The sequence below is a fragment of the Leptodactylus fuscus genome, chromosome 7 (genome assembly GCF_031893055.1).
Source record: "Leptodactylus fuscus isolate aLepFus1 chromosome 7, aLepFus1.hap2, whole genome shotgun sequence".
Taxonomy (NCBI): Eukaryota; Metazoa; Chordata; class Amphibia; order Anura; family Leptodactylidae; genus Leptodactylus; species Leptodactylus fuscus.
The window spans coordinates 110,710,771-110,993,464 of record NC_134271.1 but is presented as its reverse complement, the minus strand read 5'-3'; the positions used below and the strand labels follow the sequence as shown (position 1 = coordinate 110,993,464).

The 282,694-nt window shown below is 42.0% G+C and overlaps 2 protein-coding genes across 2 annotated transcripts; both read right to left on the bottom strand.

Annotated features, from left to right (window-relative positions):
• Positions 1–14,762: 14,762 nt before the first annotated feature.
• MGA (MAX dimerization protein MGA) lies at positions 14,763–84,480 on the bottom strand. Its single transcript, XM_075282806.1, has 25 exons — positions 84,348–84,480; positions 76,148–77,267; positions 71,234–72,023; positions 69,233–69,314; positions 68,181–68,276; positions 67,946–68,071; positions 66,612–66,719; positions 63,891–64,609; positions 49,475–49,874; positions 38,453–38,628; positions 35,626–35,769; positions 33,592–33,652; positions 33,027–33,496; positions 31,677–31,911; positions 29,679–30,305; positions 28,613–28,906; positions 26,650–27,662; positions 23,860–23,969; positions 21,955–22,003; positions 21,320–21,499; positions 21,125–21,236; positions 19,832–20,077; positions 19,248–19,406; positions 18,965–19,099; positions 14,763–17,062 (listed from the first exon to the last, which is right to left on the bottom strand). Exons 2-25 carry the CDS (start codon positions 77,197–77,199, stop codon positions 16,035–16,037), a joined length of 8,412 nt encoding a protein of 2,803 aa, XP_075138907.1. The 5' UTR covers positions 77,200–77,267; positions 84,348–84,480; the 3' UTR covers positions 14,763–16,034.
• Positions 84,481–104,046: 19,566 nt separating this feature from the next.
• Positions 104,047–249,200, bottom strand: TYRO3 (TYRO3 protein tyrosine kinase). Its single transcript, XM_075282823.1, has 19 exons — positions 248,699–249,200; positions 207,044–207,239; positions 204,351–204,451; positions 199,971–200,144; positions 190,867–190,953; positions 181,933–182,048; positions 170,152–170,329; positions 152,399–152,541; positions 150,586–150,730; positions 143,315–143,444; positions 141,352–141,452; positions 140,806–140,901; positions 139,703–139,783; positions 137,981–138,073; positions 131,487–131,608; positions 127,768–127,877; positions 111,904–112,063; positions 108,975–109,111; positions 104,047–106,201 (listed from the first exon to the last, which is right to left on the bottom strand). The coding sequence occupies exons 1-19, from the start codon at positions 248,766–248,768 to the stop codon at positions 105,790–105,792; spliced, it is 2,652 nt and encodes an 883-aa protein (XP_075138924.1). The 5' UTR covers positions 248,769–249,200; the 3' UTR covers positions 104,047–105,789.
• Between the last annotated feature and the right edge of the window lie 33,494 nt (positions 249,201–282,694).

The window sequence follows — 282,694 nt, the reverse complement described above, 5'->3', positions numbered from 1 at the left end:
TGATTGAGTTTATGGACAATATATCATCATGTCAGGATCTATGCGGAGTGTGTATTTTACATTTTATTATTCTTAACTTTGTAGAGCTTTTGGGGTTTTTCTTTTACAGGAAACAGTCCTTATGATAAAATGTAAAGTGGAAAGTATAGGTACATTCCAAAATGTTATCTAATGTTCCAATGCTGAGGTCCAACTGCTAGGGCCCCCACCGATCATAAGAATGGGGCCCCATGTACCACCATATTAACAAGGTGCATTGCTATTCCACTTATCTCCATTGGTCTGATGGATACAGTTCTCATCTATCTTTGTCAACATCATGCACACTCCACTGTCAATGTTTATGACATCTAGATTAAAAATTGTATTTAAAATAGATTTTTAATGCTACGGAGCCCTGGATGACTGCCATCATTGTAACCATAAACAGTAAGATGTATTAAGTAAATATCAAATGGTTTTGTTGTACCTTACTTCCACTATAGTACATCTGACTCAGATCTTTCAGGGGTTGAGGGCTCTCATATCAGAGTGATGCAGGAGCATGGCACCCACTTGTTCCCTAGCCCGCCTCTCACTGATCTCCCCATCCCTTTGGGAGTTTCCTATAGTAAGGCAAATCCATGGCCTCTAGTGACACTTTCTGCTACTTCTGCAACAATGGTTGAGTCCAGAATGGAGTGGTTTAAATGAAATATGTCATGTATCCAATAGCTGGCCCTACTTGGGCTCCAGGAGTGTTAGCTATGTGGTCTGGCAGGCTCCATCTGCCTGCCCATCACAGCTAACACACAAAGAGCCTTGAGTTTTTGGGTGTTGTATTGTTGAAGCAGAGGCAAATTCTACTTCTCCTATACGCAACCCTAACCCAAACCCACCTGGTTTGACATTCATACAGCGAGTGATGCCTGATACTAACAGTCACACAAAGCACCTAACTTTAACCACTCCCCTCTAGCATCTACACAGCAGCCATGAGCTGCTATCCTGAATCATCTGTTACCCAGGATTGAGAGGCTATTCAGAACAGGTGGTGAGCACAAGGGAAGGAGGTGGTCAGCCACAATAACTGGGCATGGAGAATTACAAACTCCCTTGGACTAAGTACAATAGTGGAGGGTTGTAAATATCTTAAAAGTCAGGACAGAGGAGGAGAGAACGAGAGGAACGTGCAGGCTAATTCTTCTGCTCATTCATCCAGGTGACCCTCCACAAAAAATTACAGATCCTCTCCTCCCATCCTAGACTGTCTTGGTAATGACCAGGCTCCAGCTATTCAAAAGAAAATATAAGTGTGTGTAAATATACAGTATGTGTGTATGTTTTTTTAATGTGCATGCAAATGTGTTGAAAAATATCCTCCAACCATATCCAAAATATTGAGAAGCCTCTCAAAGAAAAGGGTAGTCTAGCCAAAGCTGCAGATGGTTGTAACCAGTATTTTTACTTCATTGTCATCATTCATATGAGCCCCTGTCCCTTTTAGAGCTGACAACCTAGGGTCAGGGAATTCACCATCGTTCTAGACCAGGGGTAGGGAACCTTTGGCTCTCCAGCTGTTGCAAAACTACAACTCCCAGCGTGCATATTTGCTTATTTGCTGTGCTATTCTTGGAACTCCCATTGAAGTAAATGAAGCATGCTGGGAGTTGTAGTTTTACATCAGCTGAAGGTCCCCTACTCCTGTTCTAGACCTTCATATAGTGGTAGGGTAAAAACTGCTTCTGTACATCAGAGGGGCACTTTCTAAAGATAATGTCCTTAACCCATTTCCAAAATATCTTTATATAAGTCCCTGTCCCCATTAGGGATATGCAATCTAATAATTATACTGTAGTTTGCCCATGGGGTGCTAATGTAGAGTCTACATTGAGTACACTGATCCAGTTGCTTCCACATGACAGAAGTTGTATAAGGCCAGGGCTCTACGGGACGTAAACGCCGCGATTTGTCCGCAGCGGAGACGCTGCGGGAAAAATTGCGGCATTTTACAGTGCAAGCAAAGGGGATGGGATTCCTGCGAATCCCATGCCCACTTTGCAGAAAAAAACGCAGAGCGGACACGCTGCAATTTGCAAAGCCGTTGCGGCTTTGCAAATCGCAACGTCAATTATAACTACGGAAACGCCAGCGGCTTTCGCATAGCTATAATTGTACCAGAAAGTCCGCAGAGGAAAACTCAGCAAACTTTCTGTTGAAAGCACTGCGGAAAGAACCGCAGTGCGTTCACGCCGCGGTTCTTTCCGCACCGCTTTAGTGCTGTGATTATGGCCCATGGGGCCTTAGCCTAAAAGTAAATGTGAGAAGTACTGCAGTTCCCTGGCACCCGTGCCATACTGTAGTATGGCCTCTTGGAACTTCAGTTCTGCAGTCATTCACCTGAATAGGAGCAGAGATGCTTTCAACATTTGTATACAGCTTTTAGCACACATAGGCAGCCTCATCAGTTGATTGGTTCCTGCGTCTGTTTGTTGGATACCCATGATCAGATACTGATGATCAATGTGTGAGTAAACCATTAGTATGCAATATACATGGAGTTTGAGACAACCTCTTTAAAAGAAAACCTTTCCCCACTTCTACCCTCAAGTTCTTAGAATCTGCTGCTCCACTGATTCTGAAGCAGTTGGAATTTTTTTCTGTACCACCCCAGCTTCCAAGCAATTAATGCTGTTAGTGCCTGATTTACCATTTAGGCTAAGTACTTTCTGGTGGGTGGTGTCAGGCAGGAGCAAGAAAGGGAGCCTTTCTCATATCTCCAATAAGCAATGATGACCTACTAAAGTCTTGTAGGCCCGGGTGCAAACTTAGAAAGGGTCCCCTACATCCTCTGCACAGTGTATTCTTGATAGTGATAGGTATGGGTGCTGCAACGGTATCTCAGATATATGGAAGGAATGCAACTATAGTACTCACAACTGTGGTCATCAAGAATACAGTGAGTGACCAGCGCAGGACCCAGTATTCAAACAATGCTGGGAGCTGTGTGCTCTGGAAAACAGCTAATCTGCAGGGGTCCTAACAGACTAAGAGATCAGTGGGGTTCCAACACCTGCCTTTGCACGTGCTTTTGCGAGTGCTGTGACCCCTTACCTATTTATATCACACAGTATGTGTTTTATAGCGAACGTGTGACATAACTTCATTGCATAGTTGCTATAAAATATATGGCATGCAATATAAAATATTCCCTAGAGCCCCCTCCAGTATAATCCCCAAAGTAGTCCCACTTAGTTTAAACCATCCTCACAGTATTATAAGCAGCTTCAGGCAAACCCCATAAAATTTGTATTGTTGCTATTATTGTATGCTGGGTAGAGGTGAGCGACTACTGTTCGGATCAGCCGATCCGAACAGCATGCTCGCATAGAAATGAATGGATGTAGCCGGCACATGGGGGGTTAAGCGGCCGACCGCCGTCAAAGCGGAAGTGCATCCATTCATTTCTATGGAGCGTGCTGTTCAGATCGGCTGATCCAAACAGTACTCGCTCATCTCTAATGCTGGGGTCTTCTCGTTCCCCAGGGTATAACAAGTGAAGGCCCAGGGAGGGCAAGTAAAAATAAACTGTTATACTCACCTTTCCTGGGCATTCCCGATGCAACTGGCATTCTGCAGTATCTTCTTCCAGCTTCTTCTGGGCTGCATCTGACATCAAGCATCCCACAGGGTCAACACTGTATAGAGCTATGATGAAACAACTATCTGGTTAGAGCCCATGTAGGTTGCGCTAGTAGTCCACTGCAGAAGTTTACGACCCTGGCTTTAGTGAAATAGACCTCTCAGTCTATCAGCATCAGGTTGTAGCTTGAAGGTCTCTAGTGATATATGGACACAATATGTACAGGTCTTCATTGGATCTGCGGCTTTGTTCACATTTGTCCTGGTATTGTTTCTTTCAATGCTTCACCATCTGTAAATGAATCAGAAAGAAAAATCATCACCACAAGAAACATTCAAGCCTGAACAGAATGAGTAATTGACAGGCGCTGTATTTTAGATATCACATTGAGTGTAATAGTCATCAGTACAACTTTGTCGCTGTTCACATACATTCATTTTTCTGTATTGCTCACCTACAATTTATTGACATAAATACATTTAACTGTAGTCTAGGCTCAGAGATAAAAGTTAGATTTATATTACAAAAATTATAATATAATAATAATACTAAATATGAAAATTACATTTAGACATGATGGTGAGAAAGAATATTCACTTCGAGGATACTTCACAATAGGTATTTCCTGTTACAGAATAGTAATTGACATCTACTAGCATCTGCGGAAACTATTAAATCCTAATCCTGGTGCTTTATCCACAAAAAGTCATAATAGTACATCCAGACTGCTTAGGCACAGGTTTTGCACCTGCCATCAGTGGATTGGCAGTATCCACAGCTCCCACAGAGAATGGAGAGTAAATGCATTTGTAGTTATGTCTTCATTTACATCAACCACAGCACCAAGCAGGTGGGGTAGCTGGGGGAGTACCGGCCAAGCGAGCCCAATTAAAGGAAACCTACTTAGATTTAGGCTGGACAAAACAGTGCAGCCAAGTGGTTTAGGAGGGTTTTTGGCAGTGATAGACTCTCTTTTAAAAGAATCCGTCATATCTGTAAAGGAGCTGTGCGGTTACAGTCAGTTATCACTTATAATAATAATAATATCCACAGGACAGGGGATAATTGTATAATTGCGGGGGGCCTGACCTCTGGGTACCCCACAGATCAAGAGGATGGGGGACTGTCTTGTGAAAAACCATCTGAAAACCCCTTTTGGTCCCATGCATACAGGTGGATTTCTCTGCCAGTCCACATATGTGAGTCTCTGCTTTTTTGCGGTTGTACTGTCTGTACTATATACAGTATGGAACAGTTAACCTGTGGGCAGGCAGGAGCACTTGGTATCATAGATCACTGACTAGGTTTAGATCAGATTTTCTGGTTCGGATTGCCCTGTGTGCATGGTGTTATGTCATTATGGACACTTATTCCCTATCCACAGGGCAGGGGATAATTGTCCAGTTGCTGAGAGCCCGATAATCAGGTCCACCAGTGAATAGTAGAATGGGGCCCGAAAGTCCCCCTAAGGGCTTCTTGTGTATGGGGCGCCAGTGTGCTTGTGAGACCAGAAAATGGAGTGCCAGTCACACAAGCACACTGATGCTCTATTGACAAGGAGGTTTTAGGGAGACTTTTGTTCCCCTGTCTTCCTGATCATTGGGCTGCTGGCTATCAGACACTTATCCCCTGTCCTATGGATAGGAAATTAGTGTCAAAAACAGCAAAGCTCCTTTAAGGGTTTGACAGGTACTCTTTAAGAATCATGAATCCTATGAACCATTTGATGGTATCGATGTAATTTCGCCAGCATGACAACAATCACATCTTACAATAATGAGGGTGCCCTCTTGAGTATAGGCTCCGTTGAGCACGGCCTATTTAACACATAATTACAGTTATTAAATTGCAGATTGAAAGGATTTGCAATTCTGAACCTTTATGATAGAGTTTAATAGTACTAGCTTATATAGCGAAGTCAATATGCTTAGTGTCATAATCGCATCCTTAATGGTTTATGGCTAGGGTTTCCTTGTTTGTATTGCTCATTCTGCTGGTGATAACCTGATTTATAGGAGTTTCATATGATATGTGCAGATGGCTGTTTCTAGTATAATGTAGTGCAGTCATTTATTGAACATAATACATTTACTTTTGTCCAATACAAGGGCTTTGCACTGAAATGTAACTGGTTATAACCAATGAATTCTGCCATTTATTCATGGCCAAATATAGCATATAGGTAAAATGAATGTATATGGAGAGATGTGGACTACTTGGAATTACACCTCATAAAGGGCTGAATGCATGTGTACCTATGCAAGATGAGAGTCACCTGTATTTTCATTCACATCAATGGGAGCACCAGAGAAGCTCGAATACAGCACTCCACTATCTCTGATGCTCACATTGAACTGAATGGAAGTAGAAGTGTGGGTTCATCTTGTGCACCAAGTGATACACCTACATTCTGTCAGTGGCTGCAGACTGAAGACAGAGTGGAGGGCAAAGCTCCCCCATTCTCAGGATCAGTGTTCAGACCCCAGCCGATCATAGATTTATACTCTATCCTATGGATAGTGGAATAGCCACTTTAAAGGGATTCTATCATTGATTTTTTGGAGTTGACATGTACTGCGCCTGTGTGGTTCTATGGAGTACTGAGCATACTCCATACAGCTACACTAGCGTATTGCACCTGTGTGGTACACTCGTATAGTTATCTAATCAAGATGGTGGGCAGAACATGTGCTGTCGTCTCCGCCCGAACCAAAAGAGGCAGAGCCAACTGCGCATGCATGGGATTTCAATTCCTGAAGATGATAATGTCGGCTCCTGACAAGCAAAGAGGCCAGACAAAAGAAGAAGGGGTCATGCTGAAAATACACATAGGCAGCGTTTTGGGGCTAAATTGTGCTCTGAGCTCAGGGGGAACTCCTCATGTGCTCCCTCAGCTTCATTCGCATAAACAAAATAAAGTGGAAATAACATAAAAATGGCAGTGAGGACAGTGGAAATAACGGTAGGGGATGTATAGCCTTTATAAAGGCTATTCCAACATGGTGTCAATTAAAGCTAAAAAAATCCAATGATAGAATTCCTTTAAGGCCGGGGCCCCATGGGACGTAAATGCCGCAATTTGCCCGCAGAGAGTGCAAACAAAGGGGATGGGATTCATGCAAATCGAAGCATGTTAATTATATCTACGGAAACGCCGGCGGCTTTCCCGTAGATATAATGGGAAGAGAAAGTCCGCGGAGGAAAACTCTGCGAACTTTCTGTTGAAAGCGCTGCGGAAAGAACCGCAGTGCGTTCACGCCGCGGTTCTTTCCACAGGGCTTTAGGCTGAGGCCCCACGGTGCGGAAACGCAGCTTCTTTTGTTGCGTTTTTTTGAGCCAAACTCAGGAGTGGATTGAGCAGAAAGCAGAAGTATAAGAACTTCCTATATATTCTCCGTTCCCTCTGTAGCCATTTTTGGCTTTGGCTCAAAAAATTGCAACATAATGTGCAACAAAAGAAGCTGCGTTTCCACACCGTGGGGCCTCAGCCTAAGGGCAACCTCACAGGTACAGTATGAGTACTGCAAAGTGTAAAATCCAGTGCTCTCACCCAATGAGCTGGTAGTGGTGTGCCCTAAGGGTCCTTCATTTTTCATGATAGTCTCTATATGATAGTTTTTCAAATGGAGTTCATTGAACAAAACGTTGAGCCACTGTTATAATCTTGGCATGTATTCTGCATATGTTGGCTATCAAGAATGTGGTTAGTAATAGTATAGAAGATTTTATAGAATATGCCATATGGAACAATTCCTCTTTCAGCCATCAGAACACCCCACTGGTGACCGAGAACCACTCTGTAGGAGTGGTTGCTAAAGTGCATGCAGTATAATGGCGGTCTATTAGCCACAGTATCAACTACAACTCTACTTGTCTTCTACGGTTCTCTACTGCCAGGATAGGTTGCCACTTTGGACAAGGAGTGAGGATGGCTCCAGTTTATATTTACAGACACTGGAGAAGGCCTTGTCCTCAACATACAAAGGAATTCTTAAACTTCAAGCAGCTTTAATATTTTAGGATTTCCTTTATCTGTATTAGTTATCTCATTAATTTTCTTTAATCTCCATGTTTATTATTTTAGGTTGACATTTTGTTGGCGTCGGAAACAATTACTTCTTTCTCATAGGGTTATAGTCTCACGTTACAGTGGTCATCCCATACGAAATTAAAATTGTAACTCCCGGTATGTGAAAAAAACGTAGACTTTATAAAAATCATTATTTAGTAATGTGTCCCTTTTAGCTGGGGCCTATTCCTTTTCCTACGACAATATAGTGTTGATCTACTGTACTGCGGTATAATATTCATGTATGATGATAATTACAGATACACAACCCTGTATTACTGGCTATATCAATAGTCCCTTTGTTATGAATCTGGGATGGGCATGCTGTCCTAGAGATTACCCGAGCCCCATACTGTATGTCTTGTGTATGTTTACATGTAAAACCGCTGCAATGAAGAAGAGCAGGTTTACAAGGGTTTATGAAGAATTGCTGTTTTGTGTGATAAATCTAGACACTTTGTCAATAATCTCTTGGAGAGTTCATGACCACATACTTTCTGCTACCTGCACATTCATTCTTTATTGTGTGTAAAAGAAACTCAGATAATCGTACATTGTTTTAGATAAAGTAGTATACCATCATAGTAGGTCTTCCATGACACATACTTATAATAATAATATATTGTTATTGTCCCAGTGTCCATAAAGATCATTACCACACACATCAGTCCCTATCCCATATGGCCAAATTTACTACCCATTCAATAGAATTGGATTCTTTGCATAGTAGTGATCTGCTCATACAATATACAGTACGGGGAGCAGTACAGTAAACTATATACAGTGGCGCACTGAGCAGACCTAGCATCATCATCATTTAGTGTAGCTATAATGCAGAAGTAGCCACTTCTACCAGGTCCTGGAACCTCAGGGACTCCTACGACATCTCTACAGAATAAGATAGATAGTACATGGTCCATCCCGGATTCAGCGGGACAGTCCTGGATTCCAGGTCCCGTTGTTCTGGTTGGTGGGAGGCATGTCCGGAGGATGTAGAAAAGTTGAATACAGTGGTGAAGCAGGAGCCATTTGCTCCCTGCTTTACCACTCTGCCCCTTGTGTGCTTCTGCCCTGGGAGCTGTGGGCACGATGTGATAACGTCACTCATATAGCTCCTGCAACTCCATGAAGACTTCGGGAGCAGAGACTGCTGACAGAGCCGTAGGGGAGCGAGGGGAAGTGAGCATTTTTTTTTTAATGTTCAACTTTGGGGCAGATGGAGGGGAGACATTAAACTAGGAGGGAGGGGGCAGATGGAAGGGCACATTAAGCTTTGGGGGCAACTGGAAGAAGACATTACACTGGGGGCAGCTAGAGGGGAACATTAATAGTTGTCCCATAGTTTAATGTCCCTCACCAGCTGCCCAAGTTTAATGTCCTTCTCTAGTTGACCCAAGGATACCAGTTGTAGCAGCAGTACTATACAATAGTTTATTGTATAGTGGTCCCAAACAGCCTGACAGACAGGCTATTTCTTAAATTGTAATTCCCTAATATACTAAGATATACTAATATAGCATTGAGATCACCATTGATCCTGGTAAAGTATCCAACTCCTTTGGCTGTGAAACAACCCCAAATCATCAGGCTTCCTCCACCAAATGTGGCAGTTCTTTCAATTTCTTGTCAGTAAACAACCCTTTTTCCCTTGTTTCTTCCAGATCCATTTTCACCTATAAAGCCCAGTCTATTGACTTTAGTCTCATCTCTCCGAAGCACCCGTTTCCGATCTTCTTTTCATGCTTTTTTGCAAACTTGAGCAGACAATTCTTATGACGATACAGAAGTCAACACTTCTTCATATTTTTTAGGTCCGCCATTCCAGACACATGGAATGCATGTCACACAGTGCTTGCATGGACATCTCACTATTACGAAATATATCAGCCACCTCTACTGCCGTGTTTACTGCACCAGAACTGATAGATCTTGTGATGCTGAATTATTGACTCGATATTTTGCCTGGATGTCCACCTCTTGGCTTTTGAATGGATGGATCAACCTAATTTCTTCCAATTGTCATGACTCTCACATGATACAGTTTGCAATTTCCTTGACCAAGAAACCGCTATGAGCTGGATGATGCTGTTTCTCTTTTCTTGGGAAATTTTCTCCATGTTTGATGCTCAATTTGAACCAATGATCTTTCACTTGGGAATCCAATCCAATCCACTGAGCTATTAGGGAATGTGAGAATAGGTTGTCATTTGTAGTATAGAAGAAAAAGATTTTTCTACCACCAGGAGTAAAATAGTAACAATACAGTTATATGACAAGGATCTACATAAAACGATGGCAGTCTCACGTTCCAAGCTGTAGTGCATGGTGAGATATGGAGCCTGAAAGTCACAAGTGCAAATCATTGTTACCCTTTTGCTAGTCAGTATCTGTCAACCATTGGAAAAAATAAAAGCATACAAACCTGTTTTGTTCTTTGCATTGAAAAGTGCCGATGACTATGTTTTCCCACACACTGAAAACTCACAAATCAAGAGTACTGTATATTAATAAGTCTTATTCCGTTCTTACCTGCTGTATATGTTTCAAATACACCTCTGCAAGCAGAGATTGACAAGTCTACCTCCCATTGATATGAATAGAAGTATTTTTGTGTCAGATTCTGCTACAAAAATCCCACTGTGTGAACTACACAACCTTACAATACCAGAAAAATAAACGCACAGCAGGGATTTTTCCATAGAGTTGTGACATGGGTAACATGTATGTGGCTATGTGCATGCGCTGTCTGCGGTAATATACAGAATAGGGACTTTATAATTTGCTGGTGGAGTTTCTTGACTGAATAAGATACAGACGTATAGCGCCACCAGCTGGTATCTATCAGTAATTACATCTGTGCAGTGGAATGTTCAATACAGAAGTCAATCCTAAGTGGGGGACACGCCTCTAGAATATCCATATACCCTAATAAATCATACAAATGGGAGGCTCTTTTAAAGCAACACTCTTGGTAAAAGGAATACACTTTGATAAGGCAAGTACAGGGCCTGAGGGGGCATATACAACAGACAACGTCACAGAATACAAGTGTCAGGCCAGGTACCAGGTATAACTAGGAGTGATGCCGTAAAATACAAAGCCTAGGGAATTTAGTACATCCAGTATTATTTAGCAAGATTCCCTGAAGAAAGGAATCTGAAACTACAACACCATCGTATAATGTGTACACTGAAGGATATGTAGAAAAACGTACTCAACAACAAATTCTAAGCAGAATCATCTAAGACTCATTATAACAACATGACATAGCGCCAGAATACTGCGCTGTACACATTCATCATAGTCATTACAGAGTTGGTCTGATTTTATTACAACGCAGCAGTTATTATAAACCACAATATAGAAGCTTGTGATAGTTTTATGATCATCATTAACAACATCCTGGTACTTGTGTCATTTTTAGAATTCTACTAAGCAATAAAATGTAACACTCTGGGGATTAACAAGGGATACATGTCTGTCCTTACAAAGAAGTTGTATGTTCTCCCAGAGTCCTCTCTTCCCTTGGATCTCATAAGACTGCTATAAAAGGACCTATCAAGGGTGATTGAAAAACACAAAAGAAAAGGATTACTATGTGGCTCTAGACACAAATTGTGTGAACAAATATGTAATCTTACACTCAGTATTTTAGAAAACTGAATAATCTGGCTAGACGACGGAGGAGAGAAAACCAAAGAAGCAAATAGATTTTTACATTAGGATTTCTCCTTTTCTTCCTGAAGGTTATCTTCCCTTCCAAATTATTTTATATACTCTAAGATTCAATGTTACAATATCTGATAACCTGGTATATCAGGTCACATTGTTGCCAGAAAAATGAAATTTCACTGATTTCTAACTGTATAAAGCCTTATAAGTGGTAATAGGATGGGTTAGCCAAAGATTCTTAAAGTCAGTCCATCCCTATCCGTAAGGCTCCGTTCCCACGGAGTAACACGAAGCGCATTCAGACACGTATACAAGTGTCCTATTTTGTTTTTTTTTTAATGTAGATTGTGAGCCCCACATAGAGCTCACAATGTACATTTTTCTCATATTTTTTCTCTTCCTGGCGCCGCCTTGTGTGGCTGCCTTGATACAGTGCTCCAAGCTGGGAGCAACCTTTATCTTTCCTTTTTCACTCTTTTTCTCTGAATCTCCAAGAATCCTGTAACTAAGCAAACTAGCACTATGAATTAGCAACTATAAATCAAATGGAAGACCCTGTGGAGTTTTTTGCTCCTTATGTTTCTATAGTTAAGCATGGACAATGACTCAAGACCTGGAGTTTTTCCTGTGCACATGTGCCTGTTACCATCCCCCCAGGAGCTAAGGACAGGATGGACACCATGTGGCATGGAGGAGAAACCTACATGGAAGTGTGGACTTCTTTTCAAGGAGATGATTTTTGGAGTCTATTGCTGATGTGTGAAGATGCCTACAGCTGACTGTTATTTCTTTCTTTTACTGTGGACACGTGGGACTCTGTTACAACCTGGGAACCGACCATCACCCACCTACCCCATGTGTTTATGGAAGCTTGGCAAGAGAGCAGCACCCTGTCTACCTGGAAGGCTTCAGACCTCTCTGGGCAGTAGAACACAGTGGTAAGAAGAAAGGAAGAGGAGGACTTGTGATGAAGGATATTTGGGGCATTTTTTTTGTGTTTAATGGACAATAGTGCTGATGCAAGATACCGAACTATCAGCTGTGATCATGAGATCTCACCACCTACCAAAGGAACTGCCACATGTTATCATGATAGCTGCATATGTCCCCCACCTCTGCAAACAAAAACACATTTTTGCCTGTTATATCTACATGCTGTGACCCCCCTCCTCATGTCCTCCAACCAGGGTCGGGCTGTATTATTACCATCACTTCACACAGAAAACTAAATGATCCTGCAGTGTGTCTGTGTTTCTTTTTTAGTTGCTATGATTCCTGGGATTTCTCTATCTGCCATGAGCTTGTATGTGTTTTCTCTCTTGTTATATACTACTGTACCATCTATGAAACTGTATCACTGAAATTTCCCCATTGTGGGACTATTAAAGGATTATCTTATCTTATATATCAGTATGTCTTTTTTGGAATATGGAATGGAAATCCATGCAAACACGGGGAGAACATACAAACTCCTTGCAGATGGTTTTATGCCCTTGGCGGGATTTGAACACCAGGACTCCAGCGCTGCCAGGCTGCAGTGCTAACCACTGAGCCACCGTGTGGCCCCTTCTGTGAATGTTCCTGAGTACCCCAACTAGAAGCCTGACTTGAGCCCAATAGAACATCTCTTGAGAGACCCGAAAATGGCTTCCCACTGATGGTCCACATCCAGTCAGACAGAATTTGTGAGGAAGTGCAAAGAATAGCAGAATATCCCCAAATTCAGGTGTGCAATGCTTATGGCATCATACCGAAATGGACTGGTACTTGTGTCACTTTTAATAAAATGCAACACTCTGGGGATTAACAAGGTGTTACATCCAAACCGGTTTGAACTTCTGCGCCATGCAATCATGCACTGCGGTGCAGGAGGCGTGTTCAGTTTTGATTTTTTGCTTTCGCTTGTATTGTCTGAGCACTGTCCTATTCCCTCACCTTGGTAACGTTAGCGGTACCTGTGTGATTAACAGCCTATCAGGTCTGTGGCAGGTTCTTCCTCTCTATTCTTGGTTCACATTCACATTGGTGCTTGCTATTGCCTTGTGCGTGCTGGCTATTACTCTGGCTGTTATTCTTATTCCTGACCTCTGGTTTTACCCTTGACTATTCTCTTGGATTTTGATTCTGTACTGCATCATTCGACTGTTACCGACCCCTTGGCTAGCCAACTTCCCTTTGTTGTTGTTTGTCTTCACATACATCTAGGAAGGGCTTTGTCGACCAGTTGTCTTCTGCTGCCTAGGGTAGTGAGGCAAATAGGCAGGGGGTAGGGTGTTCGGCTTAGGGCTCACGGTCTTGTCATGCCCCTCGCCTCAGGGTTCACCAGCAGCTACTGGGGAATTGCTCCTCTAGCAATTCCCATATGGGTTACGCTTCTCCCAGAGTCCTCTCCCTTTGGTTTTCAGAAGGACCCATCAGGAATGACTGAAAACTATAAAAAATAACAGGTCTGAGTGCTTTTTTAAATGCAAAATTATAGTTTATTCTCATTCTCATTTCACCTGATAAAACCTTTGAAAAATGGGTCTGGCTAACCAGGGATTGCTAAGTCTCCAGGCAGCCTGAAATGACATAACCAGAGGCAATATAGAACAGTGAACCTTTTATTTAGCACCAATCAGTATGTAGACATCATACAACACATGAATGGAGGATTCTTTATCATACATGTGGTTGGTATTCACTATTGAACATAATAAATCCTGTTATTTGCATACCTGAAGATTGCTTTCTAGGTTTGATATTTCTATCAAGCTGAGCTAGATGTACTCTCAGAAGAGCTACACATGGTTTATATCTAACACCATGCTAATAGGATGGAAATGTACAGGTCACAATTATTGCTTTAGAGACGGTCAGTTGCTGTTATTCTGTATAGTCTTCATATTGAACTGGTCCACATGAGCTGCGGACGCGTGTAACCTATTGTTCAATAGGATCCTCCTGCCAAGCAGAAACCGTTAGAGAAAAATCATACTATATAAACATAATGGAGGTCATGCAATAGCGAGAACCCTGGAGCTCTCACAGATGCACTCGAGGCCCCCTTACAACAGGGGATAACAACCACAATAATATTCAAAATGCCCAGGGAAATGGAGGCAGATAATAAATCATTGATTTATTATGTACAGGTACAATAGGTAATACAAACTCTAATTCACTTGACCAGATAATGCATCACTTTCTAAGAGAAAGTTATAGAAAAAGATTCTGTGTACAAAAAAATTTCAAAAATATAAATATAGAATTTTTTTTTTTTTTTTTTTACAGAGCTGATCGGACTCTATTTATGTACAAATGAAGCAATGCAATGCGTGATGTCAGAAATGATGATAAAGTAATATTCCACTTTAAGGAGATTGTTAAAATACTCTTAAAGGGAGAGTTCAGCTTCACAACTATTTTTTTTTCATCGTTTCCATAATGAAAAATGAAGTGACTTTGTGAATAGGCAAAAGAAATGATTAATACTTCTTGATCTATGTTATCAAGATGGAGGTCACATATGGTAGACTGCAGGATCAGACTACATGGAGTTTGTTTGTAGTCTGTTACCAAAGAGATGTATAGGTCTGCTTAAAAGATGTAGCCTGGAAATGAAAGCTTCTTTTTAATAAGTTGCTTCATATTTCCATTTTAGATGCATTAATACAAGAAAGAAAAATGGTTGCAAAGGTGGACAGATGTTTTAGGAGATTTCCTTGGAGAGGTTGTGCAGCAGGATAATTTTTCATAGAAAGTAACAGAATGGATAAAAGTAAACTAGGCATTGTTACCCTCAATGATCCTCCGCTACTGTTCCAACACTTACAAGATCCCTGCTGGTCTCTATCTCCTGGTGCTATCCTGACACACAAAAATAGCAGAGACTAAGACGAGACAACACTGCGCTAAGTGACTGACTGCCATCTTTTGCTAAGTGTCAAGAAGGACAATGAAGAAGAGAGCAATAGGGCTGAGGGCAACGTCTGAATGGAAGCAACAGGGAATCGGTACAGTCGGCAATACTCATTTTAAATTCATTTAACCCATTCGGACCTTTTTCTAAATAATAATAAAAATTTAATTTCATAAACCTAAAACCAGCTGACGTATGCTGACAGATTTGATGGAAATTTCCACATCCATGCAGTTAAATACTGGATCAATCCTGCACCTAAAAGGAAGGTGAGAGAAGATAACATTTTGATCATCGCTGGAGCATCACTTGAATGAAATATAGGAAACAAAACTAATACTGTTCAACTTATAACCTGCTGCAATAGAGGGTTGCATAATGCAAATAGAAAGTGGAGTGCTTGGCATTGCAGCTATAGAAAGATCAGAGAGGCACCTGTGGTTAGACCAGAGCGGTCTGCAGCTGGGTTTCAGTATAATACCATATATTGTCTTTGCTGGAGAAAGTCGTAGCGGAGCTGAAAGAAGGTTTATAGAGGACTTGCAGAAGCCGTGATTATACAAAGGCAGAATCAGGTAATTTACATGTAGTGCAAGTGAAAATCTGCAGTATGCATGTAATAATTATAGTGCTTTGCACCTACAATGAGACCAAGCTGCCGAGGCAGTTTGTTTATCTGTAGACAATATGCAAGTAGTTTACAGTTCAAGTAGAGAGAATTTCTGCACCGTGTACCAAATGTACCAAGAAAGGAAAATGAAAGTTAATCTTTAGTCCTTGGGTGAACTTAGTCTCATTGCCACCGATGCCAACGATGGCATTGGTTTGCTTGCCAGAACCTGCTCACTGGGTAATGTTTGAGACTTCAATCCAAGTGGTGCCAGCTTGGGCATTGGTCTCCAAAATGCATCTGAGCAAGGCGTCACTGGCCTGACATTTTTTTGAGAAGTTAATGCAGTAGAAGGAAGATTTTGAAATCCACTTTGTGTTCCTACCAAACTAGTCAGAGGGGGCTCCTTTATTGCACCCCCTTCAAAAACCACAATACCTCTCTCTTCCTTATGCTTACTACAATCTGGGATCTCTCCCTCTTCTAACTGCATAAAAAGAGGACTGAATGAATGGCTCTTCTCTTTTGTTTCAGGCACTTCCTTGAATCTACCAAGAGGAGAAGATGATGAATCTGCAACTTCCAATTTATTCCCACTGCTATGGGATGCTGAATCTGAACCTGGAAAATCAGAGACAGAGTCCAAATCCTCTGTATCGTTGTTTAACTGCTGGTTGAGAAATGCAAGTTCATTGAGAAGCGATGTGAGGGTTTCATCGGAATCTTCTGGATCACCCAATGCATCTGATAATTCGCTAGGATCTAAACCTGCTTCATCAATGGCTGACGTTAATTTCTTAAGATCTAGATCAAGTCCTGAATCTCTGATCTCATCAACCATTTTGCTTGGGGAAGTATTACTCATAGTAACGGTTTTACTGGAGGCTTGAGTATCACTGCTGTCATTTTCCTGGGGTACATTTTCAAGGAGACTTGAGTATGGAACGCAGCTTTCACTTGCAGGATCGGTGAGACTGTCTTTCGTTTTGTTCACAGGAAAAGAACTGGATGACATACATGATTCAGCAGCCGCATAACTTTCTGCTATTGAAGAGTAGGCAGCACATTTGTCTTTTATCTCAGTATCGGGCGTGTCAGTTCCAAAGTCCTTGTCCAAGTTTGAGTTCATTTCTTGAGCTAAAGATGTTACATTCACAATCTTTGGCATCATGGACAGGTCATCATTTTCTACAACAAAAGACAAGATTACGGCAATGATAAAGTTCAGTAATGATTTGTATACAACACTATTTACTAGTAACCTCTATGTTTTTATTGCTTTGCCTTGTGTAAGCACTTCCTCTGTCTCAAACTGGCACTGTCACCAAAGCTGTGTATTGTTTGTGATAATGGAAAAAAAAAATAAAAAAAATTGAACATTGGCAAGGAATGAGACACCTTCAGGAAGATTTAGATTACTTTTTAAGTGTAACTGGGGTTGTTCAGTTACATAAGAAATACATCATCGTTGTAAGGTCTGTCCTCAGTTATAAGTATGCTGTAACTAGGAATGGCGGGGCCCCATGGCGAACTTTTGACAGAAGTAGGCCCGAAGCCTGTCTGGAGCCCGGAGAGGTAAGTAACAGTGTTTTTTATGTTCTCTTACTTCTCCTGGGCCTCTGATCATTATAGTCAGGGGTCTGAGAAGACCCATGAGTATAAGAATAGTGTTTGTGGGGCCCGCTGCGTCACTTACCGATCCCGGCTCCTGCCAGGATCAGTAAGTAAATAGGGCCCATTACCGGCTGGAGTAACGGCCTATTACGGAAAAAAAACAAACAAAAAAACGCAGTGGTAGCGGCTGTCGCCGGCCCCTGCGATAGCTGCTACCCCAGTAGTTATGCCCCTGGCTGTGCAGTTTCTACAATAGTCAGCTATAAAGCACAGCACAATTGCTGGTCATCTGCAGAGATTTTTAGAGACATCTGTCTAGCGTTATAAGCAGATCACCAGACATTTTAAGATATTGCTTGGTCCCCAAGTGCTTTCAGACCAGTAACATACAGCATCTCTATGCAACTGTATCTAGACAGAACTAGAAACAGCTGATTTTATATTATACTCTTCAAATGACAACTGAAAATTTGTTCAATGCAGTAAACTAGATTTTATAACACGTAATTACCGTATTTTTCGGACTATAAGACGCACTTTTTTTCCCCAAAATTTTGGGGGAAAATAAGGGTGCGTCTTATAGTCTGAAGGTGGCGCCTGGCACCCGCTGTAATAGAGAGGCGGAAGCCGGCAAGTGATAGACGCCATTACAGGTGCCGGGGCCTGAGACATCGCTGCCCTGTCCTGCATGAAGCCAGCAGCGGGAGGAGTGATGCTGCTATTCCGCTCCTCCGTCCCCCCGCCGCTGGCTTCATGCAGGGCAGGGCAGCGATGTCTCAGGCCCCGGCGTCTATCCCTCCCCGGCATCCGCCTCTCTAGTACAGCGGATGCCGGGTCAGTATCCGTGGCCCCTTCTCCCCCGGGGCCGGTCCCCACCGGCCCCGTACCTGTGAGGTTGCAGGGCGGCTCCTGCTCGGCGATATCGCAGGAGCCGACCTGTTCGGGTGACAGCCGGGAGCCTAATGAGTCTCCCAGGCCTGTCACTGCTGTATTAGTATTGCGGCTGGTCTCTATGATCAGCCGTAATACTAATAGACAGAATGTCCCATAGACGGCAATACAGTTGTATTGCCGTCTATGGGACTTGCGATCAAGTGACCGCAGGTTCAAGCCCCCGGGGGGGAAATAAAATAGTAAAAAAAAAAAAAAAAGAGCTTTAAAAATATGAAATAAATAAAAGTTCTAAATCACCTCCTGTTTTTTTTTCAATACAAGGTGATCTAAGCAATAGATATCCCCCAAAATGGTATAACTAAAAAGTACAGCTGGCCCCGCAAAAAAAAACGCCCTATACATCCCCGTACAGCTGCAGGGTCACCTGTCAATGTGGCCTTGCAGCTGTTGCAAAACTACAACTCCCATATATTAAATATTTTACCAGTTTTTGCTTCAAAATTTTTTTTCCCTATTTTCCTCCTCTAAAACCTAGGTGCGTCTTATAGTCCGAAAAATACGGTAGATAAACCATCAACATACCTGACACAGAGATAGAAGGAGCTGGTGTAGAGAGGTTACTGGGAACATTAGATAAGGAGATGGGTACCGGACTATTCCCAATAATATCTTTTAATACAACTGTACTTGGAAGCTGAATTATCACAGAAGTCATTCCTAGAAAAAGTATGGAATAAGAATATTGTTCTTTAGGTGAATGCTAATCTTCAGCAACAAGGGTAAAACATTAACAGACCAGACCCCTTGAGGACCAGACAAAAAAAAAAAAAAAAAAAAAAAGACTGGAAGTGTTTTACAGATTTACCTGACTTCAGTTGTGCAGGACTCAAGTCTGCCTGTATAATTGCTGGGGGTATACTGGCAGCTTGTCTTTCTACTTTATTTTCCTGTGTCCCCACTTGTCCTGTGGGTGCCATTAGTACACTTGAAGTAGTTAAAGAGACACCAGGCAGCTGCTGTTGTCCTGCAAAGCAAAATGACACACAATTGAACCTCTCATTCAACCAATGAACCAACAGAGAAGCGTTTATAATATGGAGACTACTTCAAGGTAGTCTGTCACCAGAACACTGCATACCAGCCCAACCCAAAGATAGGTAGGTTAGGATCACTTAAAGTCATTTCCCCTTGTGAATCCATTTCCAAGATACAGCAGTTTTTGCCAATATACAAGTGAGCAATAAGGTCATTGCTCCAAAGTACAAAGCTGCAATGGCCAAAGTGCTCCAAAGAGTTTAATTGCCAAAAATGAGGATCTCTTGGCAAAGGAGTCACCAATTCACAAGGGGAAAAGACCCTTTAATTGAGGTGACCCTAATCTATCTGAGGGGATGGGTCTGCTGGACTCTAGTGACAGACTCTCTTGAATCTAAACCTATTCTGACTTACCCTCCTTTGAAATCAACAAAGCTTTCCGTGCAAGTATTATAGGTTTCTTAGTTTTGCTGCTTAGAGTTTCATTAGATTCTCCTTCCACCTTCACAGCGTCTCTGTTTGGGAGAGTTACATTCAGAGATGCTTTGTGTAGAGCAGCGTCGTCTTCCTCCAAGCTTTTCTTTTTCATTTCTGCCTCCATTGCTTTCTGCTTAGCGTACAGATATTCCAATTTCTTCTGCACAACCTCTTTTGGTTTCCCTGTGTAGTTATAAAATATAAGAAACTGGATTATCATTTTCTTACAAAAATTAGAGTCTCCATTTGTGTTTAGCAGTTAAGTAAGCATAATAGGCTGTCTGGTTTGGTCATACACTGAATATTGTAATTAAGGGAATGGGTGACAAATACCAAAAACTAAGAAAAAAAAAAGTTATTTGATTTGGTAAAATATAAGTTTGCAAAATTCTGTTCCCTCCTAGATATCAGCTATGTGTGGTATTATTATTTTTGACAAGTTGACGTTTTTAGGAAACCTAAAATCTCAGCTACAAAGTGCACGCAGAGAATGTGGTGCATAGTGCAAAAAAAAAAAAATAAATAAAAAATTGCTAATGCTTTACAAACTCAAAGACTGAACAGCGCGAGATCTCCTCCAGCATTTACATTAGCATTAAAACTGTGACCAGTCAGGAGCTTCATGGCAGGGCAGCTACATGCAAGCAGAATTCTAGGCTTTGGATATAGTGGTGAAAAGCACCATGTGACCACTAAGATCTGGAGTTGTAGAAATATGTTCTGTGGAGTGATGAATCTTACTTCTCTGTCAGTCTGATGGACGAGACTGGGTTTGGTTAATGTCAGGAGAACATTACCTGCCCTACTGCATTGTGCCAACTGTAAAGTTTTTCTATAAAACAGGTAATGCTATGGCGTTACTATTCAGGTTGGGGCTGGAGTTGCGGTTGGGAGTAGTTGGTGCTGGAGGTCGGCGTCGCGGGGGAAGATGGAGTCCGGGGGGAGGAGTGGTTGGGGGCTGTTGGCTGGGGGTGAAAGGGCGGCCGGGGTCCCTTTGGAGGGGCCTGCTGGGGTCATTCGTGGAGGGAGAAGGGAGCCCGGTGTCATGGCGGCTGCGGGACAATGGGGCGGGAGAAGGGCTGGGGCTATGCTGCAGGTGTGTCGCGCACAAGGGGAAGGGGGCCGCGGACGAAGTTGCGGGTTTTGCTAGTATATATTATATAAATATATATACATACATACACACACACACACACACACACACTATTCCTTAATGAACACTTCACCAACCTGAAAGATTTGACATTTTCTTGATCAACTGACTTTGTGTCTGGAATAACAAATTCTTTTTTTTAGTTAGTGTATCAGCAGTGTCGGTCAAATCCTCAATCTCTTCTATGGCCTGAAAGTCACAAAAAGAGAATGTAAGCATTTGTGCTAAACAGCAAAGTGGCCTTTTGCCGCTCCAAGAAACATAAACCTGACCTGTTTGAGCATATAACTCTTGGAAACTTTAGGAAGGTTGTGAAGACCAAGAGCATTTTTCAGTTCTTCAAAAAGATCCCGCAGCTCACTTCGTCTCTTCCGCTCATTTGCTGTGTGGTTCTTACGGTGATATACGTGAGATTCATCATCTCCTAATGCTGAAGGGTCTTCTCTGTTCGCCTTTATTAAAGCAACAGAAATAATTATTCTAACATTTTAGTTTTGACTATTACTATGGGTAACATATTCTAGCTTGAGTTTTTCGACTCTTCCCATAATATCCCAAAGAATATTCAAAATGTCCATTCTAGAGGTGTCATTTATATAAACGGGTTGTCCAGGATATAAGAAATTCTAAAAGTGAAAGTTTCAATATTACAACAAAACACTGAGCAGTTGAATTCCCTTGATACTGCATTGCCTTCGCTCTATTGTTCCCCACCAGTCTGTCACACTACATAGATAAATCAGAGCAGCAATGGGCCCACTAGGAGTTGGCATTTTACTGGAGCACCAAAACTCCTGGTTTGACACTAAATTGAAAACGGCCAATTAATAAAAAGCTGACGATTGCTATCATTTTGGTGTTAAATTATATAGAATAAAGAATTAGAGACAGAAGAGGTTTACTATACCTTGGAGCCCCTCCTGCGTCCTCTGGAATATTTTCCTCGAGTGCCACATCTACAAAATACCAGAAAAACAGACCAGTTAAAATGAACCTGTTACGTCCGCACCCATTCAAACTTTTGCGCCATCTGCTTGTACGCTGCGGAGCATGAGGACTGTTCAGTTATGATTCCTTGCTTAAGGTTCTTCTTGTGTTGTCTTAACACAGTTTTATTCCCTCACCTTGGTAATTGATTTACCACCACACCCATCTCCTTCACCTTGGTTTCCCTCAGCCCCTCTATGGCTAAATTCACACAGAGTTTTTTGGTCAGGGTTTTGGCAGAAATCTCCAAACCCTGCACCAAAAAACGCCTCACCATTCAAAGTATACAAAACGCTTCCGAGTCTTTTCCGCTAGCGGCAAAAAAGAAGCGAGATGTCCATTCTTTTTTGAAGCCTGACCGTTTTCTGGCTCACTGCTTCAATGAAAGTCAATATGAGCCGGTTTTTCCTGCTCACATTTTTTGGTCAGAAAACTGAAGTGGAACCTGAAGAATTTTTGGGAAACACTTGATCAGGAAACGCCAGGCGTTTTTTTATTTAAATATAATTCATAACCACATCCCAAGAGGAAACAGATCAGGAAACTCCTCGAAAAAATGCCTCAAAAAATGCTTCAAATGGCAAAAAACACCATGACATGCCAAAACCCTGACCAAAAAACTCAGTGAACTTACCCTAAGAGTAAGTTCACACGGGTTACCCTTACCCTAAGGGTCCATTCACACAAAGGAAATTTATTTTAGGAATTTGGTGTGGAATTTTCCACGCTGAAAATAAAGCCACTCATTGATTTCAATGGGTTCCACTAGCTATTTTTTCCACTAGCGGAATTTTCAACTAGTAGAAAAAAGCATGCAGCACCCATTGAAGTCAATGGGAGGCTTTTTTTCAACATGGAAAATTTCACACCATTTTCCTCCGTGTGAAGGGATCCTAGGGGTTAATTCACACAGGTTTTTTTGGTCAGGATTTTGAGGGCGTATCAGACTCAAAATCCTGACCAAAAAGATGGCTGGTCAGTTCTTTTTTTTCAGGAGCCGAAACAAATGGAGATGCTCATTCTTACAGGTGGATTCGCCTCGCAACCTCCACCTGAAGACACTCCCTCCCTCATTTGGGCCTAATCCGGAGTGGAGTGCGCAAATAGATGCCGGTGCACTGTACCGGCATCCATTCACAGAGTCAAGAGTTCCCGAACAGAAAGATGTTTCCATCTCCTAGCAATTACTAGTTTAGCGATAACTAAAATCTTACATATTAATTTTCGATCTGGAGGTGGAATTAAGCTCAATTCTAAATGGAGAAGAGCTGTCTGTGGAGTTTGAGGTACCGAACCATGAATTAATTTATCCAAAATATCAAAAACTTTTTTTTTCCAGTATTCAGTATTCTTATTTCTGACCTCTGGCTTTACCTCTGACTATTCTCTTGGATTACGATTTTGTACTGCTTTGCTCGACTTTTACCGACCCCTGTGACCTCTCTATGTTGCGGTTTTCCTTGTCTGCATTCTGTGTCATCACATATCTAGGAAGGGCTTTGTCGACCAGTTGTCACCCGTCACTTAGGACAGGCAAATAGGAAGGGCCGGTGGGAGATTATGCTTAGGGCTCACTGTCGTCTTCTGCCCCTCCCCCAAGGGTTCACCAGCAGCTATTAGGACTTGCTCCTCTACAATTCCCTTACAGAACCACTGTTTTGTTTGATTTTAGATAATATTAGCTGAAACAGGATTTCTTCATTCTGTTAACACAATAGCATTATATATACACCTACTGTATACAAAGATTTCTCTGCAAACTGACTTCTCTATTTTACAAAAGAAAATTCCAAATTTCCCAATAGCATTAAAAAGTGATTCTTACCTGTCCTTATTTAGATCATTATTAGCAGCAGACGCCTTCAGACGAGCTAGATTTAACCTCTCAGAAAATTCTTCAACAGTTTCAATGTCCACAGATTCATCAATATCACTCTACATATAGAAATAGAAGGATTCAAATTAGGTTTTTACACATATTATATGATTATTACTTTTATTATTACACAGATCTCTGTGAAAATGTGAAAGTGATACAACTAATAAAAAGCAGAATTATACCAACAAAAAACAACCTTATAGATTACTATAAATCTACTGAAATACATTGGTTCTTTCTATATCACAACTCTCTGTAGTATGTGAATCCAAGCAAGATTCACGACATGCTACAAGGGTGTATGTTTTACTGGCAGAAAAAACAAACATTTTAAGCACTTTTTGTACCTGGCTTGATGAGGAGTTTCACTAAATTTTTGCCGTAGAATCAGCGAACTACCATATTTTTCAGACTATAATATGCACTTTTTTTCCCCAAAAATCTGGGGGGGGGGGGGGGGAACGAGGGTGCGGCATATAGTCCAAATGTGGAGATTGTCGCCATGTTCCTGCCGCCGCTGGCTTCCTGCAGCGACAGGAGCGTGGCAATGCTGCAGACCCCGGCACCAGTGATGGCGTCTAAAATCCTTCCCGGCATCCGACGTTCTATTGCCAGGTCTGTAAGAATAATGGCGGCCACTCTGCTATATGCGGAGGCCCAAAGCTAATGCCCGTAATTATAATGCATTCTAATTGAGGGCATTAAAACTTAACCCCCCTTCCCCCCAAAGTGTATAGAATACACCTCCATACCTTTAAAGTTGCAGGCCGGCTCCTGCGCGACGAGCTCGCAGGAGCCGACCTGTTCTGGTGACAGCCGGGAACCAACTGAAGGCTCTCAGGCCTGTCACTGCTATATTACTATTGCGGTTGGTCTATGACCAGCCGTAATAGTAATGTAGAGAATCTCCCATAGACGGCAATACACTTGTATTGCCGTCTATGGGACTTGCAATCAAATGATTGCAGGTTCAAGCCACCTAGGGGGAAGGGGCAATATAATAGTGAAAAAAAAAAAAAAAGCTTTAAAAAAATAAATAAAATAAAACTTCTAATTCACCTCCTTTCCCTAGAATACATATAAAAGTAGAAAATTACTGTGAAACACATACACATTAGGAATCCCTGTGTCCGAAAATGCCCGGTCTACTGATATTTTTCAAACCGCCGTAGTTTTTTTTCACCATTTTGCCTCAGATTTAAATAAAAGGTGATCTAAGCAATAGACATTCCCCAAAATGGTATAACTATAAAGTACATCTGGCCCCGCAAAAAAAAAACAAAAACGCTCTATGGATCTCCGTACAGCTGCAGGGTCACCTGTCAATGTGGCCTTGCAGCTGTTGCAAAACTACAACTCCCATACATTAAATATTTTACCATTTTTTTGCTTCAAAATTTTTTTTCCCTATTTTCCTCCTCTAAAACCTGTGTCTTATAGTCCGAAAAATACAGGTAGTATAAAGTTAGGGTAAGTTCACACAGGGTTTTTTGGTCAAGATTTTGAGGCCGTATCCGGCTCAAAATCCTGACCAAATAGATAGCTCCCATTGAGATCAATTGGAGCCGGTCAGTTCTTTTTTCCAGGAACCGTTTGTTCCGGCTCCCGGAAAAAGAAGCGAAGTGCTCATCCTTTCAGGCGGATTCACCTTGTGACATCCACCTGAAGACACTCCCTCCCAACTAGGCCCATTCATTTGGGCCCAATCCAGAGCAGAGTGCACGACTGGATGCCGGTACAGTTCACTGGCATCCAGTCGCAGGTACCCATATTTTGGACCAGCATCTGAGGCGGCCTTGGCTTCAAATTCTGGTCCAAAAATCCCAGTGTGAACTTACCTTTAGACAGAAGTGTCTAAAGATGCACCAGATTTATCACACAGCATGGGCCACTGTAATAGATTTGGTGCATGCTTAGCCAATTGGGCCAAGTTTACCTTGACCAGATATAATCCTCCATGTGTGTACATTTGTATAATCCACCACATACACATCCAAACTCATCCTTACTGGAAACACTTGTGTCCTCCATAGGGGCATGGGAAGAAAGTGTCAGACTACTCCAACAGTGGCTTATCTCTCCAAGAATAAAAATTAATCACCCCAGATTTATTTATAATACAAGTCGACTCTTCTTTCCTAAGACATTTGCTGTTGGGAGACAGTCAAAAGAAAATGCCTGACAAAGCACTGCATTTTACAATCCCAGCAAAGTGAATGAGATTTTATTTAATCTCATCCACACACTGCAAAAAAAAAAAAAAAATGCCAAAAACACAACAACTTAATTTTAGTTACAAAAGCTGGCTGCCCCCATATATTTACGTGAGATGGGGAAAGCTGCAGCAAATAATGCTGCTGAATTTTTCCACAACGAAAAATAACAAAATAAAAAAGCAAGTGCAAGATGCACTTTTTTACTGCGTTTCTGCAATTTGTGACCTTCCCCTCAACTGTGAGTGTTGCCAGGCCTGATTGATCAGCATGGGCAGTATATGGATGTCATCATATCATTGGCACCAGTGAGCAAGGTCCGCGAAATGAACCCGTCCTGAGTTTTGCTCACAGCCCCATAAACCGGACTGTGAAAATACACAGTTGTGTGTATGGGGCTATAGAAATGAATAAAAAAAAACACATCTGTGATAAACACATCTAGCACATTGACTGTACACATTGGGATTATTAAGTCTGCCCATTCAAGTAGCATATGATATAGGAATAAAGAAGGTCTTACTTCATCATCAGTTGGTAGGTTGTTAAGAATATCCACTTCTAGACTTTCACGGTCGTTCTGACTGGAAGATGATGCAGAGACTTGTAATTTTTTTTTCAGGGGCTTTTCCCCTGTATGACAAGGTTTCTTTCGATCTTCTCCTGGAGCTACTTGTTCTGGGACAGACGATGATACTGAGGTCACAGGACTGCGGTCTCCAATTTTTTCTTGGCTGCTGGTATTTTTATCTGTTGGGGTTGGTAGTCTGTCACCTTTATCTTCTAGACCTTGGTCTATCCCTTTCAAAAGACCTTTGTCATCTTTCTTTCTAGCTTCTTTTGACAAGTCTTCATCTGAAGCAAGAAAATCATCCATGGAATCAATCCTGAGCTGAGGCGGTTTAATAGCTTGCTGTCCATTTTGGTGTTGCACCTTTTTGGGTAAGCTGTTGATCTCTGGAGTGACATCTTCAGTTGGTGGTTCGGCAGAGCTTTGCACCTCAGCTTGATAGTCTTCTTTTACAATGGCTACCATAAGTTGCCCTTCTTTGAAATTCTTGAAACTGTTTTCCCTTCTTAAGGCAGATGGTAGAAGGGTTGAGGGTGAATCAGACATCTTGTCTTGATTTTTTACATCACGGAGATTACCTGGATCATTAGCCATTAGTGTTATGTTAGGGTTTGTAGCAGCATTTTGCAATGTAGGTGAGACACTTGCCAAGGTTAAATCTTCTGATTGGAGGATCTTCACATTAGATGCAATGACAGAGTGTCCACTACCAGTGTAAACTGCACTTTTTGGCAGAGCAAGAGTTGCCTCACAGTTACTTGTAGGCGAGGTTGCAAACTGAGAAAGCTTGGGTGGAGTTTGTTGAATGACGGTCACCCCAGATTTATTTGAGCTGGTGTTGGAAGGAGAGACAACAGGTGATACAGCTGGAGCAGCGGGAACAGTGGTTGCTGGAATGGGAATAGAGGTGGTGGCTATAGATTGAGGTTTTGATAGCATAGGAAGGCGGACACCCATAATAGTTCCTAAATAAAAGTGCACAAAAATAATTTTTACATTAATCTTAGTAATACAAGGTTTAGCCCTACACAAACACGCTACTAATTTTAAACATGTTTTCCAGGCTAAATAACAAAAGATCAGCAGCGGTCTAAACCTTGATCCCCCATAGATCAGCTGTTTGAAGTGGTGTCATTTTACTTGGTATCACAGCTCAGTCCTTTCACTTGAAAGTGACTGAGATGTGATTAGGCCATGTGACTAATAAAAGTGACACCACATGGCCTATGAAGTGGTGCTCATGGAGCCCTCCTCTCGCTTCAAAAAGCCAAGGATAGGTCATCAAGTAAAAAGTCCCAACAAACCCCTTTAAGGCTAAGGCACCAGAGCAAGAAAAGCACTGCGGGAAAAACTGCAATGTCAAAACATCATGGTTCTTCCCACAGCGCTTTAGACAAGGTTTGCAGAGTTTTCCTCCGCAGACTTTGTTACAATTATACCTATGGGGAAACTGACATTTCCATAGGTATAATTGAAATGCTGCGCTGGTTTTGGAAATAGCGGCGTGTCCACATTACTATTGTGCATGTAGATGGGCCGCCATTGAACGTCACATGGATGATCTCAAAACAGAGAAGAAAATAGGAGCTGTTCACAACCCCATACACAGACCTATGATAATACACAGTCTAGCACACTGACAATACACACGTGTGTGCATGAGACCTTAAAGGAGTTGTCCAGGATTTAGGCTTTTACTTAGAGTTCCAACACCCAACATCTCAGAGAGAAGCACAGATTGTTGGTATTTTAGTATACAGAGCTGAAAGAAGACAGCTCCATTCACTGTGTAGTGGCTGTGCTGGATTACTGCGTCTTAGAAGTATACATTAAGAGAACTCCTGGGAACTAAAATGAAACTCAAATCCTGATGTAAACAGGATCTTGGAGACATTGCAGATAACATTCTTAGTACCTGGATTACGGATGACAACTTGCTGTTTGCGTGGCTGAACGCTGGCAGAATTAACTTGTTGCAATGGCACAAGCTGAATAATCTGGCCATTGGGGTGCCTAAATAATGTGACACCAGTAGAACTCTTTATGGGCTGTAACACCATCTTCTGTCCAGGAGATGTCGCCACAGACTGTACTGGGCGAGAAGGAGCAGAGGCACTATTTACTGGAATCAGAAGAAGTCGAGGGCCCAACCGTTTCTCAAACCCTGAGGTGACTTTAGGAGGACTTGATGATAAACTGGAAGTCGTGACTGCAAGATTAAAGGGGAAAAAACAAAATTAGCTATAGATATAAACTATAAATGAAACATGGATCAAACATCTACCTTTGATATCAAAAGGATTCAAGAGGACCTGCCAGCTTTGTGTCCTAAATCTGGGTGTGTAATACTTCCCTAGGAAGCACATCTTGAACGCTCTAGGTCTAAAAGTAAAAGTCACAAGAGTCTAAGAGTAAGCTCATATGCTGGAATTTTTGAGGTGCCACAAAAAATCCACCTCCTATTAATTTCAATGGGAGGTATATGCTTCAATTTTCACAAGCTGAAAAATAAAATCATCTAGTGGATAAAAGCAGCATCCTGTTCCATCTACAGGAAAACTTTCTGCCACTGGCAAGATTTCCATAGTAGATTGAGCATAGTGGTCCTGCTGCAAAATCTGCCGTGTTAACGTACCATAGGCCATGCTATGCCCCTCTGGGAAAAAAGTATGGAAATGAGCTATATCTGTAAAAAAAAATGAAAGCTGGGCCTCTAACACCACCTATTGAAAGGTAGCAATCCTATGGTTCACTATCTGATGATTTAGATGGAAGCCAAACCAGACAGCAGTTTTGGGCTGACTGTCAACAAATGAGTGTCTGGTTTGGCTTACACCCCTAGTCATGTTCCAATGCTGGATTAAAGGGTTAGACATTGACCTATAGCTGGTGTTGGCTTATAACTACAATAAAATTAACACAGAATATATGAAACACAAAACGTAAAAGAAAATATACATGACTTAAAAGATAAAAGTCACCTGTTTTTACTTTCAATGGGGATGTAATGTTTAATCCAACTTGAGAAGCCACTGATCCAAGTCGTGGTGCATTGGGTGATACTAGTAAACTTGGTAATGGCGTTGTAATGCTATTCTTAGAACCAGGGCTATTAGAAACAGAGACTGATGATGCATTGCCAGGAGTGGCTGTGGATTTGACCACAGCTGGTGATAGTTTTGGGGGTGTCAAAATAATGTCCTTAGTGGAAGGAACGGATGTAAATGTCATTGCACGGGCGTCATTTGCAGCTACTATTCCTGCAGGAGCGGACAGAGAAGAGCCTTTTGTTATCACTTTTGTTATACGCATTAAGGTAGGGAGTGAAGATGTTGCTTTTGTTTTGGTAGATGAAACAGTGCACAAGCCAGAGGTAGATAGTGATGTAGTAGATAAAGATGCCATGTTCACAGAAGTAGTGATAGCTGGGGCTTGCTTGCCGGCTGCCACAGCAGAAGAGATGAATATTAGCCGAGTAGGTGGGGTGCTCTGTTTTGGTGACACAGGTATGGCGGGTTCAGGTGAGCTGACTCCAGGACTTTTCTGCAATGATCCAACTTTACCCATGACAGACTGAGTGAGCATACTGCTAGGCTTGGATTGTGCAGCTGCAAAGTAGAACATCGGTATGTCAACATCTTCCAACTACTTTCTCATCTTTAGTATGGAAGAAAGTGAAGACAAACTATGTGACATGCCGCTGACTAGCTCTGTTATCACAATATTGCTATATATTGCCAATCTAAACTACTAAAGTGCATTTAATAAGAGTTATTTTACAACAGAAAATGCATAAAATATTCCCCCCTTCAACTCAGGATTCAATAAATGTTCCTTTGGCAACAACAAGTACGGATCTGTACAAGTCTCAATCCTGTAGTGTTACACATTTATTAATGCAAGTCCGGTTCTATGATAAAATGGAAGAAATATTTATGTAGCTAGCAGATAAAATGTATCCCCTAAAGCCTTCGCTTTCATAAATACTTATTTCCAGTGAGGGCAGGTTCACACCCGGTCTCCGCTTTCAGGTTTCCGTCTTCTGGCCGAGAAACTGGACAGGAGACAGAAACTGACAGTCACTTTTCAAACTCATTCATTTGAATGGGTTTGCAAAGTGTCCGCCAGTGTGCGTCTTCTGGTCTTCGCGTTTTTTTTTTTTTTTTTAACCAGATACGAAGTCGGACATGCAGGACTTTGTGTCTGGTTAAAAAAAAACAAAAAAACCCCCCCAAAACACATTTTTGCTGCGGAGACCACAAAACACTCACGGGCGGACACTGACTGCTGGGTTTCCATCCCTTGTCAGCAGAAGACGGAACACCACAAAGCGGAGAGCGGGCGCAGGTGTGAACCCACCCTAACCATGCACAGACCAGCTTTTGGATTAGGTACAAATAGGGACGTATCTGTGGCCACCTTAAAATGGGAATCCCGTCTCGTAATGCTATAGCATATAAATAGCATATGCAACAGTAATAAGATTGGGATCGGACATCTGGGACCACCACTTATCTAAAGACAAAGAGACCATGGTAACTGTCTTTGTTTCTTACTCCTAACTCCACGGCTGAATGGGGCTGTGTGGCAATTCAGTGCACAGGATTGTTGCTGTGCAGGTAAATTCATATTGAAAGCTACATCATGTATCATGGTGGGGGCACCTATTTATGGCTAAGGTCCCATGTTGCAAAACACAGCTAAAAAATGCTATGGAAAAAATGCTGCTCTCCCCTATTAAATCTACAGGGAAGAAAAACACTCCTGATTCTGCAGCTAAAGTTAAGCTGAGATATTGAAAAACACATGCATATATGGCACCATCCATTTTGTAGTGACCATGCATGGCACAACACTCAGCTCCGTCTCATTCACTTGAAATTAATTAATGACCTTTTCCCTATTAAATCTAGTTTTTGTTTTTTTTGCATTTACCTAAATAACTCTAGTAGCAGTCAATTTTCACCCTTTATACTCACCATCACCAGTCTTATTCTGCTGTGATGTCACAATGTCATTTGCCTTATCTTCTGTAGTTGGGTCTGAAGAGGGACTTTCAGTAGCCATTTTGTCACTGACTTCCTGCACTTTAGAGAGCTGGAGAAGGTTAGGCTGCAGTCTATGTGTAATATAAGCTGCAAGTCTGTTAGCTGGATGAAGCGCTCCCATCTGTCCCAGAAGCAATTTTGCTTTAGTGTAATTCTTGCCGTTGACCTATAAAATGACGCATAATAACACATAATAGCCAACAAGGAAAACATTTGTGTATACAATTCTGAGAACTCACTGATCAGGTTTGGATCGTATCAAACTAAATAGCTAGGTTCACACGTAGGAATCTGCCATAGATTTTGTATCGGAATATGTCCCTGAATCCATGGCAGATTCTGTCCTGAAGAGATCGCAGCAGGGTGTGGAAAAAAAAAAATAAAAAAAATAAATCAGCATTCTGCTCGATCTTACAGCAGATTCCGTGGCTCGGGAATCAGTACAGTAAAACTGCAACACAATGCCGAAGCACTGCATTGACAATCCGTTGTAGCAATTCCGTGGCTGATTATGTTGGTGGAAAATGAAGTGGAATTTCACTCCATTTCCCGTGTAAACTGAGGCTGTATTGACAAGGGGAATAGTAACACTCAGTTTAAGACTAGAGATGAGCAAATACTATTCGAAACGGAAGTTTCGAATAGCACACTCCCATAGGAATGAATGGGAGTGGCTGTCATGTAGGGGGTTAAGTGTCCGGACGCCGGCTGCGCCCATTCATTCCTATGGGAGCGTGCTATTTGAAACTGCCGTCTTGAATAGTATTCGCTTATCTTTATTTAAAACTTATTTATACACATACATATTTATTCCCAGGCAGAATAACATTGGGGCGGTGTAACAGAATTCTAAGAACTATTGATCCATAATTGTGAATTAATGAGAGATGAAGATATTTAATAACAGAAATATCAGGAGACGTGATAGGAACAGGTGGAGACTCACTACAACATGGGATATGGGGGCACTCGTCCACATTAGGGAGAGTGTGAGTCTCTCACTCTGCTAAATCAGTATCCCTACGCTATGCTGAGGATGGCCCAATAGGCCGAAACAGCGCTGTCCATAGCTGGGAATCTGTTCCTTTTGGGACAGAAATACTGATTTAGCAATTAAATCCACATTATGATTAAAAGACTTTATAACTGAGTCGTTCATGATGTTAAGGATGCCGCCCTCTATAGGGTGGTGTACAGAGTGTACTCTGTTCTCCTAATTCCATCCAGGAGAACAGATTTGCATATTTTTTACCTACAACATGGGATACAGACTGCAATTACCTCAATCAGCTCTGCTTCTTTGACCTCAGACGTCTTCAAACGGGCGGTTAGTTTTCCAGCTGGAATAACCTTGGTGTAGAATGGCAGCCCCTTTCCTCCATGTGATTTTGTATCTATATCAGCAGACGTATCTTCAGGTTCCTCATCTGGTGGTTCCACACTTTCAACTTTCAATGTTTCAGGTCTTTGCTTTGGAGGGGCTGCATTTAGCTCCTTTTCTTCAGACACTGCAATCTTCACTCGAGAACAAGAGGTACTAGAGGGGGACTTTTCCCCACTCTTATTTTCTTGCGTCAGCTCAATATTAAAGTTCCCCAACTTGAAGGACTGTGATTCTCTGCTGGTTATGTGCTCAGATGTAATGTTTAGAGCCTTACTGTCATCCTCTTTACAGCCGCAGTCTGAAATAATTTCAATAAGCTTGGTTGGGGCACTGTTGTCAACAGCTTTACACCTTTCATCTATAAGTTCTGTGTAAGAGATTGAGAGAAAACAAAAGTTGATCAAAATAACAGAGGCAAAGAAGAAGTAGGTTATGGCATCCTGCTCAGGTCCTTGACTTTACCGTCGTCTTTGTTGGCTTCATTTTCTTGCTCTCTGGCTTTGCTCGATTTAAGGTCATGTTCCTGTATATCAGAAATAAGTGAAAAATGTTAACATGCAGTGAACCCCTGTACCCCATTAAAAGTGATGTTTAAAGAGCTTAGTGTCTATAAGTGCATATATAAACACCCAAACCTTACTTGTCAGGCTTTGAATCTTGGAATAAGAGATATAAAGGAGAATAAGGTTTGCAATGTAAATCAATGTCTTCATAACAAACATTCATAGATTGTAAGCCCTTGTGGGCAGGGCCTGCTATCCCACTGTACTGGTTGGTCATTGTTAGTATCGTATTGTTTTGTGTATGTTACATATTGTTTGTAAACCCTCAAATATACAGTACGATGGAATCATGGTACTAATGTACCATAGTACATGTATCATGTATTAATGCAAATACCGCAGAGACAATGCTGTATTAGCCGTGACAACAACTCAGATGTTGTTGAATTTGAATATAGACTTTAATTAATTAAAAAAAAAATAAAATAAAAATTGCACTAGTTTGTGGTCTTTTCTGCTCTGTGACATGGTTAAAGGAGATGAAGTTTCTGAGCAATCCTCTACATTAAAGGGAGTCTGTCAGATGATTTACACCTACTAAGCAACTCCCAACACTTGGTACGGCACATATGTTTATGACATTTATTATTTATTGATTTTTTTTTTTAATAAATCAGAACTTTAACCTGGTATTTGGTAAGAAACTCAGGTGGCAAGTGCCCTAAGTGTGGTCCCAAATGTGCTCTGGCATGGACGGTATGCTCCATGCTTTGGGCAGCTACGTTATGAACATACTGCACATGCCCCATATCTATCACCAGGACAGCTAGAAGAGTTAAAAGAGCAGCTTCCGACAAGGATACGTAAATGTTAATAAGGGTGGTGCTATACACCTGAATTAGCCTTGAGTCCCCGGGCTGCTGATGCTTTAATTTCTCAGTAAGTAAAACACTGGTCGATTTAATCTGCATTTCATTACTGGCCTCATAGAAACTGCAAACAGCAAGAAATACAGCTGAGGGAGGGTTCACACCAGCACCCGGTCTCTGCTTTGTGGGTTTACGTCATCTGCAGACAGCAGACGGAAACACGGCAGTCAGTGTCCGCCCGTGAGCGTTTTATGGTCTCCGTGGCAAAACAGTGTTTTTTGTTTTTTTTTTAAACTAGGCACAAAGTCCTGCATGTCAGACTTTGTGTCCAGTTAAAAAAAAAAACGGTTTTGCTGCAGAGACCAGAAGATGTTCACGGGCGGAAACTTTGCAAACCCATTCAAATGATGGGTTTGAAAAGTGACTGCCGGTTTCCGTCTCCTGTCCAGTTTCTTGGGCAGAAGATGGAAACCTGCAAAGCGGAGACCGGGCGCAGTGTGAGCCCGCCCTGAAATGAATCAGCATTTCACTTTCTGAGAAGCAAACGCAGTGGTGACCTAGTGACTGTATGTAGACTGAATATGACTACAACCACAGTCTGCCAATGCTTTCATTTCCAGATGTAGGTTCCCTGGCCTGTGACTACCATACTTCTATTACATCGCCTAAGAGCCTTCAATAAGCTCCTGGCTTGTCATGGGAATGGATTTCCACCCACTGGAATGGCGATCCTCTTCACATGCTGCTGGGGATCAGATGCCTTTGGTCGCATTTGACCGAGGTATTGGGAGGGTTAATGCCTAAAAATAAGAGGACTCTGATTGCAAGCATTGCTGCTGGGTCTCCACGGTTTTATACTGCGACTATGGCACCCACTCAGGTCCTGAGAGAGTACCATATTTAAGAACCCGACATCTGCTGTACCATTATGGCAAAGGTTGGAAACGGGTTAACATACTATGCAACATTTATGAAAACACAACAACATGGATTGAAGATGGAAAACCATGTAATGCAAAATAAGATAAAAAAAATGTAGAAGTATAATTACTACTAAACTAGTTTAACTGCCACAGTGAATTTCACTATTATTGGACAAGTGCAAAACAGAAACACAAGCCTACCTTGACTGTGGGGTCGGAGCCACAAATGCTTGGGTCTGTAATTTTCTTTTCCTCTGGAGCTTTCCGTTGATAGGTTCGGACTCGAGCACATGTCATCATGCTGTCAAAGTACATATACACTGGATCTTGTGTATGTACCTGCATCTGGAAATAGATTCAGTGATAAAGTAACAAACAAAGAGATTGGAGACATTCTGGGGCTACACACAGAGTATACTGACTTTGTTTCGCCTAAAATGTAGTAATAACTAGAGATGAGCGAACACTAAAATGTTCGAGGTTCGAAATTCGATTCGAACAGCCGCTCACTGTTCGAGTGCTCGAATGGGTTTCGAACCCCATTATAGTCTATGGGGAACATAAACTCACGCTGATTGGCCAATGCATTCTATTAGCCCGATGAAGTAGAGCTGAATTGTGTGTGTTAAGCACACACATTCAGCACTGCTTCATCACGCCAATACAATGCATTAGCCAGTGCTGATTGGCCAGAGTACGGAATTCGGCCAATCAGCGCTGGCTCTGCTGGAGGAGGCGGAGTCTAAGATCGCTCCACACCAGTCTCCATTCAGGTCCGACCTTAGACTCCGCCTCCTCCAGCAGAGCCAGCGCTGATTGGCCGAATTCCGTACTCTGGCCAATCAGCACTGGCCAATGCATTCTATTAGCCCGATGAAGTAGAGCTGAATGTGTGTGCTAAGCACACACATTCAGCACTGCTTCATCACGCCAATACAATGCATTAGCCAGTGCTGATTGGCCAGAGTACGGAATTCGGCCAATCAGCGCTGGCTCTGCTGGAGGAGGCGGAGTCTAAGGTCGGACCTGAATGGAGACTGGTGTGGAGCGATCTTAGACTCCGCCTCCTCCAGCAGAGCCAGCGCTGATTGGCCGAATTCCGTACTCTGGCCAATCAGCGCTGGCCAATGCATTCTATTAGCCCGATGAAGAAGAGCTGAATGTGTGTGCTTAGCACACACATTCAGCTCTACTTCATCGGGCTAATAGAATGCATTGGCCAATCAGCGCTGGCCAATGCATTCTATTAGCTTGATGAAGCAGAGTGTGCACAAGGGTTCAAGTGCACCCTCGGCTCTCCTACATCAGAGCCGAGGGTGCGCTTGAACCCTTGTGCAGCCTCAGCTCTGCTACATCAGAGCCGAGGGTGCGCTTGAACCCTTGTGCACACTCTGCTTCATCAAGCTAATAGAATGCATTGGCCAGCACTGATTGGCCAGAGTACGGAATTCGGCCAATCAGCGCTGGCCAATGCATCCCTATGGGAAAAAGTTTATCTCACAAAAATCACAATTACACACCCGATAGAGCCCCAAAAAGTTATTTTTAATAACATTCCCCCCTAAATAAAGGTTATCCCTAGCTATCCCTGCCTGTACAGCTATCCCTGTCTCATAGTCACAAAGTTCACATTCTCATATGACCCGGATTTGAAATCTACTATTCGTCTAAAATGGAGGTCACCTGATTTCGGCAGCCAATGACTTTTTCCAATTTTTTTCAATGCCCCCAGTGTCGTAGTTCCTGTCCCACCTCCCCTGCGCTGTTATTGGTGCAAAAAAGGCGCCAGGGAAGGTGGGAGGGGAATCGAATTTTGGCGCACTTTACCACGCGGTGTTCGATTCGATTCGAACATGGCGAACACCCTGATATCCGATCGAACATGTGTTCGATAGAACACTGTTCGCTCATCTCTAGTAATAACTTAAAAGTCACCTGTATATGTGATTGTCAGGAATTTACTTTATAGAGAATAAGATATATTAATGTATTTCTAGAGAATTTTTGGTGCAGAATTTGTACAGAAAGTCAAAACTTGACCTGTTACTTTATATACTTTACATTTCAACAATTGAAAGGGCTGTCCTAATAGAGACAAAAAAAAATTTCATTGATATGACTACAGAGTGCTATCTGGGTGTTATTTTCAGATGGGGACCTAGTGCAGAGCTGCTGCCTGCCATAATAGTACACCGATTAGGGTGGGTTCACATCTGCGCCCTTTAACCAATCCGGTGGGTTTCTGTCTTCTGCCCCAAGAAACTGGACAGGGGACTGAAACCTGGCAGTCAAACCCATTCAAGTGCGCCTGTGAGCATTTTGTACTTGTCTGCAGTGAAACCGTTTTTTTTTTTTTAACCGAACACAAAGTCAGACATGCAGGACTTTGTGTCCAGTTAAAAAAAACGGTCTTGCTGCGGTGACTACAAAACGCTCATGGGCGGACACTGTCTGGCAGGTTTCGGTCTCCTGTCAGCAGAAGATGGAAACCTGAAAGTGGAGACCAGGTGCAGGTGTGAACCCACCCAAACTAAGGCTGGGGGAAGGGGGGGGGGTTTGTCACTTCAAACAGTTATATCTCAGGCTTTGGAAAACCTAGAACAGTGGTTCCATATATTCATACAGCTCCTATATCCTGTGTTTTCAATTGGAGAGGTCTCTAGAAATAATACAGGTAGAACTGTCATCATGGTGGCATAAGATCAGAATTTTATAATGCCCGAGATATAGCTGTGTATACAAGTGATATCCCCCTCCAGTCTAAGCTTCTGTGTATTATACCTGTACACTTGTACGCTAGCAAGAGCATTTCATGGATGGGAATCAAAATATGTTAATAAAGTATAGTGCAAAAATGTATTAGTGTCACAAATGCTGGCAGAGAAATCAAACGTGATGTAAAAGTGAAGTGAGAGCCACACTTAAAAATACTACAATAGCCAGATCAGTCGTACCTTTTAAAAGGTTTTATTTAAATGAATGTGCTTACTTTAATAAGTATGATAACAAAACATTAGCGGTGTCTTACCACGGTGCTAGGACGGCCAGGTTTACCGCCCCCAGGTGATCTGCCCCTCTGTACGTGTCCCTTGTGCAAAATTCTTGGCTCAACAAATTCAGCCTGTTCAGGAATGCAAAGAGGCTCCGGATCATCTGCAACATCAGCTGTATCCCAGATAGGAAAACGTACTGGTGTCCGTACAACTGATGAGGAACACAAAAGAGAAAATTAATTACTCAATAGGTTTATACGGATAGGATAGTCTGAAAAGTTTCCGACCGAACAAAGAAATAAGACATTTTTTCTTCAAATTTATTTTTCAACATAATCTCCTTGTAATTGTATACACTTCTCCCAGCAATGCCCCCATCTCTTTAACCCGTCCAAATAAAAAGTTGCTATCTTGCTCTTCAAAATAGTGGTTCACGAAAGTTACAGAGCAGTCACCTAGTCCTGTTTTTATTGTTGCTGCAGATTTCGGCGACCCCACTATGTGCGAGGTATCGCCAAAGGGGTGAGTCTGTGGTGCCTGAAGACACCGGACTGGTAAGTATGTGTAAGGGACAGAGGTAAGTATCCTTCCCTTTTCTTTTTCCAGTGTCCCTGTCTGGCTTTCCCTGGGGTCATTGAAGGGTGGGGGTGGAGGTGTTTTTTGTTGTTGTTTTTTTGCCCAAGTTCCTCCTGGTTTCCCCTTTTGGGTCCACGCGGCCCGTGCCGGGCCCCACAGGTGGCCGCGGCTTCTAATTGAGGCCACGGCTTCGCCAGTGGGTAGGCCGCACTAGGCCCTGCTGCGTCCCGGCCTTTCCTTAGCTGCACGGCGGTCGCGGCTTCTACGCGAGGCTGCGCTGGATCCCGCTGCATCCCCGGCTCTCCGGCTGCGCAGCCGGCACCACACAGTGGTCGCAGTGTCTACGTTAGGCCAGGGCTTCGCTAGTGTGTAGGCCGCACCAGCCCCGCCACCGGGTCCTGTTCCAATTTTTTGTGGGAATCTGGAGGGGAGAGCCTTAACAGCTTTCATATGGGAGTGCAGTCTTTTCGTGGTATGTACTATCCTTTATGATTTGAGTTAATTTACTTCACTTCATTCCAGCATCCACAGTATTCTTTTACACTTGTCCTTATGCAGAGCTAACTATATTAACTCCCATATGAAAGCTGTCACTATGACTTCACTACATATAAACACTCACTTTTGTTGATCTCTCTGCTAAAGGTTATTTATCACCATACTCCATTGCTGGATTGCATTTTTGTTACATATTTACATTTTTTCAACTACCACGTATGTTCTTTGACAGGTAGCATTGGTCCCCTCATATGTATATGTTGATGTCTCTGCACCGTGTTGTATCAATGTTTTTAATATTTTCAAATAAATCATTGTTTTTACGTATGATGATTCCATTGTCCATGTTCTATATTGTTGATTTTTTTTTTTTTTTTTTTTGGATTATCATCTAAAACTTTCTTGCCTTTAGTTGTATGTTTTTGTATTTTTTCTGCCGATGCCAGTTTGGGTCGAAAAGGTTCTGCAGGTAGCAGTGTGCTGATTGTTCGCAAGGTTGTCTGTCTTTTTCTCTCACTCGGGGACTGCTTTTGGACGTCCCAAGGTGCTGTGTCCCCCAGTGAAATATGCGAGAAAAACAGATTTTTGTGTGCTCGCCGTAAAATCCTTTGCTCGTTCTTTTACTGGGGGACAGAGGTCCCATCCGTTGTAATTTTTTTGTGGTTGTTGGTTCTGTAAATATTTTTCGTTTGGGACGCTCTCCTACTGCTTTGGTACAAAACTGCCTGAGCACACTACCAGTGAGAGGGTATAGCCTGTGTGGGTGGAGCAAACTGCTTTTGTTTCCTAGTGTCTGCCTCCTAGTGACCAGGTCTATACCCAAGGTGCGGTGTCCCCGAATGAAACGAGAAAAGGATTTTACGGTGAGTACACAAACATCCCTTTTTTCACCCCACTTCCAGCCTTCTAATAGCCTTTTTTTTTTGTGTTCACAGAGCTGCGTGAGTGCTTAATTTTTGCAGTACAAATTGTACTTTGTAATGGTACCATTTAATATTCCATATACAGTCCTATGAAAAAGTTTGGGCACCCCTATTAATCTTAATCATTTTTAGTTCTAAATATTTTGGTATTTGCAACAGCCATTTCAGTTTGATATATCTAATAACTGATGGACACAGTAATATTTCAGGATTGAAATGAGGTTTATTGTACTAACAGAAAATGCGCAATATGCATTAAACCAAAATTTGACCGGTGCAAAAGTATGGGCACCTCAACAGAAAAGTCACATTAATATTTAGTACATCCTCCTTTTGCAAAGATAACAGCCTCTAGTCGCTTCCTGTAGCTTTTAATCAGTTCCTGGATAAAGGTATTTTGGACAAACAATTCAAGTTCAGTTAAGTTAGATGGTCGCCGAGCATGGACAGCCCGCTTCAAATCATCCCACAGATGTTCAACGATATTCAGGTCTGGGAACTGGGATGGCCATTCCAGAACATTGTAATTGTTCCTCTGCATGAATGCCTGAGGATTTGGAGCGGTGTTTTGGATCATTGTCTTGCTGAAATATCCATCCCTGGCGTAACTTCAACTTCGTCACTGATTCTTGAACATTATTCTCAAGAATCCGCTGATACTGAGTGGAATCCATGCGACCCTCAACTTTAACAAGATTCCCGATGCCGGCATTGGCCACACAGCCCCAAAGCATGATGGAACCTCCACCAAATTTTACAGTGGGTAGCATGTGTTTTTCTTGGAATGCTGTTTCTTTTTGGACGCCATGCATAACGCCTTTTTTTTATAACCAAACAACTCAATTTTTGTTTCCAAAATGAAGCTGCCTTGTCCAAATGTGCTTTTTCATACCTCAGGCAACTCTATTTGTGGCGTACGTGCAGAAACGGCTTCTTTCTCACCACTCTCCCATACAGCTTCTATTTGTGCAAAGTGCGCTGTATAGTTAACCGATGCAAAGTGACACCATCTGCAGCAAGATGATGCTGCAGCTCTTTGGAGGTGGTCTGTGGATTGTCCTTGACTGTTCTCACCATTCTTCTTCTCTGCCTTTCTGATATTTCTCTTGGCCTGCCACTTCTGGGCTTAACAAGAACTGTCCCTGTGGTCTTCCATTTCCTTACTATGTTCCTCACAGTGGAAACTGACAGGTTAAATCTCTGAGACAACGTTTTGTATCCTTCCCCTGAACAACTATGTTGAACAATCTTTGTTTTCAGATCATTTGAGAGTTGTTTTGAGTAGCCCATGATGCCACTCTTCAGAGGAGATTCAAATAGTAGAACAACTTGCAATTGGCCACCTTAAATACCTTTTCTTATGATTGGATACACCTGGCTATGAAGTTCAAAGCTCACTGAGGTTACAAAATCAATTTTGTGCTTCAGTAAGTCAGTAAAAAGTAGTTAGGAGTATTCAAATCAATAAAATGATAAGGGTGCCCATACTTTTGCACCGGTCAAATTTTGGTTTAATGCATATTGCGCATTTTCTGTTAGTACAATAAACCTCATTTCAATCCTGAAATATTACTGTGTCCATCAGTTATTAGATATATCAAACTGAAATGGCTGTTGCAAACACCAAAATATTTAGAACTAAAAATGATTAAGATTAATAGGGGTGCCCAAACTTTTTCATAGCACTGTAATGTGCAGAGAAGCTTAAAAAAATCAGAATGTGGTGGAATTAGAGAAAAACTACTTCCTTATGAACTTTGTTTTATGGCCAAAATGACAAGTCATCTGTATTCTATGGATTAGTATGATTCTGGAGATTCCAAATTTATATACCGTAGGGTTTTTTTTTTTTTTAGAGTTACTAAAAAATTTAAAAAAATCCAATACTTTGCAAAAATAAATAAATATTTTTTTTTTCCTTTTTCTTAAGAGCTGCCCTATTCTGACACCCATAACTTAAAATTTCCTGCATTAGGAGTCGATTTTTTTTCAGGATCACATGTACTTTTTATTTACACCATTTTTAGGGATGTGAATTACTCTGATTGCTTGTTATATAATTTTTTATAAGAGGTGAAACAGCAAAAAACAAAACAAACAAACAAAGGGTAAATTCAAACAGGGTTTTTTGGTCAGGATTTTGAGACCGTATCCGCCTCAAAATCCTGACCAAAAAATGGCTCCCATTGAAATCAATGGGAGCTGGTCAGTTCTTTTTACAGGGAGCTGTTTGTTCCGGCTCCCAGAAAAAGAAGCGCGATGCTCATTCTTTCAGGCAGATTCACTTTGCAACATCCGCCTGAAGACACTCCCTCCCGACTAGGCCCATTGATTTGGGCCTAATCCAGAGTGGAGTGTGCGACTAGATGCCAGTGCAGTGCACCAGCATCCAGTCGCAGCTACCCGTATTTTGGACCGGTATCTGAGGTGGCCTCCGCCTTAGGGGGTCACTTTTGTGACCCCAAAGTGGAGTCAGATAGGTTCTATGGATGACCTTAAGCCACATTTCCAAATACTATGGCAAAGTAGAAACTTGAGTCAACCGTGGCTTTTAAGATGTTAGAAAAGGTCAGTGTCGAGACATCCACACTCTAGGGGAAAGGAGAAATGTATATACACTTGAGATATGAGTGTAGTCTGAGATTAGGATCCTAAATGGAGATAACTATTACACCAACGTGAGTTTGGACACCACTATGTACATAACTATGTACCTATAAGTAAAGGAAGAGGGTAATGGGAATTTTGTCTGCAATTTAGTCAGAGAGAGCGTCAGCAGTGAAGAGATGCCCCCCAACGCCAGGCGCATTGAAGAGAGACACCTCCATGAAACACAGGGTTTTGAATCAGGGAAGGTACTGGAGCGTAACATGGCTCACAGTGTTTCATGGTGTGAATCTCAGTCCACGCTTTCCAGGCTGAGATTAGGAATGGGTTGGCTCCAGTGTCTGCTGGCAAAGAGTCATAGGGCATACGTAATAGGTTTGGGAGAGCAATGTGGAATGCCAAGGATTGATTAAGTAACACAGTAGTGTAGTAAGAGGAGGACTGCGCCCAGTCCGAGAAGATTCTAGCAAGTGCTGCTATATTATATGCTCTGTTAGGAAGGCTCAGACCATCATTCAGTTTAAGACGCTGTGAAATATTAAAAAGAATCCTTGGCCTCCCCCACTCCAAATGAACCCTCTATAAAGTTTGTTATGTCTTTCATTTGTAGGGCATAAGCATATTGGGAGGGATTGGAACAGGTAAAGAATAGAGATGAGCGAACACTAAAATGTTCGAGGTTCGAAATTCGATTCGAACAGCCGCTCACTGTTCGAGTGTTCGAATGGGTTTCGAACCCCATTATAGTCTATGGGGAACATAAACTCGTTAAGGGGGAAACCCAAATTCGTGTCTGGAGGGTCACCAAGTCCACTATGACACCCCAGGAAATGATACCAACACCCTGGAATGACACTGGGACAGCAGGGGAAGCATGTCTGGGGGCATAAAAGTCACTTTATTTCATGGAAATCCCTGTCAGTTTGCGATTTTCGCAAGCTAACTTTTCCCCATAGAAATGCATTGGCCAGTGCTGATTGGCCAGAGTACGGAACTCGACCAATCAGCGCTGGCTCTGCTGGAGGAGGCGGAGTCTAAGATAGCTCCACACCAGTCTCCATTCAGGTCCGACCTTAGACTCCGCCTCCTCCGGCAGAGCCAGCGCTGATTGGCCGAAGGCTGGCCAATGCATTCCTATGCGAATGCAGACTTAGCAGTGCTGAGTCAGTTTTGCTCAACTACACATCTGATGCACACTCGGCACTGCTACATCAGATGTAGCAATCTGATGTAGCAGAGCCGAGGGTGCACTAGAACCCCTGTGCAAACTCAGTTCACGCTAATAGAATGCATTGGCCAGCGCTGATTGGCCAATGCATTCTATTAGCCCGATGAAGTAGAGCTGAATGTGTGTGCTAAGCACACACATTCAGCACTGCTTCATCAAGCCAATACAATGCATTAGCCAGTGCTGATTGGCCAGAGTACGGAATTCGGCCAATCAGCGCTGGCCAATGCATTCTATTAGCCCGATGAAGTAGAGCTGAATGTGTGTGCTAAGCACACACATTCAGCACTGCTTCATCAAGCCAATACAATGCATTAGCCAGTGCTGATTGGCCAGAGTACGGAATTCGGCCAATCAGCGCTGGCTCTGCTGGAGGAGGCGGAGTCTAAGATAGCTCCACACCAGTCTCCATTCAGGTCCGACCTTAGACTCCGCCTCCTCCGGCAGAGCCAGCGCTGATTGGCCGAAGGCTGGCCAATGCATTCCTATGCGAATGCAGACTTAGCAGTGCTGAGTCAGTTTTGCTCAACTACACATCTGATGCACACTCGGCACTGCTACATCAGATGTAGCAATCTGATGTAGCAGAGCCGAGGGTGCACTAGAACCCCTGTGCAAACTCAGTTCACGCTAATAGAATGCATTGGCCAGCGCTGATTGGCCAATGCATTCTATTAGCCCGATGAAGTAGAGCTGAATGTGTGTGCTAAGCACACACATTCAGCACCGCTTCATCAAGCCAATACAATGCATTAGCCAGTGCTGATTGGCCAGAGTACGGAATTCGGCCAATCAGCGCTGGCTCTGCTGGAGGAGGCGGAGTCTAAGGTCGGACCTGAATGGAGACTGGTGTGGAGCGATCTTAGACTCCGCCTCCTCCAGCAGAGCCAGCGCTGATTGGCCGAATTCCGTACTCTGGCCAATCAGCACTGGCTAATGCATTGTATTGGCTTGATGAAGCAGTGCTGAATGTGTGTGCTTAGCACACACATTCAGCTCTACTTCATCGGGCTAATAGAATGCATTGGCCAATCAGCGCTGGCCAATGCATTCTATTAGCGTGAACTGAGTTTGCACAGGGGTTCTAGTGCACCCTCGGCTCTGCTACATCAGATTGCTACATCTGATGTAGCAGTGCCGAGTGTGCATCAGATGTGTAGTTGAGCAAAACTGACTCAGCACTGCTAAGTCTCTGCATTCGCATAGGAATGCATTGGCCAGCCTTCGGCCAATCAGCGCTGGCTCTGCCGAAGGAGGCGGAGTCTAAGGTCGGACCTGAATGGAGACTGGTGTGGAGCGATCTTAGACTCCGCCTCCTCCAGCAGAGCCAGCGCTGATTGGTCGAGTTCCGTACTCTGGCCAATCAGCGCTGGCCAATGCATTCTATTAGCCCGATGAAGTAGAGCTGAATGTGTGTGCTTAGCACACACATTCAGCTCTACTTCATCAGGCTAATAGAATACATTGGCCAATCAGCGCTGGCCAATGCATTCTATTAGCTTGATGAAGCAGAGTGTGCACAAGGGTTCAAGCGCACCCTCGGCTCTGATGTAGCAGAGCTGAGGGTGCACAAGGGTTCAAGTGCACCCTCGGCTCTCCTACATCAGAGCCGAGGGTGCGCTTGAACCCTTGTGCAGCCTCGGCTCTGCTACATCAGAGCCGAGGGTGCGCTTGAACCCTTGTGCACACTCTGCTTCATCAAGCTAATAGAATGCATTGGCCAGCGCTGATTGGCCAGAGTACGGAATTCGGCCAATCAGCGCTGGCCAATGCATCCCTATGGGAAAAAGTTTATCTCACAAAAATCACAATTACACACCCGATAGAGCCCCAAAAAGTTATTTTTAATAACATTCCCCCCTAAATAAAGGTTATCCCTAGCTATCCCTGCCTGTACAGCTATCCCTGTCTCATAGTCACAAAGTTCACATTCTCATATGACCCGGATTTGAAATCCACTATTCGTCTAAAATGGAGGTCACCTGATTTCGGCAGCCAATGACTTTTTCCAATTTTTTTCAATGCCCCTGGTGTCGTAGTTCCTGTCCCACCTCCCCTGCGCTGTTATTGGTGCAAAAAAGGCGCCAGGGAAGGTGGGAGGGGAGTCGAATTTTGGCGCACTTTACCACGTGGTGTTCGATTCGATTCGAACATGGCGAACACCCTGATATCCGATCGAACATGTGTTCGATAGAACACTGTTCGCTCATCTCTAGTAAAGAAGTCTCAGGAATTCTGCCATTTTTAACAGATTCACATGCTCCTAAAAGAGTGTGAGAGAAGTCTCCAGGATTTTATCTTTAGTTTCAGTGAGGCAGAATACTTACACGTTACAGTGGTATATTTGTGTGGGGAACAGAGTACCGTATATACTCGAGTATAAGCAGAGTTTTTCAGCACAGTTTTTGTGCTGAAAAAAGCCCCCCTCGGCTTATACTTGAGTCAACCAGCCGCAATAGTAATGTATAGAATCTCCCATAAAATAGTGTGTGTGTGTGTGTGTGGGGGGGGGGAGAGTACACACAATTGTCCCTACTAATATTTAAAATGTAACTTTTATTTTGTTCATTAAAAGACGAAGATCCCTTAAAATACTGGTATATAATTTTCTTATGGGTTTGGTATAGTTGAAGACTGGTCTATCAAGGTTTGGAAATAGGGCTCTTACACAGCAGCAGGTATGATTGCGTGGGTTAAGGCGCAATGGAGGTTGGCCCCACTACTTAGAAAGATCGACGCTGTTCTCTGACAAACCCCAGTCCTAAATAGCTAGAGCATAGGGTTCTCCGCCCTCTCCTAGAAGAGGAAGACGTACGCCCCTGTAGTAGGCATGATCAATATACGGCCGGGCTGACGCCATTCCTTCGCGCATGCGCGATTTCTTAACAAACACACAGGCCGCTTTTCTTCATATCGGTATGTTTGTTTCTGTACTAGCATCAGGAATACAGGTAAGTATAGAGTCACCAGAACACAGATCATATGTTTCCCATTCATCGGATGCCTGCATCAGAACGATTATGATTCGGATTGCATGCGGATTGCTGTATCACAGGGGCACTGCTAATATACCATTCATCGGATGTCTGCATCAAAACAATTAAAATTCAATACTTGCGGATTATTATGTCACAGACTGTATATTCAAGAAAATTAAAAAAAAAAAAAAAAAAAAAAAAAGTTCTGAATCCCTCCTTTCCCTAGAATACATATAAAAGTAGAAAATGACTGTGAAACACATACACATTAGGTATCCCTGTGTCTGACTGTGCCCGGTCTACTGAATATAGGGAATCTGCAGTGCTCCTGTTCCGTCGGGAAGGGGTTAATAGGAGCACTGCAGATACCCTATAGTCAGCCAGGCTGAATTCCAAGTGTGGGGGGGGGGGGAACCCAGTCCTCAAGCTCAGGGAAGGGGCAGACAGACAACCAATACACAATTTCAAGGGGAAGCCTGCTGACCACAGGGGTACAGATGGATCCTTCAATAACAATGCCTCACTTTTGTCCACGTTAAGAGTATACCAAGAGGGCAGGCCCTATAATATTGAATCCACAGTGTGTTTGGGGTCTGTGATCATTAATAAAAGATCATCCCCATGGATGGCCACATGCAGCTCTCTGCTTGATTGATATATTCCTCTAAATCGGGTCATGGCCATAATTTGATATAGCAAGGACAGGTTAAACAATATGGGTGAGAGGTGGCAGCACCTCAAAAAAAAAAAATTCAAAAGTTGGGGTGAGGTGATCACTGAATAACAGGGCGTTGTGGTGTGCATCTGAATAGACTGGAGAAAGGTCAAAAGTTATGCTCATGCAACACCGCTGATAAAACAGCCCATGAGACCTTGTAGCAGCGTGGACAGTCCGTCCTCGCACCCTGTTACCACTGTCACCTCTACTGCAGCTCGAATGTTCTTAGTGTAGCATCTAAAAGCAACAAACCCATCTCAGAGATGGACAACACAAGGAAGTTAGGTCCAAATCCTATTTGCCAATATCTTGGACAATAATTTGTCAAGTACAATACTGGATGAGCAGGGTCTCTTAGGTTTAGGAATAAAAATCTTCTTTGAGTTTTTAAGTGGGCATGTGTATAAGGCAGGGTTTTTTGTTCCAGCCATAGCATGGTTTGGGTCTGTATCTGGACACACAGAGGTCCATTAGTGCTCTTTCTTGCTTAAAGGGGCTCTATCAGCAAAATCATGCTGATAGAGCCCCCACATATGCGTGAATAGCCTTTAACCCCTTAACGCTAAATCACGTACATGTACGTCAGGGAATGTGGTTAGTTCCCGCATTCCCACGTGCATGTACGTGATGGAGATCTCACGGGCTCATAAGCAGAGCTTCTTAAAGGCTATTCACGTATATGTGGGGCTCTATCAGCATGATTTTGCTGATAGAGCCCCTTTAAAGGAGAGAAAGGTGAACGAGATTAATCTCAGAGCTTGGGGGTATATTTTCAATCCTTGTAGCACAACAAGGGTTATTTTGTATGTCGTGGCCTGTAACAGAGTGGATGAGATGGAAGTCCCCTATGCAAAGTCATTTAATACATGGAAAATGCCCACAATGTGTGCAGTATGTTGCCTGTACCTCAGTAACAATTGATAACTGTGTATTGCATGAGCTATTATGGTGGGCACAAGATACTACTATACTACTACTTCTATTCACTAGAATGAGTGAATAGAAACTTCACTCAGGGAGACAGTCGGAATTGTATGCAGAATACACCTTGACAGATCATTGTTAGGTAGTTGACCATTCGGATGATAGTGGCTCCAATTTTCCATTTATAGTCTTAATTAGGAAGGAAGGGCAAGTAACCATGGGCATACAATGCAGAACACATTACTAGTTCAGCTCTCACTGGCATCAAAGGGAGCAAAGCACAGCACCCAGCCACTATATAGGGCACAGCGCTATCTGCTTTCAGCTCTGTGCACTGTATAGTAAGATGGTGACCCACTTACCTATCGATCAACCTCTGAACAAGACCTTTAATAACATCTGCAGTAAACATTTGACATTAACATTGAAAATTTTTGATGGCAAAACTAGGAGAGCAACATTTGGAACAGATTTAGGAACTCAATTTCAGAAGTCAGTCGACATTATATGTACATAACAATTCATTGTTAATGATCATGTTTAAAATCTAAATGATGTCTATATCCATGCAAACATATATCGCATGCACGATTTTCAATACTTACTACTCTCGCTATGTTTCCTCTTTTTGGCTTTGATGAATCCGTCTTGTAAGCCATCCAGAGACATTTCCTGGTGTTCTTCCATCTGATTAACATCTAGAGATTGAATTGTATGATCTGCCTGTGCGAGTTGGTGACCATATCCAAGAGTAGAAGTGTTATCATTCTCTGCTTCATGTTGTGCTGCTGCACTTGCTTTAACTTCAAACCCATCTTTTTCAATGTACAACTTGTTCTTCAGGCAGCCACAACTAAACATGCAGGTCTCATGGTGACAGTGAGTCTCTGACGGCTTTGTAGAGCTTAAACTAGAACAAATGCAGCCTAAACGGCAAAATTCATGGCTACAGGAGTCTGCCCGCTTGTTAATCGATTTCTGGATAGGTTTGTTTTTCAGAGAAGCCTTAGGGGAAAATAAGAATTTGCACATGGTTACCTCTTGTGGCACAAAAATCAAAGAGATAAAATAAAAACAAATGGTCAAATCACACCATTGCACTAAAATAGTGGCATCATTTTATCCAAAGTCAAAGTTAAATCTCAGCCATCACAAGAAAACATCACAAGGTTTCATAAATATGTTTGAATACCAGCCAAGCCCATTTTATTTTTTTTTTATTACTGAAAGAGGACCATTTGGGGCACATGCAGTGTAATACACCACTAGAAAGCTGACAGTGCGCTGAACTCAGCCACTATCGGCTTTCCCTCTCTGTGCCCTTGGTGAAGAGCTATTGGTGCCACTACCGTAGCTCTTCACTGTCAGGATGACGTTTCTGACAATCAGTCAGAAACACCCTTCCTCACAGCAACGCCTATTGCACTGCACTGTGAGAGCAGGGTGGAAGGCCCCCCCCTCCTGATAGTGCTCGTCCATAGACGTGTACTGGGGGGGGCCTTCCTCACCGCTCAGCATCATTGCCAGGCAATAAGCAACGACCCCTCTCACAGTACAGCACTATAGGTGCTGCTGTGAGGAAGGGCGTTCCTGGCAGACTGTCAGAAACACCCTTCTGACACTGAAGAGCTACGGTACCGACACTGATAGCTCTTCACTGGGGGCACAGAACGGGAAGGCCGATAGTCTGCTGAATTCAGCGCATTGTCGGGTTTCTAGCAGTGTATAAAACCGCATGTGCCCCAAACGGAGAAAGGTCCTCTTTCACATAGGTTCAAATACACTCAATGACAACAACAACAAAAAAAATGTAAGCGACTACAATATTAGAGAAAAATTAAAAATATATTTAGGAAAGGGGGTTCTAACAACCGGGCCCCCACTAGACATTCCGGGGAAACCCTTGTTGCGTGGGTGAGCATTATCATGCTGAAAAATGCCACTTAGAAATCCTGCCATGAGGCTGTTAGTGTACCTCACATCACTAATAGGGGTGACTGACTGTCATACGCAATAGCTCCCAAGATCACCACACCAGGAGTTGGGGCAGGGTGTTGCTCCACAGCAAAAGGCAAAACCGAATCGCTCTGCACGAGGCCTCCATACTTAAACCCAACCAGTGTCAGATCCCAAACAGAACATGGGTCAATCGCCAAGTTTCTCTTTCATTTGGCAGCGGTGTCATCAGCGTGATAGTGGCAGGTTGTCAATGGCAGGAATTGTAATTAAGACAGTGACAGCAAATTTTCTTCTGATAAGACCATGGAAATGGTCTGAGCAGAGACAGAAGTGTGTAATGAAGGTGGCACCTGTGTCTGGATGGTGCACATGGAAACCTATTCTTATGGTAGATCAAACTATCATTGTCATCAATCGTCATCATTTACATAATCCCATACTCGTGTATGAGTGACTGTGTGTCACAAACATGGACAGGAATTTATCTGCTTTAACTTAAGTTTTGTAAAGTTATTAAATTTTGTAATTGCGTATTTAAATGGTCACTAACTTTTCAGACAACGTCTTACTTAATAAATCATGTCATTCTAGACCAAAATGTAACGCACTTTACTCAAAAATGCTGCTGATTTGTGCCTGAAAAAAAAACAACAAAAAAACGTCTAGAACAGGGGAGCCCAATACGTCGATCGCGATCTACTGGTAGATCGCAAAGGACGTATGGGTCGATCGCGGGATGCAGGGATCCCCACTGTCTGCTTGTTCACAGTGCAGACTGAGAGTCATCTCCGGACACTGGCAGGCGGGGCTGCCGCAGGCCCTTGGGATTATCTGCTAACCCAAATTGAATTTGGCTGATAAGGGCTGAGATAGGGAGTCTGGTACCTCTGTATGTAATGCAAACTGACTGAAATCCAGCTCTGCTACATCAGCTTCACACTGTGGTAATTCATTTACAACCAATCCCGTGCAAGTGAAAACCCGCCCACCTATGTGCCGAGAAAAGCAGGAAGTGAAGAGAGCACAACAGCCTGCAGGTTAGTGAACAAGCGTCATGGGAATACCCCTTTAATCACTGACAGCAAGCAGCTTTACTGAATGTGCTAATAGATTGCTCCTTTCCTGTGTCAGGAATATTTTTAGCTGCATCACAACTGCACATATTGGCCCTATATTTGCAGTTCAGAGCCCTTGGATTTCCTATATGACGGTCACTTGGACTTTTTTCAGCTACATTTACATAAACCAGTAGAAGCAATAATAGATGGGGGAGAGGGCAGACTGCTCCATTTTGTACACATTTACTGCCCAAGAGAGATAAATGTACAATGTGCTGCAGTCATAATGGGACTATTAGCAACAGAAAACTAAGAGAACACCACGTATGAAGGCTTATAACACCCATGTGCTTATGTACTTCTGTGCAGGTGAGTTATATGCATCCACAGAGCATGCAACAGTGCTTTGTAGATTAATAATGTATGCACATCAACCACGCATGCACCACTGACGCTGGGTTCACATCAGCGTTCGGCACTCCGTTTTCAGGTTTCCGTCTTCTGCATGCAGAAGACGGAAACCTGTCATGCCAAGTCCGGCCATGAGTGCCAGTGAGCGTTTTATGCTCTCCATGGCGAAAGTTTTTTTTTTTTTTTTAAATCCGGACACAGAGTACTGCATGTCCGACTCTGTGTCCGGTTTAAAAAAAAAAAAAAAAATTGGTTTCGCCGCGGAGCGCATAAAACGCTCACTGGCACTCACGGCCAGACACTTTTCAAACACATTCAAATGAATGGGTTTGAAAGATGCCGGCAGGTTTCCGTCTTCTGCCCAATGCAGTAATGCATTGGATATAATGAGATCCTAAAAGCAGTACTATTCCCTAGTCATTCAAGCCATAGAGACTGAGAACCTCCCTATTCACTTACAGTCTATTACATTTATACAAACAGCGATCAGGCTAGAAAGTGCAGCCAACTCACGAACTAACTTTAGGTTCACACCTCCATTCGGGTTTCCGTTCAGAGGGCTTCCTGAGCGGAAATCTAATCCGCTTTAAATATTATATGATATGAAAACAAAACCAAAAAAAACAAAGACCACAGACTAGAATGGAGTCTGCCGAATTTAAGCGGGTTCAGAGACGGAAACCCCAAACACAGTCCAAGCGCTGGTGTGAACATAGCCCGAATTTTATATTTCAATCACATTTGTGTGAAAGGGACCTAAACCACTTAATAAATGAGGTCCAAGGCCTGTACAACAGCTTTCACAGCTTGTGCCTCAATCCTATTAAACCATCTCCCAAATGTATATATTTCTGGATGGTGAAGACACACAATACAGCACTAGAGATGGGCAAACTACTTCATCAAAAGGTGTTTAACCAGGAAATATAGTGTAGACATATGTATGGCTCGCTGGGGCACATTTATCAACCTGTTTGTGGCTGAAATTGGGGTGCGTTGCACTTTTTTTGCTGTTACACTGGGGTGTACTGAGCCTTTTTTCTACATTAGAAAATCCTATCCGCCACTTTGTGATTTGGCCAGAAAAGTAGATGTTGCTGCTCCGGTGAATTTATTATTACTTTTTTAAAAAGTCGCAAAATTACTCCTGGGAGTCACATAAATAATGCAGACTACAGACCACAATTGTACAAGCATAAGACAAAACTATGCAGTCAGCAGACTTAACATATACATCAATTTCCATTACTTGTGTCAAATCCTAGAATCCTAGAATGCTTTGCAAAGTCAGAGGAGTTCATGTCTGCAACAAGACCCCAGAGCAAATGTGTTTAAAAAAAAAAAAACCAAAACACAACACACATTGCGACGACATGTGCATGGAATTTATGAACAGCTTACGCCTAATTAGTAAATCATTCTAGAAATTGAAAGGGCACAAAAAAGGTGAAACTAAGCAAAATTTAGCTAAAAAGAAGCGTATGTGATAAATAACCCCATTGTCTGTAAAGTTGTAGCAACACCAAACAGCCACTCCGTACCAATGGCATATGCACTATAAATGGTGGTGCACTCACGATCAGGCTCTAGTAGCTGTAACAGTGGTTCAGTACTATTACAGGGATAACTTTTTTTTTTTTTTTTTTTATATTTCCTTGTATGGGAATGCAGAAGGTATCCTTGCTTTGTGGGGCCAGTTGTACTTTTTAGTTATACCATTGTGGGGAACGTCTGACGTTTTGATCATTTTTTGTTCAAATTTTTACTGGCAATAAAAAGGTAGTTTTGCGCTTGATTTTTTTTTCTAGCTACAGCTGAATGCTGCTCTAGCTGAATGTGGTCTGCCAAGTCTCTTTATTTAAGTTACATGGGCTGGATTTTTTGGACTGGAGGACAGGTTGGTAGTGGGAGTCTTCGAGTCCACTACAGGTTTTTTCCTGGTTCCAGGTGCTCCTAGGTGAGGTTTCCTAATGTTCATTACTGGGTAAAGAAGCCTGGTGAAAAAGGGCTGACATATTTGCAGTTTGGGAGAGAGAGAAAGCACTCCTGGGACAGTTTGCAAAGTTTTGCTACTACATTTAGTGACGTGTTTACTTAAGTTAGTAAGGTATGCTGCTGTATAGTTAGAGCCGGAGAGGCTCAGGTTTTTTAATGTTTTGTTGCACAGTGTTTTGTGCAGAAGCAACTGAACAAAACACCCCTGGAGTTTTAAGGTCAGTTCACATGTGAACAAAGGGGTGGATTTTGACAGCGGATTTCGCTTCAAAATTCACCCCTTTACAATGGTGGTCTATGCAGACTGCCGGGCTTCTTTTTTCCGCTAGCGGCGAGCTGCTGCTAGCGGAGAAAAGAAGCGACATGTAGTTTCTTCAGGCGGAAGCACCCTCCTGTGTCAGCTCATTCATTTGAGCCGACATAGGACGGGGAAAGCCACGACTGCGATGGTCGCGGCCGGCGGGTTTTGACCACAGAGAGATGCGGCTCTCTCTGTGTCAAAGCCCGCGCGGGCGCTGCACATGTGAACTGACCCTTAAACCTACTGCCTGTATGAACTGTGTCACTGCTGGACCCCTTACAATATATATTGAGAAGGTGACAGAGGCAGGGTGCAGGAATCACAGTATGTATCCCCCAGGTTCCTCACATATGTCTGGTAATTGTGTGTACCAATGCTGCTAGGGCGCAGGCCTCGGCCCAGGTGTGGCAGCTGGGCTCATCAACCAAATAAAAAGGGTGTAGAGCCTTCACTCTGGGGAGTGAGAGTAGGTGCCTGGGTCTCTCCTTGAGGCCTGGTGAGAGCTGTATGCTACAGTATTTTGTTTTGAGTGTTGTGTGGCTGAAGCAAGCCACATGTATAGTCAGGACTAGAGACTAGCAGGTTTTGATTTGTATCTTGTCTGAAGTTAAGGCTTTATTTTATTTCTCAGTTTTTCCCCAAATAAACCTGTTTTTGTGTCACTCTCTCTGACTGTTTGGGTCTACATTTCTGCTGCTACCATGCCAGCCTCCACAATATAGGAGCAATCAGAGTAATCGTGAGCATTAGCTCCAGGTCTCAAAAAGTCCCTGGGGCCTTTTTTTTTTTAAAGTGAGTTTGGTCGACTGCTACTTCATTCACTTGTATGGGGCACCGATCAAGCAAGTGTACTAGCTCTCCATTCACAAGGAGCTCTGGAGAAGACTTTTGGGTCCCCGTTCTCCTGATCACTGGGAGACCCAGCGATCCGTCCACCTGCGCATATATACCGTAGTATTGCAATCTCTACTAATGAAGAAAAAAACATCTCCTCTACAAAGGCTAAGCCCTTGCAGAAAGCCCATCAATCACTATGTGCAGGAATAAAAATGAATGGGGGTGGGGGAGGAGTGGACAAACTGGGCGAAACACTTGTGCAAGTAGAATGTGGGTGGCAACATCAACAGTACTTCTGATTGTGGAAATTCTGAGGGTCTATATGGCCATGATATGTCAGAAACAAGTGGGGAAGATGGCATTACTGATGGCTTATTTTTTAGATAATATCTAATAGCTGGGTCAGGTTGGCAAGGTGACTTTAGATGAAGAGGGTGATAGCAGCGGTGACAGTAACAATTCCAGCCATTGCGCAGGCCCAACATACAAAGAGCCTACCCAGGGGAGACCTAGGGGAAGCTCAAGGGGTGTAGGAGTGGTGGTAGACATCTCCGGTGTGGGAATTTTTTATACGTTGTCAAATGATAAATCCATAAAGATGTGCAGGAGCAGCAAGCAGAAACTTAGCCGTGGCTGGTACAGAAACAAGTATATGAACAATATTTTTATGTACACACTTGAAAACTAGAGATGAGCAAACACTATTCGAAACAGCCGTTTCGAATAGCACACTCCCATAGAAATGAATGGACGTAGCTGGCACGCGGGGGGTTAAGCGGCCGGCCGCCGGCAAAGTCTGCGTGCCGGCCGCTTCCATTCATTTCTATGGGAGCGTGCTATTCGAAACGGCTGTTTCGAATAGTGTTCGCTCATTTCTAATGAAAACGTATCTATCTTATTTGGCAAAATAGACTTGGCAGTGGCACCAGCAGGGAAAGTGAGCAAGACTGTTCCACTACTCCTTCTCCCCATGATCTTCTTTGTAGGCAGTCTACATCTACATCTTGCACATGGTTGTCATTATCACCATCATCAACTGTTTCAACTACTCCTTCTCTTCCTTGTCAATGGCAGTTATAATGTAATGTGTGTCCAGGAAACTACAATACACGGCCAGTCACCTGGAAGTTCTGCAACTTAACTGATACCTGGCTAAGCTATTGGTGGTACAGTCGATGGCGGACCACTTAGTGTATTCCAATAGGTTTTACCAACCGATGGCATCAGCTCAAGCTCTATCTAGGATACCCAGCTGCCATTATTTCTCAAGGAAAGCATTGCTTTATATCACCACGGCGCACTGGGTCAATGTTTTCCAGAAACATCAAGGCCAGATACTAGACCCACCCAGATTCTGCAGGCCCAGTTCACTAGGGCAAGCCATTGCTTCCACGCCTCCCCCATCCCCCGTTTCATGGGTGTAAGGTGAAGCGCTGTCAGGCAGTTTTACAATTACTTAGCTTGGATCAAAGAAGATGCACAGTAGAAGAGCTGCTTCACTGTTTCCTGCAGTAAATATATGGCTGAATGGCTTCTTGCAAGCTCTAACTGGGCAGCGTTGCCAGTGACAATAGCACCAAGATAAATAACATTGTCCCCATATGGCAAGTGTCCTTATATGTGGTGGCTTCCGCTTTATTAACCTGTACAGTCTTCCCATGCCCAGAAACATTTCTATGCGTTTCAGCCATTTTTACATTGCAAAATACATCTGCGACATTCTAACTCAGTGGAACTCCGCCATGCTGAAGTGTCTATGTGAGTAGCAGAAGCCAGAGAACGGTTATTGCCTGCAGCAGACCACAGGTAGTGAAGAAACAGAGACAACTGAAGCATTGGTGATATTTCCTGTAGATCTTACAGGAAACCCTTAAACTCATGCAACAAGGGACAGAAGAGGAGGAACAGTTCTCGCCTCTTAATGTTCTCGGCCCTGTGTTGATGGAAGAGGATGAGGATCTGGGTTACAGTCATTCTGGTGGAGGAACTGCAATTCTTATACTGGAGAAGGAGGAGGAAAACTCTCCCTTGGATGCAAAGGGGGCATTTGATATTTTACAACACAACCAGGGCAGGAGGATGACCCTCAGGAAGAATAAAAGCATCAGCAGCAGCAACTAGGCCCAGTAGAGTAACTGGCAGATTATCAACCGGAAACGTTGTAGCTTGCAGAATGAATTGGAGCTAAAACAAGCAACTGACTAGATGCATGACCCGCTAGATGCACCAGCCAGTACAGTCGTACCTAGCGCGCACCTATACTTCAGCAGATAACTCTGACCTAATGGAATTCTGTACCAAGAAGGAAGGGGCAGGCCAAGTTTGCTTTGGCATCAAGTGCAATGGCCAAGAGGGTGTTTGGTGTTGCCAGTGGCGGCATAACACCTACAATTTGTCAAAATTAATCAGGCATGGATCCGTGAGAGTATTTAACACTTTCCTGACATCCGCCGTAATAGTATGGCGCATGCCGGGTGTGTAACTATGGCGGCCACCATAGCCGCTGTGTGTCTACTGCTTTACGCAGTAGACAACCGGCGCTAATGTCTCCGATCGGTCCCCGGACTGATCGGAGGCATTAACTCCTCTGGCGCCACGGTCAGAGGCGCCATTTTCCCAGCGGCGCATGGGCGCTGCCATTTTCTTTGTGATCGCCAGCACCTGGAGTAAGCTCCGAGTCCAGCATCAAGTTACAATGACAGCCGGGAGCCTTGTGAAGGCTCCCCGGCTTGTCATTACATTGCTTCTATTGCAGGCTATGCTACATAGCCTGAAATAGAAGTGCCGGTATTTTGCAATGCATTAACATTGTAATGCATTGCATTAGTGCATTTTTTTATTTTTAAAGTATTAAAAATTCAAATCACCCCCCTTTCCCTAGAACGCATATAAAAGTAGTTAAATACTGTAAAACATATACATGTTAGGTATCCCCGTGTCTGAAATCGCCCGCTCTACAAGTCTATAAAAATATTTTTCCTGTACGGTAAACTCCATAACGGGAAAAATAGTCAAAAGTGTCAAACCGCCGTTTTTTCACTGTTTATTCTGATAAAATTTTAATAAAAAGTGATCAAAGCAATAGCATTTTCCGAAAATGGTAGAACTGAAAAGTACACCCAGCCCCGCAAAAAAAAGACGCCTTATACATCCCCGTACACGGACGTATTAAAAAAAAAAAAAAGTTATCGCTGTCAGAATATGGTGACTTTTAGAAAAAAAAAAAAATTTTAACACCATTTTGGAATTTTTTTTTAAAAGGGGTTAAAATGTAAATAAAACCATATAAATTTGGTATCCCCGGAATTGTACCGAAACACAGAATACAGGGGACATGTCATTTTGGCTGCAAAGTGAACGCCGTAAAACCAAAGCCCATAAGAAAGTCGCAGAAATGCATTTTTTCTTCAAATCCACCCCATGCTGAATTTTTTTCCAGCTTCCCAGTACATTATACAGAATAATTAACAGTGGCATCATGAAGAAAAATTTGTCCCGCAAAGATTACGACCTCATATGGCTCTGGGAGCGGAGAAATAAAAAAGTTATGGGGTTTAGAAGGAGGGGAGGCAAAAACAAAAATGCCATCGGCGGGAAGAGGTTACACACCTATGGCTGACACCTCTCAGCCAAACGTGTCCTGTTGTCTGTTCAGTTAAGATTATTCTCTACCACACATGTTGTCACAGCTGCCTATTTCCACTTAGCCAGACATGTAATGTGTGTGGACAATCGTATTAAGCCCTGTTGCACATGTTGTAATAGCCCTGTGTGCCACTCTTGATCCAGAGTCACCTGAACAAAATGAAAGGGGCTCGATCAGCAAAATTATGCTGCATGAGCCCCACATATGCTATACAGGCTATTCAGGCACTGCTAATGTTATGTGACAGCAAGATGACATCCACCAGTGCACGACCGCCCACTGCGCACGGCAAGTATCATTTGCATATTTGTTTTTAGGGTATTTTAAAAAGGGAAGGGGGGGGCAGGGGTTTAAAATAAGATTAGTGGTGCCTGAATTGCCTATGCAGCACCAGACACACATTAGTGTCTTTACTTTGATGGTTAATCATTTATTGACTACTAGCTGGTACCCGCGACTTCGTCTGCTGTGATTGTAGAAGTGGGTATATACAGTCGCGGGTAAGGTTTTCGTACTGTGTATAAGGTATGGGATATAAAATGTAACTGTGTATCTTGTTGCTGTAATTCTGAGAGCACATGAGACTTTTGTGTTGAATGTAATTTGTATTTCAGCCGCTATACGGTGTTGGTATAAACTGTACATAGTGACTTTGGGACAGAGGTATTTCAGGTTAATATACTTCGATATACGACATTGTATGATTTGTTATTTTCCGCCAGTACATGTAAGTTGGGCACAGGATACTCTTGAGTAAGCAACAAAGTCTGGCCCTGTGCATGACAGTTTAGTAACTCCATGTACCTCTTATTAATAGCAATTAACCCCATCATGTCCCTCACATGAACCCCAGTGTAAGAGTTACTGATAGAGATGAGCGAGTACTGTTGGGATCAGCCGATCCGAACAGCACGCTCGCATAGAAATGAATGGACGTAGCCGGCACGCGGGGGGGTTAAGCGCGCTGGCTACGTCCAAGCGGAAGTACCAGGTGCATCCATTCATTTCTATGGAGCGTGCTGATCCCAACAGTACTCGCTCATCTCTAGTTACTGATATGTGAGAGACTTGGAGGTAATAATTAAGTATCTTCATTACTGAGGTTTTTTATTAGTCCCTCCATATGTCTCACATATTAGTAACCTTTATATGGGGCACACAGGGGTTAATATGAGGGACATGATGGGGTTTATTCCTATTAATGTGAGGCACATGGAATTACTAACACTAAACTAATAACCCCATGCCTGACATTAATGAGAATAGGAAGTAAAGGAAGGGAGCTGTGTGTTTCTTACTTTCAGTTTGCTAGCAGCTTCGGCAGGAGCTATCACTATAGCAGGCAGAGACTTGAGCGACTAAGCTCCACCCCCTGGGTTTCCTGCACCCCTCTCAAAGGGGAGTGTCCTTATGCCTCAGCTCTAGCAGAGACTTTATTTAACTCTTGCAGGTCCTGTGCTGCTGGCATGCCAGTGAAATATGGCAGGAGTGCCACTCTTGGCATGTGTGCCAGGGGTTGCTGACCTCTGCTGTAGGGGGTAATATGAATTTTGTGGCTTGCTATGGTCCAAAGTGTGTGAGATTGCAGAGATAGTGATGTGAGTTTGGGTTTTGTGGGGGTCCTGGGAAAAACGTATGTGCGCTATTGTGACGAAAAGTAGCCTATTGCGCAATCGAATGTAGGGACTATGTTTGTGGAAAATTTCAGCCAAATCGGTGGAGCGGTTTTTGCGTGATTGACCGCCAAAGATCCGAACATCCAAAGGGTCCTGGGAAAAACGTATGTGCGCTATTGTGACGAAAAGTAGCCTATTGCGCAATCGAGTGTAGGGACTATGTTTGTGGAAAATTTCAGCCAAATCGGTGGAGCGGTTTTTGCGTGATTGACCGCCAAACATCCGAACATCCAAAGGGTCCTGGGAAAAACGTATGTGCGCTATTGTGACGAAAAGTAGCCTATTGCGCAATGGGGTGTATTAACTATGTTTGTGGAAAATTTCAGCCAAATCGGTCAAGCGGGTTTTGCGTGATTGACTAACAAACATCCGAACACACAAACCCACAAACATCCAAACTCACAAACTTTCACATTTATAATATTAATAGGATTAATTGTTTCACCATTAATGTTTGTGTGACTTTTCAGGTTTACCCACACAACTGCATGGCCGTTAACAGGGGAATAAGGAATAAATCAACAAATGTCTAATAATCCAAGGCTCTGGTTACATTACCTGCCCCAGCATGTGGCCTATTTATTTTGATTTTTAAAGGGGCTCTATCACTAGGAAAAGTCATTTTTAACTAATCACATCTTTGCATAGCCTTTAGAAAGTCTATTCCACACCTACCTATATTATGTAGATTGCCTCAGTGGTTTCTGAATAAGTCTGCTTTTATTCATATGCTAATTAGACTGGTGCACGATACATTGTGCACTCCTCTCCTGTTGTTTTCTATGGGAGGCTGCTGCTGATGACGACTCAGCTTCCTGTTTGCCTCACACACATAGGAGATAATAGGAGAGAGGAGGCTGCTGGGAACTTCCTGAGCTGGCTGAAAGCTCATTAGCATATGAATAAAAACAGACTTATTCAGACACCACTGTGGCAACCTAAATACTAAATGTAAGTGTGAAATAGCATTTCTAAAGGCTATGCAAGCATGTGATTAGTTAAAAATGACTTTTCCCAGTGATAGAGCCCCTTTAAAGAGAACCTTTCACCACCACCGCCAAGTCCAGCTCTTTCCATGTTGTATCAGATGATGCTCCACTGATTCTGACACAGTAGGATTTTTTTTTCTACTCCCCACTAATCCTGAGTAATAAGTGCTGTTACTGCCAATTTGCCATTTGGGCTCTGTACTATCAGGAGAGTGGTGTCAGGCAGGAGCAATCAAGGGGTGCGATTCTGAGCCATGACACAGTCTGCCTGTGATAGGTGCTCTGAATCACAACTCCAGCCTGCCTGACAGAGCACAAGTAGAATATTAGGCACCAAAACTAACTGCACTGATTGCTCAGGAATAGTGGGACTAGAGTTGGTGTAGGTTGTGAAACGTCATCTTTATATGGGAGCAACCAAATAAACGCATGTATAGTACAAGGCAACAGGGAGTGTGCTTTATGGTAGATGTGAATAATGAGAGTTAATGGATACAGAAGTGTAAACCGACTACTAGAGACTACCCACCATTGACCCTCATGTATCGTAGGTCAATTATAATTCATTACCCACTCTGCCTATTGGCAATAAACAACCTAGAATTTCCCCTTCATGAATGCTACTTATATAAAACTTAACTTTTATTAAATCTATCTGAATAATATAAACTATGAGCTGATAGGGAAGGGGTGGGGGTGGGGTGGTTATTTTATTTGCAGCATGGTGCACTATTCTAGCCAGAGTGTGCTGCAGATGCTCCAGGATATACTGACATACTACTGTATGGCAGCTAGATATACTGTACTACTAGCTGCCAAGATCGGAGCTAATACATAAGGGTAGAGAAGGTTTATTGGGGTCAAGTAGAAATGCATGCTTTATATATTCCCAGACCTTGGGACAATAGCTATATATGTGAATTATAGATTGTCTGAGAGGACAGTATCACTAGCAGGTAGATAGCCCTGCCCTCATTATACCATGTGTATGATCCTATGGAAATGTGGATTACATATTAGGAGTAATGCTGATGGCACAGGCTGATAGTTTTAATTCAGCTCACAGTTTTATATCATTTGGATAATTTTAATAAAAATTAATTAAGTTATATATAACTTATATAAGTAACATTCATGAATGGGAAATTCTAGGTTGTTTATTGCCTATAGGCAAAGTGGGTAACAGACTAGTAGAGTCTCCAGAAAGTACAGCCTCTTCTTCAGAATTCACATAGGCATACAAATTGCCTTCCCTGTACATGTAGCGTTGCTCGCTCTATCTTCTCTAGGCCTCAGGCAATACAAGAGAGGTGTCATCCGTCATTTAGTCCTCCACCCTCTAATAACTAGGAGATGACGTTGCTTATTCTGTACTAGTTTGCTCAGCACAGCTTAAGACTGGGATTTCTACATTCAGGTTTTTTGTTGCTATTTTTGAGTCCCAAACAGTAGTGAACTGAGTAAAAGAGGTGAAGTAGCTCCTGCCATATATACTTTTCCTTCCCTTTTATGATCCATATCTGATTTTGTCTTGAAAAACAGCATCAAACAAGAACTGAACAAAACCTAAATATAGAAAGCCAGCCTTAAAGAGGAGCTTTCATGTCCTCAGGTACAGGCAGTTCTATATACTGCTAGAAAGCAGTGTACTGAATTCAGCGCACTGTCGGCTTTCCTGTTATGTGTCCCTGGGCTGGAGATATTGGTGCCATTACCAATCTCAGCCCACTGTCAGAAGGGCGTTCCTGACAGTCTAGTTGGGCTATGAGGAACGCCCCTCCTGACAGTACTCGTCTATGGCCCTGTACGGTCTGAGGGGGCATTCCTGTCGGCTTTCTAGCGGTATATAAAAGCACATGTGCCTAATGACATGAAAGGTCCTCTTTAAGGTGAGCTTCAGAACCTAAGAAACATGGGTCTGTTGTGCGAGTTGGGTAAAATAATTTCACCTTCTAATTTTACACTCAAACTTGCAAAAACATTTAATCAAAGAAAAGATGGTGATTACTATGAAATACGCAACACATTAAACAAAACAAACTTTGTTTAGAGCTGTAACAGAGCGCACACCTAACCTAGTAACGCCAAGCAAAAGTCAATATCACATGCCCATCTTGGCTGGTACATTCCTTCCAAGTAATGTCCTTACCTGGGCTGTAAGAAGAGTGGAAAGAGAAACTTCTGCCCGCTCCTCTGTGATATAAGTGCGTGGCTTTCCTTCCCAGACAGCAACCTCCTCTAGCTCCATAAGCTTCATTTGAGCCTTGGAAAATCCTATAGGTTTCGAGACAATTTGCTGACTTTGCATCTGAACTTGCTGGAAGCTTCGGACCAGGTTGTCCTCCATAGAAGTGACTAAACTGTGCTGAACTGGGGAGGTCTGGTCAACCTCTGTTTTTACCATAGGATGGGAAAGGTATTCCACTGAACTGGATGTAGTGGACAGTGGACTGGATTCGGTTACTTTGTTCATAACGTGTAATACAGAATGATATTTCTTCTCTGGAGAGTGTGATTTAGTAGATTTCTCCTTTAAAATAATAGGGGGTGATGATAAAGGTGTTGATTTGGAATTTGCCTTGAGATAGGGGGCTCTGCGAGTATACTTGCGTTTTTTCCTTGGCACAGGAGGTTGTTCTGTAGTATTTAAGGAAGACGTTACTTGTGCCTGTTTCTTAAGCACACTGTCCAGTGTCCTGACGTAACTGCTGCTTTTAGTAGGAAACTGATAACTGATGGAGGAGGCCGGCTCATTCGGAGTCAATTCTTTGAGGTCACCCATTAATTTGGCTTCCTTTTCTAGATACTCATCAAGTTCATCACTGCAGAAGGCTGAAAGATTCTTCACAGAGCTCTCTGGCCGGCCAGCTAAAGAAAACACACATGATATTTAGACATCTTACTTCTATCTTACACTTTTCAGTCAAGTCCTATAACATAACCAGGAGTGTTCTTGATTGCTGCAACTGTTGTATATGTTTGCTGCACATAAACTGGGATCTACAAGAGGTTAGACACTTTATCAACACTGTATGTTATTGCATCTTAAAGAGTTCCTTTCATCAGATCGGGCACATGCAGTTTTATATACTGCTGGAAAGCTGACAGTGCACTGAATTCAGCACACTATCGGCTTTCCCGATCTGTGCCCGGGTAAAGCGCTATCGGTCCCAGGACCGTAGCGCTTTAGTGTCAGAAGGGCGTTTCTGATACTTAGCCAGGGACGCCCTTCTGCCCAGCAGCGCCTATCGCGCTGTGCTGTGTGAGCGGGGAGGAACGCCTTCCTCCCTCTGCTCGCCCATAGACGAGTATAGGCGCTGTTGGGCAGAAGGGCGTCCCTGGCTAACTGTCAGAAACGCCCTTCTGACTGTAAAGCGCTACGGTACCAGGACCGATAGCGCTTTACCCAGGGCACAGATCATGAAAGCCGACAGTGCGCTGAATTCAGCTTTCCAGCAGTATATAGAACTGCCTGTGCCCAATCTGATGAAAGGTCCTCTTTAATGAGTCTTACTTGCCCATTGCTAATACATCCTTAGGCTGGGCTCACAAAGTTCAATTCTGTTGCTTTTTTCAATCAAAGCATCTTAAAAATTACATGCAACTGTAGCAATAGGTAACATACATTACTGTGCATTTCAGCTGTAGATAATGGCCAAAAGAAACCAGTCAGGTCTTTTTGCCTCCCTAAACTGGTCAAATAAAGGGATTCTATCATTAGAATTTTTTTTTTTTTTTTAAACAAAGACCACATCAGAAAAGTTATTCTTCTCTTACCTTTGTTATCCTGATCCGTGTCACCGTTCTTGAGAAATTTCCTATTTCTTCCTTATGCAAATGAGTCTTCAAAAAGCTCAAAGGGCCATTCCCCCTGCGCTGAGAAAGCACAGGGGGCGTCCTATGTGCTCCCCGAAGACTCTCCAGTGACACCTCTGTGTTGTTCCGCCGACACCTCTCTGCCACGTCATCAGCCGGCAGAGCTGACTGCACATGTCAGTTTGGCCATTTTCCCGTGGCCAAATGGAAGCTAGTGTAAGAGGCCACAGAGAAATGTCCAAATGTGCAGTCGGCTCTGCCGGCTGATGACGTGGCGGAGAGGTGTCGGTGGAACAAGACAGAGGTGTCACTGGAGAGTCTTCGGGGAGCACATAGGACGCCCCCTGTGCTTTCTGAAGAATCATTTGCATAAGAAAGAAATAAGACATTTCTCAGGAACGGCGGCACGGATCAGAATAACAGAAGAATAGCCTTTCTAAAGGGAGGGGGAAGAAATTGTATTAGTAAGTTACACACATTACCAACAAATCTTAGGCCACAGGCAGCAAATAAACAGAAAGCCAATGTTTTAGGATAAATTTTATTGACTTATGTTAGTCATGTAAAATATTTAAGGGAGGGCAAATTTAAAATAAAGCAGACCTTTTACCACCTCTGGTAAGTCCAGCTCTGTGCACCATTTAACAGGCACAGCTCCACTTCTTCTGGCACAGTTGGAATTTTGTCTCCAGCTTCCACCGTTCCTGAGCAGTAAGTGCTGTTAGTTTTGGGGTCCGATATACTATTTAGGCTCTATACTGTCAGGAGGGCGGTGTCTGGCAGAAGCAGATAAGGGCTGTGATTCTGAGCTCTGACACTGGCTGCCTCTGCTTGGAGCTCTGAATCACACCCCCTTGTCTGCTAGAGGAAAACTTCTAGAATCAGTGACAGCGAGACAAATATTAACCGATCCTAAAACCGGACTTGCTGGGAATGGTGAAAGGCCCTTTTTAAGAGAATACATTTTATTTTTCACCTCCATAAACCAAACACAATTTCCAGATTATAATAAATGTATGCAGCAACGATTCAACCCAGTAACTGATCTCCTCACCTTCAATTTTCAGTGATGCGGTTGATGATTCTGTAGAAAATTTATCTCGCCATCCTTTTATCTTTGTGTAGTCAGTGGTTTTCCCAGTTCTTGACACAAACGGCAACCCTGAAACCATAGAGAAGACATGCTGAGGAACATATCAAACTTGGAATACTTTGTACATTCTCTGTATGATATAATCTAAAAATCGTCATTATTATGGATTAGGCTACCGTAATTGCAGATGACGGTGTGCTGGCCGCTGACTGTGATTGAGCAGCACGGCCAGCACAAAGATGTCATCTGTGTGCCATCTGTGTACTGCCTGTGCTTCCATGGCCCCAGATGTAGGAATAGGACTTGTCCTGACTTTTGTGGCCTGGACTGTACAAATGAATGGTTCAGTGTTCTATACGGGAAAAACTCAAATAGCACTCTGATCTAGGCCATGGTTGTGTGCAAGGGGCCTTAAAAAGTGTTTTTTTTAACAAACATATCGATATTTAAATGTGTTTATGTGTATGTCTTATATACTGCTAGAAAGCCGACTGAATTCAGCGCACTATCGGCTTTCCCTTCCTGTGCCCCTGCTGAAGAGCTATTGGTGCTGCTACCGTAGCTCTTCACTGTCAGAAGGGCATTTCTGACAGTCAGTCAGGAATGCCCTTCCTCACAGCAGCGCCTATAGTGCTGTACTATTAGAGCCATGAGGACGAGTACAATCAGGAGGGGAGGAGGCGTTCCTCCCCGCTCTCACAGTACAGCGCTATAGACACTGATGTGAAGACGGGCTTTCCTGACTGACAGAAATGCCCTTCTGACAGTGAAGAGCTACGGTACCGGCACCGATAGCTCTTCATCGGGGGTACAGATCGTGAAAGCTGACAGTGCGTTGAATTCAGCGCACTGTTGGCTTTCCAGCAGTATATAAAACTGCATGTGCTCCAACTCATGAAAGGTCCTCTAACAAAGTAAAGCATTTTGTAAATAGAAATAATCACACATTTTGCTAAATTTAATGGATTGACTAATCATTCAGAGTCATCTATCTCGATTGGTTACCAATGGATATCACCATGAATGCAGGAACTTTCTATGATCTTACATTTGTCAGAAACTCAGCCATTATTTCCTTATTGTGGCCAGACTATCTTCTTGTGCAGAAACGCAGAAGCAGGCACTACTACATGTACAAAAATATAACATTAAGAAAAGCATGGCTGGAATCTAGCGAGTGGCAGACCATAGAAAAATTCCTGAATTCATAGCCATCACCGCCAAGATTATTAGAAAAAGTCTATAGGCATTTTTGCACTCAGAATTCAGTTAGTTAGTGAAAGATTATATCTCACCTTGCGCACCTAAGCCAGTATCGTCATATTTTGCGTCACTGCTCATATAAGGCAGTGGAAGCTCAACTCCCAGATACCTCAGATCAATACTCATGGCAGGGTCCACAATGTTCAATTTTAATCCCACTGCATAAAAAGTTTAAAAAGTTAAGATTGATGCAAAAAAAACAAAAAACACTTGACAGCTGGGAAAAAAACTAATCAAATCTAAAAATAAACAAAACATTGGTATTACCCTGTTGTAGGGCCGGATGAATGACCTGCCTATACTTCATGGTCTTCAAATGAATCAACAGCTGCTTCTCCATCCCTAAAATCTTCAGCATCTCCTCTGAAAGAAAAAAAACAATAGAATTAAAAGAAGCAAAAAAGGAGAAACAGAAATCGACACGTGATGCAGACTTTAAGCCCACATATCAATTTATGCCGATTTCCACAGTATATCTCACTCTGTGCAATGTATACACTGAACTTCCCAACAAATCCACAGCAAAAATCAGTATTAAATCTTATGTAATGCGTAGACTTGAGTCAAATAGAGCTATGAGTGGATGTATCCATGAATGCACACGCTTCTGGTGAATGAAGTAGTGTGTGCGGACAGTGCCTCTGCATTCGCTATTAATGTGATGGGGTTGGTTTGAAAGGATCCTGTGTTATGCTGACATTAAAGGATTACTATAAAAAGGTTTACTTTTTTCTCCTCAGAAACAATCTACAGTTGTCGTTGCGCTGTACCTGGAAAAAGAGATCTGTTTCCAAATAGAGCAGAAGACGCTCACCGGCGGACACTATTCAAACCCATTCAAATAAATGGGTTTGAAAACTGCCTGCCAGTTTACGACTCCTGTCCAGTTTCTTGGGAAACGGAAACCTGCAAAATGGAGATCGGGCGCTGGTGTGAACCCGCCCTAAGTCTGTCATAGTCAGCACTTGTATTCCCCATAAAATAATTATCGTGTAACTTTTTCTCCTATACAGTTAAGGACGACTGGTCATTCTCAGTTAGGGTGTTTGTCACTGACCAATCACAGGTGACAGATCCAACTGAAATGGGGAATTAATTCATGAAATTCTAGAAGCCAGTACAACGCAGAAAAGATGCTCCATAATTGTTATTTCATGGAGAATATCAGAATTTACTGAAACTGACATGGCAGGTGGTCCATATCTTATCCATGTATCATTTATTAAAATACAGTGCTGTGCTGGATGAAAAATCAATATTTGTTCCATGGGGATAGAAAGTCAGTGAATTTTCAATAAGAATATAATGTGTCCTTGTACCTGTTAGTTCGGTGACAGCTTCAGAAACACTCGCAGATACAGTATCTGTAGGCTTCTTCACCGTGTGAACATCCAGAGCTTCCTAATGAAACACAATGACAAAACTATTTTAGTACCGCAACTATTTTGTTTTACTTAAAGAAAGGCAACTTTTCTGTTCAGGGTTTTGTAAGTAATTCTATGTACAGAATCACAGGTCATTGCTGAAATGGAGTTGGAAAATATGGAAAACAGATCTAAATATAGTTGCAGATCCCCTTAGATCAAGGATGGACCTGGTGATACATCCTCAGTACTCCTAATAGACAAGTATGGAAGAAATGACGGACCCATACTAGTTGACACTTAACATTTACTGTGTTTTACCTGCCTGGCTTTACCTAATACTATATGCAAATATACTATATGTTAATTAGACTAATGTGTTCTTTAGATCTAGGCATATTTCTAGCACAGTAATCCCATTAGCAGTATATTACTGCTAAAGCATTTCTATCTGCTGAAACATACCTTCAATTGTAAATAATTTTGCATAAACCAATAGCATAAGGGAAGAGAAGAGATTCTATGTAAAACAGAAAAATGTCTATTTCTCCACTTGTCAGGCCTCTTACTTAATTACCGTATTCACTTAGAGTCTAACAGTGACTCAGAATATCCAAGAAATGGATGGTTCTTCAGCTTCTCTAAAAGATCAGGTTACATGCAGCCCATAGAATCTATGGGAAAGGGAAGGACAAGGGGACAGACACAAAAAGGGAGAGCTAGAAATGCTGCTGCTGCTGCTGACTCTAGTAAGTTTTCTATCTTGCCACAGTAGGACAGCAAAATATTGTTATACTATGACCCCATGCTGGTTCTCTGGGTGTGCTACAGATTTAGTTTACTTGCACTGCTGCTATGTGTGTATCTTTGCAGCGCTCTCAATCTGCTACTTTACCTCTCCATAGACTTCTAAAAGCAGCAAAGAACCTTATTTTTTTAGTAAAGCTGAGGAGTCATCACCTCTCTGAATACAGAATCTATGAGTGGATTCAATGAGGGAACAATTAAAAATGCAAGGGACAGTGAGTTTTGGGGAATAACAGTTGGGTGGAGGCACTTGATATGTGGGAAATTACATTTAGGCTAAGGCCCCATGTTGCGGAAACGCAGCTTTTTTTGTTGTAGATTCTGCAGCAGTTTTTTGAACCAAATCCAGTAGTGGATTAAAGAAAAGGTAGAAGTATAAGAACTTCCTATATATTTCCAATTCCTTCTCCAGCCATTCTTGGCTTTGGTTAAAAAAAAACGCAAAAAAAATAAAATGTGTTTCCGCAATGTGAGGCCTTAGCCTTACAAAGCTTCTTACCCCTACTTGTACAATGTATTTATAGAAAGTGATTTATAATTGGAGGTCCCCTTTACCATGGCTGCCCCGGTCAAAGACTATAACGTCTTCTCCCATGGCACTTATGAAGAAACAGTAGCTTAACATATTTTCTATGAACAGTCTGAGTGATCCCTTTAAAAAGAAGTCATGGTGGTGGTTTTACAAAGTTAGGTTATGTTCACACAATGGCATTTTCAGCAGGTTCATTCAAATAGTCGAATCCACAACTGGCAATATACCAATTTCTGCACGGACAGGACACTTATTAAAGCTGATTTTAAATCTGCATTGAAAAAACCTGCTAAGTATGAATGACAACAGAGTCCAACTGAATACAACGGGAAAATAATCCACATGTGAACATACCCTATGTACTTGTATGTTTGTTGATGACGTAATACAGTATAATTGTTACAAACTAACATAAAATGCATCATGTTTCAGAAAATGGAAGACAACCAGACAAAACTGATACATAGAAGATTTACCCAGCCAAGATGATAACTGCACAGTCTGATACAAAGTCAGTGTCTCCTCTTATAGTTACAATAGGAAACATAAGAATAAGAGACTTAATTTAGCAAACCTCTATAATATCTCTCAGAACACTACATTATCAATAATTTTACCTTAGAAGAAAAAGCAACAAATAAGACTCCGTCCACATCTTCAAGGTCTGGATTGAAATCTGGGAACAATCGTAGAGCTTCAATGGGATTGTCTTTTTTTGGAGGGCGTCCTACCTTTGAAATTTTAGGCTTGGGCGGCCTCCCTCTTTTTTTCTGTATGGGTGCCACAGTGCCCTCATTTCCAGGGGATGGTGTAACTGAAGGCTTAGGGAATTTCCTTTTAGGGCCACGGGAGGTCCTCAGTGCAGTTTGCAGGGTCGCATAGAATTCGTCAATCTTGTTTTTGCATATTCTCCTCCTCTTCTCTTTTACAGAGAAATCATCTCCAACATGGGAATCAACCGTCGGGCTTGGAAATACAGGTGGACTTTCTGTGCATGGGGTTGAATCATGCACCTTTAGGTCTTGTAGTGTGTCCTCAGACTTGATAGGTTTTTTAAAATCAGGAGTCTCAAACTTGTTCTCCTCAGCAGGGGGCTCAATGTGCATGCTGCCCTGCTCGGTGGGCACTAGGTTTGCTTTTTCTGTTGGGCTGTTTGAAGCAAGCGGTCCATCCAGGTAAGGATCTTCCTTGAATTTTGCAAAGTGCTTCTCTAATATAGGATAATCAACATCGATGTTGGCGTAATCATCTGTTACCTCAGCATCAAGCGGTTCTTGCTTTACAGCTACTTTTTCCATAGTAGTGCTATTACTGTAATCATAGTTGTCTTCAGGTTCCTTTTTAACTTCAACAGTAGGCTGCTCTGTGACTTCGGACAGCGATGCCGCAGGAGAGTGTTCAGCCGACCTATAGAGGAAGAGTAAACTATGTTGGATTCAATTCTGTGTTGACTAAGTATAAAGTGAATATCTATATACAGGTAATACTACAGATTTAGTACAAGGATTTATCTCAGCGCTGTGACTCCTTCCATATAGAGTATAACATAGGGCACTATAATAAAGGGGTTGTCCACCATCGGCATTTATCACCTACCCCACAGGATCTCTCGGGATCAGGACAGCTGCCAGTTCTTTCCTTTTTTTCTTTCAAATCATTTAGGATTTTGGAATATAATTAATACACCCACATATTGTCACTTGTCAACACTGCCTCAATAATTCTGTTCAATAACCGCATAGAGTTAGAGCATACATCGAAGACAAAACAAAGGTTATATTTAACATACGATGCAAAGGATACAGTGGTATACACAATTTGGGCACAGTTTTTAAAGACTCTCTCAGATTATTGGGACATACATCATAAGGACAGTAGAAGTAGAAGCTATGGACAAAGTGTAGTTGGCGAGATAATAGATGTAAATAAATCATGAGCCTGATTCATGTAAAATACTCAGCACACTCAGTATTGCTGAAAGTCTGAAAGAAGTCATGATGTTAGTCCCAATAGCACATTCTTAACATCTTACAAGAGAGTGTGTTATGGGGTATGGGGCTGAAAGAGTAAAACCTCATACAGTCCATCCAGGGATGTCCAAACTTCTACCCCTAATCCCTGCTAAGACTATTAAACTACTTTCTTACTCTGCATTGAAGGTTTCATGAAATTCAGTGTTTTACTCTCATGCAGATTAGCTGAAAAGGGCTTTAAGGGCATGTCCTCTCCTCCTGCCCGGGCTTTGCTCTCTGTTCTGGATAACCACCCCTAACTACAGACAAAATGTCACTCAAGCAATAGGGGCAGAGCTGGGCAGCAGATAGGAGCCATTATCTAGAGTAGAGTGAAGCCCTGAAGGGAGAGGAAACACCCTAAAGCCCTTTTCAGCTAATCTGCATAAAAATAAAAAGTTGATTTTAATAAAAATTGAATTGCAATGAAGAATTAGTAAGGCATCTTTGGAAAGTATAGAAACTGCTCTTACAAGGTACTGTCATTAGTGTGATAAGCATTTTCCTGCCGACAGACTCCCTTTACTTGCTCTCCAATAGTGTGGAATTTATAGGAGTCTCAAACTAATAAAACTTTGTACTGTGGCTTCTATACTTTCCAAAGACGCCTTTCTTAATCTGCATTGCAGCTCCATTTTCATAAAAATCAGCATTTCATTTTTATGTATAAAAATGATTTTAATAAAAATGAAGCTGCAAGACAGAACAAGAAAGACATCTTTGGAAAGTCTACAAGCTGTCATTAGTTTGGTACTGATTTTCCTGCCGACAGACTCCCTTCATGGAAATTCCCAATCTCTGGGTTGAGATCACATCTCCAACATATACCAGGGGAGCCTGGATGCATTTTGGCTACTAAGGGTGCATTCAGACTACGTAACGCCGGGCGTGTATGAGAGCCGTACACGCCGGCATTACGGCAGACTGCCGAACACTTCCCATTCACTTCAATGGGAGCGCTCGTAAACGCCGCTGTTACGAGCGCTCCTATTGAAGTGAATGGGAAGTGTTCGGCAGTCTGCCGTAATGCCGGCGTGTACGGCTCTCATACACGCCCGGCGTTACGTAGTCTGAATGCACCCTTAGCCTGAGGAATCCTACCACCTGGTCACTCACTTGAAGGCATTGTCTTGAGTTCAACCCAACTCTTAGAAACAAAGATCTTCAGTTTCCCTTCTCAAAAAGAAATTAAATGTAGTTTGGCTGCCACATTACTTAGCTGTAACTTTTTATATATTTTGGAGATCACACGACTAGGGTACATAGACAAATTAAAAAAGGCATCTCAAACCAGATGGCACTTAATACTAGCAGAATTATTTTAAGTTATAACAAAGTGAGTGTATTGTATAGCAAGCCATTGAAAGTTCTTTTATGTTCGGTTTCCATTTACTCTTCAACAGAAAGAAAAAGAGTGTTGAGTTTTATTTATTCAGTAAAGGGGTCAATTTATCAGATAACAGGATTTGGAACAATTTATTATAAAATGATAGATTTGGACACTGGTGGTTGTTCGGAGCAGGAGACCTTCAGACCTCATTCTCATTTGGTATTTGTTCAGTACTTTTCATCTTTTTTTCTAGATTGTAAACACATGAGAGCAAAGCTTTATACTTTAATTTATCAATCCATCTCTGATCTGATCTCCCAAAAAAAAAAATTCTGAAAAACACTAAGCAGATACTGAAGTTGAATTTACACCTTAGGGTAAGTTCACACAGGGTTTTTTGGTCAGAATTTTGAGGCCGTATCTGCCTCAAAATCCTGACCAAAATACGGCTCCCATTTAATTCCCATTCATTTGGGCCTGATCCAGAGCGGAGTGCGCGACTAGATTGCCGATGCACTGCACCAGCATCCAGTCGCAGATGCCCGTATTTTGGACCGAAACCTGAGGCGGCCTCAGGTTCTGCTCCAAAAAACCCCGTGTGAACTTACCCTAAAGGGGTTGTCCAGGATAAAAACTAATCTAAACACCTTCTCCCGCCTACTTTCTAAATAACATAATTTATCAAAAATGTATATTCTTCCATATCCCTGGGACGGACATTTGCTGGTTATCGGGTGACTATCAGTTTCCCCGTTTCCAGCAACGTAATGTCACTACTACACGCTCCCCCCCCCCCCCATCACACTTGCCTATATTTCTTCCAGTCTTCTTCCTGCGGGACGGCTCCTCCCTCTTTTCTGACTGCCGCCGCACGCTATAGTCCCAGCACAGCTCTGTAAGGGCGGGTTCACACCTGTGCCCTCTCTTCGCAGGTTTCAGTCTTCTGCCTGAGAAAACTGGACAGGAGACGGAAACAGTCACTTTTCAAACCCATTCATTTCAATGGGTTTGCAAAGTGTCCACCCATGTGCGTCTTCTGGTCTCTGTGGCGAAATCGTTTTTCTTTAATTGGACACAAAGTCAGACATGCAGGACCTAGGGTCCCGTTAAAAAAAAATTTAAATTAAAATAATTAAATAAGGGCTAGTTCACACGTGAACTGCCCGCGCGGGTTTTGACACAGAGAGAGACGCGGCGAGCCGCGTCTCTCTCTTGTCAAAACCCGCCCGCCGCGACCATCGCTGTCGCGGCTTAACCCTCTGCTGTCGGCTCAAATGAATGAGCCGACATAGGAGGGAGCTGCGGGGGGCGGAAGCCGCGCGGCTGAGACTGCGCGGCTTCCGCCTGAAGAAAGGACATGTCCTTTCTTTTCTCCGCTAGCAGCAGCTCGCCGCTAGCGGAGAACAGAAGCCCGGCGGTCTCCATAGACCACCATTATAAGGGGAGGTTTTGGACGCGAAATCCGCTGTCAAAAACCTCCCCTTATACTCACGTGTGAACTAGCCCTAAAGGTTTCGCCACAGAGACTACAAAACGCTCACAGGTGGACACTGACTGCCGGGTTTCCATCTCCTGTCGGCAGAAGACTGTAAACCACAAAGTGGAAAGCGGGCGCAGGTGTGAACCCGCCCTAACCAATAATCCTCCTCTACTGCGCAACTCCAATGCCTGCAGAGTAGAGGTAGACTGCAGGCTGCAGAGAAAGAGCAGCGCTGGGACTACAGCACGCTCCAGCAGTCAGAAAAGAGGGAGCCTATACTGTACATTTTGAGAATTTTTGCCTTTTACCCGCTTTACGTCACTTGTCTAAAACAAGTTACAGAACAAGAAGAGACTAGAGAAAGGATTATATGATGGCATTTATCTCTAATAGGATACATGACAAAGTGGTCTTCACAGCTGGTATGGTCTAAAAAGGGTGTCTAAACCAGAAAAATCATCAAATTACAATATTTATTTATACTTAAAAGGGTTGTACCAAATTAAACTGATCTCTTATCCACATGCATCTGATAGGGAGGCGTCCAACTCTTAGGGGAGCCTTGTGTACCCCGTGTGAATGGAGCTGTTGCATTCAACTCTATAGGACTGCTTCTGATAGGCAAGTGCTGTAAACGTATGGCGGTACAGCCCCATGTCATGAATCCCTTCTACAATCATACAAAAAATAGAAAAAGATATTACTTTACCTTTCAATGACCTCTTCATTTAGCTTAGGTAGAATTTTGTTAAGTTCAGATGTTGCTTTGGTAAACCTTAGGAAATCCTGAACAGTTGCGAAAGTTTCATTCTCCTTGTCCCCATCTAAATACTCAGACATCCTCAATAGTTCCTGTAACTTTTTCATACGATCAGGATCCTCATTTTCATCTACGTTTTTGCTGCTCGAAGAGTCCAGTTCCTGTTCTGAAGTTTTGTCCTTCAAATCTTTACCTGGTCGTCCCGTTACAGTCCCTTCCCGAAAACCTTTCGCAAAGGGGTTGCAATCGATTTTTAGCTGGGTAATTTGGAAGTTTTGATACGCTGTAACAGCAATAAATTCTGTCTGTGGGAAAGTGAAAGTGTGAACATCAGGACCATTAAGCTGAATCACCTCCGAGGCCTTTTCTGCAGGTACCACATGTAGCCGTGGCAAGTAGCGGTGCATGGAGTGAAGAATGATGTGACCATCTTGGTCCAAAATATTATTTGTCAACTTTAGTTTGTAGAATGAAACTGGCTGATGCATCCAATATTGCCCCGTAGATGGAGACTCAGGGTGAATAAATACCCTGCCCAGAACATGTGGATCTGCTTTCCCAGCAGGCTCCCAACACTTTCCATTCCACTTATACCGATGATTATCCAATGGAGTGATGTCCATGACAAGGATGTATTTTAGTTGCGGGTCTAAACCAGACATCCAATAGCGACAATAAGGAAACATCCGCCTTCCTTGCTTTGTTAAGACCATCTCTGTATTACAGCGGTAAAACTCATTCCACATGTTATTATTGTCAAGGGTCACGGTAATCTCCCCAGATGTACAATTAGATGAAAGGAAGAAATCAGATTTAGAGTTATTGGGACCAGTTGAGATAACTGGAGCTACGGAGGATACATCTCTATTGGCCACCAGGATCCCTTCTTCTTTCGAGCCATCGCCCTGTGATGGCTGGAGAATGACAAAGAAGGCCGGAGCAGTTGAAGGTGGTTTGTGTATACTTTCTGTGCCGCCTATCTGATTTGTTTTTTCCTCCATGGTGGCTGTAAGACGTGGACCTTTATACCATCAGCTGTAATGCTCGCTTGTCTAAGAGATGCATCTCTCTAAAAAAGAAGAAAAAGAAACCAATCATTAAAACTATAGTAAGTGCAAACAATCCAGCTCACCAGTCCCAGGGTCGTCACAGAGCATGGATCCATGATAGGTCTAAGCAAGTCCAAGCACAAGGAATACAATCCAGTACTTTTATAAGATAAAGTTATTTAGCTTTATTCCAAATCCAGATTGAATATAGGCTGTGGTGAACATTGGTGAATGAAGTGACCCTGCATGTGGGTTCACTACATTCACCCCTGTTCTCCTCAACATGTGTGTATTCTAATCTGGATTTGGAATAAAGTTGTAGAACTTTCCTTTTTAATGTTCTGAATTGTATTCTCTGTGATTACATTTAGAAACATCTATATATTTTATTTAACTTGTGAGTTACCAGTTAATTAATCAAATAAATAAAGTTTTCATTTCTACATCCATATAAAGAAACATGACTAACTTAGGCCCAGTTCACATCTGTGTTTGGGTCATTCCAGTCCCAACTCCGCATGAAAAATGTGGAGAAAAGCGCTGCAAGAAACACTTTTCTCTCTGTATTTTTGTGCGAATACCACACGGAACCCATTGTAGTCTATGGGGTCCGCAGATTTCCTAAGGTAACCACTTTTTTTTTTAAGCAGACTAGGTATCCGTTTGGGGGTCCCCAAGAACTAAACACATCTGTTGTGGATATAGGCTCGCTTTAATCCTTCTCTCTCCTCATAATGTAATCCTAAACAGACTCAATGATGATGAGAACAGGTCTCTGTGAAAGTTGAATCATTACTTCCAGGTCTTCTTATTCTTATGTTGAAGATAAGCTCTTAAAAGGGTTGGCAAGGAATTATAGTTCTGAGAAAGAAGGTCAGAAAATGTGAAAAAAAAAAGAAAAAAAAAAAGGTGTCCTTCACCGCTGTCCGGTCCAGCGACCCAGGGACTTGTTCTGTTGTTCTCGTTGACACCTAGGAATAGCCTTAAGAAAGGCTGTTAAATATCTTGTATTTGCCGGTGAGACTTGTGTCCACTGTTAAATATCCGTACCTGGCCTTGAAATTGTGGGATAGACTTGTGTCACGTGTTGTAGGCCTTATCCACGATAGGAAGAAGTCAGCTTGTTATAAATCAGTGTAGAGGTTTATTAATATCTTGAAGGAAAACGCAGGAACAGGGAAAATGTCCAAATAACACAAATATCAGTCAATTGTCAATAGCTTACATCTTCAGAGAAGTTAAATCATCTGGATATCTTGTAGTTACAGCTTGGTTCATGCTTGTCATCTGGTCTGGTCATCTGGGATATTCACGACATCTTGTCCAGGATGACAGAGAGGGATGGCAGACAGACCTGCCATAGATTCCCCATGGATCCCCCTCATGGATGATGACGACGACGACGTGTGTGTCTGTCACTCATTTATGTTCATGAGAGTGGGTGTTACCTTCCATGTTACAGCTATGTAGGGAGATTTCTAAAATGGTGTACGCTAACCACACCCATGTACCCAAAATACAACAGATATGATGTCAGTAGAGTGTTAACCCCATGTCTGCTAGAGAATATTGTAAATATATAATATTTAACAAAGGCTATTCTTCTCCGCGTCGCTGTTCCGTAGAAATCCCGGTTTTCGTCGGTATGCAAATGAGTTCTCTCGCAGCACTGAGGGCGGGCCCCAGCGCTCAAACAGCACTGGGGGCATCCCCAATGTTGCGAAAGAACTCTCCAGTGACGCCTCCATCTTCTTCAGGAACGTCCTCTTCATGCGTAGGCGGTCAAACTTGTAGGCCTCGGGCAGAGCAGACTTGAGAGCTGTTGGCACGCGCAGTCGGCTCTGCCCGAGGACTAGAAGTTTGCTGGAAGAAGATGCATGAAGAGGACGTTCCTGAAGAAGGAGCTGTCGCTGGAGATTTCTCTCACAGCATTTAGGACGCCCCCAGTGCTGTTTGAGCGCTGGGGCATGCCCTCAGTGCTGCGGGAGAACTCATTTGCATACCGGCCCAAAATATTGATTTCTACGGAACGGCGGCGCGAGAGAAGACATCTAAAGGTAGGAGACGAATAGCCTTTCTTAAGGCTATTCCTACGTGTCAACGAGAAAAAAAATATGTTTTAATGGTCCTTTAATGGAGTCCTTTAATGATGTTCTCAATACTGAGAAATACAGGCAGATACTTATCCATCATGAAAAATCATCAGGAAAGTGTCTGACTCCAAATTTATTCTGCAGTTTCTCTGGGATTACATGAAGACAGAGAAGGACTTGAGCAAGCTTACATCCACCGAAGGTCTATGCTTATTTCTCCAAGATGACTGAAGCAACCTCCCTGCCAAGTTCCTTCAAAACCTGCGTGAAAGTGTACCTAGAAGAATTGATGCCGTAAAGGGTGGTGACAATAGGTCTCACGATTAATTGGGAATTGTACCTCAATTACAAATAATGAACAATTTTTGTAGACCATGCACACTCCCCCCCCCCCCCCCCTATGACCCCAATAACAGATTAAAATAAGGGTGAAACAGGTCGTAGCCCGAGGTTCTACTGCAAGTAATTGACCATGTACCACCATTATAATCTAACCTCGTAATCAACATTCACCAATACAATTTATTACTAATATGAGGCATGGGAGTCTACAGGAGGTAAATATGTACTGGGCAAACCTTGTGTGTTACTCGCCTCCCTTTGGCTCTGGCGTGGGTACCAATCCTCTTTGGGCCTCAAATAATGTCAGGCATTACTGAGGTCTGTGATAGGGCCTTGGCAATAATGTGGCATTGTGACGCCTGGAAGCCAAATGTTCGCCCTATAGTCACCTCCAGCACTTCCATACCCCTGAACAGTAAATAACTGCGGGCCGCTGACATGCAATGCGGGATATACAGTCATTACAGAACCAGCTTTCAGTTATTATATGATTAGTTGCCCAGCCCTAGGTCACACCAAATATCTGTGATTTAGATTTTTCTTAACACTTATATTTTTGATCGCATTCTAGCTTTGCAGCATTTTTTTCCCACACCTGCCTAAAACTTTAGTACTTACACAGTGCTGTATATAAGAATACTCTCCATAAAAAAACCAAGAAAGAGAAACTAATAACATTGTAAACTTTATGTTATACAACGTCAGTCTATTGGTAGGGTTGTTTTGTTCAATACCTTTCACACCCCATAATTTTTCTCATTTATTTTTTTCACATTGTCAGGTCCATGGCTTTTTTATCTAGTCCTATTAACAGGACTAGAGAACTGTGATTCTCATTCTCTCAGTCATGCCATTCATTTGAATGAGACTGATCTATAGCATGACCACGTGACCAACAGAAGTGATGTCGCTGCCTGCGAAGAAGAAGTGGTGTTCCTTCTGAAAGAAAGTATGCCTGCTCTCTAATAATGGAGAAATCCTTTAATTGGGCCTGAAATTGGTCCAAGGTCCCTATCAATTATGGGCTCCTCTACTTCCACAGACAGAAAAGACAAAAGCAGGAAAAAAAACGACAAAACTTGCAATAGTAAATTTAACCACATTACACTCCCTAAAATTGGCATTACTAAAAGCAATCAGTAAGGAAGCCTTAATAATAGGACAATCCTATAAATATTATACCCATTACACAAGGATGTTTTCCTGTCAAAAATAGACCTGACAGATACATTTTACATTTCCAAATCTGCCGTATACTTTCACCAGAGTAATGAAGGCCAATATAACTTTTCTAGGGGTAAGACCTAAAACATTCTAAAGAATTTGCTGTCCGAAGGGGAATCCAACGCTCCACTTTGAAATTTATAGAGCAGAGCCAGAGCTGTAAGGCCCCGTTCACACGGGACAAGAGGGGTCAGATTTTGGTGCAGAAGCCATGTCATAATCCGCCCCCTCACAATGGTGGTCTATGTGGACCGCTAGCGGAAAAAAGAAACAAGCTGCCATTTCTTCAGGCAGATTCCACGGCTGAATCAGCCACGGTGTCCGCCTCGCGACAGCCCCCTCTGGACTAGGCCCATTCATTTGGGCCTAATCCGGAGCGGAAAGCCGTGACGGGATGCCAGCCGCGACGGACTATGCACACGCGTAATTGCGTGTGAACTAAGCCTAAGGCAAGTCCCCCTGTCAGTGCAGGGATATTGATGATGAAAAGAATGGTAACTCTGCAACCCGGGCACATACTGGCAGAACTGAAAGTACACTGAATTCAGAGCATTTCCAGCTTTCTAGGGGTATATAACTCTGCTAATGTCAGATGACATCAAATGTCCGCATTAAATTAAAGTATTTGACCCAAGGAGTACAGACAAGTGCTACGTTTTTTTGAGCCAAACCTAGGAGTGGCTACAAAAGGAATGGGAAATATATAGGAAGCTCCTACATTTGTCCCTTCTGCTCAACCCACTTTTGACTTTGGCTCAAAATCCGCAACAAGAAAAAGCTGTGTTCCCGCAACATGGGCCCTCAGCCTAACGAAGGTGGAGACAGTGAGGGGAATTTATTAAGATTAGTATTCCCAATGCTAGTTTTACTAGAGACCCCAACTAGTGCAAGGCGAACCTTTTAATAAATCAGGTGCTCTCCTGTGAACCAGAACTGAAACCCACATCAGACAGAAACTGGCGTAGCTTTCTGTATAAGACCTGGTTCACATCTGCACATGGGTTTTTGTTCGGGGAGTCCACTTGGAGACTCTACAAATGAAAGCCTAATCTGCATTTAAAAAAAAAAAAAAAAAAAAAAAAAAAAAATCGGTTACCTTAGGAAACCTGCAGACCTCATAGACAATAAGTGGGTCCATGTGGTTTCTGCAAGAAAAATGTGGAGAAGGGAACAGAATGGACGGAAAGCAGGTGTGAACTGAGTCTTACTCATGACAGTTTTCTACAGTCATTTCTAATAAATATATCAGGCCGGGGTGTCACTTCGTTCTCCACTTTTAAAGAAAAAAAGCATCCAGCCAGATGCAGAACTGATCATGTGCTGCATCCTTGGCACAAAAATGGGTCATATACCAAAGATGCACTACAATTATATAACTGGTGTAGATGGGTCAATAAATTCTCCCGAGTAAATAATATTGCCAGAAAACAGCAGAGGGCACCATTCTAATGTCTGGAATATCTGAGAATAAAAGCATCGAATAGGAGTAAATACAAAGACCATTGAGAATTATAGACTGGATTCAACTAGAAACAATATTCTTCATAGGATTATCCCTTTAAAGGGAGTCTGTCAGCAGGAAAGAAGACTGTCATTCAACCTGTGAAGGGTGGAGCTGGGCAGCAGTTAGTGAGATAATCTGCAGAGTAAACGCCTCAAAATCCCAATTCACTTATAAACTGCCCAAAATGCGCAGCTTTCCACAATAACAGAGGCTTACGTGGAAACAGAACAAGAAACCCTAAAAGGTAATGTGGATAGCATAGTGTCGGCTGAAAGACTCCCTTTAAGGCTGGGTTCACATCTGTGTCTGGTATTCGCCAGCTTGCAAACCGGTTTAAGAGAAAAATGGTTTGGTACATAATGGATTCCAAACAGGGCGTGTTCACACCTGCGCCCAGTCTCCGCTTTGTGGGTTTCCATCTTCTGCCCAAGAAACTGGACAGGAGACGGAAACTGGTGGTCAGTGTCCGCCCGTGAGTGTTTTCTGGTCTCCACGGCAAAACCGTTTTTTTTTTTGTTTTTTTTTAACCGGAGACAAAGTCCTGCATATCTGACTTTGTGTCCAGTTAAAAAAAAAAAAAAAGTTTCTCCGTGGAGATGCAGAAGACGCTCACGGGCGGACACTTTAGGGTTTAAAACTGACTGACGGTTTCCGTCTCCTGTCCAGTTTTTCAGGCAGAAGACAGAAACCTGCAAAGCGGAGACCGGGCGCAGTGTGAACTCGCCCTCTCACAGTGGATATCCGAATCAGGTTTTTAAAACGGATTAGTCAATGGGTGTCATTTAAAAAAAAAAAAAAAATTGCCTGTTTGTAATCAGTTTTCCATAGGCCTCAATGTTAGAATAAACAAAATAAAAAAACCTGCATTGGTTGCTGCCTGTCTGGAATCCTTATTTTTAGGCCCAGTTCACATCTGCGTTAGGGTTTCCGTTTGGGGAATCTACTTGGGGACCCACCAAATAGAAACCTATATGCATTAAAAAGCGTTTATCTGGGAAACCCATGGACCCCATAGACTATAATGCGGTCCGTGTGATTTTCGCACTAAACATCTGGAGAAGCATTTCCTCTCCACATGTTTTGTGCGGAAACCACATGGACCCCATTATAGTCTATGGGGTCCACGGGTTTCCCAGGTAAACGCTTTTTAATGCATATAGGTTTCCGTGCGGGGGGTCCCCAAGTGGACTCCCTGAACGCAGATGTGAATTGGGCCTTAGTACGAAGACAAAGTCCTACAAGTTCTACTTTCCTCTCAGCGCAAAAAAAAAAGCAAAAACCAGACGGACATGGCACAAACTGATCGAAGCGGATCACTTTTAAACCATGTTGGGTTTAATCTGGACAGCAGCGTGCGCTATGGTCAGTCCACATGCAGATTACCGCCCGTTTTGGACATAAGGTTTTTACAAGTCAAACATATTTTTATTTAAAAAACAAAACGTGTTGCATGTGTAAAGACTACACTACTAAAACGTGGACTGCAACACCACAGCAAATGCATGCACACTACTGCTAAGTGTGAACGTGAGCTAATGGCGTCTAATGAGCTGATCTAGCAGAACAGCAGCATGGTAGAGCCCTGTACACACGCCATTCCCGCACACACGAATACCCTGCAGCACACGCTCGGACCTGTGCGTTTAGTCTCTGGTGTGTACAAGGACGGACAGGCCTGCACAGACTTCACGTTTATAACAGGAAAGCGCAGGGACAACAGGAGTTTGAGGCCATTCACACAATCGTCGGTATTATTGTCCTGTATGCGATTTGTGGCCCATTGTGCAGCGTTCACACCAGGACAGAAGTGTACAATATGGAGTTTGGAGTCACGTCCTCACACACTGCTGCGCACTCCTCGTCACAGCGATCACCTCCCCGTGCACAGGCCGCGCTGCCCTGCCAGCTGTGCCCCGTACTCGACGGTCTCTGCATACCTCACGTGCTCCCTGTCACAGCCGCCGCCGGAGCTCAGCACCATCCTCCCCGGCTCCCCGTAGTTACCCCGCGTTACTGCCCTCTGGGATGTGCGGGGCTTTTCTTTTTTTTATGATTTAGTAACTATAAGCCGCTCAGTCGCTCGCGCAAGCGCAGATGTCGCCAGTGACGTCACCCACCTTGCATCTGCGGCGGTAAGAACACGAGGTTCTCATCACGTGTTGTTGCCGCCAAGACAAGACCGTGGGGAGGAGCTTATCGTGTGAACACTGCCACACCCAGGTCGTATCGCGTATTGCCTGAAATTTGATCTGTCGCTGCGACGCCCACTCTAGGGACACCTATGACTGCAATGTTCTATGGTGGACATGGATGGCATCATACTGTGACTCTACAGCTCCTGCTATTCCATTGCCTATTGGGCTACACCAGGCTGTTACTTAGGACTGGCTGTGTCCCTATTGTTATTAGAGTAAAGCCACTGATCAGAATGTATATCTCTATTATATAAATAGGAATTATATTCTGTATGTATATATATATATGTACACGTTCATAGGTATGTACAGATATATAGAAGATAACTATATACTACATATATAACATATCTAGATACAGATCTGTGTGTGTATGTACATTACCAGTGGCGTACTTAAAGTCTTGTGGGCCCCACTGCAATCTACAAGGTACAAATGAGTTTTATTAGCATTACCAAAGAATAGAATGTTTGGTGTTGCCAAAGCAAAAAGAAGGTTGGGGTGGTGGAGGGGGATGGGTACGGGGTCTGTGGGTTGGTGGGAGTTTCAGTGTCTTTAGGGTTGCCTCGTTCTTGTTTGGGACGTTTGGGTGTCGGTGGGTATGGGGGGGGGGGGGGGTTAATAGTCCATGGGGGATGGGTGGTTTGATAGTCCATGCGTCTCATCTTCCTCTTGTTTGGTGTCAGCTGGACACGTATTAGGCAGCAATCTCCACAGTGGCCTCTTCTTCTCCTAGTAGGATGTAGAGTTTCCTCTTCTTGTCTGCAGATGTGAAGTCTGTAATGTGGGCAGAGAGCCTTTGGTAGTAGACGGCCCTCACAGCTGAGTATTTGGCAATCTTTTGTCCGGGGCCCCCTACCTCATCCCTACAGCGAATTCTTGATAGTGATGGTTACTGGTGCTAAGTAGTCTAATGAACCTTAGTGTGGTTAGAGTAATCTGTGGGTCTCCTTGGTTTATGGGCCAGATGGAAGCTGCAATCTCAATACTGGTGCCAGTGCTTATGGGCGCCGATGTCACTGCACCCGTTGCACCCCCTCGAGTTTTGTACCTGTACATAATATTGGATACACATCTATGTGTATATTATATACGTACAGTAAGATCGCAGCACTGTTGATAGAAATAAAAATGCTATTCCTCCTAAGGGTAAGTTCACACAACAGAAGTTTTGTGACAGAAGCCCGTGATTTTTAAAGGCAGGCAGAAAGACTCTTCTTTTTTTAGCTAGTAGAAAAAAATAAGCATCCTGTCTGATCCTTGAGCGGATTCTGCTCAAACCTCCCATTGGCAGGAAGATTTCCGCTGCGGATTTTGCATAGTGGCCCCGCAACTTTGCCATGTGAACCTTCCCTTTTTTGCTTGGCGAGTTCTGACGGACAAAACTCTGTGTCCCTTAAGAATGCAACCTATTTGGCAATTCCCGAGCAATGAATGCTGCTAAAGAGGACCTTTCATGGTCCGGGACACAGGCAGTTCTATATACTCCTGGAAAGCTGACAGTGCGCTGAATTCACCGCACTGTCGGCTTTCCCGATCTGTGCCCCAGGTAAAGAGCTATCGGTCCAGGTACCGTAGCTCTTTACAGTTAGAAGGTCGTTCCTGACAGTCAGGTACTTCCTTCTTCACAGCAGCGCCTATTGTGCTGTACAGTGTGAGCGGGGAGGAACATCCCTTCCCCTCCTGATAATACTCGTCTATGGACGAGCACTGTGAGCAGAGGGAGGGGGCGTTCCTCCCAGCTCACACTGTACAGCGCGATAGGCGCTGCTTTGAAGAAGGAAGTACCTGACTGACTGTGAGGAACGCCCTTCTGACTGTAAAGCGTTACGGTACCAGGACCGATAGCGCTTTACCCGGGGCACAGATTGGGACAGCCGACTGAATTCAGCGCACTGTCGGCTTTCCAGCAGTATATAAAACTGCATATGCCCCGGACATTCCTATGTGGTAGGCAGAAAAAAATGAGTTTTAATGATAGGATCCCTTTAAGCTGTCCCTGCTTTTATAAATGCTTGTTCCTGATAATAAGTCTGTCTATTGGGACACCCGCAGCCCCCTCATGCTCCAATAGTTTAATAATCCCTGCGCTACCAGAGGTGGTGCATGGCTTTTGTAAATGAGTTGCATTCTCCGACAATGCCATTTGCCTACATTGAAATCTATGCCATGAGCTAGATGCCAGTTTTCCTCAGAGGAGACTCGGACTATAAATCCTGGGATCAACGTCTTATCCCTAGAAATCTAGCAATTGAAAGGCAGATGTTGGGGGAGATATATGGGAGCCATATAAAGCTGCCACTCTGACCAAAATCTGACCCTATTATTGTGTGTCCTAGTGATTCCTGCCTATGAAGACTCCCATCAAAAGAATTTATAATTGTACCCCCTTTAATAATGTGACCTTAAATGACATGTTTCATTCCCAATAGCGGGGCTCATCAGGGGACAAAAGCACCTTGGACACATCGCGGAATGCTAACAATGCTGCTAGTTATAAAAAGCTTCCACCAGCAGCCATAGATGGACAAAAAAGATGGACCAAAAGATAAATAGTGCTGTGTAAAGAAGGGACCTGTTAGTGATCCTAAGGCTAGATGCCGAGCTGTCTTTTGTTCGGATCCACTGGGGACCTGAATGATGGAGCGCCAGACCGCTAAAACAGCCGTGTGATGGGTATCTGTCATTTTTATACTGAAACCAGAGGATAGAAAAGTCCTCCATGTGGGACTTTTCACTCCGCCGATTTTGGCACTTTCTGCAGCAGAGAGTCCAGCACAGATGTGAACCTAGCCTAAGCCTTGTGAGTTATCCTACCTAGTAAATATACCTTATATAACGCCAGGAAATACAATGTGCACATGTCAAGGCTCCTAATAAGTGATGCAATTGTCTGAAAAGGTCAATGCAAGATATATCAGCTATTGATCAGGGAGGGGAATAGGCAAACTGTGTCCATCACCTGTAGTGAATGGTGGTCCCTATGTCATATAACAAAAAATATACTGGCCAGGTAAACAGGGGAGTGGTTTGTGGATAGCGATTAACATAGGTTTCATATTCAGATTGGTGAGAATTCATTGTGGAGCTTTAGAAGCCTCTGTAAATGAAGAAAAAAATCCATCTCTCCCGGGATCCTGATAAAACGGAGCTTTTATTAGAGCCTTCTAAAGCCGTGTGTACATAGCCATGCTGGTCACACTGCACTTAGTCATAGAATACCAAATGACAAAAACAAATATATAGCATTCCTCTAAAATATAATCCAATCAGGATACACATTAGTCTCGTCTTAAAACCCCAACACAACGTGGCCTCTGCCAGACATTACCACAAAGTAAATAGCAATGTAGAATTTGGCAGTGCTGAGAAAAAGAAGGATATAATATGTAATAACATCTATGTACACAGACATATGGCTAACCAATGCTATACATGTAAGACACTTCAATGAGAATAAATGTGAACAGAGTCTAAAAGTAGTATAATGCACGTTGGTCTGCAATAATAGTATCTTACCTCTTGCGATGCATTAAGACCAAATGTGAATAGGGGCTAATATATTATAACTTAACATGCATTAGGACTCTGTATATATATATATATATATATATATATATATATATATATATATATATATATATAGTAGTATAGTAGCTGTGGAAGTCTTATATTTTGACATACACTACTGACTAATAATGATATATATTATCTTGATGTGCATTAAGATCCTTTGGATGTCTTATAACCAAGGTGAATAACCAAAAAGCCTTGCATTTCAGTAGTATATGTTTATGATCACCTCCACATGAGGGTTTCAATACTGTTTTGAATGATATCCATTATTCTGGTCTGTCGGAGACACCAACGGGCCTGAAAGCCCTCATCCATTATAAACTGAAACTGCCAGATGAAGAAGTCAGACATGCAGCAGCCTTTCATCCCGTGATATTCGACGGTCACTGCGTCAGATGGTGACAAACTAAAGCCAAGAATCTCAGCCATAAGGATGACAGTTCTAGTTGTGATTCTTTTACAGATATAAATTGAAGACACGGTTGGGATGGTAGAATTGGTTCCTATTGGTGAGGTTTAGTCATGTATACTTGTACCTATAATGATAGTATTGGATGCAATTGACATACTACATACAGAGTGGAATATATGTATTTATATGGATTAATATATAAAATTATTTATGTCGTTTACTATGGACGTACCTGCCATGAGGCGACATCCTTAGCCAGTGCTTCTTGGCACAAACTGAGAGGCGACATTTTTTTATTTTTAATTGGTAGCTATCTTTTACAATTCTGATCCCTGTACAGTCCGGCCTCAGCTTCTTCTTCCAGACACCGCTAAAACCTTCTTCAGCATCTTCACCCTGGTGGCAGAAACGGAGGCCAGAGATAACAGGAGCGGGGATCGGTGAGTGAAATATCATCTACTACTTGTTGGATTAAACTAATAGGTAGCAGCCAAACTAATACAGCATCAGGAGAGGTGAGTAAAAATGGCAAACAATGACTCACTTATCCTGGGTAAAAAATATGCAAATCTATTCTCCAGGATGTAATTAGGAGAACAGTGCCTCTGTATGCTTCCCTCTAGAGGGCAGCAACCCTAACATCATGCATGACTCAGTTAATAAGCCTACTATCATGATGTGGATTTAATTGCCAAATTAGTATTTCTATTCCAAAAGGAACAGATTCCCAGCTATGGGCAGCGCTGTTTCGGTCTTTTGGACCTCCTCAGCATAGCGCAGGGATACTGATTTGGCAGAGTGAGAGACTATGGACCACTTATCCTGGGCATCTCATAGTCCCCCAGCATACTTTTGAGCCCTCTTCCAGTCTGCATCGGATACCGTGAGATGCAACGTGAGACCATGAAGTTTCCGAGGAGAGGCAAAGTAAGTATAAGTATTTTTTATTTTTCTTCACCACGCGGGTCTCCCTTTATTATACTATAGGGTCTGAGGACACCCCAAACTATAAACGCTTTGTGGATGACGAATCCCAAAAGTTTCAGGTTTGGTCTGAGTCTGAAATGTTTGGTTGAATCTAAATCTAACATATCACTTTGGGGGGTGGGTGGTCAAAAAGAAGAGGGCAATATGATGTGTGGGGCCCTAAAAAAAAAAAAGGGCCAATATACTAAAAAGTGATTTACTGTGAGACGCATGAGATCCCCTGGAAGGCTGAAGGGAAAGCGGGGGCAGCCATGAGCAGGAATAAGTAGGCCTGCAGCAAATCTAACAAGGTTTGTCTGGCGTTTCGTTCGGAGTGAATACATCTGAACTGAGATGTATTATACTCTAGGGTCTGAAGAGATTGGACACCCAGAGGAGGTGAACAAATATAAAAACCAGCCCTCTCCTGGGCTCTGGCCCATGTCTTTGGGCCTCTTCAATGATGTCACAAACGTTATGTGGGTCATTACTAGAGATGAGCGACTATATTCGATTGCATACCTCTCCTGCATAGTTTTTGTTGTAAAAAAAAAAAAAAAAAAAGCGCCAGGGAAGGTGGGAGGGGAATCGAATATTTACCGCGTGTTATTCGACCGAGTGCACCAATAACTATGCAAAGGGAGTTATTCGATACTACTAATCGATTGAATACTACTCGCTCATCTCTAGTTATTTCGGCATTACAGAGTATAATGATGCCAGCGTAATTCATGTCTGTGACGTAATTGAAGAAGAACAAAAATACATGCCAGAGCCCAGGAGAGGTACCGCTGGTTTTTATGTTTGTCACCTCACCTAGATCACCGATCATTATACTTTGGGGTCTGAAAATACCCCTGGGTATAATAAAAGCTTATAGGTGGTGAGCCTCAAAAATTTTGGGTTCTGCCGAATGTATACTTTGTGAAGGGGCCGCTATGGGACAATAAACTGTGTGAAGGGACCTCTATGAGACATTATATTTAGAGTAAATGGGATGAAATACTGTGTGTGGGTGGGGAAGGGGTCCCCAAGTCAAAAGTTTGCTAGGGGGCCCAGTCTTTCCTAGTTACGCCCCTGTGTTCATCCCTGTACATGCAGTACTGCAGCAGTCGCATGGCTGTACGTGAATCATCACTGAACAGGAAAATTTCTTTATATATTTTAGTTCATCAACCTTCCTGCCTGGACAACCCTGTAATGTGTACCAGTGTGACGGCAAAATCCTAGAATAATATGACGTTAAGCATCTAGTGTGAACTAATGGCCACAAGGTGTCAGTGTACAGTTGTTGTTTTTTTTTTCTTAAATTTAGATTGTGAGCCCCACATAGAGCTCACAATGTACATTTTTTCCCTATCAATATGTCTTTGGAATATAATAATAATAATACATTTTATTTATATAGCGCCAACATATTCCGCAGCACTGTACAATTTATAGGGTTCAGATACAGACATACATAACAAAGAATGTCATTTCACACAATGGGACTGAGGGCCCTGCTCAAAAGAGCTTACAATCTATGAGGTAGAGGGGGTGACACAAGAGGTAGCAGGGGCGGCATTGCTTATACAGTGTTCAGACAATTTTGTGCATTAGGAATTGTGATAGGCTTGTCTGAAAAGATGCGTCTTTAGTTTGCGTTTGAAACTGTAGAAGTTGGGAGTTAATCTTATTGTCCGGGGTAGAGCATTCCAGAGAAGTGGTGCAGCTCGGGAGAAGTCTTGTATACGAGCGTGGGAGGTTCTGATAATAGAGGATGTAAGTGTTAGATCATTGAGTGAGCGAAGAACACGGGTTGGGCGGTAGACAGAATATGGGATGGAAATTCATGCAAACACGGGGAGAACATACAAACTCCTTGCAGATGGTTTTTTTGCCCTTGGCGGGATTTGAACACCAGGACTCCAGCGCTGCAAGGCTGCAGTGCTAACCACTGAGCCCCCGTGTGGCCCCTACAGTTCTATTTTTGTTGCTAGAGCAATATTTCCCAACTCTTTCAGACTGGGGGCACTCCTTGGCAAAAAAAAGAAAAAAAAACAAAAAACATGTTTAGATGAGATTTTTAGAGCCGTTTCTGAAATTTACAGCTGAAACATGGTAAATAAATTGGATTGACTTGTAAAATTAAAATACCTCACTAAAGACCACATCAAAATGGTCCTAAACCATAACCATACCATGTGAATGCACAGTCAAAGTGCAGCCAGTTTTCTTACAGCGACAAAGAAAAATTTCATGAAGAATCAGCCTATTAAAAGAAGTCTACGGCCTCCACCGAGCATATTCATCTGCCACCGCCGTGTTACAGAGTACATTACGCTGATAAAAACCACACCTTAATTAGGTCTGTTCATTTTTATTTTTAAGATTTTTTATTTTTAAGATTTGGAAATGAGGCAGTTAAACCCTATTAAGCACTTGTCGTTTTGCTCAGACCCCTAACATCTCTTGCCAACACTGAAGACCCGCCCCTAGTGCACCTACTGTCTCATTTGCATAAAATGTCAAAGTTGTTTTTCTCCAAAACTACAAATGTGACATATATAACAAAGGTATGTTATTTATTAGCGTGATGTAATGGTAGCTGAACATGTCTGTGGGAGGTTGTAGATTCGCTTTAAAGAGAACCTTTCATGTCCTCGGGCACATGTGGTTTTATATACCGCTGAATTCAGTGCACTGACGGCTTTCCCGTTATGCGCCCCGGGACAAGAGATATCGGTGCAGTTACTGATATCTCTTCGCTTGTTAGAGGGGCATTCCCGACAGTCTAGCCGTGCTGTGATAATACTCCTCCTGACAGTACTGTCCATAGCTCTATACTGTCAGAGGGGATGTTTCTTACCAAAGTTCATAGAAATCACCGCTCAAGCCAATATAGTTGAATTATGAGCACGCAATTGAAAGGCTGCACGGAATGATCCTCCGGACTGTTAAAGGTGCTCAAATAGACAGCAAAATTATAAAAAAATTCCAGCATGCCATATAAAATATAATTTTTACTTCATATCAAAAGGATAAAAAATACAATTAACAGGGATCCATGTGTGTTTTTTTTTTATTATTTGGTATCATGGATCCCTGTTACTTTTATTTTTTTTTATCCTTTTGATATGAAGTAAGTTATGTTTTATATGGCATTCCTTGAATTTTTACATAATTTTGGTGTTTCTTACAGCCCTGCCCTGACGCTAACCTGTGAGGAACGCACCCTCATCCATAGACGAGTACTGAGGGGGGGGGGGGGGGGGGGGGCGTTCCTCACCGCTCAGCGTCATCGCCCAGCGAGACTGTCAGGAACACCCTTCCGACAGAGAAGAGATATTGGTAACTGTACCGATATCTCTTGCCCCGGGGCACATAACAGGAAAGCCAATAGTGCTATTGGCACCCATTGGTTCCTCACCACTAATTTAGCCCTGGCTGCTAGGCCTGACTTGGCTGTATACCTGCATTTCACTCCATTACCTGGACACTTCAGAAATTTACTCCTAGGCTTCTATGCTGACTAGAGCACACGTACGTTGGGTCTCAAATCTTTTCCTCAGTGTATGCAACATAATTGAGCATGGCCCTCAATAGGAATTATCCTAGTTGTACCCAGAACAGATGGTTCCTTGGTCAAATTTGCAACTTTAGAGGAATATTGCTTAAAAATTGCATCGAGTGTGTCCAATGGCAAAAAACCTTGCAGTGATCAAGCAATTCCTGTAAAGTGCTATTCACACTGGATTCAGCACATAAGCAGGAGGATTTCCTTGGTGTATAGGCAGACCGTATACCCCTTTTTGCATAGAAGGCTGTACTGTTCTATACAGTTTATAAGAAAGGTATAGCTATATATAGTAAATGGTTTTATTTGGCTCTGTATAGACCCTGCAGATCTGCCACCATAGTTCTCTGCTGCCTGAACACATTGTGTAGCAGTAACTACAGACATCTGGTTAATGCAGACAAATGATATCTAGTAATAAATGATACATAGTAATTGTGATAAAAGCATTTTCACCAGTAACGGAAATTGAATGCATTTTCAATAGACTGTTAGTTGGTGAATATAACAGTCTGAGGCTGAATGAGTAATAGCCGAGCACTAAAAGGACTTGTTACCACAGTGATTTCTAGCAGCATCGTGTGTAATGGCGTCAGATGGCATACAGCATCAACTACGCAAGATGCTAAATGTTTTAAACATTACCCTATGGTGTTTCACTACAGTTTTGAAGCCTTTCCTTACTAACACTGTAGATACGCAAACAGCAGGGTAATGTGTTAGAATGACAGCTGGAAGATAGCAGTCATAAGACACAATATGCGTCTAAGGCACAAAAACAACAGCAACATCATATTCCCAAAATAAGGAGGCCACAACATTTTGACAAGATCAATTTATTTTTTATGCATTTAGTTTTAAAGCAAGTTTATAGATTTGTGCAGCACAAATGTACTTTTATAATATTACTATTGTTTTGCTAATAAGTACCATATGTAAATGTGAATATGTGTACTACTTATGTCGTGTATGGTAGTTAAAGCAACACTTATGATCCTACACCCTTCGGAGATCAAGCTTTACGGCATGCATTGCTGGTTCATTGTCTGCACAAGCTTGTATTCTCATGTATAGTAATCTGATGTATACAAAGCAACATATTCTACTATCTTATAGGGCTCTGAACAAAAGGATCCCATTATATTTATTACTTAAAATGCCAGGATTTGCCATCACTTACAATCATTGGAGATCTGAGCTGTAGGACCTCCACCGGTCCTGAGAACCAAGACCACACGGAGCTGTTTAGAGAAGACCTTTCATGTCCTTGGGCACATACACTGCTCTCCTCTGCAATAGGCTCTCTCAGTGGTCTCAACCTCACTTCAAGTCAGTCTGTGGCCTAAGAGCAATGGAGACTCCAAATTACCTCCTCTCACCACAGCCAACAGTTGGTCCAACCTACCCTAAAAAGGAGGGGTATATACCTCATCACAGTGCAACATCCCTGAAAGGGGGGAAAACATTTAGGGAAGCTGTAGAACTATATATACAGTAGTATGTACAGACAGTGGTACAAACACAACAAAACAAGTAAAATCATTTAAGCCGTGTCCATCGGGATGCTGCACTTGTTGTGACTGGTTATGTGCGCCAGTGGCTGAGGAGCAGAGAGTGGACTACTGAACTGAGCTTGTAGGCTGCAGGTGGCTTGAAACCTACAAGTCAGAAAATGGCAGGGCAGGATGGCATAGATTGTAAGCTCTTGCGAGCTGGGGGCTTCAGTCCCATTGTGTGAATTGACTATTTCTCTGTATATCTTTTTTGAACCCTACAAATTGTACAGTGCTGAGGAATATGTTGGCGCTATATAAATAAAATGTATTCTATTATTATTAGCTTTGGCTTCCTGCTCTACCAGAGTGAGAACATAGTCTGAGCACATATTCTCCTCAGTTCTGTCATCCAGTGGTATAACCAAGTCAGCAGAACTGGGGCAGACCAGCTGCATCCAACCCACAACAGTGTTTGGACCTGGAAGCATATAGCTCCATACATTGTATAGAGGCTGGCGGGCATTATTGGATCTCAGCTGTTGTAACCATATAGAACAGGTTACAACTGTTCAGCCAGGACCTCAGAACCACATGTAAGCCAGATCCTTCATTGATTTTTCAGTGACAGAAATGTAAGTCTGTGCCCATTGTACTCTTGTAGCACATGCGGCTGTCAGTTTGTCCCCATTTCACACTGTACAGATTTCGGACAGTCCATGTTGCTTTGTAATTCTTGCTGCTACTACTTGTGCTCCAGCCTGTAGGTCAGACATATCCTCCTTCTCAGTAACTTTAGAGCGTAACAAGCTCACCTGTGAGCCAATCCAAGGCTGCTCTCACCTATTTATACTTGCACTGCCTTTATTATAGTAGCTGAGCAATATATAAGGGTGCATATGTCTGGCTGAGCAATATATATTTATGGATGTGTCTCACTGAGCTATACAATGCATCTGTGCTATGTCTGTATGTGTCTAGGAAAGCATTGTATGCCTTTGTTATAGTCCTAGTCTGCTTATTTTTTTCTTGTTACCTGTGGCCCCTATTGTGTCTGTTTTATTTCTGTCTGTCCAGGGTTTTAGTCTGTGCACACACTCTACCCTTTATTCTATTTCTAAAACTTACATCGTCTATTATCAGAACCTCCCATGCTCGTATACAAGACTTCTCCTGAGTTGCACCACTTCTCTGGAATGCTCTACCCCGGACAATCAGATGAACTCCCAATTTCCACAGCTTCAAGTGCAAACTAAAGACACATCTTTTCAGACAGGACTATCACAATTCCTAATATAAACCCTTCTGTACCATAATTAGAATCCCTAAAATTAACCCTACTCTGTTCCAGCTCCCACATTACATGATGCTGTTTCAGGCTAACTTTATATGTGCAGGCACCATCTGCATGTTAAAGGACATGACTGGTGACGGCTCATACAGTTTTATGTTTGTGCAATGACAGTAACCTCTAGTACAAAATTGTCTGACCACTGTATAAGCAATGCCGCCCCTGCTACCTCGTGTCACCCCCTCTACCTCATAGATTGTAAGCTCCTGTGAGCAGGGCCCTCAGTCCCATTGTGTGAAATGACTATTTTATCGTAATGGTGTTTTTTGTCTGTATTTAAACCCTACAAATTGTGCAGCGCTTCGGAATATGTTGCCGTTATATATATACATTTTTTTATTAATTATTATTTCTGTGGTACTTTGCACCATAGTCCTGTCCACGTAGTCAGCTGCTGCTTAGGAGGTAATGGCCCGGTGGACGCCCCACAATGGAGAGTCTGCTGGGACTTGCATGGGCTTGCTTGGTCTGAAGAACCATGGCCCAAAAAAATCCCAAAGTCTGAATAGACACAAAGAAATCAATGAGTACATGTTCATGTGCAGTTTGTGAAAAACACAACACACAGATCAAAATCACTGATGGGTTACAGACAAGGTAACACAGCATCCAATCTCTGGCGGTACAAATAACATTACCACTGTAGGTTGGGGTTTCACTACCCTTTTTGCATTTTCCATACTTGGGCAGTCTCCACTTTAGTTTGTATCTCAAAGTTTTTACAGGTTGTAACTGAAGGATGTAGATAAACAGGATTGCTCGGTCTTTCTGGAGACACAAGTAGGGTTGTATACCTGAGGCCCTTATAACATTTATCCACAGATTCATATCTGGCATTCCCTCTTCTGTAACAAACTGAGCAGGGATCATTTCAATTTCCCCAACTGTTAGAATCACACAGTACTGTGCTAGCTCCAGTTTGGGTTTGGGTTCTGGCTCAGTCTCCCGTCACACTCTTGGTCTCTTTCCCACAATTCTCTAGGTGGGTTGTACCAAGTCTCAGCTCCCACTACACAGTGATCCAGACCATTAAAGGAGTCATTACACATAATAGTGTAAAATATGTGATATAAAAGGCACAAATCAATTCCAGACAATTTGTAGTGTTACGAGTGGGACACTACATGTCTAGACAGCATACCTTTAACATATCACTTGCCGGCGGATAACCAAGAAAGTAGAAGTCCTTGTAATAATACCAAATTAAGAGGCCTTCCAGAGCGAGTTACCGCACCATATCTGCATTCTGCAGATGCTTCCAAGCTTTTTGAAGATTGGGTTCATTCGACTATCAAATGGGCCTAAATAAAGCTCCTTCCTGGATATTTCCTGATGTTCCTTGGCTATAAGACATTGTGTCAAACATTTCATATCACGTATCTCTGAAGGAGGTGTAGGGTATGTTTAGGTGTTTAGGGTCACCCGTTCCACTTCATCATCCTTAGATCTAGGACCTCCTTTGCTCTACATTTTCTTGACCAAGCAGCAGAAAGGTGCAGATTTTTGGATAACAGGAAATTAATTTTCCTGGCTGGTTGCCCCTTGACACCCCAGTAGAATCCTCTGCTGCCCCAAAAGGAAAGACACAAAACCTGTGTTACCTCCACCAGGCTGGATGACTGAAATAACCTTTCCAACTTTCCTAAAAGGGGAGCTGACAAAACTGATGCACTACACACGGTGCATATAAGATTGTTGCAGATCAGGCCGTGGAGCTGGACACCAGTAAGATTGCTCATGCTGACCCCTATTCACTCCCATAAGTGCCTACAATGGGCATCTGAGCTTCAGGAATTGACTAGGAGTAATGGAAGCAGATGGCCTGGTCTGATGAATCACGTGTTCTTTTACATCATAAGGGAAAAGATTCCACTAGAATGATTTATGGGAAGAACGCAAGCTAGCAGTGGCAATGCAATACTCTGGGCAATGTCTGCTGGGAAAACACCTTAGGCACTGGCATTCATGTGGTTGTTACTTTGACAGCTACCTAAGTACACCTCTTCATGGCAACAGCATTTCCTAGTGACAGTGGCTTCTAGCACTAGAACAATAAAAAAAATTGCTCAAGAGTGGGCTAACCACTTCAGTCCCGGGCCAATTTGTGGTCCAGGACCAGACACATTTTAGGTTTATTTTGTATGTGCGGTGTTGAGGGCTGTAAACATTTTTCTCGTATGTCTCAGTCAACTAATTTTTGCGTCTTTTTTCGGGGACACATAGGGCTTTATTTTTATGTTATCTTTATTTTCGAATGTGTTTTATTTTTTTTTATATCTGGGAAAATATAAACAAAATAGGAGGGAAATTGTGTCTAGTTTTCAATTTTATTTTTTTTTAAATGTAATAACACAAAGTGTCACTGAAAAACTTTATAATATAGTTTTTTCTCTCCGTTACGGTAATTTTTATTTTGTATGGTGTCGTCGGGGGTGGGGCTATAACCTTTAATAACGGCATTTTATTAGCGTATTATTTATTTTTTATTATTTTATTTACATTTTTTTTAAAACTTTTTTTATTATATTTTTATTTTATTTTTTTTCCAGATTGTGTCCCCATAAAGTCATAAGAGACCTTTGGGGACATCTGATCCCTTTTTTTTTGTACTTGAGGCTGATTTCTCCTATAACTGGGGCTGGTACATTTAACCTCAGATACAGGAGAAATCCAACCTCCTGCATGCTGATCCTGTAGGACCCAGCAGCTCTGGCAGGACACTGCTCCCAGCGGATCACGTGTCCGCCAGGTCAGAGGGCAGCTGAATTATGGCTGCGTCCACAGCTGTGTATACAGCGCTCATTGAGCGCTGTATACACAGCGATCGAGAAGGCAGGGGAGGTAATAAATCTGCCCTGTCTTCTCTCTGGGAGCTCCGGCTGAAGTTACAGCCGGCTCCTAGTGAAAGCAGCTACACGGTCTCCGTGCAGCTTCTGTGTTCTGATGGACATACAGGTACGTCCTGGCAGAACTAGGCAACCACTTCCCGGACGTATATAGTCTATGGGCGGTCCGGAAGTGGTTAAAGGGATCTTATCATTCAAACTTTTTTTTTCTCACTAACACGTCAGAATAGCATTAAGAAAGACTATTCTTCTCCTACCTTTCAATGTCTTCTCCACGCTGCCGTTCGCTTGAAATCCTGGTTTTTGTCGGTATGCAAATGAGTTCTCTTGCAGCACTGGGGGCGTCCCCAACACTGTGAGAGAACTCACTTCAGCACCGCTTCCATCTTCTTCAGCAACGGCCTCTTCACGCATCTTCTTCCGGCGTGCGGGGGGTGTCAAAATTCAACGCATGCGCAACTCGGCTCTGCCAGCGGGCCTTGGGCAGGGCTGACTTCACATGCGGGAGGCCATAGAACTATAGGAGCGTACTGCGCAAGCTCATGCATGCTGCTGGCAGAGCTGGCTTGCGCATGTCTTGAATTTTGACATCCCCCCCCCCCCCGCCCCGCTGGAAGAAGATGCATGAAGAGGCCATTGCTAAAGAACATGGAGGCGGTGCTGGAGAGAACTCATTTGCATACCGACAAAAAAAATGGGATTTCAAGCAAACGGCGGCACAGAGAAGACATCGAATGGTAGGAGAAGAATAGCCCAGCAGTGGATGTTCCAGCTCATTCTCCCTAAGGTCAGAGCGTGCAATGCACAGAGACATTGCAAAGAACCCAATAGCTACATCTATACTGTAATGTCTCATTTTGTCTGTACTTGAACCCTACGATTTGTAAAGTGCTACAGAATATGTTGGCGCTATATAAAAAAAATGTATTCATTACTATTATCTACAGGCCTCAGCAAGTTAAATGTTCAAGCTCATGAGAGTACAATTAGAAAAAAAATTGAACTAGTATAGTTTGTTTGGAAGGATTTTCTGGAGAAAACTTCTTCCTCCTAAAAAGACCCGCGCCCGTTTTGTGACAACCTGACCAGCATATCAGCACATACAACTCATACCAACCATCAAGCCTGGTGGTATAGGGGGATAATTTGAGCTTGTATTGTAGCCACATAACCCTTGACATCTATCTGTCATTTAGCCAACCATGAAGTCCATTATCTACCAAAGTATTCTAGAGTCATCTATGAGACAATGTATCCAACAGCTAAAGTATGGCTGAAACTGAAGCAACATTCTAAAGAAGAATGAATCAAACCTCTTACAGAACAATGTGAGAGACTTAGAAAGTCAGAGAGAGAATTACTTTGACTTATTGCTGCTAAAGGTGGATCTACAAGCTATTGATGGATGGCATGGACTGGGGTGGAATGGATGGCATTGATGGGTGGGATTGATTTGTCTTATTTTTCATGTCTTGTATTTGGAAAGGCTAAAAAAATGTCTTCATATTTGTTGTAACTGATATGGTGGAATCCGTGGTCCTGTTGTTCATCCAAGGTTGTAGTTTTTAAGCCCTTCTAAGGACCAGATGCTTTTTGGTATGTCCTAAAACCATAGAAACAATAGAATTTAAAGCAAGTATACTTTGTTTGTCTCATGACTTGTATGGTGCGCCATTCATTTCTATGGGACGGCCAAAGAGAGCTGAAATAGAGAGCTTGGTTATCTCTGTCAGTCCCATAGAAATGAATTAAGCAGCAGGGGATGAATTCCTCTTAGAGGTAAACCCCTCAAAAGGACTTGTGGTTAATTTCTTGGTTCCAGAGGATAACTTGCCTTGAAAGATCAGAGCGGTTGTGGCAGAAGGGGAACCATATCAGGCAGGTGGATATAATGCTATGGCTGATACTGTGTGTTCTGTGTCCTGATACTGTGCTAGCTCCTATCTAGAACCTCTGAATACTTCTAAACATACCTAAAATAACGTAGACCGTCACACCCCTGCTGCCAAAATTCTCATCCTATTTTTTGGCAACACAAAGAACCTCCAACAATTGGGTTATGGATTAATAAGGTGCATCAACGTCTTGAAGAATTCATTAGTTGGGAGAAATGGTCTTGAAAACCTCCTCCATAAGACTCAAGTAAGGGGATTTAGACTTCAAACAGGTGGATGGAAAAATGGGATTTTTTTTACTCCCTGTAAAATCCTTTTCTCTTTGTATTCACTGGGGGACACAGAACCATGGTGCACTGTCCGCCAGTTAATACAACGAGAAAAGGGGACAACCACCAAGACAATCACATAAATAGTAAACCTACCATTGAGAAGACTTGAATAGTAAACAGGACATCCTGGAGAAACCCGATTCACACGATCACTAGGAGTAAAAACCATTATTGTACACTGCCTATGGGTTGAAGGCTACTACATACATATGTAATGTAATGCTACCAAGAAACTATTGTATGAATAAGTGTTACATAAAACTTGCTTCTGTTTTTATTTCTTAATTCAAGACATTATTATTTACATTTAACAGGCAGATTTACCCCATAAAGAACCTGACTGAGATGTTTGGTAAGTAACCTTACCATAGGAGCCTCCCAGTTTATTGCTCTGTAATGTAAATACCAAACTCATGCAAGCCGAAAAGTGTATTAGAATACTAAACGTTAGCTAAGTTTAACAATAGGTATACAAGTCTCCCTCATAAACAGAGGACATTTATGAAAGCTATAAACCCAAAAAGTCAATGAAGATCCTGGCCATTTTCCAGTACGGTATTAAAAATAAAAGCAAATGACGCTTGCGTGCTAATAGTTAGAGACCCCGCAGTAGTTTCATCTGCGTAGTAATATTTCGGGAGAATAGAATGACTTGGCTGCAACGTTCTAGAAATGAGATATTAAATGCTATTGATGATTATATTTCCTTCACTTTCAGAAGCTTCAAATACATAAAAAGTGACAGACCCGAAAGTGCCTTACGTTATAGAGGAATGTTATATCAAGTGAATCTATGAAATGCCCATGAAGGGTAAGATTACAAGAATTCTTTCCACAATACAGATCCCAAAACCAGAATTTGACTTTAGACAGAGAAGCTCGCAATGTCCTTATCGGATGGATGCCAGATTAGTATACAAGTCCAAAACTCGGGTTCTGGGACTGTATGATGGGAAACCCATAATGTAGCCCTTTATAAGCATTCTATAGATGGTTTTACAATGTACAGGGGCTCTAAAATGTACCTCCCTTTATAATAGTGTGTATAAGGCTACGTTCACGTTTGCAGTGGAGTCTTCGTACGAGACTCTGTGGCAAAAATCAGCAGACGTAGAACTGCACACACTTTTTTGTCTCCCACTTACAGTTATAAAACAACGGACACCATATGTAACCACTATTTTAGCAGCCCGCCTATCTGCTCTTCTGTGACAGACCAAAACAACAGAGAGGCAATGCTAATGTGAACTAAGCACTGGGATGCAGCAAATATATCTTTTATAATGTCTAGCTCCTTTCACTCTCCACGGGAGCCAATTCATTTTCGGCCACATTTCTTAATCTGTTTACTTCAGTTTTTGCAAACAGTGTAAAATTAAATTGACCAAAATTCTGTATATTTAGCATTGTTCTCAACATAACATGGACATGCTTCAGCAGTACAAGGTGTAGTCTAAAACTTTTAGGCTAAGGCCTACGTTGCAGAAACGCAGCTTTTTTTGTTGCAGATTTTGCTACGGTTTTTTGAACCAAAATCAGGAGTGAATTGAACAGAAGGTAGAAGTATAAGAGGTTCCTTTATATTTTCCATTCCTTTTGTAGCCAGTCTTGGCTTTGGTTAAAAACAAGAACAAAAGCAAACAAACCGCAATCTGCAACAAAAAAAGCTGTGTTTCCGCTATGTGGGGTCTCAGCATTAAGCTATAGCCCCACGTTGCGGAAACACAGCTTTTTTGGTTACAGATTTTGCTGTGGTTTTTTTTGAGCCAAAGCCAAGACTGACTACAAAAGAAATGGAAAATATAAAGGAAGCTCTTATACTTCTAATTTCTGCTTAACCCACTCCTGGCTTTGGCTCAAAAAAACCACAGCAAAATATGCAACTAAAAAAGCTGCGTTTCCTCAATGTGGGGCCTTAGCCTTAGACTGCTTTGCTAAAGGAGTTATACCACTAAACACTTGGGTTGTTGATCACTAGGGGTCTTACTGCTGAGCCCCCACCAATCCAGAGAATTGCACCAACCACTACATTCTGAGTAGGAGTGAAAAATCCTGGTTCTCGGGATCGGTGGTAGTCTCCGTGGTCAGATCGACCACCACCAGTCAGCGCTTTATCATGCTATAACCCCTTTAATACTAAAGCCAAAACAATGGTGCAAATTTGTGCCTATTCATAGAAGGTGTAGGCTTCATTTACTAAGTTCAAGACTGTTAAAAACGCACCAAATATATTAAAAAGGTATGTACCTTATAATAACTTTGACACGATTCATTCTTACAATCTAGTTTAGATAGGAGATAAATATCTGATCATTCAGGGTGCGACTGCTGGGACCCTCAGGGATTCAGAGAATAGGGGCGTGTAAGTGTCCCATATGTATGAAGCCATGGTGTGCATGCTTACTCACTGCTCCATTCTCTCCTATGGGACTTCAAAGATGTCCATCTCTGGCAGTACCATAGAAGTTAGTAGGGTAATAGATGAGCATGAGCACTTATAAACCCCAGTCCTCCTGATCGCTGGGGGGGGGCTGATCCCTGGTGATCAGACAAAGGAGATGGATATAAGGGGGCGTTCACACTACCGTCAGTGTCCGACAGGTAGTGTCCGCTCCTAGTGTCCGTTCAAAATCTGGCACGGACATTAGGAGCGGACACTAGCTGTGTCCGTGACACTTGTCATTCATTTAAATGGCGATTGGGTGTGTTCTTTTGCACTCCGTGCCCTTCCTTCACTGTCCGCTTGTAAAGATGTCCGACTTTTCAAGCGGACAGAAAAAAACCTACATGTCGGGTTTTTCTGTCCGCTTGAAAAGTCGGACATCTTTACATGCGGACAGTGAAGTAAGGGCACGGAGTGCAAAAGAACACACCCAATCGCCATTTAGATTAATGACAAGTGTCACGGACACAGCTAGTGTCCGCTCCTAATGTCCGTGCCAGATTTTGAACGGACACTAGGAGCGGACACTACCTGTCGGACTCTGACGGTAGTGTGAACGCCCCCTAATTTAGCAAGTGTCCGCAGTGGAAATATCCCTTTAAAAAATCTGTCCACCTTTCTACTTGGGTTACGTGATTTGTAAATATAAAGAGAGGTACATTTTAAAATAAACCTGGAAAATAAAAAGCAAAAAAATAAATAAAACACGTATTCTTGTTATTTCACTCAGACTTCTCAAACTGAGTGGTGCAAATAAATTCAGTCACACATTCTAGAAAAATATTATTTTGGTTCTGGAAGCATAATAGTACAACAGTTGTTCGCTTAGCTAAAAATAAAAAAAAAATCTAGAAATGAAACAAAAACACATACATTATATGAAGTAAGTATGACACATGCAGAACCCCGTTTGTTACAGAGAGACCGACTTCTACTCTGATGAAAGCAGCGGATCTCAGCTGAAACCATCAGCAGTGACGTCATCGTTCTCTCTTTATATCCCGGCTCCTTGTCCATCCAAGTCCATTTAAGAAAATTTTAGAAAAAGCGCAAGTATTTGTGCCTGACTAGAAATCAGAGCGTTCCCCAATATATTGCATTGAGAAGTTGATTCAGGGCTCGATGTGAAGACGCAACGTCTCACCTACAGGTTGATCGTGTGCTACGGCTGTGATACCATTCCACTTGGTAAAAATAAGAGATTGCTAGCTTATGAGCTTTAGTCATATAAAAAAATATATACATCTAAAGTCGTCCCTGGATCTCCTCTAGGCAAGGGCCAATCCGCTAATGGTAAACAGGAACATATACAGTAGTAGATCTCACAGTCACCTGATTTTTTTTATGTTTTTTTTTTTAAAGATATACAGTGTTTTAGTGTGAGAAACTAAAGTTTAGTAGGTTTGATGATGAAACACTCAGAAGTCTCATCGGTTCATTCATGACTGGAAATAAAAGTAACCCACATAGTGACCGCCTGGTTCTCTCGGTTTTGTTTGAGGCTAATACATTTATTTAATGGCTTTAAGGGCCCTTCTGAAGTCTTGGTGCTATAAAAGGTATCACAGCCTGCTTCGGGTCCCGCATTCAAGGTACTCACGTACATTAGGAGGAGGCTGGACACGCTTGCTTGGATCACCTGAGCATGCATGATGTTTTTGCAAGCGAGAAAGGAAGGAGCAGAGCCAGACAATATTGGTACTTGTTCACATACAGGAGAATCATTGCAGATAAAAAATCCATTCCATACATGTGAATGGGGTTCTTGCTGCAACATTTGCATGGATTTCTGTAATTTATGACATACTGCACTGTCCCAAAAGAATGGGATAGAGACAGATCCATGTGTATTTAGCCTCTATGTAAACGGACGGTCATCAGTTTTAGGTTTCATTCATGTTACATTTGTTTAGTAGATCTGTTTAACAGATGCAAAAAACGGATTCAAGCAATGCAAGTGCATGGCCATCGGTTTACATAGAGTTCAAGATTTTAAAAAAGCCTATTCACTTCTGCCCCTTTGGACAGATGCAGAAACGTAGTATCCATACTTTTGTGTTTGTCCAAAAAATGGACCGGATGTTAACACCCCTAACCCCTATTCAGATACAGAGGACAGCCGTAGAAGGTTGTGTAACACGCCTGCCTGTAGGAGCATCTACAAGAGCTCTGCTGACTGCTGCTCCTCCTTCCTCCAGATCAGTTTTTCCAGCTTTTGTCTCATGGGCCCACAGACATGAAGAGGGTTACCTGATCATACCAAATCAGGTGACAGCCATCTAAGTCTATGGGTACCTGTGAGAGGTTGGTACTAGAGGTTAATGACAACGCGAGCTTCCTGAATTTCTTCCTCTTCTTCTTCATCATCTTCATCTCCATTCAGGAGGCCTCTGGCTTCTGCAGTTTGTACATTAGGAGGCCACTCATCTGCTTCTCTAAGGCACCCAGGGTTCACAATATAGCGATAGTCGCTACTGACTGCTGTTGCACCACATGTCTGAGAAGTGTCCACACAGCATTGGTCATCATTGTCAAAAGCAGAGTGCAAAATGGAGTCTGCAGCGGAAGCTCCATACGTCTCCCCGAGGTTTACATACAGTGGATCTTGACTTCCTGATAGCACAGACAGACGTCCCCAGACGGCTTCCAACCGTCTTCTCAGGTCTGAAAAGCAGGGCCTCCGTTTGGGCTCAGTGATCCAGCACTGGCACATCATTTCATACCTGCAAAAATAAAATATCATTATCAGTAGTCATTTATTTGATACTTAGCAAACTGTAAAGATCTATTTCCCTTACGTAGGATGGGACTTTGCAGGGCTTTATTTTAATTTAAGCTGGGACCTACATGACTATCTTCCGTTACAAAGTAAACAAAGATGATGAATAGTAGCTTCCGCCATGTTGTTTACATTAGTATCAATGGGAGTGGACACAGAATCAGTCTGTGACCAAGGGGCAACACGGTGGCTCAGTGGTTAGCACTGCAGCGCTTGAGTCCTGGGTTCGAATCTTTCAGGAACAACATCTACAAGAAGTTTGTATGTTCTCCCTGTGTTTGCATGGATTTCCTCCCATTCTATAAAGACATACTGATAGGAAAAAAGAAAAAAAAAAAGTAGATTGTGATCCCTATATGGGGCTCACAATCTACATAAAAAAAAGAATCAGTCTGTGACCATTCTCTGCAACAGTTTAATGTCCATTGCTGTCATCCTATGATGGAAGACAGCAGTGAATATTAACAACGATAATGTGATTCCAGCCTAAGCATATTTTTTTTTTATTGATGTCCTCAAAATATAGGATTATATGCATTCAGATCATTTTTTTACAACCCTTAAACAATATCACTAATCTCAGTAACATCTACATTTAAGTTCCAGCTGCTTCTGGCTCTAAACCATTATTTAAAAAAACCCCTGCAAAGTGTGAACTTAGGATGAGCTTTACCGACATCAATAAAAGCAAATGTTACAATTTACCTGCTGTACACCATTGCAACCAGTGGGTGTCACTATAACACCGACTATCACAATAAAGACTTCATCGCCAACTTCTTCCCTTCCTATACAAACTTCATACTGATATACTGGTAGTATTTAAGCCAAAGTTATATACGGATGACAAAACTATAACAGGTTCAGTTTTCAATTGCTCTTTTTGGGACCCACTTCTGAATTTTAAGCTAAAAAAGCATGAAAAATCTGCACCAAAACCCAACAAGGCCTAGCTGTTCCAATCACTTGCACGTTCACCACGACAATAGGAATACAGATCTGTACATAAAGGACTTCTGCCCATTCACTAGATTACTGGAAGTCATTACACTAATGTATTGGTTCCTAGTCTGTCTTGGGAAAGCAGTGTGCACCTTTAACTTTGTAGCTTTCTATGTCTCAGGCATAATAGACTTCCACCCACCTTCCAATGTTAGGCCTGCATGGGATTAAAAATGTTCTTTAAAAAGCCATTATTACTATTAACACTTCTGACTCCTATTGAGATGTGGGCGAAGTCTGAATATGATTTTGAGCATGCTGATGATGTAATTTTTAATGGCTTTTTTGCATCATCTGTAGGACATTATATCACCAGAAATAATCCACAGACATTGTTTGCAGTTTAGTATTCTAGTCCTAAAAGCTCTCAAGCCATGCTTATGCAATAAACCAGAGGAACAAGCTGGGAACATAATATCATACCGGGATACTGAAAATAATAGGTAGCATATAGTTTGGCGTCATATGGTTAGCTATGTACTGAACTGAAGAGACAACATAAATCTTATGTACGTATGAGCTGACATTGTTGTTAAAGATGTCCTACCACTTACTAAGCAACTATGAAAACAATCCCTTATTTGTGCCACATAGAATAACATAGTATTTTACTCCTTATCCCTGATCCTTGACCTGAAATGCAAAAGGCAAAACCATATGTACCATAGAGGCAGACCTTGCACCTGCTAAGGGCCGCTTGGAGAAAGTGGGCCTGGAGGCAGACCCTGCACCTGCTAAGGGCCGCTTGGAGAAAGTGGGCCTAGAGGCAGACCCTGCACCTGCTAAGGGTCCCCTGGAGAAAGTGGGCCTAGAGGCAGACCCTGCACCTGCTAAGGGCCCCATGGAGAAAGTGGGCCTAGAGGCAGACCCTGCACCTGCTAAATGTCACCTGGAGAAAGTGGGCCTAGAGGAAGACCCTGCACCTGCTAAGGGCCCCCTGGAGAAAGTGGGCCTAGAGGCAGACCCTGCACCTGCTAAGGGTCCCCTGGAGAAAGGGGGCCCAACTCTGGCTTTGCTACTAAGTGATAAGAGCCACCTCCACAATGGAGGAACTGGTTGGGAAGCGTTATATTCACGTGATCCCAAGATATAGGGATGGTTCTAGAGTCAGACTCTTTGTATGGTGACCATACACATTAGATAGTCGAATGCTCATTTAGCTGATCACTATTCGTCCTACATACATTTGGCCCCCTTGGCTTGGCTGGATTGGCATGTATTCTCAGTGGGGAGAAGGGAATAAGCAGCCTAAGATCCCATTAGGGAGAAAAAAAAAAAAAAAAAACAGGATCAGGCTTGGAGGCCCCACACACATTAGCCGCTTGGCTGGTCCGGCATTGTTATGTAAACTATACACAGATTACGAGTGAATTTCATCATAATCCCAAGCACCATTCCAGTGGTAGTCCTGTATACATGTCCTAGAATGGCCTCGCCCAGCCCAATAGCTGCCTCTAGGTGGCATTCACAGAAATGAGATTTATAGGACATAAATTCCTGCAATCTCCGCTGCCTGGCACTCAGGCACATTGTAAATACATTTACTTTTTAATGAGGAGCAGAAGCCAGTCTGAATGTACAGCAGATGCTCTCATTATGGCTTATTTTTGATCATGCCATCTTTAGATCTTTTAGCTCCATCTCACAGAATAGATGCTTGCACAGCATAGCTGGCGCTAACCTCAGGAAGAGGCACAGGTGGGCACATTACTTACAGCTCGTCCAGACAGTCCGGCGGCTGCTTCAATCTATTACCAGCAAGGAGGTAGCTGTAGATTTCAGAATTCTCAATGCCGGCGTAAGGAGTTTGTCCCAATGTGACTATTTCCCAAAGCGTGACACCAAATGCCCACTAGGAGGAAATAATAAAAAAAAATATATTAATAAAAAATAATTAATAAATCTTGTATAACCCCTTTATAACTTAGATACATGGAGATGGCTCTACTGTGGTTCACAGTGAAATTCACAACTTTAAAGGGATTATCCAACTTCCAAAAATTATTTGCAAATACGTCGACAGCAGTGCTAAATCCTCACTGTTCCCTTGTACAGCCTTTGCTTGGCTTTACTGTACTTGCTGCTCCTTTTATCATTGTTCTATACATGCAGTTAATCTGTGAAGAAACTACATTTCCCATGAATCATCTGCCTACTCTCACTCGTTGTGATTATTACATGTGATTTCATTGGAGGAGAGAGGAGGCAGATGCATCATGGGAAATGTAGTTTATTCACAGATTCACGGCATGTAAATAATAGTGATAAAAGGAGCAGCAAGTACAATAAAGCCAAGCAAAGGCTGCAAAAGGAAACTGTAAAATTCAGCATTGCTGTGAAAGTATTTGCAGATACTTTTTGGAAGTTGGACTACCCCTTTAAGAGGACCTTTCACCACCTCTTTATATTCTTCAATAGGCACAGCTCCACTGATTCGGGAACAGCTTGAATTTTTTCTTCAGCCCCCACCGTTCCTGAGAAATTATTTCTGTTATTTTTCTGCACCCAATATGTCAATTAGAGCAGGCATGTCAAACTCAGGGTACCCCGAGGGCCACATGAGTAACAAGAGGTTGTTGCGAGGGCTGCACACAGCAGCTAATGGCTAGGGCCTAGGGGACTGATCACTAATACCATGCGTCGCAAAAATCCGGCATTTCTATTGCAGGCTACATAGAGTAGCCTACAATAGAAAGTATAGAATGACAGGCTGGAGCCTCACAAGGCTCCCGGCTGCCATAAAAATGCACGCAGGCCCCGAATCTTGCTCCGGGTGCCTGCGATTGCCGGTGAAATGGCACCTCAGTTAAAGCTGGCAGACACCATTATTGTGCTGGAGTGCTGGGGAAGAGTTGGACTGCTGGGGGTACTGAGGAGGAGGGGGGGGGGCTGGGGGAGGGGGGCTTCTGGATATCTGGCCCTTCCTTGGGCCTGAGGACTGTTTTTTTCCCACCCACTTGCAATTCTTGCACTTGGGGGTTAATAGGAGCACTACAGACTGTAATGCTCCAATTAACCCCCAAGTGAAAGAATTACAAGGTGGGTGGGAAAAAAAAAAACAGTCCTCAAGCCCAAGGAAGGGCCAGACAGACATCAAAAAGCCCCCCTCCCCCAGCACCCCCTCCCCCAGCACCCCAACCCTTCCCCAGCACTACAACCCCCCCATCATAAATCTAGTATTTATAATACTTGAAAAATCACAATTTCTTCTGCAGAAGCTTACCTGCTTCTGCTCTTCAGCCTGCGCAGCGGTTTTGTGAGACCACGTAGGATACAGGCACACGTCGGGTGCGGGCCTGATTACGTGGCCACGTCACCCGGCGTGTGGGGAGGAGGGGGTGGAGTGGAGGGAGGAGGGGGCGGAACGGAGCAGGCAGGGAGACCTGCTCTCTGCGAAGGGTGAGGGGTGGCCGCTGGAACAGCGCTGCGTCCAGCAGGGCCGCCCCAATCCACCGCTCACTTTCCTTGTACATCTGCGGCCCGCACAAAAGTCTGTAGAGTCAAAGTTTGAGACTTTTGTGCGGGCCGCAGATATGCCTGTAAAGGGCCGCATGCGGCCCACGGGCCGCATGTTTGACATGCCTGAATTAGAGTGTCCATCTGACTGTGGAGAGCTCATTTAACTTATCGAGTGTGGAAACAAACAGAAATGATTGTTCAAGAACATTGGGGGCTCGAAAAAAGAAAAGAAAAAGTAAAGCAGCGCAGGAAGCAGTGTCTATTAACCTCCCTCCCCCCCCCATGCACACACAATGAACCAACCCTGCTTGGGATTTAAGCAAAGTGCTTTACAGTTTACCCTGATCAGTATACGTTCAGTGACCTGCCATACTTGCCATTTAATCCCATATATGCCGTGGTCAATGCTAACCACAGCACTTGAGTCATTTTGCAGACAAAAAAAATAAATAAATAAATAAAATATATATATATATACACACACACACACACACACACACACACACACTTTATTACCATGCTGTTTCAAAAAATCATGCAAGGTAAAAAAAAATAAGTACAACTATGGAACAAATAGCGCAGGTTGCCTTTGAAGTAAATGGGAGACTTCTTGCAAAAGCTTTCAGTGTGATAGTTGTCCAGAAAATGCTTCAAATCCACATGGAAATAAAATCTGCTAACACATCCTTAGTATGGAATTCAGCTAGATAATCCACATAAACAGTATTTATCGCTAGGATTTGTCACTGGTGCCCGATTGGTAACATATGAATAGTTTATAAGGTTGAATAAGGACACAAGTCCACTATGTCCAACCTATAATGGCAGAAGCTGTAAGCTCCATTGAGGACAAGAACAAAGTGGCTAAAGAAAGTAGTTTCTCTAATAATATGTTTGGCATACCATACCGCCTTATAAAAAGGTTAAGTGAAGGCTTGGTGTTGCAATTGCCACTTTCTTTTATTACAGTGGTCAGACCCCCCTTCCCCTAAAGTCAGACATGAATGACATATTCCTAGTGACACCACTAATGCAACTCTAGAATGTGCAAAAAAAAAAACAAAAAAAAAACCATGGGCACAGAACATAGAGAAAGATATTTGTAAAGCTTTATTTCCATCACCAGAAGTACATATTTGGAATGTGCAATGTAACTGGACTGCATTTCTGCAATGAAGCACCCACCACATCACTGTACACTGTGTAAACATTGTCTGCCAGGCTTTCCAACGCCAACCATTTCACAGGAAGCTTGGACGCACATCCCTGACGGTAATAATCTCCGCTGTAGATCTTCTTGGAGAGACCAAAGTCTGCAACACACACTGTCATGTCCTCGTTTAACCTAAGACAAGGAATACAGAAAATCAAGATATGCTCAAGTCTGTGGATAGGATATATAATGAAGGCAATATTTATCGCCTGTTTTGCTGATATCTGCTTTGCCTTAACTTGCACTAAAATGTATCAAATGATCAAATTTGACACACCCTTATGTCGAATGCTCTTGTTCTGAGATGTCACAGTCTCTCTCCAGTAGGGCTGACCTAGAAAGTAACTTACAGCCCAACAATCAATAAATTATCTTGACAATCTAAGGCTAGGTTCACATCTGTGTTGGACTCCGATGCAGATTCTGCCTAAAATTGGCAGAGGGAAAGGTCCTGCATAGTGGACTTTTTTTTTGTCTCTGGCAATTACATTACTAAAACCGGCAGAATCCTAAAACCTGGGGAACCGCCATCATAGTCTAGGGCATGGGTAGGCAACCTTCGGCCCTCCAGCTGTTGTAAAACTACAACTCCCAGCATGCATATTTGCTGTGCTGTTCTTAGAACTGCAATGGAAATGAATGGAGCAGTTTGGGAGTTGTAGTTTCACAGCATCTGGATTGCCGAAGGTTGCTGACCCCTGGACTTTGGGGTTTGCAGGTAACCGCTTTTTTTAGTGGACAGTCTCTCTGTCTGTTAGGTCTCCATGGGACCTGAACAGCAGAGACCGGAACGCTACTGTGCATCTTGCGTCAAAGTAATTTTACAAGGAGTTCTTTGCAGGAGGATTTTAAGGCGGATTCTGCTTCAAAATCTTCTTCCAAAAACGCCTGACCCTCCCACCATTCATTTCAATAGAAGTCATGGCACATTTTTTTATGCCCTATCTTCAGACACATTCCAGCTGAAACTCCCTTAGAAATGAACGGGAGAGAGAAAAAAAACTGAATTGGGATATACCTACCATTTTATAGATTAAATACCTTTCTCGGATACGCCATTTCCTACCATTACTGATATTTTTGTACAAATACATTAAAATTAGAAATTGGAGCCACAAAGAATAGCCCAAAAATGAACTCCAGAGAGCAATTCTACCACTGAAGAGCCACCTTACTATCATTGCCGGCATCCATTATTACTAAAAGGACATGGAATGGCTTTCTTTTCTTCCACAGACACTGAGCTTACTGGTTGCCAAGCAACAGTATAATAACTAGTGTAAAAGTATATTAAAAAGTAGCAAAGGAAAAAAAATAGAAATCTTTTTATGGCATAGCTGCAGTTTAGCATGGGAAAAATAGATGTTTCCAGACAACAGGGTAAAAATAGCTTTAGCTAACAGATGAAAATTGTCACATATGGTTAGAACTCGCTTAATTTGCTTTTGTAATGCTAAAGGAAACTATAAAAATGTATATGAATAGCATCACCTGAATGAGTAAGCCACTCTGCAACATTGTGAGAATCAACATCAAGCTAGTGTTAAATGGAAAACTTGGGAGAAAATGACAGAAACTTCATTTAGAAAAAAGGATACCTGGTACCAGGCGGACTCTCCATCTGATGGCACACATTTACTAATGCTAGAGATGCTAGTGCTGCGCCCTTAGGCCAGAAATCGGATGCAAGTGGCACCTACTTTTTGGCACAGATCAGTTGAGATAAAATCATCATTGATAAAGTAAGGCCGGGTTCACACAGGGCTTTTTGGACCGGATTTTGATGAGGAATCCGGGTCAAAAAACGGCTAGCTGAGACTGGATGCCGATACAGTGAATACAGTGCACCACAATCCAGTCGCGTAATTCCACTCCAGATTAGGCCCAAATGAATAAGCCTAGTCGAGAGGGAGTGTTGCGCCACAGAATCTGCCTGAAGAAAAGGGCATGTCGCTTCTTTTTACCGTGAGCGGGAGCAAACCGCTTGTGGAAAAAAGAACCCATTGAATTCAATGGGAGGCAGTCATTTGAGCCAGATTTTGACAATGATTCCACGTCAAAATCCTGACCAAAAAACCCTGTGTGAAACCAGCCTAACTAGACAAGCAGAAATGGCTTTTTGGAGTCTTAAAATGTAGCCAAATATACTCCTGGCATGTGCTAGTTTTCTGGCACAATGTATTGGTCTAAAGTAAAAGCCAACTAAGTGTAAGTGTTATGGAATTGCCACTTAAGCAGTTCCTAAGGTGATGGTATTGCTGTTTAGGCCAGGGCCCAACATGGCATTTTACAGTTTTGCAAAGTGAATTCCATCCACACATTGTGGAAAAATACAGAATTTTTTTTATGTAGACTGTGAGCCCCATATAGGGATCACAAAGTACATATTTTTTTGTAGAATGCAAGGAAATCCACGTAAACACAAGGAGAACATACAAACTCCTTACATATGTTGTTCCTGACTGGATTCGAACCCAGGACTCCAGCGCTGCAAGGCTGCAGTGCTAACCACTGAGCCACAGTGTTGCACCTAACTGTTGTGGTTTTTGTGCCAGTAATTCCTATAGAAACACAGCTGATTTCCCTATAGATATAACTGAAGCAGAGGCATGTCACAAGTCTAAGCCATGGTCAAATCCAGGAGGTCACAGATACAGCTAAGTCAGAACCAGGAAGGTGATCGAGGAGAGCAAAGCAAGGTCAGAAATCCAGGCGTTCAGCACACAGGGTGAGGTACAGAGAGTAAGTTCTCAGAGCACAGAGCCTAGAATACTAATGCAATCACAGGCAGGTGATAAGTCTCAATGCCATCTTTAAATACAATGGAGCAAAGCTATCAATAGAAGTCCCACACTTTTCTGTTTACATTTGTGCGAAAATTTATGGTGCACAGCATCTATGAGATATTTATGAACAGTGTGCACCAGAAAAATACGACTAGCTTGGCACTTGTGCACTAGAATGTGCGTGGTTTAGAAGTATCTAACTTTGTGACACATTAATGAAACAGAAAGGAATGAACATGACAAAAGATTTTCTTATGCGAAATTGATTAAAATTAAAATGGTGTAAATAATGAATTTACGCCAATTTACTATATGCGCCACATATTTGTCTCCTCAGTAAGGGAGAGATGATTTGTGTCTGCTTAGTTTGTGCCAAGAAATGTATCATTTTTGATGCACGCGCCAAATATTTGTTCCTTACAGCCTGTGAGTTAAGTATTTTATCTACATATTTTGTCTTCATGTTTTGCTTCAAAGAGTTGTCTTACAGTGAAGGTCAACACTTTTTCTAGGTTGGTACTTCAGTCAGAATCTTAGAGCTTCTAGATACACTCTATATTTATGAAGGTCCATATGATAGATTCATATGGGATTTGTAGTTTAACCGGTTAAGGACCAGGCCCAAAAGTATGTTAAAGACCAGGCCTCTTTTTTCAAAACTGACATGTGTCACTTTAAATGGCAATAACTTTGAGACGCTTTAACTTGCACAAATGAATTTGAGATGGTTTTCTCGTAACACATTATACTTCATGTTAGTGGTAAACACTAATCAATATTTTTGCATTTATTTATAAAAAAACTAGGAAATTTGATGGAAATTTGAAAAAAATTGCAATTTTCAAAATGTGAAATTCTCTGCTTTTCAGGCGGATAGTAATACCATCCAAATACATGAATAAATATTATCTCCCATATCTCTGCTTTATATTGGCATCATCTTTTGATTGTCTTTTAATTTATTTTGGACGTCACAAGGCTTACAAGTGTAACAGCAATTTTCCAGATTTACAAGAAAATTCTCCAAACCAATTTTTTAGGGACCACTTCAGTTCTGAAAGTAATTATAAAGGCCTGTATAATAGAAACCCCCATAAATTACCCCATTTTCAAAACTGCATCCCTCAAATTATTCAAAACAGCATTTGGGATGTTTGTTAACCCTTTAAGCATTTCATAAGAATAAAAATAATATGGCAGTGAAATTTAGACATTTCATTTTTTTTCACTAATACATTCATTTAGACCCAAAATTAACACATTCACAAAGGGTTGAAGGAGAAAATGCATCTGACAGTTTATTGTGCAATTTCTCCCGTGCACAGAAATACCCCACATGTGGGTGTAAACTGATTTTTGGGCACACGGCAGTGCATGGAAGGGAAGGAGCGACACTGGGTGTTTGAACAGCAGATTTTGCTGGAATAATTTTCAGCGCCATGCCTTATTTGCAGAGACCCTAGAGTACCAAAACAATGGAAACCCCCCAAAAGTGACCCCATTTTAGAATCCACACCCCTCACAGAATTCATCAAGGGGTATAGTCAGCATTTAGACCCTACAGTTGTTCCACAGATTTTACTAACATTGGAATGTGTAAATGAAAAATTACTAAAATGTCACTTTATCTCCAAAGTTTTCATTTTCACAAGGGGTTAAAGGAGTAAAAGCCCCCCACAGTTTGTTAAACAATTTCTCCTGAACACGGCAATACCCCATATGTGGCTATAATCTGCTGTATGGGAACATGGCGGGGCTCAGAATGGAAGGAGCGCTATTTGGCTTTTGGATGGCAGATTTTTCTGGAATAATTTTAGGTGCCATGTCGCATTAGCAGAGCCCCTAGAGTACCAATACAGTGGAAACCCCCTAAAAGTGACCCCATTTGGGAAACTATACCCCCCACAGAACATATTAAAGGGTAGAGTGAGCATTTTGACCCTACAGCTGTTTCACAGATTTTATTAACATTGGGCCATGAAAATGAAAAATTACTTTTTTTCCAACAAACTGTCAATTTAGCCCCAAATTTTTAATTTTCACAAGAGGATAAAGGAGAAAAAGCTCCATAAAGTTCGTTACACAAATTCTGCTGAACACAGAAATGCCCCATATGTGGTCATAATCTGCTGTATGGGAACATGGCGGGGCTCAGAATGGAAAGAGGGCTATTTGGCTTTTGGAGGGCAGATTTTGCTGGAATATTTTTCAGGTCCCATGTCGCATTTGCAGAGCCCCTAAAGTACCAATACAGTGGAAACCCCCTATAAGTGACCCCATTTTGGAAACTACACCCCTCATAGAATTTGTCTAGGGGTAGAGTGAGTATTTTGGCCTCACAGGTGTTTCACAGATTTTATTAACATTGGGACGTGAAAATGAAAAATTACTTTTTTTCCCAATAAATCGTCCATTTAGCGCCATAGTTTTAATTTTGCAAATAGTTTAAGAATTAAAAGCCCCCCACAGTTTGTTACACAATTTCTTCTGAACACGGCAATACCCCATATGTGGCCAAAATCTGCTGTATGGGTACATGCTGGGGCTCAGAATGGAAAGAGCGCTATTTGGATTTTGGAGGGCAGATGTTGCTGGAATAGTTTTCAGGTGCCATGTCGCATTTGCAGAGCCCCTAAAGTATCAATACAATGGAAACCCCTCAAAAGTGACCCCATTTTAGAAACTACACCTGTCAAGGAATGTATCAAGGGGTATTATCATTTTGAGCCTAAAATGCTTCCCAAAAATTAATGTACAAAATGAAAATTGAAATTTTTAAAAATATGCCATTTCGGTGCCCAATACGTTGCACCCACTTTGTGTTGTCAGAGACCTGCACTCCTAAAACTATTAAGTGGGCCATCCCGGGGGTCAAAAAATTATATATGTGGGTGTAAACTGCTGCTTGGGCACACAGCAGGGCTCAGAAGGGAAGGACCACTGTGCGTTTTAGCTTTTGGGATACAGATTTAGAGGGACCCTCTGGGCGCCATGATGTTTTTGCAGAGCCCTGGAGGTTCCAGTAAACTGGAATTCACCAAGAAGTGACCCCATTTTGTAGGGGCAATTTTAGGGTCTCTGCAAATGTGACGTGGTGTCCAAAAACGAAGAATCTAAATCTGCACTCCAAAAGCACATATTGCTCCTTCACATCTGCACCCTGCTGGGTACCCAAATAGCAGTGTATGCCCACATGTATGACACTGGTGTACCCCGGATAACGTACTTAATGCCATATGTGGGTAGAATCGGCTGTTTGGGCACAACCGGGGACAGAAGGGAAGGAGCGCTATTTTGGTTTTTGGAGCACAGTTTGGTTTTTTTTGCCACTTTTGCAAAGCCCCTGAATTGCCAATAAAGTGGAATCCGCAGACATGTCACCCTATTTTGGACACTACCCCACTGATGGGATTTATCAAGTGGTGTAGCGAGAATTTTTAACCCTTGAGTGTTGCATTTATTTAGTTTCCAGAAATGAAATCGCAACTGATAGAGAAGTTAAAAATGAAAATTTTACAGATTTGCCATTTCAGTGTGCAACATGTTGTGCCCGACTTATGTCAGCAGAGACACTCCAAAAACTGTTAAACGGGTATCCCAGGCACAACAGCTTTTAGAGCGTTCATCTCTGATACAAGGTGGGCACAATATATTACGCACTGAAAGGACGTATTCCTGGAAAAATGGTCATTTTCACCTCTCACAATCCACTACAGTTATAGTTATATATATAAAGTTATAGCAACACTTGGGGGTTAAAAATGCTGTCTGTACCCCTGGATAAATCCTTCAGGGGTGTAGTTTCCAAAATAAGGTAATTTATCAGGGGATTCCAAATTACTGGCGTTTCAGCTCTACAAAAGTGTCATGGCATCCAAAAACCAAACCGTCTGTGCTCCAAAAACCAAATGACCCTTCTTCCCTTCTGTGTCCGGCTGTGCCCTAGTATCAGTTTATACCCACATATGACATTATGTCCGTTATCCGGGGGTACACCAGTGTCATACATGTGTCATACATGTGTCATAAACTGCAGTTTGGACGTACAGCAGGGTGCAGAAGGGAAGGAGCGCTATGCGGCTTTTGGAGCACAGATTCAGATGTTTGGTATCTGGACGCCATGTCATGTTTGTAGAGCCTGTAAGGTACCAGAAAAGTGGATTCCATGGGGTACCAGGAGTGACCCCATTTTGAAAACTGCACCCCTCAAAGAATTTATCAGGGGGTGTAGTGAGTATTAGTATCCCGGACGTGACTGCACAGCGGATGGCGAAGAGGGAATGTATAAGCTGTGCGGAGGACATTGCAAACACCAAATTCCCTACTATGTCCCCGTAGCTCCTATGATTGGGGGAGTCACTCTGGGGGTCACTTTAGGGGTCACTTCTGGTGTCTGTTCCCTCATAAGCTGTAAATCTGGGGTGTCCCCTGATATCCGCTCACACAGCTTATATATTCCCTACATGACGCACCCAGTTGTGTTCTAATAATTTGGCGATTTTTGAGGGTTTTTGTCTTCACATTGTGAGATGCTATATTTTCTTTATGTTTCTGGTGACGCGGCCATATAAGGGCTTATTCTTTGCGGGATGAGATGCATTTCGTAATGACACCATTTTTGGGTGTCTACATCTTATTGAATACATTTTATTAACCCTTTTTTGCTGGATTTAAAAAAAAAAAAATCAATCCTGGCATTGAGTTTTACTTTTTTAATTTTGCGCCATGCAGCGTACAGTATAAGTAACATGTTCCCTTTATTCTGCGGGTCGGTACGGTTACAGCGATACCTCATTTATAGTATTTTTTTATGTGTTACTAGTTCTGCAGAGGAAAAACACATTTGGGGACATAAATCAATGTTTTTTGCATCGCATCTTCTAAGAGGCGTAACATTTTTATTTTTCGGTTGACAGAGTTGGTTGAGGGCTTATTTTTTGCGGGACAACCTGCGCTTTTTATTGGTACTGTTGTCGGATGCATATGACTTTTTGTTCACTTTTTATAGCATATTTTGTATGGTGAGATGGCGAAAAATCATTACTTCCGGCGAGTTTTTTCCGTTTTTTTTTTTTCCGGCGTTCGCCGTGTACATTAAATATTATTTCAGTTTTATTGTACAGATTGTTACGGACGCGACAATACCAAATATGCATTGTTTTTATTACTTTTTAGTTCTTTTTTTATATAATTCATTTTCTATTGAGAAAAAGGGATTTTTGGGCTTTATAACTTTATTAATTTTTTTCATACACTTCATTTTATTTTTTTTACATTTTTTTTTACTTTTTCATGTGTCCATTTAGGACACTTCAATCAGCAATACTTTGCTGATATAGAATGCCATGTGAGACACAGCCTGCAGGTGTCCCACATGGCATTCCGTAGCAGGATGTCAGGCTGTGTAGACGCACAGCCTGACATCAGAAGGTCCTGGCAGGATCACCAGGTATGTGGGGGCTCCGGGCAGTCTGGGGTCACTGGCCAGACCCCAGACTACCTTTTACTGCTATCGGCACCCTCCGATCTCGCCGCGGGGGGTGCCGATCAGCTTCAAATGTCGGCGGATGCCTTTCGATCGCGCCGTGATGTTTCACGGCGCGATCGAAAGGGTTAAAACGTCCAGTCGGACTCAGTTCCGACTGGACGTTATTGAGGAAGGGGTTAGGTGTTAGTAACACCTAACCCCCGTCCTCCCCGCACCCCTCCCCCCGCGAAATAGGTACCTAAAGACAGGATGTATTTTTACAATAGTCCGGTCTTTAGGTACCTGGACCGCAGGCCGTAAATTTACGTACGGCGGTCCTTAACCGGTTAAAACAGTGCAAAGTTCAGCAGTATCGATAAATGTGTCCCAATGTCTAAGGGCTCGTTCACATCTGCGCCCGTACTCCGTTCTGCAGGTTTCCGTTTCCTGCACAAAACGGGCAGGAGACGGAAACCTGCCGGTATGTTTCAATCCCATTCATTTGAATGGGCTTGAAAAGTGTCCAGCCGTGAGCGCCAGTGAGCGTTTTATGCGCTCTGCGGCGAAACCTTTTTTTTAACCGGACACAGAGTTGGACATGCAGTACTCCGTGACCGGTTTTAAAAAAAAACGGTTTCACCGTGGAGTACATAAAACGCTCACTGGCACTCACGGCCGGACTCGGCATGACAGGTTTCCGTCTTCTGCATGCAGAAGACAGAAACCTGAAAACGGAGTTCAGGCGCTGGTGTGAACCCAGCGTCAGCTCTGGATTGGACAATGAAGCAGTACTCAGATTGGCTCTGCGTGTCAAAGCTCTGGCTAGTTGAGTAGATCCAGCCAGATTTCGGTAGGCAATGCAACCTTACAGTGATGGCTGTGAACAGAAATGCACTGAAAGGAACGATGGATAGAAGTAGGAGAAACAGGATCAAAGATATTGAGATTCCTAACAGCTTAACCACTTCCCCAACATCCACCGTAATAGTATGGCGGATGTTGGATATTTAAATAAGGTAGCCGCTCAGTAGCTAAGTGGCTGCCATAGCTGTGGGGTCTCTGCTGTATTCTACAGCAGAGTCCCGACATTAACGCCTGTGATCAGTACCCACAATGATGTGGGCATTAAGGCCCCTGGCGCCTCAGTCAAAATTGTCCGAGGTCATTCTTTTTGGTTGCACCATTTTGGTGAAGATTGGCAGCAACCAAAATAAGATCCAGGGCCGACGTTCCGTTGCCATGACAGCCCGGAGCCTAATGAAGGCTTGTCTGGCTATGATTTGTATGACAGGCTGCTTTATGCAGCTCGTCATAAAAATGTTGATATTTTGCAGTGTGTCGAATTAATGATCAGACACCTGGGGTTCAAGGTCAAAAGTGATGAACCGACATTTTTTTGCCTTGGGTAAATATTTGAATAAATTGATCACAGCAATATAATGGTATAGCTAAAAGGGGGGGGGGGGGGAAGATGCCCTATGCATACATATAAAAAGAGTTACAGGTGTAACTTGAATATGGCGACTCTTGTAATAAAAAAAAAAAAAATTCTAACGTTTTATATTGTTGTTAAGGTGTTAAGATGTACATAAAACCATATAAATTTTATATTCCCGGAATTGTACAGAAACATAGAATACAAGTGACGTCATTCTGGCGCCACAGTGAATGCACTAAAATGAAGTGAAAAGCTGCACAAATGTACCGTATATACTTGAGTATAGGCCGACTTTTTCAGCAATTGGCTTATACTCGAGTCAGTCCATGGAGCACAGAGAACTGCAAGGACCTGCATAAATTAAATGAAGGGGGAGGTCCTTTAGTGCTACTGCTCTGTGATTGGCTTTGTCATGTAGGTCACATGATTGTGATGCCATCAAAGGTCCTGTAGCCACTGGTATGTAACATCTGCAGATATGGTCAAGTCTAAATCCTAGTAGCTCCGCCCACACCATAGTCTGATCACATGGTCATGATGTCATCAGAGGTCCTTTAGCACACTAGGATTTAGCATCTACCCTGCAGATGAGTGGCCAGGATTCATTGTGTCTTATGGTAGATGTCTGTTGTATGGAGGAGAGGAAGCTACAGTAAAGTGACACACACAGGTCCCTTCCTTTAGTTACTCTGCCTATTAATGTCAGGCATTTGGGGTTATTAATTCAGTTTCAGTAACTCCATGTGCCTCACATTAATAACAGTTAACCCCATCATGTCCCTCACATTAACCCCTGTGTGCCCCATATAAGGGTTACTAATATGTGAGACACATGAGGGTACTAATGAAGGACCTTAGTTATGAAGATACCTAATTATTACCTCCATATGTCCCACATATCAATAACTGAGGCACACAGGGGGTTAATGTGAGGGACATGATTGGGTTAACTGCTATTACTATGATCCCCATGGAGTTACTAATCTGTAATGCACATGACCAGACTTATAAGTCGGCTTATACTCGAGTATATACAGTACTTTTTTTCTCCAATTCCACCCTGTTCAGAATTTTTTTTCCAGCTTCCCAGTACATTGTACAGTATAATAAATAGCATCATTATGAAGAATACTTATTCCTGCAAGCATTAAGCCCTCATATGGCTCTGTGAATAGAAAAATATAAAGTTATGGGAGTTGGAAGGCGGGAAGCCAAAAACAAAAATTGAAAAATGTCACCGTCAGGAGTTACAGAGAACTTTCCATGTCCGGACCGTGGAGATTGGTGGTATTATATATGGGCAGAATTTGGTTCTAGAATAGAAATATAGTATATGACCACTGAATAACTATAGCCAAGCTATGGAATAGTGTGGGCTCTATGCACTGAACTATTTATCCAGAGACTATGAGTATGAGACTATGGGCGTGTGTTCATATAGAAATATGGCAGGTGCTGGGAAGGGAACAAACAATAAAAATGTTTGTTCCTACTGCACCTGCTGTCCGTTCCTCTCTCCGAAACTTAGTATATTAGAACTACTGCTGGTAATTCAGTCAGTTTAGACTTTCAGCAATGAATGTGCCAAGGATTAATTATTTCTATGACAGCTGCATATCTAATTCAGAAGCCGTTTTCCTACAAATGCACTGTAGGAAAATTGTACGCAACCCACTACTGTGGATGCACAATAAGTCCTGTACTGAACGTGTGATCTGTGCATGAGCCTCGTAAGAACACTTGTATCACACACTAGTTTATAGATAACCAATGTATAAAACAAAATTTTTGGGTCAGGTATTATTATGAAGATACCAAATGTATATTTATTTTTGTTTGTTGTTGTTTTTTAATGGTTTGCTGCCTAATTTATTTTTTTTAAAACTTTTTTGTTGTCATATTATGACCCCCTTATTGTTTTCATTTGCAACTGATGGTATTTAAGACCCATTTTTGATGGGACGAGCAGCTGTTTGGTACTTCTACTATTATTGACTATTTTAGGGTGCATACAACTTTTTTTTTTGCAGCATTTTTTTTCAATTTTCTTTGGGTGTAAACGTGACTAAAATCATCAACTTTGGCATTTGTTATTTATTTTTTTGTTACAGTGTAACAACATCTTACTGCTTCTATTTGGCAAATCGGAAAAAGGGGCCGTTTAGATTTTTTAAAAATATTTTTACATTTTTTTTAAAAACTCTTAAAAATGCCATTGCTTATGTTTAGACCTGACAACATGGCCCATTAATACTTCAGTATGGTAGTGTATTGTGCCACAGGTAGCGCTTCATAGGAATGCTACTATAGTAATCCTCTATAAGGCCTCTCGCCACCAAGTCAACCAGTAAATCTTGTCGCCACGGGGGTCCAGCGATATGAAGCTTTCAGGGGTGGGGGGGAAGCTCCTACCTTATGACTAATTGCTCAAATGCTGGGGTTGGTATTGAATCTGGTATCTGAAGAGTTAAACTCTCACAATTGTGGTTAAATACGAACCCAAAAGATGCTGTTGGGTATCAGCTGTTCAACACTGCCACTATCCGCTGTGTATGGGTTAGTAAGCTCATCTTCATTTATACTATTGATTTAGGGTTAAAAAAAAATTGGGGGGAAATTTAAGTCACATAAATAAGATCTTTTTGGATTTTCGGTCCTTCATTTATACATCTGGTCATTCATTCTTTTGAAGTATTTTTAACAAAACATCAAAGACAACAAAAAACTGCATGTGCTAATATATGAATAATTCACGTACACAGTACATTGATCTGTATGCATTCTCACCAATATACAATAACAGCGCTCGTAACCTTTCAACAACACGCAGAATATATTAGTCTGCTCCATTGTCCACTATCTGATTATTTATGTAAAAACTCACTGGCATAATGTCCACACAGAAGGCTGGAAGATAAATTCAGAGTTTGGGCACGAGGACGGATAGCGCTTGTTTTAACTCATCAGAATATAAAATATATTTAAAAAAAATAAAAATATGCCATCTGTTTTATTGGCCTCAGTCATTTACCGCTTACAATCTGCAAATTCAATTAGGTAGAGAAATTCTGCTTTCTCGATCTGGTGGCAGGGTGCATTTGCGTGGGTCTTTTTATTTAAATCCTATTGTCCTCTGCTCGTAGGGCGCATAATTTAACAATATTGTATGTGTGTCCCAGATTCGGGGAAGCTATACAGTAACACAACAGAAATGAACAAATTCACGCTTCCATCACATTCCTGTGGTCATGCATGCTACATTATCACATGCAGTATCGAGTTATCCCCCTTGTTCATCATCTAAATGTAGCAAAATAAGATATTATTCCAGATACTAAGTGATGACGTCAGGCAGGCTGGCGCAAGAATTCACACTTTTAGTTAGTCGTTATCTATTTAAGGAGAAAGGCGAATCAACACTACACTTATTTACTAATGCAGTAGGGACATTTTCAGACTACTTACGGTAGTATATTGGCTTGTTACACATCCCAGCCAGTGGGCCACTACTGTACTTCCATTATCCTATTGAAGCTAGCCTTTCCTTCCACTACTGCCGATGGACCATAGAAAAGGATACCGCGCTTCACCCGGTAAAATTTCACCACTTTATTAAGGTTCAAAAAACAACGCGTTTCGGGCCACAATGCCCTTTTTCAAGTGTACATGAACTGTGCATACTGTACGGCGGGAATGTTGGTGCACATACTGAGGATAAGCAACACTTTCATTTCTATTGAGAAGATGGAAATCAGTTCAAACATTGATGGACTAAAGAGTTTTAGGTAATATTTATGGTTGCTTCAGAATTCTTCCCTGAAAAGTGCAATTGAGAGATTTACATACAGTTTTTCCTATTGTTATGGAGATAAGGTATAGATATGGAGATTTATACAACCCACTGTCCTGTTCCATCCATCTGGTAAGAAACAACTGAACCCAGCCCTTGGATTATGGACAAGTATGCATCTTTTACAAATATGAAGAGGCCTGAAGGGCGAGGAACTCTAAAAATGGGATTTTTTTGTACTCACCGCAAAATCCTTTTCTTGTTGTATTCACTGGCGGACACAGGACCATGGGTCTATATTCCATGGTGCTGCCCCCCCCCCCCCCCCCCTCCCTGTGAAATAAGTGAGAAAGAGTTTCTTTCTTCACAGGGACAAGTAATAGAGTACTACTTGTCTGACATAACTAGCAAATCAAAGTTTCCAATCTTTTTGAGGTTTGCACACAGTGGCATCCAATTGTCATGAAACTATATATGTAACGATCATGTTTATTATTTGCGGTTTGCAGCCAATCATATGAAAAACTGCTCTCTAACAAACTTAGGTTCTGTTCACATATGTGTTGGAAGATGTGTTAGAAGTTGGCATTACAGATTCTGCTGTTTTTGACAAGAAAAATAGTTCTGCTCCATCAACACGATGGTATACTCCAATAGGCACCATTACAAGTAAATGGGATCCATTGGGTGTTGTAAGATCTGGATGATGCTTATGTTCACAGAACCTCATTGTCAGAAAGCACAAACTACAGCTGGACGAAGGGCCCAGAAGGGTATTTACTAGCATTTGCATAGGGGCTCTATTTTCTTAATGTTCCTGTGGGTTTATTCTGAGTACTTTGGTTTCCTCTTACACTGATCGGATATTCGGTTGGTTATAATCTTTTTTTTTTTTTTTTTTTTTTTTAATTAATAGTAGGTTTGTAACATTTTCCTAAGAAATAGTGGATGTATTTGTCAGTCACAAGTAGTAATTAGTTAATAACCTAGTTTTACCTAATATTGTTTTTGGACTCCTCTCTGGCTCTAATACAATAGGCGCCTCAGGACTTGACAGGCGTCCAGGCTAATTGACTGGTCTGGCCATGGCAGTGGGTTCAGGTGCACTGTGTATGCCGGGCTCTCGGCACAGCAAGGCTTTGGGCAACAGACATAAATGAGGGTTAATGACTTTGCTGGCTTGGAGGCAGCCAATTTGCTCTCGCTCTACTCTTCATCGAACATTTGCTGTTCTAGTCATCAGCCTGGCATGTATTCCTGTGCCAACTTGTCTCAGACAAGAGATTGGTGTCTTCTGAAACGCCATTTGTGCCTCGTTTCCCATCGACATTATGTCTTTTGTACGCACATATCTCCACACCATGGAAAACGGACAACAGTAATCTTCTTGCCTCTGCACAACAGGGATCTACGGTCACAAGGCTCCTTCATTGCTTTTGTATTAGGAACACATCTATACATCAAGGCTGCACAGCCTCATACATATACATCAAACAAAACAAATCTAGACCCATACAGATCAGCTGCCATATGGTGCCTTATGGTATTCCACATTTCAGTAAATATGGTCCTTACATCTCCTCTGCCTCAGGCAACAAATATTATATTTTTATCTTGTGGTGCACCAATTTACTGAGCTGCAAAACCCCATATGTTGTCATCCCTGCAGGGGCATAAATTAGTACATTAACTCCGACTGTATCTTCTATTTTCACGTTACACTATAAAGGTCTATAAATGCAGAATTAGAAGCTATTTCAGCTAAGTCTGATATGTGTTTGGTAAACATATAGGAATATTTTTCTATATAATAATGTGAAAGACATCCATATATATATATTTTATCTTACAGATACTGTTGTTCGCAGCATGCTATGAAATCAGTCATGTCTAACCTACAACATACAATGCAATAAACCTCGTATCACCAACCAGGCATTCTGTATACTCTAATGTGATCTTCTAGCCAATGTATTCTGACTGTAGGGGTAAGCAGCACCATTGGTTTACGTTATAATTTCTGTTTATTATATTAGGTTTTATTTAAACAGTGTAGATTTGTGGGTTTTTGTTGCTTGGCTAACCCAGTGTTTTCACATTGTAAAGTTGTTAGCATGCCCTGTAGGTTGCTGTTGCTCTACATTTTGATCAGAGCAGTAGCACGTTATATATAATATGACCTTTATGGGGACCGGCCAAGTGCCTAGCTCAAATCTCTCACCAACTCTTTATCAAGTGAATGCCTGGTGGTGGCAGTAGAATTTTACCTGTAAAAGTATAGAATATGTCACATCCTAGAAGACATGAAAGTTTGCTTTGAAGTTTAGCCTTACATATAGACTTATAGCTACTTACATGCAGTTGCGTGTGGCAAGGTCTCGGTGTATAAAACTCTTTGAGCTGAGATACTCCATTCCACTGCAGATGTCAATCATGAACCGGAGTAAGGTTTGTGTTGGTAGAGTCTGTGAACAAATATACATTATATACATATACCTACACTCACGCACGGCACATACTTATATAAATAAGTTGGGGGAGATTTATGAAAGCTGGTGTATAATAATTGTAGCGCATCGTCCATGCCATGACCCCATAATGGAAAGTGGCATGGGCAACAAAAACCAGAAAAACAGTTGCAAATTTTTGTGCCTTGCATGATAAATAGCGTGCTAACATAACAGCAACAAGTCATGTCAACATATACAAGGCAGGATTTTATACCAAAATATGATATTTTATTCTTGACTTTAATCACTGTGGCTGCAGATCCGCTATGCAAACATCTGCATCTATTAGTAAAGATATGCAGATTATCTGTTTCCCAGAAGCAAGAACCCTGAAAAGCTGTGGGTGAATGTTTTCTCCATAAGTCATGTTGTAAGACCTGTTAAAGGACTGGACATTGACTTATAGGACAGCTATCCAATAGAGGGAGCTAGAGAGGCAGTTGCAGTTTTGTTCCTCCTTTTTTCCAGGGAGCATTGCTTGGCTTAAAGAGGTTGTCCCATCACAAGGATCCTATCTATACTGCTAGTTTATGTGGATTTAAGACTTTTCCTAAATGCATTGCTTTATCAAAACTGCTTTGTTTGGCCGCTATCTTAATTTATTCACTTCATTGTTTACACTCCGTTTCTATGGCCCTTGGGATTATCTGCTCATTTGTCAAGTGATGTAGCTGCCTGCTCTCAGGGGGGAAGGCAGGGGCTGGGAGTAGCTCCGAGCTGTTTGTGTCTTTTAAGTAGCGGAGCTTCTCAGAGAGCTCCGGGATTTCTGAGCTCTTATCAGTCGGTTTAATTGAATTTGGCTGATAAGGGCTGAGATAGGGAGTCCGTTACCTCTGTATGCAATGCAAACTGCCTCAAATCCAGCTCTGCTACATCAGCTTCACATTCTGGTAATTCATTTACAACCAACCCCGTGCAAGTGAAACCCCGCCCACCAATGTGCCGAGAAAAGCAGGAAGTGAAAAGAGCACAACAACCTGCAGGTTGGTGAACAAGCGTCATGGGAATACCCCTTTAAGTCTCCCTACCCCAAATAACGGTCTGCACAAGGAGAAACAATACCTTTCTAGTCAAAGAATGTAAACACATGGACCAAATGTTACTCTAAAACAATACATATTTACTAAAGAAAAAATATAGCCTATAGGGAACTTAAACTCAATAAGATTTCATAGCCTTGGCACTATATTGGATTATCCTAGAGCTTTGTGTACATCCATAGTCAAGCATCCATTTTCAAGTAAATGTTACCCATCTTAACACGTGACGTATTCACAGTAGAATATCGGAAATACAATAACTTTTTATAATTATATTTGGAGTTCAAGTTAACTTATCTTAGTATCAGAAAAACAACATGTGGCAAAAGCTGCCAACTATTGCAATATTAGTTTAACTACAAACAAGCCTGAAGCAGCAGAGACAGCTTCACGCAGAGTCTGCAAATGAGTTCTGTTCCACCACAAATAGTTTGGCCAATTTACAAGTCAATTCACTGTTGTGTAGAACAGGAGTCTCTAGCACATCAACCCTCAGCCAAAAAAAAGTTATAACCGAATCTGATAATACTTCCTGCCGGATGTAACATTGTAGATCAGGTTGGAAGAGGGAAGTTTTATTCATCCATCAGGCATAAGACCTCAAGTTTGACCTTATTAGGGAAACTACTTGGATAAAGGGCATTTGGTCACAGAGTTTTTATTGCAGCCATCTTTACCTCTATGGAAGACTTTAAGTCTAAGGCCCTATGTAGCGAATTGCTGTGGAAAAAACACACAGTGGAAACGCATTAAGGTTTTTTCTGCAGCTTTACTCATTGTAATTTTGCAGAGTTTTCCTCTGTGAACTTTCTGCCTCTATTATACCTATATGGAAAACGCCAGAGTTTCTGTAGCCATAATTGACATGCTGTGATATACAAAAACCCATGTCCTTAATAAATGGCTGAGAGCCATTGTCAGACACAAGCAGTAAAGCTCCTTTAATTCATTACAAAGCTGGTGACTGAATTCCTATTTATTTATTTTATATACCTACTAGCATTTCCTGCGACTCCGTCCGTGGCGCTCCCCCCCCCCTCACCACTGTGCTGTGCAGTATATGCAGGTGTGGTCCAACAACCCCCAAGCGCGCGCGCGCGTGTGTGTGTGTGTGTGTGTGTGTGTGTGTGTGTGTGTGTGTGTGTGTGTGTGTGTGACCACCATCCCCTGGGGTCCCTCATAGTACCGTGGGTCCCTGGGCCCCCTCCTCACTTGTTGCCCCCTCCCGCGTGCCCCCCATTTACCCACCCTGACGCGGGACCCCCTGCTTCCCACCCCAAATGGTAGCCACTTTGGCCCCCGCTCCTCTTACCCGCTACCCCCCACTCATGTCACCCATCCCCCTCCTCCCCAAACTGCCCTGCTGTGCGCACCCCCATCTCGAAGGCCTCAGGCCCCTCACCTGCCCCCCTCCGGCATAGGTAGCAGAGTCGGAACACCTGTCACACACACGATATGTTTGGCAGGTGAGTGTGTGCGACTGTAGACAGAGGCTGCATGTTCGCAACATGCCGGACTGTCTGGCGGACTCGATAGGCTGCATTTGACAGCAGCCTCTGCAGCACCGCAGGCAGGCTTGTTGTTGGCGACAGCAGGGCAAGCAACCCCTCCACAGCAGTTGTTGAACTGTTGAGTCCCCCGGCGTGCGCGCACTGTCGGCACAGCCGAGGGGTTTCTCGCGCACCTACAGCATGGCTGCTCGCTCCGGACGGTCCGGAGCTTGCAGTGGGAGCCATGTGCTACAGCGTGTACAGTGTCCTCAGCACCGCGGACCTATCTGAAAGCGGCTGAAGCAGAGCGGATGATGTCATATCAGTTCCATTAGCTTTGCGGAATGGCCAGTTTGGGGCTTGCGGTGGGCGTTGTGTGGGCATTTAGCGGCTTAATTTGTAGCCTATGTATCTTTCCAGATTCCAAGGTATGCATGTTCCAGATTTGAGCCGAATCCCTGCAGCCGTTTTTGTGTGATTGAGGAACAAACATCCAAACCCACAAAATTCACATTTATAATATATACATATATACATATTCCTATATATGGTAAATTATGTTTCTAATATCAATAATTGTATAAGATATTTTAAATAATTATCTTAATTTTAAACCGGAATTTGAGAAACTTTTTTCCTACTCCAACTCCATTTTGGTAGGAAGGGCTAGAATATTGTTTTTTTAAAAAAATAAATAAAAAAAAAATTTTTGTGTAAAAGAAAACGTGTGACAGATGTCATGAGGCTCACATGACTACTGAGATGAATCAATGGCTCAATGGTCTCTGAAAAGGGAACAGTGATGTCACTCACATACATTTGTCTCAGTGATCACATGAGCCTCACGCCTTCCAGTGGTGCAAGACCGGATATATGACAAAGGGAATTGGGAGCCGAACAAGCAGCGACGGGGGCAGGAGAGTATGCTTTTTTAATTTTACACCCACTACAGTCCCTTTAAGTTCATCAATGTAGAATTAAGGATAAACTAGGCTATAAATATATATATATGAGACAAGTCTTAATGGACTTACAATTGGCTCTTCCCCAATACGTGACATCAGTAGGAAGGTGTGCAGATCCCCATGCTTCATAAAAGGCAGGATCACCATTGGTACTGGCAGTCTTCCCTTGGTACGACTTCTCAAACTCACTCCTAAGTTGAAAAGAATATATATTTAAAATGAAAACAGAGTACACAAGACTGGGACGGAATATTATCTCATAGCAAATAGAAGTGTCCTGTGCAGGCGCAGGTAATAATGAGGATACTTGGAATATCTGTAAGCGGTTATCCAAAAACATTGCATTCACCCCTCCTCTTTGATGACGCTTTACTAAGGCTATGTTCACATTTGTGCCATCTCCGTTAAGAGTCTCTGCTGCGGTGTCCATCAGAAATCACAGGACAAAAAAAGTGCTGAAAGCCTGACTTTGTCATCCAGCAATTTCAGTTAGAAAATTGACATCACTTGCCCGAGCTTGGCATGTAGCCCATAGTTAGGGAGAATTCTGTCCCCTTACTCTCTTCAAGAACCCCTATTTGGATCAAACCACATCTTACCCATTTTCGGCTTTTGCCTGGGGCGATGTTGTGGATGAGGGTGGGGGTTAAGTTTCTGGATCAGCTCAGGTCTGAGACAATGGGATTTCTTTCCTTTTCAGAGTCTGTAGAGCATCATGGGATCCTCAAAACATTATTCATTTCAATACTCCCCAATTACGGTATGCTTTTGTCACACAATTTGGATCCATAAGCCAGTTTTGGCTCAAGGGATTCTCTAAGCCAGAAGACCTTCTGGGGACGCCCTGACCTCCCTAAGCCTCTTACTCAATCTTAGGATTCATTGCAAACTGTTGGCTGCTGCCCCTCTGACAGGAGATCTTTGATCTGACAGCTGAGGACTGGAAGGAGAACTACATAGAATGGGTGTCTTCACCTCTTCTGTTTTAGGTGGGTTCCTACTTCCATTGTGTATGGTCCTGCTCTAAGACCTTCCTCTTCCGTCTGCAGTGTTTTTTTTCCCCAACACTACACAAGCATCTCGACTTTCCCTGTGTACTCACACCTCAAGTACTATCCTTTTTGGGAGTAATAAGTAACATGGTTGAGGGATACTATGACAAAAAAATTTTGTTTGACTTTTTTTTTTTTTTTTTTGTGCATGAAAGTCCCTGATCACTGGAGCCAAATTATTAACAAATATGTCCCCTCATAACAGTTACTCCATCTGGCTTCCATCTACAGCTCTGCCCTGTTTTATGTTAAGGCATTGAACTTTAGCTGGAACCTTTCTGGAGTCTACTGATGATTTATTTGTTTATATAGTGCTGTGATTACCATTTCATTGAACTATTAAATAAAACCTTTATAATGGTGCCCAATGTTTTTGTTCTTAGCCAAAGGGGGTTCATCGAGCTCCATTCGTGTCCACTATTTTCACATTTTTCCTTTCATTTGGTCCTCTGACAGACCAGAAGAATGGACTTCCTGATACAGATGTGAATGTGTGGTAACAAAGCTACAGACCATTAAAGTTGTTGGACCCTGATGATGGGTAATGAAGCCTGGTTGCGTGTCATTGTTCATTGGTGTGTTTTTGGTCATACTGGCTTTATGAAAGGTTAAATTGCCATGCTGTATTTGTTAAGAATCACCAGTGGCTAACCAGCTGTGAAGTACAGTAGCAGTATAGTGGACGGGATTTGTTAAATTTTGGGTCAACACAGTGGCTCAGTGGTTAGCACTGCAGCTTAACAGCACTGGAGTCCAGGGTTCGAATCCTGCCAGGAACAACTTCTGCAAGGAGTTTGTATGTTCTCCCAGTGTTTGCGGGGATTTCCTCCCATTCTACAAAGACATAGTGATAGGAGGGGAAAAAAAAAAAAGTACAATGTGATCCCTATATGGGGCTCACAATCTACACAAAAAAAAGTTACATTTTGCACACATTGCATAAACAAACCCGCTGCTCAAAGTGTCCTGTACTACGAGTTTCAAACGCAAACCATTATTGCTCTGTGTTTACTTGTGGTTTGCAAAGGTTGAAAGCTAGGGCCATCCAAATGGAAATCACAGCTGAAAGCTGAAGTGAAAACCAGCCATTTTTGCCATGGGTGGGATTGCTGAGGGATATCTACAATAGACATCCCACAGGGGACCGAACACATGGAACCTTAGCCTCAATCTCATTGTTTTTTTTTTGCTCTTCATCTTATTGTTAACACTTTTTAGTGTTCCTTAATATTTGGTGCCAGCAAACGCCTAAGTTAATACCAAAGGAAGAATCCAGGGAAGGCATATCTATACCTCATTAATCACAATATAGTACATAGACATACAACTAAATGCGGTAGAAGAAATATGGGAAAAACAAATACAATCATAAATCATCTAAATAGGACACCAATGGCTGGGAACACAGAGACTTATTAAATGAATTTATAAACTCCTAGGAAATAATCTAGATAAATGAAAAAAGTGAAAGTTTGGTCAAGCCAGCTAAGAAGTCAAGAAGTTTGTCATGTCTTCATGTCATAAGAGGATAAGAACTGCTGACAAGTATTGAACTAATCCGTTCCAAAATTTTGCATTCTACAACAGAGATGTCTTATATTCAGCCATTTTCTTCACAATGTTTTACTACATTGCTAACACAATGTTGGATTTAGAACAACAATAACAACATGTACACTAAAACAATATCCAAGTATATATTGTCTATTAGGATAACATGGGGGTAGGAAGAAACTTAAAAGGGTTTTACTGGATATAGGATAACACGTTGATTATGGGAATTTTATAATTGGAGCCCCATATATCACAGGAATGGGAGTTCCATTCTCCTAACTGGCAGGCTGATCATATGCTCTGCCATTCCATTCTTTATCTATGGGACTGCTAGAAATATATCCAGCAGTCCCATAGACATACATCTGTGACTGCATGTAAACTTACAGGGAGTCTATCAACTCCCCAAGCATATTCAACTATCAAAAATGTACTACAGAGCACATCACAGTGTTAAATAATACACCTTTAGCATGTGTCACTTTTGTATATTTGGAGAAAAACATCTTCTTATGCAAATAAGGCAGTTTGTGCACTGGGAGCAGTACTACAGCCCTGCGAGCAGTACCACAGCCCTGCGAGCAGTACCACAGCCCTGCGAGCAGTACCACAGCCCTGCGAGCAGTACCACAGCCCTGCGAGCAGTACCACAGCCCTGGGAGCAGTACCACAGCCCTGGGAGCAGTACCACAGCCCTGCGAGCAGTACCACAGCCCTGGGAGCAGTACCACAGCCCTGGGAGCAGTACCACAGCCCTGGGAGCAGTACCACAGCCCTGGGAGCAGTACCACAGCCCTGGGAGCAGTACCACAGCCCTGAGAGCAGTGCTCTTGCCACCTAGGCCCCTAACATCTACTAATATAAATGGGAAGTATTGGGGAAGGAACAAATACAGCCCACTTACTTGAACTACTCCAAATAATCAAACGGGGTGGTTGTGTGACCAGGTGTTCCAGGACAGAGGTTGCACGAGAAAACGACCCATCGACTGTGGGGAATGTCCATAGAAAAAGTGAAAAAATTTCCAGCTCCACTCCTTGTGTCCCTTTTTAGTAAAACATAGCGTTTATTTGTACATTTGTTTAAAAAAATCCAGTATATGTTACAGGCATGATTGCTCTTAAATCAATTCCATGTTTCAAAAGTAAAGCCAGCTGACGCGTTTCAAGGACAGGCACGTCCCCTTAGTCGTTTTTTTAAACAAATGTACAAATAAACGCTATGTTTTACTAAAAAGGGACACAAGGAGTGGAGCTGGAAATTTTTTCACTTCTCCTAACATCTACTGCCTGCACCATCGTTGCAGTTGGAGTTGATTCTTCCACTGCTATGACATCACCGTCCTACCTAAGCAGAAAGGGAAGTTCTTCCTGAGCTGAATGCCGCCTTCAGTGCACCAACTGCCTCACGTGTATAAGACTTCAAAGTTGTTTTTCCTCCAAAAGTGACATACCTAATGAAGGTCTGTTGTGTATCACTGTAATGTGCTCTATAATGCAGTGTTGGCAGATGCTTGGGGGAGATGATAATATACATGGACTGGCTCTGCCAGAGCTAGAGTAAAAGCGAATGCAGCCATGTAAGCCATGTGAGGTAAAGCACTTCTATCAACTTCTAAACCAGCATAACAAACATAGCACAATCTCTGCACTGATCAACATTTTCATTGCCGCTAACCCTGGTTTCTGTACGGTCTTCGCAGCGGAGGAATCTCCCTCAGGCTAGTTAGCACATCTTCTACAGTACACGTCTTGGCAATAGTACGCAGCTGGTAAACACTTCTGAGACGATTTGTAGTTTTCATTTAAAGGGTAGGGCTTTTGCACTAATGTCTAAAAAGATATGCAAGGTATGTCTGTATACAACGCCTTTAAAGAAGGAAATCCGGTCACAATAATCTTCTAACATATAATGGGTACATGTAGATGACAGTAGTAAAGGCTAAGCTCAAACTACCCCTGATCTACAACATGAAAGCCTCTATATAGCAGGCAAACCATTCTGGAGTCATTGGATAGCTCATAGTTCTAAGCATAAGTCCATCAGATCAGTGACAGATTTAGAATGTTGTTGGATTTCTAGCACCATTTTATAGCACCTTTGGCCACTTTATAGCTCCTTCAAAAAAAAGGAATGTTGATGGTCTCCTGAGCCATATCAGCCCCCAGCATTCAGTCATGGTACAGAACATTCATTGTACTTCATACAGGCTCTCATACAGAATCTAGACCAGGTTATGTGTCAGTATAATATACTAGGTAAATTATTTAACAAACTACCTAGTTAATTATTATATACTGTAGACACACTGGGCGGCTAAAATGACATTTAGGAGCGGAGTCAGGCCCAGGGCTACAACCTGCCATGAGGCGACAGTCTCAGACAGCGCCTCCTGGCACAAATAGGGAGACTGTATTTTTATTTATTTATATATTTTTTTAAAACTCTTCCACCAAATCTGCTACCAATTGGTTTACTCCAACAGCGATTGAATGATATTCTACTCGCAGATCTCTGACCCAGTCCAGCCTCTGCTTCTTCCTCCAGAGGATGCTGCAGTGTTGCTCAGTGGTCCTGCTCTGGAGGCAGATGCGACAGGAGCAGGGATGAGTAAAATATTGCCCGCTGCCTGTTGGAATAATCGAATAGGTAGTGGCCAAACTTGAGCAGCACCAGGGGAGGTGAGTAAAAGCAACAAACAGTTATACTCCCCTCTGGTGGGCGTCCATTGGTCCTCCAGCGTCCTTTAGCCATATGATTGTGATTGGGCCTCAGCAGTGACCCCCAAGACAAGTGATGTCAGACGTGGCCTGAGGAGAACACTGAATGTAGTGGGACAAGGAGAAGATACCCAGGAGAGGTGAGTCAAAGTGAGTATAAGTGTTTGTTAATTTTCCTCATCACCTGGTCTCCTGTGGGGGTCAGCAAAGGGGACAATTTACTATGAGAGGACAAATTTGCTGCCTGAGGGTCAGTAAATTGTTATACTGTGTGGGGGCTAATAAAGGGGATAATATACTGCGCGGGCCTGTAAAGGGGGCACTATACTGTGTGTCAGCCAAAAAAGGGGCTTTCTAAACTGCAAATGGAGGAGTGTGGCTTACAGTTTCAAATTAGGGGGACCCCATCATGTTTGGGAAGGGGGGTGCCTTTCTATAGGTCACATCAGGCAGAAGAGAGGCTAGGTTAAAACACCTAATGAGGCCAACTCTAACCTTCCTCTATGGGTCCCCATCTTCTCAATCACACTGCAGGGGCCCCAATAATCAATTATCTTGCAGGGTCTTTCTGCTACTTGAGACCTGTTGCTGTGTGAGCATGTATCCCTGGATCAAAGGGGTGAAAGGGTCCTAGTTCAAGGTAAGAGTCAGGCAGCAGACTACTGAAAGGACCGCACGACAGAAACAATTAAATAAATGGGTTAGGAAGCAAGATACTACTGAAAAATATACTAATTCTGGCAACATTTTAGGAATTTGGTAATATTTGCATGTAGCTACATAGTGGACCCCCAGAATGAATGAATGTTACTGGTGGGTCCTAGGCACCCCATGTCACATTGTATAAGGCTATTGTACAGTCTTCTAATCCCTTGACCACAGAGGAGCATTCTACCCCAGAGCTGTGACCAAGAAACTTCTTTTTGCAGATGGATTTTTACAAGAAATATGGCAAGTAGAAGCAGGGTTAGAATATTCTAAACCAGTATAGATTTGCTTTAGGTAAAGCAATTATAATGGGGGTTAGTATAGGGATGTCAGGATACATTTCCAATGCAGTGATTTTTTTTCTTTAATGGGAATCAAATTTCCATTGCAGGAACAAAAAGTTTGACAATAAACTGAATCGTCAAATATTATAACATTTTAAGCATGTACTAAAATGCGGCAACCTATAACAATGTATAATTGGCAGTGCGGGCAGCACATACTGTAAGTAATGTCAAAGAAGTTTTACCTATTAATTTGCAAACGTTTGGATGGTCAAACTCCTTCATAAAAGCAGCTTCTCTCAAGAATTCTTCAATATCACTGGAGCAGAAAATTTCCGCTGGCAGGAGAAAGGAGAGTGTTATAAGAGGCAAAATGCGGAGGAACAAGCTCTGAAATTAGCATCCAGAAGGCTCATTATATCTGCGCTGGAACTGAATCTCTGCCTGTCTATTGGAATCACTTCTAACAAGGTTCTTGTGATGTAGAAGCCAGCAACACTTTAAAGACCTCCCTTAAAGACCTGTATATAATGACCTTCACTCTTCTGCTGCTCAATTTTATGCCAGAGGCAGTATAGAGGGTATGAGATTTCCTTATTAAGCACATATTATAGGTTTTCATAAAATTGCAAGACGATGTGCCAATTCATTCATTAAGGCTGTATAAATAGCAGATTGTGACGTACGTAAGAAAGAAGGGACACATTGACTCATATACTCCCTGTATTACTGGTTAGTACATATGAGCAAATCTGTGGAAATATGCTTTGAAGACAGAAAATGTCATACACAGTATATGGCTAATGCTGTTCTCTAATAAGACATGCCTTTATACAGATCTGTATTTTAGCCTCTACTGCATTACGCCAAATTCACACGTCTGTCTGGACCACGAAGCACAGTCAGCAGGACAGCTGCATTTCCTGGCCTGACCACGGGTCAAATGAACTGAAATCACAGCAAGTTTCCTGGTCCGGATACAGATGTGTGAATTCAGCCTCATACAGGGAGATTTATGTCCTGTAGTAGTGGATCCAGAAAAGCAAATTTTCACATATTTGTTCAACTTTATTGCCTGGATCTGTCCAAATCTGCTTTACAAGCCATGCATGACTTTTCATCTATTTGTGTTCAATCTAATGAGGTTCTGGCATATCACAAGTAAAGGAAAGCTCAGCCTTTACAGCATGAGAACAAACCAACCGATGTTCATTTGGTATATTTCCTGTATAGTGGTGGTCCTGCCCCGTGCTTTGTAGGGTATTGCAGGATCACTGAAATTATTGGGGTCGCTTAGAAATTCCCTGCACAACAAACGACTGGGATCACTATGCAGTGCTTACATGGAGTCAACCACCACCAAAAGCGCTTATAAATCACTTCTATGTTGTTGTCGGGCCCAAGTCAAAGTACAATCTTGATGAGAAATTCAACTTTTATTTCATATGCTAGTGAGCTTTTCGGTGCACTTGGGAAGGGGTCACCTGCCAAAGCGCCCATTTGCTTTTGCAGTCGCCCCCCACTAATGTCAAAACGGAATGACTGACATGTCCCAAGGACAGTGTTTTGAAGTCACCATAAAAATGGTGCTCCTTTCATTAGAAGGACCAATATTGTTGTACCATATGTAGACATCATATTGCATTGACCCAAAGCCTAGTATAGGAAGGAGCACAGGGTAAATGATGCAATACATAAAAGTGTTTAGCCTAGCATAAAATACCAGAAGTCCCAAGAAGAATGATCTATGATAAAGCTATGGTTTTGTGGCAGATATCTTCCTCTTCTGCATTCTATCAGCAGTGAAAAATCCCTCTTTACGCAACAGATTCTTGACCTGATCATTGCCTTGCATGACCACCTTAACCTATTCAACGTACTAATCTTACTAAAGGTGTAATGGTTACAAGGAGAAGGTCTCTTCTAGTGAATGTTTAATGAAAATAAAGGTAAGACTTATTACTCACTCTTCAGCATCTTCACAGCAACCTTCTGCAGTGAACCATCTTCTAGCTTCAGCTGAGCTTCTCGGACAGAGCCAAATTCTCCTAAAGGGAAACAAGAGGCAAGACATATCACCAGGAACAGAAATGTAACAAAAGTAGAAGCAGTTTGCAAACAAAACAGATGTAAGAAAACACTTTTTTTTGTTCCTTGCTCTTGGAGAAGATCTAGATTATGTAGGAAGTCTTATAGGCAATGCTCCTTGGGATTATGTATGTAATTTAACTCTTCTCCACAAGGAAAAAAAGTGTGTTACCTATTGATAAGCTACTGCTAAGTGAAATTAGAGAGATTTCTTAAAGAAGAGTTCATTTGTATAGGTTCCTGACAGAGAGACAGTGCCGCTTAAGCTTAAAGGGATTCTACCATTAAAACACATTTTTTTCCTCAGTGACACGTAGCAATAGCCTTAAGAAAGGCTATTCTTCTCCTACCTTTAGATGTTTTCTCTGTGCCACTGTTCCGTAGAAACTCCGGTTTTCGTCAGTATACAAAGGAGTTCTCTCGCAGCGCTGGGGGTGTCCCCAATGCTGCGATAGAACTCTCCTGCGACGCCTCCATCTTCTTCAGGAACGTCCTCTTCACGAGTCTTCTTCAAGTGCAGGCGGGAAAACTTGTAGACCTCGGACTGAGCAAGCCCACAGGCCACAAGAAAATGGTCGCTTACTTACTATGAAAGTGGCCATTTTTCTTGTGGCCGCGGGTATGCGCAGACGGGTCTGCCCAATGCCTACAAGTTTGACCGCCTGCGCCGGAAAAAGACATTCCGGAAGAAGATGGAGACGTCGCTGGAGAGGTCTCTCGCAGCATTGGGGACGCCCCCCAGTGCTGTTTGTGCGCGGGGGCCCGCCCCCAGTGCTGTGACAGAACTCATTTGCATACCGACGAAAACTGGGATTTCTACATAACGGCGGAGCGGAGAAGACATCCAAAGGTAGGGGAAGAATAGCCTTTCTTAAGGTTATTCCTACATGTCAACGAGAAAAAAAAAAAAAAGTGTTTTAATGGTAGAATCCCTTTAACAATCACAATATCATATTGTGGTAGAGAAAATTTTACTCATTACCTTTTCCCAATGTACGTCCTAAAGTAAACTGCTGCTGCTGAATGAGGACATCTGTAAGCTTGGATTTTAGCTCATCGCTAATGCCAATACTATCCACTATAAGTAGAAGAAAAATAAGGACGTTAATTTTATGCAAGTATTAATAGCTTGGTTGAGTGCGCACAGAACCTACAAGATGGCACACAGTACTCTACACACTGCACAATACAGAACAGTCATATGGTGCCTCTATGGTACTGCATTATTAATAACACTAGTAGTATGTATGAGATCAGGAGACACATACAGGTACAGCAAGACCAATAGATTTTATTATGCGTTATTGTGGCTTCAACAACCCAAGAACATGTGTGTGCGAGGTTTAGGACTAAACTAATAAACGTGTGCTCATAGTAGTCCACTAACATTGTGGCAAATATTGGCATCTCCCTTGCAGCCATTTTAGGCTACAGTTTAATATTACTTTTATATATGTAGTGTGTATAGAGGGCCACAAGATAGGTGTGGCATAATATTCTGACCACTAAAATACACAATTTGACTTACATGTGGCTTCCAAGACTTCAGTTCCCCTTCGGTTGAAAGACCTGGCTGCAGTAAACTGAATGACTGGACCACCCCGACCGAGCATTGATCCAAACATGTGTCTATGAGAAAAGAGGTAGAAAACTGAAATATTTGTCTATTCAAAAAGCCAGACTATTTTACTCTTCTGTATTCCTATGGTAAGGAATCAGTCACCAGAACCCAGTATATTCAATCCAGCCAGGAAGATGGTTTGATTCAGCCAACCCTAACCTGTGTTTTCCCCTTGTGAATCAGCGCCTACATTGCAGAGATACTGCTGTTTTGTCAATGTGCAAATGAGCTAATTGGAGCAATGGAGGGTGTTATCACTTACTTCTTTGCAGCAATGACAACACGCTACTGGCTTCAAAGTGCTGGGTACATATGCCGAGTTCTGGTGACAGACTCCCTTTAAAAAATGCTAAGAACATACAGCACAGGCAAACATTTGTTGTCTGGCAAGAATGACACTACTGCTGAAAAAAATGGAGCATAAAGTGAGGCAAACCATAAATGACAAGCTTTCCCTAGTAACAATAGTCCAGGTCCGTGGTGGTAAACCTATGGCATGCATGCCAGAAGGGGCACTCAGAGCAGACTCTGTGGGCACATACACCGTCGCCCCAGCCAGGCTCCTGGCTCACTAAGTGGGACTCTGCTAAACCCAGATCCCCCAGCGAGAGAGCTAATGCACATAAACCTGAAAACTATTAGTGTAGGCCACAGCTTACAGTGACAGAAAATTGTGACCTGTGCCCCAACGCAGTTGCGATGATGTTATTCGTCAGGGCCTGCACTACATAGGAAGAAAGTCGTCGCCCAGCTGCACTTCATGGGAGTGTATGTAAGTACAGGATCATATTATACTGTGTGGAGACCATTGTGTCCCCACAATGGCCCCCACACATGACCATTATGTTCCACAATGGCCCTCACACATTATAATATACTCTACAGTGACCCCATACAGCATAAAATACTCCACAGTGGCTCCCACACAGTACATTATACTATATTCAATTGATACTATATTATACAGTGTGGGAGCCACTGCGGAGCATATTATACTGTAAGGGAAACTCTGAGGAGCAGATCATACTGTTTGGGGGCCATTGTGCAGTAGATTGAACTATGTGGGTCTGTAACTGTCTCAGGTTGTGGATCCACACAGTATTATGGTTATATTGCCATGTTGGCACTTTGTGATCAATTAGTGGGTTTTCAGTTGCAGTCTGGGCACTCTGTCTCTCGAAGGTTCGCCATCACTGGTCTATGGTTGTACATGGTGGCAAACTGTGACAGTGCTAGTATTTTGCCTGAAATATTCAATATACTCACTTCTCACTTTATGCAATCCAAGAGCAAAAAGGGCCCGTATAGACGAGACAAAAAAAAAAAAAAAAGTGTCATTGTGCTGGTCCTGTCTGTCATCCACAAGTCTTCATATCGGAGGATAAGTTTTTTCCCTTTCCTTTCCCATTAAAAGAAAGTTGGCCACAATATTGGCCTATGTTTGCCTAGTACAAATATGAGTGTCCACTTTTCATCTATTCAGAACATGGGCATATTAATAGGATTGTACACCTTGTCATCACTACACTCAATGGACATATCACCAATATGGCTATTTCTGGCACAGACCCTTGTGGCAATGGATTGGATACATCAGCTACAGATGTAGTGGCATTCTGATAGAGCTTTGAGTCCAGTTGACAACACCCTATGGGTGAAGAGTATCATCTATATAGCATAAGTTAGATAAGAATAGCTGATAAAACACAATTTGTATATAAGTAGTACAATTATTATTTTCTCATAATCTCAAGTGTGAACTCATGATAACTTCCATCAATGCATCGATGTCAAAAATTGGCTTTCCTGCGTAAAAGTCAATGACACATTCTAATCCACAGTTGTGTGACATAACAGATTGTTTTCTCACCCAAATCTTGTCTCTTTTCTCCTTTTGCGCAGAAAGATTAAGGTCATTGCCACAACTGTCACTAAGGCAGTAAGGATACCCAAAACCAGAGGAACCCAAGACATTCTTGTATGTGGGCGTCTTTGCTGGCCTACAAAGTAATAGAACAGTATTACATATTATAACATGACAATTTGCTTGTTTGGCCACTTGTGTAAATATCATTACTAAATATATTATTAGTATATATTGCTTATGCATGTGTCATCAATATATTACATTGGTATCTGTGTTATAAGGGACTGATCAAGAGTGGGATATTCCCTTCCTATGAGCAGAGGACCAGACTCCTTGTTGTTGTATGACCCAGTCTGGCAGCAAGCTCTTTGAAGTAATACAGACCAGGTTATGGCTTAACAGCTCTCTGTCATTGCCAGGATAACTCAGGCTTAATGGAGGAAGGCAGTTTGTGACCAGTTTTAACTTCAGAGTTTAGAAGGGATCCAACTTTCAGGGCAAAGAGAGAACAAATTATGCACCAACTTTCCCAGGTGACAAAAAAAAACAGCTAATCCCCCACCTCGAGGAGTAGGAGAAGAGGGGGACACCCTGGCAGGAGGCATAGCTAAGCGCAATCCTGGAGTTTCACCTTAGAAGAGATTGTGAAAACACTGAAAGCTTGTCACACCGTTGGAGACAGCAAGCTGGATGAAGGCCATCTCCATTCTTCTAAGCTGCATAGAACCAGAAGGACTCTAATTCATAAGGCTTATCTGCTTTTCTCTTTTTTATTTTTACAACTGTATTTCTTGCTTATCATCTTGTTTTTTTGTCTCTTTTAAAAATAGAAGTGAATCCTTTGCGTATTAAATTGTTACATTTAATCATATTGTGTGTTTGCAATATGAACCCATTACCTTTTTATAGTGAGTCTGTGTTTGACTGTTGGGAAAGAAGAGTATATATGTCAATAGTTGTGGCAGCGTGTATTTGGGGTGCGTGGACTGTGTTGGGGTGCGATTTACACTTAATTTGAGTGAAGAGTTAGTGCAAGATTAAGTGAGTGGAATGAATTAACCCAATTGCCACATCCATATCACATGATAGGACGGTCCGTACGTGACAATCTGTCTATTGTGAGGACTCCAATAGGTAATGCATTTATGGCACAAACTTGTAAGGGGTAGCTTCCACCACTTTACATAGATAGATAGATAGATAGATAGAGCTATTTTAGAGTTATCTCAGTAACTCCCAAATGAAATAATGTATAATTAAGATGAATGAATAGAACATAGAGCAGAAATATATTAAGACTACTAAAGGAGTGGATATATATACACACACACACACACACACACACATTAGTCTTTTGTACAGTTCACTGCTGACTTCAGAGGCTGTCGGCATTTTAGTTTTTAAAGTAATCTAAACAGTGCGTACTAAAGACAAGATGATATATTGCTGGGGAGACAAAGGGAATGCAAAAAGAATTTGGGAAAGGAGGAGACTTACACAAGAGCGTTTGGAGAGCATAAAAATAAGTCTGAAAAGGGACGCACCAAGCTGAACGTGGCACACAAATCAGTTGCCCACTCAGAATTTTGCATAATCACTATTAAGATTCCACAAATAGAAGCTGCAGGTGCATATAGGAGTTCAGCTTTGAGAGTGAACACAGATACCAATTGGCAGCCAAATTGGACACAAAGGAAGTAAAAAGGCCCAGCAGACTGCCAAGGAGTTATTTTTGGAAAATTCATCAGGCACAGCTTATACAATCTTCTGAATTAAATGAGTGCTAGCTGTTCAGAATGGACTTAAAAGGGAAAAATGGGACAATCAGAACTCATTTGTCTTAAGATTAAAAATAATTAAACCATTAGTGGCTAACTGTGCAGAGTTCCATTAATGCAAGTTATACTTCCTGGGATGATGGTGCCAAATAATTGGGTTAACCCTATGCATTGCAGGTAATTTGCTGTAAACAGCATCAATCACTGTATAAGGGTGCCCTTACACAGTACGGCCCAGTTGTAGCTGGCGTGTGCTGACTGCCAGGCTGCACCTGCACTTTCCATCTGAAGCAATAGCTATAATACAGGTGCGGCAGGCAAATAGTGGCTGCACAAGATTACCGTAAAATGTCCGGCTGCACTCATACTTGAAATGGAAAGTACAGGTGCAGCGAGGAAACTAGGACATGCTGGATTGGGCTGAGATACACCTTGACAAGGCACCCTCTAAGGCTAGATGCACAGGACCAAGGCGCAAATCATCTATTTTTCACAGACCCCTCCCCCCCCAAGCATTTCAGTGTATGGAGGGATCCATGAAAACGTCCAAAAATAGGACGTGACCTATATTTTGACAGTCCTATTCAGTGACTGAGTTTTCACTGTCATGTGAATGTAGCCTAAGGGTGCTATTACATGTAATGTTTTTACTCATGTTAATACATGTTTTTTATACACCAATGAAACAGACTGGCCCAAAATGAAAAATACGTGTCTTTGGCATTTAGATGTTCTTTGGCATTTTTCAATGTGCCAAATTCTTCACCCAAACATATGGTTTTTGAAAAATCAGGAAAAACAAATTTAACATTGTCTAGCTTTCATTCTGCTTCTCAATCCTCAACTATGTCAAATAAGCCTTGAAATAAAGGTTTAAAGGGAACTTGTCAAATGGAAAACTCAATACACAACATATTATAAAGTAGCAGGAACCTAGCAAGGTTACCGTATATACTCAAGTATAAGTCGACCATAATATAAGCCAACCCCCTAATTTTACCACAAAAAACGGAGAAAACTTACTGACTTGAGTATAAGCCGAGGGGGGGGGGGGCTTTGGGATGCATGACATTCTGTTTGTGCTCATGTTAATCCTAGCCGGCTTCAGGCCTATATGGTAATATCCCAGATGTCACGTGGTCTGGGATATTACCATATAGGCCCAAAGCCTGTGGTAGTAGTAATAGTCTGTTACTGCTAGCACAGGCTTTGGGCCTGTATGGCAACAGGCTGCTACTGCTACCATAATGCTTTGGGCCTGTATGATAATGCCCCAGACGTCTGGGGCATTATCCACATTTTCTGGGATTGCTCCCTGATTCGCCCATTTTGGTTGGATGTCCAGACTATGATGACTGATGTTTTCTCCCTTATAATTCCTTTGGACCCTATGGTAAACCTCCTCAATCTCCCCCCTCGCTCCCTGAGCAAACGTCCCTTTATCTTATCTGTACTGCAGTTTAATCCCGTATAGCCCGCCATTGGAAGTCTACCCAGCCACCTCCGATTCCCTTCCTTTTGGCCCGCATTAAAGATATTAGATGCTTGGAATTCCTCACAGCTTCTCTAAACAATACAGTTGAGAAGTTTCGAGCGGTTTTGGCACCCTGGGACTCGTATTGTGCTACCCATGATCTCGGATTCCCTTCCTTCCTCCCTCCTTGTGTCTCCCTGTCTTTGTCAATTTTTCCTTTTTGCATTGGTTCATATTGCAACTTTGTTTTTGTTGCTCTAATATGTCTTTTACCCGCTGTTTCCAGTTCTGGCAGTAATCATTACCCTGGTTTGTTTGTTTACTGTTTATTTGAAAATTTCAATAAAAATCGCAGTTAAAAAAAAAAAAAAAAAAAACTAAGACTGGTCATAAAAATGAAGGATCTATCAGCCTACTTCAATGGGTATAGTTGACCATCTAATGTATTCGTGGGCTTCTCCACAGATGTAGGTGGATATAAGGATTGGGCATTTGGATTCCAAGTGCCTGATCATTTTACTCTTGGGCAGATAAACGTCTGCCACCCTGCTTTCTCTACATTCCCAAGTACACATGCATCACTTGGCCGAGCATGCTTGTGCCTGGGAGAAAACCAAACACAAAGCAAACACGCATAAACAAATAAATGCGTGTGTCTCCTGTATCTATTGTAGGCCCTACCACAACATGTCCTTACCAAGGAACCAAGAACGACAAACCACAAACAAGGTAAGTATGACATCTGGTATACAAATATTATGACACCAATACACATAGTATAATGTTAAAATTCCACAATTTTTATTAAATACCAATATACAAAATACAGAAAAAATATATATATATGGATACTGTTAAGGACAAAAAAGTACAAATACAAGAAAGCTGGGTGTTATGAAGTGCCAGCTGGAATAATAGTCCCTGAAGATACTGCTAAGTTGCTATAGAACTCAAGTGCATGTAGCTGAAATATAGTCTCGCCTGAGACTCAATGAATGTGTGAAAGCAATTCACATGTATGGTAACAGATCAAGAACAGGATTAGAGCAAGTGCAAATAATGATACCAATATCAAAATATATTGTATACAGCCCCGTAACTCGATATCAATTGTAATATGACTCACTGTCACTACAAAAGGACTAGTAGATCTATAGTAAACATATTATCCATGTAGAAGTATCACACACTGGAACTTACCCATAGTAAGGGACACTAAGCAGACCCACAGGGACGGGCACCTCACTACCCAGACCCCGACGCGCGTTTCGGCGCAATGCCTTCGTCAGGAGGTGGAGTCAAGGGATAGGACTGATCGCTCTATATATATGCCGGCATATAATGAATTGTCCAATGAGATCGCATAACCTATAGCCAACAGACAGCCAGTGGCATGTCTCAACCGCAGAGGAATAGCGGCGCATGCGCGAGGACCTTTCCAGGGCCGGTCACATGACCAAACAGCTGACAGAGCAACTCTCGCGTGAGTACGCGCGGTTGTTCGATATTGCAGCCAGGGCATGCGATCGCCGCAGACACCTCACGCATGCGCACTTCGCTCGGTATCGCTAACAAAGAACATAGTAACGATCTACAGTGGACAGCCCAGCCTATTCAAAACAAAGGATTCCACGATTTTTATATAAGAAAGGCGGTGTATGTGTGTACTGAAACCAATGATAGGAATACAACTATAACCACTAATGCACTATACAAGGTGATGAACAATTAGTGCATTAGTGGTTATAGTTGTATTCCTATCATTGGTTTCAGTACACACATACACCGCCTTTCTTATATAAAAATCGTGGAATCCTTTGTTTTGAATAGGCTGGGCTGTCCACTGTAGATCGTTACTATGTTCTTTGTTAGCGATACCGAGCGAAGTGCGCATGCGTGAGGTGTCTGCGGCGATCGCATGCCCTGGCTGCAATATCGAACAACCGCGCGTACTCACGCGAGAGTTGCTCTGTCAGCTGTTTGGTCATGTGACCGGCCCTGGAAAGGTCCTCGCGCATGCGCCGCTATTCCTCTGCGGTTGAGACATGCCACTGGCTGTCTGTTGGCTATAGGTTATGAGATCTCATTGGACAATTCATTATATGCCGGCATATATATAGAGCGATCAGTCCTATCCCTTGACTCCACCTCCTGACGAAGGCATTGCGCCGAAACGCGCGTCGGGGTCTGGGTAGTGAGGTGCCCGTCCCTGTGGGTCTGCTTAGTGTCCCTTACTATGGGTAAGTTCCAGTGTGTGATACTTCTACATGGATAATATGTTTACTATAGATCTACTAGTCCTTTTGTAGTGACAGTGAGTCATATTACAATTGATATCGAGTTACGGGGCTGTATACAATATATTTTGATATTGGTATCATTATTTGCACTTGCTCTAATCCTGTTCTTGATCTGTTACCATACATGTGAATTGCTTTCACACATTCATTGAGTCTCAGGCGAGACTATATTTCAGCTACATGCACTTGAGTTCTATAGCAACTTAGCAGTATCTTCAGGGACTATTATTCCAGCTGGCACTTCATAACACCCAGCTTTCTTGTATTTGTACTTTTTTGTCCTTAACAGTATCCATATATATATATTTTTTCTGTATTTTGTATATTGGTATTTAATAAAAATTGTGGAATTTTAACATTATACTATGTGTATTGGTGTCATAATATTTGTATACCAGATGTCATACTTACCTTGTTTGTGGTTTGTCGTTCTTTGTGCCTGGGAGAGTCTGGCAAGAAACCTTTTTTGGTAGATTTTATTAGGTATACCATGTGGTAGTATCCCAGTGTTTATATTATTGATTTTGATCTAAAAATCTCAAGTCTTAGAATTCCGGACTCAGATCTATTGTTCAATAATATATTGATGTTTGGATCTCAAACATGATGCAATGTCCAATTATAAAATAATAATAACGATGATGATGTTGATAATATCCAACACAAATATAAAGTATTTTGGCACATTTATAAAACCTTGTTTCTAGCTCCATTTTAGTCATACTATTGCCATTACTATATAATAGAGCTAGCTGTGCTGTCTCCTAGTGATCATGTATTATATACTGTATTAGCATTCAGTACTACACCAAAAACAACACACGTGATCTAGAGCAGCGTTGTAGAGTGACTATAAATATTTCCTTAAAGGGAACCGGTTACTGAAAGGGTGGTTGAATCTACTAGTATATCGCTACAGAATAGGAGGAGCTGAGCAGATTGATAGATATATATATATATATATATATATATATATATATATATATATATATATATATATATATATACGGTTTTGTGGGAACAGATCCAGTACATGTTGTCACTTACTGATTGAAATCTCTGATGTTGCTAAGATTAGGAGTCCAGTGGGTGACTCTGCTCTGCAGTAACTGGCAGCCATTTTCCTACAGAAAAGACTATCACTCACGGAGTAGGACTGCCCTCTGGACTTATAAGGCCTGGTTCACATCTGCGCTCTGTATTCCATTTTGGGAGTCCGCTTGGGGAATCCCCGAATGGAATACCAAATGCATTGACAAGCGGTGAGCAATGAAAGCACACAGATCCCATAAACACCGTGCAGAAAACACATGGACTCCATCAATAGACCCCATTAACTATGGGGTCCATGTTCTTTCATAAGCTCATCACTTGTCAATGGGTTCGATATTCCATTTGGGGGTACCCAAACAGATTTCCCCACCGTAATATCGAACACAGATGCTAACCAGGCCTAAGCACAGAGCAAGAAAATAAATCAAGTTGTACAGAATTTCTTCCCACTAAACTATATTAATCTGCTCAGATCACCCTGGCTCATAACATGCTGCTGGCAGACCGGACTATATGTTCAATTTGACAAGTTTACTTTAATGGTCAAAGAGTTTGTGAATTAGTAAATTAGTAATGGGTTCCCTCCATTGGAGATCCTAAAATCATGACATGGTAGGGAAATTTAAGAACTAAATTTTAGAACCGTAACCCAGTCCTGGACCTACTCACCAGGCTCTTCATTGGAGGCCTCTAGAACAAAGTCACTCCAAGGTCCACACCCAGCAGAATTGGCCACACAGACTCTCACAGTTAGGTCCTTATGAGGATCCCAGAAAGTCAGGTTGATTTGATTTCCCTGAACAATCACCTCTCCCTGTAACAGAGGAAGAAACAACCAATAATCCTAATTACATTCCTAATACAAAATCAGTTTTAGGCTGGAGACCCACACTGTGAATACGCTGAAAAAAAACAACTGCATATTACAGTACCTGCAGAGTGGATGAGATTCTGGCTAATCCCATCCACAAATTGCAGAAAAAAAAACTGCACAAAAATGCAATTTCAAAAATCGCTATATTTTTGTAAATCTCAGCATGTCAGTTATACCTATGGAAACGTTGGCATTGTTCATATAGGTATAATAGAGACAGATAGTTCACATAGGAAATCTCTGCAGACTTTCTGTGAAAAATGCTCAGTCCACGGTCTTTTCCGCACCGTTTTTCAGCAGCAACTTGCTACATGGGGGCCTTAGACTGAGGGTAAATTCGAGGCAGATTTGCTGCAGAAATTTCTGCAATCAAAAACATGTTCCATACATCTGAATTGGGCTGTTTCTGCAGCACATAAATGGATTTCTGCAAGCCTCATTCAGTTAAATAAGAGTTGAAGACTTGTCTGCAACAAATCTTCTGCATGTGAATATAAATTTAAAGGAGTTGTGCTATTGAAGACACTTATCTCCCCCATGTACAGGATAGGGGATAAGTGTCAGATCACTGGGGGTCTGAATGCTGGGTCTCTAGCTATCAGGAGAAAGGGGATGTGCAAGTCCCCCTGAATCTTCCTAGTGAACGCTTCCATGACTGGCTCTTTATTGGTTTCCATGCGTCTGCCAGAGATTGCCCCATAGAAGTTAATACAGCACCAGTCATAGAAGTTAATACAGCACCAGTCATACAAGTTCACTGGCACTTCACGCAAAGGGAGGATGAAGGGGGAATTATAGGCATTCATTCTGCAGATCATTGGGAGTCTGACACTTATTCCATATCATGTTTCTAATTTTTACAAGCAAACTATATGGAATCATGTAAAAAACAAGTGCTATAATAACAGAACAGATGGTCTACTGTCTGACATCCAGGACCCCAGTGATCAGCTATTTGAAGTTCTACTACAAAGGCAATGTATATCGGTCACATGGCCTGTTTGTAGTTCAGTCTCAATCAAGTGAATGGATCTGTCATAACCAAGCACAAACACCCTATAATATTTTGTGCAGTTATTGGTCTTCAGTGAAGAGGTCACAGCACTTGTAAGAATGCTGCAGCCCCTTCAAATAGCTGATCCCTGGTAATCCTGGTTGTTGTATTCCTGCTGATGTTCAATTGATGACTTATCCAAGGGATAGGACTTCAACCTCATAAGCAGAGATGTAACTTGAAGCTCCTGGCCCCAATGCAAAATCTGTAATGGGGCTTCTACCTAGCTTGTGCCATTCAGAATAAAAGTATATTTGATGTGGCAAAGGGACCTTTGGGATCCTTTCATGGTCCAGGGCCTGGTAGCAACTGCTCTGCAGCACTCCCTATAGCTCCTGCTTATAAGTCAGGAAGGCTGACTTATAAAACCTTTAAAGATAGTAGGAGCCATACTGTAGACTTCTGTACTGAATACTGGAGCTGTGTAGACCAGATACTTATTGTATCTTCAGAAGTAAACTAAACCACAGAAAAGATCTTGGTTCTTTGTAGTCTTGAATTTATTATTACTATTATAATGGAGGTATAACAGACAATACAGAGACATCTCTGACCTGTGTTACATTGTCCTGTTCCCACTGCACTCTGTATCCCTGCAGGCTATGGTTTTGAAGATCTGGTGGAACTTCTTCCCATTCTAACAAAAGACCCGATTCTGTCCTTGTCAGATGGACATTTTGTGGCACAAGCAGTGGAACTGTAGGTAGAATAAAAAGTTTTGAGAATTTGTTATCAATTTAATTGCAAATTAGATAGCATGCACATTTGAGCACAAGGTAGGTATGTTGGTACCACTGCATGCTTTTTAATGGGACCAATGGCTATGCCAACGACCAAGATCACCTGCAAACACTGTCATTATATACCAGGTACAGATGCTGAAGAATGAATCTCACAACTTAATTTTGGTGTCCATAGCCCATAGCGTTCTATCTTTTACTAGCAAAACATATCTCGAGGTTACACAGAGGAAATAATTGAGGCAGTACATGAGTGACTCAGGTTCCCGCAAGATAACACTCTTCTTGATGCTAGCTGCTCTGCCGTAACAAGCCTCATCATTAGAGGGTTCAGAGACTCATGTATGTAAATCTTACACAGTGCAGAATACATCATTGAAAATGTTCAGTCAGACATAAAAAAAATGACAGACCGTGCGGCAAAAAAGCCTTAAAATGTGTTCTGAGTCATCTCTGAAAATTATGTTATAGCAGAGACCTTCTGTAAAGCCAATAAGAACAAATTTCCCAGAGATACCTTTGTGCAAGGAATCCATAATATCACATTTAATCAAGAGTTTCTATCCTTAGGTAAAAGTGGTCCTCCCAAGAACCAGTCTATTAAATTCACTTGATATATATTTAGCACAGTTTTGTTCCAATATATGTGATGTCCCACTGAGAACACTACAAGAGACAAGCTGATTCTCTTGCTTTGGATGTATCTTGATATACAGATGCAGCACCTGTACGTACGATGTACCTTTACTATATGGGCTCGTAAATGGAGCGGTTGGTATGATCCTAATTTAGGAACCTCTAAAGACGGGGTGCACTGCACCAGCATCCAGTCGCGCGCTCTGCTCCGGAATAGGCCCAAATGAATGAGCCTAGTCGGGAGGGAGCGTCTTCAGGCGGATGTCGCGAGGCGAATCCAACTTGAAAGAATGAGCATGTCGCTTCTTTTTTCTGGGAGCCGGAACAAACAGCCATTGATATCCATGGCAGCCGTCTTTTTGGTCAGGATTTTGGTCAGGCCCCCTCTGCATGGCACCAGTCCTTCAAAGTGCCAGAGTCAAATAGACATCCTTGACAATGTGGCCACTACTACTCCCAACCTACTTCCCAATGGCCGCTACATACAACCTTAAATGCCATATATTATTAGTCAGGGATTGTGGGTTATAGCCATAGATCCAGTTTAGTAATTATTATTCATTAGCTCTTCAATATTACCATTTCCTATTCAGTTGTGGCGGCGATTTTTGCAAAAGTGACAACAGAAAGCGCAGCCACTTTCACATTATTCTAGTAGAATTCCTCTTTAACATAATTTATGTATAATCCCTTTAGCCAATTTCTTTAAATAACAAAATAAAAATACTGCATGAAAGACTGGGTAATAACTTTCCCAAAGTTGGCAGTTTAATTGTATTTGTTCACATGGCCAGGGGCACAACTGGAATTAAATTAAAAGAATACCTAAAAACAACACAAAGGGAAAACTAATATGAATTTATCAATCTGAATTTGCAAGCAGGGCCAAGTCTTCTTACTATGGTCTGTTCATGTCTGCATAAAGCCTACAGCCTCCGATCCATTTTTAGGATTAGTACAGAAGCATAATAGACTTCAGTGACTTTAATAGGATCCTTCAGGTTTTCATTTTTAACCGAAAGCTACTAATAGCTTGTACCAGCAGAAAAATAATTGATGTCTGTAATAGCAATCAATTGTTCGAGAGCCTTCATTTTTACCATTCTAGGGATCCAATCGTCTTTGGTGCGACTATACTGCCCTTCTAAGAACCTCAGAAAAGACTTTACTACATGACGTAAATCTTAGAGTCTATGGCTAATATTACATAGTTTCTAATGGCCCAGGTGTCTGTAAGTCCACTAATACAGTGGTTAGAATCCCATAGTTTCAGTACAAGAGTCAGGTGTCCTTGTTGCAAAATCCCAGGACGCTCATGTGTCTTTCCATTGACGCATGAGCCAGCTTTACACCAGTTTGAGAGCAATAGATGTCAGTATTCCACAGTTCTTAAGACTTTTGTTGTCAGTATTCTACTGTTCTAGACTGAATCATACTGATCTGGTCAATGATCTGCAATTCTTGGTAATAATTGTGCCGACTACAGAACATACAGCGTAAATAACAGCTCCCAAATAAGTTATTCCCCAATTACTTCCTATATATGCGCAAAGCAATACAGCCATGCACTGCCATTGAAATTCATATAGCTTACACTGCAGACCTGTTAGCAACCTATATAATGTACAATGTACACCAGGCTAAGAGAGAATTCAGGCAACAGTCCCCTACTGGATTACTTAGGCTTGTTGGTTGTTTACGGAGTCGATTTGGTTTGTTGGTGTGCCAGTACCCTGTTGGGTAACCTCCATTTCACCAAGAAATGTGCACAAAAAGAAGAAAAGGTCAAAACTACAAATTTTAGGAGATTTGCTCAGTGTATATTTTATTCTGCATCGCATATAACATCACTTTGGTCAACTATAGAATAGTTAGTAGCAACATTTTGGGTTCTCAGGCTATACAGCGACCACCGCCTACTTTAGACGTCAACATTAAATAACCAATCACAGAAGGCACGTGTCATCAGCCATCTGGGTACACTCATCATTGTGGAAGGCACGATGGACCTACACAAGCATGCATCTATCCTTGCGGACCATGTTCACACCTACATGCAAATTGTTTTTCCTCAAGATAACGTGTCATAAAGCTCGCAGTGTACGTGTGTGGTTCGAGGAGCACCAGGATGAGTTTACCGTACCCTTGGCCAGCAAATTCCCCGGACTTGAACCCAATCGAGAATCTGTGGGACCACCTCGATCGGGTTGTTCGCGCCATGGATCTTCAACCATGTAACCTAGTGCAGCTGGCCACGGTACTGGAGTCGGCATGGCTCAACATCCCAGTGAACGTCATCACAACATCCCCTCTCTTCCTGCACATCTTCCTGCGGTCCGCTCTGCCAAAGGTGGCTATTCTGGATTTTGACAGGTGGTCACGTTAATGTGACTGGACTGTGTAACAGCAATAGTATTCTTTATAGTCGCCTTGCCCAAACAACTGCTACTACTAGTGCTAAAAGCAATGTAACACAGTGGTTCTATGTGTGATATGGAATATAAAATATGCACCAAGACCAGACTTCGGTGCTGAACATTTCTTCATATTCTTATAGACCTCAGACTGAGATGTAACAATAATATGGTAGTCTGATCATTTACTGAAAAATGTGGTCAGAAACTCCCAATAATTCTTCACAAGTCAGCAATGTTATGTGTGCAGTAAACACAACCCAGTATTGTCCACCTAACAAGTCTTAATCTAGTGTAAACTATATAACTGGAAATTTCAGACCACTTATAGCCCATAAACGGAGGTAAACTAGATTTCATGCTGCTTATCACTGCCAAAATGTGCTAATAAAAAAAAGAATAAAAAAGGGCAAAAATTCAACCGAACAAGACGCCGCCAGCAGAAGCTCCTAACAATCCTCTGTTTGTGACATAACACGAGCTCTGACAGTAGAGAATTGTGATGGACACAACGGGAAATATTAGCATGAATTGAGTAATTGAACCATGAGATCCTGACACTAGGATGTTCTTTGTTAGGCAGGACAGACTTGTTAGGATTTGGATGGACAGAGGACTGTCAATGTCACATTAGGAGACGATTTGTCCATTCTATTTTGTCCTGTAATTTATGCTGAAAATCATATCATTGAAACAAAATACCTAATGTGAGCAACAGGATAATCCATATCCGCTCCGTCTGCATATGTGACCTACATATAAACATGGAAGATAGGAGGCTAAGGACTCGATCACATGACAGAGATCATCGGCCGTGTGCTAGTCGTGGTATTGATGACCAGAACACAGCCCTATAGACCGTAATGGTTCTATTCACACCACCATTATTTTAACAGTCCAAGAAGTAATAAAGTCTGTCATTTCTTGGGTGCGAGCTCACAAATCCCACAATAGAATAGGTCTATGAGAAATTCATGACATCAGATTACGCTTGGGTGTGCACTTTTTTCACCGGAACGTGCAGGGCTCGGCTATGTGAATAAAGCCTAAATCTGCAATCAAAGATTTCGTCATCATTCTTTTTTTATCCTCCATCGTTTCCAAAGGGACCATGGACAAAAAAAAATTAAAAAAAAAAAAACCCCAGCTGTGTGAACATACAGTGGGGCAAAAAAGTATTTAGTCAGTCACCAATAGTGCAAGTTCCCCAACTTAAAAAGATGAGAGGCGTCTGTAATTTACATCATAGGTAGACCTCAACTATGAGAGCCAAAATGAGAAAACAAATCCAGAAAATCACATTGTCTGATTTTGTAAGAATTTATTTGCAAATTATGGTGGAAAATAAGTATTTGGTCAGTAACAAAATTTCATCTCAATACTTTGTTATATCTCCTTTGTTGGCAATGACAGAGGTCAAACGTTTTCTGTAAGTCTTCACAAGGTTGGCACACAGTGTTGTTGGTATGTTGGCCCATTCCTCCATGCAGATCTCCTCTAGAGCAGTGATGTTTTGGGGCTGTCGCTGGGCAACACGGACTTTCAACTCCCTCCAAAGGTTTTCTATAGGGTTGAGATCTGGAGACTGGCTAGGCCACTCCAGGACCTTGAAATGCTTCTTACAAAGCCACTCCTTCGTTGCCCTGGCGATGTGCTTTGGATCATTGCCATGTTGAAAGACCCAGCCACGTTTCATCTTCAATGCCCTTGCTGATGGAAGGAGGTTTGCACTCAAAATCTCACGATACATGGCCCCATTCATTCTTTCATGTACCCGGATCAGTCGTCCTGGCCCCTTTGCAGAGAAACAGCCCCAAAGCATGATGTTTCCACCCCCATGCTTTACAGTAGGTATGGTGTTTGATGGATGCAACTCAGTATTCTTTTTCCTCCAAGCACGAAAAGTGGTGTTTCTACCAAACAGTTCCAGTTTGGTTTCATCAGACCATAGGACATTCTCCCAATACTCTTCTGGATCATCCAAATGCTCTCTAGCAAACTTCAGACGGGCCTGGGCATGTACTGGCTTAAGCAGTGGGACACGTCTGGCACTGCAGGATCTGAGTCCCTGGCGGCGTAGTGTGTTACTGATGGTAGGCTTTGTTACATTGGTCCCAGCTCTCTGCAGTTCATTCACTAGGTCCCCCCGCGTGGTTCTGGGATTTTTGCTCACCGTTCTTGTGATCATTTTGACCCCACGGGGTGAGATTTTGCGTGGAGCCCCAGATCGAGGGAGATTATCAGTGGTCTTGTATGTCTTCCATTTTCTAATTATTGCTCCCACAGTTGATTTCTTCAATCCAAGCTGGTTGCCTATTGCAGATTCAGTCTTCCCAGCCTGGTGCAGGGCTACAATTTTGTTTCTGGTGTCCTTTGACAGCTCTTTGGTCTTCACCATAGTGGAGTTTGGAGTCTGACTGTTTGAGGGTGTGCACAGGTGTCTTTTTATACTGATAAGTTTAAACAGGTGCCATTACTACAAGTAATGAGTGGAGGAAAGAGGAGACTCTTGAAGAAGTTACAGGTCTGTGAGAGCCAGAAATCTTGATTGTTTGTAGGTGACCAAATACTTATTTTCCACCATAATTTGAAAAAAAATTCTTACAAAATCAGACAATGTGATTTTCTGGATTTGTTTTCTCATTTTGTCTCTCATAGTTGAGGTCTACCTATTATGTAAATTACAGACGCCTCTCATCTTTTTAAGTGGTGGAACTTTCACTATTGGTGACTGACTAAATACTTTTTTGCCCCACTGTACCCTTAGGGCTAGTTTACATGGGGCTCTGCGTGAACACATTCCGTCACAGCTTCCGCGACAGGATGCCGGTGCAGCGCTGCCGCTCATGGAAAAAAGAATGTTAGCGGTTTACATAGACCTCTATTGTGAGGGGGTGGATTTTGAGGTGGATTTGGCATCAAAATCCACCCCCTCTTGCCCCATGTGAACTAGCCCTTAGGTTAAGCTTGAACTACATTTTTCCACAGTTTATGTTTTTGCTCTTTTTTTATCTTGCCATTTTTTTTCTGCATACTACATTTTTCTTACTATTTCTTCAGGACCAGATCCTCCATAGTATGAGAGACAAGGATACATTTTAAGGCTAAGGACCCACATTTCAGAAACGTAGCTTGTGTTTTTTGAGCCAAAGTCAGGAGTGGATTGAGCAGAGGGGTGGGTGGGGGCGTATAAGAACTCCCTGGGGACACACGGAGGCTCAGTGGTTAGCACTGCAGCCTTGCAGCGCTGGAGTCCTCGGTTCAAAACCCTGCGAAGGGCAAAAGACCATCTTCAAGGAGTTTGTATGTTCTCCCCGTGTTTGCGTGGAGTTCCATCCCATATTCTAAAAAAGACATACTGATAGGGAAAAATGTACATTGTGAGCTCTATGTGGGGCTCACAATCTACATAACAAAAAAAAACAACAAAACTTCCTATATATTTCCCATTTCTTTTATAGACATTCTTGGTTTTGGCTCAAAAAAACCGCAACAAAGAAAGACTCACAGGTTTTGTAAACTAAACTCTTTAGCTTACCAGATGGACATCACAAAAATATAGATTGATCTTTGCTTCTAGCATAATTTTCTAGGTAAATGTACATTTAGAATAAAATCATTAATAATGAAGAATGACATGACTTATTTCTTGCCAAGTTGTATTTTTCCTTCTCACAGTGCCACAAGGCAGGCTGGGAACTTGGGATGCATAGCCTCACCACTACAACTTTGAAGGGCTTTGGTCTGATGGGGCCTCCTTAACAACCTATTCATGTCAGATTACTTAGGTCTTTGCAAGCTGAATTGGGACTAAGTTGATGCAGGAAAGGAGGTGTGAGTCTTTGTAGTAAGCAAGTCACATTTTTCTCTGTCTCCGATTTTTTGAAGAAGAAATTTGTGTTTATTAACTTTTTACCAAGTAATAATAAATTGTAGATCTACAGCCAATGACTATCAGGAATGGTTTAACAACATAAGCATAGCTAAGCTGCAATATAAGACAGCCAGTGTTTGAGGGGGGAAAAAATAAATAAATTACAGGCACACTTAAAAGGAATGAGTTAACATTTTTATTAACGTGTTTATTAAATTCAGATAGTAAAATCGATCATTTTGTCTAATTTGTTTAGATTTTATGATTTTTGTTTGTTTTTTCTATTTTCTGCATGTTTATGAGGCCGCCATCTTGCCTGACCCTCTCCTCTGCTCGGTTAACAGCTTTCAGTTATATGCTTTATGGGGTCTCGAAGCCATACAGTACAGCTGTCTCATTGAGATCTATAGGAGAATTCATTTTCTGTACAGGGTGAAGTGGATAAGCTACACTCACCGGCCACTTTATTAGGTACACCATGCTAGTAACGGGTTGGACCCCCTTTTGCCTTCAGAACTGCCTCAATTCTTCGTGGCATAGATTCAACAAGGTGCTGGAAGCATTCCTCAGAGATTTTGGTCCATATTGACATGATGGCATCACACAGTTGCCGCAGATTTGTCGGCTGCACATCCATGATGCGAATCTCCCGTTCCACCACATCCCAAAGATGCTCTATTGGATTGAGATCTGGTGACTGTGGAGGCCATTGGAGTACAGTGAACTCATTGTCATGTTCAAGAAACCAGTCTGAGATGATTCCAGCTTTATGACATGGCGCATTATCCTGCTGAAAGTAGCCATCAGATGTTGGGTACATTGTGGTCATAAAGGGATGGACATGGTCAGCAACAATACTCAGATAGGCTTTGACGTTGCAACGATGCTCAATCGGTACCAAGGGGCCCAAAGAGTGCCAAGAAAATATTCCCCACACCATGACACCACCACCACCAGCCTGAACCGTTGATACAAGGCAGGATGGATCCATGCTTTCATGTTGTTGACGCCAAATTCTGACCCTACCATCCGAATGTCGCAGCAGAAATCGAGACTCATCAGACCAGGCAACGTTTTTCCAATCTTCAATTGTCCAATTTCGATGAGCTTGTGCAAATTGTAGCCTCAGTTTCCTGTTCTTAGCTGAAAGGAGTGGCACCCGGTGTGGTCTTCTGCTGCTGTAGCCCATCTTCCTCAAAGTTCGACGTACTGTGCGTTCAGAGATGCTCTTCTGGCTACCTTGGTTGTAACGGGTGGCTATTTGAGTCACTGTTGCCTTTCTATCAGCTCGAACCAGTCTGGCCATTCTCCTCTGACCTCTGGCATCAACAACGCATTTCCGCCCACAGAACTGCCGCTCATTGGATGTTTTTTCTTTTTCGGACCATTCTCTGTAAACCCTAGAGATGGTTGTGCGTGAAAATCCCAGTAGATCAGCAGTTTCTGAAATATTCAGACCAGCCCTTCTGGCACCAACAACCATGCCACGTTCAAAGGCACTCAAATCACCTTTCTTCCCCATACTGATGCTCGGTTTGAACTGCAGGAGATTGTCTTGACCATGTCTACATGCCTAAATGCACTGAGTTGCCGCCATGTGATTGGCTGATTAGAAATTAAGTGTTAACGAGCAGTTGGACAGGTGTACCTAATAAAGTGGCCGGTGAGTGTATATCGTCATCTATTTTCATTAGTAGATACACTGACGGGTCAGTGGTGTTATCTATAGAAGTGTTATCTTCTAATGTAATTCTGTCTATTGTGTGCGTGAAAAAAAATGAGGTTTCTGCCACAAGTAAAACCTCCACCAGAACTGGCAAGTGTTAGTCTGTTATTATGCTTAATGGCCAGAATAAAAATTTCATAATTTATTACATATTTAAATAAAGCTGCAAATTTCTAAACATGTTTATCATGAAAATTTGGTAATTTTCTGGTGACAAATTTACTTTCAAATAAGTGTACCCATTTCCATGCCCTATACATGCCCTACAATTGCAGGCATTGGAGAAAATGGTAGCAAGGTAGCAATGTATGTAAATGAAACAGAGACCCTCACTGGCAGTTCATTTTCTGGTGCAAGGACATTACATACTCTGTGCAACCAATTTTTTGGCAGACGATTTTACCCTAAATAACTTGCAGAAGTTATTTACAGTGCATCCTTATGAATCTTTGGAAGACTTGGCACGTTCAGGTTTAACTTGGCATATCTGTTAAAAAGATATTTTCAGCGCTTATTTCTGAAGCGCCTGAAATGTTGACTTAAATTTAAAGGGAACCTGTCAGCATGTTTGGGCATATTAATCCAAGGGCGTGAACAACTGGCTACATAATTGTGAATCCAACCAAGCCCTGCTCTATATGTAAATTAGGATGCTGGAGTTATTTGGGTGTCGGAGTTCCATGCTGGAGTTACTGCTGTAAACTCATCTAGTCCACATTCATTGACATCCTCCTGGATTGAAAACATTAAAAGGGATTCTATCAATTGAATGCCTTTAGGGAGGTAATACTATGTCAGAAGACTCTACAGTGATGCCTCCATCTTCTCTAGCCACACCTCTCCACCGTATCATTGCCGAGCTTAGCCTGCGTTTGGGATGAAAATCCCACACATGCTCAGTCGACTCTGCCATCAGCCTTTGGGCAGAGCTGACTGCGCATGTCTTTTCGGCCATTTTACTGTGGCTGATTACATGAATGTACTATTTCTGTAGGCGGCCACAGTAAAATGGTCAAAAAAGACATGTGCAAAGCCAGATGGCAGAACTGACTGAGCACGCATGGGATTTCCATCCCAAACGCAGGCTCAGCCCGGTGATGATGACATGGAGGATATGGCGGAAGAAGATTGACACTGGAGAGTCTTCAGGCAGCACGGCAGACAATTCATTGCATACCTGGAAAAAACAGAATATCAGTCAGTCAATTTGTGTGAACCTGATGTGTTTATGGTGGAGACTCTGGTATGAAACCTTAAAGGGAGTCTATCACCTGCCCCAAGCATATTCAACTGTCAACAATGTATTTACAGAGCACATAAAATGATAATACACTCACCGGCCACTTTATTAGGTAAACCTGTCCAACTGCTCGTTAACACTTAATTTCTAATCAGCGATTCACATGGCGGCAACTCAGTGCATTTCGGCATGTAGACATGGTCAAGACAATCTGTGGGGGTCCAACCCGTTACTAGCATGGTGTACCTAATAAAGTGGCCGGTGAGTGTATACCTTGTTATGTATATCACTTTTGTAGATTTGTGGAAAACCAACCTTGAAGTCTTAAGCAAATGAGGTAGTTGGGCTTTCAACTCTTGGAGCACTGCTCTTGCTATACAGGTAGGATGGGTGATGGCCATAGCACTTGGGAGGATCAACTCCCACTGCAAGGCAAGGTGCAGATACAGGTCATAGAGCTTTGACTGGCAAGAGCGCTTTTTACAGGACCAACTACTTCATCTACAAGACTTCATACCTAAGTATGCTTGGGAGAGATGGTAACTTCCTTTAAATGGGACTTGTCGATGAAAAATTCTATGCAATTTACAGTCAGCAGGTTATTGAGCAGGAGGAGCTGAGCAGATTGATATATAGGTCAGTATAGGTCAAAGATTTAGTAGAAATTGTCATTTATCCATTGAAAGCTCTGCTCTTTCCATGCTGAGAAGTCCAAAAGGTGGTCCTGTCAGATATAGTGGGGAGGCAGTCAATCTCCCTAAATTATATATCAATCCACTCATCTCCTCCTGCTCTATTACATGCTACCTGAAGACAGGACTGGATTTGCCATGTGACATGTTCCCTTTAAATGCCCCAATACTTTCAGGTACCCAATTCTTACAATGAGAAAACTTTAAGAACTTTTATTATAAGAGGACATATTCGGATGATCAGTGGAATAACCTGTGAGCAGATTCCCTTACAGAAGCCTAATGAGAGGGTTCAGAGGAGGCTTAGGGGGCCCATAAGGAGTCTTTTCCAAGCACTAGATTTTGCACTGGAGCCCAGGATCTTCATGTTATGCCTCTGAGCACTTATCAGCATCTTTTTTAATTCCTACTCTAGTTCTACATAGGTGATTTGTCAGGGCTATAAAGCTACTGTTACAGCAAAGCAATATACAATATTTCAGCAAACCAAGACATTTCTGATCATCCCGTTACACTAAAGATCTATCTATATAACCATTCCCATTATGTAGTTTAATTAAAAGACAGAATATTTGTCAGGAGCTGCTTCCAGGAACATTTCTTCCGGGAAAGTGTTAGCTTGCCTGAAGCAGCTTGCCAGCAAATCACCTATATAAATAATGGCAGAAGTCAGCAAGTGAAAGATGTATGCAGTGTCAGGGCACAGGACAGAGCAATGCCAATGGAAGCTTAGTCTCCCTGAGATTATCGATTATTTATTTTATAACCCATTTTAGATTTGCTGAACCATGTATAGAGACTTATAGCACGATTTATCACAGGGACAGGCCAAGAGCAGAATCCAGTACATTAGACCTTCTCTACAGTAAGGGATCTCCGTGTAATTTAACAGCATTACATGTTTGATATGAAGAATGACCATAGCTACAACGGTCCTGTGATGGATGTGGATGGCTCCCAGGGTTATGTATTTACTACTTCTTTACTGACTAAATGATCTCCGATTTGGGATTGCAGCCTCTACCATCATGTGAGGGTGGACATACAGTCCTATGAAAAAGTTTGGGCACCCCTATTAATCTTAATCATTTTTTGTTCTAAATATTTTGGTGTTTATAACAGCCATTTCAGTTTGATATATCTAATAACTGATGGACACAGTAATATTTCAGGATTGAAATGAGGTTTATTGTACTAACAGAAAATGTGCAATATGCATTAAACCAAAATTTGACCGGTGCAAAAGTATGGGCACCCTTATCATTTTATTGATTTGAATTCCCCTAACTACTTTTTACTGACTTACTGAAGCACAAAATTGGTTTTGTAACCTCAGTGAGCTTTGAACTTCATAGCCAGATGTATCCAATCATAAGAAAAGGTATTTAAGGTGGCCAATTGCAAGTTGATCTCCTATTTGAATCTCCTCTGAAGAGTGGCATCATGGGCTACTCAAAACAACTCTCAAATGATCTGAAAACAAAGATTGTTCAACATAGTTGTTCAGGGGAAGGATACAAAAAGTTGTCTCAGAGATTTAACCTGTCAGTTTCCACTGTGAGGAACATAGTAAGGAAATGGAAGACCACAGGGACAGTTCTTGTTAAGCCCAGAAGTGGCAGGCCAAGAAAAATATCAGAAAGGCAGAGAAGAAGAATGGTGAGAACAGTCAAGGACAATCCACAGACCACCTCCAAAGAGCTGCAGCATCATCTTGCTGCAGATGGTGTCACTGTGCATCGGTCAACTATACAGCGCACTTTGCACAAATAGAAGCTGTATGGGAGAGTGATGAGAAAGAAGCCGTTTCTGCACGTACGCCACAAATAGAGTTGCCTGAGGTATGAAAAAGCACATTTGGACAAGGCAGCTTCATTTTGGAAACAAAAATTGAGTTGTTTGGTTATAAAAAAAGGCGTTCCAAGAAACAGCATTCCAAGAAAAACACATGCTACCCACTGTAAAATTTGGTGGAGGTTCCATCATGCTTTGGGGCTGTGTGGCCAATGCCGGCATCGGGAATCTTGTTAAAGTTGAGAGTCGCATGGATTCCACTCAGTATCAGCAGATTCTTGAGAATAATGTTCAAGAATCAGTGACGAAGTTGAAGTTACGCCGGGGATGGATATTTCAGCAAGACAATGATCCAAAACACCGCTCCAAATCCTCAGGCATTCATGCAGAGGAACAATTACAATGTTCTGGAATGGCCATCCCAGTCCCCAGACCTGAATATCATTGAACATCTGTGGGATGATTTGAAGCGGGCTGTCTATGCTCGGCGACCATCTAACTTAACTGAACTTGAATTGTTTGTCCAAAATACCTTTATCCAGGATCCAGGAACTGATTAAAAGCTACAGGAAGCGACTAGAGGCTGTTATCTTTGCAAAAGGAGGATCTACTAAATATTAATGTCACTTTTCTGTTGAGGTGCCCATACTTTTGCACCGGTCAAATTTTGGTTTAATGCATATTGCACATTTTCTGTTAGTACAATAAACCTCATTTCAATCCTGAAATATTACTGTGTCCATCAGTTATTAGATATATCAAACTGAAATGGCTGTTATAAACACCAAAATATTTAGAACTAAAAATGATTAAGATTAATAGGGGTGCCCAAACTTTTTCATAGGACTGTATACAAGACAGGGCAGCACCTTGATTTTAAGAGTGGAGAAGGAACAAACAGGAGCCCCATATTAAACTTTCATACACAAGCAAGAGACCTCAAAGCCCTTCATAGTCTTATAAAAGACAGGTTGATATCACCCAGGGGCCTCTTACTCCCCACCTTTGTGAACATTGTAATGCTTATAGAGTCAGAGTTCCGCCAAGGTTTATAGTACCCATGAGGTAGAGCGATAAGGATTTAGTACTTAGTGGGAAGTCAAACTATATACAGTATTGTCAGGGCCGGTCATCCCTGACATCTTCTCATCAATAGGATTGCACTAGTAGATTTTACTGAGGGCCTAGCAGCAGTCATGGCAATGGATATCACTGTGAATTTCAGAAAACTACCGTATATACTCGAGTATAAGCCGACCCGAATATAAGCCGAGGCCCCTAATTTTACCACAAAAAACTGGGAAAACTTATTGACTCGAGTATAAGCCTAGGGGGAAAATGTAGCAGCTACTGGAAAATTTCAAAAATTTAAATGGTCAGAGTTTTTGGGTGCAGTAGATGCTGGGGGAGGTGGTGTTTTGGTTGTCTGTCTGCCCCTTCCTTGAGCTTGAGGACTGGGTTTTTTCCCCCCACTTGGAGTTCAGTCTGGCTGAATATAGGGTATCTGCAGTGCTCCTATTAACCCCTTCCCGACGGAAATGGAGCACTGCAGATTCCCTATATTCAGTAGACCGGGCACTGTCAGACACAGGGATACCTAATGTGTATGTGTTTGACAGTCATTTTCTACTTTTATATGTATTCTAGGGAAAGGAGGGATTAAGAACTTATTTACTCTATTTTTGTATTATATTTTTTTAAAGCTTTTTTTTTCCTCACTATTTTATGGGAGATTCTATACATTACTATTGTGGCTGGTCATAATTACTATTGCGGCTGGTCATAGACTACCCCCCCTCCCCCCCCAAAAAAAAAAATATATTTTTTTCTTTTTGCTCGACTCAAGTATAAGCCGTAGTATAAGCCAAAAACTGTGTTGAAAAATTCGGCTTATATTCAAGTATATACGGTACTTCCTTCCAGTAGCAATACAGAGGAACTGGTAGCCCAAGACTGTTCTGATGCCAGTACACATTCATAAGGATAGTTTAGTGAATGCAATTACATTCATCTTTCTTTTTTGTAAGGAACACATGTATAACCTGTCCCATGGAAGACCCTGAACAATTGCCCGGCTAGCATACTTTTTCCAACCTTGTTGTTCTCAAGGGAACTCTTGGGATGTCCCTTTATGGACAACCCCCTAACGCTAGACCAGAACCTTTTCTAACATGAAGACCACTTTATCAGAGTCAACCGCTCCCAAGGGTCTCAATAAAACGGAAAGGGGTATATATCACAAATAAATGCTATTAATGTCTGATGTGTGTGCATTTACTTCCAGGACTTCCATCTATTGGGAGATCAGCAGTCCCTTCTTTCCCAGTTTGGCACAGATCAGAGGAAACTCTGCATTGTAGTTAATGGAATCTACCCATTACAAAATCTGCTGTGGAAATTGGTGGAAGATTTCCTCTTCCCATTCACTTTAGTGGGTTAGGGGCACTACAGAATGACATTATGAGATAGAGGTCGGACTCTCCTGGACTGACATTTTCTATCCTAGCAGCTGGTTGAAACTTGTACCACTACCGTATTACACAACATAGAAGTCAATGTAAAGTTACATTCCTGTTGATTCGTATCATCTGACTCATTGCAGAACAATATTGTGACAGGCATCTGGTAACACAAGTTTATTCTTGTTTTTATCAAGCTATTAATTAAGCAATATAACCAATTGTTTGCATATGTAGTAAATCTATTATACTCAAGGTAATGTACACCCAAGGCTGAAGCTATGACTAGACAGATATTGGGGAAGCACACACTTCACATTGCTCTGACAGCAGGATGACAGAGGCAGGTATTAACTACTTCTAGGTCAGGCCATGTGTCCTATTTATCCTATCCATTGTATCAATAATGACTACATAGAGAAAGATTCAGCTATTAAGAGCAGAATTATAGGAAGGTGCTGTGTACTTCTTCATTTCTCCTCCTGCCCTAATAGTAGTTATTTTTAGAAGACAAGTCTCAGAGTACCTGGATTTGTTACAGAGAGCAATCCCTCGGTGTACAGTGTACACAGAATGGAAAGATCAGGCTGTTCTCAGATGTGCGTTGTATTCTAAGCTACTTTAGGATAAGTTATTCTACTTCACAGAAAAAAACAGAAAATAGCCCTAAGAGTTCATTGGAACATCCTCTGTTTCATTAGGGAAGAACTGCAGGCCCAATAAAGTTATTATTATACAAATGGTGTAGGATTCTTTATTCTAAGGAAAACTCAAGACATCTTGATATATTATATGTGGAGTAAAACAAAGCCACTGCACACCTTACTCACTTTAACGTTGTGGTGATGTCAGTGAAGGGTAAAATACTGTAGTCACATGACCGCGGAGGCCAATCAGTGGAACTCCGGGAAAAGAGCCGTCCAGCAGAAGGACTGGACTACGCAGGGAGGACACCAGAGCATCCAGGAAAGACGAGTAGGAATTTTTTATTTTTTTTTCCCCACTGGGAAATCATAATACCTGCATGTGATATCTTTATAATTACTTTCTCCATATGGTTTTATTACTCCACTTCGCACAGTGATATCTTTGAATGTGCAAATATATATATATATATATATATATATATATATATATATATATATATATATATATATATTTTCCCTATCAGTATGTCTTAGTAGTATGGGAGGAAATCCACGCAAACATGGGAAGAACATACGACTCCTTGCAGATGTCGTTTCTGGCGGGATTCAAGTTTTGTTATGGGGGCCCCATGTTTACTGGTTATGTCTCTGAATCATGTCTAGAATGAACTGGTACAATACAAGCCATTCACCACAAGTACTGAGGTTTGTAGGATCTCTCCACTCTAACTATAAGAGGGAGGTACAAAACTCATATATATATATATATTTTTTTACATTGGCCTGGTGGGAAGATCTCTTTAGATAACAATGTGAGAAAAGCTAATTAAAGCAATAAAGATTATATATCATACATGGTGCATATACCATTACATTCTAGGATATTAACAAGAGGCTATGGTATGATGTTATAGGAAGGCTGGATTTACTAGGACCCCAGGGAGATATGACCTATTTCCTGCATCTGCACAGAGGAAATCCCAATAATTCTTCTTTCAGTAAACAGGGGTTATGCAGGCTCATTCCAGTACTAGTGCATGGCACACAGGACAGCTCATTCTCATAGTATTGCAGAAATATTCACACACATTCCATTCCACTCTCACTGCAAAAATATATATTGAAAATTTTTTTTTTTTCCTCCAATTTCTTATCCTTTAGGATAGCTCATCCATATCAGAACCCAGAAGTACTGGTACAAGTTTCAGTATTCCCTGCTGATTAACTGATAATCTGATATATTAACCTACTTGTTAATATAATCTCAGAAAACCCAGTTATCTTGCCTGTATAAAGAACTTTTTACGAAATACACTTCTCTTCTGAAAACTTTAAGAGATAGACTGTTTTAGAAAATATACTTCAAATACCATATTCAAGAACTTCAATGTAATAGAACGGATGTGTGATAGGTATGCGTGTCAATAAACATCATGGATATCCCATTTATTTCAATAGGAAGTGTGTAATGTTTATCTTCACCTGTGGTGGCGCTGAAGGGAAAATAAACTCTTCTTATTGGGGTCCCCCTAAGGATTTTACATGATCAAAGGGGGACGGGGTGGGGCTCAGCAGGAAAAGGAGGATCAGGTTGTAGGATTTCAAAATGACCAAGCCTTCTGTTCATATGGAAGATAGATCACTGCCAAGCACACCTCTCTGTGAGAACATATACATGCTTGGCCATGTCAATAATGCATATGTATGGGGGGAAAGCTGGGTTGGAGTTGGAAGAAACAGCCGCCCGATGAGTATGTACCCCGTTGTGTACAGATGACAGGCAATAACCTTGAAGTAGCTGTCTGCGGGTTGGACCCTCTTACTTTTTGAGGAGTTATTCTGGCTTGGTTAAAAATAAGCATAATCTACTGGGAGCTACCTTACAAAAGGTAGTGCTAGAGCACGTTTCTCTTTTCCACCAAGTTCTTGTTTGTATATGTTTACCCTTAACATTCTAACTCCAAATAATAAATATGTGGGAGCCTGAGCATCACGGTTATCTTATACAATGTTATACAGCTACCTTATTCCGTAAGTATATACGTCTCACAAAACTTTTACTACAATTACTTATATGGAGATTACCGGACTCTGACGTCTGAAAAGATATCCAGCTTGTGAAATCTGAATCTCCCACTTCATTGGCACACTGCAGACGGATGCTGTAATTGCTTAGAGGCTTAAGTTCGTCTAAGACAACGCTGTATGGTGGTACAATAATATTCTGTGAATACATTTCACGTTGATCCTGTAGCAGCAGAACCTATAACATTAAAGAAACGAATTGTCAGGAGACTCACATCAGAATACATAGAAGCAAGACTGTAGTAAGGGGAAAAGAGAACTAACAGTTTTACATTTTCTACAGCATACATCCACTTACTACTGTCTCTACTTATTAGTGCTTGCAACTGCTTAACTTCCTCCAGCCCATTCCTGTGTCTCTGTAGGTATATATAGGTAAGAGAGCTGCAGTAGGAGATGCGGTAGTAGTGTGAGCGTAGGGTCCCAACCCAGCTAGATCATCAATAATGGAACGTCACACAATAGATTGTGCTTCAAAGTCATTCAGTGTTTTATTAAGTGCTTCGAGTAGAGCTTTAGGTGAAACGTTTTTCGGTGCATACAAGCACCTTCATCAGACTCTACATACAAAAAAAGGAAATACATACCAGTGAGAAAAAAAAATGCACATGATATACAATATATACAACATATGTACAATACAAGGCCCAGATGTAAAGAGGCAGGGAATACAATGGTAGATTTCCACATACTAATACAGTAGATCACTGTATATCATGTGCATTTTTTTTCTCACTGGTATGTATTTCCTTTTTTTGTATGTAGAGTCTGATGAAGGTGCTTGTATGCACCGAAAAACGTTTCACCTAAAGCTCTACTCGAAGCACTTAATAAAACACTGAATGACTTTGAAGCACAATCTATTGTGTGGCGTTCCATTATTGATGATGTAGGTATATATAGTCACTGTCTTTAGTTCTTTTTACATAGTATTTGGCTGAGATGTGTTGTGATCTATATGTGCATTCGGTTACATTCTGGTATCTCTATGTTCTGTTTGGAGTTCTGTGTTGAGTTATCTGTTTGCATTGTATGATGCTCAGTTGCTTTATTACCAGTCTCTCTCACTCTACAACATTTTTATGGTTTGCACCAGTCTAGTCAACTGCTACTGCAACTCAGCAGGTTTCAATGGTGAAGACCAGAGAGTCTGTTAGGATACCCTACTTAGAGGTGACCCCTAGCGAAACCAGTTTGGTAGCATGGTGGATCCATGACCCACCTACCCTTGTTACACTTGTATTAACAAGTCGCTGTGTGCTGCAGCCCGTTCACTGCGCCAACTGGCAGAGATTCAACCCCCATAATCCTATTTTGATGGCTTATCCTAAGGATGCATGTGAGAGTTGTAGTTTCCCCAACAGCTTGAGTTCTGCACGTTAGAGACTACTGGCTTAAAACATCGAGACGTGTTCAGTTGCCACATCGTAAAATAGTGAATTAATTGGTACAAGTGATAAAATTAATTCATTTTAATACTAAACCCCATGCCCTCAATTAAACCACAATTCAAGGAATTTTAATCAAATATTTTTTTCCCAGCTGGTATTTTAGTCAATGAGCCATATATTAAATAGTCAGTGTTAACAGAAGAGGAAAAAGTTATCAAGAGCAACCAATATAAAAATCATTCTTGCTTAGCCTAGATTCCGTGCTCACTGGTAGGAAAAGCTTCAGCAGAAATACTTATTATATAAATAGTGAGAAATGAAAATCAGCCCTAAACTGCTAATCTGCTTGTGGAGAAACGGGTATTTCAGGAATGCCGTCACCCTTCAGAATGGGGAATTATTAGGTAAATGACTGTGAAGCTGCAACGCCTGGGGGAACAATTTAACATATACAGGACTCACAAATACCACATATCTATAGGACGGCTCGGCTTTACACAAACTACTTCAAATTTCAACAGGTCTGCATGAACTTTTATTAAAGAAACACAAAAAAACAAGGTCTGCAAGAACAAACAACCCTTATCCATTATTCACAATATATAATGTTTTCTGGCTCAACACCAAGCAGCAAAAATAGCAATCTGGCAAAGCAGTGACTTCTAGTTATACTGTAATGTAACATACTGATCAAGATCTACTGAACTGAGGGTAAGTGGCTAAGTACCCAATATTTGCTAGAAATTAAATAGCATATTCTAAGACGACAACATTGGTAGTCTAAGTCAAGAAAAGCTCCATACTTTTACTGGTGGCTTCACCTGGTATTGCTGCTCCAATGCTCAGTCCCAGTCAAATGAACTGAAATATCAGGCACAGCCACTGCCAAAAGTACAGAACTCTGCTGGGTAAACAACAAAAGATATATAGCACTTGCTGCAACGCTATGACACTTTAAAGGGGTTGTGGGAGTCCCAAGGGTCATGGATACGGATGACCTAGCCACAAGTTAGGATACACCATAGCAGTGGCACTTCTGAACTGAAGCCCTGTTCTCATACACTTGAATAGTGAGCTGCTTTTTGCCATTTACCTTACATATGAATTCTGAGCTGATCGGTGCGGGGTTTGGGTATGACTGATGGCCCTCACTCTTATTGTCTGATATGTTTATTTCTTTGTTACATTGTAATGTCTCATATTGTCTTTCATGTGTCCTCTGATTTGTAAAGTGCTATGGAATATGTTGGCTCTACATAAATAAAGTTTATCATTATGATACTGATCAGTATCCATTATCCTTGGGTCTAATTGGAGGGAGTTGCAAGAAGTAAACTCTCATCAAGCTAACAATGATGGTCTGCTCTATGGAGACGCCATATACAGTGGGGCAAAAAAGTATTTAGTCAGTCACCAATAGTGCAAGTTCCACCACTTAAAAAGATGAGAGGAGTCTGTAATTTACATCATAGGTAGACCTCAACTATAAGAGACAAAATGAGAAAACAAATCCAGAAAATCACATTGTCTGATTTTGTAAGAATTTATTTGCAAATTATGGTGGAAAATAAGTATTTGGTCACCTACAAACAATCAAGATTTCTGGCTCTCACAGACCTGTAACTTCTTCTTTAAGAGTCTCCTCTTTTCTCCACTCATTACCGGTAGTAATGGCACCTGTTTAAACTTGTTATCAGTATAAAAAGACACCTGTGCACACCCTCAAACAGTCAGACTCCAAACTCCACTATGGTGAAGACCAAAGAGCTGTCAAAGGACACCAGAAACAAAATTGTAGCCCTGCACCAGGCTGGGAAGACTGAATCTGCAATAGGCAACCAGCTTGGATTGAAGAAATCAACTGTGGGAGCAATAATTAGAAAATGGAAGACATACAAGACCACTGATAATCTCCCTCGATCTGGGGCTCCACGCAAAATCTCACTCCGTGGGGTCAAAATGATCACAAGAACGGTGAGCAAAAATCCCAGAACCACGCGGGGGGACCTAGTGATTGAACTGCAGAAAGCTGGGACCAATGTAACAAAGCCTACCATCAGTAACACACTATGCCGCCAGGGACTCAGATCCTGCAGTGCCAGACGTGTCCCACTGCTTAAGCCAGTACATGTCCGGGCCCGTCTGAAGTTTTCTAGAGAGCATTTGGATGATCCAGAAGAGTATTGAGAGAATGTCCTATGGTCTGATGAAACCAAACTGGAACTGTTTGGTAGAAACACCACTTTACGTGTTTGGAGGAAAAAGAATACTGAGTTGCATCCATCAAACACCATACCTACTGTAAAGCATGGGGGTGGGAACATCATGCTTTGGGGCTGTTTCTCTGCAAAGGGGCCAGGACGACTGATCCGGGTACATGAAAGAATGAATGGGGCCATGTATCGTGAGATTTTGAGTGCAAACCTCCTTCCATCAGCAAGGGCATTGAAGATGAAACGTGGCTGGGTCTTTCAACATGACAATGATCCAAAGCACACCGCCAGGGCAACGAAGGAGTGGCTTTGTAAGAAGCATTTCAAGGTCCTGGAGTGGCCTAGCCAGTCTCCAGATCTCAACCCTATAGAAAACCTTTGGAGGGAGTTGAAAGTCCGTGTTGCCAAGCGACAGCCCCAAAACATCACTGCTCTAGAGGAGATCTGCATGTCATTGCCAACAAAGGATATAGAACAAAGTATTGAGATGACATTTTGTTACTGACCAAATACTTATTTTCCACCATAATTTGCAAATAAATTCTTACAAAATCAGACAATATGATTTTCTGGATTTGTTTTCTCATTTTGTCTCTCATAGTTGAGGTCTACCTATGATGTAAATTACAGACGCCTCATCTTTTTAAGTGGTGGAACTTGGTGGAACTTGCACTATTGGTGACTGACTAAATACTTTTTTGCCCCACTGTATTTCGCAGTCACAGACAACTCCTTTAAGAATAGAAGTGTAGAATTCACAAAGCAAAGGGATTATGCAAGTTAAGAAAATGGTCTTTTTTTTTTTTTGTTATGAGACCAGCACGACCCGTCTAACTTGTATGTGGTATTGCAGCTCAGTCCCATTTGTTTTAAGGGAGTCACCGTTTCTGGGGAAAAAAATAGTTAATAAGCCATAACTTATAGATCCCTGAAAGAAAAGAGAATGTTCGCCTTCTGACTTTCAGTCTGACAACTACTATTTTATAGTTTTAATCAGTTCATTGACAAAAGTGCCAAGGACTGCACAATGGACATTGATTGCTGAGTCACAGTACCTGGCCCATAAGACTGCTGAGTCAGAGGATGACTAATGTGGAGAAACTACAGCAAGAATCAAGTCTAAGGCCAGAACCATAATCTATTCTGGCTGAATTATCAGTTCTAAGAACATCAGAGGTTTCAGCTTTTCGTAAGGCCTTGAAACAATTTTCTAAGTTTCTTTTCAGTAGAGCAACAATATTTCACATGTTAGATTTACAGGGATACATGAATAAACTGATCAAGGATATAACACTGGAAACAAACCAGATTTGAAAGGAAGACATTAAAAAATAAATTAAATGGTTTATTTGGCTTTTAATAATTGATGGCCTATCTTTAAAGCGTACCACCATATAAAGAATATTTCAGAAATAAATAGTGCAGGTGAACAGAACATATATATTTATAGATCTTACTAGCCTCTGCCCGCGACTTCGTCTGCGTGTTGTTGGCATCAATGATCCGACTACATTCGTCAATAGTTTGCCTGCTCCGGCATTTCGGCAGCTGTCGAGCTGGCCTGCCACTGATCTTGTTCCTCGCATCGTGCCTGTGATTGTTCCGGCATCTCAGCAGCTGGCCAGGACGCCATATAATGAGCATGTTGTTGGCGCTGTTGATCTGCCTACTCTGGCGTTTCGGCAGCTCTCAAGCTGGCCTGCCGCTGATCTTGTTTCTCGCATCGTGCCTGTGATTGTTCCGGCATCTCAGCAGCTCGCTGGGACACCATACAATGAGTGTGTTGTTGGCGTTGATGATCCACCTGCTTTAGTGTTTCGGCAGCTCTCAAGCTGGCCTACCACTGATCTTGTTCCTCGCACTGTGCCTGTGATGGTTCCAGCATCTCAGCAGCTGGCCAGGACGCCATATAATGAGCATGTTGTTGGCGCTGTTGATCTGCCTACTCTGGCGTTTCGGCAGCTCTCAAGCTGGCCTGCCGCTGATCTTGTTTCTCGCATCGTGCCTGTGATTGTTCTGGCATCTCAGCAGCTCGCTGGGACATGAAATATTGAGTGTGTTGTTGGCGTTGATGATCCCCCTCAGCTCCGCTTGAGGAGAACTCTGTAGACTTCTGGCTACTTTCATAGCTGTCATTGTTTTAGAATTTTTCGACAAATTGGATTTTCTTCTTCCCGGCATGTTTAAAATTGGCAAACTGCCAATTTGGATTAAAGGTGTTTTCCCATCAAGTGTGTCAGCATGTTGCTTGGACCAGATAAGATAATATGCAAATGCTTGCACACAATGGCCTAAGTGTTATCTGTGTGTTTACATAGAGAGATGACAGACTTGGCTTTATCAGCAAACTGCAATTAAATGAGATAAGCAGCTGCCAAGAGCAGTTTAATATAGTATGTGAACATAAATTCACAACAGTTGTGAAGCTATGTCATTTAAAATAGCCTATGTGTTAATCCAGGTTACAAACTATCTATGTGACAAATTTCATCCAAATCTGTTCAGCCGTTTTTGCGTGAAACAGTAACAAACACACAAACTTTCACATTTATAATATTATTAGCAGTACAGGATAAATGAAATGTGCTTCCTTTTGCACTTATCAGGTCAAGTTACTTTTTACATAGAAGTCTATGGAGAAGGGGAAGGGGAGAAGACAGATACTGAAAAACATAATTGCAGATGCTATACTAGAAGTCAGTTAGCTCTTCTGACACTGCTTTATCTTCAGATAAGACTATCACAGCACAGAATGAGGCAATAAGTCAATTAATATCCTCCTATTCTTCCCCCTCCAATTTCCATAGACTTATGTGTGAGGTTAACACAGATACAGATTTTCTTTCATATATTGCATTTTTTTTATACTAATCTGTACTATTCCTTTATGAAAAGTGATTTTATAACTGTTGGGACCCCAGCAGATCAGCCTTTTCCTAGAGGGTGCAGCTCCTGACATTGCTTATTTACCAGGCGCTGTACGTTTAGGATTATTATTATTTATTTATATAGCACCATTAATTCCATGGTGCTTTACATTTGGGGGATACATACAGTACACAAAATATACAGGTAGATATAATACTGACAGTGATCGGCTGGCACAGTGGGGTAGAGGGCCCTGCCCGCGAGGGCTTACAATCTATGAGTATTACTAGTTATTGGTACTGCAGCAAGAGTAAACTCACACTACATACTGCAAATGGGTGGCATCCTTAAATTAATCCTAGTCAAATGCATGGAGTGACATAGGGATTTATTAAAAAAAAAAAAAAAAATACTTTTTGCTACTGACTTGCGATGCTTGGTCAACATTGAATGTGTGACGCTGGAGCTTAGGAGATATGCCCAGAGTCATAGAAATACCTCAGGAACAATATCTCATGCTAGCTTTAGAAGAATCTGAAGTATTGCTCATAGGAATTTTGTTCTCTGTCCTAAAATATGCATTAGAGTTACAGGTAAACAATGCGAGGTCAGTTAAGGAAAGATAATATATTGTCCCAATACTTTGGTACCTGGTAGCAGACAGTATAGAAGGGTAATAGCTTCCTCCATATAACTGTATAATAATTAGTAAGGGCCCATAAGGGCCACAGAACGGCTATAGATACTGGCCCCTCTACACAAGCAGCATCACACCACACCCGAGTCCGTAAACTGATACCTGAGAGTATAGACAAGTACCAAATCAAACATGGAAGGGTGAGAATGCCAGAGGGACTAGACCAGTGATGGCGAACCTTTTAGAGACCGAGTGCCCAAACGGCAATCCAAAACCCACTAAATTATCGCAAAGTGCCAACACGGCAATTTAACCTTAATAATGTGGGGATCCACAATTGCACACAATTACAGACCTGCAAAATATGGTCATACGAATGGGGCTTTATAGAGCTTTCTGCTCCACTGTGACCCCCACACAGTCCAATCTTCTTTAAAGTGACCCCCACACAGTGCAATCTGCTCCACAGTGGCCCCCACACAGTATAATCTGTTCCATGGATGGGTGCCCAAAGATAGGGCTCTGAGTGCCACCTCTGGCACCCATGCCATAGGTTCACCATCACGGGTCTAGATCATTGTGATCAGGCTGAGGTAGGTGAGGAGTGCACTACCATGACAGACCAGAACAGAGCAGGCCATACTTCAGACTACTGCAAGAGAGTTCAGTGAGGATAGGTACTTCTAGGACCAGATATAGCAAAGCGAGACGCCATAAACCTGAGGCCTCGCCCCTGAGGTGCACAAGTGTTACACGATTGCCCTTGAGGTAGAAAATAATTATTAAAGAAGGAAAGTTCTGCCACCATTTTGCAAGGAACGGAGTACATTTTTGCAGCCAAACACCAGTGACGCTTGTAAGATGGTGGTAACACATTCCTATTTTGTACGTTTAGGACTAGAGGTGATACAAAGAGATTGGGATACGGCAAGCAGCAGGGAGACACACAGTTGTGTTTTTTTTTTTTCTACCTTTCATGGGACTTCTTTTGCCACCGTTCCAAGACGTCTATCTGCCTCTTATGAGATTGTGTAACCATATGCTTGTATCTGCAAACCCCACCTAATCCACCAGAGCTGCCTCTCATCTATTGACTTTACCAACCTTGAGAAAGTTTAATAATAAACAATTTTACATTATCTCCTTGAAACATTCCAATAAGAAAATCTGTTCCTTAAACATTTAGGAGCTGATGTTGCGGTTGCTGCAGCGTAAAATAAGTATTTTTATCCTCAAGATGGCTGCATGAGTCAGACCCATAAAACTGAGTCAGCACATCTACTGAACCACAAGCAGCTTGGAAAAAATACAGCTATTAAAGGGTTTTCGCCTGGCAAAAGAACTTGCTGTCTTATGGCAGGCAAAGGGGTTAAAATCTCCCTATGAAACATGCCTGTATTATTAATATACGTATTATATATTATGGTATCTCACATTATACGATGCATAACCATTACCCCCAACATCTGCCTATACCAGCTGCTTCCCCATATGCCACAAGTTGTTTTATCTTCCCATTTCTGGCACCCTGCATGTTACTATAGGAACCTGAAGTTTTCATGAGGCTTTAGAGATGCATTTACTATAACCGGGCACTTAATACTTTTATACCATGCCGTATATCTAGTAGAATGCTCAAGCACACGGATGCATACATATATACATACACTGTATATTAAAATTTTATCTAAATATTTCAGAATCCTAACAGATGGCTTCTGGGGATAGGAAATCATTCAATTTAATGTAGAATGGCAAGACATGTCTAAGGAGAAAGGCTTTGTGCAAGAGACATCTGAGCAGTTTGTGCATATGCTACAAAAGCTCACAGAGTCAAACGTCTCATCTGCAGGGCTACGTTCACCCAACAGAGGCCAAAAGATTGTGCTTTTGCCCTCTGTCAAACTGGAATATAAGGGAGCATGGCTTAATGCTCCAAAATAGTGTTTAAGAATTCTGGCACAAAACAAGCCAACTAAAGGGAAGTATAACTGCAGCCTAGTGAGTTTAAAATATGTCACATTTATCATCCAGCATCAGTCACGGTGACAAATCTGGCATATTTTCAGAATGCCTGTCTAAATTTTCTAACATTAAAACTGGGCAACTGTGTGCATTACCGTTGTGCTGTGACATTACTGTCACATTACTGTGTGCATTGCCGCGACACTACTGTGTGCATTGCCGTTGTACTGTGACATTACTGTGTGCATTGCCGCGACACTACTGTATTATCACGACACTACTGTGTGCATTACCGTTGTACTGTGACACTACTGTGTGCATTGCCGCGACACTACTGTGTGCATTGCCGCGACACTACTGTGTGCATTGCCGCGACCCTACTGTGTGCATTGCCGCGACCCTACTGTGTGCATTGCCGCGACCCTACTGTGTGCATTGCCGCGACACTACTGTGTGCATTGCCGCGACACTACTGTGTGCATTGCCGCGACACTACTGTGTGCATTGCCGCGACACTACTGTGTGCATTGCCGTGACACTACTGTGTGCATTACCGTTGTACTGTGACACAACCGTGTGCATTGCCGCGACACTGTGTGCATTGCCACGACACTACTGTGTGCATTACCGTTGTACTGTGACATTACTATGTGCATTGCCGCGACACCATTGTGTGCATTGCCGCGACACCAGTGTGTGCATTGCCGCGACACCACTGTGTGCAATGCCGCGACACCACTGTGTGCATTACCGTTGTACTGTGACACTACTGTGTGCATTGCCGCGACACTACTGTGTGCATTGCCGCGACACTACTGTGTGCATTGCCGCGACACTACTGGGTGCATTGCCGCGACACTACTGGGTGCATTGCTGCGACACTACTGGGTGCATTGCTGCGACACTACTGGGTGCATTGCCGCGACACTACTGGGTGCATTGCCGCGACACTACTGGGTGCATTGCCGCGACACTACTGGGTGCATTACCGTTGTAATGTGACATTACTGTGTGCATTACCGCGACACCACTGTGTGAGTTACCGCGACACCACTGTGTGCGTTACCGTTGTACTGAGACATTACTGTGTGCATTACCGTTGTACTGTGACATTACTGTGTGCATTACCGCGACACCACTGTGTGAGTTACCGCGACACCACTGTGTGCGTTACCGCGACCCTACTGTGTGCGTTACCGTTGTACTGAGACATTACTGTGTGCATTACCGTTGTACTGTGACATTACTGTGTATAACAGAATTGCCACTTAAGCAATTCCCCAGTATTGCTATTTAATCAGTTCAAAATACACTGCACGAAACTAGCAGATCAAACATGGCAAGCAAAACAAGCTACCTATAATCCAACACCATTCTGGCTGGTAGAGTCTAAGCCTATCCATTTCATCAGAGCCCACCGGATGGCAGGTTGGACAGGGCTCAAGTTACCACACCTCATTAGGTGTCAGAAAAAAGTTTCATTTACACACTAAAGACCAGACCAATAAACCTATAGATGGCAGAGTGTAACATTCAAGTCATATAAAAAACCAGAAGTGTAGAGGAATTTCCAAATTGGCAGCAGAAGAATAATAGTGTCCAAGTAAGGAATGAGTCCAGGAATTCTCAGATAAAGTCACATCCATAAGAAATCAGATTACCAGGAAAAATGTCAAAATCACTAACCAGAGGTACAACAGATAAACAAGTAAACTGAGGACTAGCCAAATTACTAGAATTTCAGGCAACTGAGCAGTTTCAATACACAGCTTAAATACCCCACCTCAGCTCAGGACTGGACAAGGAGTCAACACTTTGATTGGCTCAGCGTCTCAAGGTTCTGAAATGGCGACAGACCCAGTTAGAGTTTGGCTAATAGGCAAAGCAACCTTAATATAAAGGCTGTGTGCAGTGCTGCAAAGAAAAGTATGATGGCTATAAATAGGATTACACACACTTAGATTCCTAAGGGTGCATTCAGACTACGTAACACCGGGCGTGTATGAGAGCCGTACACGCCGGCATTACGGCAGACTGCCGAACACTTCCCATTCACTTCAATGGGAGCGCTCGTAACAGCGGCGTTTACGAGCGCTCCCATTGAAGTGAATGGGAAGTGTTCGGCAGTCTGCCGTAATGCCGGCGTGTACGGCTCTCATACACGCCCGGCGTTACGTAGTCTGAATGCACCCTAACACTGTGTTTTTCACTTCTGCACTGAGACATCACTGTGTTTATTATCTATGTACAGTGACATCACTGTGTTTTTTATCTTGGCATAGTAACTGTGAAATCACTGTGTATATCTTGTACTCTAAGGGTCTGTTCACACAGATTTTTTTGCAGATGGATTTTGATGCGGCATTGCCTCAAAATCTGCCTGCAAAAAAGACTCCCATTCATTTGTCTATGGGTTTTAATGGTTTATCTTTTTCCAGGTTGCTCAGTATACTCACACACTGGGAACCCAACACTGCAGGTTAGAGGATACAGAGCACCTGCTCGAAATATATAGCAAAATACACTGCAATGTAAAACTGAACAAGGTATCTACAATAATCTCTTGTATGCGAAACATGAAGAATTCTGTCCCTACAGCAGGTTATCTTCTAGAGTGGTCTAGCCCTTCTTTCCTTTATACAGAATAACCAATTATAGCTGTAAAAGGACAACCTTAAAATAGCGTAATCTTAAAAGCTCAATATACCTGCATTGTGCAAGAGAGAAGCGGAGAATAGTTGTCAAACCCTGGACTCCAGGTCACCGCTGCTGTGGTGCTTGTCACCTGGCCTACTGTCAATTTGTATGGTGGATGTGGCAGTCCTGTAAATGAGAAAAAGAAATATCAGATCAAGTAATATTGTAATATCATTCACAACTTGTAACAATGTATTGTATTTTAACTAACACATTTGCTAGTGCGAAAATACTGATGCATGGTACACCACAATAATAAGTAATAAGATCTCGGTACAGTGGATGCATCTATTATATGGGTATTGATTGGTGTGCCGTACCCATTGCACGAGGATTATTAATTGCATAGATACTTAGGAATCAACAGCCCTAGCAGACTTTCAGGTGCTTTTAAGACACATTCTTTATTACAGGTTCCATATTCAAGCACTTGTGGCAAAATTTTACACTAAAAAGTCCATCATGAGGCTTCGGAGACTACCTCGGTCTTCTAGTGTCTACATCCATCACAGTTATGTTAGCTTTCCAGAGACCCTGAATGGAACAGGTCTTTGCGTTTTGCCCAGTTTACTGATCCCCTGGCAGTTTGATATCCAAGTATTGTGTCACTAGACAGCATCAATAACAGATAGACGTATATTCACCTTTGGTTGTTGTGAGAATGTATTTAAAGTGAGAACCACTTGGCTGTACCCAGCTGCAGACATCAACCATCTGTTCTGGAGTCAAGGCGAGCAGAAGTAGCCTTTGGGGTTGAGCGATCGGAAAACATCGGATTCCAATCGTGATCGGAATTCCGACCCAATCTTTTCCAGCGGGATCGACATCGGAGGTTATCTCAAGATTGTCTCAACCCTAAAAGTGACTTTTCCCATAGAGAAGCATTGACTAGGGTTGAGGATCGGGTTCGGAAAAGATCGGCGATCGAGCAATTTTCACTAGGTCCTATTCTACAGCTCTTATTCCTGCCATTATATTAAAGGGGCTCTATCAGCAAAATCCTGCAGATAGAGCCCCACATATGCGTGCATAGCCTTTAAAAAGGCTATTCAGGCACCGTAAATGTTAAATTAAACTACCCCCCCCCCCCCCCCCCCCCGTTTTAAAATAATAACTTAAAAAAGAATGTGCTCTACTTACGGAACGTGCACCCTGGGCGGGCATTCAGGGTGCGCCGTCTTCTTCTTCCCCGCCTCTTCTTCCTCTGACGTCTTCGGGTCCCGTCCTCCTCCGGCGCTTGCTCGCGGACACTGATAAAAAAAATAGCCCGGGCGCATGCGCAGTAGCACGCGGCTTCTACTACGGCTACTGCGCATGCGCCCGGGCAATTTTTTTTATCAGTGTCCGCGAGCAAGCGCCGGAGGAAGACGGGACCCGAAGACGTCAGAGGAAGAAGAGGCAGGGAAGATGATGAAGACACACCCTGAATGCCCGCCCAGGGTGCACGTTCCGTAAGTAGAGAACATTCTTTTTTAAGTTATTATTTTAAAACGGGGGGGGGTAGTTTAATTTAACTTTTACAGTGCCTGAATAGCCTTTTTAAAGGCTATGCACGCATATGTGGGGCTCTATCAGCATGATTTTTCTGATAGAGCCCCTTTAAGGATAAGCAAAATGTCCTTCATATGCAAGAGTTTTAAACCATATATAATAGATCATATACAATCCAGTTCCATTTTGTACACTTGTTGCGTACATAGTACAACATGCAGCGTGCCACTAGACAGCCGCAATCCCCTAAACTTTCAGCACTGTTAGTTTTATGCCTAGGGGATAGATGTCTACATGTGCTAATGTTACACAGATCAGTGGCTCACCCACTTTCTTCAGCTCTGACCTAGATTCTCTTTGTCTTCATCCATAACCACACAGGAGAAGCATGGACTGGCATAACAATCAGGCAGCTCGGGCAATGCTTGAAGTTTTGTATTCTCAGACTTACATTCCATCTCGGAAACTCTTTCCCAGCCATTAGCAGCTGAGAGCGCTATTCATATCCTTGGGTCATAACTTGTAGAAAGAAAAAAAAAAAAGTAGAAAAAAAAAAGAGCAAAGACTAATTGGGTCTGCACATAGACTTCTCCAGCAATAAATGTCTGCAGATAATATCTCCGCGGCTCCCCTGGATTTAGAGCGTCTGCTATAAAATATCATCTTATGTTTCACATAAGCAGTGCCCACACATGGGGGGTTGGCATCAGTTGGATCTACCTTGCTTTACCTGTATTATGGGAAAGTGGATGAGACATATTAGTTATTTTTTTGTTTCAATTTTAACATTTTCCAACACTAGAAATCTATAAATACTGGTGTTCTGTATGTCAGTCTTAATCTATTCTCCCACTGGTGCTATGACCCTGAATTATACAGGTATATAACGGGTATAGATTTCGGGCAGCTTCCTGCCTTGGATTTCACCCTGTTCTACCCACTATCATCAGGAATGATGGGCTGCACCTCTGATGCTAGATAGGGCTGTGCGTACAGATGCGCTAAATTTACACCGACATACGCCAGAAAACTAGCATAGGTTGGTTCGTAAAATCCCTAATAATTACGCCAATTTTTTGTTACTTTTTAGCAATATGGCACATGACGAAAGTGCTAAATTACTAGTAAACTCTCAGATACTGATCTGGAACTGGCTCCGTGTCTGAAAGACATTGTTATTTCACAAAACCAATAATCTGTATTCTAAATGAACCGCTCCCCATGTGCTGATGATCACATCAAAACTCATGACAGTCTATATTCGGCATCCTACTCAAGGGCACGCCATAAATGAGAGACAGAAAACAGAAGCATTATTCCACAGCGCAGATCTTCTATTCCCAGACGTTATCATCTTCTATTGCCAGCACAAAATGTTCTGAAATCCCGTAAGGCAGATACTTTGTGCATTTATGCAAATTGTTCAGGACGTAATATATTGACAGATGAGATCCAAGGTAAATGCCTCCATGATTGTAATGGTATTAAATGTTTAGCCCTTCACAATACGAGAGCAGAAGGGACTTCTAAATCTCCCAAGTGTGTTTATGTATTAACCTGTCCTTATCTAGCACCGTCCTGTCAGAAATCAAGACAAAAGCCATTTCGGAAACAACTGAAGACACTGCTTGGAAACTCTTCCAAGATAAATCAGTGTCAACGAAAATCTCTCTGGTCATATCACAGCGACATACTGTAGACTGTGAAAAGAGTATTCAGCACACCATGAGAGGTATCAAAATAGGTGGTGTATGAAAATCAGCGGGAAGGGGCTCATCTCTGAAGATGGTACATTACTAGGACAACTCGATTTCGGGCAAGGGAAGAGAAGTGTGTTCACACAGCAGCTGTGTCCTGTACTGTGGAATATGTTGGTGCCATATAAATAAAACGTATTATTATTATTATTATTACATAGCGTATACAACAGTACCTCACTGTGATTTCCAGTGTAGGTATACGGTAGTAAAGAACAAGCGGTATTATATAATGTATTTCTGCAGCAGACTGGACCTGATGAAGGGAACAAGCTGTTGCAGAAACACTGTCCGATAAAACCTATTTTTTTTTAACTATTTCTACATAGAAATACAGTCCCCAGGCAGCAGAAAATTCGTTAGATGTGGTAGCAAGCTGCAGGGGTCAAAACTATTCTACATACCTGGATACACCAGACCACCTCCCCTATTCAAACTCATTTTGGAGATACCACCTTACATAATGAAAACAAATTGGATGGAGACTTCCAGTAAGAAGGACAGCTTGGGACAGTCGTTTTCTGTATTGGGAGAGCTTTATCAACATATTGCCCCCTACAAATGAAGAGATCAATTTCAGACCGCTTTCAGTTGACGTCCTGGTACCCAGAGAGTCTCTTAGTGAATGATCCCCCAGTTTGCTAGTTGCTGACTTTTTGTTACTTTCCGGGGCTTTCCCATTCCCATAGTACTATTAACCTCCTCCCTTTTTCTTCTCTCCTCCATGCTTTTGGTGTTTATTCTCCATGAGGATTTTGAGGCGGTTCAGCAATGCCATGCACTCAATCTTTTCAGTATACTGGTTGGCTGAACTAGTAGTGTTGTGGAGGAGCACTACCCAGCGGCATCCGGCCCCCTCCCACTTGCACCTATCCCCCATGACATGTAAACTTCCTTCGGGCGGCTCCCTTGTAGTCAGATACAATTGTTGGTTTGGACTTGAACATTTTTGCTATCAATTGCAATGATCTATACCTTACTGGTCTTATAGGGGTGCTGTGCCACCTTGTTAGTTGTGGTTGTTACTGTTTTTCTGTTATTATATTGGAAAATAGTAATAAAAACATTTATTCAGTGTGAAATTGCTGTGACAGTAAGAGTTATGCTCCTATTTCATCTCCACTTTGATATATACCATAGAGGCAAACCATGTCACTGCTACAAAGTCATTTAAAACTCTAGACCCAGCCTTGTCAACCCCAACCTTTCAAGTGGAATTGCATTGGTCCCACCCAAAATGGTAAGGAATTGGTTCATGAAGAGAGTCCTCTGTCCTGGGTGGCAAAACCTCAGCAATCTAAAGAGGCTTTTTATTTTATCTGGAGCTCCAACTCTATGCGCACCATTTCAGGGGAACAAATAATAAAAAGCTGTTAATATCTGGGGATGTATTTATTGGTGATCCAACAAAATAATGAAACACACATATCTGCTTATGTATATACATCTGTCCATTGAATCACTGAGGCTCGTAGAGATCACTTATACACATCCACATGACATGTGCTAGGTCACATACATCACCCAAATGCTCACTTACCCTAATCCAACCATGCAACTGGTCACTAGGAACAATGCCCATGTCCTCACAGAGATATACAAAGAAATATATACAATTATCTAAGGGAGCTTACAATCCCAGCACGCTAGACACATCAAGGGGGTACCATTTAGCTAACCCTGCCATCCTTCTCTTCTGTACCCCTACAAGGACGCTATGACATCCATAGGAGCAGTCAGGTTTATTGGTTGTTGATTTGATGCCTTTTGGTATGAAAATGATACAAATAAAAATCTTTCAACTTTCTGCTGGGGAGTGACGGTGTCTTTTAGCGGGAACCATTTGCAGCCCTTGGCTCTTAAGTCCAAAGGAGTTAAAAAAAAAAAATTCAATTAGCAAAGATGTGTACGCTGGGAATAATTTTACCGGGGCCTCCACTTTGTGTTGGAGATGTGGGTGGAAAATGGAGTTTCTGCTGTTTTTCTACAAATGCTCAGTAATAAATCATTGGTAAACTGTGGAAAAATTACAGAACAGGTACAATCGCTGATCCATGCAAGTCACTAAATATTTCCCCTTGGATGCCTGAAATAAATGACTTCAATTAAGAAACAAAATGGCTTAAAAAGTGAAAGCGGCAAAAGGCTTGTAGCTCCAAAAGGACACATACGTACAAAACTTTCCATCTGAATCCACAGAAGACAAATAATACACCGATTTAAAAACATTTTATCGATTTACCTGCTCTTTAATAGCTTGGAAGCTTGGATTTCAGGAAGGTTATATTGTAAGGAGGGCACAAGTCCTTGGACCTCCATCATCTACATCCACCTAAAGGCTGTTTGGTGGTCCTATTCAGCCCAAAAGGGACAGAAGTTTGACCCCTCATATCTATAACACCGTCTTTTGAAGAATAAGGGAGTCTAACTTGGTGGTCTTCATAATTCCCACAAAATTTTGTGGACAGGACAAGTAGCAGCCCAAGGTAGGTGACCAGGAGTGAGCCCAAGAGGTAGGCGAGTATCCTCACTAAATTTTTTATACCTAGAGGTCTTTCCATAACTTAAAGGGGTTGTCCCATCACAAGGATCCTATCTATACTGCTGGTTAATGTGAATGTAAGACTTTTCCTAAATACATTGCTTCAGCAAAACTGCTTTGTTTGTCCACTATCTTACTTTATTCAATTCATTGTTGACACAGCCCTTGACTTATCTGCTCAAAAGTCAAGTGATGTATCTGCTGCTCTCAGGGGGGAGGGAAGAGGGGCTAAGTGCAGGGAGCGAGCCTGTGTTTCTAGCTACTCCTGTGCCTACACCACACATGTGACCTAGCTTCCTGCACTCAGATAGGGGAGAGGAGCTGCATTCATTTCTTCTGTTCTCCCAGTTATCAGGTTAGCTAATACAATTGTGTTCATTATGGCAGAGACAGGCAGTCTCTGTATGAAACACAGAATGGAGTTGCTGCTGCCTGTACTTCATAGTCCACTATGGGTGGGCGGAGCGACACGCTAATTTGGGGGTGGAGCTAAACGGTAGGTTGCATGTGAAACCTCGCCCACCAAATGATGCAAGAAAACAGGAAGAAAGAAGATTTTACAGCAGTGAAGACTGGTGAGTATGTGAGTATTCTGCTCTTTATGCCAGAATTTTACTCATCCTGAGCTTACCAGCCAGAAGTAACAAACTACTATTAGAATTAAGCTAGCCAAACACACATGATATTTATCTGCAAACTTTTGGCAGATCAAGATAGATTTGGTGAAATCGACCAAGAATCTGTTGAGGCCTACACATAACATTTAACAGCAGACCCTACTAGGATAAGAGGGGTCTCCAATAATCTGCAGGTAAATTTCATGTGTATGGCTAGATTTACAAAGGGAATCCGAAGGGAATCCGAAGGGAACAAGGGCTATGGCTAATCCAAAAAAATAAAAATTTGAAGACAAAAATAAAGTAATATTTATTGATATGCATCAACATATAATGTCCCAGGTGAAGGTATATGATATATACACCACAAATCAAGAAAATCTATTGTTGCTGGACATATAAAAGTGCCTACAACTAGTATTCAACCCCCTGCAGATTTACACATTCGGAATTAACTTGGCATTGTGACATTTGGACTGTAGATCAGCCTGGAAGTGTGAAATGCACTGCAGCAAAAAAGAATGTTATTTCTTTGTTTAATTTTTTTTTAAATTGTGAAAAGTTTATTCAGAGGGTCATTTATTATTCAACCCCTCAAACCACCAGAATTCTGTTTGGTTCCCCTAAAGTATTAAGAAGTAGTTCAGGCACAAAGAACAATGAGCTTCACATGTTTGGATTAATTATCTCTTTTTCCAGCCTTTTCTGACTATTTAAGGCCCTCCCCAAACTTGTGAACAGCACTCATACATGGTCAACATGGGAAAGACAAAGGAGCATTCCAAGGCCATCAGAGACAAGATCGTGGAGGGTCACAAGGCTGGCAAGGGGTACAAAACCCTTTCCAAGGAGTTGGGCCTACCTGTCTCCACTGTTGGGAGCATCATCCGGAAGTGGAAGGCTTATGGAACTACTGTTAGCCTTCCACGGCCTGGACAACCTTTGAAAGTTTCCTCCCGTGCCGAGGCCAGGCTTGTCCAAAGAGTCAAGGCTAACCCAAGGACAACAAGGAAGGAGCTCCGGGAAGATCTCATGGCAGTGGGGACATTGGTTTCAGTCAATACCATAAGTAACGTACTCCACCGCAATGGTCTCCGTTCCAGACGAGCCCGTAAGGTACCTTTACTTTCAAAGCGTCATGTCAAGGCTCGTCTACAGTTTGCTCATGATCACTTGGAGGACTCTGAGACAGACTGGTTCAAGGTTCTCTAGTCTGATGAGACCAAGATCGAGATCTTTGGTGCCAACCACACACGTGACGTTTGGAGACTGGATGGCACTGCATACGACCCCAAGAATACCATCCCTACAGTCAAGCATGGTGGTGGCAGCATCATGCTGTGGGGCTGCTTCTCAGCCAAGGGGCCTGGCCATCTGGTCACGGGAAGATGGATAGCACGGCCTACCTGGAGATTTTGTCCAAGAACCTCCGCTCCTCCATCAAGGATCTTAAGATGGGTCATCATTTCATCTTCCAACAAGACAACGACCCAAAGCACACAGCCAAGAAAACCAAGGCCTGGTTCAAGAGGGAAAAAATCAAGGTGTTGCAGTGGCCTAGTCAGTCTCCTGATTTTAACCCAATTGAAACTTGTGGAAGGAGCTCAAGATTAAAGTCCACATGAGACACCCAAAGAACCTAGATAACTTGGAGAAGATCTGCATGGAGGAGTGGGCCAAGATAATTCCAGAGACCTGTGCCGGCCTGATCAGGTCTTATAAAAGACGATTATTAGCTGTAATTGCAAACAAGGGTTATTCCACAAAATATTAAACCTAGGGGTTGAATAATAATTGACCCACACTTTTATGTTTAAAATTTATTAAAATTTAACTGAGCAACATAACTTTTTGGTTTGTAAGATTTATGCATCTGTTAATAAATCCTGCTCTTGTTTGAAGTTTGAAGGCTCTAACTTATTTGCATCTTATCAAACCTGCTAAATCTGCAGGGGGTTGAATACTACTTGTAGGCACTGATATATATATATATATATATATATATATATATATATATATATATATATATATATATATATATATATATATATATATATATATATATAGTGTGAACTCCCCAATTGTTGAGAATAGGACCGCAACAAATAAAAGTAGGACGCTAGACTTTCATAGAAGCCCCGTCACCAAAAATAAATAGGAAGGAAAAATATTATATGAAGGTGTATAACCAATAAAAGCTCCAGGCTTAATATAGGTTACCACTGAGAGCTACTGTAAACCCAGGAACCCAATGCTGCCAGATAATAGTGCTAACCACTGAGCCACCATATTGCCGCTACCTACTGACTTCCTATTATCACTTTTAGGGAATTCATGAATTAGTGCCTGGTCCAAGGACAGGTAAACTTACCCTAGTCTTACAGGCAGATCTCCTAGCTTGAGGATTATATTGTAATGTGTTACTATACTGCAGTAGAATATTTGCTCACATCATGTAATGTATTTTACAGCTCTGTTTAATCTCAGAGAACAATAGGTTACTGTACTTGACATAACCTGAATAAAAGAAGTCTCACCTTTGACATGAACAATGGCAGCTCTGGATGAGGCGACCCCCTTAGAGTTGTGGGCTTCACATGAGAACACAGTAGTTTGATGGATTCCTGTACAATAATGAAGAGAGCATTATTAGTAGTAGTCATATGTGCTCCATATATTAGATATATCCTACTCGTATATAGAGAATCTAGAGCCAACTACAGGTATTATATAGTCAAAGGAAACATTAGCTAAAGGCAGGCAAGGAGGAAGGCAAAAGGAGTCGGAATATCAGGAGGAGTAGCTGTCATCTATGTGGAAGGGGGAGCAATAGGTGTGTAATGTACTACTCTGTATTGATAAGAGATAATACTGAAAATATCCCAATAAATTACCTTCTAAAACATTGGATTACAAAAAAATTGTGAATTTTCTGGTAATATGTATAACTCAAAACAAAAATTAAGAATTTTTGAAGATTTTTTATTATAATTTTCCTTGCCACTACAAATATTTTACAAAGTACTAAATCATGCAATTTTCACTCTGGCCACTAAGCCTAAAATAGACTGACACTTGCCAATTATGTGAGGTTTTTTTTGCAGCCGCCACTTCATTTACATCACTTACATGAATATAATTGAAGATAACACCTCTATAGATGAACTATCATTGCAACCACTTCTGACAGTAGATAATGTCCCAACTTATCTACTACTCCCTGAAAGAACATGTCTAGAAAACACTCCCATGGACCTCAAGGAGTCAACTCCACTCTACAATACTGTCACAGCCATAAGCAGCTATAAAGCAGATCACTAATTGCTATTAATGAAGCGGAGGAGAAGCTCAGGCAAGATGGCAGCCCCCATAACCATGTACAGGAAATGGAATAAATGAAAAATAATGGCGACACATTGTCTTTGAATGATTGCTTTATCCAGTAATAACTCTACAGTAAATAACTGAGGCCTATAGAAACGCCACAATGAAGACAAACTGGAAGTATTACCAGGAATAAAAATATTTCTTCGGCAGCTGTAATCGCCAGCGCACACAAACAACCTGAACAATGGAGTCTAAGCAATTGAGTTAGCGGCCATTGTCCTGTTTGCTCAACAGAGCAGAACAATGGATTTAATCCAAATTCTTTCATTCTGTAATAGTGTGAACTTGGCACCCGTGTACTTATAATTTAACACTAGACAAGTCTTAGCCAGTTTGCTGTAAAACACACAAAAAAAAAAAACATTGGGGAATGGGACATACAAGTCAGGTCAACGAATCAAAACTATTAATGTGCAATGTATAGACTGAGATAGGAAGGAAAGGCGTAGGCAACAATATGCACAATCCCTCTTCTTCAACAGATCCGTACTTAACGGAAAAATTATTCCATTATTAAAGGGATCCTATCTTTAAACACAATTCTTTCTCTCTAACACGTCGGAATAGCCTTAAGAAAGGCTATTTGTCTCCTACCTTTCATTTTCTTCTCCGCGCCGTTATTCACCTGCAATCCTGGTTTCTCTCAGTATGTAAATGAGCTCTCTCGCAGCATTGGGGGTGGGCCCCAGCGCTCAAACAGCACTGGGGGCGTCCCCAATGCTGCCAGAGAGCTCTCCAGTGCCGCCTCCATCTTCTTCTGCAGCGTCTTCTTCACCGCGTCTTCTTCCAGCGGGGTCTTCTTACTTCTAGGCCTCGGGCCTAGGGCAAGCCGACTGTGCATGCCCACGGCCACAAGAAAAATGGACGCTTCCACAGTATTGTAAGCGGCCATTTTCTTGTGGCCGGCGGACATGTGCACTTGGCTTGCCCTAGGCCTAGAAGTAAAAAGACGGAAGAAGACGTGGTGAAGACCTCGTCACAGAAGAAGATGGAGGCGGCGCTGGAGAACTCTCTGGCAGCATTGGGGACACCGCCAGTGCTGTTTCAGCGCTGGGGACCACCCCCAGTGCTGCAAGAGAGCTCATTTGCATACCGAGAAAAACCAGGATTGCAGGCGAATGGCGGCACGGCGAAGAAAAGGAAAGGTAGGAGACGAATAGCTTTTCTTGAGGCTATTCCGACATGTTAGGGAGAGAAAAAAAATGTGTTTAAAAGATAGGATCCATAAATCAAGACTGGCCACAGACTAGCTCATAGAGGACTGTCTATGCTAAAGATGTGTATCAATTGAACCCACTAATTTTGGTGGGACTAGCCATCCAACTAATGGTTATCTCAAAACTTCCAAGATGGCAGATTCTACTAGAACTACAAATGTCACAAAATTATGGATATTTTAGATGTGACCCGATTTTTTTTATTTATTTATTTATTTTTAATACATATTTTGACACACAGAGTTCAAAAAGTTACCCATCACTGTGTTAAGCCTAACCTTGCCCATGGCAGACTACTTTTTACTGTCCATTAGGGTAATTGTACATGGAATTGTTTAGTCTACAACTCAGATCTCTCTGCAAATATACCAAGTATCATATTTTTCACTTATGCATGCTTGAAAAATCAATAAAAATAACAATAGAAGAAAATGCAGGAATGAGTCACTTTATTACTAATACAACTGCAATAGCCGGTATTAGTTTTATTTTGGGTGATGTTCTTTTAATCTGGTCTATTCAAAGAAGTTTTCTGCACGAGTAGAGAAAGGGGGAGAGATACACTGACGGGATAAATAGAGCAGAAGAATCTGCAACAAGTATGAAAAGTAAATTTTCAGGTTTTATGTGCCCGATTACCTCTCTGGTAAAGTGTCCCTAGTGTATCACTAAATCCAAAGATTGCAGGTGCAACCTATATAGGAAATGCCAACCTAAGATATCAAAGTAGAAATTAAAAACTTTACTGAGATCTTAATATGTAGCCAGGGGCATAACAAGTAGATGTGAGGCCTCAGAGCAAAACTGGTAATGTCGCCCAACTTTACCATGACCACCTTGAGCAGCAACTTCACAACTTGAAAAAAGTGTACAATTATTTTGGACTCTTTTACACACAGCGATGTCACAGAACAGGGATAATGTACACAACTATATTACCATACAGGGATAATGCAGACAGCAATATCACAACACAGGGATAATGCACACAGCAATATTACCATACAGGGATAATGCAGACTGCAATATCACAGTACAGGGATAATGCACACTGCAATATCATAACACAGGGATAATGCACACAGCAATATTACCATACAGGGATAATGCACACTGTAATATCACAGCACAGGGATAATGCACACTGTAATATTACCATACAGGGATACTGTAAACAGCAATCTCACAGTACAGGGATAATGCACACTGCAATATCATAACACAGGGATAATGCACACAGCAATATTACCATACAGGGATAATGCACACTGTAATATCACAATACAGGGATACTGTACACAGCAATATTACCATACAGGGATAATGCAGACTGCACTATCACAGTACAGGGAAATACACACAGCGATGTCACAGCACAGGGATAATGCACACAGCAATGTCACAGTTCAGGGATAATGCACACAGCAATATCATAGCACAGGGATAATGCACACTGCAATATCACAGCACAGGGATAATGCACACAGCAATATCACAGCACAGGGATAATGCACACAGCAATATCACAGCACAGGGATAATGCACACAGCAATATCACAGCACAGGGATAATGCACACAGCAATATCACAGCACAGGGATAATGCACACAGCAATATCACAGCACAGGGATAATGCACACAGCAGTATCACAGCACAGGGATAATGCACACTGTAATATCACAGTACAGGAATAATGCACACTGTAATATCACAGTACAGGAATAATGCACACTGCAATATCACAGTACAGGAATAATGCACACTGTAATATCACAATACAGGGATACTGTACACAGCAATATCACAGCACAGGGATAATGCACACAGCAATATCACAGCACAGGGATAATGCACACAGCAATATCACAGCACAGGGATAATGCACACAGCAATATCACAGCACAGGGATAATGCACACTGCAGTATCACAGTACAGGGTAATGCACACTGCAGTATCACAGCACAGGGTAATGCACACTGCAATATCATAGTACAGGGATAATGCACACTGCAATATCACAGTACAGGAATAATGCGCACTGCAATATCACAGTACAGGGATAATGCACACTGTAATATCACAATACAGGGATACTGTACACAGCAATATCACAGTACAGGGATAATGCACACAGCAATATTACCATACAGGGATAATGCAGACTGCAATTCCACAGTACAGGGAAAATACACACAGCGATGTCACAGTACAGGGATAATGCATACAGTGATAACACCATGCAAGGCATTATGATGTCCCAGTAAACTAATAGAGGTGCGTTCAGTTTCCCACATCTCCTTCGATCATCCATAGCGATCACCAATTACATCGTAGGTCTCAGTGGAAACGGGACTCTTAGTTGTTGGGCAACATGGTAGCTGTTAAGCCTGCTACCATGGTCGTTACGCCCATGTATGTAGCAATGACTAGGACATACATGGTTTAATGAGCATAAATGCCCTCACTTATGCAGAATAAGCAGGATTACACAAGTGTGACAATGAGCTGATTGGGAACTAGAGAGTTAAATATGTGCAGAAAATAGGCAAGCACAGGAAAAACTGGTTCTTGCAAAACAGATTAAATAACAGAAGATGTCCCAGTGGCGAGAAGATTAGTGAATGCAGGTCACTATCACTCTGCAGCATATATATTTTTATAACACATATTTATGTATACGGCTCCTCAAAGCCAATGACAACCTATTGATGACTCAGTTGAATTTCTTATGCCCATATCATTCCTTTGCAATGCTGCATTCTTGCTTATAAACCTGGGAGCTAGCTGCTTTAAGGCTTAAAAGAAATCCATTCAACCTAGTAAGCCAACAGTTTCAGTCTGACTCCTTACCTACAAGTGAGCCCAATGGAGCCCTAAGGAAGTATGTCAGTAAATTAGGTATAAGCCTAACACAACCTTCTATAGTTTCCAAATAGGCCTCTGTTATTCAGCTTTGGTGACCTATTTTCATGTAAATTGCTGTTTTACTCATATGCGGATGAGGGAAACGTACTTTGCCTGGGAATCTAGAGGGGAGATCAAAAGCCAGGCAAGCTAAGAGACTCCCCAAAGCACCTTGTCCTCATGTGCATAGGAATTAAATAGGGGTTTACATGAAAATGGGCCACTAAGGTTCAATAACAGAGGCATATTTGGAAACTGTAGAATCACACCTACAAGGTACTGGGATTAGGTTTGTAATACATTTACTGCTGACAGACGCCCTTTAAATTAATGAAATGTACATTATTCAGAATCTTTCCCCACTATAGATCCTTTAGGCCCCGTACACATGGGATAAAAGGGGGAAGATTTTTGCCTGGAATTCACGTTATAATCTGCCCCCTCACAATAGCGGTCTCTGTAGACCACTAGCGGCAACATGCCGCTCACAGAAAAAAGAAGCGAGCTGCCCTTTCTTCAGGCAGATTCCGCGGCCAATTCAGCCGCGGTGTCCACCTCGAGGCAGCATGCTCCGGACTAGGCCCATTCATTTGGGCCTACACCGGACCGGAGTGCTGCGACTGTCGGAAGTCGCGGCAGGCGGATTTTGGCCCTATTCTGATGCGGCTTCCCGTGTCGGAATCAAGACCAAAATCCGCCATCCACTCCCCGTTTGAACGGGGGATAAAACTATATATCAGTCTGCTCATATCTGTCTGTGTCATATGTTCATAGTGACAACTTCACCTTAGAGGGGTTGTCTTGCAAAAACAATCCCTTTACAGATTAAAATGGGCATCAAGTAATACAATAAATTGCTGACCCTGTAATGTGTGGAAGTCTGCTAGAGCAAAAGTTACTATTTGTGGGCAAGAACAGATTGCAGCTAACAGAGTAAGGGGTACTGTGGGCAGGGATAGGCTTATATTTGTGACAACCCCTTTAATAGATACCATATATCCTAGCAATTCAGCCAATTTATAGGCAACCCTCTGTTTAAGGCTTTGCATGGACTAATAAGGGGATAGCTTGTGAAGAGTTAATGCACTGCAAACTTTAAGGGGCTGTCAAGGTTTTCAATAAGTATTTTATGCTCCATCTTTGCTTTCAGGGCCATTATGCACAGCAATTGGCCATAAACTAACAGATGCCGCCCTGACTCCTTACATCATCTTGCTCCCTGCTCAAGGTGCTTTTGGCCAAATCTGTGCAGAGAATTGTGACACAGCCTAATTTAAGTAAGAGCAGAGTGTGATAGGAAGCCTGTGAAGACGCAGTAGCGAATAGCCATCCTTCATTTTACCCTTACTGATCATTAAGTAATTAAATATCCTGGTGACATGCCATCACTTACTATGACGGAAAATCCCCTTTGAGGCTGAAGGCGCGCATTGTGGAACATTTGACTACTGCAGACGTGCAACAGAAGCAAACCCAGAGGTTTATAGTCCCTGCAAAGTGAATTTTACTTAATCTCATTCCCACTGCATTGTTCCCATAGACTTACATGGGAGAATGCAAAAATGCAAAACACAGTGGAAAGCAGTTAAGATAAATGTAAGCATTTTTGGCATTCCATTTTCTGCTGCCTTTTTTCTCCAGCTTTTTTAGCTCCAATTGAAACATGAGCTTAATTTGGGTTCATAACATGTGTTTCAGTATTACATAACACTTGCAGATTTTGTTGCAGAAGTTTTTGGGGCTGAATAATCAGTTCTAGTCATCTAAATCCAGATGCTTGCCTTTAAAACCCCCATTTAGATTAAGGGAAACGATTAGCAGTCACAGAAATTTGGCAACGTACGTGTGTGTGTGTGTGTGTTGGGGAGGCATCTCAAAGATTAAAGGGGTTTTCCAGCCCCAAATCAAATTTTAATACTGATGCTCTATCCACAGGACAGGTCATCAGTATGTGATTTAGCGGGGTCCAACACATCAGTTCCAGCAGCCTCTGGGTGCCAGAAGCTGCTAGCGGACAGGCGGCATGCGTAGATCTGCTCCTATTCAAGTAATAAACAGTGGAGCAGCAGCAACATCCACTGCATAGTGGTGGTTCCAATGGATTGAGCCAGAAATCTCCTTTAGGCTGAGGCCCCAAGCTGCGGCAACGCAGCTTTTTTTGTTGCAGATTTTGCTGTGGTTTTTTTGAGCCAAAGCCAAGAATGGCTACAAAAGGAATGGGAATGATATAAGAAGTTCTTAGACTTCTACCTTCCGCTCAATCCGCTCCTTGCTTTGGCTCAAAAAAATGCAGCAAAATCTACAACACAAAGAGCTGCAATTCCGCAACGTGGGGCCTTACACACAACGTGTACTTACACACCCACCCACCCACCCAATTTTCTTGCCAAAACTTCTGTGACTGATAATCTTTACCCTTAATTTAAATGGGGTTTTAAAGGCAAGAATCTGTGTTTAGAGAAATAGAACTGATTATTCAGTCCCAGAAAACCATCCACTAACATCCACTTTCGGCACCCATGGGCTACTAGAACCATCCTGGTGTCAGACCCTGATAGACCACATACTAATGATCTTTCCTGTGTATAGGTCATCAGTATTGAACATTCAATTTGGGGTTGGAAAACCCCTTTAAGTGCAAAAAAAAAAGGTATACATCTAAAGAATGTTTCCACGACCAAAGCGGCAGTATATTCCTAATAGAAATCCTTTAAAGTAGAACGGTAATTGATTCTGAACCCAAAATTGTATAAGAGAGAGATGGTTAAGTTTCAGCATAATAACCAGACCATAAATTTAGCCATTGCCGCAGCCTGAACATTTGCTGACAATGAAAATAAAAACTTCACAGACATATACAACGTGATATAAGACCTACAACTAACTAGCAGAACTCATTGTGTCAGTTTAATATCGTCCTTACTGGACACCGTACTAAAATAGAACTGAGATTCTGTAATTAGTGTTTTTTAATTACCTATTTAGTGCTCTCCCCAAAGGTACTGTAGCGAGTACCATAATTATAAGCGGCCGTGCTCTCCTCTGCATCAATTACCATCAGCTTTAAGACATATCCAGCAGAGAAGGAGATATATGCAGCACAAATAAGGAGCTATAAATATTTCTAGGTGGAATATAGTCAAATAAATATGAGCACCCAAGGCTGAAAGATAAATTAGACTTTAAAAAGGGTTTCAAATTTTTTTTTTTTTTTAGGTTTAAAGGGAAAGAACTGAAGCGGTTATCCAGGCAAGTTATATGAATGTCCAATCTTTAGGATAGGTCATCAAATTCAGAGGGGTGGGGGTTCCATGTGTTGAAGTGGCGCTTATCAGATGTTCTCACCAGATGCTATATGGAAAACTGAGCCAGAAGCACAGAACTCTGCTCTCTGTATAGGGGCTAAGTTGCGTCACTGCAGTAGTTCAGCATGGCCATTACCCAGAGAACAGAGCTATATGATGCACACTATGTTATTCATATAGTAGTTGGCGAGAAGCGCTGATCAGCTGGTGTCTGATATTGATGACCTATTCTATTTCAGTCGCCCAAAAATAAAAATCACAGTAAAAAGTATTAAAAAAAATTTAAACAAAAACTACACCCCTTCTAGCGTAATTTGTGTTTTAATTTCTTGCCACTGTCAAGATGTGTTTTCTCTCTACAAACCTGTATTCCAGACTGACACCGTGCATTGTATTAAACCATCAGAGATATATGTACAGGTGATGGCGATGTAGCAGGGCATGCTGGAAATTATAGTTCCAACTAGAGAGCCATGGTTTATTATACAATAAGAAGTTATAGCCCTCACCCAAGTGACGCAGCCCCTTCAAACAGTTGATCCTAAAGATAGGCCATCAATATTGCAAAGTCAGAAAGCCCCTATAATGTATACACAATATGCAGCAGGCTCCTAAGCACTCTAATGGTGGTTGCAAGTAGCCAGTGATTTATTCTAGGACGTTATATGTATGCAGAGGATCTGGAACTCTGTATTCTAGACTGAGTTAAACGTACATGAACATAAGTGACCTTTTCTTTCTAGGAAGTTAGTGGGAGAAGTTCAGGAAACTGTCACAAAAGATTGTTTCCTTTAGAAATATGAAAGACCCTAGCTCAGTTACTTACCTGGTATTGTCAGAATAGAAGGAGAGCTATCTGGCTTCCTCTGAACAGGGGAATCGCCCATCCACCATATAATAGTCAGAGGCTCTGGTGGTCCTACTGCCGCACAAGAAATATTGAAGGAGGAGTTTCTTAACACAGACATATCTTTTGGCTCCATGGTAAAATATGGGACACCTAGGAATGGACATAAAAAAAAAATGTATGGTGTGTTTTAGGATTTATAAATAGATTGATTAAATTGCAATTAGCAATATTTTTCTCATTATCCACTTTCTAATATTAATGGTCTGGATTTAATATTGATGGCATATGCGAACAGCAGAGACCCCGTCAGATCAGCAGTTTCTGTACAGTGTGGCTCCCGGGGGTCTTTACATTCTGGGAACTGTACTGTTCACTCAATATACAAAGTGTAGCATCAGTTCTAGGTACTGCAGTGCTCTCGCATAGACTTCAATAAGAGAGCAAGGCAGTACCTAAACCTGCCACTAGACTTTGTACAGCAAGTGAGCAGTGCGGCTCCCAGCATGTAAACATTACTAGGATCTGCTGATCTGGGGAGGTCCCAGGTGTCATATCCTCGCAGATCTAATAGTGATGGTCAGCCAAGGTTCTCTGGCTGCTGTGAAACTACAACTCCCAACATGCTCCATTTACTTCCATGGGAGTTCCAAGAACAGCAGAGCAAGTATGCATGCTGGGAGTTGTAGTTTTGTAACAGCTGGAGAGCCAAGGTTTCCTATCCCTGGTCTATTCTATAGATAGGCCATTAATAAAAAAAATCACAGTTTAAAAAAAAAAAGTAGATAATCTCCCTTTAAACTGGGCTATAGAATTTATGATTTGTCAGCAGAATATCTGTTTCTAGTAACACTCCCCACTCCGTTCCATATAGTCAATGGCTGCATCCAAGCATGTGGCTATAAAAGGTTTAGTAATCTAATGAAAAGAGAAAATAGGCCATGTCTTTATTATCCATTGTGTCCCTGCACAATGAAGAAATGTGCTTACAGCGGTAATGACCCCAAATCATCTCCCTCTCTCAGAGGTGGATAAGGCATCACTAAATATTTGCTTATTGCAGTTCTAGCCAGACATGAAGCATGCAGTGGGGATGATGGGGTTAAAAGAAAAGGTATAAGAAGCTGACTTGTGTGGGAGGAAGAAAGATGGATGGAGTCGGCAGGAGAGAGGTGAGATAAATGGAGGAAGATGATGATAGCACTTGGTAAGGGGCTGGGGAGAATGTGTGGGTGATTCAGCTGATTGATACGACTGGGCTCTGGGGATGCATGTATTGTTGTGAGTTGTAGTTGTTTGGAAGGCTATAGGCAGGTTGCTGAAGTTAAATGGAATCCCTGGATGCAGGTCTGACTCACAGCTAATAAACTCTCACATATGCCCTTGTTCTGACGAGTAAACAACGTCAATAGGTGAATACACGACCATTCTTCAAGATGGATTCTTATCCAAGCTCAGGAAACGCCAGTGTGTAAAGCCGAGATTCCATGTCGTCATCTCAGAACCCAAGGAGACCTCTAACACAGCTCATTACTGTCTGACATGTCCATAGATTTATAGAATTGTCAGCGATTATCTGATCATTCATCTAGTAATTTACACCAATGGCAATCCCTCTGCCATTATCATGTACTTTCAGCGATTGTGTAGATTGGGGAACAATTTTAGAATATAATTTATTAACCTATTTTCCTTAATTTAAGTAGAAATCTAAAAAGTTCTTCCCAGCAATGCTCCAACTATCCATTGCCAGGGAGAGTCTGCCCGGCATACACTGTATCTCTAGTTTTTATACTACCTAGAAGAGAGGTTCTGGTGTCATATGAAAGCTACAAAGTAGCCAAACCACTAAAGACTCAGAAAGGAATGGGATTTGTAAATTCAGAATGAACTAGAGAGATACAGATGTTTGAAGAGACCCCCTTCCCCTTTGGCAACTGCTACATCTGTACTGTCACGGGATGGTTAGAGTCTATACTATAGGCAATGTGTAATATATATTTCATGTGGAATGTATTCTCTAACCTGTTATATACATCAATGTGTAGTTGGCTGATTAGGGTCTAGTGTGTTAGCACATTGTATGCAAATACCTCTAACTAGTGAGGACCAGTGAGGACAATGGGTGGAGATAATCTGATCAGTGTCTCCAAGAAGATGTTGGATGGTGCATTGTCCATAGTAGACAGGGAGTCTGCTCTCCTTGATATAGGTGAGGGGGGAAGGATCTGTGACTCAGCCCTTCCCACCCACAGATATAGGTGTAACAGTCTTAGTATATAGTTGTAGCTAGTAGTTAGTATGTGTTAGCCGGCCTGTGCACAGCTCTGCAGAGAGCCAGGATTTAGTTACAGGACCAAGGAGCCAAAGCTATCATTGGATTGTGACTTCTGTGGACTTATTGTTATTACGGTTGATGTGACCGCCGCCGGCTACTAACTTTGTGGATTACAATAAATTGCTGTTGTCTCCCGACCTCTTGCGTCCGTGTTGATTCAAAAGACCATCCGGAGGAAGACGTATACCTTTGCTCCGTGACATGTACATACTGGCAATACAGTGGATACCAGGCAGTCACACCCTGGCAAGGGTTAGTTAGAACTTTAGAGGATCTTTGGTAATAAAGAGAAGTAATATAGATGAACAAATTATTTTACAAAAAAAGATCACTATACACCCTTCCCCCCATGCACAGATCATAGTAGATGTATCATCTGTCATTTATACTTTCTTTTTTTATGAGTCACACCTTAATTTACTGTAAAAATTGCGTTGAAACAGCTGAATGTGTAAAACTAGCCTAAGGGCTTATTCACACTTCCATTTTGCACAGACAGAATAGGATCCTATTTTAATTTCCTTTGTACGCATACTTGGAGAAAACAGAGACATTCTGTGACGTGGGGTCTTTCTAAAGAGAAATATTAGAAGTATGGCAAAAAATGGATTGAAGCTTAAGGGCTAGTTCACACAGAGTCAAATGGGCCAGATTTTGACGTGGAATCCGTTTCAGAATCCGGCTCAAAAAACCACCTCCTATTGAAATCAATGGAAGCTGCCCTTTCTTCAGGCGGATTCCGCGGCTGACATCCGCCTCGCAACACCTCCCTCCTGACTAGGCCCATTCATTTGGTCCTAATCCGGAGCGGAAAGCCGTGACTGTCAGAAGCCCCTTGCAGACGACTGTGGGCGAGATCAAGGAAAAACCTGGATTGCAGACTGACCCATAAATTTCTAGGAGCACAAGCACACTGACGTGTATTACACGGATCAGTGTGCAGATTGTGAGTCTGGGCCACAAATTATGGAGTAGGTCCTTCTCTGTTCAGTGTTTGCAGAATGGACTCTCCTACAGAAGCCTATGGGAGACTAAAAACCACGGACGGCACACGGATGTGCTCTGTGTGTCATCCTTGTGCTGCCCGTATTTGCAGAACATGAAGGTACAACAAGTAGGCACTTTTGTGGATCCGCAAACTCTGATCACACACTGATGAGACAGTGTCAGTTTTTTTTTTTTTGCGGACATACGGCACGGATGCTGAAAAAAACATGACACATGGTCTGCAAAAACAGAACACTTAATACTAATTTGTGGATTGCAAAATACACACTCATCTGCAACTAGGCTTACTCTCATTAGTAAAAAGTACCCAAGACTTCCTCCAAGACAACAGGGAAATTCAATTTTACACAAACCCTGCCTGTTTTGGGCTGGAAACCTGAATTTATCTGAAACCCATCTCTGAAAAATTAGGACAATGTCCCCAAATATGGGACTGTTAGGCAGTGTGCAGTTCTAGCCTACTTCTGGGATGTATTGTAGGTCAAACAAAAGACTTTAGGCCTCTTATCTATGACGCTGGGTTTACACCAGCGCCCGATCTCTGTTTCCAGGTCGGCAGAAGACGGAAACCTCGCAGACCGTGCCCGGCCGTGAGCGCTGGTGAGCATTTTGTGCTCTCCGCGGCGAAAGTTTTTTTTTTAACCGGACACAAAGTCCTACATGTCCGGACACTTTTCAAACCCATTCAAATGAATGGGTTTGAAAAATGACTGCAGGTTTCTGTCTCCTGTCCAGTTTCAGGCAGGAAGCGGAAACCTGCAAAACAGAGACCGGGGCGCAGATGTGAACGAGCCCTGAAATGTGTTATATACTTTGGAGGCAAAATGATGGCAAACTAAAACAGGGGTCTGCTTATCATAAAACTGCATTATGAATAATCTATAATAAATATATAGCAAACAAAAAGGTATCCAAAAACACCATATGCACAGCTTACCACTAAGCATAAACAGCAAAAACCAGAATAACAATAGGACCTTATGAAAAATGCACATCATCCAAAAAATACCTACCTTCCACCATGATCCAGATGGCCTCTGACACGGCCTTCACTCCATTATTTTCTGCTTCGCACCAGTATTTTCCGGCATCTGGACGCTCAACGTTTTTTAAGCTGAAAAAGCATTAGCACAACGCTGTTAATAGGTGAAGTATAATGCCGCTCACTATAAAACATATCAGCATAGGATGGAGCCGCTCGCTGTTTGCATTGCTCTTTTCATTGCTTGGCCTGCCAAGATAATTTTTCTTTGTAAACTAATGGCCTTGCTGAATGCTCGTATGATATGCAGGAAGCTGTACATCACTGTATAAAAGACTCGCAAATGGGATATAACATAATAACACTATACAGAGGCCCAATATATCTCCTGATTAACAATCCCCTTCAATATTTGATTTTGGTACAATACAAGCATAATATACCTCCTGGGATTCGGTGTCCTACAGATGGCCATTTCTACATTCAGCTTCCAAGCATTGGATGACTGGTCAGCAGAGCAGAATCTGTTCTAATATTTCAGCCAAAAATGATCATCAGTCCCATACAATAATATTTATGGCTGCTAGAACGTATTATCAGTCACTGGCCACTAGCAGGTGGCTGGGCTATCTTACCGACTAGACAAAAAAAGGACTTTACACTTCTGATTCAATTATTTTGTAGAATTTTGCAAAATATTAAAAAAAAAAAAAAAAAAAATTATATACGAAATCAAAGATTCTAAAATAATGAATACAAAAACTGAATTAGGCTATGTATATAGAATCTACTAATATTATAAATGTGAAAGTTTGGATGCAATCATGCAAAAACGACTGAACGGATCTGAATGAAGTTTGGCACATATACACAGATACATAGATTGTAACCTCGATTAACACATAGGCTACTTTTTATCCCGGTAAATGATATGGCTTCACAACTCTTATGAATTTATGTTCACACACTATATTACACTGCTCTCATCTCAGCTTCTGATAAAGCCAGGGCTGTTATCTCTCTGTGTAAACACACACTAACCCTTGGTGAATTGTGTACAGGCATTTGCATATTATCTGATCTGCTCCAGGCAACATACTGACATGGGCAAACACCTTCAATCCAAATTGGCAGTGTGCCAATTTTAAACATGCCTGTAAAAAGAAAATCAAATTTATTGCAAACAACAGCTATGATGGTATCCAGAAGTAAACAGAGTTCTCCTCAAGCAGAGCTGAGGGGGATCATCAACGCCAACAACACACTCATTATATGGTGTCCCAGTGAGCTGCTGGGATACCGGCACAATCATGGGCACAGCGCAAGGAACTATTTCAGCGGCAGGCCAGCTTAAGAGATGCCGAAACACTGGAGCAGGCAAACCATCGACATAAGCAATTTGCTGAATATAGGGGATCACTGACGCCAACCCGCAGACGAAGTCGTGGGCAGAGGCTAGTATACTATATATTGAAACTTTGATAGCTCTCCACAATAGAGTTAGGAGAGGGCAGTCCCACACTATATGGAGTAATATACCATTCTGGCTACATCCCCTCCAGCATGTTTCAGGGACATTTGTATGCTTTTACGACTATTTGTAAGAAGTATTGTACCAATGAAATAAGATTTTACCGTACATTTTATGGTGATGGGAACAAGTTGTGGATTAGGAAACTATAGGAAAGACTTGTATCCAATCCAGTATTGGGTAAGATATGTTTAGATATCTTTCGCATTGACTATATAAGATAATCCTTTAATAGTCCCACCATGTGCTAGTAAAGGATAGATTACAAAAAGGTATGAGTTACCCTTTCAGATTTCACTTGGCTACTTAAAAAGGTTGTAGACTTCAGTGGAAGGATAAGAAATGGTAACGTATAATTCTAAGGTATGCTCTTACTTGTAAGGATTTGCACATATCTAGGACTTTACACTTTAACCCCTTCCCGCTGCAGACAATTTTTCGTTTTTTATTCCCTACCTACAAAAATCCATAACTTTTTTTTATTCTTTTCAAAGAGCCGTATAAATCACTTAATCTGGGACTCACCAGATTCTGACAGCCATAACTTCTTTTGCTCTTATATAAGGGACTGCATTAGGCATCTTTTATATAAGTGACTGCATTAGGCACTTTTTTTTCCAGGGCCCAGCGCAGTCTATAATAGAAGTCTGGGGGCTTCAATGGGTGCCCGGCTGTCATAGCAACAGATTGCTGCCCCGGAATGAAAAAGTACCTCCGACCCTTCAAAACAACTGGTCCAGATAGTCAGACCCTCACCAATTTAAAATTGCTAGCCTATCTTAAGTATTGGAATTCATTTTATACATTCCATACATGGTTCCTTTTATAACATTAGGAATTAGAATATGCTAATGTGCTCAGTTGCCTTTCTTATTCTAGGTATCAATAGACTGGACACTGTATATTATATACAAGTTATTGTATATCTACTATACTACATATTGTACAGACACCTTTCTACAGCCCTTCCATGGAAACCAAAAGTTACACTTATAATCGATCTGTGCTATAATTTCCATCTATTCTAAGAATACTGAATACCTTGGGCATGCCATTTGGAGCAGCTGTATACTTATATCCCTGGTATGCGGAAGCCAGTGCCTATATATGGAGACATTTGTATCAGCTGCTTACATCTGGTAATAATACACAGGCCATTATTTCCCAGAAGAAGCCGTGGCCAGATACTGTACCTGAGGAAGCTGATCCAATGATCCTCCATGACAGGAATGTACATTTGGTCAGCACTCTGCACAATGACGCCATCCTTCAGCCACTGGATCTCTGGCAACTCCATGCCCAATAAACTGCAGTTCAGCTTGGCTTCATGTCCTTGAGAAACGGTTAGGTTGTATCCACGACCAATAAACTGCAGTCCAGAGGCCTTTCCTGAAAGGAGAAGATAACTTAAGTATTTATATAGACCTTGCGTATGGGAAGGATTCTGCCTATATACAAGTTCAGAACTGAAGTCATATTTTTGACACCATTTTCACTTTAAGTAGAAGATGTTACCTTAAGAACTCCAAACCAAGACTGAATTTTGTCTGTGACCTAAACCAAAAAACAATCTAGCTCTTGAAGGAGGACGCATCTCAATGATGTGCATACACCTCCTCAAGCCAACCCTTGTAAGCAAAGCATAAATCCAGATCCAAAAAGCTTATTAGAATAGGGTACAAACTAAAATATTGTAAAAGTTGTCTATTACCACTCTAAAGACGAGGGCATAGCCATGATTCTCCCCTGCCTCCTGCCGAACTAGTGTGAAATATGTTAGCCATGGTGTATGATGTGTATAATAGGTGAGGAGGGTTAGACAGGGGCAAAGATTATTTCTTATTGATGGAATATGTTGGCGCTATAGAAAAAATATTGTCATTATTCATGATTATTAAGAGATATTTAAGCCACGCAATATTGTATCTTGCGGCGTTTGTCTTACCCTTTGGATGTGGATTTATAATAGTGTCCTTGGGATTTTATGATGAGTAAGTTGCACCTACCAGGGTCATGTAACATAGCAGGGAGAATTCAAGTTTCCAAGGTGCTCTGTAGACTAAATGTCCTTCACACAATAAATATCTACTTGGAAGAAAATAACAATTGTACATAGAGAGGCTGGACTGCTGAATGTAGGTTTATTCACATCTGAATATCTCTTTAAACATCTGGCTATCTCCTTTTTCACACCTAGCTCCACTTTTGGCAAAACTTCACAGAAACCCCTCCACCTTTGATACCTACCTCCCTACAACCCCTCCCAGTGATATCTTAAGTCCCCATGCCCACTTATTTAAGACGACTACCAAACTACCCATCTTAATTACAAATTTTACAAGTTACAACCCAACACCCATTGTGCAACACCCAATGTACAACCAACACCCAATGTGCAACCACCAACACCACCATTATGATGCAACAAACTCCATCCCTGACACAACCAACAAAATAAATTAGGAGTCAACTCCATATTTGTTGTGCTAAGTTGTAAAGAGGCCATATGTATTTTTGCGATTCAAATGGTGTAAGGTTGGAGGCAATGTCCAAAACATGTGGGGCAAGGGCGGTGCTATAAAGCCAAAGCTTTCCACTATCTGACTGACGCGCCTTCCCAAAATATGCAATAACATGACCCTAGTAGGTCCAGTTTACTAAGCATAAGATTTGGCTAGAATTTCACTGCACAACTAGAGAATCTGAAATACATAAAAAAGCTTTATTTGGATTGTACAAAGCATTTTGTAATTTTGCATGTGAATCAGTATTGAGAATCCAAGCTCAGTGATCATTTGCATGTTGATCTGTTTATTACAGTCTTCCCCCTCTCTGTTCTCTACAAGACTGTCATTACCGGGGAAAGTAGGTGGCGGGATACAGAGGATTCCGTTAGTCACTGTATATTTTTGGCCTATCATTTCTGTCACAGAAAGACGCAATGATGTCACTCGCACAATCTAAACAGCAAAAGCCAGAAAAGACGTCACTAAGACAAACAGGAGCGAAGGGGGGGGGGGGGGGGAGGGCAGTAAGATAGGTGACAATGTTCTTACAGATAGGGAAGGGACACCTATAGATGTCACTCCAGAAGATCTATAATACACTCAAATATAAATAGGTGACAATACATCCCTTGTGTCTGGTTGGGAAACATTTTATTCATCAGCTTTTCAGTTATAGCGATTCACTAGAAAGCTTTCTTACAATCCTATAGGGGAAATCTGGCCAACTATGCAGTAGTCAAAAGGATCTAGGTATAGCTATAGGAACAGACAGCGCCCTGGAGCCTCATAGGGTCCAAAGGCCTCTCTATGACATAAGAATACACCAGTATTATAGATAGCACATGATAAATGGGGGCCCCACTACATACTTTGCATTGGGGCCCAGGAGCTCCAAGTTACACCTGGACCGTTAACCTGGACAAAATGTAAGGCATAGCCAGACTAAGTCCACCAGTAAAGAAGCCAGTTTTACTTTGAGTTCTTGCTAATAGAAGGGGGACCTACGCAGGCCACTACTAAGACATATGGAAGTATGGAAGGGGCGTAACCAAAGTCTCACAGGCCCTTAGTTTGGGCCCCTTGCACAATTTCTCCTCGTAGCAGTCAGCCGCTCCAATCTTTACATTTTGGCAACATCCAGAGTTCCCTTTCTTCTCTATCTGTGCAAAGACTTGCATGAAAACATGTCCATGTGCACATAAGCTTCCTTTCCCCTGCCGAAGCCCCCTACCAGTGTAATTGTGCCCCAGCCTTGCTCCACATAATTCCTCCTTGACTATTCCAGCACACTGCTCCTTTGACATTAAAAGGTGGTTTTTATCCTTTAGACTGGTGGTTCCCCTGGCTGCGACCACTGCACCAGCATAGCTATGGTTATGGGTCACTAAGGCTCCTGCACCCCCTCAAGTTATTCTCCCGCACATGGACAATGGTTTTGCCGATTAAATGACTACTTTAACAGCCTGCAACCGCTTATAGACAGAGGCTGAGACTCATATGTTAGTTTTATAGTGTTGTATTACAGCTCATTATATAACAAGACCTTACGTAACACAAAGTAAATCCCATAAAAAAATTATTTGTCTATAAAACCTCTCCATATTAGAATGTAGCTGTGTTGTACAAAATGCAATACATAGTAAACAGAAAATTTTGCAATTTTTCAATCACAGCTACCAACAAGCAAAATATGAACTGCTACAAAGTGCCCTCTGGATCCATCTGCCAAGCCCCCCCTGCTCCCTCCTACAGTCTCTTCCATGTTGATCATTCATACTATATTCTACTCCTGCGCACTTGAAGACTCACAGCCTGCAGTCACAATGAGAGCTGCATCCAGTCTGTGGGCTGGGAGCTCAACAACCTGCCTTTGTGCTCAATAATATTTCCAGGTTCAGCTCCAGGTTGCCACAAACATATATGAGCACTGTTATCAGCTGGTTTCATGATAAGAAAGCTGACTGTAAGGACTCTTGGGTATGGTGCTCTTGACATAAGTCGTCTCTGTGCAGATCTTGATTTTAAAGGGGAAAAGCAAAAAATCCACCATCTTGCAGAAGTCCCAGTCATCATCTTGCAAGCAGCAGAGACCAGAAGTGTTCATACAAGCCTAGAACATTTCTGCTATGTGTAAGCATACATATTCAATGCTGGCAGCCACAGGACACATTTACTGTTGGGCTTGTCCAGGATTTGAGATATAGTATGGTTCTATTCAGATATCTAAGCCAAGTCACGGCCATGATTTTTATGGATAATTTAACATACCGTAACTACCAACTTTCAAAAGACTGAAAGAGGGACAGAACGTCCTACACATTCTGCAGTGATTCTTCTTGTAGTAAGACCCACTTCCAACCTCACCCACTTGAATCCACCCATTCCCAGTCAAGCCTCTTTGTGCCTCCAATAATATAACCCCACCTATAGTGATTTGACATTCTATGCTCCATAGTACAATGTCCCCCTACACCCCCTACAGTTACCCTCATAGTATCATGTCCTCCTTCAGCTATACCCACTGTATAAAGTCACTGTGAGTGTGTTCTGTATATATATATATATATATATATATATATATATATATATATATATATACACATACATACATACATACACACACATATACACTCTCATCGGCCACTTTATTAGGTACACCATGCTAGTAACGGGTTGGACCCCCTTTTGCCTTCAGAACTGCCTCAATTCTTCGTGGCATAGATTCAACAAGGTGCTGGAAGCATTCCTCAGAGATTTTGGTCCATATTGACATGATGGCATCACACAGTTGCCACAGATTTGTCGGCTGCACATCCATGATGCGAATCTCCCATTCCACCACATCCCAAAGATGCTCTATTGGATTGAGATATGGTGACTGTGGAGGCCATTGGAGTACAGTGAACTCATTGTCATGTTCAACAAACCAGTCTGAGATGATTCCAGCTTTATGACATGGCGCATTATCCTGCTGAAAGTAGCCATCAGATGTTGGGTACATTGTGGTCATAAAGGGATGGACATGGTCAGCAACAATACTCAGGTAGGCTTTGGCGTTGCAACGATGCTCAATTGGTACCAAGGGGCCCAAAGAGTGCCAAGAAAATATTCTCCACACCATGACACCACCACCACCAGCCTGAACCGTTGATACAAGGCAGGATGGATCCATGCTTTCATGTTGTTGACGCCAAATTCTGACCCTACCATCCGCATGTCGCAGCAGAAATCGAGACTCATCAGACCAGGCAACGTTTTTCCAATCTTCAATTGTCCAATTTCGATGAGCTTGTGCAAATTGTAGCCTCAGTTTCCTGTTCTTAGGTGAAAGGAGTGGTACCCGGTGTGGTCTTCTGCTGCTGTAGCCCATCTGCCTCAAAGTTCGACGTACTGTGTGTTCAGAGATGCTCTTCTGGCTACCTTGGTTGTAACGGGTGGCTATTTGAGTCACTGTTGCCTTTCTATCAGCTCGAACCAGTCTGGCCATTCTCCTCTGACCTCTGGCATCAACAACGCATTTCCGCCCACAGAACTGCCGCTCACTGGATGTTTTTTCTTTTTCGGACCATTCTCTGTAAACCCTAGAGATGGTTGTGCGTGAAAATCCCAGTAGATCAGCAGTTTCTGAAATACTCAGACCAGCCCTTCTGGCACCAACAACCATGCCACGTTCAAAGGCACTCAAATCACCTTTCTTCCCCATACTGATGCTCGGTTTGAACTGCAGGAGATTGTCTTGACCATGTCTACATGCCTAAATGCACTGAGTTGCCGCCATGTGATTGGCTGATTAGAAATTAAGTGTTAACGAGCAGTTGGACAGGTGTACCTAATAAAGTGGCCGGTGAGTGTGTGTGTGTGTGTATATATATATATATATATATATATATATATATATATATATATATATATATATATATATATATATATATATATATATATGTCTTGCCCTGATCTTCTGTTTGCTCCTGTCTTTGCTCCCAGAGGCTTCCGGGAGCAGCAAGGACAACGCAAGTGACGTCACTACATCACACCTACTACTCCCAAGACACGGAGTATAGACAGGGGCCAAATGGTGAAGCCGGGAGCCGTCCATTGTATTCATCTCATCTGCCTCCAGAGACACTCAGTGAGTCAGGTTCATGAAAATAGACCCGTTTTCCAATCTGTGCAAAAAGCAAAGTATGACTTTTTTTTTTTTCACAGATCATGGACACCACTGAGTTGTCTTAATAGTCATCCTTTTTAACCACACATAGCACCAGTCACATCACAGCAATATTAGACCCAGAACACAGGCATGGTGCTATTTCTGGAGAACAGCAGTCCCTTATGTATTAATACTGGACAACCTCTTGAAGAATAAGGCCACAGTTTTTGCCTTTCTTGTAAACTTGTTGTCCAGTTTAGAAAATTATTTTTCATATACCTCTAGACAGAAATTCTGAGCAAATAGAGGAATAGAAGATTGCTTAGTTGGAGTATAAATCATTATTGGGGTACACCATTTTGTAAACTTTTATCTCTAGAGTTTCAATGAGGTACACTGTATTTTATGGCTGTACACTGAATTTACGGGCATGCTTTATTTTGTCTACATAGCAGAAAGAGCATGTCACCAGGTCTGCAAAGCCCAATTCCATAGATCATCTGATAGGGGCTGTCACCCTGAGCATTTTGAGATTTTGTTTTTCCAAATCCATTCAGCCATTCCAAAGATATAAGCCTTTGTAGTGTAGATGCAGATTAGGTTATATTAGCCAAGCGGGCAGTAACACTGTGGTTTGTCTGGGGCAGGGTCTATATGTGCCGTGTTACCCACCACTTGACTAGTATACTAGAAGTCCCTGTTGCTTTGTGTAATATCATGTGCATTGAGAGTCTCTGGAGATTGTTTTCTTATATTGGCATGCACAGGCCTGTTACTTGGCACCATGTACAAAAACTAAATGTGATGAAATGACAATATCAAGTAGCGACAGAAAAACATCATAGTAATTACGGCTAAACACAAGGATGCCAGAATGCCAATAGCCTGAGGTCTAGAAGCTAAAGCACTGTGAATATGACATATAGATACAACACCATGAGACAATGACAACATTTTCTACAGCTTCTGCACTACTGCAAAATAATGCTGTAATAGTACAAGAGTCCATCATTGGCAGACCTGAATTCCAGCCAGACTAATGGATTTCTAATCTAAGATGAGAAATACCCAGTGATCTGGAGCATTAATATACTGATATTTCAGCATCTATGCAGCACCCAACCGTATGTGGATATGCAGAGGTAATGTAGTATTACGTGGTACCCATAGGAGTGGATGCGCTCAGTCCAGCAGAGAACTTCTGGTTCATAATAGGGGTTCCATAAGGGGACCACCACCCCACACACAGTGTCATTGTGCTCTGAACGGAGTCGTTCCTATTATAGTTATAGGTACATATATGGAACGATGTATGTTCATGGTTTCTTTATGCTCACATATCATGAGGACAAGTCCATACACATACACCTTCCAGCATCTCCCATTCCATGACTATATTGCTATCCTTACACATTCACAGCATGGTTCTGGCTTATTAAGCTCCTCTGAATAATGAGGCATATCTTCTCACTTTATCTCATTGAAGCATTTACACTCGAGACTTTCTTCAACATGTTCATTTACTAAAGTGCTAGATTACCTTGTAATGACATAATGTGTTGACTATTTTGTGCTGCATTTAGTATTTAGGCAGTACATGAGTCCCTAGCAGAATGAAACTTGGTAACACAATAAGGATTTGTTCCATATATACGTATATGGGACAAATACATATATACCGTATAGAAGTCCAGTATATATATATATATATATATATATATATATATATATATATATATATTTATTTTCGGCCAATCAACGCTGGTCAATGCATTCCTATGCCGAGATGTAGCACGGCCAGCACTGCTACACCGGAGATGTGAACCCTGCTGCACACTCAGCTCTGCTGCATCAGAGATGCGCTGAAACCCTGCTGCACACGCAGCGCATCCCCAGACTTGCACCCAATCGAGAATCTGTGGGACCACCTCGATCGGGTTGTTCGCGCCATGGATGCTCAGCCACGTAACCTAACGCAGCTGGCCACGGCACTTGAGTCGGAATGGCTCAACATCCCAGTGAGCATCACCACAACATCCCCTCTCTTCCTGCACGTCTCGCAGCGGTCCACTCTGCCAAAGGAGGTTATTCTGGATTTTGACAGGTGATCACATTAATGTGATCGGACTGTATATATTAAAGATTATCTAGGGTAGGTAATGCACTAACCAGCTTTATTTGTTTCCAGATAACCCCATTAAAATCAATAGGCTGGCCATATAATACAAGGGCACGCTTGGTCCTCCGGGGGAAGTGCTCTCTGTTCCACCTACTTCATGGAGCTTCTGAATGAGTGACTAGGGTTTTCTAGGCAGGACAATCCCTAAATAATATGACAATGTCAAGTTACCAGAGTTCATATGGCAGACAGCACATCAGACAGAATACACGGCAGGTCATACATAAAGTGACAATATTAGTTACAATTTTTTAAAATGAAATTCTTCACAGCTCAGATACTCGGAGGACTGGCAGAACGTGTCAAACCCTTCAGATATGTAAAGTCCATATAAATTCTTAATACAAGGGAAATTTTTTTACCTGTTTCAAGGTGACAATTTGAATATCTCCATTTACAATTCCCTTTATTCACTGTAAATGGCATAAATAATTTTGCAGTGCGATATTCTCTGAACAAACTACAGAATGCGTGTCATGTTTGTACGTCACTCATGTTCTTTTTAGATCTGTAGGACGTTTTTACATAAATCCAGAATGTTAAAGGCCATTTCATTCCAAATCAATATACTATATTCTAAATTAATGTTATTCAAACCCTTTCCTAGGAGTTTAGAAAAGTAAATTTATTGTGAGCCGCCTGAATTTTATGTACATTTCTCAATAGTAATTTGCCTCATGAATATTCATTTGGTATTTCCTGCTCTTGTAGAAGCAATTCTAAAATTTACTTGTCAGAAGACTTGGAAACCTTACGGATTGTTAGAAAGGGCACAAATACTTTGTTCACATTTGACTGATGAATGCAACATTACAGGCCCAAAGTAGAGACACAAAATGCTTATAGCCCCATGAATCTGTCAGAAGTTGGACCCTTCCAATCTAATATTGATGGTCTATCCCCAGGATTGGTCACCAACTATTAAGTCCTAAAAAGCCCCTTTAGGCTAGGGCATACTTGCCAACATTTGGGAAACCACGCCTGAGAGAATAGCACACGTAGTGCGCCATGGAAATTTTCAGACTTGACCACACCCCCTGTGGGTGCGCGCTGCGCGCCCCCCCCCCCTCATAACCCCTTCCAGACATCCTTGTGACTTGGCCACACTTCTTTTTCTGAACAAGACCTACATACCTAAAGTGCCTAAATCATTCCGCTGGACCACCACAGAGATTTCACCACTATTCCAGGAGTGTAGGAGGTCCTAAAATAAGAATAGCCTTTTTAAAGGCTATTCACGCATACGTGGGGCTCATACAGCAAAATTTTGCTGATAGAGCCCCTTTAATACTTGCACTTTTCACTGCTTTTCTACTTTATTTCTCATTTTTAACTCCATCAATACAAGTCTAGGGGTTAATGCAGCATTTTTGCCACATTTTGAGTTGTTTTAAAATGCTGTTTTCTACAAAAAAAAAAAAATGTTTGCAATATTCTATTTAATCTCATTCACTTTGCTAGGACTGCAAAACTAAGCATTTTTTTCTGCAAAGTCCAAAAACAAAGCACTGAAATTCCATAACAAGTGTCCTCGGCCTAAAAGTGTCTTTCAGTCTTCAGGCTAAGAGGCACCCTATGGCTATGGTCACAACTGCTTTGGGCGCTAAAGTGACTACAATTTGTTTGTTTACAAGTGGGGCTGACCTGAAACTTCTTCCATCTGAATAGATGGTAATATAGCAGAGGATTATCTAGACCAGGGGTTGGGAACCTATGGCTCGCGAGACAGATGTGGCCCTTTTGATGGCTGCATCTCGCTCGCACGCCGCGGGCCCCACAAGTACTATTATACTCTGGGATCTTTTTGGACCCCTGAGTATAATGATCAGAGGCCCAGGAGAGGTAAGGGAACATAAAAAAAACAGTGTTCCTTACCGCTCCAGACAGGCTTTGGGCCTACTTCCATGACATCCCAGATGTAACATGACTGGGGCCTGCGTCCATATGCGTCATGATGCAAGGTCCTCAGTCACATGACGTCCCGTCATTGAAGATGCCCGACAGCAGCGGAGCCAGCTAGAGGTAAGTAACAGTGTTTTTTATCCCCCAGAGTATAATAAGTGTTCATGGGTGTCCAGAATGGGCATAATAGTGCGTTCAGGGGCCACTATGGGGCATAACAGTGCGTGCAGGAATGCGGGGGAGGGGTGGTATTATGGCTCTCACGGAATTACATCCTATTAATATTATAAATGTGAAAGTTTGTGAGTTTGGATGTTTGTGGGTTTGTGTGTTTGGATGTTTGTTCCTCAATCACACAAAACCCGCTCGACTGATTTGGCTGAAAGTTTCCACAAACATAGTTAATACACCTGATTGCGCAATAGGCTACTTTTCGTCACAACAGCGCACATACGTTTGTGCCAGGACCCCCACAAAACCCAAACTCACACCACCATCTCTGCAATCTCACACACTTTGGACCATACCAAGCCACAAAATTCATATTACCCTCTGCAGCCTAGCCCCTAACCCCACACAATCACATATACATATACTTTACCACTTTGCCCCTCCCCTTAACGATACTCCAGGAGGCTCTCTTTAACGCTCCAGAGCAGCCATGTTTGCCGACCCCCACCGCTCTGACAATCCGCGACACCGCCCACCCATGTCAATACCCCTAGGAAGTCTAATAAATGCAAAAAAAAAAAAGTTTAAAAAAAAGTAAAAAACATATAAAAACAAATAAAAAGATTTAAAAATTCAAATCACCCCCCTTTCCCTAGAACACATATAAAAGTAGTTAAAAACTGTGAAACACATACATGTTAGGTATCCCCGCGTCCGAAATCACCCGCTCTACAAAGCTATACAAATATTTTTCCTGTTCGGTAAACGCCGTAGCGGGAAAAATGGTCAAAAGTGCCAAACCGCCGTTTTTTCACTCTTTTGCTTCTGATAAAAATTTGAATAAAAAGTGATCAAAGCAATAACATTTCCCGAAAATGGTAGAACTAAAAAGTACACCCGACCCCGCAAAAAAAGACGCCCTATACATCCCCGTACATGGACGAATAAAAAAAGTTACGGCTGTCGGAATATGACGACTTTTCAAAAAAAAATGTTTTAACACAGTTTTGGATTTTTTTTAAGGGGTCAAAATGTAAATAAAACCATATAAATTTGGTATCTCTGGCATCGTAACGAAACACAGAATACAGGAGACATGTAATTTTGGTTACACAGTGAACGCCGTAAAACCAAAGCCCCTAAGAAAGTCGCAGAAATGCATTTTTTTTGTCAAATCCATCCCATTCAGAATTTTTTCCCTGCTTCCCAGTACATTATATAGAATAAATAATGGTGGCATCATGAAGAAAAATTTGTCCCAAGAAAAATTAAGACCTCATATAGCTCTGGGAGCGGAGAAATAAAAAAGTTATGGGGTTTAGAAGGAGGGGAGTCAAAAATGAAAAACCAAAATCAAAAAATGCCATCGGCGGGAAAGGGTTAACTTCAAATACTTCTGTCCCAAAGTCACTATGTAAAGTTTCTCACAACACCGTATAGCAGCTCAAATACAAATTAACTTCAACACAAAAGTCTCACGTATTCTCTGAATTACAGCAAAAACAAGATACAAACTTACATTTCATATCCCATCTCTTATACACACTACGAAAACCTTACCCACGCCTGTATATACACACTTCTACAATCACCGCAGACGAAGTTGCGGGTACCAGCTAGTTTTAAAATATGTGGCGTCCATGGTTCTCTCAGCCAAAAAGGTTCCTGATCTAGACTGTACATAATTTCTGCAACACTGGAAAAAATTGTATATCACAGCCTTGGTGTTTTGTGTGATCCCATTGTGTAATATACTAGCACTGATGCACGAAAAACTAAACCCTGCCGGTACAGGTATTGTTAGACAGTCCCAGAAAAAAATGTATAGTGATTCAGCATCCAGTCTAGTGTCGATTTAAAAATATTCATACTTTAATAAAGCCATTTAAAATTCCACAATCACCAGAAACCAGTAAAAAATAGCAAAGACACAGCACTTACATATATAGACGATACTTGGGTTACATGGAACAATGGATACACGGAAAAAACTTTGGCCGCCTACGCGTTTCAGGGTCAGAGCCCCTTCCTCATGGCGAAGTAAAGACTAAGTGAGAAGACTGTGGCTTTATACCCTCTTCTAGGTTAGATGTTAATTAATCCGGATCTACTCCAGCTGAAATGTAATCTAGCCTCAGTTTTCATTCAACAAAATGACATACCCACAAACACATGTATACACTTCACAATACAACATCAAATACAATTATGTATTGCACATACAACATCAAATACAATTATGTATTGCACATAAAAACCATATAAAATATCTGAATTTAACCGTGTTCCATTTGAATACGAATATTTTAAATACACTTCTGCTTTATATATCGTAATTACCATAAGAACTATTATTGTGGACTTCCCCCGTTAAATAGGATTGCGGGAATATGTAAAATAAGAAATATCTACCTACAAAAACTACACCTTCCATTATTACACCACAATATTTACTTACTGAGGTGGAATCTCTGTTGGGAGTAACGCTTTCACTTTGGGCTAGACAATCACTATATGTTACCACGTCGTTTATTATGTTGCTATAGTAGCACGTTTTGCGTCTATCACGTGGTATCCTACCCCCTGATTTGTACGTAACTGTGGTCGTTATGGGAACATATGAAACCTGAGTCATGTGATATCTTATATCCTGATGCCAATCACCGACTCTGATGTCTTCGCAAGACCTGCAGGACAGCTAATTATTGTATGCCAAAAGTAAGAATAGGTGCCACCGTAATATGTGTGTTGACAAAGGTTAGTCTGATTCCTTTTTTATCTAACTATTTTTCATCTAGAAGCAAGTACTAACTCTATTGTTAGAAATGTACATTTTATTGTTTGTAATTTTATTCTATTTTGTTATTGTGTTGTAAAATATTGCCATACATTACTTTTATTAATAGAAAAATGACAGGTCAGTTTTATAATTCAGACCAGCTGGAAATCTTGTTCCTAATTCAAGAATCCAGAAGAATTCTCTTTTTAATAATTTTCTCTTCCAGTCCCCTCCTCTCGGTGGTTTTTCTACGCGTTCTATCGCCCAAAATTGAAACGTTTGCAGGGATCCCTGATGCTGCTGGTGAAAATGTTTGGATGCACCTGAAATACTACCTGTAGTTATTTTGGTTGCATCTGCTATGTGCTCAGCTATTCTAACCTTTAACATGCGAGTGGTGCATCCAACATAATACATGTCACATGCATTACACCAAACAACATATACTACATGGTCCGACTTGCAATTCAAAAAACTTCGTATTGTATAATTTTTTTGAGAAACCTTATTAACAAAAGAACTACCTTTTTTGGCATATTTACATGACTGACATCGTGGTGCTCCACATTTATGGAAGCCCCGATAAGTTAGCCATGTATCCTTATTGTCTGTTGTTATTTTTGGAAGATTACTTGGGGAGAGCATGTCTGATAAAGACCTTCCCTTCCTAGAAACAAATTTGCACCCTTCATTTAAGATTTCTGTAAGAATGGTATCCTGATAGAGTATAGGTAAGTACTTTCGTACTATGCTCGTTATTTCTTTATAGTTGTTACTATAATTTGTACAGAAATATATTCCTTTGTGATGCTCTTTGGTTCTGTTTTTCTTTTTATCATTGTCCCTAAGTAGTAAAGATCTTTCCTTCTTTACTGTTTGGTTTTTTGCCCTGCTTAGGGACCATGTTGGGTATCCCCGTTTTTTCAGTCTATCAATTGTGTTGTTCATTTCTTCCTCACATTTTACATCATTTGAGCATGACCGTCTAACTCTAATCATTTCTCCTTTTGGAATTGACTTTATAGTATGAATTTCTGCAAATTCAACTGTGTATGAGTTTACAGCAACTCAACGTAAAAAAAAAAATTCTACGACGGAAGAGATCTCCAAATCAGTTTACTAGAAAAATGTTCTACCTTTTCAATTCCAAGACAAAACAATGACGAGAATCCTGTAGAACTAGAAGGAAATATTTGAATTCTTGAAATCTTCAATAAAGTAACATTCATTTACTGTATAGAAATAAGTGAATTCAAAGCAGATTTATTTAGGAGGACTCTGCTATTCTGTGTCTCTTATACTTAATGTCAGCTCTGATTTCCAATGTCATTTGTACGTATTAACAGAAAATAGAGTTACGGGTTTATTCCAGTGGCTAGAAATGCAATTACATGTCATATTTGCTTATGCTTATAAATCTTAAAGGCTTCCAAATTCGCCATACTTTCCAGTAAGAGAAGTGACGCAGCCATGTTAATTGTTTCCAAGTGTCTTCTATAGTATCTGGCTAAGTAACTGACAATTAGTTAGTAATTTCTCAGCAATGTTATCTGAAACCATCTAGCTGGCAGCTGCGGACAGCTGGATACAGCGCAGAGAATGGAACGTGCATTGCAAAGTCTTCAGAACTAGTACAGTAATTGTATGACCGCATCTTATCCAAGTCTTCAGTGAATCATATTGTGGTCTCTGCCCATGTAAGAAAACACTTTCCAAAACAGATCACACCCAGAGAGATCAGGCAAGAAACTCCTTCTCTTGTGTTATGCGATAGCCTTACTTAAAGGGGGCGTCAAGACTAAATAAAATAAATACATTTCAGATTCTGTTAAAAATTTTCTTAAGTTCTGACCATCTTTTATTAACCAATTGCAATGAGCATTTCCTGCTCCTAAAGGACCCAACATGTCTGTGTACTATATAGCCTAGGGGAAAGTGGAATCAAGATTAAAGGGGTTTGGTTCAGAAGATCCAATCTAAAATAACTATTAGGTTTACAGAGAAAGGGTCTACCATGCAGGATCCTCATCTATTAGCCAAAGCATAGAGCAAACAAAAAAAAGCCTCTTGCTGTGGACGACATTGTACACATGACACCAAGCCCTACAATATACCGTATTTTTCGGACTATAAGACGCACCCAGGTTTTAGAGGAGAAAAATAGGGAAAAAAAATTTTCAGGCAAAAAATGGTAAAATATTTAATGTATGGGAGTTGTAGTTTTGGAACAGCTGCAAGGCCACATTGACAGGTGACCCTGCAGCTGTACGGGGGTGTATAGGGCGTTTTTTTTGTGGGGCCAGGTGTACTTTTTAGATATACCATTTTGGGAAATGTTTATTGCTTAGATCACCTTTTATTTAATTCAGAGGCAAAACAGAGAGAAAAACCCGGCAGTTTAGCACTTTTGATTTTGACGTTCACTGTACATAAAAATATTAGTAGACCGGGCATTTTCAGACACAGGGATACCTAATGTATATGTTTCACAGTAATGTTATACTTTTATATGTATTCTAGGGAAAGGAGGTGAACTTTTATTTATTTTATATTATATATTTTTTAAGTGTTTTTTGTTGTTTTTTTACTATTTTAATATCCCCCGCCTAGGGGGCTTGAACCTGCAATCATTTGATTGCAAGTCCCATAGACGGCAATACAAGTGTATTGCCGTCTATGGGAGATTCTATACATTACTATCGCGGAGTGTCATAGACCAGTATAGTCACGCTCCTGCCGCTGAAGAAAACCAGCGGTGGCAGTAGCGCGGCAATCTGCAGGCCCCGGCAGCTAAGACACTCCCCAGCATCCGCCGGTCTATTACAGCAGATGCCGGGGACTGTCTTAGCTGCTGGGGCCTGCAGATTGCCGCGCTACTGCCGCTGAAGAAAACCAGCGGTGGCAGTAGCGCGGCCATGCTGCAAACCCACATTCAGACTATAAGACGCACCTTCATTTTCCTCCGAAATTTTTTGGGAAAAAAGTGCGTCTTATAGTCCGAAAAATATGATTGGGCGCTGTGCTTGGTGTTCAGTGGAGATGCCATGGTGCTCAGCTTAAGGCCCAGCTCACATCTGCGTTCAGGTTTCCATTCAGGGACCCCCCTGAAACCTATACACATAAAAAAACAGTGACCTAATGAAACCCGTGGACACCATAGACTATAATGGGGTCCATGTGGTTTCCGCTCATTTCTGTGCTGCTTGTAGGACTTTCCTCTCCGCATATTTCGTGTGGAAACCACATAGACTTCATTATAGTGTATGGGGTCCGCAGGTTTCCGTAGGTCACTGCTTTTTAATACGTATAGGTTTCCTTTCAGGGGTCTCCAAGAGGACTTCCCGAACAGAAACCCGAATGCAGATGTGATCTGGGCCTCAGACTGCAACCCTTCATCCAGCTGAGTGGTGGGGGTCCAGGGTGATGAACTACTCTAAGGATAGGTTGTCAACATTTCTGTCCTAGAAAGTTCATTTAATATTGTGGCTAAGGCTCCATTCATTCATTTATTTGTATGGATTTGCATAGTTTGTATATTTTTTTCATACAACCCATTTTCAATATTCGTTCTTGATCTGACACTACTCTTATCCACACCTTACTGATTATTTTCCAAGATCACAATATTGATGCCCTAGACGTTGTAGAAACTGTTGTTAATATCACATAGGATTGGGTCGGATTCTTGGCACGTCTATCGAAAAGCTTGGGTGTCAGCTGTAGCCTCTTCATACACCAGAACACCACGCGCTTCATCCCCACTGAATACACATTATGACAAGTAATAAAGATCAAATGGTACTAAATTCCTTGAACACACTGGCAGATATACTTTCCATATAAAACAGCTTGTGCAGGTATGGTGAGGGATCACAATAACATAGCAATTTTCAAAGCTGGATGAAACCCACAGGTATTATTACCTAGACTGCTGAATGCCAGTTATTCAGCAACACAAAAGTGACTGTATCACTGGATAACTGTCCTGTCATTAGGTACTGATGTTACTCCTGAAAGGATTGGGGATTTAGTGTCCCAGATAGCACTGTTATATTGCAATTTGCCAGAACTGTACACCCCAGCGTCACTGTGTCTGCACCCAAGGACCAGCACATGTGCACTTAAAGGGGTATTCCCAGGAACATAAGAATATCTATATTTGTAGAGAATTAAAAGTTAAAGGGGTTATCTAGGATAAAATGCAATTTCTACACTAATCTAAACACCCTCCCCCCAGGTCTACTTTGTAAATGACTTACTTTATTTACCCATATCCCTGGGGCGGTCATGTAAGCACATTTTCTGATTATCCGGTGACGTTCCGTTTCCAGACACTGACCACCACCAATACTATCCCCTCCCACCCCATCATACTTATCTTACTGTCCAGATCTTGTAGGCACAGGAAATTACTTCCTTCTGTGGGACAAATCCTCCTCTTTGACATCTGTGCAATAGAGCTGGAATCTAAGAATTGTGCTGTAGCCGGCAGTCCATCTCTGGACAAGCCTCCCACGCCTGAGCAGCAGAGAAGGAGCGCCGGCTACACAGCAGACGTCAGGTAAGACGATTAGCTGTCCCATAGAAGGATGTCATCTCCTGTATCGAGAAGATCTGAACAGGAAGCCAGGCAAGTAAGATTGGGAGGGGGGGGGGGTTGAGTTAGTTAGTTGAGAAGGGCCAGTAGTAGGCAGGATAGTTAGTGAGAGAGGGAGGGGGTGTGAGGGAGGGAGGGGGTGTGAGGGAGGGAAGGAAAGGGAGGTAGTGTAAGTTATGCAATGCATTATGGCATTGTATGCCAAGACAGCAGGAAGCTACACCATGTAAGCAAATGCAGAGGATTCCAGGAGTCCCCAGAGAAACCCAGAAATCCCTCAAAACACTGCTAAAGATATTTGGGTGCACTAATTAACCTATTAATAGCACTAACAGACTTTTTTTTTTTAAAGAAGATTTTTTCTTTCCCCCTGGAAAACCCCTTTAAACATTTTTGCAAATATTTAAACCGTAGTTAAAAATTCTGCAGAGTTTTAGATTTTGCTCTAACTATCTTAGCGGTGCCAGTCTCTTGCCTTGGTCAGTTGCCAATGGTTACAACCACAAATGCAGAAATTTTCTATGGTCTGGGACTTGTCAGGAACCCAGCCGTGCATGATTTTCTTATTGTAGCCGCGATAGCAGACAGCCACACTACATGGATTGGAAGACATCCTGGCCACAATAAGGAAATCTTGGCTGATTTTCTGACCTTAGAAAGGTCCAGCATTGATGTTTGTATCCACTGGCAACCAATCAAGACAACAACATGTAACCACAAGATATTTTGAGAAAAGCTTTAAAGCTCTGCAAAATGTTAAATTACTTATATTTGCAAAAATGTTTAACTTCTAATTATCTACAAACTAGCAATATCCACGATTTCGTCCACGGCTGCGTTCCGCCTGTGCGCAATAGACCTGCAGCGCAGCCCCGGCTCGCTGCTGCCTTGACACCGGTCTCCCCTCTACTTCCACACGTGACCCTGGCGCTCCCCTGCAAAGGGACCCCACCCTCCCTTCTGGGTGTTCCCCCGCCCTGCAACACTGGCCCTCCCGTCCCCCGGCCTAAACCCCCCTCACTCCCTGCCAACAACCCCCATCCTGTGACCCCGACCCCCACCCCACAGCTTCCGCTGCATCCCCAGCACCCCCACAAATGACCCCCTCCCTCTTCCCAGCTGCGCACCAGCTGTGGGCATGCATGCCGCTGGACGGGTACACGGCTGTTTAGTGTATTTAGCAGTGGGTTCCTCCTCCACTTTTCAAGCCCTGGGGACCTGGCGGACTCATCCATCTATGCCGCGTGCTGAGCTCCACCAATGCCGGCATGTTCGGGACTTTGCATTAGCGCCGCCATTTTTTTTTTCTGTCGCTTGAGTCGACCGGCTTGAGTTGCTATAGCTCCACCCCCTGTAACGGCAGCTCCAATCCGAGAACAGCAGGAAGGCTGTGTGGCTGGCTTCAGTCTGCACAGCTCTGCCCCCTACATCGCTTGCTCCAATGGGAGCTCAGCGTAAAGGACTTGCATGACAACAGCGCAGGTCCTTCAGCCCCCGCAGAGCGCGATTTTGGTGCTTGCAGCGGGAAAAAACGGCAATCTACAGGGATCTAAAGGCGCCTATCTTTCCTTCCGGGTGCCATTCTAGGTATGTGGCAAATCTCACTATAATCCGTTCGGCCGTTTCAGAGTGATTGAGGAACAAACATCCAAACATTTATAATATTAGTAGGATTAGTATAGTAGGAAGTATAATTTAAAATGGTTATATTTATGGGAATACCCCTTTAAGCCAAGATGATTTTTGTTTTTTAATGCGGCCACACAAGGACCGAAAGGTTTTTAAGTGTCCCAAATCTGCCTGGCAGGTTCTCTCCAAGGATTCACGTACAAATAACCCTTTAGACCTCACTGATGTTATGTTCTGCGTATATAATAACAGCAAAGATACATGGATATTAAAATTTGGCATTTGGCATACTGATAGACGGTAAGCATCAGAATCTGGTGGGCATCTGAGACTGAGACTAGTCGAGGAGGTCAGAAGTAGGAAATACAGACTGCAAAAGACATGGCAGACCATGAGTTAACCGTACACTACAGTATATTGATTGTGACTGAATCTATACACTTGCAGCCACTGTACCTTCAACTCTGTTGAGAATATGTCCTTAAAATAGCCCCAGAGAGTCACCATTCTTGAAGTATCGATTGAATTTTTCCATGCCAGTCCTCGGATCTGTGATAATAACTCTACCTCTCCGAACCAGTTTGTTTATTAGTGGCTGGAAGGGGCCAAAGGACATAGACGTCTGACAATGGTGCGGGGTGTTTCAATCCCATCTATTGTACTGTACAAGTGTGTTTTACCACTGCACCACGCATGTTTTATTGATACGCTCCCTTAGAAGAGAATACATTGGCTAGCTATAAATAAAAGATCTGAAGCCGGAGATTATTTGTTTTCAATGCTGCCCTCAAGAGGGACACTACACAGGCATGCATATGAATGGGACACCATCTTCTAGACGTTCTGACTAGATTGTTACCATTTATACACAATGTCACTGTCTTGTTAGTTTCTTGATGTTATATGTTCATTTCCAGGATTTATGCCAGTATCAAAGACAAGAATAGGCGGATTAGCATGCAAAAGATTTATCTTCAGCATCAAGCTGTCATCTCTGAACTGACAGTCAGCATCTGTACATGGCTCTTTATGAAGCAGGAATGGCAAGCTGTCAGCGTTTCGCTCTTCCGATTTGTTTTATTCCAGACAGATCCAATTGGCCAGAAATCTGTTTGATGCTTTGACTTGGTTCTAAATCAGCACTGATGAGCAGGCAATGGTCTTCACCAACATCTCCAACCAACATCTAAAGTCTGCGGCAAGGAAGCACAATGAGCGCCAAGCCGCAGACATTACAGCCTGCAAGTCCGTGAGAATGCGGTTCGGCGAGTATTTTTTTTTCTACATAACTGTAACATTGGTGGTTGAGGGGGCAGGGGAAATTAAGTTATGGGGGGGCCCTTTCAAAAAGTTTGCACAAGGGCCCCCCGGGGTGTTGGGAGAGATAACCTGTCAGCTGAATGTTTTTTTTTTTGTCAAATGTTATCAGATGGGGACACTACATGTGTGAGAAGATAACCCCGGCCACTATAACGAAATTATTGCTAGGTGTCTGACAAATGCCAGGCCAATCCTACATGGTAATAGCCATTGGCAAGTCACTGACCACTGAAAGTTCCTACATTCAAGATTGTATCTACTGGCAAACTGCCAAAACAACAGATGTCACCACTAAGATGATTAGAAAAAATGATTAAAACTATGCAAAAGTTTTAATTACTTCTAGTTGTAAAGATGTTTAACTTTTAATTGTCTCTGAATTTTAATATGGTTATAAAGTAGAATTATGACTGCTCCTGCCATGTGCGAGTCATAAGAATCCCCTTTATATAAGCCAGGGCTATTATCCATTATCTGTAGTTCAGCCTATAGTAGAGATTGCAGCTAAATATTTGTACCTGTATCATTTTTTGGAATGACTGTTTCAGTCATGGAAATGTGACTTTTTGTTTATTAGGCTGGACTATAGAGAAGACGGATTTGGAAGCTGCTTCATCAGAATCGGAACAGTGTACCCCACTAAAAATACATGGCCTAGTGGCCTGCTGTACGTGTATGAAGGGAGTGGAAATGGAGTTAAATAGGAAACATGAACACCATAGACTAGTTATATATGGAGCTTAACAGAACAATAAAATGAATAACTGTTTGCCCCCAGCTGTACTAGATACTGGAACAATGGGGTGGATTTATTAATACCGGCATCATTTACCAGTCATAATAAAAGCTCCCACTGGCAAAGGGCATGACTGATAGTTAAAGACGCTCCGGCCTCTTTATACATCAATCGCTCGCCAGTGTTCCTAAATGGAGATCTATGCCAGTTAGGAATGGACATAGGTTTCCATTATAGGTCATGCCAGAAAACTGGTACAAGTTATATCCCGGCCCTCCCCTCTCAAATCTGTACAATGTGGTGAGTGAGGGTTGTGGTGCATATCTGGTACAAGAGCAAGCCTTATACCAAATCTGCGCCACAATATCATTCATATACAGTCCTATGAAAAAGTTTGGGCACCCCTATTAATCTTAATCATTTTTAGTTCTAAATATTTTGGTATTTGCAACAGCCATTTCAGTTTGATATATCTAATAACTGATGGACACAGTAATATTTCAGGATTGAAATGAGGTTTATTGTACTAACAGAAAATGTGCAATATGCATTAAACCAAAATTTGACCGGTGCAAAAGTATGGGCACCTCAACAGAAAAGTGACATTAATATTTAGTAGATCCTCCTTTTGCAAAGATAACAGCCTCTAGTCGCTTCCTGTAGCTTTTAATCAGTTCCTGGATCCTGGATAAAGGTATTTTGGACAAACAATTCAAGTTCAGTTAAGTTAAATGGTCGCCGAGCATGGACAGCCTGCTTCAAATCATCCCACAGATGTTCAATGATATTCAGGTCTGGGGACTGGGATGGCCATTCCAGAACATTGTAATTGTTCCTCTGCATGAATGCCTGAGTTGATTTGGAGCAGTGTTTTGGATCATTGTCTTGCTGAAATATCCATCCCCGGCGTAACTTCAACTTCGTCACTGATTCTTGAACATTATTCTCAAGAATCTGCTGATACTGAGTGGAATCCATGCGACCCTCAACTTTAACAAGATTCCCGGTGCCGGCATTGGCCACACAGCCCCAAAGTATGATGAAACCTCCACCAAATTTTACAGTGGGTAGCAAGTGTTTTTCTTGGAATGCTGTTTTTTTTTGGACGCCATGCATAACGCCTTTTTTTTTTTTTTTTATAACCAAACAACTCAATCTTTGTTTCCAAAATGAAGTTGGCTTCTCCAAATGTGCTTTTGCATACCTCAGGCAACTCTATTTGTGGCGTACGTGCAGAAACGGCTTCTTTCTCATCACTCTCCCATACAGCTTCTATTTGTGCAAAGTGCGCTGTATAGTTGACCGATGCACAGTGACACCATCTGCAGCAAGATGATGCTGCAGCTCTTTGGAGGTGGTCTGTGGATTGTCCTTGACTGTTCTCACCATTCTTCTTCTCTGCCTTTCTGATATTTTTCTTGGCCTGCCACTTCTGGGCTTAACAAGAACTGTCCCTGTGGTCTTCCATTTCCTTACTATGTTCCTCACAGTGGAAACTGACAGGTTAAATCTCTGAGACAACGTTTTGTATCCTTCCCCTGAACAACTATGTTGAACAATCTTTGTTTTCAGATCATTTGAGAGCGGGCTGTCCATGTTCGGCGACCATCAAACTTAACTGAACTTGAATTGTTTTGTAGAAAGAAATGGTCCAAAATACCTTCATCCAGGATCCAGGAACTGATTAAAAGCTACAGGAAGCGACTAGAGGCTGTTATCTTTGCAAAAGGAGGATCTACTAAATATTAATGTCACTTTTCTGTTGAGGTGCCCATACTTTTGCACCGGCTAAATTTTGGTTTAATGCATATTGTGCATTTTCTGTTAGTACAATAAACCTCATTTCAATCCTGAAATATTACTGTGTCCATCAGTTATTAGATATATCAAACTGAAATGGCTGCTGCAAACACCAAAATATTTAGAACTAAAAATGATTAAGATTAATAGGGGTGCCCAAACTTTTTCATAGGACTGTATCACCAGTGTAGAGGGACTGATAGATTTCCCCCAGTGTCCTAAAGATGTAAATGTCATACCTAGGTTTTTGCGTTCATATTTTGCACCAGAAGATCATATTTTTGTTATATCTTCTCTTGCATTACAGGGTCTATAGTAAGTTACTACAAATGCCAACGATCGATATTGCTGTTATTTGTATGAAAAGCTTCAGGTAGCAGATATCTGCCAGAGCTTGTCATATACTATTATGGATATCTATGCCTAAGCAGATACATTTCACTGAATCAAAGCCAGTCCTGTTCTGCATCTTACACACTAGCGGCACTTCTGCCAGTGCAGGTTTACCAGCAATGAGCTTACACATAGTAGCCTTACACCAAGGGTGATCTCAGGATAAATGGCTCCATGCAATTGTATTCACTACAGAAGCTGCCTCAGCGGACCTTGATGAATCATGGATCTCTATGAACACAAATGACCGTTACAATATATTAATAGAAACACAAGGTGACTTAGCAAATAGTGCCCTGTGACCTACATATTACAGCATCCCCTCATGGTGCGTGATCAGCTAGGCACTGCCAAAAATACAGCAAATAGAGTCATACTTTCTGGACTTTGAAGCCATTTGTAATATAGAGCTAAAGGAAATCAACCAGATCATTAACAAAGTCAGTCAGCTGCTGCATAAGGGCCTACAGATTTCTGGTCATTGCCCAGTATAAATAGAGAAGCCGCCACCACCACCACAGATTTACGGTGAGGTTTAACCTTGTATACAATATAAATACTGCATCGGCCTGTATACACATTCGGGTTTTCAGATGCAGCTTTTGAAGACATAACATGGTACGACTCAGAAAGGGAGTGAAAGTATAGACGACAGGAGCAGTTTCTTTTATTTATTTTTCCAATCCACTCCTGGATTTTGCTTCAAAAACTGCCTCTGCAAAACATTAACATGTAAAAAACAATCTAAAGCCAACATTACATACTCATAAAGGGTTAGTTGCGGCAAAGAGACAAAGTAAAATAGACATGTAGTCGATGGGACTTAAATAAATCCCATCCCACAGTGAAGAAACAAACCCGCAACTCGAAGTGTTGTGCACAGTGGGTATCGTACACACAGCATGTCAATTGTTGTTGTGCTTCACCTGCAGTTTTCATCCATTGCAATGCGGCTTTAGTCTACAGTGGACATCCTGCAGCAGAACGGATTCGTGGGGCCGTAGCCTAAAGGCCTTTCAAATGAACATATATCGACTTGTTATATCATCAGTTGGCGCACTGGCCTGGAAGGAGCAACAGTTCTCAGGAACCCAAAATCAATAGGAATTTTTTTTTTTTTTTGTTGCATGGACACAAAGTTGGACATGCAGGACTTTGTGTCCCCTATCCTGTTTCTCTGGTGAATAGGACTGAGACCCGGCGGGCAGACACTGGCGCCAATGTGAGCACGCCCTAAAAGCAATTGGTACTCGTTAGGGTATGCCAACAGAGGATTTTGGAGAAAATTTTGAGGCGGCTTCCATCTCCAAAATATGCTGTAAAACATCTCCATGCAACCTGTGAACCCATGACTGAGCCTCTGGCTGGTAGCACGGGTGTCCAAGCCTTATACCATGTGGCAAATGAGTGTAAGGGCATACCCCGCCTTCAATAGGAACAAGCGGAGGCAGATTAGGATTGTTTTTTGGAAGACCACCTCAAAAAGAACTCCAAAATCCTGTTTTAACATGTCCATATATGGCTGTAGAGAGAAAAATAAATTAACCATTTACAATTCTGGGAAGCCATTAAAATAACAGGAAAATATGAAATCCCGGTAGGATTGGATCATCAGAAGTGTGTAATAGCTGGAGATGGGGTTAAATAGAAATAACTCTTTAATTACTGAGGATTTCATGACATGTTTTTCTTCTTTTCTTCATACACTGCGCACTTTCTCTTGTACAGAGTATATGTAGGAGCACAATGTGAACACCATGCTGAGTGTTGCTGGTTCAGTTTGTTGGGTTGCTGCCATCGGTTCAGGCTGGAAAGTAGCTCATTAGGATATTACAGAAACACAGGCCCAGGATCCCATCCACCTCCATTTAAGTGACAGGAGGCCTATGCATTTATGTTGTGGGTGGACTGAAGGAATGAATGCAGCTAGCTACAGTTTACAGCTGGGCACCACCGGCATGTCTCTGCTGCTTCTTGCCATGCATTGACAAGAGGTGATGATGACTGATCCTTAATGTGTTCCTCAGGGAATATGCCTAGAGATTACAGCTAAGAATGGCAACCTGACTTAAGCAACAGGGGGCCTATTACTCACTCACTGTCACCAACATCTGCAACATTTTCAGAGCAATGATAATAAAGCAGACTGTTGGATCTGAATGGAACGCAAAATCTTGAAATGAACAAAGAAATGGAGGAACCCCCCTCCCCGCAAATTATGCATGTAACTATTTCACAGTCTAAAAGGGCTTCTTCATGCACTTGGTATTAAAGCAGAGAGCTTTATGCTTTGGCCAATTTAGAAGTTAGACAACCTGTTGGACAATTTTGTCTTGCTTGATCGCTCCTAAAGCATGCTGCTTTCTGGACTCTTGTCCCCCGTCCACTTGATCAGTGGGGTCTGAGCAGTCAAGTCTCCACTTATCTACAAGTTATCCCCTACCCTATGGATAGGAAATAAAGTGCTTGGATGGGAAACCCCCTTTAATTTCTCTTCTGGTGTGAGATATGGCAGAATTATTAAGAATCACTGACTTCTGCTGGATCTTGAGGAGCTGGTGTAAATTTTGCATAATACTTAGGGCAAGGCTTTCCTGAACTGCCTGCGATTCTCAAAAGCAATGATCAAGTTAGAAAATAGACAAAGTGGTGCATTTTATGGTACAAAATGGGAGTGCACCAAAAAAATGCCTCTCTATGGACGAGTACTATAAGGAACAGAGGGAGGCGTTCCTTCTGCTCTCACAGTACAGCGCTATAGACACTACTGTGAGGAAGGGGGTTCCTGACTGTCTGTCAGAAAAGTCCTTCTGACAGTGAAGAGCTATGGTACCGGCACCGATAGCTTTTCACCGGGGGCACAGATGAATTCAGCACACTGTCGGCTTTCTAGTGGTATCTAAAACCGTATATGCCCCAAGTGATGAAAGGTCCTCTTTAAAAAAAAAAAAAAAAAAACCTGCTTCCCTGCAGACAGGCAGAAGACGCACACGGGCAGTCACCTCTGCAAACCCATTCAAGTGAATGGGTTTGAACGCTGACCACAGAGTTTCCGTCTCTGGTCCAGTTTCGAGGGGCAGTAGACGGAAACCTGCTGGACTGGCTAAACCGGAGACCGGGCGCAGATGTAAACCCACCCTAACAGGTTTAACCATTGCATTTCCGAATGGATTGGGTCAGCCTCATCAAAACTGATGGCATCCAGGTAACTACTATTGAAATAAATGGGGCTATTAAAGGAAACATTAATAGCCTAGATTCAATTTGCAGAGATTTTATAACATTTCTATCTATTTTAAGAGTCATCTCATAAAATAAGAATGAAAGACACTGAAAAGCTCTTCAAATGTAAAGTAATAACGGCTCTTAAAAAGAAAAAAGACATGTCTAGGCTATAAGGTCCTCTTTAGCTCTACGTGGCTGTCAAGAATAGAGGGGTTTTGGAAAGGGACTGTAATATCAATATCCGAGCCAATTGTTACACATTTCTTTAGGGAGAAGGGGCAATACTAACTTGCAATAAGTATGAATGTACGCTACAAAAAAAAAGTTTTATAGAGTGTGAGGAAGGTAGCTCGGTACCAGCAATAGTGCGGACCCAACCAGTCAGAGACAGGGACACAAAGTGTGGTGCAAACAGGTTGATTTAGAAAAAAAAAAAAAAACAGCAAAATAAATAAACCTTTACATCAGGTACAAAATAAAATATAGCCTTAACTTTAGGCAAAATAAAACTCCTGCTCGTCCGAGCTCTAACTAAAGCAGCATAAGGCTAACTGTGCGTGTGGCTTACTTTCGACCACATGATCAAACAGAGCACAAGAAGTCCTAGCTTATTCTCACCACAACTCAGCTCTCCAGGACAGACCCAGGCACTTCCTCCCACTCCCAGGATCTGCCCTGAAGTGCAGGCTCTGCAGCCTTTTATGGGCCAGTGATGAGCCTTAGGACCCACACCCGGCTTGAAGCCTACACACGAGGGTCAGAAACCTGGGGGAGATCCAGCAATCTGCCTCTCATCTTCTCAAAAGAGATATATCTATATATACAGTCCTATGAAAAAGTTTGGGCACCCCTATTAATCTTAATCATTTTTAGTTCTAAATATTTTGGTATTTGCAACAGCCATTTCAGTTTGATATATCTAATAACTGATGGACACAGTAATATTTCAGGATTGAAATGAGGTTTATTGTACTAACAGAAAATGTGCAATATGCATTAAACCAAAATTTGACCGGTGCAAAAGTATGGGCACCTCAACAGAAAAGTGACATTAATATTTAGTAGATCCTCCTTTTGCAAAGATAACAGCCTCTAGTCGCTTCCTGTAGCTTTTAATCAGTTCCTGGATCCTGGATAAAGGTATTTTGAACAAACAATTCAAGTTCAGTTAAGTTAGATGGTCGCCGAGCATGGACAGCCCGCTTCAAATCATCCCACAGATGTTCAATGATATTCAGGTCTGGGGACTGGGATGGCCATTCCAGAACATTGTAATTGTTCCTCTGCATGAATGCCTGAGGATTTGGAGCGGTGTTTTGGATCATTGTCTTGCTGAAATATCCATCCCCGGCGTAACTTCAACTTCGTCACTGATTCTTGAACATTATTCTCAAGAATCTACTGATACTGAGTGGAATCCATGCGACTCTCAACTTTAACAAGATTCCCGATGCCGGCATTGGCCACACAGCCCCAAAGCATGATGGAACCTCCACCAAATTTTACAGTGGGTAGCATGTGTTTTTCTTGGAATGCTGTTTCTTTCTGGACGCCATGCATAACGCCTTTTTTTATAACCAAACAACTCAATTTTTGTTTCCAAAATGAAGCTGCCTTGTCCAAATGTGCTTTTTCATACCTCAGGCAACTCTATTTGTGGCGTACGTGCAGAAACGGCTTCTTTCTCATCACTCTCCCATACAGCTTCTATTTGTGCAAAGTGCGCTGTATAGTTGACCGATGCACAGTGACACCATCTGCAGCAAGATGATGCTGCAGCTCTTTGGAGGTGGTCTGTGGATTGTCCTTGACTGTTCTCACCATTCTTCTTCTCTGCCTTTCTGATATTTTTCTGGGCCTGCCACTTCTGGGCTTAACAAGAACTGTCCCTGTGGTCTTCCATTTCCTTACTATGTTCCTCACAGTGGAAACTGACAGGTTAAATCTCTGAGACAACTTTTTGTATCCTTCCCCTGAACAACTATGTTGAACAATCTTTGTTTTCAGATCATTTGAGAGTTGTTTTGAGTAGCCCATGATGCCACTCTTCAGAGGAGATTCAAATAGGAGATCAACTTGCCACCTTAAATACCTTTTCTTATGATTGGATACATCTGGCTATGAAGTTCAAAGCTCACTGAGGTTACAAAACCAATTTTGTGCTTCAGTAAGTCAGTAAAAAGTAGTTAGGGGAATTCAAATCAATAAAATGATAAGGGTGCCCATACTTTTGCACCGGTCAAATTTTGGTTTAATGCATATTGCACATTTTCTGTTAGTACAATAAACCTCATTTCAATCCTGAAATATTACTGTGTCCATCAGTTATTAGATATATCAAACTGAAATGGCTGTTGCAAACACCAAAATATTTAGAACAAAAAATGATTAAGATTAATAGGGGTGCCCAAACTTTTTCATAGGACTGTAGATAGATAGAAAAAAAAAATTATAGCATACGTTCATCTATATGACTTCAGCAGAACAATAAGAACGACTTGAGAATATAAAGCACTTGTTTGGACTTCTATGCAGGATTTTGTAGGATTCCTGTATATTAAAAAGAATAATAAGATTAGCCATTTATCTGGTGATGAATTCTGAACGGTATTCAATGTATCCGTTGATGGGGGTCCCATAAAGAGATTATCTTCATCCTCACATCATCATACAGGCAGTTTCTACAAAGAATCATTTAGATTTCTAAGCGCCAGGTAAAAATATTCCTCGTCTGCATTTCTGTGCACATCTCTTTTATGTGTTCTTATAATCATTTCTCCTTTTTGTAGCTTCACAATTTTTCAAAAAGCTTAAGAAAACATTTTTTTCTAAGAAGATAATGAACTGCATGAGACAAAAGTTGGCAATTACTATAATTAATTCCTTTTGCATATAAAGGAGGAATTAAAAGGAACACTATACCTAGGAAAGAGCAAGGAAACAGTTTTGGGGAAATTATTACAGAAAGAAGAGCTTATATCTGGCCATATACTGAGCAGTGCATGTATCCTGAACAGGGAGGGGAGACACTACCAGATCGGACAGTTTAATCCCATCTACCCTGAGATAGCGGGACATGTGGGAGGCCACTATACACCTTAGGTGGTTGCTTGGACTTGTGTCCGCACTGGGAAGTGAGGTTAATAAAATAATACAAATTCAGAATATTGCACTTTGAGTGTGAAGTCTCTTCAGTTCTATGTATAACGGGTTGGGACTGACGTCACTACTCTTCATAGAAAGCCTAACACACCCTGCTGAGATATTACAAATCAATTTCACTTATTTAAATGGACTGCAGCACTGCCGTGTGACCAGAAAATGTGAAGTCACCGGCCAGAGAAGAAAAGGTGACAGTCACTCAAAAGAACACGACCAAATGTTGGGAGCCCACTGATCTGATACTTATGACCTACCGGAAAGATAGGTCACCAATAATTCCAAGAACACGCTCTGCTAACAAAAATGTGCTGAGGTTGCAGAATTGAATAAAACTAAGCCCAAATTTGTCCTCTGGTAATAAAGAGCACTGGGTGATATACAGAGCTGTACAAAAGTTTTAGGCAAGTCTAAAAGTCCTGGGTTCAAATCCTGCTAAGAACAATATCTGCAAGGAGGTTGTATGTTCTCCCAGTGTTTGTGTGGATTTCCTCCCACACTCCATAGACATATTTATAGGGAATGTAGATTGCGATCCCTACTTGGGACAGTGACCGACAAGGTCTCTAAAGCACTGCGGAGTATGACGGTGCTATAGAAGTAAAATAAAATAATATTATTATTGCTTTCAAATATAGAAGTGCTAAAGAGGATCTTCCACCGCCACTAATTTCAACTTTTTGCATCTTTTAACAAGTGCAACTCCACTAAGGGCTCGTTCACATCTATGCCTGGGGCAAAACTGGGCAGGAGACGGAAACCTGCAGTCATCTTTCAAACCCATTCATTTGAATGGGTTTGAAAAGTGTCCGGCCGTGAACGCCGGTGAGCGTTTTATGCTCTCCGCGGTAAAACAGTTTTTTTAAAACCGGACACAGAGTCGGATATGCAGCGCTCACGGTTGGACTTGGCATGACAGGTGCATGCAGAAGACGGAAACCTGAGAACGGAGTGCCGAACGCTGGTGTGAACCCAGTGTAATTCTGACATAGCTGGATTTGTCTAGCATTTCTGTTAGGTCTCTTGCAGACGACTGTGGTGTTATCTGTGTATTTCATGGATAGCACAATGACCCATTCTTTTCTATGGGCCCCTACACACAACCGTGATTTTCACAGTCCCATGTACAGGCCAACAGTTTGGGCTGCATCAGATAGGACAGGTCCTATTCCTGTCCTATTTTTGTGACCCGTGCTTCCGTGGCTCCTATTGATTGAATGAAAGGAGCTGCAGAAGTACGGCCCATGCATGGACAGCACACGGGGACTTCCACGTGTTCCCCATGTGCAACCCATACTTTTAATTCACGGTCATTTACAACCGGCCTTAGTTTCAGCAAATTATGTTCTCTGCTGTAAAGTGGGAGGTTCCCTTCAGTCTGGGAATGGGGGGGGGGGGGGGGGGCTAGAAAAAAAATTCCAACTGCCCCCGAATCAGAGGAGCATTACCTATTGAAAGATGCAGTTAGGGCTCATTCACATGGTGCAAGAGGGGGCGGATTTTGACGCCAAATCCTCCTCAAAATCCGCCCCTCTATGTAGACCGCTACCATTCTTTTTTCCGTGAGCGGTGTGTTCCCGCTCACGGAAAAAAGAAGTGAACTGCCCTTTCTTCAGGCAGATTCCGCGGCTGATTCAGCCCTGGCGTCCGCCTCGCGACAGCACCCTCAGTACTAGGCCCATTCATTTGGGCCTACTACGGAGCAGGAAGCCACGATTGTCGGAAGCCACAACAGTCGCAGCAGGCGCATTTTGGTCCTATTTTGACGCGGCTTCCCACATCAAAATCAGGACCAAAATTCGAGGTCACTAGCCCCGTGTGAACTAGCCCTAAGTTGGTATTGGTGGAGTCGGTGAAAAGACCTCTTTGAGAGTTTATTTTTGTCAATTATCAAGATGAAATTAATGAACAAAAGAGAAATCTAGTCGCACATTAATATTTGCTGTGTCCACCCTTTGTTGGAGGAGTCCTGGAAGTGATGATATGGCCCCCACTCTTAACATCACCAAGTTCATCTTGGTTTACACGAAGAGACAGAAGGATTTGAGCAAGCTTCAGATCTGTGCTTAGTTCTCTCTGGCAAGTTCCTGCAAAAACTGTGTCCAAGTATACATAGAAAAGTTGATGCCATAAAGAGTGGCGACACCAAATATTCATGTGATATAGCTTTCTCTTTTCATTTACTTTGCATTTTGTTAATTGACAAACAACTTTTTGAGGATTCTATTTTTGGCAGCATTTTTCCCACTTCTGCGCGGCACTGTATATCCTCTACTTTAATGACAGATACAATCACATTATTAGGACGAAAGGCTTACACATGTCTACAGCAGATCTACTATTTCCACTAATGAGAGTAACGAGACTTGATGAAAGTTCTAATTACTGGGAAGCAGATCCTATTCTACGCCACCATTTATTACAATTACTCTCTAACAGGCAAATGATAGAAGAGAAGGATTTAATTGACAACCTTGGGTTATTTTACCCTCAAGAAAAAAAAATAAAAAATCTTTGATCTGTCAGTGATGGAAAATTCATGAAGTTAATACAAAGTAGTTTTGTATAGGCAGATGGGAAATCTTGGGTCACCCCAGCCAAGTAAGTAGCAGCACACAGTAATACGGGTAATGGTACGGTAGTAATTTATGGTTAACCAATAAGGACAAGTGCCGCACCTCTGGGTGCCCATGTGCGATATCTTCGTTAACTCCTACTAAGCCGTCAGTAAAACCTTACATTGTGTAGGAGTAAGAACACGGTTTTAATTACATTAAATAAGACTGTGACTTTGCAGCTTTGTCTGGGTGTGCCAGTGTGGTAGGTAAATTATGTTATATAATTTATAATTATCCTTTGCTTATAACATGTTGGAGAAAAAAAAATATTTCAAAATGATTTCTTGTGCCGTCCTGCAGAGATTTCCTCAGTATTTTATGACGCAATTTATTACAGTACCAACTAAATGACTAAGGTTTTATCAATTCCCTTGAACACACTACACAGAATATCTGCATTGGACACTGACTTACAGTGTAAGTTTTTGTTTTTCCCATGGCATGACAATTTAGGCTAGGTTCACATTAGCAGACACTGCTGAAAACCAGTGGAGAAAGTCCTGCAAAAAGGACTTTTCTCCCGTGGGTCTCTGCTGTTTTAGCAGACGGGGTCCGAATGACGGAGACCCCAGCGCAAGTTTGAACCCAGCTTTATGTTGTAAAGGTCACCCTTTGAAAAGGCATAAGGTGAAGTCTGCAGCAAACCAACAGCAAAGTTCAAGGCAAACATTTTGCTGTCAATCTGCGGCAAAGTTCTTAGTGGAAAATCTGCAACAAGCAAGTTGTACTTGTGAAGACTCTTACAATAGTCATCTTGACGTTCAAGTATCCTAATAGAGCATATGGAGAGGGATTATCTTCACTCCTATAAGGCTAAATTCACTCGTGTGTTCAGGTTGGGAAGCGCAGTCTGTGTCATCGTCACATTTTCAGACCTGACTGAAGTTCAGCTGACAGATCTACGTAATGCTGTGTGTTCAGTTCATTTGAGCCGTGATCAGACCAAGAAATGTGCCTACATGGACCACATTTCCCGGCCCAAACACGGAGGTGTGAATTCAGCCTACCCAAGGAAAGATAGAGGCAGCAGTCATTGTAAATGATCAATTTGCTCACCCATTGCATTGTCTTTCTCCAAAGTACAGCATAAATATTGCAATGGCTGAATAAATAGATCATTTACCGCCTCCATGTTCCTTATTTTATACCCTATATAATATTTGGGATCCCAGATCTAGTCCTCTAGGATCATGAGCCTTTTAGCTCTGTACCACTTTGCTGCTGTTAGTCCTATTTTTAACCCCTTTAAATCTTCCCAATGTGTTTACAATTATTGACATAGATGAAGATCAGATTATAATTTACAGTATTACATGCTCTTTCAGACATCCAGATATATCCTGTATGTTCACAAAGGTTCTCACCTTCCCCTATCGCTGCAGTCAACACGAATCTTACACTGTAATGAATGCAAATAGACACAAAATATGGCTTGTAACGCAGAATAAGTAATGTACAAGTTGTGCTGAATATTAATATAAAAAATAGGAGACCAGAAAATTTTCTGCTACAAAATGAGGACACAATGTGCAGAACACGTATCGCAGTGCTCACTGAGATATTAGATATTCACAATATTTCACCAATATGTATCAAGGATCCTGCCATAAGAGGCAAATATCTTCCAATATTGTCAAATTTGGCACAAAGTATATAGTAGAAGAAGAAACAAGTCAGCATTGTGTGATCCCATTTTGGTTTTATCAACTTATTTATTAAAGTTGAGAAAATGGGGCAATAAGTCTGCCGAGACTTCTCTCCATGGTCTCTTAGTACAACACATCTAAGCAGAGGCGTAACAATGAAACTCTTGACTCAACCATAAAACCTGTATCAGGTCCCTCAGCTATAATGTATCATTTATAACACTAATCTAGCCCCTTTAAGGCACCCCGGGCACAGATGAGATCGCACCTTCTGCACCGCCTCATGTTATGCCCCTGATACTATAGTATTTCCAGTGAAAGCGCTGGTAGAAGGGATCTACATGATTATAAGGATATGCCAATGTTGAGTTCAGTATTTTGCTCTACTATGCGATCTAATACTTGTCTGGGTTGAGTTGATAGTACACAGTCCAGTCATATCAATGTGACCACCGGCTACTTTTAACATCAACCTTAAATAACCAATCGCAAAAGACACGTGTCATCAGCCATCTGTGTGCACTCATCATTGTGGAAGGTACGATGGATCAACACAAGTATGCATCTATCCTTGTGGACCATGTTCACCCCTACATGCGAAATGTTTTTCCTCAGGATGATGGCATCTACCAGCAGGACAATGCGACGTGTCATAAAGCTCGCAGTGTACGTGTGTGGTTCGAGGAGCACCAGAATGAGTTTACCATACTCCATTGGCCAGCAAATTCCCCAGACTTGAACCCAATTTGAGAATCTGTGGGACCACCTCTATTGGGTTGCTCGTGCCATGGATGCTCAACCCTGTAATTAGCGCAGCTGGCCACAGCACTGGAGTCGGCATGGCTCAACGTCCCAGTGATCATCATCACAACATCCCCTCTCTTCCTGCACGTCTCACAGCGGTCCACTCTGCCAAAGGTGGTTATTCTGGATTTTGACAGGTGGTCACATTAATGTGACTGGACTGTGTACATTCCTTGAATAAGACATGTTAGGAGGGGAAGGAGTCTTCTCCTTCAACAAAGAGGAAGAGAGTTAAAACTCCCTAGTTAAGGAAAAGTGTAGAGTAGTGCTACACCTGGACCTCCTTACCAGGTAATGTCAGCCTCTAGTGAAGTCAGGAGATGGGAAGAATGCCTGCTCTACTTTGGAGACGTGTGTGCAAGTACGTAAGAGTTGATGAGACCCAATAGCTACGACCTTACCAGTTAGCCTCAGGTCAGACATGACACTTTTTGGATCTGCATCCCACAGCATTAATGACTGTTATAAAGCACTGTGAATAACAAGAAGACTGCACCCGGAAAGGAAACACTGACTGACCCAAGGAGTACCACCCTCCAAACTCAGCCCCAAAGTGGACATTTCTTAATCCAAACAATGGAAGCACAGTTGCTTAAGTTTGTCATTTCACCCATTGTTGTTCTGCACTCGCCATCAAGGACACTCCAACCTACCTCCATCAGGGCCAAGAAGGCTCACCATTTGGACATGACCTTAAGGACACTACAACAACCATCATAGACCCTACAGGCTCCTCAGCACTGCACCAACCCCAAGAAAAGCTGGAGAGATCCTTATCAACATGACTAGAGCTGCTACTCCTCACAAACTCTTAGTCTTCCTCCATCAGGGCTGTACTAGTTATGTAGTGCATAAAGATGAATACTACAGCAGTTAAAGTATGTGAAACTACAATTGACCCAATAAGTAAATTATGGTTTCCTCTATATGTTAGAATACCTGAATGAGTGGAGGAAAGAGGCATAATCTTGCTTGCTCTCCATTGCAGGCAGCGAGGGATAAGATACTGTCATTTTGTGGGGAAATCTCTATGTGACTGCTCAATATTACTGTTAGGATCACATCTTCCATCTTGTATTCTGTCAGCCATTTTGTAACCTTTTTCTTATATAAGCTTCATAAGGATGTCTGTTTAGAGTCTAAGAGACCCCTTTAGGGGATAAGACATGTGGAATGTTGATGGTTGGGTTATAACTCCTTATCTGTTTGTGCTAAGACTATTCATCTTTGAGGGTGGGTGTAGAAACCGGTTCAAATAACCTGTTGATCGTTAGCCCCAAGGCCGGAGCGGACCAGTATGTGATCATTATCTCTCTTGCTGTGATATACATCTAGAATTAGTGTAAGATGTTGGTTTACACATAAATATCTTAGATTCTTCATGTCATGAGAAAGGTCATCCCAGGTTGGAGTGTAATAATGAGATGCAGACCTTATCCAATAGTCATGTGCCACAGCTTATGTTATAACCAATCATGTCAAGTCCAACCTGCTTTTGTCTGTATAAATGCTACTCTCTGTAATAATAAATCAGAACTCACTTGATACACTATCAGCTGCGTGTGTGTGTGTGTGGCTCCTCCAGGCCCAGAGGGTGGTAGCCCATCTAGGCCTGTTAATTAATTATTTAATTTGGAACCTTGCAACATACTCTTATGAGGACAATTTGATGTCCCCTACATTCCTATAGCGCCACCACGGATGAAATGAAGCCATTACATGGTAACTATTGAAATCAGCAAGATATTCATAAACTACATCCACATGACAGGTTTTTCAGGGCAACAAACCCTTTGTAATTGTGCTCCACCCTGGCTTAGGTCCCATATTGGGGAGCCTCCCTATTAACTTAGGATATCCTTACAGAATATTTGACAACTCATTTATTATACAAAAAACAACTAAATATAAAATAACTGGAGTTGTCAATGTTTGTTGATAGGGCGCTGCATAGACAAAGATAAAAAGGGGAATTTCAATGACATTTTCAGTTATTTTCTCCTGAGATCTTTCAATAGTTCCCTCTTCTGCTTTTCTTGAAGTAAATCTGTGCAGTCAGACCTTGGTTTTGCTTTGTGGTATACAGAAGCTTGAGGATTTAGTGGAAGTTTGAGCTGGTCTGACTCATGGGTAGGAGAAAAAAAAAAAAAAATCAAAAAGGAAATAGAAAAAAAAAAAAAAAAATCATGTTAGTGATGTCACAGGCCAGAGACGTTCTGCAACAGAAGAAGCTACAATCCATCCCCAGAGATAAGAATTGTATCTATTTCCTGTTAAGAGCCTCAGCATTCAAATTCCAGAGATAAATATTGATAAGAGCGTGTGCTATAAGCAATTTCTAAATATGGGTGAATTTGGATAGCGCTATGTATTCACTGTACGACAATCCATATCAGATACTGAAAGACAAACAGTCATCAGGATTAAAGAATCGAATGTAACAATACAGAATAAATAAAATGAGAAAATGATAGATATAGGACACTGGTCTGCCAGTCTGAATTATCTGCAGCACAACCATGTGCTAACCATGCACATTTAGGAGAGAACAGGGAATATACATTTATTTCATTGGGGACATATAACCAGGATTGGTGAGACTTCAGAAGAACAGAACCAGTAAATGTACCGTGTTGTGCTAAAGTTTTAGGCAGGTGTGGAACAATGTTAAAAAGTAAGGCCAGGTTCACATCTGCGTTTGGTAATCTGAAAGGACAGTCCATAGGGGAACCCCCTGAATGGAATACCGAACACATTGACAAGTGGTGAGCTTATGAATGCACACGGACCCCATAGACTGTAATGGGGTCCCTGTGTTTTCCACACACTGTCCACAATAGTCATGTGTAGAGGAAAACACACAGACCCCATTACAATCTATGGGGTTCGTGAGATAAGCTCACAGCTTGTCAATGCGTTCAGAATTCCATTCGGGGAGGGGGCGTCCCCATGCGAGTTCCCCTAACGAAATACTCAATGCAGATGTGATCCGGGCCTCAGAATACTTTCAGAAATGTAATTGTTCATAGTTCATTTTTTGTCAATCAATAAAATATAAATCTAAAAATCACAATAATATTTGGTATGAACGGTCTTTGCCAATAAAACTGCAACGAGTCTTCTAGCTACTTTTGCACAGAGTAAGGGTTAGTTCACACGGAGTAAAAGGACGCGGATTCCGTGTCAAAATCCTGCTAAAAAAACCCACCTCCCATTGAAATCAATGGGAGCCGGTCGTTTCCTTTTTTCGCGAGCGGTTTGTTCCCACTTGCGGAAAAAAGAACCAAGCTGCCCTTTCTTCAGGCGGATATCGCGGATGATTCAGCTGCGGACGTCCGCCTTGCAACACCACCCTCCTGACTAGGCCCATTCATTTTGGCCTAAACCAGAGCGGAAAGCCGCGATTGTCAGAAGCTGCGACAGGTGCGCCTAGCCGCGGCAGGCGCATTTTAGTCCAGATTCCGACACGGCTTCCCGCATCAAAATCCGGACCATTTTACTCCATGTGAACTAGCCCACATATCTCAGCAGGGAGACTGTTCTAAACATCCTGGAGAACTAAGCACAGATCTGCTGTGGGTGTAGGCTTGGTCAAAACCTTCTATCTCCTGATGTAAGCCCAGACAGACTGGGTGGCCAGAGGGCCATATCATCACTTCTGGGACTTTTCCTCCTAACAGTGGTCACACCAAATATTGATGTGATTTAGATTTCTGTTTTGTTCATTCACCTACTAATCTTATTATATAACACTTTTATTTTTCAAAGGCTTTCTTATTTTGCAGCATTTTCCAACATCTGCCTAAACCACTACTGTATGCATCAAAGCATGATAAAAGGAAAGAAAATAGTCAAAGAAGCCTCTACCGCCTAGTGGCCTTCATCATCATCATCATCATCATCATCATCATCATCATCATCATCATCATCATCATCATCTGCTCTTCTGTGCCAGGGTCTGTCACCAGCCCTGAACGCTATGGTTTTCAATCTGCTTTTGCATTACAGTCTGAATTATTTGTCCATGAGACACTGATGCAGGCTTTCCACTTATACCCACAGAGAAATATGCTGTAACAAGACAACTCAATTCTGGGTCACTGACCATAAATAATTATTATCTCATTAGCACTACTGTATTCCTCGGAGTATTTCAGTATTTGTGCTCCTTTCACTATTTCTGCCAGGATGTCATAACCTCACACATGCAGCACAGTACAATATAACAGTGCACGGTATTGCCTCCAAGACACCACGAAACAGCCAAAACATGGTAGAGAGATGGGCGACGGAGTGCTTGACTTGGATTGTCCTGACTCGTATACTCTAAGCTGGAATAGTGGAGTTGCTTTGGTCGTACTCCACCCACCTCCAAGCATTTTTTTCTCTCCTTATCTTCCTGATTCATGAATAGAATGCTAGAACTAAATGCTCATACAGGCAGGGAAATAGCAGAGGTGATTGTGTAACAATGGCGCTTTCTATAATATTCTGAGTGTCTGGAATTCTGGGTGACAACGCCCTGAGAATATTCTAATGACTGCTATTAGTAGTTGTCACCAAGCTCATGAGCATGTGTGAAATCAAGATATTACAGAGAGATATGTCAGTTTCTTAACAGGTGACATACTATTAGGTCACTGGGATTGCATGGGGCACAAGCTGCCCATTGTAGACCTATGCCATCTCTTTAGCTGCCCAGACATATACAATAAAAGTTGATGGAATTTCTAATATTGTCAATTTCAGCTCTCCATCGTTTGATCATTTGCCGTCCATCTATCTGCCAGGTTGGTAAATTTCAGCTGTGGTCATCTGAAGCTGTAGAGGTTTGGTATATTCGGTTATGCATAGGAATGATCTTATGGATGATCATTTGGTTGCATTACAGCCAAACATTACCCTAGCAGTATGGCCGGCTTAACAGCAAAGATCAAAGAAACCTCTGGTCTCACGTGTTTAACCCCATGTATGCTGTGAGCTGCAGCACTCCTGCAAAAAAAGCAAAGGATAGGGAATTCCCTCTGCTAACGCATTATCTGGTATGCAGAGACAATCCAGGATCCATTGACACTGGCCAGATATTAGGACGTGCATAGGTTATTGATACAATTGCACTTTGGGCTCCACTGAAGATATTTCGGGTACATTGTACTAGAATACACACCACAAATCAATGGCTTGGATCTAAATTACAGATCTTTTGCTAGCAATCTTGCTTGCTGTCAGGCCTGCTAGCAAATGCCATAGATTTTAATCATTTTCTTGTCAGACCTGGAGACATCCGATGCCAGGTAGGGCAGCGCTGGTCTTGATTTATTGGACATAAGGCGGAAAGGTCAGGAAGTAGTTCTATTCCTCTCTCATCTCCCCAAATCTTTTAGCCAGGAAGCTGAGCACTTTTATATACCGTATTGACAACAGAGGCGCAGCATGAGTATGACTCATAGCATTAACCAAGGAGAAAGATATTTAATATTTTATCATATTGCTATCATTAGACAGCTGATACGTAACCATTTGCTGTCACAATGGGAGACCGAGACCTTGCTGGGCAACATGTGAACACCCCCTGCTTAAATAGACAATGCACCTACAAATGCCCAGAAGTCTTTATTAAGGAAGGGTACACTACACCAAGAATATCAATACTACACACAAGCAGAAGAAACGATTGTTCTTTTCTTACTGACCTAAAGTCTAACGTTCTCAATACACCCTGTCTAGCAAGATTTACTGCCGTCGAGTCCCATGCGCGCAGAGAAAATACATTTGTAAGAATCCTGTGTTTTGGCTCAGCCATTTCTTCTTGTACGACTTTGAGCCTGGTTGCATAGCAATTAGTGCCTGCCATGCATTGTGCCGTTTTAGGACACAATAGGGGAGATTGTGCCAACTCTGGTATAAATTGGGCAAAAATAATGAAGTATATGCCATGTGTTAAATTTCTAATACCTTTTGGGCGAGAAAAGGGGGAACAGGTACCGCAGTTAATATATTGCGACCTGTTTTTGCTGCAAGTTACTGAAGTCTATCTAATGCCAGTCTTGACCTGGCATTAGATACACAAAACTGTATCTAACATGTCTTGTAACTTATGCAAAGTATATAAATGTTGCTCCAAAAAATAAATCTAATACATTTGTTTGACATGTTTAGGACTCTAAATGCTTATATGTGGCTGTTTACGTGAAAAGGGCCCAGATCGTTGATACTAATTATAGAGAAAATAGTCCAAAACATTTGGGTAAAAAAAAAATCACAATTTTGTTTTATGCAAAAATTTTATTTAAAAATATGTCAAGTTTACAAATTTGTTGAGACTTTTAAGAATTTGTACACTTTTGGTGCAGATTTCGTTAGAATTAAAGTGACAAATTAAATCGACGATCTGGGCCCTTTTCACGTAAACAGCCACATATTGTACGCCGCTACTAATTGATCTCTCTCGTTGCGTTCCTATGTACTTGTATGTCTGCACTGTATAGGTGACATACCTGTGTGCACATCCCAGGTCACAAATGGCGTGTCAGTGACCCCTCTGCTACTCTGACAAGCTTCACCATTGATCAAGGAAGGAGTGATCAATAGATAGGCCTTTACATTACAGCCATTTAGAAAACTGTGCTCTTTTAGGATATGTTTATACATGCCAGATTTGTTGTGCAGATTTCAACACATTTGACACGTGTGAACACTCCCTTAGGGTCTAACTTGCTATGAAGCCGCTTAGATTCATTGGAGTATTATAAATGCAGTATTACACAAACTTAAGTGACAGTATGGTAAAAACCTGCTAAGTTAAGGAGAGGTACTGTCAAACTCTTCAAGTCACCCTGGACCCAGATAAAGATTCCATCTAAGGATATGTATATCATAATCTCCAGTCTGATTTACCCCCCTGATATAGACCTTGGAGTTTTGTGACGAGTCCACCATCTTTCTACAGAACAACGCACTTCTCTAAGGTTGACGCCTTGCCATGACACTCCATCTTAAGGTTGTCTAAGAGGACCTTGTACTTGGATCACCATTTACCTTATAGCAATCAATGACAGCTATGATGTATCCATCACCTTATCTTTATTGCTAGCAGTACACATTTGCTGTAGACATGCTAGACCTTTCATGACTTACTTGGAGCCACACTTTGGTCCTGAAGGGTTGACAGAATAATATCACACTCCATAGCAATGTAAGAAGACACTGAGCCAGGACTTGTCCTCATCTTACCTGCACATCCCAGTGTCACAGTGGCTAGAAGGAGCCCCTTGATGAGGCTAGCCAGGCCGGGGTAGATCATGCTTCTTCACCATCCATCCATACTCCTGGGGGCTTCACCGTGCCCGGCAAAGTCTGTGTAAGGAACTAATCCAAGTGGGTGACTGCAGTAAGGAGCCTTGGTCCTCAGCTCCTTGCCATTAACTTTTGCAGCTGAGGTGATGGTGCATGCAAGCAGTGGTCTGCAGCCTCCTAGGCATGGAGGGCTCTGCTATCTGTACTGAAGCAACAGATGATGACGCTTACAAGACATGCATGGCAACCAGTGAAGACGCCAGCTAGCAGCCCCCCATCTTCTAGCTATGCCACTTTGCCTATACTCTATACAGGCAATCCCTACGAGGTCCAGCAGCTAGGTCTGCCGTAGCGAGCACAATCCGCTCCTGCCACACACAACTCCGACGTCTCCTCCTTTTCCTGAGCGATACAAAGTGCCGTCTGTGCGAGGTAGATGCTAGTGGGCTGAAGGACCTCGGATGACGTAGGGCCTCCGTCACGTGACCAGGAGGAGTAGCCTCCCCGCTCTAGTGTGCAGGCTGCACGGGGAGGAGGGCGCACAAGTCCGAGGTAAATTCTCACATTGCACTGAAAATCACTGCAACCATCGGCTAGAGTTCTGTCGCAGCATGTGCACAGGTGTCAGTCAGAGGAATGGCACAGTCACACAAATGTCTGCAACATAAAAAATATTCCCTTTAAGAGAAGTTACAATATGAGCAGCAGGTAGTATATAGCAGCCATGCCTCCCATACAGCTCGGAGACTTACTTACTGGCTGCAGCTCTCCTAAGATCTTAGCAAAATTCCTTTCAAAAGTCATGTTAGGGGTGTATCCTCTTCCCCTCCCCCCTGTGCTGACTGACAGGGGTGGATGATGGAGGTATTAACCCTCCAGCTGCCAAGCCTTCACAACTGATCTGACTTGACATAGTTACACAATGTCAGTAATAAAGAATTAGCGCTCAGAGGGTTAACGTAAGAAGACGTTATCTCTGCTATGCAACAAGAAAGCACTGGCGGCTAAGGGGTTAACACGGAACACGCTACTTATATAGTGCGGGAAAAACAGCTTTCCTCATTGCGGGAGCGCAGCTTTTTTTGTTGCAGATTTGGGAGAGAAAGAGGAATGGCAAATATATAGAAAGTATTTACCTAGAATATGTCGTATTTAGGGTTTGAGGCCGGGTTCACACAGGGGTTTTTTAGGGCATGGAATGCACCTCAGAATCCGGCTCAATAAAACGCCTCCCATTGGATTCTATGGGTTCCTTTTTCTGCGAGCGGTTTGTTCCCGCTCACGGAAAAAAGAAGCGGCATGCCCTGTCTTGACGTGGATTCCGCAGCTAATTCAGATGTCTGTGGTGTGTCACTCCCTCCGGACTAGGCCCATTCATTCATTAATCCAGAGCGGAATGCTGTGACTGGATGCTGATGCACCGTATGCACTGCACCGGCATCCAGTCATGGCTAGCCGTTTTTTTGACCGGATTCTGAGGTGGCCTCCGCCTCAAGATCCGGTCCGAAAAACCCTTTGTGAACCCGGCCTTAAGGGGTTGCCCGAGATTTAGCTTTTTCACAAAGCCCTTTTAAGCTGGCCATAAACATTAGATTTTGGATGGCAGTCATCCGGTCATATGCACGATCCCACCATCACTCACAACTATACTGCCTGATCAGTTGCTAAAAAAAAAGTGCAGTGAAAATATTCAACAAGAATTATCTGCCATTGTTCAGTTGAAACCAACGGAATTTGCGTTTTAGGTTTTCATCTGAAATGCCTGGAATCGTATGCCAGTCTTAAAAAGGTCCCCAGCGGTCTCTGACCTCTTAATAAATCAGATGGATGCCCTTCCACCAGAATGGAAGTCAGAAAACTGGCAGGAGTTATAATAAATATGTCAAATCGTCTCCATCCCGGGGGGCTTGTGGCGCATCTTTGGGGCAAGAATGGGTTAAAGATGCGCCACATTATCACATCTGTGTCAGAAATCGGAATAGATGGGTTGATAAATTCCGCCAATGTGATTAGATGTAAAAACAAAAGTTCATTAATAACAGCAAAAAACAGTAATTTGGCCACTACTGCTATGTGTGAACCCAACCTTATACTACAAGAACATTACAATATGAACCTCAGTTCACATCTACGTTCAATATTCCGTTCGGGGAGTCTGCTTGGGAACCCCCGAAACGGAAACCTATACGCATTAAAAAGCAATTAGCTAAGAAACCACACAGACCCCTTAGACTAAAATGGGGTCCGTGTGGTTTTCGCACAAATCATGTGGAGAGAAAAGTGGTACTTGCAGTACTTAGTAAAATCATACATATGTCATATGTATGATATACATACATACATATGTAATACATACATACATACATACATATGTAATATGTATATATGTATTATCTGTAATACTGCTTATAAAAAAAAAACAACTGAAAAATCATCAAATACTAGGTAAGCTAAGCTCCAGTAGGTAGATGGAACAGTTCCTTTATCCTACTAGGATTTAGTCATGGCCATTTTATCAGATGAAGAATCAACATAGACAGTAGAGCAAAAACAGGTATGAAATCCCCACACAGCTCCTCTATGGATATTACTGGATATTACTGCATAATACTCCCTCTGCTGGTAGACTTGAGTATGACCTGAGGGACTGCCATCAGACTTTATTACAATACCAAGATCTAAGGGATTAAAGTAGTCCTCAAATAGCAATGATTTTGATCTGACACTGTCACCTGAAGACACACTCCATTATAATGCCCCAGACAGTGATGATCTCTGGCACATAGGAGTCAGCATACACATGTTATTAGATCTATCAGATTGAAAGCAAGTAGTGGTGTGTTACTGAAGTGCATGCACTGATTCCCTGCCTAGTAGCACCTCTCTACAATACAATACATTACTACTAAGGTACTGCTCTCTACATATACTACATGTACTGTATTGTTCTCTGTATGTTCTATGCTATATACCCTGTAACACTCTCTCCTTGTATTGCATGCATTGTACTGCTCTCTACATATACTACATGTACTGTATTGTATACTGTATGCTACATGCTCTGTAACACTATCTTTTTGTATTCCATGCACTGTACTGATCTCTACATATATTACAAGTCCTGGCCCACTCTCTCCTTGTATTGTAAGTATTGAACTGCTCTCTCCCTGTGTTACATACATGTACTGTACTGCTCTCTTTCGGTGTTACATGCCCTGTAACAGTCTCTTCTTGAATCACAAGAACTATACTGCTCGCTACCTGACCTGTACTTTGTGCCCTGTAACAATCTCTTCTTGTATTAGATATATTGTACTGCTCTCTACCTGTATTACATGTCCTGTAGCACCCTCTGCTTGTATTACATGTACTGTACTGCTCTCTACCTGTGCTATATGTTCTGTAACACGCTCTGCTTGTATTACATGTACTGTATTGCTCTTTACCTGTGCTATATGTTTTGTAACACGCTCTGCTTGTATTACATGTACTGTACTGCTCTCTATATGTGCTATATGTTCTGTAACACGCTATGCTTTTATTACATGTACTGTACTGCTCTTTACCTGTATTACATGTACTGTGCTGCTCTTTACCTGTGCTATATGTTCTGTAACACGCTCTGCTTGTATTACATGTACTGTACTGTTCTTTACCTGTATTACATGTACTGTGCTGCTCTTTACCTGTGCTATATGTTCTGTAACACGCTCTGCTTGTATTACATGTACTGTACTGTTCTTTACCTGTATTACATGTACTGTGCTGCTCTTTACCTGTGCTATATGTTCTGTAACACGCTCTGCTTGTATTACATGTACTGTACTGTTCTTTACCTGTATTACATGTACTGTGCTGCTCTTTACCTGTGCTATATGTTCTGTAACACGCTCTGCTTGTATTACATGTACTGTACTGTTCTTTACCTGTATTACATGTACTGTGCAGCTCTTTACCTGTGCTATATGTTCTGTAACACGCTATGCTTGTATTACATGTACTGTACTGCTCTTTACCTGTATTACATGTACTGTGCTGCTCTTTACCTGTGCTATATGTTCTGTAACATGCTCTGCTTGTATTACATGTACTGTACTGTTCTTTACCTGTATTACATGTACTGTGCAGCTCTTTACCTGTGCTATATGTTCTGTAACACGCTATGCTTGTATTACATGTACTGTACTGCTCTTTACCTGTATTACATGTACTGTGCTGCTCTTTACCTGTGCTATATGTTCTGTAACACGCTCTGCTTGTATTACATGTACTGTACTGTTCTTTACCTGTATTACATGTACTGTGCTGCTCTTTACCTGTGCTACATGTCCAGAGATATCAGACCTTTTTAGAAAGTTTTATGTAAAACTTGCACTATTATAGACTGCCACGTTAACTATTAACTCCTTCATTTCAATTGATTTTCCTGGAATAAAATAAAATATATTTACCCCTAAGCAATACTGGAGCACAAAGGATATTATTATTTGGCACTAAGCTGTCTCAAACCACCAGCTGCATTCAGTATTAGCTCTTAAGCTGCCCTCAGCTGCTAGAAAACAAGAACTGTATTTGTGCTAATTGTTGCGAGACATTTACGTAATTCGTTGTATATAAGGCAATATAAGTGATTCACTTTTTCCAAAAGAAATAACAAGGTCACTTGATCAGCAGGCTACACTTATAGTCCTAGTGGTTTGATAGGTACGCTCATGACGTATGTTGGAATCTAGAAGTGTGTTCATTTTGAGAGCACAAATCAACAACAGTCACTGCTATAATTTGTAGTGTTGGCAGTATTGGTGATACATGCGCCCCAGTATCTCCAAGAGGGTTGTGTTATTATGGGAGTTGCAGAAACCTGAATGCTGAGGCATAGGTACGGGTGACATCAGTGAAGAAGTATCTACTCTAGCTTCCCCTCCTATGTTAGATTAGCTGCTATATAGCTGGCAGTATGGGATTTACAAGTGATCTGTGTTTGTTGGGGCGACACACAGCATGTTTGCAGTGGGCTAGCAGCAAAATCTCCTAAGGCTTATACGCTGCAATCTACAGTAACAGGATAGTCAATGTGATTTATACTAAGTTAAACACCTGCGTTCAGGTTTTCGTTCGAGGGGACTTGCACTTCAGGTTTTAAAGGGACTCTTTCACATGAAAAATGCTGTCCTATTGGCAGACAGCATGTTATAGAGCAGAAGGAGCACAGCAGATTGATATATAAGTTTGTGGGGAAAGTTAATCATTGCTGCAGGTCCCGTCCTTCGACCCGTCCTCCCCAGCCAACTATCGTCCCATCTCACTGCTCCTGTACGCCTCAAAACTACTTGAGCAACATGTCCACTCCGAACTCTCCTTCTATTTCTTTGTCCAACCTGCTCTTTGACAGACTACAGTCAGGCTTCAGACCCCGGCACCCCACTGAAACTGCCCTAACAAAAGTCACTAACGACCTGCTAACCGCCAAAGCCAAGCACCAGTACTCTGTCCTCCCCCTCCTTGACCTCTCCTCTGCCTTTGACACAGTTGACCACTCTCTCCTGTTAGAAATTCTCTCATCCCTTGGCATCTCAGACCTGGCCCATTCCTGGATCTCCTCATACCTCACCGACCGCACATTCAGCGTCTCCCACTCGCACACCACCTCCTCACCACGCCCTCTCTCTGTAGGTGTCCCCCAGGGCTCCGTCCTAGGACCCCTCCTGTTCTCCATCTACACCCTTGGCCTGGGCCAACTCATAGAATCTCATGGTTTCCAGTACCACTGTTATGCCGACGACATCATAATCTACATCTCTGGACCAGACATTACCTCCCTGCTGGCCAGAGTTCCAGATTGTTTAGCGGCCGTAGCCTCCTTCCTTTCCTCCCGCTTTCTCAAACTCAACATGGAGAAAACGGAGTTCATCATTTTCACCCCATTCCGTATGGCCCCTCCACCCGACCCATCTATCAAAGTTAACTGAACCCCACTTACCCCTGTCCCACAGGCCCGATGCCTTGGGGTAACCCTGGACTCTGACCTATCCTTCAAGTCACATATTCAAACCCTCAACAGCTACTGTCACCTCCAGCTCAAGAACATCCACCGAATCCGCTCCTTCCTCACCCCGGAAACTACTAAGATGCTCGTCCAGGCCCTCATAATCTCCCGCTTAGACTACTGCAACACCCTTCTCCATGGACTCCCAGCAAACACCCTCACCCCCCTCCAGTCCACCTTAAATTGCACTGCCCGCTTAATCCACCTCACCCCCCGATCCTCATCGGCTGCTCCCCTCTGCCAGTCCCTCCACTGGCTACCCATAGCCCAGCGAATTGAGTTCAAGCTACTAACATTAACATACAAAGTGATCCACAACCTGTCCCCTCCATATATCTCTGAACTAATCTCCCACTACCTGCCCACACGTAACCTCAGATCCTGCAATGACCTCCTACTCTGCTCTGCTCTCATCCGCTCCTCACACAACCATCTCCAAGATTTCTCCCGTGCATCCCCCATACTCTGGAACTCCGTACCACGACACATAAGACTGACCCCCAAATGTAAAGCACCATGGAATTAATGGTGCAATATAAATAAAATCCCATTGAAATGAATGGAAATTGCAAATGAACCAGCTAGTGTCTGTTGCTGAAATCTTGTTCAATAGCCACGGACACTGCTGAGCGGACACCAACGGTAGTGTGAACCCTACCTAACACAATCTGCTGATGGTGCTGCACATTTGCCTCCTGAATATACGGTAACTGCATCACATATTGTGCCCTCCAAATATAATACTGTGATGTATTATAGTCCTGAATACAGGAGTATCACATACTGTAACCCCCCTAAAATAAATTGCACAGTACATTTCAACCATGAATATGATCACATCATAGACTGTGCTCCAGAATATAATACTGCCACACAGTATGCCATCTGAATAAATTTGCACCACATGCTGTGTCTTGTGAATATATTACTGCCACAAACTGTACCCTCTAAAAATCTCATCAGGCATGCAGATTTTGCAGGAGATTTGTCCATGGCGTAAAATTACAGTGGCATGCAAAAGTTTGGACACCCCGGGTTAAAATGACTGTTATTGTGAACAGTTAAGTAAGTTGAAGATGAAATGATCTTTAATAGGTATAAAGTTAAAAATTAAACACACTTGTCTATATTTTTAAGCAATAACAGTGTATTATTATGTTTAAGTACAATTTTAGAATGAAAAAGGGAAAGGATTACTTTGCATTACATTGCGTGTTCAGCTAACTTTGAACAAGGTCTCAGACCTTCATGATCCAGTTAGGGTTATGGCTTGTTCACGTTCATCCTTAGGAGAGGCCAAGTGATGCAAATTTTACAGCTTTTATAAATCCCCAGCCTCCTCTAGCCTTGTGCCAAAAAACAGCAGCCATAGGTTCTTCTAAGCAGCTGCCTAGTACTTTGGAAAAGAAAATGCTAGAGGCCTACAAAGCAGGAACAGATAGAAAAGCGTTTTCAAGTTGCTCTTTGCTCAGTTCCAAATATAATTAAGAAATAGCAGTTACAGGAACAGTGGAGGTCAAGATAAGGTCTGGAAAACCAAGAAAAATTTCAGAGACAGCTGCTTGTAAGATTGCCAGAGTGACAAATCAGAACCGCCAACTAGACTGCAAAAGACCTTCAGGAAGATTTTGCAGACTCTTGAGTTGTAGTACATTGTTCTACTGTTCAGTGATACCTGCACAAATATGGTCTTCATGGAAGAGTCATCAGAAGAAAACCTCTTCTGCATCCTCACCATAAAATTCAGTTTCAGAAGTTTTCAAAAGAACATCTAAGCAAGCCTGATGCCTTTTGGAGACAAGTCTGAGATGAGGTTAAAGAGTGTCTATTATTGGCAATAGACATTTTTAACTAAACATATCTTTGCATAGCCTTTAGAAAGGCTATTCCAGGCATAACTTTTACTCTTTCGTCAGCGCTGGCGTTTTTTAATTAGCCCAGTTTTAGTGATATGCAAATTATCCAGCACGGGGCACCGGAAGCCCTCTAACTAATCTTTGAGCACCGCAGCATCATCAGCCTTACCCTTCTCACCACCTCCTTTACACAGGATGCCTCCTACACTTCTTCCAGAGGGTGGTGAGAAGGGGAAGGCAGATGATGCTGCATTGCACAAGGAATAGTTAGAAGACTTCCGGTGCTCCGTGCTGGATAATTTGCATATCACTAAAACCGGGCTAATTCAGCGCCGATGAAATAGTAGGAGGAATGCCTGGAATAGCCTGTTTGGTTAAAAATGGCTATTGCCAATGATAGACTCCCTTTAAAACAGAACTCTTTGGTCACAATAATCAAAGGTATGTTTGGAAAAAAAAGGCCACAGAATTTCAGGAAAAGAACATCTCTCCGACCATGCATGGGGCTGGATCAATCATGCTTTGGGGTTGTGTTTCAGGGAACATTTCATGGGTACCGGGAAGAGTAGATTCAGTGAAATTTCAGCAAATTCTTGAAGCAAACAGAACACCAGCTGTAAAAAAGCTGAAATTGAAAAGAGGAGGAGGACAGCTTCTACAAATGTATAATGATCCTAAACACACGTCAAATTCCTCCATAGACTACCTAAAAAAGGCACAAGCTCAAGGTTTTACAAAGGCCTGATCTGAACATCATTGAAAATCTGTGGCTAGACCTCAAAAGAGCAGTGCATGCAAGACTACCCAGGAATCTCACAGAACTGGAAGACTTTTCCAAGGAAGAGTGAATGAAAATTCCTCAAACAAGAATCGAAAGACTCTTGGCTGGCTACAAAAAGAAGCTGTGATACTTACCAAAGGGGATGCTACAAGGTATTAACCATGCAGGGTGCCCAAACATTTGCATCGGCCATTTCCATTTTTTGTTATTTTGAAAATGTAAAATATGAAAATGTTGGGTTTTTTTCCCCCAAAAAAAATACATTGGGAATGTGTCATCTTTAATGTTATGTCTTTTGAAGATCTTCAACTTACTTAACTGTTCACAATAACAGTCATTTTTATAAGAGCTGTCCAAACTTTTGCAATGCCACTATATGCCACGTGTGAATCCATGTATATGGTGTTTCAGTGAAATAGTAAGTGAGAAACTGAAGTTGCATTCTCCTCTTCCCTGTCTGCTATTTACTACAGTAAAATAAGAAGAATTTTTCAGGGGCCAAGGAGGTTTCTGAAGATTTACAGAAATCTTGCAAACAAGAAAAGTGGAAGTACAAGCATTTGGTGGGTAAAGAAGATGTTTCTTTCCATTAGATATATCACCGGAGTTACATGCATTGACTTGTACTGCTGAGTTATGCAAAAATATTCTAATTACAGTATATCTAAGAGTTGAAGAATTAATTTTGAACTCTGTGGGACACATTCACATGAGACCGAATCCTGGGGCAAAATCTTCTTGAAAAATACTCTACTCTGATAAATTTGAATAGGCTTTTGAAAAATGATGATCCAGTTACATAGTTGATAAAGGTGAATTAAAACACAGGTCCATCAAGTCCAACCATTAACCCTTTTCTTGCCAAGCACGTACAGTAGCTCTACGTCCTCCCAGGGTGTCACTTGTCTAGCCGAGGACATAGCTGCTACGTCCTTACTTCTAATGCCCATATCTCTGGATTCTTTTGGACTATGAAGATAATTTTAGATTCATTTTAAAGATGAGAATCTCATCTTAAAAATGATACCAAGGTCTTCATGTTAACCCCTACTGTGCCAAAGCGATTCACTGTTGAAAACCCTATTGGGGATTGAGATCTCATTGAAGATCTCAATTCCCGATAGCGTTTTTAACAGCAATTCGCTAAAAATCTTTAAGGGCTATTATGAAGAACTTGGTATAATTTTAAAAATTAGATTCTAATTTTTAAAATGAAACTAAAATTATCTTCATAGCCTAAACGAGTCCTGAGATACAGAACTTTAAAGTGTCCCACCCCCCTCCTGTCTCAGGAAGCATTAGTGAAACAGGAAAGGGGAGGAGGAGCAGCTGCAGCGTGACAGAGACACAGACACAACCTGTATGTGACCCCAGGAGTCCCTATTTCCTCCCTCCTGTCAATCAGTGAGCATACTGTACTTTTGCAGTCTGATTGTCACATACAGGTATAATATAATTCCCCCTGAGCTTTACTAGAGGGGTATTCTTATGTAATACTCCCTGAACATAACCAGGAAGTTTATTGGCGCTGTGACCCAGACATTTACCATTGTCCAGGTCGCAGCGCCAAAAAAAAGTCGCACCAAACACACAACACACACACAAAGTTGTGAATAAAGTTCACATTTCACTCAATCCCTGTCCTGTCTATACCTGAGCTTTGTAGAGTAAAATACACCTCTAGCGATATCCATTACATGCTAAAACAATAGTAATAACAATTATCACAGAGATGAACGTATAGTTCTATAAAATTTGTATAGGTGGATGGAAAATAACATTTTTATTTAAAGTCCTATTTAATTTGCATGCACAAAATGGGATGGCGCATTTCTGCTATTTTGGTGTTTATTTAATACTCGCCCCTGTAAATATATACATGTGTAGTATGTATGAACTCCTCCTTTTAGTAAATTTTTTCAAAAAAATGTTTTGTGTTTGTCACAAAGTTGCATGAAGGTGGATGTGGCTATTGATGACCCATTGAGACATATGTAATCTTCAGGTAGTCTACTTTCAAAAAATATATAGGGTTTAGGGGTTCACTTACTTTTCACAGTGTGTAATCCCTACATTTTATAGGATGATACTTTTTTTAACATTTCCAGCTTCAAAGCTGATTTTCTGAAGACTCGTGCATGCGGGTGTAGGCCATAGTGATATGTATGAACTCTGCACATGTTGAACTCTTATTTTTAGAGCTAGTTTACACGGGGGCAATGAGACAGATTTTGACAGCGGATTTCGCCTCAAAATCTGCCTCGATACAATGGTGGTCTATGGAAACTGCTAGCTTTCGTTTTTCTGCTAGCAGTTTGTTGCATGACCTTTCTTCAGGAAAGCAATAAAAGTGAATGGGAGGTGAAAAACGCCTAGTGTCTTATTTGCAAAAAAACGCCTAGCATTTTTTACAGTCCATTCACTTTAGGGGAGGAGAAAACCGCCTGGTCAAGGTCAAAAATTAAGAAGTGGTTTTTTTCAAGACCAAAGTAAGTCAGGCGGTTTTTACATGTGAACTAGGTTTTGTGCATATAATTTATTGTTTGGTTTCCGCTTTTAACAACTAATATACATTTATTTGCATTTTTTCATAAAACATTCACTTTAAATCAAAATTGCATGAAGTTGCCTGTTCATATACAGTACCAAGTGGCATTCTGACAGGTGTCTACTTTAAGAGAATATATAGGGGGGGGGGGGAGGGGTTGGATGCCTTTTTAATGTTGCAATTTAGCTTTGATTTGTCCATCTCAAAACTGTGAAAATTGCTCTGGCTACTGGAGGTAGACCCTTGGCAGTGAAAGGGTTAAAGGAAGTCTGTTTTTGCTAAAATCACTTTGTATATAAGCATATCTACAAATAGCCTTTATAAAGGCTATTCCAGGCATACCTCTTATTTTTTTTCTTTCAGCGGTTTTTCCACAATTCTGGTGTTAGGAAAGCAGATCTGAACAAATAGTGAGAAGCAGTACTAGATACACTGATCACAATGGTTAATATGGCACTGTGTGTCCAACACCCCCCAGGCCGCACCAACTCCAACCCCACAGTGGTGTTCACCAGAGCCCCAGAAGGTGGGGATATACTTTGCGGCACTGCTGGGCACAGCGGTGCAGGTCGGGAAACGCCAAACACACAGCGCACCACAAATCACAGTAAACCAGAAACTGAGATCTCTTACCAGCAGATGTCTTGGGTATCGGTGCAGATCCAAAGATTCCGAACGCTATGGCGGGTGGTTAGCAGGTGGCAGCAGAGAGTCAGGTTTTCTTCATATGCAAATCATCTTCACTAAGCACAGGGGGCGTCATCAGGAGTTCAACGTCTCCGCCTCCATTAAGCAATGCCCCCTTACTCAAATATGTTTCTTCAACTAGCTGCATCAAAAGCAGCTAGTTACATTGGTGCGATCTAAATCTCGCACCTCACTCATTCAAGAAGAGAGTAAAGATGACGCACAGCGCCTGCACAAGATTTGGATTGTGCCAACATCACTAACCGCTTTTCACGCAGCTACTTGAAGAAGCATTTTTGAAAAAGTGATTTTAGCGATGATAGACTCCCTTTAATCCTACTGTATTGATCCTGTCAAAAAAAACATCCCATCTCAAAAATATATCTTTACTGCTTTGAACTAACCATTGCTGTCAGCCATTTATAAAGGAGCTGAAGTTGTAGTCAGGTTGGGTTACAATAGAGGAGTCAGAGTTAGTAGTTTGGTCTATGGACTCCACAGTCCTGATCTTTACAGGCTTAGGTCTCTTACTTACCATTTATATATTTGTACATTGTTATTAGGTCACTCTTGATAATCTGCCTTGGCACTGCAAATCATCCATCTTATAAATTACGTATCTTGTTCATCCTGTAGTTTAGCCATGTCCTTCTTGTACACAATATTCCATGTATGGCCTAGAGATGTGTATAGAGGTGGAATTATATTCTTTTGATGCTTCCCACGACTTTATTTACTTTGGCAGCAGCCGCCTGGCACTGACTGCTAGAGTTAAGTTTATCCTCCTCTGCAATGATTACTTTACAGAGCTTAGTGACATCTGCAAATATTAAAATTCTACACTATGAATCCACTAGTACAAGGTCAATAGTAGACATATAAAAAAAAAAGCATCCAATGCTGACCCCTGTAATACTCCACTGATTATAACCAATTATAACCTCTCTGTTTCCTAATATTGAGCAAGTTGCTAACCCAATAACACATTTCCCCTAATCCAGCATTCCCATTTTATGTACTAATTGTTTATGTGGTACATTATCAAACATCCACATCCAGTATCAGACATCCAACAACATACCTCCCAACCATCCCGGATTCAGTGGGATAGCGCTGCTGTCAAAGGCGCCAGAGGCACCATTTTCCCGGCGGCGCATGGGCGCCGCCATTTTGGCAGGGATCGCCGGCTCCTGGAGCATGCTCCAGGGCCGACGTCATGTTGCCATGACAGCCGGGAGCCTTGTTAAAGGCTCCCAGCCGGTCTGCAAATTCTCTCTTTTGCAGGCTGGTGTATGCAGCCTGCAAAAGAGATGATGATTTTTTGCAATGCATTGCAATGCATTAGCATTGTAATGCATTGCATTAGTGATCAGACCCCCTGGGGTTCAACACCCCTAGGGGGTCTAATAAATGCAAAAAAAAAAAAAAAAAAGTAAAAAAAAATATAAAAAAATATAAAAAGTATTAAAAGTTCAAATCACCCCCCTTTCCCTAGAACAAATATACACTCACCGGCCACTTTATTAGGTACACCTGTCCAACTGCTCGTTAACACTTAATTTCTAATCAGCCAATCACATGGCGGCAACTCAGTGCATTTAGGCATGTATACATGGTCAAGACAATCTCCTGCAGTTCAAATCGAGCATCAGTATGGGGAAGAAAGGTGATTTGAGTGCCTTTGAACGTGGCATGGTTGTTGGTGCCAGAAGGGCTGGTCTGAGTATTTCAGAAACTGCTGATCTACTGGGATTTTCACGCACAACCATCTCTAGGGTTTACAGAGAATGGTCCGAAAAAGAAAAAACATGCAGTGAGCGGCAGTTCTGTGGGCAGAAATGCGTTGTTGATGCCAGAGGTCAGAGGAGAATGGCCAGACTGGTTCGAGCTGATAGAAAGGCAACAGTGACTCAAATAGCCACCCGTTACAACCAAGGTAGCCAGAAGAGCATCTCTGAACGCACAGTACGTCGAACTTTGAGGCAGATGGGCTACAGCAGCAGAAGACCACACCGGGTGCCACTCCTTTCAGCTAAGAACAGGAAACTGAGGCTACAATTTGCACAAGCTCATCGAAATTGGACAATTGAAGATTGGAAAAACGTTGCCTGGTCTGATGAGTCTCGATTTCTGCTGCGACATTGGATGGTAGGGTCAGAATTTGGCGTCAACAACATGAAAGCATGGATCCATCCTGCCTTGTATCAACGGTTCAGGCTGGTGGTGGTGGTGTCATGGTGTGGGGAATATTTTCTTGGCACTCTTTGGGCCCCTTGGTACCAATTGAGCATCGTTGCAACGCCAAAGCCTACCTGAGTATTGTTGCTGACCATGTCCATCCCTTTATGACCACAATGTACCCAACATCTGATGGCTACTTTCAGCAGGATAATGCGCCATGTCATAAAGCTGGAATCATCTCAGACTGGTTTCTTGAACATGACAATGAGTTCACTGTACTCCAATGGCCTCCACAGTCACCAGATCTCAATCCAATAGAGCATCTTTGGGATGTGGTGGAACGGGAGATTCGCATCATGGATGTGCAGCTGACAAATCTGCGGCAACTGTGTGATGCCATCATGTCAATATGGACCAAAATCTCTGAGGAATGCTTCCAGCACCTTGTTGAATCTATGCCACGAAGAATTGAGGCAGTTCTGAAGGCAAAAGGGGGTCCAACCCGTTACTAGCATGGTGTACCTAATAAAGTGGCCGGTGAGTGTAAAAGTAGTTAAAAACTGTGAAACATATACATGTTAGGTATCCCCGCATCCGAAATCGCCCGCTCTACAAATCTATAAAAATATTTTTCCTGTTCGGTAAACGCCGTAGCAGGAAAAATAGTCAAAAGTGCCAAACCGCCGTTTTTTCACTGTTTTGATTCTGATAAAAATTTGAATAAAAAGTGATCAAAGCAATAACATTTCCCGAAAATGGTAGAACTAAAAAGTACACCCGGCCCCGCAAAAAAAGACGCCCTATGCATCCCCGTACACCTATGTATAAAAAAGTTACGGCCGTCAGAATATGCTGACTTTTAGAAAAAAAATTTTTTAACACCGTTTTGGAACTTTTTTTAGGGGTCAAAATGTAAATAAAACCATATAAATTTGGTATCCCTGGAACCGTACCGAAACACAGAATACAGGGGACATGTCATTTTGGCTGCACAGTGAACGCCGTAAAACCAAAGCCCGTAAGAAAGTCGCAGAAATGCATTTTTTCTTCAAATCCACCCCATTCTGAATTTTTTTCCTGCTTCCCAGTACATTATATAGAATAATTAATGGTAGCATCATCTAGAAAAATTTGTCCCGCAAAAATTAAGACCTCATATGGCTCTGGGAGCGGAGAAATAAAAAACTTATGGGGTTTAGAAGGAGGGGAGTCAAAAACGAAAATCAAAAAATGCCATCGGCGGGAAGGGGTTAAAGGCCCGCAATCCGCCATACTATTACGGCGGATGTCAGGAAGGAGTTATAAATTGTCCCATAATGTTCAGAATGTGCATCATATTATAAAGCACCTGGATGATACAGAAAGTGAATTTTATTTATTGAAGAAAATCCTTGACGTTATAAAAACATCACAAGAGGGGGTCCCTATTACATTTTATTATGGGACCCTTTGATATTTCTATTTACTTCTGACTCCAGGATAACATCTATCTACCAGAACATGGGGGTAGGGGCACAATTTTGATTCCTCTTTTAGGCTAAGGTCCCAAATAGTGAGCCACAGCAAAAAAAATGCTGCAGATTTTCTGCCCCTGTTATATCTATATGGAAAACACCACTGTTTCTGTAGGTGTAATTGACCTGCTGCGATTTTTAATATGCCAGCATTTTTGAAAACGCAGCTTTTCTACTGGGGATTTTTTTCTGCAATGTGTGGATAGGATTAGCTTGAATCTCATCCACTTTGTAGGTTCTGTTAAATGGTGCGTTTTCGCAGTTTGGAGCCCCGGCCTTACCGCCAGGGTAGTGACACAATCATCCATACCAGCAGCCATGTTGTATGTATACCGCACCCAGACACCTGTGCTCCTGCTCCATATTCATCTTATTTTGGCTAACCGTTAATTATTGCACCTGCAGAATCAATGACTGATTTGATAAATGATTCCAGCGCTCGGGGGAAATTATCTCTATATCTGTTTTTAGTACATATAATTAACTAAAAATACATACAGATTCATTAGTAATAACATGACTGCATTGTATTCGTGCTGAACTGTAGGAAGTTCTATATATGTAGACTTTTTGATATTTCATGCTAGACTTTAAGAGGACCTGTCACCATTTCTGACATGTACAGTGTTGGCCAAAATTATTGGCACCCCTGCAATTATGTCAGATAATACTCATTTTCTTCCAGAAAATTATTGCAAGCACAAACTCTTTGGTATTAATATCTTCATTTAATTTGTCTTCAATGGAAAACCACAAAAAGAATTGTCAAAAAGCCAAATCCTATTAATATTATAAATGTGAAATGTTTGTGGGTTTGTGACTTTGGATGTTCGGATGTTTGGCGGTCAATCACGCAAAAACCACTCCACCGATTTGGCTGAAATTTTCCACAAACATAGTCACTACACTCAATTGCGCAATAGGCTTTTTGTCACAATAGCGCACATATGTTTTTCCCAGGACCCCCACAAAATCCAAACTCACATCACTATCTCTGCAATCTCACACACTTTGGACCCCGATTTGGCTGAAATTTTCCACAAACTTAGTCCCTACACTCGATTGCGCAATAGGCTACTTTTCGTCACAATAGCGCACATATGTTTTTCCCAGGACCCCCACAAAACCCAAACTCACATCACTATCTCTGCAATCTCACACACTTTGGACCATAGCAAGCCACAAAATTCATATTACCCCCTACAGCAGAGGTCAGCAACCCCTGGCACACATGCCAAGAGTGGCACTCCTGCCATATTTCACTGGCACGCCAGCAGCACAGGACCTGCAAGAGTTAAATGAAGTCTCTGCTAGAGCTGAGGCATAAGGAAACTCCCCTTTGAGAGGTGTGCAGGAAACCCAGGGGGTGGAGCTTAATCGCTCAAGTCTCTGCCTGCTATAGTGATAGCTCCTGCCGAAGCTGCTAGCAAACTGAAAGTAAGAAACACACAGCTCCCTTCCTTTACTTCCTATTCTCATTAATGTCAGGCATTTGGGGTTATTAGTTTAGTATTAGTAACTCCATGTGCCTCACATTAATAGGAATACACCCCATCATGTCCCTCATATTAACCCCTGTGTGCCCCATATAAAGGTTACTAATATGTGAGACATATGGAGGGACTAATAAAAGACCTCAGTAATGAAGATACTTAAATATTACCTCCAAGTCTCTCACATATCAGTAACTAGAGATGAGCGAGTACTGTTGGGATCAGCTGATCCGAACAGCACGCTCCATAGAAATGAATGGATGCACCTGGTACTTCCGCTTGGACGTAGCCAGCGCGCTCAACCCCCCGCGTGCCGGCTACGTCCATTCATTTCTATGCGAGCGTGCTGTTCGGATCGGCTGATCCCAACAGTACTCGCTCATCTCTATCAGTAACTCTTACACAGGGGTTAATGTGAGGGACATGATGGGGTTAATTGCTATTAATAAGAGGCGCTTGGAGTTACTAAACTGTCATGCACAGGGCCAGACTTTATGTTGCTTGCTCAAGAGTATCCTGTGCCCAAAACTTACATGTACTGGCACAAAATAACAACTCATACAATGTCGTATATCGAAGTATATTAACCTGAAATACCTCTGTCCCAAAGACACTATGTACAGTTTATACCAACACCGTATAGCGGCTGAAATACAAATTACATTCAACACAAAAGTCTCATGTGCTCTCAGAATTACAGCAAAAACAAGATACACAGTTACATTTTATATCCCATACCTTATACACAGTACGCAAACCTTACCCGCGCCTGTATATACCCACTTCTACAATCACCGCAGACGAAGTCGCGGGTACCAGCTAGTTGGATATAATTCCACAGCAAATATAAAAAAGTGGGTGGACAAAAGTATTGGCACTATTTGAAAAATCATGTGATGCTGCTCTAATTTGTGTAATTAACAGCACCTGTTACTTACCTGAGGCACCTAACAGGTGGTGGCAATAACTAAATCACACTTGCAGCCTGTTGAAATGGATTAAAGTTGACTCAACCTCTGTCCTGTGTCCTTGTGTGTACTACATTGAGCATGGAGAAAAGAAAGAAGACCAAAGAACTGTCCAATAATTTTGGCCAACATTGTATCTTCCCCATAACATATCAATTGCAGAGCATCTTTACTTATAACTCTGCGTTATGCCATTGATCGGTTATTACTACTAAAAATGTATGAATACATTGACCTTCATGTGTTACCAGTTGGTGGGTGTACCTTCTACCAGCATTGACAATTTCAGGAGACTATGTAGGACACACCTTTGATGGGGGAAATGGTAACATCCAACTGTCAATTTATCAATACATTTCTTATATGAATAACAGAGGAACAGCACAATTGCAGAAGTATGAGAATTCTTATTTCATGGGGAACACAAGTAGTTACTAAAACACATGTCAGGAGTGGTGACAGATCTTCTTTGAAATCTGCAGTATTCACCTAAAAAAAAAAAAAAGCTGTGAGAATTTCTAGTTCAGGCCACATCATGTAGACACATGGGAGACGCCTGATTCATGTCATTTTAGACACTCCTAACAGATGAACTTAGAGTATACAACATTTGATAGTAGATGAGGTAGGATTGAGACACCAGTCCGTTAAGTACAACCTATAACCCTACAGCATTGATGGAGACGGAGGCAAAAAAATCAAACCATGAGGCTTATGCCAATTGCCCCATGTCATGGGAAAAAATTCCTTCCTGACTCCAACCTGGAAATCAGTATAAAACCCTGGATCAACTTGTCCTTAACATCTCTAGTCCCTACAGTTGACCCACCTCTACTAGAAAACGCCCAATGGTGGTGTATATCATCTTACTGATGGCCAAATACTGCAAAAATCATTGGATACATCCCACACTACCCACCTAAACAGAGATCACCATACAAAGTTTTGTGGCATGCTGTGTGCTGCCCCTCACCAACCCCCCAACAGAACCTAATCCCACCCCCGTATTTTCAGCCTTGGACCGAATATATGGTTTCTGTTAAATCAGCAAGCTAAATCTCTGCCATGGGTGAAGCAAGCACTAGCCATTACTGTGATGTACTGTAAAGAAATGAGACTTTTCACTAACATGATATTTTATTGCATTTTTATGTGACACAATGCATTTTTAATGAATGGCAAGTCCGATGTAATGAACCGTAAGCAGATGAATATGAATTTTGGCCTTTTATTTTTTTGTTTTTGTGATGCTTACAAAAAATTTAATTAATGTTATATGACATTTTTAAATGACGTATTGTAGAGCAGCTTCCTAAATTGGTATACAGCATTACGGATAATTAAATCGCCATAAGCTAAGACGATATTTTCTACATTAATAAAATTCTCACTCCGGTAGAAAAATAAACATTTTCCTATTTAAATACAATACAAATATAAATGGCAAATGAAGAGGATCTAAAAATATCATGCAATCATTAAAATGAACTTGAATATTTCAATGTCTTTCTTATAGATCACACAGTGCCATCTAGAGGCTTGTGCAATGCTTTATACTGTATCTCCAGACAGCAGAACGCTCTATGTTTCCTTACTAATGTTCAGTTCCCATCTGTGTTGTATCTGTTTTCAAGGGCTCCACCAAAAAACAGATGGACAAACAGACACAACTGGATTACCTTCTGTTTGTTCCTGCCTCCTATTGAGTTCATGCTTTCTGTAATGTTCCATTAAAGGGATTCTATCATTATAATCACATTTTTTCTTGATCACACGTAGGAATAGCCTTAAGAAAGGCTATTCTTCTCCTACCTTTAGATGTCTTCTCCAGGCCGCCGTTCGGTAGAATTCCCGGTTTTCTTCTGTATGCAAAGAAATCTCCAGCGACATCTCTATCTTCTTCTGGAACAACCTCCCTGCGCGTCCTCTTCTGGAGCTGGGTTCAAATTTTTAATGCTCGGGCAGAGCAGACTGCACGTGCCCGCGGCCACAAGAAAAATGGCCACATGCACAGTGAGTAGTGTAAGCGGCCATTTTCTTGTGGCCTGTGGGGATACGCAGTCTGCTCTGCCTGCGGCCTAGTAGTATGAACCCAGCTCCGGAAGAAGACGCGCAGAGAGGCCGTTCCTGAAGAAGATGGAGGCGGCGCCGGAGATTTCTCTCGCAGCATTGGGGATGCCCCCAGTGCTGTTTGAGCGCTGGGGACCGTCCCCAGCGCTGCGAGAGAATTAATTTGCATACAGACGAAAACCGGGAATTCTACCGAACGGCGGCCTGGAGAAGACATCTAAAGGTAGGAGAAGAATAGCCTTTCTTAAGGCTATTCCTACGTGTTAGTGAGAAAAAATTTGATTTTAATGATAGAATCCCTTTAAGGGTCCTTGCACACAATGGTGCCTTTTTCAAGGACAAATTGTCATGAACAATGTCAGCGTGTGTCCGTGTTAGTGCACAGATGACCATCATTCACGTGGTTTTGAATAATGGCAAAGCAATGGCAGTCATATGGCCATTATAGAACCTATGATTTTCAATGGGTATATTTACATGGCACTATGTCCGTTTTCACAGACAAACATAGTGCAAGTCAGATTTTTTTTTCTGATGCCCGTAAAAGCGGACCATCAAAAATGTGCATAAACACATTGAATTCAATGTATTCTCAAAACGGATGTTGACAAACCTTACAAAAACGTTTGTCACGTTCATTTTCCACTCCATCAAAATAAAGGAAACATGATGGTATGCTTACAAACAGACAACACCTAACCAGTTTAATCCTCTATTAAAATCCATAAATTGGAGGCATGGCTAAGCACAATCCTGGAGCTTTGCATTACAAAGGATTGGGAATACTATGGAAACTTTGTCACATCTTGGAAGACAGCAAAGAAGCAAGATGTCCCCAGTCCATTACCTTTTTGAAGTTTGTATGCGTCTGACTCCTAGAAACTGTAGTGTGTGTCTAGGATTCCTATGGATTCTGAATACAATTAGTGGTTGTGGTGTGTATTTGCCATGCGTGGACTATGTTGGGTTGTGATTTATGTTTAATTTGCAGCCTAAGTGTAGGGTAAGAGCAAGATTGAGTGAAAGGAATGAATTGACCCCTGACAGCTGCACCCACACCACTTGCTAGGGCAGTCCGAATACGTCATAGATCCATTTAATACGTTTTCTGTTCTGTTGAGGAGCAGAAAAACTGATTACATGATGCAGATGTGAACCAAGCGCTTCCTGATGTCAGTGAGATCTTAGGAATTATTCTTAGTGACTGAATATAGTGCCACTTCTGCCCATCAGTGTAAATGTCTGAGAGTGTGACACTTCATAGAGGGTGGGTTGATCAACATTAACTACAGCAGTTTGATTCAAGGGGAAAAGATTTCCAATGTACTACTTTGATATGAAAATCACAATAGTACAAAATAATGTAGCAGAACAGTTGCCAACCAGGAATAATCACAGAGTCAATTGAATAACAGTAATAGACACAAATCATGAAGGACATAGGGGAGACAACAAGAAGGTGAGGCGAGGAAGTGAGTAGAGGGATCAGAGATCTCAGAGGATACAATACGTATCCCAAGGGGACCAAACAGATTGTAAGGCTTCCACAGTATTGTTGCGAGTGGCGGTCAAATATTCTAGTCTACGTATGTCCTTCACACGAGCAATGAGTGGAACCATTCTGTAGTCAGCAAGTGGAGGTGAAATAGTCAAAGCGCCTGAGCTCCAAGGTCGACAAGTCATTCAAGTCAGGGACATGGAATAGATTTAACCTACTCCAGGGGCCCAGGATAGCAGCTGTCAGTTTTCCTGGGAGGAGAGGGTTAAAATGGAAAGGGACCATAGAGAAGTTTTGTGAGGCAAAGGGAAAGAGCTTATGACATGTAAGCCAGATAGCTCTAGTAAAAGGGATGGTACTAAAAGGAGGGTGGCAGGTGGGGGAGGGGGGTTTAAGCAGGACTACAAGAAATCATTAGGGTGAACTGGTGCTAACCAAAGATTTTCAATTTTAACCTATTTGGTATGAGCCAGAGGGGCTGCCCAAAATGGAATACTTTGTAGGTAGATCACCCAATAGTAATGAAGGAGATGCAGTACCGCTAGCCCATCCATCCACCTTACCAATCAGCATGAAGTTTCGCTTTCCATATGAAATTGAAAAGAACTTTTTGGAAGGAGCGTAATTCAGAATGAGGAACAGCAACAGGTAGAGTCTCTAAAAAATAGAGGAGCTTTGGGAGAAGTGTCATTTTGACCGCCGTGATACAGCCAATAAGGGATATGTGGAGGGGGCGCCACTTATCCAGCAAGGAGAGGAGATCATTAAATCAGTGGGGGTATTTTATGAAATACAGAGAGGTATAGGAGAAAGACAATTAGATCTCCAAGTAGCGGTCTCTCCATTGGAAATCATAGTTATGACGGAGCAGCTGGAGAGCAGAGTCTTGAGTATTTAAGGGAAGAGCCTCTGTCTCTGAGGGATTCACTTTATACCCTGAGAGGTGACTGTAGTCCTGTAATGTTGACATTAGGTACAGTGGTATGGGAATTAGTAAAGGTTAAAAGAACATCATCAGCGAAAAGGCTGATTTTAAATTCCCAGTCCTGTACTGGCACTCCTGTAATATCAAAGCAAAGATAAGGGGAGACGAGAGGTAACCCTTGCGGGTCCCATTATACATGGGGAATGACAAAGAGGAGTTGTATGGGAGACTGTAATCTCATTTCTTACTGCACTGTCCATGTACATTAACTTTATTTTTCTACTACTTTTTGATTATTTTTTTTTTTTAAATTACTTAAAGGGGTTGTCCCACGTCGCATACTCACCAGTCTTCTTGCTATAAAATCTTCTGTCTTCCGGCTTTGTTGCGTCATTGGTGGGTGGGGTCACATATGCAAAGCCAAGCGGCGAGATGCCGCTGGCCCTGCGTGCGCACTCATAGACCAGTCTAGCCTTCACAATGCTAATACAGACCTGACATCCGCCTCTCTCTATTACAGCGGATGCCGGGTCTGTATTCGCATTGTGAAGGCTAGACTGGTCTATGAGCGCGCACGCAGGGCCAGCGGCATCTCGCCGCTTGGCTTTGCATATGTGAATACAGACCCGGCATCCGCTGTAATAGAGGGGCGGATGCCAGGAAGTGTAGACGCCGGCACAGATGCCTGCAACATCGCTATGCTTCTGCCCTCCATGAAGCCAGCAGCGGCAGAAGCGATGCTGTTATTCCGCTCCTCCGCCGTCCCGCCCCCCCAGAATAGCAGCATCGCTCCTGCCGCTGCTGGCTTCATGCAGGGCAGAAGCATAGCGATGATGCAGGCATCTGTGACGGCGTCTAACCCTCCCCGGCATCCGCCACTCTATTACAGCGAATGCCGGGTTTGTATTAGCGGCCCCCTTCCCCCAAAGGGTAAACTACCACCCCCCCTTCCAGGATCGCTCCCGTGCACATAGCCCCTCCTCCCTCCCCCCTCAGAGCAGCAGATACATCACTTGACTTATGACCAGATAAGTCAAGGGATGTGTCCCAAGAAAATGAATAAAGTAAGATAGTGGACAAACAAAGCAGTTTTGCTGAAGCATTGTATTTAGGAAAAGTCTTACATTCACATTAACAAGCAGTATAGATAGGATCCTTGTGATGGGACAACCCCTTTAAACAAAAATATTTTGAACCACGGGTATAAAGATCTGTAGTTCTGCATTCTCTGTTATGAAAACAAATGCAAACTTCATGATAACGCTGGGTTCACACCAGCGTCCAGTCTCCGTTCTGAGGTTTCCGTCCTCTACATGCAGAAGACGGAAACCTGTTAGACCGGACCCGGCAGTGAGTGCGTTTTGAGCTCTCCGCGGCGAAACCAGCTTTTTAAAACCGGACACAAAGTTCTGCATGTCCAACTCTGTGTCCGGTTAAGAAAAAACGGTTTTGCCACGGAGAGTATAAAACGCTCCCCAGCGCTCACAGCCAGACACTTTTCAAACCCATTCATTTGAATGGGTTTGAAAAATGCCTTCAGGTTTCCGTCTCCTGCCCAGTTTCGGGCAGGAAACGGAAACATGTATAAACGGAGACCGAGCACAGATGTGAACGAGCCCTTAGCAAGTGAAGAGGGCGTGAAGAAAAGAGCCAGGACGCTGGATTCACGCTATGACACTGCTGTGTTCGGACCACAGGGGAAATGCGTCCTGTGATCCATGAGCATTATTTACATAGGTAAAAAGAAGAAATATTTAAAAAATGGCTGCGAGTAGGCTAAAAAAACAGAAGCTAGGACTAGAATAACCTTTAAAAATAGCCTTTGTAAAGGCTATTCCAATGTAGGCTTACTTAAAAACGTTTTTGCAAATGATAGATTCCTTTAAATAATAAAAACACATTAAAAAATATGGTAAAATTAGAAAATTACATTGTTTGACAATAAATCATGACTAAAATCATAAACCATAACCATTTAACCATTTTATTAAATAACCATCCAGACATCTACCAATCCTTTGAGAGAAGGGAGGATCGATGGGAGATTCTGCCCCACAGAATTCTGAGACGTGACTGTTGAAGAGGCGATAGGAAATAAATATATATATATATATATATATATATATATATATACAGTCCTATGAAAAAGTTTGGGCACCCCTATTAATCTTAATCATTTTTTGTTCTAAATATTTTGGTGTTTGCAACAGCCATTTCAGTTTGATATATCTAATAACTGATGGACACAGTAATATTTCAGGATTGAAATGAGGTTTATTGTACTAACAGAAAATGTGCAATATGCATTAAACCAAAATTTGACCGGTGCAAAAGTATGGGAACCCTTATCATTTTATTGATTTGAATTCCCCTAACTACTTTTTACTGACTTACTGAAGCACAAAATTGGTTTTGTAACCTCAGTGAGCTTTGAACTTCATAGCCAGATGTATCCAATCATAAGAAAAGGTATTTAAGGTGGCCAATTGCAAGTTGATCTCCTATTTGAATCTCCTCTGAAGAGTGGCATCATGGGCTACTCAAAACAACTCTCAAATGATCTGAAAACAAAGATTGTTCAACATAGTTGTTCAGGGGAAGGATACAAAAAGTTGTCTCAGAGATTTAACCTGTCAGTTTCCACTGTGAGGAACATAGTAAGGAAATGGAAGACCACAGGGACAGTTCTTGTTAAGCCCAGAAGTGGCAGGCCAAGAAAAATATCAGAAAGGCAGAGAAGAAGAATTGTGAGAACAGTCAAGGACAATCCACAGACCACCTCCAAAGAGCTGCAGCATCATCTTGCTGCAGATGGTGTCACTGTGCATTGGTCAACTATACAGCGCACTTTGCACAAATAGAAGCTGTATGGGAGAGTGATGAGAAAGAAGCCGTTTCTGCACGTACGCCACAAATAGAGTTGCCTGAGGTATGAAAAAGCACATTTGGACAAGGCAGCTTCATTTTGGAAACAAAAATTGAGTTGTTTGGTTATAAAAAAAGGCGTTATGCATGGTGTCCAAAAAGAAACAGCATTCCAAGAAAAACACATGCTACCCACTGTAAAATTTGGTGGAGGTTCCATCATGCTTTGGGGCTGTGTGGCCAATGCCGGCATCGGGAATCTTGTTAAAGTTGAGAGTCGCATGGATTCCACTCAGTATCAGCAGATTCTTGAGAATAATGTTCAAGAATCAGTGACGAAGTTGAAGTTACGCCGGGGATGGATATTTCAGCAAGACAATGATCCAAAACACCGCTCCAAATCCTCAGGCATTCATGCAGAGGAACAATTACAATGTTCTGGAATGGCCATCCCAGTCCCCAGACCTGAATATCATTGAACATCTGTGGGATGATTTGAAGCGGGCTGTCCATGCTCGGCGACCATCTAACTTAACTGAACTTGAATTGTTTGTCCAAAATACCTTTATCCAGGATCCAGGAACTGATTAAAAGCTACAGGAAGCGACTAGAGGCTGTTATCTTTGCAAAAGGAGGATCTACTAAATATTAATGTCACTTTTCTGTTGAGGTGCCCATACATTTGCACCGGTCAAATTTTGGTTTAATGCATATTGCGCATTTTCTGTTAGTACAATAAACCTCATTTCAATCCTGAAATATTACTGTGTCCATCAGTTATTAGATATATCAAACTGAAATGGCTGTTGCAAACACCAAAATATTTAGAACTAAAAATGATTAAGATTAATAGGGGTGCCCAAACTTTTTCATAGGACTGTATATATTTGGATTCTCATTTATGGTGACTAAGCCATTTTAAAGGGATCCTGTCATTGGATACCCCTTTTTTAAGAAAGGCCATTCTTCTCCTACCTTTAGATGTCTTCTCCACGCCGCCGTTCAGTAGTAATCCTGGTTTTCTTTGGTATGCAAATGAGTTCTCTCGCAGCACTGGAGGCGGCCCCAGCGCTCAAACAGCACTTCAGGCGTTGCCAATGCTGTGAGAGAACTCTCCAGTGCCACCTCTATCTTCTTCTGGAACACCCTCTCCCTGTGTCTTCTTCCATCCTGGGTTTCAATCTTCAAAATTCTAGGCGTGCGCAGTCGGCTCTGTTATTGGGCATTGGGCAGCGCCAACTGCGCATGCCTAGAAGATTGAAGATTGAAACCCAGGATGGAAGAAGACACAGGAAGAGGGCGTTCTGTATATAGTACATATACCGTATTTTTCGGACTATAAGACGCACTTTTTTTCCCCAAAATTTCAGAGGAAAATGAGGGTGCGTCTTATAGTCTGAATGTGGGTGGAGGAGTGGGTTTGCAGCATGGCCGTGCTACTGCCACCGCTGGTTTTCTTCAGCGGCAGTAGCGCGGCAATCTGCAGGCCCCGGCAGCTAAGACAGTCCCCGGCATCTGCTGTAATAGACCGGCGGATGCCGGGGAGTGTCTTAGCTGCCGGGGCCTGCAGATTGCCGCGCTACTGCCACCGCTGGTTTTCTTCAGCGGCAGGAGCGTGACAATCTGCAGGCCCCGGCAGCTAAGACACTCCCCGGCATTCGCCGGTCTATTACAGCAGATGCCGGGGACTGTCTTAGCTGCCGGGGCCTGCAGATTGCCACGCTACTACCGTTGAAGAAAACCAGCGGTGGCAGTAGCGCGGCCATGCTGCAAATCCACTCCTCCTCCACAGGTCCCGGCAGTCAGTTAGCCCCCCCCACCGGCCCCATACCTTTAGTGATGCAGGCCGGCTCCTGCACGGCGAGGCCGCAGGAGCCGACCTGTTCCGATGACAGCCGGGAGCGTAATGAAGGCTCCCAGGCCTGTCATAGCTATATATTACTATCGCGGCTGGTCTATGACCCTCCGCGATAGTAATGTATAGAATCTCCCATAGACGGCAATACACTTGTATTGCCGTCTGTGGGACTTGCAATCAAATGATTGCAGGTTCAAGCCCCCTAGGCGGGGGATATTAAAATAGTAAAAAAAAAAACACTTAAAAAAATATAATAAAAAATAAAATAAATAAAAGTTCACCTCCTTTCCCTAGAATACATATAAGGCTGCATTCACACAGAGTAACGCCAGGCGTCATTTGTGTGTAATTTGTGTGTCTTTTACGGCCGTCATAAAACGTTTACATAGAGTTCTATAGGAAAAGACGTCTGTAATTTACTGCTGTCATGACGGCCGTCTATTCCTATAGAACTCTATGTAAACGTTTTATGACGGCCGTAAAAGACACACAAATTACACACAAATGACGCCTGGCGTTACTCTGTGTGAATGCAGCAAAGTATAACATTACTGTGAAACATACACATTAGGTATCCCTGTGTCTGAAAATGCCCGGTCTACTAATATTTTTATGTACAGTGAACGTCAAAATCAAAAGTGCTAAACTGCCAGGTTTTTCTCTCTGTTTTGCCTCTGAATTAAATAAAAGGTGATCTAAGCAATAAACATTTCCCAAAATGGTATATCTAAAAAGTACACCTGGCCCCACAAAAAAAACGCCCTGTACATCCCCGTACAGCTGCAGGGTCACCTGTCAATGTGGCCGTGCAGCTGTTCCAAAACTACAACTCCCATATATTAAATATTTTACCATTTTTTGCCTGAAAATTTTTTTCCCTATTTTTCTCCTCAAAACCTGGGTGCGTCTTATAGTCCGAAAAATACGGTAGCTATTGCTGTCAGTCATTGAGTAAGACCACTCACTGGACTCCCAAACCAAGAAACAGCAGGGATTATATACTGTAGAACCTTTCTTTCTGGCTGATCTGCTCCTTTAACTATATAACATACTGCATGCACAATGTGACAGGTTCCCTTTCAGTGTATTCTGTATTTTGTTACATATATTATGTATAACCATCAGTAACAATATCAGCGTGGACTAAACCCAATGGCTCCCAGCAACAGATCATTCAGCGGCTGTAGAGGGAGATGCTGTTGATAGAAATCCCTATATTCAGTTACATGAAGCCTAAATACAAGTATACAGGAAAGGATCGATATCTGAGGGCAGAACTGGAAACAATTATTGTAACATGAGACACATAGAGTAATGGAAGTAAAACTATTATCTGCTCTACTTGCAGGCACACTATAATAGTACGCTATCTTAATTGGTAAAAAGACGTTACATCCACCTAATGCTAGATCAGGATACAATAAACCAGTTTTTACCATTATTCCAACTCTCATCTTCCCATTATAGGTATTGACAGTTATCTTTTAGAGATGAGCGAACAGTGTTCTATCGAACTCATGTTCGATCGGATATTAGGCTGTTCGGCATGTTCGAATCGAATCGAACACCGCGTGGTAAAGTGCGCCATTACTCGATTCCCCTCCCACCTTCCCTGGCGCCTTTTTTGCTCCAATAACAGCGCAGGGTAGGTGGGACAGGAACTACGACACCGGTGACGTTGAAAAAAGTAGGCAAAACCCATTGGCTGCCGAAAACATGTGACCTCTAATTTAAAAGAACAGCGCCGCCCAGGTTCGCGTCATTCTGAGCTTGCAATTCACCGAGGACGGAGGTTTCCGTCCAGCTAGCTAGGGGTTAGATTCTGGGTAGGCAGGGACAGGCTAGGATAGGAAGGAGAAGACAACCACAACAGCTCTTATAAGAGCTAAATTCCAGGGAGAAGCTTGTCAGTGTAACGTGGCACTGACGGGCTCAATCGCCGCAACCCAGCTTTCCCAGGATCCTGAATGGAATACACTGTCAGTGTATTCCCGTATACCCGATATATACCCCCGATACCCGTTCCAACGGTGTGCCCCCCCACCTTTACCCCAGAAATACCCTGCAAGTCCCCTAGCAATAGAATTGGGGCTATATACACCCACTATTTTTGCTACTGCCATATAGTGCCATTGTCTGACTGGGAATTCAAAGAATATATTGGGGTTATGTGCACCCACAATTTTTACTACTGGTATACAGTGCCAGTTTCTGACTGGGAATTCAAAGAATATATTGGGGTTACAAATACCCTTATTTCTTGCTACTGCCATATAGTGCCAGTTTCTGACTGGTAATTCAAAGAATATATTGGGGTTACGTGCACCCACAATTTTTACTACTGGTATACAGTGCCAGTTTCTGACTGGGAATTCAAAGAATATATTGGGGTTACAAATACCCTCATTTCTTGCTACTGCCATATAGTGCCAGTTTCTGACTGGTAATTCAAAGAATATATTGGGGTTACGTGCACCCACAATTTTTACTACTGGTATACAGTGCCATTGTCTGACTGGGAATTCAAAGAATATATTGGGGTTATAAATACCCTCATTTCTTGCTACTGGTATATAGTGCCATTGTCTGACTGGGAATTCAAAGAATATATTGGGGTTACGTGCACCCACAATTTTTACTACTGGTATACAGTGCCAGTTTCTGACTGGGAATTCAAAGAATATATTGGGGTTACAAATACCCTCATTTCTTGCTACTGCCATATAGTGCCAGTTTCTGACTGGGAATTCAAAGAATATATTGGGGTTACGTGCACCCACAATTTTTACTACTGGTATACAGTGCCATTGTCTGACTGGGAATTCAAAGAATATATTGGGGTTACGTGCACCCACAATTTTTACTACTGGTATACAGTGCCAGTTTCTGACTGGGAATTCAAAGAATATATTGGGGTTATAAATACCCTCATTTCTTGCTACTGGTATATAGTGCCATTGTCTGACTGGGAATTCAAAGAATATATTGGGGTTACGTGCACCCACAATTTTTACTACTGGTATACAGTGCCAGTTTCTGACTGGGAATTCAAAGAATATATTGGGGTTACAAATACCCTCATTTCTTGCTACTGCCATATAGTGCCAGTTTCTGACTGGTAATTCAAAGAATATATTGGGGTTACGTGCACCCACAATTTTTACTAATGGTATACAGTGCCAGTTTCTGACTGGGAATTCAAAGAATATATTGGGGTTACAAATACCCTCATTTCTTGCTACTGCCATATAGTGCCAGTTTCTGACTGGTAATTCAAAGAATATATTGGGGTTACGTGCACCCACAATTTTTACTACTGGTATACAGTGCCATTGTCTGACTGGGAATTCAAAGAATATATTGGGGTTATAAATACCCTCATTTCTTGCTACTGCCATATAGTGCCAGTTTCTGACTGGGAATTCAAAGAATATATTGGGGTTACGTGCACCCACAATTTTTACTACTGGTATACAGTGCCATTGTCTGACTGGGAATTCAAAGAATATATTGGGGTTATAAATACCCTCATTTCTTGCTACTGGTATATAGTGCCATTGTCTGACTGGGAATTCAAAGAATATATTGGGGTTACGTGCACCCACAATTTTTACTACTGGTATACAGTGCCATTGTCTGACTGGGAATTCAAAGAATATATTGGGGTTATAAATACCCTCATTTCTTGCTACTGGTATATAGTGCCATTGTCTGACTGGGAATTCAAAGAATATATTGGGGTTACGTGCACCCACAATTTTTACTACTGGTATACAGTGCCAGTTTCTGACTGGGAATTCAAAGAATATATTGGGGTTATGTGCACCCACAATTTTTACTACTGGTATACAGTGCCAGTTTCTGACTGGGAATTCAAAGAATATATTGGGGTTATAAATACCCTCATTTCTTGCTACTGGTATATAGTGCCATTGTCTGACTGGGAATTCAAAGCATATATTGGGGTTACAAATACCCTCATTTCTTGCTACTGCCATATAGTGCCAGTTTCTGACTGGTAATTCAAAGAATATATTGGGGTTACGTGCACCCACAATTTTTACTACTGGTATACAGTGCCATTGTCTGACTGGGAATTCAAAGAATATATTGGGGTTACAAATACCCTCATTTCTTGCTACTGCCATATAGTGCCAGTTTCTGACTGGTAATTCAAAGAATATATTGGGGTTACGTGCACCCACAATTTTTACTACTGGTATACAGTGCCAGTTTCTGACTGGGAATTCAAAGAATATATTGGGGTTACAAATACCCTCATTTCTTGCTACTGCCATATAGTGCCAGTTTCTGACTGGGAATTCAAAGAATATATTGGGGTTACGTGCACCCACAATTTTTACTACTGGTATACAGTGCCATTGTCTGACTGGGAATTCAAAGAATATATTGGGGTTATAAATACCCTCATTTCTTGCTACTGGTATATAGTGCCATTGTCTGACTGGGAATTCAAAGAATATATTGGGGTTACGTGCACCCACAATTTTTACTACTGGTATACAGTGCCAGTTTCTGACTGGGAATTCAAAGAATATATTGGGGTTATAAATACCCTCATTTCTTGCTACTGGTATATAGTGCCATTGTCTGACTGGGAATTCAAAGAATATATTGGGGTTACGTGCACCCACAATTTTTACTACTGGTATACAGTGTCAGTTTCTGACTGGGAATTCAAAGAATATATTGGGGTTACAAATACCCTCATTTCTTGCTACTGCCATATAGTGCCAGTTTCTGACTGGTAATTCAAAGAATATATTGGGGTTACGTGCACCCACAATTTTTACTACTGGTATACAGTGCCATTGTCTGACTGGGAATTCAAAGAATATATTGGGGTTACAAATACCCTCATTTCTTGCTACTGCCATATAGTGCCAGTTTCTGACTGGTAATTCAAAGAATATATTGGGGTTACGTGCACCCACAATTTTTACTACTGGTATACAGTGCCATTGTCTGACTGGGAATTCAAAGAATATATTGGGGTTACGTGCACCCACAATTTTTACTACTGGTATACAGTGCCAGTTTCTGACTGGGAATTCAAAGAATATATTGGGGTTACAAATACCCTCATTTCTTGCTACTGCCATATAGTGCCATTGTCTGACTGGGAATTCAAAGAATATATTGGGGTTACGTGCACCCACAATTTTTACTACTGGTATACAGTGCCATTGTCTGACTGGGAATTCAAAGAATATATTGGGGTTATAAATACCCTCATTTCTTGCTACTGCCATATAGTGCCAGTTTCTGACTGGTAATTCAAAGAATATATTGGGGTTATAAATACCCTCATTTCTTGCTACTGGTATATAGTGCCATTGTCTGACTGGGAATTCAAAGAATATATTGGGGTTACGTGCACCCACAATTTTTACTACTGGTATACAGTGCCAGTTTCTGACTGGGAATTCAAAGAATATATTGGGGTTACAAATACCCTCATTTCTTGCTACTGCCATATAGTGCCAGTTTCTGACTGGTAATTCAAAGAATATATTGGGGTTACGTGCACCCACAATTTTTACTACTGGTATACAGTGCCAGTTTCTGACTGGGAATTCAAAGAATATATTGGGGTTACAAATACCCTCATTTCTTGCTACTGCCATATAGTGCCAGTTTCTGACTGGTAATTCAAAGAATATATTGGGGTTACGTGCACCCACAATTTTTACTACTGGTATACAGTGCCATTGTCTGACTGGGAATTCAAAGAATATATTGGGGTTATGTGCACCCACAATTTTTACTACTGGTATACAGTGCCAGTTTCTGACTGGGAATTCAAAGAATATATTGGGGTTACAAATACCCTCATTTCTTGCTACTGCCATATAGTGCCATTGTCTGACTGGGAATTCAAAGAATATATTGGGGTTACGTGCACCCACAATTTTTACTACTGGTATACAGTGCCAGTTTCTGACTGGGAATTCAAAGAATATATTGGGGTTATAAATACCCTCATTTCTTGCTACTGGTATATAATGCCATTGTCTGACTGGGAATTCAAAGAATATATTGGGGTTACGTGCACCCACAATTTTTGCTACTGGTATATAGTGCCAATTTCTAACTGGGAATTCAAAATGCGCAAGGCTCCCGGAAAGGGACGTGGACGAGGCCGTGGGCGAGGTCGGGGGAATGGTTCTGGGGAGCAAGGTAGCAGTGAAGCCACAGGGCGTCCCGTGCCTACTCCTGTGGGGCAGCAAGCATTGCGCCACTCCACAGTGCCAGGGTTGCTTGCCACATTAACTAAACTGCAGGGTACAAACCTTAGTAGGCCCGAGAACCAGGAACAGGTCTTGCAATGGCTGTCAGAGAACGCTTACAGCACATTGTCCAGCAACCAGTCAGACTCTGCCTCCTCTCCTCCTATTACCCAACAGTCTTGTCCTCCTTCCTCCCAAAATTCCCAAGCTTCACAGAACAATAACCCCAACTGTTCCTGCTCCCCAGAGCTGTTCTCCGCTCCTTTCATTGTCCCTCAACCTGCCTCTCCACGTCACGATTCCAGGAACCTAACAGAGGAGCATCTGTGTCCAGATGCTCAAACACTAGAGTCTCCTCCATCTCCGTTCGATTTGGTGGTGGATGACCAGCA

Excerpts from the sequence above, each read along its gene's own strand:
- TYRO3 (XM_075282823.1), bottom strand. The coding sequence starts at position 248,768 with ATGATCTACCCCGGCCTGGCTAGCCTCATCAAGGGGCTCCTTCTAGCC. Across the intron at positions 141,453-143,314 it reads AGAAAAGAGACAAGATTTGG|ACACATGTTTGGATCAATGC; the intron begins GTGAGAAAACAA and ends CTTTTCTCATAG. Across the intron at positions 131,609-137,980 it reads AAACGTTTGCAAATTAATAG|GAGTGAGTTTGAGAAGTCGT; the intron begins GTAAAACTTCTT and ends TTTTCAACTTAG.
- MGA (XM_075282806.1), bottom strand. The coding sequence starts at position 77,199 with ATGGAGGAAAAAACAAATCAGATAGGCGGCACAGAAAGTATACACAAA. Across the intron at positions 28,907-29,678 it reads CCCATTGAAAGTAAAAACAG|TCACGACTTCCAGTTTATCA; the intron begins GTGACTTTTATC and ends TTAATCTTGCAG. Across the intron at positions 23,970-26,649 it reads ACCTACCAACTGATGATGAA|AGTGATATTGATGAATCTGT; the intron begins GTAAGACCTTCT and ends TTCTATATGTAG.